This window comes from Acomys minous (assembly GCF_964271855.1).
Source record: "Acomys minous genome assembly, chromosome: 1".
In the NCBI taxonomy this organism is placed as follows: Eukaryota; Metazoa; Chordata; class Mammalia; order Rodentia; family Muridae; genus Acomys; species Acomys minous.
The window spans coordinates 75382490-75670847 of NC_140483.1; the positions used below are offsets into that span (position 1 = coordinate 75382490).

At 37.7% G+C, this 288358-nt stretch overlaps 1 pseudogene across 1 annotated transcript; it reads right to left on the bottom strand.

Moving 5' to 3' along the window:
* Nucleotides 1-80331: 80331 nt before the first annotated feature.
* On the bottom strand, nucleotides 80332-81044 carry LOC311606501 (phosphopantothenate--cysteine ligase-like; annotated as a pseudogene). Its single transcript has one exon. The product of its transcript is annotated as a phosphopantothenate--cysteine ligase-like (transcript).
* Between the last annotated feature and the right edge of the window lie 207314 nt (nucleotides 81045-288358).

Below are 288358 nucleotides of genomic sequence, written 5' to 3' on the forward strand. Positions count from 1 at the left end.
CCCCTGCTTCCCAAGTTCTGATTATCCACCATCATTTCTTTCTGTGGTCCCTCTCCTACTCTCTTCCCTCTTTTCAAGCTCTTTCTATTCTCTTTATGCTTATTACTGAGACTGAGCATTCTCCTTTTGGTCCTCCTTTTTATTGATCTTTTTTTGTATGTTTATCCTGTACTAAATGACTAAAATCTGCTTAAAAGTGAATATATACCATGTGTGTCTTTCAGGGTCTGGGTTACCTCACTCAGGATGATCTTTTATAGTTCCATCCATATCATTGCAAATTTCATGATTTCCTTGTTTTTAATGTCTGAATAATACTCTATTGTGCAAATGTACCACAGGTCCTTCATCCATTCTGCTCTTGAGGGACATCTAGGTTGTTATCAAATTCTGGCTCTTATGAATAAAGCTGCTGGTAACATAGTTGAGCAAGTGTCTTTGTTATATGGTAGATCACTGTTTAAATATATACCTAAGAGTGGTATAGCTGGGTCTTGAGGCAGACCTATTCACAATTTTCTGAGAAAGAGCGAGATGGATTCCAAAGTGGTTATGCAAGTTTTCTCTCCTAACAGCAATAAAGAAAGGTTCCCCTTTCTCCATATCCTTGCCAATATGTGCTGTCACTAGAGTTTTTAATCTTAGACATTCTGGAGTTTGTAAGAAAAAAATCTTAGAGTCATTTTGATTTGCATTTCTCTGATGACTAAGGATGTTTATTATTTGTTTAGGTGTTTCTCAATCATTCTATATTCCTCTGTTGAGAACTCTCTGTTTAGCTCTCTGTGCCATTTTTAGTTCATTTATTTGGTTGTTGGTTTTTAATTTGTTGAGTTCTTTATATATTTTGGACAAGAGCACTCTGTCAGATGTAGGATTGGTGAAGATCTTTTCTCACTCTGTAGATTGTCATTTTGTTCTACTGACAGTGTCCTTTACTTTACAGAAGATTTTCAGTTTCATGAGGTCCTATTTATTAATTGTTGGTCCTCAAGGTTGAGAAATTGATATTCTGTTCAGGAATTTGTCTCCAATACTAATGAGTTCATGGCTCTTCTCCACTATCACTTCTAATGGATTCAGTGTATCTCATTTTATGTTAAGTTCTTTGATATTCTTGACATGAGATTTGTGCATGGTGATGAATACAATTTGATTTGCATTTTTCTAGATATAGAATCCAGTTAAATCTAGCAGCATTTGTTGAAGATTCTGTCTTGTTTTCCTTTTTTTCTGCTTGAAAAGATTTATCTTTATGTTGGACAGTTATTTCTCATCCAACTTCATAATACATACTATTTAAGCACATTTCATGCATAAATTTGCTAAAGTTAAATCCTTTGTTAAATCCTTCAGCACTTTGTCTGTGTTTGTGAAAATGTGTAACATGAGCAGCATTTAGAAAAATAATGTGAATTATTGTCTGCTAGCTTGTTTTATTGATGATACCTTTCATTCTGACATGGGATTTTATTTTCAGTTGCCCTTGAAATCAATATCTTCTTGTCTCATACACCACAGGAGTGCTGGGATTACAGTCATGCACTGCCTCACCCTGGGTTGCAATGTACAATTTATGGGCTAAAAAAGTATGAGAGACTTCTTTAATACATACATACATATATATATATATATATATATATATATATATATATATATATATATATACACACACACACACACACACACACACACACACACACACACACACACACAAACATACATATATAGGTTCGGGGTTGATTTTCTTTGGTTACAACATTTAACTTGATGTAACCTAGAAGCATCTGAAAAGTCTTAACTGAGGACCTGCCACATCATATTGCTCTATTGGGAAACATCTGGGGGGAATTGTCTTGATTATTAATTAAACCAATATATTTTTCCCTTTTTTATTAATTTATTCTTGTTACATTTCAATGGTTATCCCATCCCTTGTATCCTCCCATTCTTCCCTCCCTCCTATTTTCCCCTTATTCCCCTCCCTTATGACTATTCCTGAGGTGGATTACCTCTCCCTGTATATGCTCATAGGGTATCAAGTAAAAAAAAAATACCCCAAGACAGAATTAAAGAGTTGTTGAAGCCATCTTATTCATCCAAAAGTGTCTGTCGGTTTATAAAGCAAATTGTTTGTATATATTGTATGTAAATATCTGTATGCTTACATATAAGTAGATAAATGTTGTCTTTGGGAGCTCCCTTGTTTTGTCTATTGATTGTATGTGTGCATGTGTGCATGAAGTTCGTGAAAATCTGCTTGCTTTGTCTTCCAAAATGTGCTTCTAAGTTTAGTAAATGATTAGCAATCTGCAGTGTTTTATCAGCCTTCTTAATTGGGTCTCTAGCTTCCGGCAAGCCACAGTTCACTGCCAAGCCATCAAGTCAAAAAGAACTGAGAGCTTCTTCCTTTTTCAACTCCTCATCGATGACAACCAGACTTAGCTGAGTAAGGCCTCCTGTTGTGGGCTGGAATGATGGCTCCAAGGTTAAGAGCTCTTCCAGAGGTCCTGAGTTCAATTCCCAAGAACCACATGGTGACTCACAACCATCTATAATGTGATTTGATGCCCTCTTCTGACATGTAGGTGTACATGCCCACAGAGTACTGTACACATAATAATAAATAAATAAATCTTTAAAAATAAATAAATAAACCAATATAAAAGTTCGGTAGACCTGGTGACCCACAGAAACATATTCGTATTTACACATAGTACATACACACACATGCACACACACACACACACACACATACATACACACAAACACACAATTTTCTATTTCCCTGACTAAATACAGATGTGTAATGGTAAAATTACAGGGCCAGGATATCTCATCAAGTCAGGGCTTCCTAAAAATGATGAGGGTTGGATGTATGACCACTACTCTTCTAAAAGTTTCTTTCAGATTTTATGTGATACTGAAAAAGTGCTGAGTGTGTCTCATCACAGAAGCCCTGCCCAGAAGTAGATGATTTTTTACCACCATTCCATTTCCGTGACTGCACCTTACACTGGTTTATATTTATTATGCCTCTCAGATATTACTGTGTACAACAGATAATTTCTCTGTTTGTTGTACTGTTCTAGAGAAGTAAATAAGTTCTGAGCACTCATTTGAAACTTATTCCTTAGGGCAGGGCTGATACATGTGTACATGAATGGTGCAGAGAAGATGTTTGCTGTGGTAAAGGGGTTCTTTGCCTTACTTTGTTCTTTCCATTATTACTTACTTGTTGTTGTTGTTGTTGTGTGTGTGTGTTAAATAGAGAGACAGAGACAAACAGAGAGACAGAGAGATGGTGACAGGGCTTCCACAACACACTAATAGAGATCAAAGGAAAGCTTTGTAGATTTCTTTTTCTCCCTTGGTCTTTTCATGGGCTTGGGAATGATTTATTTGGCTAGTAGAGTTAACTTGATTTAGCCTAAAGTCATCTGAAAAAAGAATCTTAAGTGATGGGCTGACAAAAGCATCCTGACCTTTTGGCAGACCTGTGGGAAATGCTATTGATTGTTAATTGAAGCAAAATAAAAGCTGGGTAAATGCGATGACCCACAGAAACAGGGCATCATTGCATCTTGTTGCCTAGCTATACTGACTATATTAGTGAGTTCTAGGATCATCTGAGGGACACCACATCAATGAATAAGGGTAAGAATCCAGAAAGGAAACTTCCTAATGTCAACCTGGGTCCTCCAAATGCATTTTTATGCACAGTACTTTCTTCATAACTCTCTCTCTCTCTCTCTCTCTCTCTCTCTCTCTCTCTCTCTCTCTGTCTCTCTCTCTCTCTCTCTCTGTCTTTCTCTTTCTGTCTGTCTCTCTGTCTCTCTCTCACACACATACAAACACATACATGCACAAACATACACACACACACCATCACCACCACTACCACCACCAATAACAAATGATCAAGGAATAAGCTCTCTAGAAGTGTTAGAAGTCACATACCTGCCTTCCCCAAATTCTATACCTATTCTTCACATCAGAAGACTAGCATTTCTCATGATAAGCATGGAACATCATACTAGTTAGTTGCCTCACTGGTCTGGGAATATGAACTCCTTGGCTTATCTGTGAAGAATAAAGTGGTACCCAGGAGAAGGAAGAGAAGTCTGCATAAAGAATTTGGCTAAGTCCTGAATGCTTAGATATGTCACTGGCCATTGATGGAGCTTAAGGAAAGCAAGTCACCCCTCTGAATTTCTCTCTTCTGCTCTGTGAAGTAAGGGTATTGATCTAGAGGAATAGAGGAACACTAAAACTTTCTTTCATCTTTCCATCTTTTGTGATAAGCACACTTTAGGACAGAGGTTTTGGCCTCCAGAATTTTAGTAGAGAAAAATTTCTCTGCTTGTGAGACAAGAAGGAAAAATTTGGTGTTGTTTGAAGGTATGATTTAACACAGCAGGAAAATAGAAAACCACAAATCCAGGAGTTGTCACATCTTACAATGCCATAAATTCTGGGAAAAGTTATTAAACCCATAAAATATTTGAGTAAAGGTGCTTGACCATTTTCACAAAAAAGAGGGCCAATATATTGCTAGTAGTCAATCAAGTCTCAGGAAAGGTGAGGTAGAGATTGAGGGAAAGAGGCTGGAATATTCACTGGAACTTTGGCAGTGCCTCACAATACTGAGCTAACAGGTTGAGAAGAGAAGGAGAACAAAGAGGAAAACTTCTAGAGTGCTGAAGGGATTGTAATGCCCTCTGGTGTTGTCACTGTTCTGGCAGTGGATTATTATTGAGATTTCCTGGGTCCAGCTTCCTTGTTCTATATAGAAAATTATGTGTAGAAGATGCTATCTCAAAACAGACATTCCAGTCCTCTGGCTCTTTAAACTTTTTCCACCATGTCCTCACAGCTTTGTGTCTACAGGTTACCTTGTAGTTGTATGAAATTAGGCTGCCACTTTCCTGGTAATATGTGTGCAGCATTTTGGCCAACTGTGGTTTCTGTAACAGTCATTTAATCTTCTTTGATGATGGATGAGAGCTATGCTTACTAGTTCATTTAAGGATAAGTATTTAGACTGTAGTTGGGAATTCTACTTGTTTAAGAATGTGACAGTGGAAGGTTTGCTTCTTAGGTCCATGACCTCAGGCATAGGTAATTAGCTAAGTTTATAGCATTAGGTATGGATTCCCTTTTATTTAGAGAGCACTAACTCCAATTGGATGGCTGTTAGTTACCCATGAGATATAAATACCATCATGAATACCCTATTGTATATGTTACTATACTTCTTATAGTATCTCATAGGCTTTATAGCCAAGTAGGTCTTTTGATTGGTTTTCTCCCTTCACAGCTTGCCTAATAACTTTGTTTGTAATGAGAGCTTGTTCCTAGGGTGAAAGCTGCCAGGTTAGGTCAAGCTTTAATAGTCCAAATCCTGTGTCTGAAGTGTGTAGTATCTTGAGCCACCCCATAATTCATATGGTGAAATAATAGCTCATGGACCAGCTATCCTGGCACATAAAATAGAACCCAAAATGTAATCTATCTCAAACAGGGTGGAGAGTGAAGTCAAATATCTGATGTCCTCTTACTCACAGTTGTTGTAGCATTATTAAACATGTGCATGCACACACACAAACATACATACACACACAGACACACACAGATACACACACACACACAAACACATACCACTATTGATTAAGAAAAATAAAAGAGGTGCTTTCTAGTTCACAGTGTCTCTTTAGTGAGCACTTATTTCTTCAAGATAATTATTACTTTCTGTTTAGGATTGCCACTTTATATTTGAGTGAACTGATGAGAACAAAGAATAAACCTTTACACTATGTCAGAAACCCTGGTGTTTATTCATAGATACTGCTGTCTACGATGTGGCTATTTAAAATTTCAAGCCCTATGTCTTCTACTCCACATCTAAAAGCTATAGGTTGGCCTGAATTGATTTCTGAGAATGCTTGGGGTTTAATTTATCTAATAAGAACTTTAAAAGGGTCTGTTTTTTCAATGTGACAGAAAATTATAAAATTCTCAAAAACTTCTAACTCTTTTATTAGGCATATTTCATGACCTTCAGTTGAAGAGCAATTACTTAGGAAGAAAAATCAATTCTTGAAAGGGGACTGGCAGATAATTTGTGAATATACTTCCTGAACCATGCTTTGTTTCTGCATGGGTATTTGCTTCCCATAAAACGTAAAGTACACTATGAGAAAAGCATAAAGTGCATGGAGTAGAAGTGCAATGAGAAGTATGTTAATTATTTGGATGAAAGGACAGGTTTGTCCTCTTTGTGAATGGTGAGGCAATTACTGGATAGTTTTCCAGGAAATGGCAAATACTATTCTTTTCAGAGCATAGAGAAATAATCACAATGATGAATGACATGTTTGGTAAATGTGGTACTGAGAATCAATACAAAAGGAAAACAAAGAGTTTAGGGAAATACCTCTTTCAGTTTAATGCTTGTCTGATAGCATTGAGCCCTGAGTCCAATTCTTAGAAATCTTTGAAAAAAATCAGGCATGGTATTTTATACCTGGAACCTCAGTACCGAGGAAATGGAAATAGGTAGAGTCTTAGGACTCACTGCACAACTGGAATTGACTTATTGATGGGCTACAGGCCAATGAAAGAGGATATTTCATAAAACCAGTATGATGGCCCAGAGAAATACTGCCAGAGGATGTTTCCTACCTTTGCACACACATACATATTTGTACTTTCTCTTTCTCTATTTATTTATCCCAACTTTTCTCTACAAACATACACAATATATATCAAATATTAATATCTAAAAGTGTTTTCAATGGAAGACAAAATAAAACTTCCTGAAAGTCATTTCCAATTGTCTAACTGAAATGATCAGATCACTCTTTACATTGAGTACATGGAGAGACTAATCCTGAGGCATGCTGTATAGACACTGATTTTTGCGATGTCCTCCAAGCTTACAAAAGTGCATCCTTTGGGCAGAAACATCACGTACAAAAGAGATTTTCAGAAATTGATTATGGAATAAATCAGTTTATAATCTTGAATGTGTTAAACAAAGATTTGAAGAAAAACAAAGATCTATTCGAAGAACAATAGAACTTTGAAATGATATAAGAAAGGATAAATGGACAACTTGTCACAAATAAATGATTTTCAGACTACTAATTTATAAAAAGATCAAGAAACAAAACATCTATACTGTGTAATATTATGGTTATTAAAATAAGAAAAACTGATGTTTAATTACAAAATACCCATTAAAGACAGTGTACAGGAGAAAGGAGAATGCATGGGAGAGTAAAGTAAGTTATTTTTTCTTACATTTACAGAAAAAGTATTGCTTTTTAAATGACCATTGCTTTTACAAATGCCTTTTCAGTGATCTGGAGAGAGTTCAGTAAGGAAGGCACATGTACAATTCCAGAAGACCCCAGTTTTGCTCCCAGCACTTATGTAATAGAATTCCCAACCACCTATAACTAAAGTGTCAAAGGATCTAACACCTTTTACTGGCCTCCTAATGCACTAGTGGGCAGAGGGCTTCTCTCTCTCTCTCTCTCTCTCTCTCTCTCTCTCTCTCTCTCGCTCGCTCTCTCTCTCTCAGAACAATATTCCTTGTCAGTACTTTTCATGAAATATATGTAAAAAAAATGACTACTTGAACAGAACTCCATTTACTCAAGAACTATAACCAATAACTGTCAGGTGAGACTTCAAAAGCTAACAAGCTTCTGTTTAACTAAAGAAGGACACTCCCATGATAATGGGAAGTCTATATATGGGAGAAATGATCTCTTATCTTTACAACTGACAGAAAATGAATATTTAGAATATATAAAGAATTCAATAAACAAACAAATACATGACTAATTCAAAAAATCTATTTGGGAACTAAACTAAGAATTACAAGAGAAGAAAAAAATTTCTATGTAACATCTCAAAACTGTTTATCTTCTTTAGCAGTTAGGAAATGAAAATCAAACCAAAGTCGAAATTTTATTTTACCCCTCTCAGAATAGCTAGTATCAACAAAACAATGGACAACAACCACTGCAGGAGATTAGAGGAAAAGGAAATCATTATATTCTGATGGTGGCATTGCAACCCAGTTCATCAATTTTAGAAATCAATGTGAATTCTCAAAAATATAAAAATAAATGCACCATATTACACATGTATACCAGTCCTTGCTTATTCTTAAAGACTGGATAAACCACTTCATTAAAAAAACTTGCTCACTTATGTTTATGGCTATTGTATTCGCAATAGCTAGAAAATGGAAACTAACTACATAAGTTTAAACCAAAGAACAGTTAATGAAAATATGGTACATATGCAGTATAGAATATTATTTATCTGCAAAGACAAGTGAAATCATGAAATTTTAGATGAAGTACTGGTGGTGGTGCACACATTTAATCCCAGCACTTTGAAGGCAGAGCCTGGCATAGCTCTCAGCCAAACTGGTCTACAGAGTGAGTTTCAGGACAGAAAAATATACAGAGAAAACTTTATGTCAGGTAGAAGCAAAGACAGAAAAAAAGAAAGAAAGAAAGAAAACACAAAGGAAGGAAAGAAAGAAAGAAAGAGAAAAAAGAAAGTTGTATATAAATACATGGAAATAAAAAAACATATTAAGCAAGGTAATTTAGACCAATAAAGACAAGCATCCTATGTACTCTCACATCTGATGCTTCCTACCTCGGAATTTTCAGATGTAGGCAATTACTCTACAAATACTGAAAAATATAGAAGAGTTAAAACAAAACATTCCTGGGTTACAGGGTGACAATAGAGAACAGAATAACTGAATACATGTATTCTAATGATGGATATGAACAATTCATAAGGACTTTAATTAGAGGAGGGAAATAAATACAAAGAGAGGGGTGAAATAACTGTAGGGACATTTAAAAATATCATAAAGGATCATAATATTAACTATCTAAATGATTATAATAAACATAATTGGGCAAATAAATATAATTATGTAGTTAAAAAACAATGATGTATCATTTGGGCCATCATTGGTTCTTCCTGTAGCCAAAAGCCATACAACAAAATCCTTACACTAGGCATGAGAACCTCTGTACTGATCTTTTAGTCAACGGTTGGTAAAGTAACTCCGAGAACATTAAAGGCTATTGCTGTTACCCTTGGCTGCCACACAGGTAGAAGGTAAGTCCCTGCTGTTGAATCCATCATTAACTTCAAATTAGTGCCCAGAGCCCCATGAACTAGAATTTACCTGAAAGCCTCCTCCTAGAGAACTATCTTTCATGATACCAGAAACTGCCATGCTTGCAAAGAAAGGAAGCAGCTAGTAGTTTTATCCTGTTATGATTCCTTTGAACCAACAGAACAACCAGCATGACACAATAACACTAAGGGTGCAACAGATGTTGCACAAACTTACATGGCAACTGATCTAACTCTTTAATTGGAGTCAAGAAAGATGCACTCAATGAGACAGAAACCATATCTGGTACAGGAAAGTTAGTTAAGTACAAAGCTAACTTTCCATCTAATGATGTCATCGATCTTGGAGGACAAACTGTATCTACCACTTTAATAAAACAGTATAATTCCTAAACATTGTAAATAACTGTTTATATGAAAGGATGTGTTTATTCCTTAATACTAAACAACAAACCATCCATTCATAGCAGACAATTACAGAAAATCATAACCGTTCAAAATTCAGAGTTGTGGAGCTCAGCTCCAATGGATACATCTACAATTCAACTTCTACATTGAAGGCTAGGGAAGATGGCCAAACAGTGGACAGAAAGACTATAAAAGTAGGAGGAAAATGGAGTTCTTTATTAGGCAGTGTCTTCTTAGAATTGCAGAAGATACTCTGTCTATAATGTCTCATCAACATTACTGCTAAATATATACTGAACAAAGACAAAAACAATAAGCATGATACCATGAATGAGGGAAAGTTCATGAGGCCTGAACTCTACACAAAGAACTACAAGCATCTAAGGAATGCTGAGAGTGGGAATAATTGTCTTCTTCAGAGAAAAGCGCATCAACTTCTTAGGCACTAAACAGATATTCTTCCCTGAAAATGTGTGTACAGGGAACATTATACAGACCAATAATATTGTATTTATATATATATATATACAAATATATATCAGTGTTTGTGTGTGTGTTTAACAGAAATTAATTTTAAAAAGACCACCAGATTATGAGAGAGCATGGAGAAGTCCACAGGATTTGGAGAGAGAAAATAGGAGAAGAAATGATGTAAGAATGTTATAATCTCAAAAAATTAAAGAAACATTTTAATGCCTTGTCATATGGTAATGTGAAGACAAATAAATCTAATTAGAGAAAAAGTAAAGTGATATGAAGCCAGTAGGTTGCAAAGGTTTGATGTGCCTCTGATTACATAAGTCTGAGTGGTCTGGCCAGACTTCTGGAGCACTAAAAATACTGACAAAATATGATTCTTGAGGAAAGGAAAAGTAGGGCATTTTCCATTTCCAACTGAGTTACAAGAGCTGGGGCTTTCTATAGTAGGCTCTGTAAATTTCTGTTTATTTGCACTGACAAAAAATCTTGGAACTTCTGTGCCTCAAAGGGAGACAACTTCCATGAGTTAGATTTATTATTTTAATAGAATCATCAAATCTCATGGTTATTAACCATGTTTCCACAGTGTGTTTAAAAAGGACACTTTTTAAAAATATGCATTTGTAAACCAGTAAGGAATGAGCCTCCCTCATAAACAGTCTAACTAAAGTGAGATATGACATCTGACTTGTTTAAAAGAATCTCTTCAGTACCAAATCAATGCTGGAACTAAAACCCAATTCTTTAATTTTGTTTTTGCACATTGTCAAATTGTTACTTTTTTGCATGCATGTATACATTTGTTTGTGTGTTCAAATGCGCACCTGTGGGTATAAGTGTTTGTACATATGTGTGATACATTCAGACATACCCGATGTTCCACAGTTTTAGATGTGTTAAACAGTGTGGCAATGTGTCAAAACCTTTGCTTTTTTATACAATGCTTGAATGCTACAGATGATTCCTAAGTGATTCCTATTAGTTATGTCATCTCTAATATTGAAAAATTAGTTTGGGATGAGAAGATATCTTAGTCAGTAATGAATATGTCTTTCAAACACCAGGACTTTCAAGCTCCAGAATTCCCAAGGCAAAAAAAGGTAAATGTAGTAGTGTGTGTTTGTAATGCCTGTACTGAGCAGTAAGGGACTGATAGGCTCCTGAGGCTCATGGACAATACATCCTACATGGAAACATTTTAATAAACTCTCTCACAGAGACAGGTAGATGACACCTAATGTTATTCTATGGCCCCCACATGCACAGACAGACAAATACACAATAGATGATAGATAGATAGATAGATAGATAGACAGATAGATATAGATATAGATAATAGATAGATGATAGACAGATAGGCAGATAGTCAGAAAGAGTCCTTTCTCCTGCATAAAGAAGGATTTTGAGGGTTCTAGTCTTACTTCAAGACATTCAGGAATCCTGAGTAAGTTATAAGATCCAATTTAGGAAGTATGGTAAGGGCAAGGTGAGATTGAGCTTATTACTTCTTTTCTTTACTCTTAGTCCTTCAGATAAAAAGTATTTGGGGTAATAAGGTCCTAAAATCCATGAGCTACATGTACTCTGACATTAGCCATCTTACCAGTTGTATTCCAGTCTACTGAAGAGTAAAATGATAGATGCCATTTTGACTGAAATATTGCTAAATGCATTATAGCCACTCTTCAAAAAAATCTATTTCTTTGAGTGTTATTAGCATTCCAATGCAAAAAGCTACATACTACAAGACTCTATCACAATTCAGTTAGAATGGAAAGTGAGGAGCTTTGATTTGAACATAATACATGTGCTGCTATTTCCCAGAAAATGTGAAAAATCATACCTCATAAAATTGTAACTCTTGAAAGGAAAGCACTGCTCAGTTTGCAATAAAAATAAAATTCTGTCAAAATAAATTTGAGTAGTGTGTCAAAGGAGACATGCTGTCATACACACACTGGTGGTGTACTTGGCAGGGAGCCTCAGCCAGTGGCCCAAAAGCAGGTGAGTCTACACCTTCCCTAATTTCAGCAATGTATCCAACAAAATGCATCTTTTATAATAGAGAAAATGCCACAAATTCTACTTTCTCAAATCAGATTAGAAATCAAGATTTCTTTTCTAAAATTATATTTTATTTATTATTTGAAAATTTCCAACATGTATACCAACTATCTAGATAATAAACATTTTCACTCCTTCATCTATCTCCACTTCCCTCCCAATTTCATGTCATTCCTGTGTGCATCCTTTATATAAACCAATTTGGCAGGGTTTCTACTACTACAGATAGGGCATTTTTTTTATAATGACGATCACATAAAAAGAGATTTGGTGTTAATTTTAGGTAAAAAGATGAATTCTTAAGTGGAAAATATGAAATGAACTTCAAATTAGATATTTGAGGAAATAATTATATTGCAGAATGAGATTAATTATATCTAGGCTAATGTTTTCTTCATGCATATTGAGATGGTGTAAGGAATATTTTCCATAACAATTAGAAGTCAATCTTCTAGCTTGTTTTTTTTTCTATAGATTTAAAAATGTTGACCTCACATGATAAGTAAGGACTGAATTTCAAATTACATGAAGCTCATATAGCAGGATGTGGTTGTTTGAAATGACCTCTCATTTCATATCCTTCTTTCTACTATGTATTTCCACTGTGCATGCTGTGCATGTTATAGGAAGTCGTTACTATTCTGTTCAGAGATAGAAAACTACTGTGAATCTACATCAGAGAAGGAACAAAGCAGAAACACAAATTATAGACTCTATAAAGTATATGCAAGTGAATAAACAAAGCATCTTAAGCAAAATTATCATGTGACCTAAACTAATGTGTGTAAGTAAACAGTGAAATGCAAGCCAATAAAAGGCTTATAGAACAAGACTCACTTGCTTGTCTGGAAAGAGCTCAAAGGGTACAACATTCAGGCCTCCAAACTTCTCCAGAAATACACAGACAGAAAAGGTTCATACCAGAACAAGGAGAGAGTTAGCAGTGTACTCGATCCTGGAGCATCACAGGAAACAGACACAATCACAAGGAAAAATTAAATACATGACAAAAGTCTATCAGAATTATCCAGAAATCAACCAAGAATAGCTTCCTAAAACAGAAAATAAAGGAGACACTAAATAATCAGTCATATTATATTCTAATAAGACTTCAGATTCGATCTCCATGAATCCACCCAGATGTGAATAAATAAGTATATAAAAACAGTGGAAGAGGAGGCAGCTCTTCCCATAGAAGAATCATTATCAACAGAAGCATGGTGCATAGGCAATGTAGAAAATAACACTGGTGGGCCCACAGTGATATTTTTTCACACAAGATTTACTAAAAAATGGACCACTTATTGCATATAAAATTGAGAAAACTAAGATAATCCTTAATATTAAGGCATCTCTCCAGGGATGCTTATTAATTACAAAGCATAAATTAGTCATTTTATTATTAAGGTAACACACAGATCAAATAAACTAAGGGATAAATCTGAAACAGCTCAGTTTTGCATTCGCAGCTCTAGAAAAGTGTGGCAGATGGCTTTGAGGTACCTTCTGGAATGCAACATTTAGGATAATTGGTGAGCTCTAAGTCAGGTCAAAAATTTGTGTTTCAAATCTCTGGTAAAATCTACTGATTGGATATAGGAGATAAAGGAGCTTGGTGCCAAACCTGACCTCTGATAACAGAGTAGAACCAACTCTCAACTCCAAGAAGTTGTCTTCTGATCTCTAGTCATAGACTCTGAAATGCATATGCACACACACACACACAGACACCCAAACACGTGCGTGCACGCGCACATGCACACCTAGAACATAATTAAAATAAATATAAAATGTTTTAAAAGTCAAGGCTGATATAACCAAAGAAATATCACACTAGATTAAACTATAGAATTAACATGTAAACAGAGAAGGGCTGTAGAGTGTGAAAAAGAGGAGAATGTGGAGGGGGGAGAGAGAGAAAGTGACAGAAGGTATAATTAACTCACTAATAATAAAAATTATTAGCATCCTGACACCCAACACAAACCATTAATACAGTGCAACATCACTTCTCTGGAACTCTTGGCAAATATACAATGTTTTAGTCTAATTATTGTTAAATTATTATTAAATGGAAGGACCCAAATAGAAGGGCATTAACAATACACTAATCAGCAGGTGTTTTTTGTATCTGAATTAAAAAAAAAAACAAGGAGAAACTGAGTGACTCTCATAGACTGAAGGAATCATGGCCTCTTGTGTCGCATGAGATCAGGGGATCTTTTTTGAGAAGTTGGTGTTGATACATGTGAAACTTAAAGTAGTATCCTTGGTAGTATGAAGGATTTCCTAATAAACTTGTTTATGAATATTAAGCTTTACAAGGCAGAATATAGCTAAAAGAGCACAGGTCATAATATAATTGGAATATAGTGTACTAACCAGACTTGTTAGAAACTACAAGGAAAAAAAGTGTGCCATAACTGACGTTTAGACTTGTTGAGATATTTTTCTGCTAATGTTCACAATGACTGATCTTCAGTTAGGCCCCATATCCACAACAAAAGGACATGACTCTCAATTACAATTGGACATTAGGTCCATGCTCAAATAAAAAAACATGTCTCTAAATGACAGCACAAATAAGCAGCCAATGGTCACAGCCACCACTGAGTCCTGGTCTGCCCTTAAGTCCCTTATGCTTTTGTAATCAGATATAGTCAATTTTTTCCAGGTGGGCAAGATGAACCTGGCTAGAACTGTTGAATAAGAACAGGAATGGTTAACTAATGAAATAATTTTGGCATCACTTGTAGTCCAAGTGTATGGATTTGTAGTATCGTTTCTATATTTAAATTGTTATAAGTAGAACCTGAGGCTGGGGACTGAAAGATTTAAGAATGATTGTATGTGTGAAATGCAGAAGCCTAAGGCATATGTATGCGTTATGTATGAGTGTATGTACATTATATATGAGTGTGTATGTATATATGTATATATGTGAGTATGTATGTATATGTTAGTAAAATCTTCTATTTAAGACTAGCACCTCTTTGGGCATTAAGTGTTGGGGCCTATGCAAGAGGAACAGCAAAAGTGCTCAAGAACTCATGGAATGTGGCCCACTGGTTAGAAAATCCATGATGGGGATGGGTGTGTCTCAGTGAGGCATGGTCCTGAGAACTGCATGTCCTGAGGACTTCATGCTGTTATGGAGCATAGCTTTGCTTGTTACCTTTACAGTCCTTATAATCCCCTTAACATGTGAATTGTGTGACTACTATAAATGGGGCTGCCAGCTCCTCACTGGGCAGTATCAGCAATAGCAATGCTTGATATCTTTCAGGAATTGCTGCTGGAGCAGATTAATGATTCAACCATCATTTCTGAAAAAAAAATCTGCAGATGTATATTGCCAAAAATGATTAGTACCCTTAGAAAGAATTTGGAAAAATAGATTATCCAACAAGGTTAGATAAAGATATTTTTGCTAGTGGCTCTGACATAGAAAGTCTTAGCAAGTAAAGTAAAGATTTTTTTCTGTTGTCTCTGATTCAGGAAATCTTAGGGGACAATTGAAGTTAAGAGAAAGCACATTCGTTTTGGTAAAGCTAGAGACCTTTTGAGGTTGACAAAGCGTGGACAATGGCCCATAGCACCATTGGCTGACATGACTTTCATGATGGTCTGGTGACTGAGATGAAGATTGATTTCCTTATTCTATTTTTCTGCTCTCAGCTTCCTGATATGATTTAATAAAACATATTAATGAGTAGATGTGCATCTTTAGGACTTAAAATAGATATGACTGATTATTTTTTTTTTGGAATTTAGATTTTTGGTTCCTTTAAGATCTTCATAAGATTACTTCTTAAGATAATTGATTCCTTGTTTGTAACTGCAAATTGCAGCCTACCAGTAAGGAAAAGTTGGCTAAGAAATTCCTTTGTTTGCTTATACTTCGTTAATATGTAACAAATTAGTTATGTACAAATGTTTGTGGGTTCTCAGAAATAACTTGTTATTCATGTTTGTTCCTTACCCATAATACATAAAAACACATGGTCATGTGAAGGTATTGTGGAATGTGATATATACATATATCTCCACTGTAATTATTTGTTTATAGAGAACTATAATGTAAACACATTGTGATTCTTTTTACTGCTTGGAAGACTTTGTTGGGGGAATATAAACTTTGAAAGGAAAAGGATAAATATAGAAAAAGAAACAGAAGAAGAAGAAGATGATGAAAAAAAGAAAACAGATAAGAATAGCGGTAATGATGAAAATAAGAAGACAATAATAAATGGAAGAAGAAACAGCTTGTTCAAACCTACCAGCTAGAGTCTGTCTTACTTCATCCTCTAGTGTAAGTGTGTGTGTGTGTGTGTGTGTGTGTGTGTGTGTGTGTGTATGGTTCCATTCTCTCCTTTTCCTTTCTTTTTAGATGCTTGCCACCATCAGTGGAAGCCCCTGCTAGAAGACATCATCCCTAGCCACTGCTAGCAACCATAAATGAAAGCTATTGCTGGTAACTATCAGTTCTGGCTCAGAAGGTTTCTCTCAGAGAAAGTCTACAGGGTAACCAATCAGCCAACCACAAGATTTATGCCCCACCCGAGGTTCCCCCAGTTCATGTCAAAGCTGAACTTCGATAATTAAGCAGAGCCGAACATGTCCTATATTAAAATGTTTTTACCTTTATTAACTTGTAAGTGTGCAGACTGATTGCTCACTGGTAATGCATATTAACTCTTCAATAGTAGAGAAAAAAGTGATAGTAAGAGGAAATTATAAAGTATAAGTGAGGGGCTGGAGGCAAGAACATTTGGTATCAACATATTTTCTGCCCTTTGTTCTTAGGTAAAATGTTACTATTAGGGATGTTTGCATAACACTGTACAAATTTTGCTTGAGTGGTTTTAGTTTCCTTGCTTTGTGTGCCTTTGTGTGGTTTGTATGAATTTTGTATGTGTTTGTATTTTGGCACATGTGCATTGTGATATGCACATACATATGTACAAGTGCATGTGACAGCCAGAGGTGGACTTCAGGTCACTCCCTTAATCCTTTTTCTCTTTTTATTTGCTGAGCCATCATCACTGCTGCACGTAAACATCAACAATTTGGCTAGTCTAGCTATCCATCTTGCCTCTGTGATCTCATCTCTGCCTCTGAGTGCTGGTTTCAAATCAGGGTCCAACCCGACCTGGGTTTTAAGAATCAAAGCTCTGCTGCTCACAGTTTGGTAACAAATGCTTTACTTACTAGGCTATCTTCCCCAGCTCTTAAGAACAAAATTAATACAATATTTAAAAATTTAAAAATATACATCATTTTATACTTCATTTTCTTAAATCTCTAAGAATGGAAAGAGACAAGTAGTAGCCCTGCAGGAGTCAGAGCTAATGAATGGGTAATACTCCACGGGTTTTAATAGAGTCTTCTTCCTCAACCATTTCCTACAGACAGTGTCAGAAGGTCATCTTGACCTTGTCTTGCTGAGCACATAGGAACTGGTTTATAAAGGATGCCAGATATTACAGATATTCATAAGAAAGAAATGAAGCTGACAAGAAAGAATAAGGAAGTAGGTGAAAGAATCTGGTTCTCAAAATTAACATTGAGAATTAAATTAAAAATCATATTAAGAAAAACCATATGTAGTTAGAACTTTTAATATGACAACAGCCATTTAAATTATAAGGAAATGAGAAGAAGCTGCTCATGATAAAACTAGAAGAAATAAAGCATATGAATTATAGCTGCCAATCATTCAACATTTTTGAGATTTATTGAAAATCTGTAATGAAGCAAAGGTAGCTTTTAATGTTATTCCCAAAGACAAACATGGTAACAGAATTAGAAATTACAAGAACATAAAGTTAGCATAAATACTTTTAGAAGTGCTGGCTCTCAGGTTAATAAAGGTAGTCAAAGAAAATCAAACATCCCTTTGAGTTAAGAAAATACTTTCTATGCTTCATAGGAAGTATGAGTGTGTGTTTGTGTGTGTGTTTGCATCATATCCCCCTGGTGGTATGGGTGTGTGTGTGTTTGTATTTCTGTATGGGTGTATGTGATATGATCCTGGTGGTAGTGGTGGTGTGTGTATGTGTGTGGTGTATATGTGTGGTGTGTGATTGTGTGTTGTATGTGGATATGTGTATGGGGTATTTTTTATGTGAGTGGGGTTTATGAGGGGTATACCATATTCATGTATTATGTCCGTGGTGCTGCTTGGAGGGTATGAGTGTGGGTGTATTGTTTTCATATGTGGACTCCTATATATTAGCAAATGGATGTACATAAGTGAAAGTCTGTCTATAGAAACCAGAAGATGACATTAGATATTTACTTCAATGGCTTTTCAACTTATTTCTTGAATCCATCCTTTATTGCATATGGGGATAACTGGTTGGCCCATAGATTTCAGAGATCCATTTGTCTTTGCTTCCTAAGTACACCCTTTTTATGTAAGTGTTGGGGATTTGAATACAGGTCAACACTTTGCATGAAAGGCAGTTTATTGATTAATCCATCTCCTTGGGCTTTGGTAGGAATGATCTATCATCTTTGGAGCTGCATATAAACTAGAACATGGGAACCTACTGACCTTAGGGCTTGCACTTGGGTAAACCATGTGCTAGCAGGATAACTGTTGGAGAACATTGTTTGAGGGGTGGCAATCCATGTTCTCTGAAAATTGGTTGATGATTTTTAAAAGTATACCACATTTTATAATAGTTTTATTTTCACAGCAAAAAAGCAGAAACACTAGAGAGATCCTATGTTTCGCAGGCCCTCTCACATATACTTTTATAAATTAATAGCCAATTTCCCCTGTTTCTAACAAAGTCCTTACTTTGGGATTAACATCCACAAAGGCCCAGATGTATCAGGTTCAGTTGCTTCAGCTTAAGAGGCAGTAGAATGGCAGAACATGCCTTTAATCCCAGCACTCAGGAGGCAGCAGCAGGTGCATCGCTGTGAGTTCAAGGCCAGCCAAGTCAAGGAAAGCCAAGGCTACACAGGAAACACTTTCTCCAAACAAAAAAACAAACAAACAAACAAAAACCACACACACACACACACACACACACACACACACACACAAAGAATCAGGAGAAATGACTTATGCTTCTTTAAGTCAGGCTTCACTTCCTAGAGAAGTGGTGGGGAAGGAACTGCTGGTTGATTTCCTTCAACTATTTCCTTTATTTAAATAGAAATGTTGACACCCATGGTCAGGTTTCTCTTGTGGTTTGGAAGGGGGGTGCCTTTTTCTTTTCCCCGAATCAGTGGCGAAATGCTTGCTAAAATCTGCCTTGTTAGAAATTTGGAGCTCACTGTGTTTTAGTATTTTTTGTGCATTTTTCAAAACTTCTCTACATATACAATCATAAAGTTATATGATGTGTCCTGGCACGCAAGACAAATCAAACCGGGGTTCACCAGAAATAGGGAGTGGGGATTGAAAGTGGGGTACAGAGAACAGAGAAATAATGAGTCAAGTCTGGAAATTTCTGATTAAGACTCCTTTATTGTGGAAGAGTAAGACCAATAGGAAGAGCAAGGTCAATAGGATCTATTCTAATCACTCTTTCTATCTCCCAGCAAGAATATAATAGCCTGACTAACTCCCTGTAGGAGCCTTCTTAATCCTCTGGGTGGTGTCCCTGCAAGAACTTCCCTATTTCCTTCAAATGTAAATAACCCAAAGATAGCCTAGAACACAAGACTTCCTTCAGCAAGGTTTGGCAACTCGAAGGTCACAGCTTGCAACCTAACCATGGGATTTCTAAAATGGCAAAATTTATCATGGCTCCCCACAGTTACCTAATGACAATTTCTCAGGAGATGGATATGCTATTATGTGACATATAATTATATATATATATATATGTATATATATACACATATACATATGAATGCCTGTCTGTATGTATGTAATTAAAACATACTTTGCTGTATGCTCATTCTTATATTTGTGTACTGAAAATCTGATTATACAATTATCATTGTTGCTGGGAAGAAAACCTCGGTGAGGAGTGAATTAGATCAGGTTGGCCTGTGGGCATCTCTAAGAAACTGTGTATATAAGAATGAAGAAAGCCAGCTGAGACAAAGCAAGCCAACAATATGGATTCATTTGAAAACTTGGTATTGTAAGACTAGTGAACACTTTTCTCCTCAAATTTGATGTTTTTCTCTGTATTTTAACCCTCCCTTAATTTGAGGTCAATAATGTGCTTTATATTATAATATGTAAAGAATTTCTTCATCTAATGGTAAGCATATGCAGGAGCATCATCAGTCTTATTTTGTGCTAGTATTCACATAATTGCCATTATTTCCAATAATTAGAAATTACACAATCAGCCTTTTCAGAACATAAGGCAGTTGCCCATCTAAATCCCAAATATGTATCGATAATAAGATGTATATATCTTTGTTTTTCAAATTCTGCAAATTGAAACACATCAGTCTGCCATATTTCATTCCTTTTGGCCCTTGTATGGTTAATTCCGGCAGGTAAAGGATTTTGATCATACAAAGAACATGTCGGACACCTATTAATCATTTCTCTGGCTTGTTGCCAAGTGATAGCGAATCTTTTCTTCAAACCCTTCCCGTAACATCATGTTTTTCATGAAAATTTGAGGCTTTTAAACACATTTCCTATTAAAAAATGACCAATTTCTCATTTCCTTGTGCCAGTAGCCAGTCCCCTGTATGGGACTGAGTATGAATAATATACAAAGGATAGTTTCAACTTCTGATGAACTGTTGCAGTTCCATAAGTAATATACTTAATTCTGAGTTATCAGGATTAAATTCAGCAGTTTCTATATGCAATACAACTCTTTCTGCATATTGAGAGGCTGTAGTTATATTAAGATATGCAGGAATATCTAACAATACCATAAGGATGGCTTCCAATTATGATTTTTGAACTGAGGTAAATAGGCTTTTGATTATCTTAGTCATTATATCAGACTTATATCCAGCCATACCAGCCAACCTGTTTGTATCAGTATGGAACATGGTTGCCCCTGGTATCAATGTCCTCCTTACAATACTTGGAAGGCTCCAATTATTTATTTTTATAAACTGTATATATTTGCTTTTCAGGTATTTCTTATTAATTTCTTCAAGTAGTTACTACAATCCTTTTGCCAATCTTCAATGACTACTCATAATGACATATTCTCAGAATTAGTAAGAGGCAGTACAACTTCTACCTGACACAATCTTATTCTATATTTTGTAATCAATTGAAAAATTATTTCTATGTATGTCATCTATTTTTTACTTTGTTTATTGGCTAAGAAAATCCATTCCATGATTCTATTATCCCTTTGCATAAGCAGCCTATTAGGAGAATTTGTTGAATGTAAAATAACCAGAATGCAACAAAGTTTAGGATCAGTTCTATCCACATACACCTTTTGTAATTTTTGCTCTACCAGAATTATTTTCTTTTCTGCTTCAGATATTAGACATCTTGGATTGATTAAATCTGAATCCCCTTGCAACATTTGAAACAATTTACTTAACTCATAAGTAGCTGATCCAATTATAGTCCCTAGCCAGTTAATATCTCTCATTATTTTTTGAAAGTCATTAAGAGTTTACAATTGATCTCTATGGATCTGTACCTTTTGTGGTCAACATTTTTGTTCAGTTATTTTATAGCATAAATAGGTAATTAAGTCTCCTCTTTGCATTTTACCTACAGCAATCTGTAATCCCCAGCATGGAAAAATTCTTTTAATTTCTTTAAATTTTTTTTTCTAAATTATCAGCATCAGAATCAGCCAACAAAATATCCATGTAATAGTAAATGATAGATTGAACAAACTGCCTACAAATTATTTCTAAGGGTTGTTGCACAAAATATCGTTATAAAAGTGGACTATTCAACAAACCCTGTGGAAGTACCTTCAAATTGTATGTCTTCATTGCACCATTACTCATAAAATTAGATAAGGAAAAACAAACCTTTCCATATCCTTCTCAGGCAAAGGTATTTTGAAGAAACAATCAATTAAGTCAGTCACTATTATAGGCCATGACTTAGGTAACAAGGAAGGTAAAGGAATTCCATGCTGTAAAGGACCCATTGGTTGAATTACTCTATTCACTGTTCTGAAATCTGTTATATCCTCCATTTGCCCGATTTCTTTTTTACAACAAACTGAGGGGAATTCCAAGGGCTGGTAGACTTTTCTTTATGCTGAGCCTCCAGCTATTCTTGTAGTAAATATTGAAGTACCTTCATTTTTTCTGTTGCTATGGGCCACTGCTCTTGCTACACAGGTATGTTTGAAATCCTTTTTAGGGCAAAGGCTCTTGGTATGTCAGCAGTGACCCCTCTTATAAAATTGGAAACTCTGTAAGATCTGGGGCCTAGGTCCTACTTTGCGGAGTCCAATGAGACACAAGAGTTGAGTCCCATGCAGTCAGCAAGGGATACTTTATTCATCCATCATGATTGGGGTCTATTAAGCTCTATTGAGCTGCAAACCCCGAATAAGCAAAGCTAGATTCTAGGGACCATGGGCTTTATGTCCGCACTATCACCATCTTGTCCAAGCCTACAGCTTTAAGTTTCTGTTTCTCCCAAGGCTTGCCTTTTACCAGAAATCAGCTGACCCTGTTGTGATTTGGCAGTTAGACTAAAGATACATAAAGATGGAATGACCCTGTTGTGGTTTAACAGTTAGACAAAAGAAAGATAAAGATAGAGCAAGATATCCCGGGTGACAGAACGTTATGACCTTGCCTGGAATTCTCTGTGTTTTCAGATAGCCTGCATTTAGGTTACCATAGAAATATGCTACCCTGTCTCCTGCCTTATAAAAACTGCTGCCTGAAAAATAATGTTTGAGAGCTTGATCAATATTCAGATTTCCTCTCCTTTGTGTCTTGTCTTTTATCCCTCATTTTGGTGATTATCCTCCCAAGCTTTAGTCGATCCCCCACGGGCTGGGGCAAGTCGCACCGGACGTCTGGGGCTCAAGGAAATGGAGCATTCACCTGTCTGTCACCCTTTTGGACTGGTCAGTCACCCTCCCTGAATCACCATGGAACAACCACTCATGAGACAGATTGACTTGCATGACCACACTCCTCTACTCGTGAGACAGATCAACTAAGGTAAGGTGACAGTGACACACATATGGTACAGTCACTCAGCAAGCATGAATTATATATTAAGGGACTCAAAACCTCTCTCAAGGCACAAGGAACGTGGGTAAAGAAAAAAGGACTTAGTAAATTTTTTTCCTCTTTATTTATGATATTTTCCCTTGGTATCCTCAAGAAGGCACTTTGAACGAAAAATGCTGGCAACGAGTGGGAGATTGCCTACATGATTATTATAGGTCTTTTGGGCCCGAAAAGGTGGGGGAGTCGGCTATATCTTACTGGAATCTCATTAATGATATTATTCAGGTCCATCATTTCCAACCCAATATTAATGAGGTTGTCTAGGCTTTAGAGAAATATATTAAATCTAATAGTAAAAGACAGACTCTCATCCCCTCCCCCGTAACTTCTAAATGCCCTTCAGTTTCTATTCGAAATCCTGATGATGTTAACGAAGGGGCAGACATCAACCCTACACCCTCTGTACGTCAAAAGTATATTTCTACTGTCTTAATGGGTTTCCTACAACCCTTTCCTGATGCAACACCTCTCTTTCCTGAAGAGGAGGCTGATCTTAAGGAACATGCCACTCAGTTTCATAATCCAGACTGGCCGCTGCACCGACTTCCCTGGCTGGGCTACTGCCCTATAAACTTTCCCCACCCTTTTGTGCCCCAGCCATAGCCTATGATTTTAATGTCAAGGACCTTGCTTGACAGGCCATGATTAAGTTAACATGGGAAACCCAGTCTTTAAAAACCTGATTCAAGCAGAAAAAAAAAAAAGAATCATGCACAACCTTAAAGATTTAGAAATCACAATTAGATCTCCCTTGGGGACCCTGCAAGGCCCCTAAAGCCACTCTTCATGCTTATCCCATCACTTGTTCCTAGACACAGATCCTAGACAATCCCTCTGCTGATTACTGTGAGGCACACATTATAACTTAGTCCTCTTCTGATGTTCCTGCTGCTCGCTTTCCCATGGCTATTGGTGATGATGTGTCTGACCTTTCTGGGGACAATGAACACGAGAATGCTGGGGATGGTCCTGGGCCTGCTGACACTACCACTCCTGGTAAGCATTATCACCACTTTAATTTTAAACATATGAAGGAACTTAAAAGTGCCATTGCTGCTTATAGTCCTACCGTCCTTTTACACTTTCACTTTTAGAATCTCTGAGTGGAGAGCGGCTTACTCCCAATGATTGGCACATTCTTACCAAAGTAGTCTCGGGGTGACTACTTGCTCTGGAAAGCAGTTTTCCACGATAGATGAAGTTATTTTGCCCGTTGCAACATTGAGGCTTGTGGGGAATCCAGGACTTAGAGTGTTCAAAAGATACCAGGACAGCCTCCCTCTGACACCAATGAGGTACAGCACAATTTCCTCCAGGGTTGCTTAACCAAATTCAACAGGCTGCCTTAGGTGCCTGACAGACACTCCCACCCAAGGGGTCCACAATTACTTCCTTGTCTAAGATACAACAGGGTCCCCAGGAGCCCTACCATGAATTTGTTGGCCTCCTTACTGAGGCCGCTGAACTCCTTCTTGGCAAAGATGAAATTGAAAGTGATTTTATCCTACAACTTGCTTTTGAAAATGCTAATTCAGCTTGCTAACTGGCTTTACATCCCCACTGCCCTGGCAAAACTCTCTGATTTCATTAAATTCTGTTCTGATGTTGATCCAGTTTCTCGTAGTATAGGGATTGCTATGCAGCAGCTCTTAGTGAATTTTCTCAGGGAAACAAATTCAAGACTTGCTTTAACTACAAACAGCCCAGACATTTTGCTACAGAGTGTACTGCTCCCTGATCTGTGTGAGGACCCTCACCCTCTCCCTGCCCTAAACGCAAGAAGGGTAAATAATGGGCCTCCGATTGTCACTCTAAGACAGATGCCCAAGGGAAGCCCATGCCTCAGAAACAGGGAAACTTCCTACGGTGCTCACCGCATAGCCCAAAACTCATTCAGGACAAAATTCTGGGGTTGTCAGGTTCGACCCGCAATCAGCTCTTAGCCACAGTGCCATGTCTCCACCCTCTTACGTGCCACTGCAGGCAGCATAAGACTGGACCTCTGTCCCACCTCCCAGTCATTATTGACCCCTGAAATGGGACCTGTGATTCTTCCCACTGGCGTGTTTAGCCCTATGCCACAAGGCACATTCTGCTTCATATTGGGATGAACTAGCATTTCTGTTCAATGGTTTCACATCTACCCTGGAATTGTTGATGGTGATTGTACTGGGGAAATTAAGCACATGGCTACTATTCCCCAGGGTCCCATAACATTCATGCCCAACCAGTGGATCACCCAATTGATCCTTCTTCCCTCACTTCCACCAACCCTCACCTCCAGCAAATCAGAGGTGTCAATGGACTTGGCTCCTCTGATGCCTATTAGGTACAGGCAGTCACCCAGGACAGACCTCTGCTTCATTTAAAATTAAATGGAAAAACTTTTGAGGGCATTCTGGACACAGGCAAAGATGCCTCAATTATGTCAGAGAAGGACTGGTCCCCCTCTTGGCCAGTAACCACCTCCTTAACACACCTCAAGGGTATTGGCCAAACCTCTAACCCCATGTAAATCTCTGTACTCATTACCTTGGAAGATGAACAGGGCAACCATGGGACAGTACAACCCTATGTGGTCCCAAATCTGCCTGTTAACTTGTGGGAAAGATACATTCTTTCCCAAATGAAGCTTATTATGTCCTGCCCAGATGAAATTTTCACCACCAAATGCTGGCACAGTGTTTTTCTCTCAGGACAAAGCCTGGGAAAGGCCTCTGAGAGCACTAAAGAACCAATCCAGGTTGTTAATACAGCTGATGATGCTAAGCTAGGATATGAAAATTTTCCCTAGTGGCTGTAGACAAGCCTGTACCGCGTGCAGAAAAAAATCTTCTGGAAAACCACCGAGCCTGAATGGGTTATTCAATGTCCTTTAATTTCTGAAAAAAATTGACTGCAGCCTCACTGTTAGTATAGGAACAACTTGATACTGCCCACATTAAGCCTACTATCTCTCCCTGGAAAACTCTCATTTTTTTTTGTTGTTGTTGTTGTTATAAAGAAGAAGTCAGGAAAATGGAGGTTGTTTCAAGATTTTAGGGAAATTAACAATGCCATGGTCTCTATTGGGGCTCTTCAACTTGGCCTCCCCTTTCCTGTTGCAATTCCCACAGGTCACCACAAAATTGTAATTGATTTAAGAGACTGTTTTTTTTTTTTTTTTTTTTACTATCCCTCCTCATCCTGATAATCAGCAACATTTTGCTTTTAGCTTACCAGTAATAAATTTGAAAGTCCCAATGCATAGGTTCCAATGGAAGGTACTGCCCCAAGGATTGGCTAACAGCCTTACACTAGGTAAAACGTTTGTTGCCCAGATTGTTGACCCACTCAGGCTCGAGTGGTCATCAATATACCTAATTCATTTCATGAATGATATCTTGCTGGCAGGCCTTAATCCTGATGAGCTCCTTGCATGTTATCAGTCCCTCTCTCCATCCCTCACTAAGGCTGGACTTCAAATAGCCTCTGATAAGATTCAGTGAAAACCTTCCTCTCTGTTTTTGGGCTTTGAACTCTTTCAAAATAAGATCCATTCACAAAAGATCCAATTGCGAAAAGATTGTCTACAAACATTAAATGATTTTCAGCCACTCCTAGGAAACATTAATTGGCTTCGGTCATACCTCAAACTTACCACCAGAGAACTTAATCCTCTGTCTGAGATTCTCAAGAAGAATCCTGACCCTGCTTCCCATCAGTCTCTGAACCCCTCAGTGCAGGAGTCTTTTAAAAAGGTAGATGCTGCAATATTAAATCAAAGGATTACTTTTGTTTCCTATGACTTGCCTTTCCTCCCAAATATTTGTGCTATTGAACATGTCCCCACTGGTATTTTTTGGCAAAATAATGGCCCTTATTTTGGGTATATCTCCCCTCCTCACCACACAAGATCCTTACCCCCTATACCTATTGAGTTGTTGAACTAATTAGGATCGGCCTTGAACAAGGTAGTAAAATATTTGGCAAAGACCCTGATACAATTATTCTCCCCTACTCCTATCAAATTACATGTCTGATTCAAAATGATGACCACTGGTTTATTTCCTGTGTTACATTTCAGGACACTTTAACACAGAAAAATGCTGACCTAAGAATAGACTGTAAACAAGTCTGTGGTATATTGTCTTCATTAACATATGATATGTGAGGGCTCAGCTCACTGAGGGAAGTGTCATCCCTAAATTGGTGGTCCTGGGGTGTATCAGCAAGCAGGCTGAGCCCTGGCGAGCAGGCCAGTAAGCATAGTCCCTCAATGGTTTTGAGTTGCTTCCTCAGCCTTTAGGTTGAATCACCAAAGCCCTTACCTTCCTCAGAGATAGATTGACATGGAACTGTAAGCCAAGCAAACTGGTTCCTTCATAAATTGTTTTCAACCACAGTATGTTATCATAGCAATATAAAAGTATCTAAGATAACCCTCAAGAATTGACTTGAGAGAAAAATTTAAGGCATAGAGCCTGACCTGAGTTGACATGTACTAAACAATACTGGCATGGTAAGATGCTATGGAAGGAGGTACAAACTTTGAAACTCCTATTAGATAGAGAGATGAGAAGTAGATTAACCAGAATACATGGCTAATATGCAAATTTGGGTGCTAATCAAGATGTTGGTTACAGCCTTGGCTTTTATAAGGCTATCTAGGAAAAGAGCTCCTCTAAATCTTAGAGATACTGGACAGGAGACACAGTTAGCAAACGCAAGCACAGAACCACATATGCTAAAGGAGACAGTGAATGACCAGGAAAAAGGCGCAAGCACAGCATCTGAGCAGTAGTAGAAATAATGGAGAAGTCCAAATTAGGCAGCAGAGACTAGGTCAGGTTTGCTGTTCTGTTTGCTTACTATCTATGTGTTGTTTTATATAAGAGATTAATCATGTTGGGGGCAAAAAAGTCCTGTGAGGAAAGGGACCACTGCAAATAATGAGAAGACAGGGGAAGACAGAGAGGAGGGTCTGGCATTATAGCTAGAGAGAGCTCCTGGCATTGACTGTTGCCCTAGGGAAGCAGGCCAGGCAATGGTTAAAAGTAGTAGGTGAGAATATGCCACTCTAGGCCTGCCAAGGTCTACAGATTTGAAAGTGTCATCTTTTGAGTATGGAACTAAGAATAGGGAAAGCAGACATGTTAGTGTAGAAAGGCACATATGGAAAAAATAAGTCAAAATGAAGTATGAGAGGAATTTTATCTGGGAAGTACACTACATGACATAAATCCTAAGAGATTTGAGTAAGTTTCTCCCCATTCTTTCTAACTTCATATACATGTGAATTTGTGCACATAGATGTTTTGTGTGTAAAATATTGATTAATCATATATATGTACATATACATGTGCATATTTAATGTAGCCTTTTTACTAATACAGATTTTAAAATATCACAATATTTGAGAATAGGAAAGTTGCTCAGATTAAATATATTTGCATTACATACATGATGACATGAGCTAAATCTATAGAATTCACATAAAAAGCCAGGCAAGATGAAGTGTACTTGTTATTTTCGTGTCTGGTAGGTGGAGACAGGAGAATCTCTAGGGTTCAGCAGCCAGTTAGCCTTTCCTTTTACATGGTGAGTTTTAGGTCAATGAGAAAACTTGTCTCAGGAAGAAGTGGGGTGGACAGCTCCTAGGAAGCAGCTGAGACGGACTTTTACCTTTACAAACACATGCATACAAGTGCCCTCACATTTCTGCACACATTTATATTTCTCCCAATGTATACACATATTCAAATCTCATTTAAGTCCTTTTAAAATATAGCCCTTTGATGACACAAAATTCTTTGCAATGTGACTTAATTTAATCTCTCAAAAATATTGTGACATGTACTTGAAAATTTGCTTTGAAGAGGTGTGTGTGTGTGTGTGTGTGTGTGTGTGTGTGTGTGTGTCTGTGTGTGTGTATGTGTGTGTCAGGATGAAGGAGAAGGAAAGGGAGCAGACAGAGAGGGGGAGAAAGGGAGAGAGAAAAGAGAAAAAAACTTTAGAAACTCTTCCCTCAATGCATTCCATTGCCCTTATTCTTGTTACCCACAAATACCAGAGAAGTTGTTTATTGTTCAATTGAGTCTTTGGGTTTATTATTAATTAATATTTGTATCTGACATCTGAAAATTGGATTTATCTTTCCTGTAAAGAAAAACAGAATATTTAACTGGGGGAAAAGTAGCACCACTATCCCAAATCATTCTTAACACGTCCCAGACTCTGGCATTTTCTTAAAGGAAAATTAGTTGTGTATTTGGTAAGGTCACATTTTTCAATGGCAGCTCCCACATTCCTCCCTTAGCTTTGATGCATTCTCACATCTTTCTTATTTTTATCTCCATCCTCACAGGTCCATTCCTGGATCACAATGCATTCCCATGCTACTTTTTTCAGGACAGCTATAAACAATAAAAAAAATATCATTCATGAAACAATGATAGCAGTTTCTTAAGTCATATATTTTGTGGATCCTATGGTAGACAGTCATATGACCTGACTTTCCCACCTGTATTCACCTTTAAGTGAATATTAACATTACAATTAGATACAGAAAAATCTAGGTCTTGAAAACTTGTACATCTATCCAGGTCATTTAATTTAGTGTAACTCTAAACTTATTGTCAGCTGAGGATCCACGTCAGCCACTCTGCACTGGGGAGGTTTCTCAGCCATCCATATCCCTGATTCATCTGTTCTCTTCTATGCTCATACCCCCAAGGACAGCAATATGGACCTAGGCACTACAGTCCAGAGAGGAAGGAGGATGATATGAAAAACACAAAAGACTGTGTATCATAGATGTGGAGAAGGTTCAGTTGGAAAGTGTCAGCCATACAAGCACAGAGAACTGAGTTTGGTACCCGGCTCCCATGCAAAATCTATCTGTTTAGTATGGTGGCTAAAGGTGTGAGAAAAAATTTTTGGGCATAACAGCACATACTGATTTTACAAAAGAATACTTGCCAGTACCAGACTTGGATGCTTATGACTACCATAATTTCATTTCCAAGGGAATCCAGAACAGTTGATCTCTGTGGGTAGCTGTGTTCAACCACATAACCACACTCAGGTCCATATACATAATTAACTTAAAATAAAGTAAATCTAGACAAACCAAAATGCTGTGTGTGATGACAGGCACTTGTCAACTTGATTCTAGGCACTAAAAACACCTGGGGCAGCCTGGGCAGCTAGTTTAGCCTGTTGATCAGCCAGGTGAGTAAGCTTGAGTTCTATACACACATGCACATAAACAATAAAATGAAATAGTAATAAGAAATGCAAGAATATAATCATAACTACATGTAGACCACATCATTTTTTAAAGAAAATATTAGTATCCATGTACACTCATTTACTTGCTTGAACAAATTTAAGGCTCATATGAATGTTAAGGCTATTTAATGCAAAGTATCTCATTATAATTTCCACCACCATTGTCTCTCAATGGATTATAACTCATGAGTTAAAAATAAAAATACATATTAGCTAAGTTGTTTTTGAAGTCACTGAGTTTTAGGCTGGCCTGAAACCCACAGAAAGCTATCTGCCTCTGTATAAATAATCCTGAACTTAGGGTGAGGGTCACTGTGCCCTGTTTAAGGTTTATTTTTTCTTCTTGATTACAGGTATATGTCTGTGTGTATGTAGTTTCCTAGAGCTAAAGTCACAGGCAGTTTTAAGTTTTACTGATGAGAGTGCTCTGAATGAAACTTGACTCTTTGCTAAAGAAGTTTGTCCTTGTAATTTAATGTATTGCTGTAATGAAGCATCTTGACATCTATCTATACTGTTTGGTAGACATTTATTTTCATGGTCATTGTAGAATAGATAAAGAGAAATTAGGTAAAATTTGAGAAGTGAAGGAAAAGTCATTGGTAAATGTGTGTGTGTGTATGTGTGTTTGGGTGTGTGTGTGTTCTTTCCTCTATAGTATCTTAGTCTATTTAAAAGAAAAACAGTTATTTTTTCCTGCTGATATTTCTGTCCAAAAACAAACAAAAAACACCATAGAGAAAGAATGATTGTTTTATTTTCGCTCAAAATTTGAGGGTACGGTCCATCATGGTGAGGAAGACACAGCATACACAAACTTGAGGTGTGTAGTCACATTGTATTCACAGTCAGGATGGAAAAATAAATGAATGTTGGTATTTAGCCTCTCTCTCTCTCTCTCTTTCTTTTATTAAATCAGTGCCTCCAGTACATGGGAATGGAGATGACTATGGTTAAGATGAATCTTTCTTCCTCACTTAAACCTTCTAGCACACTCTCATGGACATATCCTAAGGTGTGTTTCCATTATGAATCTAAATGTCATTTAGTCAACTATTAGGTTTGACCATCACACAAACTATCTTTAAACACAAAAAAAATTGATACCTCCTAAGGATAAGCAAATGTCCTGAATCCAAAATTCATTTGTTTGCAGCCTTAGGATTCTAATCCAAGTCTAATATAATCTAATCTAAGACTAACACATATGTCTTTTATAACCTCCTTCTGATGATGTGAAAAATCAATAAATATACACGTTCTTACAAAATAAACTGTTTTTTTTTTTGTTCTTCAGTTTTGATGTTCCTGTGCTATTGCTATTTAACTTCCTTAGAAATGTGAGGCAGAGATAACCACAGTGCCATGTGAAGCACTTATCTTTTTGTATTCCTTCCATGCCTGCCTTCCTCCATAAGCAACTCCACTTCTGATAGGTAAGTAGCAGACAAGTTGAAGAAGTGAGACGATGACAGGTATGTCATATGGGCTAAATGATGAGACAAAACTTTAACTGGCTTAAGTTGTTCCAAAAAGCTGATGGCATTAGGCAAATGATTAGAGGTCACTTTTTAAAACATATTTTTATTGAAAAATAAAATAATTCATATTACATCTCATTTGTTATCCCATCCCATGCATCCTCCCATTCCTCTCTCCCTCCCGCTTTCACCCCATTCCCCATCCCTATGTCTGTGACTGAGGAGCACATCCTCCCCCTGAATATGATGCTAGGGTATATTATCTGTCCTTGTTAGTTTGCTATTCTTTCCCCAAGTGCCATTGGGCCTCCCCAAAAAGGGGACATGGCCAATATGGGGCACTACAGATAATGTGAAAGTCAGTACCCAGACTCCACTTAACTGTGGAGAATGTTCTGTCCCTTGGCTAGATCTGGGTAGGGGTTTGATGATGACTGCACATATTGTCCTTGGTTGGTGCTTTAGATCCAGCAGAACCCCTGGGTCCAGATAAGCCCACCATAATGGTCTTCACGGAGGTTTCTAGGATACTTTGAATTCACCTATTTCCCTATCTCCTATATTTTTTGTCCCCTAGTGTCCCAATAGGATGTCTTCCCCTCTGTTCGACTTTCCTGGTAAGTGAACACTTTCATGGGATATGCTCCTTGGGCTAGTGTCCAGTTATAAGTGAGTATATACCATTTGAGTCTTTCTGCTTCTGGGTTAGCTCACTCATTATGATCATTTCTAGTTCAATCCATTTGCACACAAAATTTGAAAATTCCTTGTTTTTAATAGCTGAATAATATTCCACAGTGTAAATGTACCACAGTTTCCTTATCCATTCTTATACTGAGGGACACTTAGGCTGTTTCCATGTTCTGCCTATTATGAATAAGGCTGCTATACTAGGCTCACAACAATAGATTTGAGGTCACTTTGAAAATGGCAGGTACCCAGGCATCAAGGAAGTAGTACTTTACAATATCTTGAGTTTTGTTAATAAACACAATATTTTTTGTCATTTCAATTTCAAAGATATATATGATACACTGGATCTGAGTTTGAAATGAAGATAGTGTGCCACTGAAGGAAAGCTGGTGCTGCTGGCCTCTAAAAGTTAGAGATCTCTGCCTGTTGCACAAAAAAATTCACACTATGAAAAAGAAATTTAAGCAGTACTACCCAACATTCCAAAATACTTCAGCTAAAAGTATCAGAAATATAAGTGGATGGCTGCTATAGAACATATGAAAGAGAAGGAAAGCATCATCCATTAATCTACCAGAAATATAATTCTAGTGTTTAAAGCTCTCTGAGCACATATTTCATGGTATACTAACTCTAGGCACCTCATTCATTCTTTGAATCACTTGACATATTCAGTCAACTTCAATGCAAATCTAGTGCTGAAAGGAATACCAGACAGAGAATAAAGAAAGCAAGACCTACAGATGCATAAAGATAGTGTTTTTGCTTGCACTAATAAGAGAGGACCTAACAGATGAGCAATAGATGCTATTGCAGTGAACACAGTATAGGCAGTGAATACTCAGCTATCATTTGTTATAGCACACATGCCATTCAGCATGTCATTTCTCATACTCCCATTCTATACTTAGTGCATGACATCATTTGTGGCACTGATGAACAAACTAGGTCTTCTATTCAATTCATGTGCTGCATTGGTGAATTGTAACCATGTATGAAGTTCAGTTTTAATTTTCAGTTTTCCACAACATATAATTATCTGATAAGTGACATGTAGTGAATGATGCTTTAATTTAAGATAGGCTTTGAGCATGTCTGTGGAAATTTTCTTGAGGGAGTAAGGAAAATATGATGAAAGTGGGAGGAAGTGAGGAATGGAATGTAACAGAGGATGGGATAACAATTTAGATATAATAGGAATAATTAATTTAAATAGTTAAAAGAAAGAAAACTAAAAAGTAATAAAGGCATTCCAAAGGGGAAAAAAGAGGAACCATGCACTGTGGGAAGAAGGGAATCCCAAATGATAAAGTGTAGAGAAGTGTTAAGCATCAATAGGGTCACAAACATTCATTTGTTTCTCTTCAGTAAATGTGATATGATTTGCCATTTAAAATTCTTGCCTTTGTGACTTTCACACAGTGTTGAACTATATTCCCAAAACGTTAGATAAAATAAAGTATTTCTCCCCTTAAATGCATTTTAGCATGTTTTATAACAAACTATATATCATGTAAGGTCTCTGTAATTGAGGATTCCTTTTTATCTTATATGTGTACTTCCTCTTGATCAGAGTATATATTTTCTATTAAAAACTCCATCTTCTGTGTGTTACTTGACGCTTTCCATTAAATAAGCAACGATAGCCACCATTTCAGGTTGCATGGATCTTAATTTGTAGGCTTAAGTAGCAAGGAAAGTGAAGAATCTGTACAATTCCAGGCCAGCCTAAACATCTTCAATGCTGTAATAAGTAATTGCAGTTCCTTCTTGAATAAGAACAAATCAAGAAAAAGTGTTGTACTCTGCTTGTTGTACTCTACAGAAACAAGTACTGATGGGATACAGTGCCTCATTTTTACCCCTTTCTCTATATTTATCATGCTGTGATCTCCTTATTCTGTTGCTTGCCTTTTGGCTATGGAGTCCTACAGAGCTCACCAATCATCGTGCATCTTTGCAGTATTCTGTACCTAGGCAGACCTGATACTTATTGGATGAAGAAGCTACTCAATGAATACATGAAATGTGTGGGATAAGTGGTGAATATACAAGGGAATATGTGTTCAATTGATCTTATTCATAATAGCCAGAACATGGAAATAGCCTAAGTGTTCCTCAAGAAGAATAGATAAAGAAACTGTGGTGCATTTATACTATGGAATACTACTCAGCTATTAAAAACAAGGAATTCTCAAAATTTGTGGACAATTGGATTGAACTAGAAATGATCATAATGAGTGAGTTCACCCAGAAGCAGAAAGAGTCAAATGGTATATACTCACTTATATCTGGACACTAGCCCAAGGGGCATGTCCCATGAAAATCTTCCCAGTGTCGTTCTGATTTGCATTTCTCTGATGCCTAACGAGGATGAGTGAGTTCACCCAGAAGCAAAAAGAGACAAACGGTATATATTCACTTATATCAAAACACTAGTCCAAGGGATACGTCTCATGAAAAACTTTACTTACCAAGAAAGTGGGTCAGAGGAAAGGACATCCTATTGAGACTTTAGGCGAGAGTAGCATGGAAGAATGGGGAAATAATAGGACCCACAGTGTCCTGGAAACCTACAAGAAGAACGTTATGACAGGTAGATCTGGGTCCTGGGGTCCTCCTCAAACTAAGGCACCAGCCAAGGAGAAATAGACAGTAAACTTCGAACCCCTACCAAGACCTAGCCTACGAACACGATATTCTCCACTGTTGAGTGGAGAGTGAGATCTGATTCTCACGTGAACTCTGGTGCCCCTTTTCTGACCATTCCCCCTGGATGGGGAGGCCTGGTGGCACTCAGAGGAAGGATAGCAAGTTACCAAGAAGAGACTCAATAATCTTAGAGCATAAATAGGGGGTGGAAGTCTCCCTCAATCACAGACATAAGGGATGGGGAAAGGGGGGAAGTGGGAGGGAGGGAAGAATGGGAGGAAACAGGGGAAGGGCTAACAATCAAGATGTAATATGAATAAATTAATAAAAATGGTAAAAAAAAAGATATTTATCATGGGAAACTTTTAAAGGTTCAATTAGCATTTACTATACACCAAGAGTTCTTACTGGTAAGAAATTTTCACAAGAAAGCAGACTGTAAAAGCTGACAAGGGAAGGTCATATAATCTAAACAGGATGAAGAGCTTTATGCTCAACAATTAGCCCTGGTGATGGGCAGAGATTATCCTGATTGCCTTTGAAAAGAAAACAGTTAAAGATGGTTAATCCTTTAAATCAACTGTCTTTACAAATTCCTACTAATAGATCAGCCAGCCAGCTTGCAGAAATGGAAGCTTCTTTATTGTAGTTAGCAGTCTAATGCATTTTGACAGCCTCATTGGAAATTAAGACTGAGATTATATCACAAAGAAGCAAAGCCTATATTGAAATGTATTTGCACAACCCTTTCATCTCTCTCAGAGTCCACAGCTTTGGTCCTGAATAATTATTTTGGCAATGATTCTTACATGAGACATTTGAATAAACCAGCATGGTAATTTGCATTTTTTCATTCTCTGCCAAAAAGGGAGTGGGGTGAAAGAAGAAAAATGAGGAAGAGAGAGAAAGGTAAACTACAACAAAAAGTTTCAGCTAGTTTGTTTTGGCATTGTGGATCTTTGTAACTGGGAAATCATGAAGGATCAATTTAGAGATAATGCCTGTCAAAACGCTGGAATTTATTCTGTTCTGTGTCAACAAGTAACTCCACTAGGGATATACTCTATAACACTCCTAAAATTGTTCAGCTTTTACATGTACTGCTTAAATTTCTACACACATGGCTTTACTTTTTTTTTTTTTTTTTACATTTCTGTTCTGTGATAGGAGCGAGAATGGGAAGGCATCATTAAGTGATTACATCTTGTAGTAGATTCAAATAGTACAGACTTACTACTGTTTGTTGTAGAAGCATGAATTTGAAGAGTTAAGTGTAATGTAGTCAGTAGTGTCTTCAGACACTTCCCTCTGATTTGCAAAAGATGATCAGCTAAGATTTCATTCTCATAACTGTTGGATCAGAAGGGAAGGACGTTTCATAATCCTCCTCCACCAGGCAAAGCTTTAATGCAGAGCATGAAAATAAGGGGGATTCCAGGGGATATTGAGAAATATTAAAGTATATAAATGTTATGTAGTGGTCATTACCTTCCCTATGTGTTTATATGAATCAAGGTGTCTATATGGAATGGTAGTCATGTGGGTCAGTTTGTCAAGCTAGCTGAGTGATGAATTTAAAAGGATTCTCTCTCCACCTCCCACTTCAATAAGGGAACACTGGTAGCACAGCTGTATAATAGAATACCTCAGTTATGTGTGAGTTTTAGGAATTAGAGTGTTTTTCCCACTGAGCCATCTCTAAAGTCATGATTATTACATTTGAATTTATTCATATTTCATCAGCTGCTGTCGGGTGTGCCTCCAACTCATTGCATGACACTTATTAAATTATTTGACTACTCTTTTGCCATACCTTGGAGAAGAACCAAGCAGCTTGATCTGGAGTACATACTTCTTGTTCATACCTAAGTCCAGGGTTGTAGCAACAACATGTTGTTAACCTACCCCAGCTGAGGACTCTGAACGTATCCAGGAGGGTACACATCCCTTTGTCTCTGGCTTTACTTTATCAACTGAAGTTTTGGCAGTGTTTAGGCTTACCAAAATCATCATGTTTTCTCTTTCACAGAAAAAAATGTGTGATTTCTTCCTGTGTAGCAATTAAAAACACTCTTAGCTTCAAGCTCTCAGAAATATCAGGTTTGCAGATACTCAGAGTACAGGGTAGTTAGATTGCTTTGTTATCCTATAAATTGGATAGAAGGCATCCTTTTTACATTGGTAATATCCAACTGTTAGTGTCATTCTGTGCTTTCTCTAGTTGTTTAACAAATCAAAGAGATATAAATGACACAAGGCAGCTCTACAAGCACAGCTCCTGGGTGACTGGCTTAGATCCCTATGGATTCAGTGCAGCAATCTTGAGCCTATCTTAATTCAATAGAAGGGAGAAGGTGGATATTGAATGTGAATACTATTTTCAGGATGCAGGGGAACAGTTTCACAGAGATTTTCTTTTCATCTTTTTTACATTCCCTGGCATCTCCAGGTTTATTTCTCCCATTTAAAAGAGGAGGAAACCAAGGCACATAGAGGCACACTACATGGAAAAGGTCCATTGTAACAGAGATGAGAGTACAATAATCTGGTTAAGATTTGCTCATAATTTTTATGCCATGACTCTTCTGAGATAAATGCATTAAGTAGGCATATCTAGGGTCAGTTTTCTACCAAAGTTTGATGATATCATGTTGCATCTTCTACTTGCTACATATTTTCAACTTTGCAAGGTACTTAATAAAGTACCCTGTATTTTGCCTCATTTTAAATGCTGAGAAGAAAGTCTTCTGAGAATTCAATACATTCCTCCAACAGGTAATAGTTTAACTGAAGCAAAAGTACCCTCAGATAACACACAGGAATGAACAATGTTGAAGCAGAAGGATGGGGAGAACTGACTTCAAATACTATGTTACTATTTAATGCAGGACACTGTGGACAAGTGTGATGCCTATAGCTGGGGAAAGTGTGTGTGTGTGTGTGTGTGTGTGTGTGTGTGTGTGTGTGTGTATCTGTGTCTTTGTCTGTGATTGTGTCTGTGTGTTTGTATGTGATTTGATGTGAATTCTTGTTGTAAAGCAACTATTTTTTTTTAATGAAGGCCACATAGACACATATATGAGTACAACACAAAATAAAAATTTTCAGAATTATGAAGGAAGCAGATAGTGTATTCTATATCAATGCAGAGGAAGAAAAAGCCTTCTGGGAATGAAGAATGTTGAACAATGAAGATGGAGCCTTATACAGGAGAAAAGATCTGGGCTCACATCCAGCTTCTGCACTGTGGCTACTGTCCATACCATCTAGGTCTTAGTTTCCTCATTACCAAAAGACTCAGAAATGAGAAAGAATATGACAGAGACTGATGTGTCTTCTCCCTGAGGTGTCCTCTAGATTCAATAAATAGCCACTTTTCTCTTTGCTTGAGTAACTGAGAACTATTTAATAAAGGAGCCAGTATTTGACATGTTTGATGAATAATTACAGTTTACTAAACATGTATAATTAGTAATTAGAGTAGCAAACATTTATAAAAATACTGCATTACACTAGAATTTTATTCAACGTGAACAACACTTTCTAAGAAGCATGTAAGCATTTTATTGGCAATATGTTTTAATGTATTACTTGGATAATTATTAGCATTCATGTTAACTATCATGAACACTGAATCATTAATTTATACACACATTTGTGTGTGTATGTGTGTTATTGTGTGATTGTTTGTGTGTCTCTGTATATATAAATATGTATGTATATACCACTGTGTCTTTGTGGACATGTGTATGTATGTATATATGCCAATGTTTGTGTGTATGTACATGATTGTATGTGTGTGTGTTCTTAGTTTTATATTGCATATTAATTTTGGTTGTAGTCTAATTGAAGTAAAAAAAAGTTAGCAAGAGATATAGACATTTAAGCAGAAGTCTATTTAGCAAAGTTAATCAAGAGATAAACTTGAAAGAGAAATTGTATGGGCTGCCTCAAGATAGGATGCAGTCTAGTGGTTACTGTGTTGTGAATTTTATAGACTTTTTGTGAACATTAATGAGGCAGTTATGAGGTGCACATATTTATGTGGTAAGATGATCTTTCATCACCAAAAAAATTATGGTAGACAAGATCTTCTCTTTAGGGTAGTTCTTCTCCTGCTTCCCACAAGAATAAGGGTTATCAACATCACCACCTAGCAAGACATGAGGAGCAAGCCAGTAAGCAATATTCATCCAGAGTCTCTGCTTCATTTCTGGCTTTGAGTCCTGTCCTACTTCCCTTCATGAAGGCCTATAAACCATAAATTGAAATAAACCTTTTCTTCCACATGTTGCTTTTTGTCAATTTATAACAGCAATAGAAAATCAAACAGAACATGTAGAATTCCTATACTGAGGAGTCAAAGACAGAACTCCGTGACTCACTGGCCATCCAGCCTAGTGGCCTCAATGAGCTGCCACCATTGAGAGACTGTGTCATAAAAAATGAAATGGCAAGCATTGAAGAACATATTTAGCACTGTCTTCTGGTCTCTATGCATACACACACACATGCACACACATACAAATACACATACTTGTGAGGACAGACACATGCACACACATATACACCTTCAAAAAGAAAGAAAAAGAAAAAAATAGGATGCTACATGCTACAGTCAAGTGTTTGAGAACTCAGCATAACTGTTAGCTGGTGGTAGAATTTCTTCACTGAGAAATGAGACTGTGTGTGGATTATCACTCAAAGTTTGTATTTAAACTTGGAATAGATGTGAAGTTTGGACAGAACCTGACACATGTATCCAGTGTTAATCTCCAGTGTTGTACCTACAGCCTCCTGGTCTTCCTGGTGTTAGTGGAGAACAGCAGCAGAGAGCATGAATAAATACCTGTGGTGGAAGCACTGTTGCAAGAAATGAAAAATGTCTGATCAATTCTCAACTCAAGGTCATCTTTTTATCTTGTTTTTGCTTTTGTTTTATTATTTTTAAAATATTAATAGCTATTAAGGTAAGATGATATTCAGGATATAGTAAGCAATAGTTTTCCACTTCCCCTCCACACAATTTAAAAAAAATGGCTTTCTAATTTCAATACAATGTTAGATTCTAATTATCAGTTTTATTTTACTCTAAATGAATAGCTGCCTATAGATGCTTCAAAAAAATATGGGAATTAAAAAATCATTCATTTGATTAGCTGAGTATATTCACTGTATTTATGTGGGTAAATTTAGAACATCTGATTATCTTCCAACAATTTCAGAAAGAGTGGGAGCAAGATGAAAAATATGTGTCAATGAAATCATACCCTGATCATTTTGTTTCAGGTTATCTGGACTCAAGATTAATGATAGAGAGGTTTTTTTTTTTTTTTAAATTTTGGTTAATGAACTCATGTTAACATTGGGTAACATGAAGTCTTTTGATTCTGAAATTATTTTCTTAGGACATTTGGAGTAGCAATGTTGAAGGACCATAGGCATTTAAGGTAATGAAATAGGGTCTCATATAGCACATGTTGACCTCAAATTCAGTATATAAGCAAGGATGAGTCTGAATTTTGCATCCCCCTGTGTCTATATCCTCAGTGCTGGGGTTATAGATATGTGCCCAAATGCCTGGTTTTCATTGTTAAAAACTATACTCAGAGCTTCATGCAAACTGTTGCCCACCTGAGCTACATCCTTGGCCTCTATGGATGGAGAAAATAGTATGTGACACTTTGTTGATAAAATAGGCCAATATCATTCTTTGCCATTGAGTTTGTATAGTGGGGGTATTTAGACTTAGATTTCAAAGTTATTGGATGTATAGTAGTCATTGTAAAGAAGCATTTTCATACTCACTATAGACAAGGTAGATCAAAAAGACAAAAATGTATCTCTCATGCATTTAAAGTCAGGAGAAATAAAATTAATTTGTAAATCCATCATATACTGAGAACCTACTTCCAAATCTACAGGTAGCTCTCCGTTCTTGTGTCCTAATAGTGTGGGAAAAGAAAGAAAGAAGAGAAAAAGGAGGAGAAGGAGAATAGCAGAGGAAAAGACAGAAGAACATATTACCCTTTTTCATCTTTAAAGACAGCAATAACAGTTTTTTTTTTGGCATCAGAACCTGGGGAAGCCACAATAATCTAACAATAGTAAGAAACATTTGGAGAAAGTAGATTGTACATTATGGCCACAGAGAGAGATCAAGGACTTCCCAACAATTTAAATGTAAATTGAATAAGTTAATTATAAAAAAGATTATAAGAGGCAATATGGAAGCCCTGAGGTTATATGTGGGGAAAACCAAATAGTCATATGTAATTTTCAATAATACTTCCTCTTTACAAAAACTAGAAAAACTACACCCTTCATGTTAGCCACAAGCAATATAAAATATTTAGGAGTTACTATAATCAAGCAAGTGAAGGACTTGTTAGAAAAAAATTTCAAAACTCTGAAGAAAGAGATTGAAGATGACATCGTAAGATGGAATGATCTTCCTTGCTCATGGATCGGGAGAATTAACATAGTAAAAATGGCCATATTACCAAAAGCAATTTACAGGTTCAATGCAATCCCTATCAAAACACCTACAAAATAATTGAAAGACATTGAAAATTCAATTCTGAACTTCATATGGAAAAACAAAAAAACCCAGCATATCTAAAGCAATCTTGTACAATAAAACATCCTCCGGAGGAATCTCCATACCTGATCTCAAGCTGTACTACAAAGCAACAGTAATTAAAACAGAATGGTACTGGCACAGCACTAGGCTGGTTGATCAGTGGAATCAAATCAAAGACCCAGATATGAATCCACACATATATGGTCACTTGATTTTTGACAAAGAAGACAAATCTATTCAATGGAAAAAGGATAGCATCTTCAACAAATGGTGTTGTTCTAACTGGATGTCTACGTTTAAAAAAAATGCAATTGGACCTATATTTGTCACCATGCAAAAACTCAAATTCAAGTAGATCAAAGACTTCAACATAAAACCAGAGACTCTAAGTCACTTAGAAGAAAAATTGGGGAAGAGCCTGGAACACACTGGCACAGGAGACAACTTCCTGAGCAGAACACCAGCAGTGCAGGCCTTAAGGTCAACAATTAATAAATGGGACCTCATGAGGCTGAGAAGCTTCTGTAAGGAAGGAGACTCTGTCAACAGAACAAAGTGACAGCCTACAGACTGGGAAAAGATTTTCACCAACCCTACATCTGACAAAGTTCTAATATCCAAAATATATAAAGAACTCAAGAAAATAAAGACCATCAAACCAAATAAAACAATTGAGAAATGGGGCTTGGAACTAAACAGAGAATTCTCAACAGAGGAATATCTAATGACTGAAAATTATTTAAAGAAATGCTTAACCTCCTTAGTCATCAGGGAAATGCAAATCAAAACAACTCTGAGATTCCATCTTATACCCATCAGAATGGCTTAGATAAAAAATTCAAGTGACACCTCATGTTGGTGTGGATGTGGAGAGAGAGAAACACTCCTTCATTGCTGGTGGGAATGCAGTCTCTTGCAGCCACTTTGGAAATCTATCTGGTGCTATATCAGAAAACTGGGAATAGAGCTTCCTCAAGACCCATCTATTCCACTCCTTGGAATATAACCAGAAGATTCTCCAACACACAACAAGAACATTTGCTCAACCATGTTCATTGCAGCCTTATTCATAATAGCCAGAACATGGAAAGAACCTAAGTGTCCCTTAGTAGAAGAACGGATAAAGAAACAGTGGTACATTTACATTATGTAATACTAATCAGCTATTAAAAACAAAAAATTCCCAAAATTTGTGGACCAATACATTGAACTAGAAATGACCATAATGAATCAGTTAACCAAGCAGCAGAAAAACTCAAATGGTATATAATCACTTATATCTGGACACTAGCCCAAGAGGCATGTCCCATGAAAGTCTTCACTCACCAGGAAAGTGGGACAGAGGGGAGGACATCGTATTGGGACTCTAGGTGAGTGAAGCATGAGAGAATGGGGAAATAGAAGGATCCAGACGGTTTAGCAACCCACAAGAAGAACATTATGGTGAGCAGATCTGGGCTCAGGTGTCCTGCACAAACTCTCTCACCAGCCAAGGACAATACTTGCGGTAAACTTCGAATCCCTACACAGATCTAGCCAATGGGCAGGACATTCTCCACAGTTGATTGGAGAGTGGAGACTGACTTTCACATGAACTCCGGTGCCCCATATTTGACCATGTCCCCTGGATGGGGAGGCTTGGTGCCACTCAGAGGAGTATAGAAGGCTAGCAAGAAGATACTTGCTACCCTATAGCATATACAGGGTGAGGAGGTCCCCCTCAGTCACGTTCATAGAGCAGAGAAGTAAGGAGAAAATGGGAGAGAAAAAGGAATGGGGGGATATAAGGAATGGGATAACAATTGAGATGTAATATGAATAAACTAATAAAACATATTTTAAAAATCTTGTTTTTTCCTACTTCATTATCATGCCAATAATTCAGTGACTTTTCACAGGTGGTTGCTGGCCAAATAAATAAATAATAATGGTGAATGAAATGTAAAATAGAATGTATGTAGAGATAATAGTACAACAGTATTATCTGTGCTCATGTGCATGTATGGTTCCCAAAGATAAATTTGTGTATTTGCTACCCAAACAGCCTGAAAACTTGCATTCTTTTAGCAATGTGAAAGATATTTTTTTCTCCTCCCCTTTTGTATTCCTCCACATCTCTCCCTCTCACCTGTCCTTTGCCTGAGTGTGTGCCTCAGATCTTGGTGAGTGAACATACACTAGTTTAGATATGAATGTGTTATAAGGTACAGCTTACATCCAGTTGCACAAACTTTATTCCAGCAGGCTGAGACTAAACTCAGGTATTGGGTCCTATGTTTTGAATGAAGCAATTACTGCAAAGGGCTTTTAAGGCAAAATTATATCCTGGCTTCTCTCTCTCTCTCTCTCGCTCTCTCTCTCTCTCTCTCTCTCTCTCTCTCTCTCTCTCTCACTCTTTGTCTCTCTCTGTCTTTCTTTGTCTCTGCTGCATATAAGGAGCAGGTGGAGGGAGTTGTTGCACAGTTTGCACAATCAGGAAGTTTAACAGAAGCTAGAATACTTTAACTGTGTTATTTTGACCTCATGATCCTATAATATAGTTTTGCATATTTCCAAGTGATTTTTCCATCAAAGAGATCAAATTCTAGTTAAATCTGAAATGGTCTCATCAAGAGTATAAAATGGAGAAACTTTTGCACTGTTTTAGCCTGCCATATATGCAGAGGACAGAGGTGGATATGAGTTGTTTCTCACTGAACCTTGTTTCTTACCACCTCAACTGGGCTGTCAGGTTAGCAAGCCCTAGAGATCCTCTGATTTCTGTCCACATCACAGGAATAAATGTGTACCTTTCGATGATGGAATGCAGTTCCTCATGCTTACACAGCTAGAAATACTGCTTGAGATATTTTGCCAGCCCCATTTGTGCTCTTTTCTGCAGTCAAAAGCATGTTCCCAGGTATTTAATTTGGTTTTCATTCACACAGATCCTGACATAAAATATTGCAGTAAACAGCAAACAATTTGATTTTAATTCATCAGTAATCAGAAATTACTTCCTTTACTGTGGAAAATGTTTTCTGCCTCCCTTTCCATACCCCTTTCTATATTGCAAGACACTTTCAAAACTGCAAATATTGTTTTTCCTCTGTGAGGGCAATCACTGCTTGAAAAACTTTTAATTTTCCACATCCAACTGCCCAATAAATTCAAGTAAGAGCTGAAAGAAAAATGAGAGCAGGAAAGAGGAGATTTTGATAAGCTCAGTCTGTTACACTCTTGTACCAAAAGCTGACACCAAACTTACAGAGCCTCTGTTGAGATCCAAATCTCAGGACATTGAAAAAAATTTACGTATATTATCAGTCTTGATGCTGCTTTCACTTTGAGCCTGTTATCTCCTCCAAAATTCTCAGTCCTGGAAGTTAGTTTATCTTCTGCTGCAGACCCACCTGGGCATGAGCCAGAAGAATTCTAAGAGGAATCTATAAAACATAGCGGGCAAGCTTTTTGATCATCATTTGGTTTTCCTGAAATCAGCACCAAGCATGGCTAGCCCCTAACTAATTGCAATTTTCAAAGGCTACAAAACCACTCTAAAGCCATGTCTAGCTGGAGGAATTCCCAAGCTGACCAACACCATCAGAGATGCTATCAAGGAAGAAACAGCAACCACTATCCACCAACACCTTGTAATTCTTCCCACACCCCTCCTGATAAGTTGATAGCATGTAGCTGAGGGCTCCTCTATGTGGACACTTTATTTATTACACTGCAGCACCCTAGCCTGAGAATTAAGAACCCTGAGGTCAGCTATTGGAGTGAAATAAATGCTGAGTTGCAACAGTGTTTCTGTGGACTTTAGTACTGAATCAGCATTAAAAGTATTCTTAGAACTCCATACTTTTGAGTGACCATTGAAAGCACAGTGTAAGACTTTTGCATGTCCCATTCATATAATTGGGGCATTCTACATTGGAGGCTGATTCAGAGCAACTATGAGTTTGGGGACAAAGGGGTGACAAAATAATGATTTTTTTCAAAAATGCCAACAAATTTTAACATTCTGTAAATGGGTTGTCACATTGTGAGAGTATGTTCATATTTCTAGGGTACACTAACCTCTTAAAGTTTTCCATGAGAAGAGACCAGCTCAAAACATCAAAGAACAAATATGAGCCTCCTGTTGTCTATTCAGAAGTTATTCATTGTGATTCCAAGAGAATTTGTGCAATGCAGTTTATAGTTGAATGACAGGAAGACACTAATAGATTATAAATACTAGATAAAGAATGAACACAGATAGATTTACATTTTTTATATACACACATTCATATATAATATATTTCATTGGTACTATGGCAGTGAGATGACTTATGGTTAAACTTATGAATGCAGTTAGCAGGATCACTTTCTGGGGTTACTTCCATGCATACATGCATACCAAGCCAACTTTCTATCTTGTTTCCATTACTTACATGAGGTCTTACCTTAGATACATAAGTGAGTTCTGGCCTGAGCCCTTAGAGAAAATCACATCTTCCCTAGATTTAGTAACACAAGCCAAGCCCTTTACTACATAGGGAGGAAAGCATTCTATGTGTTTCTCAGAAAGGCAAAGGAATTCTCTTTCTTTGGTGGAATATGAAAAGCAAATTTTGCTAAGTAGGCACTCCCAAGTATACAGCACATGATAGAGCTGCATATATGATATTGTCCCAGCTCCGATTTAGAAATGGAAATAAACATGGAACATGCTTGTTAACTGTCACTTTAGCATCCTTATCATCCACAGATAGAGCTGCAAAACCACAAGCAATGTAAGTCTTTGCATTCAATAATTTAATGCATATGAGTCTTTAGCCTATATCAATAACTGGTTGTCAGAATCAGTCAAGTGAATGTACAACAAAACTATGTATCTATTTGGACCTGGGCTGATGTTCTCTTTTGAATCCAAAACAAACTACTGTAAAATTGTGTGTTTGAACACTTTGTCTCCGGGTTGTAGAACTGTTAGGGGAGCTTGAGGAGTCTTTAGAAGATAAAATGTCACTGTAGGAAGTAGGATACTGACTGGAGGTGGACCTAGAACCTTTTTAGTGCTGTCCCACTTCTTGGTCACTCACTAGCTGCTTCATCCCGATGTGTATTCAGTATTACCAGCAAGTCTCTAGTCCTGCTTTCATAACTTCTCCAGCAAGATATACTATATCTCCAACAACTTTGCATCAAAATATATTCTTTCTCCCCTAGTTGCTTTTGTACTTTGTCATTGTAGTCACTAAATTCACTAATACTGTTGATGTACATGGTTTCTTCATTTACTAGCAATAATTGAACCTCACACTCATATTTGCTATCATAAGGAAGGTGCTCCAGTGTTTGTACAGCTAGCAAGGTTCTTATTGTTATCAAAAGATTTAGAGCTACTTAGTAAAGATGCTTCCCTCAAATCAAAGCTGATTGTTTATGCATATAGGCGTGAGATGGGACAAGATGATTTAAGGTATCACCCACTTATATTTCAAAATCCTTTTTCAATACCTTTTTTCATGTTTACAACTGTGAAAGTTCAAATAACTCTTTGATATTGATAAGAAGAGAGTAAAAGTAATTTATAGGTAATCATAATAATGGTTAATCAAACAAATGATAAGAAATTGTGAAATAGAATAATCACTTTTTAGTTTCATTTGTGTGTGTGTTTGTGTTCATATGTATAGGTTTACAAATAGAACACAGAGGGCAGAGGTTTATATAAGATGGTTTTCTCAAATGCTTTTCTCCATTTTAATTAATTAATTAATTTATTTCTAAGTCTGTGAGTGTGTATGTATGCATGTGTATGTGTGTGCATGTGTGAGAAAAATATGTGTGTGTAGGACTTACATGGTAAGTTTGCCTTTGTACACATATAGTCACAAGAAGACTGTCATGTGTTTCCTTTTGTCCTATAATTCCCTACTTCTTTTGCTGAACTATAAGCTTGTGGATTGTTGCTACACTGAACCCATCAATTCCCATCAGGCCTACTGTATTATCCTCTTTTAGAAATGGTGTGATATATATATATATATATATATATATATATATATATATATATATATATATCAGACCATGCCAATCTCATCATGTGTGTGCTGGGATACAAATTATGTTCTTCATGTTTGTGAATAAAGTATTAATTATTAATAAGATATATTTTTGTTTTGAAATTAAAATATAGTTTTATAATTTTCACCTTCCATTTCTCCACGCAAACCCATCCTTTTTCTACCCCATTTCTCTTTTCTCAAATTCATAACCTTTTTTCAATGCATTGTTCATATATATATATATATATATATATATATATATATATATATGTGTGTGTGTGTGTGTGTGTGTGTGTGTGTGTGTGTGCGCACGCGCCTATGTGTGTGTGTATGTTATATATGATATAACATACACACATATATTTGTGTCTGTGTTCTTGCATATATATGTGTGTTTGTATAAAAGCTGTTTACTCGGTAAAATATTTCCCGTATTTATCTGATTTCATGGCTCACATTTGATAGTGGCTAACCAACTCAGGGGCACTTCAAATCAGATTACTATTTCTCCTGCTCTCAGCATTCTGTAGTCACCAGTAGTTCCTTGTCTAGGGTAGAGACTCCTAAACTTTCCACTTGCATGCTAACATGTCTTTTGGTGCTGTTGTTGTTGTTTGGGTTTCATTTCGGAAGCCATGTGGATGAGCCTTCATGGTTGCAACTTTCCTGACAAACCTAGAAGGCTCAGTTTCAGAGGAATTTTTCTCTTCTCTGGCTCCTACAATTTTCCTCAATCTCTTCCATAATGATCTCTGAGCCTAGTTGCTGGATCCATGTTGCAGATGTATCATTTGGGACTGGGCATCATATAGTTACTTGTTCTTTACACTTTAATCAGGTCTGTTTTCTGATATGGTTTATCTATCACTTTCAAGAAAATGTTTCCCACACTGAGGAGGGGTAATGACTTCACATATCTATGTGTAAAGAATCAATATTTAGAATGGAGTAGATATAATGCTCATTTATATAAGTGGTGGTTTTATGTTCTCCTCCAAAGCCCTTGACCACACAAGCCTTGGGTAGTGAGCAAGGCAGAAAATGCTTGTAACTACTGAACCATCTCTTCAGACAAGTGTGACTTTTTTTCAAATAAATAGAAAAATGAACACATACATAGCTAGACTGATAGTTTCTTCCTGTAAAACCTGATGACAGATAAAGAATGGAACTACAAAAACTGACATAGATCTTGGAATAAGACCTTCTTGATCTGAAGTGAGGCTAATGTTTAACTATTTGGTGTCTGGAGGACTTGAAGGTTTATTATGTAATGTTTTAATCTTTCTTCACTAGGTCTTAAATTTTAAAAATGGTGGTTATGATGTTATATGCTTAATGTAATAACTGGCCTAAAATACTGTTGACAAGTTTTTCAGTAAAACATATTTTTCTATGATGTAATTGTCACTTATCTTATTGTCTACAGCAAGCATAGACATGTGGGAAACTAGAATTTCATGATATTATTAACTTTTAAATCTCCAGGTGTCATGCCTTGCAGCTTACTTATTTCATAAACTTTAGCTAGGCATAATTGTAGGGAGAGGTACATCCTAAAGAATAGTATTTGGTACTCATGAAAAACTGCTCTTTATCCTGGGCAGCACCTTCACTCACATTACATAAATGTCAGAGAAACTAGCACTGCCCTGTTGTTTTGTGTTGTTAGTTTTCATTCCATAAAAGCTTGAGTGGAAAAGTGTGCATACTTCTCTTGACATGGTTTGGTATTGTAGAGCTCACTGAATCTCCTTCTGTCTTCAGACTTTTGTAGGAAACATGAATGCTGACCGTGTGGTTCACCACAAGCTGTTGCACTCTTGAGAACATGCTTTGTTTGCTTTTTGCCCATGGAGCAGAATGGAAAAATGAGCTTGAGAATGGAGGTCTATGGGTGTACCTACAGTAAGAATTCACATATATAAGTCAAACAGTTGTGTGTTTGAATGATGTGTCTATGGAATACCAGATTGTTCATTCTGAGAATTACAATCTCTCTCTCTTTCTCTCTCTCTCTCTCTCTCTCTCTCTCTCTGTGTGTGTGTGTGTGTGTGTGTACAAAAGGCAGCCAGTGAGAAATTTCAAATGCTTCTGAAGCACATACTATGCAATTTGGCCCAGGGCTTTTCCCTTGGTATTGCACTTCCAGCTGAGCCTCTGCTAGCTGACCAGTGAACCACAGAGGACCTATAATCTCCATTTTTCCACTGCTGGGACTACTAGTGTGGATTCACATGAAACTTGATTTGGGTTCTGGGAATGGAACTCAAATCTTCATGCTTGCAACACAAGTATTTTGGAAGCATAGCTATTTCTCAAGCCTGTATTTATGTCATTTTATTCTTGAGAAGTGGAAATATTCATACACTCCATAGGGCTCTCTACAGGGATGAGGCAATAATGAAATAATAACCCAACGAAAAATTCAAAGCTATGAGTCCTTGGGTCTTATATAACAATATGCCACTTGCTATCTGAAACAGCTATGCTCAGCTTTTTTCCTGAAGTGTTGTTAGATATTGTAAAGCTATTCTTCTATATAAGAACCTCAACAGGAGCATGGTCTCCTTTTTTACCTTCTAGATGAAGGAGAAGATTTTAGCTAGAGTCACTCATAGAATTCTGTTCTTCTGCAGTTATGATGTCCATGTGGTATATTGAGAATGTTGATAGTGAGTTTAATGTAGGGATCCATCTTGAAGAAAAAGAGGTTGTCAACATGGGAAAAAATGAAGATAATTGTAGAACAATGCTTTTCAGCCTTCCCAATGCTGTAATCTTTTAATACAGTTCCAGATGTTGTGGTGATTTTCCACCATACCTTTTTTGTCACTACATCATAAGTATAATTTTGCTACCTCTAGGAATCATAATGTAAATATCTGGTAAGTAGTATATATTTTTTATTTTTTAATATAATTTACGCAGATTACATGCCAATTGTTATTCCTTCACTTGTATCTTCTTGATTTGTAATCACTGTCAAATGATCCTTTTCCTGCCTGGAAAGGGTCATGACCACAGGTTGAGAAACACTGTTCTGCACTCATGAAAAAAGTCATGTAAAAGAGCTGATATTCTAATTCTCTGCTTTAGTCATGATGCTGAACATGCAAAATCTGTCACTATAAATCAATTTTCTTACGTAGTGCCATTCACTTGCTGATTTTAAAACAATTTCCAGTGACACCTAAATTGTAAACACACACAATCAACACACTTTAAAAAACTACTTATCAAACTCTGTTTCCTAATACTGAGATACAATAATTAGAAGAGCATTTTGTGTGAAAAAGATGTTAATTATGTCAGCTCACAATCTCAGGATACAATACATCATTGCCAGGCAGGCAGGGTGGCAGAGATTAGAAGAGCCTAGTCACATGATGCACAGTTAGGAGTGGAGAGTGATGAAGGCATGTACACATGATAGTGTTCAAGTTGTTCCATCACTCATATCTGTCTAGATAGATCTGCTCATGCAGTGGTGCCATGCAGAGAGTGTGTGTCTTCCCGTAGACAAGTCCACAAACTAACCTAATCTAGACAATCCTTTACTAACACTCCCTTCACAAATGATTCCTTGCTTTCATGTTGACAATTAAATTTATCACAACAGTTCAGTGAGTTATTGCTTTAGGTCATAGGAAGACTTCTCATGTGGTACTCCAGTGCTGCTCATCAAGGGTAAGTCAAAATAGCACTTGCCTCAGAATCATTTGTTCCCACAATGTCATATGCACTGAATTAAGATTTCTGGCAATGATAGAAAAATATTAAATATAAATAGCTTCTCAGGTAAACTATAGGCTATGTTGTACCTGTCAGCGAAATGAAGTTCTGAAGGTACAAGATTTGCTGGGGACAATGACTGTATTTATAGTGAACATCACTTTTAGAAAGAGTATGATTTACAGGGCAATCCTATCCTCATATATCTTCTCAGAGTCGCAACTGGCAACATCCAAGCTCCCATACCATATGGTTCGTCTTCTAAATGGAAAAACATCCTGCACTCTCACAAGTCAGTTCTGCATCCCACACTTGGGATCAACACAAAAACATGTTTACCTTTCCTAAATCCCCCCTTTTTAAATATAATAAACTTTAGACTATAAAAATAATTATGAGAATTATTAAAAGTCACATGTACAAATACCAGTCCACTTGTATTCGACAACCCTAGAGAAATTATTCCACTATAGAGCATAACCTACTGAGTCTTATTCTAGTGTCCAGAGTTTTCCAAAAATAGTAACACTGTGGCTATCTAGTCTTCAACCCATCAGAGACCCAAGAAGGAAATACTTCCTAATATGTAGGAAGTGGAGGCAAGCAACCCAAAAGTATAGACAGAATAGAGATAGCTAACTGCCTAGACAGTCACAGCTTCCTCTCCATCATCGGGGCATTCAGTCCTCAACCCATTGGCACAAAAACATCTGACAGACTGCTCTGAATCAGGAATCCTGAAGGACTGGACCATCTGGTCTCTGTATGCCTGGGCAGTCAATTTCTCAGTATCAGGCTTGATCCTTTTGGATAGTCTGTCTGTCATCAGTAATAGTGGTAAACACAATTCCTCAGTCCAGTGGCTATCTGCTACTATCATTTCTTGATACCTGCATAATTAGACTGGATGTGCTGCCAGGAGCAGATGTGTCTCTCTGCCATGAAAGCCCTTTATTATTAAATGCCATTTTCTGTGAATCTTTGAAGTGTTTGAAGACCATCTATCTAAATATCCTATTCATCATCTATCTATTCCTTTAAAAAAAAGTAATACAAGAAACTAAATAAAGCTTATTCCATAATTAAGTAATTTAGTATCTAATAAGATTTATAAGTGACCAACAATTTCTATCTCTGACCATCCTGAACAAGTTATGACAGTTAACTTTCATAAGACTTGAACTGTACATTACCTTTTTGAATGAGTTGCACATGTAAATACATTATGGAAATGTCAAGCAAAAGGATCTTAAGTTTCAACCAACATACAATATAAAGCTTTAGGTTTCTATCAACATACAGTATACAATACATAAAGTAAAAGTTGAATAAAATAGTCTTAAATTTATATCAGTCTCCAATACTAATGTAAAATATATGAATATCCATGTAAAATATTTGAATAACAATGTAAAATATTTGAAGTTAGTAGATTCATTAATCTACATTTTTTCTATGAATCTATACATTTACATCCCTTATATCATTATCTTATATTCTTCCCTAATTCACCTCTTTTTCTCTAATGCTAGATAGGATAGAAAGATAAGAGAGAAAGAAGGATAGAAGAAATTAATCCCTAAATGAAACTTTTATTAAATTATAATTAATCCCCCTAACCAAAAATGAATATTGATAAATCACCAAAATCAGCCATTTTACCTATTGAGAATGGGGGCACCATTCTCTCAAAATTACCTTTTGCTGTTTAGGGGAAAAACATCTTTGGATACCCTTAGAAAAATAAGATATGATAGATTCATTTGTTTTCTCACGATTTCCCTAGGCTGGAAGCTCTGATACTTCACGGGTGTGTATGGCAGGACAAATGAATATGATCCAAGGATTAACCAGTAATTCCTACATAGATTGTGCTTCAGTTCCTGGTCACAGATTCCTGTCTTGAGCTCCTGTTGTGCCTATCCACAAGGATATAGGCCTATGAAACAAATAAGCCATTTGCTCCCCAAGTTAATTTGGTCAGTATTTCAGCATATCAGCAAAGAAGACTAGAATAGACTGGATGCAGAAGCCATGGAGAGCACTTAGGTTTTTGTTCAGTGAGATATGTAGGTTATAGAAAGTCAATTCCAGCTATGAATACACAATTATAATTCCCAAGGTGGATAGCTCACATTGCTAGACAGTTTTACTAAGAAACTCTATCACCTTAGATAACTCACCAGATATAGGAGTATGTGCAATGCACAGGGAAGGCCTGCATTCCCACTAAGTCAGAAGTATCTTGGATTAAATCAGAGTTGGACTTCAGCAGAACTTTGAGGAACTTTCTTCTTCAGAAAAAAATGCACATTTGTAGGAGAGATAAACATGTTTTTTTGTTGTTGTTGATCCCAAGTGTGGCTTACAATGCTCACAAAGGAACAGATGTTTACCTTTAGATAATTTGTGCACCTTGAATATTCCATATACATACATACATACATATATATATATATATATATATATATATATATATATATATATATATTCCTATATATATAGAAAAGTACTTATACTAATACTTGTAAAAATATGCTTATTTCTAGAGGAAAAATAATTATGAAGGCAAATCAAGTAGCTGGGCTATTCAATATCAAAGGCTGCAACTGCTATTGTTTCCTGAAGAAACTGCATGCATTTCAACTTTAAAAAGGGCTAGCCAAAAGGATTTATCTTAAAAAGACTCTACAAAACAGATACAGCTAGCATTTCCAGTGCTTGGCCAATATCTTTTTTTTTTTACAAGATTCTTGATAATTTTATTTATTTTTTTATACTTTTAAAAAATTTTTAATTAATTTATTCTTGTTACATCTCAATGGTTATCCCATCCCTTCTATCCTCCTATTCTTCCCTCCCTCCCATTTTACCCTTATTCCCCTCCCCTATGACTGTTCCTGAGGGGGTTTACTTCCCCCTGTATATGCTCATAGGGTATCAAGTCTCTTCTTGGTAACCTACTGTCCTTCCCCTCAGTGCCACAAGGTCTCCCCCTCCAGGGGACATGGTCAAAGGTGAGGCACCAGAGTACGTGAGAAAGTCATATCCCACTCTCCACTCAATTGTGGAGAATGTTCTGACCATTGGCTAGATCTGGGTAGGGGTTTAAAGTTTACCACCTGTATTGTCCTTGGATGGTGCCTTAGTTTGAGCAGGACACCTGGGCCCAAATCTGCCTGCCATAATGTTATACTTGTAGGTTTCTAGGACCCTCTGGATCCTTCTACTTTGCTATTCTCCCATGCTTCTCTCATCCAGAGTGTCAATGGGTTGTCCTCCCCTCTGTCCCAGTTTCCTGGTAAGTGAAGGCTTTCGTGGGACATGCCCCTTGGGCTAATATGCAGATATAAGTGAGTATATATCATTTGAGTCTTTCTGCTTCTGGGTTAACTCACTCATTATGATCATTTCTAGCTCAATCCATTTATCCACAAATTTCGGGAATTCCTTGTTTTTAATAGCTGAATAGTATTCCATAGTGTATATGTACCACAGTTTCTTTATCCAATCTTCTATTGAGGGACTCTTAGGCTGTTTCCATGTTCTGGCTATTATGAATAAAGCTGCTATGAACATGGTTGAGCAAATTTTCTTGCTGTGTGCTGGAGCATCTTCTGGGTATATTCCAAGGAGTGGAATAGCTGGGTCTTGCAGAAGCTCTATTCCCTATATTTTGAATATAGTGTAAGATAGATTTCTAAAGTGGCTGCACTAGTTTGCATTCCCACCAGCAATGAAAGAGTGTTCCTCTCTCTCCAAATCCTCACCAGCATGTTGTGTCCTATGAATTTTTGATCTTTACCATTCTGATAGGTGTAAGATAGAATCTCAGAGTTGTTTTGATTTGCATTTCCTTGATGACTAAGGAGGTTGAGCATTTCGTTAAGTGTTTCTTAGCCATTTGATATTCCTCTGTTGAGAATTCTGTTTAGTTCTGAGTCTATTTCTAATTAGATTACTTGGTTTGGTGGTGTGTAATTTCTTGAATTCTATATATAATTTAGATATTAGACCTTCGTTAGATGAAGGGTTAGTGAAGATCTTTTCCTAGTGTACAGGCTGTTGCTTTGTTCTGTTGAGAGTGTCTCCTGCCTTAGAGAAGTTTCTCAGCCTCATGTGGTCCCATTTATTAATTGTTGACCTTAAGGCCTGGGCTGTTGGTGTTCTCTTCAGGAAGTTTCCTCTTGTGCCAATGTGTTCAAGGTTCTTCCCCACTTTTTTTCTAACTGACTTAGTGTCTCTGGTTTTATATTGAGGTCTTTGATCCACTTGGATTTGAGTTTTGTGTCTGGTAACAAATATGGGCCCAATTGCATTTTTTTTACATGAAGACATCCAGTTAGACCTGCACCATTTGTTGAAGATGCTATCTTTTTTTCCATTGCATAGATTTGTCTTCTTTGTAAAAAATCAAGTGACCCTATATTTGTGGATTCATATCTCGGTCTTTGATTTGATTTCATTGATCAAACATCCTATTGCTGTGCCAGTACCATGCTGTTTTAATTACTGTTGTTTTATAGTACAGCTTGAGATCAGGTATGGAGATTCCTCCGTAGGATGTTTTATTGTACAATATTATTTTAGCTATTCTGGATTTTTTCTTTTCCCATATGGACTTCAGAATTGCATTTTCAATGTCTTTAAAAAATTGTGTAGGTATTTTGATAGGGATTTCATTGAATCTGCAAATTTCTTTTGGTAGCATGGCCATTTTTACTATGTTAATTCTCCCCATGCACGAGCAAAGAAGTTCATTTCATCTTCTGATGTTATCTTCAATCTCTTTATTTAGAATTTTGAATTTTTTTTCAAGCAAGTCCTTAACTTGCTTGGTTAGAGTAACTCCTAAATATTTTATATTGTTTGTGCATAACATGAAGAGTGTAGTTTTCCTAATTTCCTCCTCTTCATGATTGTCATTTGTATATAAGAAGGCTACTTACTTTTTTGAGTTAAGATTGTATCCAGTCAATTTGTTGAAGGTTTTTATCAGCTATAGTAGTTCTCTGGTGGAGTTTTGGGCGTCACATATTTTCACTATGATATCATCTGTAAATGGGGATAATTTGACTTCCTCCTTTCCCATTTGTATCCTCTTGATCTCCTTTTGTTGTCTTATTGCTCTGGCTAGAATTTCCAGTACTATATTGAAGAGCTATGGAGAGAGTGGGCAGCCTTGCCTTGTTCCCAATTTTAGAGGAATTTCAATAAGTATCTCACCATTTAATTTGATTTTGGCTATTGGCTTGCTTTATATAGCCTTTATTGTGTTGACATATGTGCCTTGTATCACTGCCCTCTCCAATACTTTAAACATGAATGGGCGTTGGATTTTATCAAATGCTTTCTCTGCATCTAAGGAGATGATTATGTGGTTTTGTATTTTCAGATTGTTTATATGGTGGATTATACTGATGGATTTCCATACATTAAACCATCACTGCATGCCTGGAATGAAGCCTACTTGGTCATGGTGAATGATATTTTTGATGTGTTCTTGTATTCATTTTAAAAAGTATTTTATTGAGTATTTTTTCATCAATGTTCACAAGACAAATTGGTCTGAAATTCTCTTTCTTTTTTGGGCCTTTGTGAGGTTTAGGTATCAGTGTGACTATGGCCTCATAGAATGAATTTGGTAATGTTCCATCCATTTCTATCTTTTGTAATAGCTTGAAGGGTATCAGTATTACCACATTCTTGAATGTCTGGTAGAATTCTGTACTGAAACCATCTGACACTGGACTTTTTTTGGTTGGCAGACTGTCAAAGATTCCTTCTTTTTCTGTAGGGGAAATGGGACTATTTATCTTGTTTATCTGTTCTTCACTCAATTTTGGCAAGTGAAATTGATCAAGAAAATCGACCATTTCCCTTAGATTTTCAAATTTTGTGGCACATATGCCTTAGAAGTAGGATCTTATGATTCTTTGTATTTCTCCAGTGTCTGTTGTTATGTCTCCATTTTCCTTTCTGATTTTGTGTATTTGGATAGTGTTTCTATTTCTTCTAGTTAGATTGCTTAATGGTTTGTCTATCTTCCTGATTTTCTCCATGAACCAGCTCTTGGTTTTGCTGATTCTTTGGACTGTTTTCTTATTTTCTAATTTATTAATTTCAGCCCTGATTTTGATAGTTTCCAGACGTCTACTCCTCTTGGGTGTTTCTACTTCCTTTTTTCCTAGGGCTTCCAGTTAATTTGCTTATGTGGGATGTTTCCAATTTCCTTTTAAAGAAACTTAGTGCTATGAATTTCCCTCTCAGCACTGCTTTCAATGTATCACACAAATTTAGGTGTTTTGTACCTTCATTTTCATTGAATTTCAGGAAGTTCTTAATTTCTTTCTTTATTTCTTCCTTGATTCAGGTGTCATTAACCAGAGAGTTGCTTAATTTCCATGTATGTGTAGGCTTTTTGTTATTTCTGTTGTTGTTGACTTGCAGCTTAAGACCATGGTGATCTGATAGGATACAAGGTATTATTGTAATCCTCTTTTTTCTGTTGAAGCTTGCTATGTGACCTACTATGGGATCAATTTTGGAGATGGTTCCATGGGGTGCAGAGAAGAAGGTATATTCATTTTTGCTTAGGTAAAACATTCTGTAGATATATGTTAGATCCATATGATTCATGGCATTGATTAATGATGTTATTTCTTGCCTTAGTTTCTCTTTCAGTGACCTATTCTTCAGTGAGAATTGGGAGTTGATGTCTCCCACTATTATTGTGTGGGGATCGATGTGTGGGTTAAGCTTCATTAACAGATTTTTTACAAATGTGGGTGCCCTTGTATTGGGAGCATAGATATTCAGAATTGTGATGTCATCTTGGTTGACTTTAGCTTTGATGAGTACAAAGTGTCCTTACTCATCACTTTTGATTGATCTTGGTTGAAAGTCTATTCTATTAGATACTAAAATGGCTAAACATGCTTGCTTCTTGTGACCATTTGCTTGAAATATATTTTCCAACCTTTTACCCTGAGATAATGTCTACCTTTATGATGTGTTTCTTGAATGCAGCAGAATGTTGGATCTTGTTTATGCATTCCTTCAGTTAGTCTGTGTGTTTTTATTGGAGAACTGAGGCCATTGATGTTGAAGGTTTTAATGATCAGTGACTGTTAAGAATTTTAATTTTAATTTTGGTTCCAATAGAGCATTAGTGTGGTTATGTTTTTGAGATGGTGTAGTTATCTAATCCTTGTGTACTTTTGATTGTAGCTTGTCCCTTTGCAGTGGAGTTTTCCTTCTACTACCTTCTGTAGAGCTGGATTTGTGGATAGGTTCTGTTTGAATTTGTTTTTATCATGGATATTTTGTTTTCTCTATCAATGGTTATTTATAATTTTGCTGGGTAAAGTAGTGGGGCCTGGCATCTGTGGTCTCTTAGGTTTTGCAGGATCTCTGTCCAGGCCCTTCTGTTTTTTATGGTGTCTGCTGATAAGTCAGGTGTAATTCTGATAGGTTTACCATTAAATGTTATTTGGTCCTTTTCCCTTGCAGCTATTAATATTTTTTCTTTGATCTGTATATTTTGCCTTTTGATTATTATGTAATGGTATGTTTTTCTTGTCTGGTCTATTCTATTTGGTGTTCTGTAGGCCTCTTGTATGTTTATAGGCATCTCTTTCTTTAGATTGGGGAAGTTTTCTTCTATAATTTTCTTGAGAATATTTTCTGGGCCTGGGAATCTGATATTTTTTCTTTCCTCAGTGCCTATTATCATCAGATTTCTTCTTTTCATGGTGTCCTTGATTTCTTGGGTGTTTTGTGTCAGGATTTTTCCAGATTTAGCATTATCTTTAATGGTTGCTTTAAGATCTATGATTGTATCTTTTAGACCTGAGATTTGTTCCTCCATCTCTTGGATCTGTTAGAAAAGCTCACCTCTGTGTTAATCATCTTCTTCTCTGAGATTTCATGTTCCTGTTTTTCTTCTGTCTCTATGTTTATAATTGAATCCATTTTCATCTTCCAATCTTGAACTGGTTTATTGATTTCTTTCCTCTGATTGTTTCTTTATTCCTTGAGCTTCTTCCATTGACACTCTATAGGTCTTCAGAGATTGAAGAGTTTTATTGACTTCCTTAATCTGATTGTTTGCATTTTCCTGATTTTTTTCCAATGCCTCTCTACAGGCCTCTTTTATGTCTTCCTCCGGTTTGGCTGAATCTTCCTGCACTTGCTTACATCCTCATTACTTAGAGTTTGGGGTCATTTTCTCGTATTTCCATTGTGTTTGAGTTCTCTGGTTTGTCTTCTTTAAGACAGCTGGAATCTGGGGATATCATATTGTTATTTATTTATTTATTTATTTATTTATTTATTTATTTATTGCATATGATTTTAAGCTGTCTGTTAGTCATCTTGCCATCTCATATTTTGGGAGGTAGTTTCCAGAATTACTTAAAGGGAGTATGATAATAGATTTGCCTGTTTTTTCACTATTATCTAGGCTGGAAACTCTAATGCTTCACTGGTCTGGATGGCAGGAGGCTATCCCTGTAGTTTTAGTCTCTCACAGCCAGTGATCTCCAGCTTCCCTATACTGTGGCTCCTTTTATCATTCTGGATCTCTGAATGTGCTGTGGGTCAGGTCAAAGTATCCACATCTTTCTGGGTCCCGTTCTGGCATGGGACCTGTCCAGGGATTGAAGCAGCTCAGTTGTAGGTGGTCTACTGGCCACTCTACTCCTTGTCTCTCTGAGATTTCCTTAGTCCCGGATCTTTGATGCTCCACTGGTCTGTGTTTCCCAGTATTTTTTCAGTAGCCAGAACACTGGCAGAATTCAGGTTAGTGTCACAGGGCCCAACCCGCACACACACTGAGTCCAGTTTTCATGGATTAGGCCCAAAGACCCATCTGGGTCCAGAGACCCGTTTGGCTCCAGTTACCTCTGAGTGCAACCAGGTCTTGGGACCAAGCCAAAAACTTAGCTTGCTGATTCCAGCTAGAGTCTTGGGGCCCAGACCTCATGCAGAATTCAGCTAGAGTATCTGGGCCCAAATTGTCCACCAAATTCACCAGAGTCTCAGGGCTGGGACTGTGCATGGAACTCAGCCAGGGAATCTGGACCCAAACTGTGTGCCAAATACAGCTAGGGATTCTGGGACCAATCCATGTGCCAGTCCAGCCAAAGTCTCAGGGCCATGGCCATGCACCAAGCTTAGAGTTTCTGGGCCCAAAATGCTTGCCATGTCCAGCTAGGTTCTCTGGGCCCAAATCGCCTGCTGAGTTCAGCTAGGGACTCTGGGCCCAAATTGCCCCCCGCCCCACATTCAGCCAGGGACTCTGGGCCTAAACCAAATGCTGAACTCAGCTAGAGTCTCAGGGCCTGAACTGCTCACCAAGCTTAGGTAGAGACTCTGGACCTAAACTGTGTGCCGAATTCAGCCAGGGACTCTAGGCCCCAGACTGTGCGCCAAGTCTAGCCAAAGCCTCAGGGCCAGGACCACACGCCAAGTTCAGTTAGAGTCTCAGGACCCAGACTATGCACCAAGCCTAGCTAGGTTCTCTGCTTCCCAACCATTCTCTGCAATCAGCCAGGTACACTGAACACAAACTGCACACTGAGCTCAGCTAGAGTCTCAGGGGCCGATCTGGCATCAAGCTCAGCTAGGGACTCGGGACCTAAACTGTGAGCCAAATTCAGCCAGGGACTCTTGGCCCCATACTGCTCACTGAGTCCAATCAAAGCCTCAGGGTCGGGACCGCATGCCAAGCTCAGCCAGGGACTCTGGACCCAAACCGCATGCTGAGCTCAGCTAGAGTCTCAGGATCCAAATTGCTCACAGAGCTCAGCGAGGAACTCGGGGCCCAAACTGCACGCTGAGCTCTGCTATGGTCTCAGCTGCAGAACTGCACTTCAAGTCCAGTTTGGGTCTCTGGGCACGAGCTACAAGCTGAGTTGAGCTTGGGTTATGTGACCCAAAAGACGCACTGATTCCCTGTCGCGGGGCCCAAATCTTGCACTAATTCTCCTCTCCTGCAACATTTCCCTCCAGTCACAATGCCAATCACCTCTGCTGGAGGGATGCCAGCTGCCAACCTCAGCCACTGCCGCTGCTGCTGCCACTGTCACTGCTCTGGTCCAAGAGAATCTGTGCTCCCCTCTTGTGCACAGGTAAGCAGGCTTTTTCTATTTTGGTCCTTTCAAATGGTGGAGTACTCCGGCTGTAGTGGGGTGGGGAGCTGGGTGTTCCTGGTTCAGAATTCTGTGCAATTCCTTGAATTGTTTAATAGAACTTCTAAACACAGTTCACGCTGCTCGCCCCTATCTTGGATCCTCTCAATTTCTCAATTCTTGTGATATATGTATAAGTACTCTACTCTTTCTTTCTTTGGGGGCATCTTAACCTGCGCAGAATGCTCCACAAAACTATCATCTTTAGGACTCTTCAGTTGCACCCACATGGTCAAATATCTTTCAATTTCATTATTTCAAACCACTATGTGACTTATTTTTTTAAAAAATCATTAAGGCTGGAGAGACATTTTAGTAAATAAAGTCATTGCCATGTGAACATGGTGACTTAAAGTGATCCTCTTGAACAGAGGTTAAAAAGAAAACAAGTTGGCCCTGGCATCATGCACCTGGCTAAATATGCAGATCCAGGGGGTGATCTTTTGGAGAGCTACAGATTTACACAACATGTCTCAAACAATAAGAATTGTAGAGGAAGATAATCAGTATCAATGTCTTCGTCCACCCATCCAAATGTAGACACATACACATATGCACACAGATGAACACACACATACGCACACATGCATCGGTACACACACACACACAAACACACACACACACAAACACACACATACACACACACACACACACACACACACACACACACACAGAGAGAGAGGGAGAGAGAGAGAGAGTATCTTTGAACCCAGTGTGGTAGCACACACCTGTAAACTGAGCATTCTTGAGATAACTAAGCAGGGATACCAGGAGTTTGAATTTGAAGGTAGCTGGAATGCATAATGAGCTACTGAGAAACAAAATTTAAAAACACCTTTCATTGTGTTCCATCAAACTTGTAGCTCTTAAATTATTTCTGCCATCTCTTTTATGATGTTTCCTGTGCCTTGGGAGTAATAGTGTGTGGCCAAGTGCATGTGCGCATCGTTATTGGTCTCCATAGGTTACTAAGAACTAAGAACTCCATAAGTTACCATAGGAACTAATATAGTGAGAGGGTTGATGTGCTTAATGTGCAGAAGTAGTTGAAGAAGGGACAATGCACCTATGAAATTTTCAAAAACAAATAAAAATGAAGTTTAAAAGTAAGCAAACTCATAGTTTCCACCTTTTCAACCATTTTCTCTCAGGGCTTAGCTTCAAGTTTCTTAGCTTTTCTATTTATAGCTCATGGTTGCTACAGAGTCCAGAGACTGTGAAAATCTCATACTTCCTTACCATTTTAGCATCTCTGTGTACCAGCCTCACCTATGGAAATGTTAATACACAGTTGTAGACTTTGTTTCCACATGCAACTGTACAAAATATCTTCAGTTTAATATAGACACAAAGCATCTTGGTTACCCAGGGTCCCAAATCTGCTACTCTCTATTTTCTGTCTTAGTCAGGCTTAGTTAAACCCAGTCTGTTCATATATGACATTGACAAGGAGTTTAACATCTTTCTTCCCTCTCATGTCTTGTCTGTTAAACCACCCACAACTCAATGTAGTGCTCCCATCTCTTTTCTCTAGAAAACACTCCAGATCCACATCCTTAGCCAGTGAAAGAAACCCTCTGTGTTCAGCTGTGGGAAATCAGTCATTTCTATTCTCCTCCTCCTCAAACCACCTCTCTTTCATATATGCAAAAAGAATCTCTAAAAAGAAGAATCACATATTTCCCTGCCTGCCCAACTCACTAATATAATTAAGATTTCACAGTTAAATTTTCCAGTAAACATTGCTCCTTCCCTCCTCATCTTCCTCTCCTGGTCCCTCTGATTCCTACCACTTTTTCTTGCCCTGTTTATCTTTTATTACTAATCTTTTGCTCAGTAGACCCAATAGTTTCTTTACTATGCCAGGACTTCCTTACCCCAGGAGCTGAGAAAGTCCTTGGACAAATAATATTTACGCTAGCTGTATGTCCATATGTATTCTCAGTTTACCTATGACATTCTCAAAGGTGTGCACTCCAAATTTCCCTTAAAACCATCTACTCTACTTCATGTATACCTGCTAGTTTTGTTTTTTTGTTTGTTTGGTTGGTTTTGCAAGAAATGGTCTCTCTGTGTTAACCTTGGCTATCATTGACTCACGTTGTAGACCAGGTTGATCTTGAACTCACAGTTGGTCTGCCTCCCAAGCACTGGGATGAAAGGCATGTACCACCACGCCCAGCCAGTGTATACCTGCCATTAGTTTGTGATTTCCAGATATGACTTAATTTACTCTATAGTACCACAAAACAGATTCAAAATTATTCGTTGATGCTAAGTGGATACCTATCTTTCTCTCAAGTTCCCTGTCCTTACAGGTAATTTAAAGATCATGACATAACACAGTTCACTACTAAGAGTGTCAGATCTTAAAATTTCATATTTGCTGAGTGTGAAGATGCAGGTTTTGAGGCAGTCTCATTGTCTTAGATTAGCCAGGTTCAATCTTTGGGAATTACTTTTTGTTAATAAAGTCACTTCAGTATTTTAAGGGAATTACTTTTTTTTTTCCAGGTCAAGAAATTAATTTATTTTTTTCCTTTTTTTATTAATTTATTCTTGTTACATCTCAATGGTTATCCCATCCCTTGTATCCTCCCATTCTTCTCTCTCTCCCATTTTCCCCTTATTCCCCTGCCCTATGACAGGGGATTCCTGAGGGTCATTACCTCCCCCTGAATATGCTCATAGGGTATCAAGTCTCTTCTTGGTAACCTGCTGTTCTTCCACTGAGTGCCACCAGGTCTCCCCCTCCAGGGGACATAGTCAAAGGTGAGGCACCAGAGTATGTGAGAAAGTCATATCCCACTCTCCACTCTACTGTGGAGAATGTTCTGACCATTGGCTAGATCTGGGTAGGGGTTTAAAGTTTTACCACCTGTATTGTCCTTGGCTGGTGCCTTAGTTTGAGCGGGACCCCTGGGCCCAAATCTGCCTATCATAATGTTCTACTTGTACGATTCTTTTGTTTTTCTAGGCCAGTTAATCTCAAATTCTGACACAGTATATTGATAACAATTGATAGAACTCTATTACTTTTTAATGTACCTCAGTTGGTAGACTGCTTGCCAAGATATGAGTTTCAGTCCTAGTATTGCTGTAACCTAAATGATGCCTTATGCATGTAGTCCCACCTCAATGAGTTAGGTATAAAAGGATGAGAAATTCTTCTTAATTTTCAATTACTTAGCAAGTTGTTCTCTACTGTCCAGAGAATAAGCTACTTTAGCCATTCTTTTTGGTAGAGTTATTGGTCTTATTAAGTATGTATCAAGCTAAAATAAAATTATAAATAGCGGATGGACAGCCAGCCATCACTTAAATAGATAAATACTTATATAGAAAATGTCATTAATGAACACACAAAATATTTAGGAGAAATTGACTGGTAGGCCTGCTTGAGTCTGTAATTACTAATAGAGAGTGTCCCTATTAGATCCAACTGTATTCTTTGGTGAGGATTCATAATAAAATAATAATAGCAACAGATGGAGATAACATCATTTTTCTTTCTATCTATCATTTCTTTTTCTATTACTTATCACATTTTTTCTGATTATTTGCCATCTATTGCTTATCATCTATGAATGTGTTTTAAATGATTTTATTTAATAATTCATATGCACATTTCCTTAGAAATTACCCATATTACCTATCAAGATATGAACTCCATACATCCAAGAAATGTATATTCTTTGCTTCCTAGTACACTGTACAGATAAGGCCAATTTCATTTAATAGTAATTGAACTTTAAGATTCAGTGTCTCTCAAGTAATAATAAACACACAAGCTGCTGAGGCAAAGCTTGTTCTCATCTTCCCTTGTGGCCACACATTTATAGCTGGAAGCATTCAATCATGGGGCATAAAACATTTTCTGCAAGAAAAAGACCATAATCAATCTTCTGACACCCAGGTTAGGTTTTTATTCCCAAAGTCATAACCAGCAACCTTCAATTTTCAAACATACACATTTAAGAGGCTCCAGGGAAAAAGTTGTATTGTTGCCAAGAGCAACAGCCTCTATACTCATTTCAACTCCTGTGTCCCTCATCTGCACCTTCACACTTAATTCTGCAAAAGAATCACTTGCTTCCATTGGTTTCTAAATAAGTCCCAGGAGCAAGCAGTATACCTGTTAGAAGAATGCCTGCCTAGGATGCACACACCCTAGCACCATATAAACCTGGCACAGCATGGGTGATTATAATCTCAGCATTCACTCAGGAGGTAGAGGCAGAATGATGAGAAATTCAAGTTCAATCTCTTGCACATAGCTGTTCAAAGCCAGCATGGGCCAGAGACCCTCCCTCAATCAAAAACTGAAACAAAAATACCTACATGTGTCTTTCTACTGTTTATTGGTAGGTGTGATAAAGAGATAGAATTTAAGACCCATGCCTCACATTACATTTCTTATGTAAGTACTTTTTTTGTAGTCAATTCCTTCTTAATTTTCAATGTCATTTTTATAATTACACATAGATCTTAAGACTTTTCCACATGGCTCAGTAAGAAGGCTCAGTGGATAAAGGCTCTTGCCACAAAGCCTGATGCATCCCTTGGAACACATGGCGGAAGGAAAAATCCAACTTGTAAAGTGCTTATTACTATCCAACACAGTAAATAAGTATGTGCTGAGAAATTAGGGTAAGCTATATATCCACCAACTCCCATGTATCCACAGATCTCAGCCACCCCTGTGCTAGGCTTATAGCCATGCCTGGCTTATTACGGAGGGTCTAAGAATTGAACTCAGGTACACATATTTGTACTTTATCAATTGAACTATATTCATAGCCCGCTTGAAATCTTTCAAACACCATATATTTCCATATTCAACACATAAACTAGGTTTAAAACACCAAAGGTCAAAACCTGACTTTATCACAAACTCCTCCTGTAACCTTGGTTAAATATATATATTATTAATAATATATCTTAAATAATATATAAAAATAGAAACAATAATTGTGCTTGCTTTATGCCTGAAATTTCTTGAAGTTGTATATGGTATGCCATTAGCCCTCAAATAATCCCTGTTGTTCAGGTATTTAGGTCACACTTTCCTCATTCTTCCCTCTTTCTATTCAGGTACACATTTTTTTGGTTCTTTAGAGGAAAGTGGTGGGATTTTACATTCCTGATCCTAAAGAATTTTGACACCTTCCATCAAGCCATCTGGAGACTTTAAGCTACATTAAATTTTCTCTGGGGCTTCTATTTGAACTTCTTTTTTAGTATGGGAAGCTAATTAATTTAAAAAGCATTATGAATTCAGATAAAGCATAGTGATCTGCCAGGTTCCCCAGACTCATTAAGAATTACAACCCTCTTTTTATACCCCAGGTTCAACCCTCTACACAAGACCTTGCTCCTATCTGGTTAATTACTGCCAAGAGATAGCATCCAAAATTCATCACCTTCTGAGGCAATGTCATGTTCTCTTTTCCCAAATAAATCCCTTATCATCTCTACTCTAGCTGCTTTCTTTGAAGTTTTTTCATCATCCAAAATTATTTGACGCAAGCGACCGAAGTCATGGAAGTTTTGCATTTCAGCTTTGGGCTACTAATGTCAGTGTGGTCCTATTGTGGGAATAATTGGAGGCCTTGTGCACTGGCAGGCCTGCCTTGGAGGTATAGATGACAGGATGACAGTGGCCAGGACTGAAATGTGGAAGCCCCAGATCTCACTTTGTTAATGTGGAATTTAGTAGCCAGAGCTAGACAATCTTATCCATCCTTGTAATTCCTTCATTGATGAGACCAAGAAGTCCAGAAGACCAATACAGGGGTCTTGCTAATAGAAATGATGGAAGAAACTGAGGAGATAAATATGCATATATAAATGTAACAGAAATATAATACAGAGACGCACTAATGACTTAATCAATAACAACTTTAAATGTTTCTAATTTGTTGAGAATCTGAATGGTCTTCATCCATTGATATATCTTAACCCATTGTTATTCATAATGTCTTAAGGCTCTGTCAGTGCAGGAGACAACCACATCCTGTAGAAATATGGACTTTCAGAAGGTGTAGAAAACTGCCAAAGACATGCCTATTACTGGGAGAGAGAGAGAGAGAGCACCATCAGTAAGTGTTGCCTTGAAAGAAGAACTTGAGTTTCATGCACAACACCCATGTATAGGAAAGTGATGAGCATGTGTAGAAAACTGCCAAAGACATGCCTATTACTGGGAGAGAGAGAGAGAGAGCACCATCAGTAAGTGTTGCCTTGAAAGAAGAACTTGAGTTTCATGCACAACACCCATGTATAGGAAAGTGATGAGCATGTTTGTACACACTTATAATTCCATGAATTGGGAGGTCGAATCAGGCAGACTCCTAAAACTATTATTCAGCCTATCTAATCCCCTCCTTGGTGAACTCCAATATACTGAGATACCTTGTCTCAAATTTTCATGGTATATAGAACCTGAGGAGCATTATCCAAGGTTATATCCTCTGACTTCCACATCTACTATGCACGTAGGTGCTCCTTCAATGCACACACACACACACACACACACACACACACACGCACACCCACACGCACACACACATTTCAAAAACAAATACTGTTTTTAATTGTGGAGGTTGAAGGAACTGTCTGTGTAAGTAAAGCTGGGGAGAGAGAGGACTATCCAGAGGAAACCCTCTTTCCTGATGAATGAGTGCTTGGTGGATAAGCTGCTTGTTGGCTTTGAAGTTTTTCCTGCCTTATCCTAACCATTGTGATATAAAAGTAACTAGCGCTCATAGTTAGACCAGCCACTCTGCATTCATTGTCCTTACAGAAGCCAGGGTCTTGCCTGATATCACAGTTTATATTCAGTATATGTGGAAATGTTCGCTTCAGGGATTTATATGTTGCTTCCCCCTCTACTGGGTACAAAACTAAGCACCCAGAAAGAGCCATGGAGAAAAGCTTAGGATGTATCCAAAACATGAAATCATAAATATTTTCTCTTTGTGTTCTGTATGTATGGTTTGTCTCTCTCTCTGTTTTTGTGTCTATGAGGATCCCAGGGATAGACTTTTTTTTTTTTATTGAACACACAGGTCTTTCAACATGAAACGGACTTAATTCACTTAGTGGCTCAACAACAAGTCCCAGGATCTTTCTGCATGTATCTCTATAGCTCGAAGATTGCAGGCTACATAGTATCACTTGGCTCTTTCATTTGTGTGTGTCTGAGAGAAAGAGAGAGAGAGAGAGAGAGAGAGAGAGAGAGAGAGAGAGAGAGAGAGAATGTTGTATCTATGTGATAGATATGCATAGAAGTACATGCTTTCTTATGATTGTGGAACCCATAGAAGAACATTGAGCATCCTCTTCCATCGCCGTCTTGTTCGCATTAGAAAAGTTCTCTTATTAAGCATGGCTTCAAGCAGTCTTTCATTATCTTCTTGTATCTCAAGATTATAATAGCAGACACACAAATGGCTACACCCTTTTTTAGTTTTTTTTCCATGTGGATTCTGGATACTCAGAACCTTTTGCTTGTGAATGAAATCTTAGTATTTATTGAGTCACCTCTAGCCCTACTTCTGGCTTTTAAATGGGAACACGAAAGCTGAACTCAGTTCTTCATACATTGACAGTAAGCACTTCATTGAGCACACCATCTCTCTAGGCTCATGGCAAATGTTTTCATGGAGAGCCATATCCAATATCAAAGGGAATCTAGCAGCTTTCTGCTCTTATTTTGAGATTCAAATAAATGACTTTTGTGGAGCATCTGCATGTCCATCTGAGAAGAGCACTGAGAATGGAGTAAACAAAAGACACAACTAAAAGTTCTATGATGCCCTTTCCATAAGATTTGTTTTTCAGCTGTCAACCTTAGCCACGCCATCCCCATTCTGCTAGTGACTTGTGAAAAATACTTTTGAAAAATTTTCCCCTTCATGAACCTTTGTACATGCCTAAGAAAGTGCCTACTTCTTATGATTGTTCTTTTCCTTTGAAGTCTTGTCTCTCAGTTAGATTCACAGTGACCTATTCCATTATTCTTGTCCTTGCCTAGTTATTTGCATCTTAATGTTTTACACAAACAAGGACATATTGGAGTAATAAACTGTAGGAAAAATACTAACATTTCGCTTTATTACATACCATTCCATCATGGTGATTAATTTATCTTTACAATGTTCTGTGACTCCCCAGATGGCTTGACTCATCATTGTATTATTTGCACCATAGACAGAATTGAAAAAAATGAAATCAGAATATTTCCAACATGGAACAGAGGAGATGGTTTATTTGGTGAAGTGCTTGCAATGCAAATATGAGGAACCAAGTTAGGTACCTAGTACCTGTATGGAGTGGGAAATGGTGCTAAGATAACCTGGGTGTGATAGCACAGGCTCAGGGGAAGGAGATGTGAAGGTCTCTGGTGCATGTCAGCCTAGATATATTATGCAAAACAGCATGCCAGGCTACACTCTGGCATCCAATGTGTATGCATGTACACACATATGCACACATATACACTGAGAGAAAGAGACAGAGAGAGAGAGAGAGAGAGAGAGAGAGAGAGAGGGAGAGAGAGACAGACAGACAGAGGGAGAAAGATATATCTATATCTATATCTATCTATCTATGTATATATGTATATATAATACATATAATGAGTTCAAGTATAGACAAAAGAAAATCTCCACTAAGGAGGTTCTCCAACACGATCATGGTATGTCCTTTGTAATTTGTGAAGAGTCTAATTACACTATAACCTTTGAGTGCATTCAAAGATCTATGCACAAAGATGTACAAGAGCCTGTCATTAAATGAAAAAAGTTTGACCTTCTTAACAAAAAGAGTCCCAGTGTTCAATCCCGCGATGGTATAAACAAGGATTGGTGGTATATTCCTGAAATCTCTGCACTCAGAATATTGAAGAAAGAGGATCAGAAATTCAAGGGTGTCCTCAGCTACACAGAATGTTTAATGCCAACCTGGTCTACTGGTGACTCTGCTTCAGAAAAAAACGAGATAAAGAAAGGAAAGAAAGATCGCTTTAGTTTTTTATTTTAGCCATTCTGGTGTGTATAAGATGGAATCTCAGAGTCATTTTGATTAGCATTTCTCCAAAGACTAAAGATGTTGAGCATTTTTTTAAGTGTTTCTCAGCCATTTGACATTACTCTGTTAAGAATTATCTGTTTAATTCTGAGCCCCATTTCTCAATTGGTTTATTTTATTTGGTAGTGTTTAATAATTTCTTGAGTTCTTTATATATTTTGGATATTAGACCTTTTTCAGATAAAGGTTGGTGAAAATCTTTTCCCAGTCTGCAGGCTATGGCTTTGTTCTGTTGACAGTGTCTCCTGCCTTACAGAAAGCTTCTCATCCTCAAGGGGTCCCATTTATTAATTGTTGACCTTAAGCCCTGGGCTGTTGGTGTTCTGTTCAGGAAGATGCCTTCTATGCCTATGTATTCCAGGCTTTTCTTCCACTTTTTCCTTCTAACTGCTATAGTGTCTCTGGTTTTATGTTGAGGTCTTTAATCCACTTGGACTTGTGTTTTGTGCATGGTGACAATGGGTCTAAATGTATTTTTCTACATGTAAACATCCAGTTAGACCAGAACCATTTTTTGAAGATGCTGTTCTTTTTCCATTGAATAATTTGGCTTCTTTGTCAAAAATCAAGTGAGTATATTTTTTATAGATTCATTTCTGAGTCTTTGATTGAATTCCAACGATCAACCAGCCTATTGCTGTGTCAGTACCATGATGTTTTAACTACTCTTGCTCTATAGGAGAACATGCGATTAGGAATGGAGATTCCTTGTGAGGATTTTTTATTGCATAAGATAGTTTTTAGCTATTCTGGGTTTTCTGTTATTCCAAATGAAGTTGAGAATCTTACAATGTCTTTAAAATATTGTGTAGTTATGTTGATAGGAATTACATTGAATCTGTAAATTGCTTTTGGTAAGATGGACATTTTTACTATATTAATTCTCCTGATCCATGAACAAGGGAGATCCTTCCATCTTCTGATATCCTCCTCAATGTCTTTCTTCCGAGATTTAAAGTCTTTCACTTGCTTGGTTAGAGTTACTCCTAGATATTTTATATTGTGTGTGGCTATTGTCAAGGGTGTAGTTTTCCTAATTTCTTCCTCTGCTTGATTGTGATTTATATATAGGAAGGCTACTGACTTTTTTGAATTAATTGTGTATCCACCCAATTTGCTGAAGGTGTTTATCAGCTGTCGGAATTCTCTGGTGGAATTTTGGGGATCACTTATGTACACTATCATATCATCTGCAAATAGGGATAATTTGACTTCGCCCTTTCCCATTTGGATCCCGTAGATCTCTTTTTGTTTTCCTATTGCTCTGGCTAGAACTTCAAGAACTATATTGAAGAGATATGGAGAAAGTTGGCAACCTTGTCTCCTCACCGATTTTAGAAGAATTTCTTTGTGTATCTCTCCATTTAATTTGATGTTGGTTATTGGCTTGCTGTGTATAGCCTTTATTACGTTTAGGTATCTGTCATGTATTCCTGATCTCTCCAAAACATTAAACAAAAAAGGGTGTTGGATTTTGTCAAATGCTTTTTCAGCATCTAAGGTGATGACCATGTGGTTTTTTTCTTTCAAGGATGTGGAGAAAGTGGAACACTCTTTCATTACTGGTGGGAATGCAAAGTAGTACAACCACTTTGGAAATCTATCTGGTACTATCACAGAAAACAGGGAGTAAGGCTTACTCATGAAACAGTTGTTCCAGTCCTTAAAATATATCCTGAAGATGCTGAAGCACACAACAGGGAATATGTTTAACCACATTCAAAGAGGCCTTATTCACAATAGCCAGAAAATAGAAACAGCCTAAGTATCCCTCAATAGAAGAATGGATGAAGAATCTGTGGTACATTTACACTATGGAATAGTACTCAGCTATTAAAAACAAGGACTTCTCGAAATGTGTGGACAAATGGATTGAACTAGAAATGATCATAATGAGTGAGTTCATCTAGAAGCAGAAAGAGTCAAATGATATAGACTCACTTAAATCTGGACACTAGCCCAAGGGCATAGCCCATGAAACTCTTCATTTATCAGAAGTATGATAGAGGGGAGGACATCCTGTTGGGACTCTAGGGGAGAGAAGTATGGGAGAATGGGGAAATAGAAAGGTCCAGAGGGTCCTAGAAGCCTACAAGAAGAACACTATGATGGGCAGATCTGGGCCCACGGTTTCTGCTCAAACAATGGCAACAGCAAAATACAATACATGTAGTAAACTTCGAACCCCTAACCAGATGTAGTCAATGGACACATATTGAGTGCAGACTGGGGAAGGACATTCACATGAACTCTGGTGCCCCATATTTAACCAAGGCCCCTAGAAGGGGAGGCCTGGTGGTATACAGAGGAAGGATATCAGGCTAACAATAAGAGATTTGATAAGTTATGAGCATATACAGTGGAAGTAGTTCCCCCTCAGTCACAGTCATTGTGGAGGGGAGTAGGGGGTAAGCGGGAGGGAGGGAGGAATGGGAGGATACAAGGGAGGGGATAACAATTGAGATGTAATATAAATGAATTAATAAAAAAAGAAAATAAAGAAATAGGAAAGAATTAAGGAAGTAAAGAAGGGAGAGAGGGAGGGAGAAGGGGCAGAGGGAGGATATGAATGGAAAGATGAGTGTGCAGGTGAGTAGATAGATAAATGTATGGATTGATGCCTGGCTATAGGAGCTCAAAAGCACGTGTTTCTGCATTAGGATTGGAATTCAGAGTTCTGACTGAGCTTTCTTTGATTTTTTTCCTATTTAAGCTGTTTTAGTACTTTTCCTATTTCACTCACCTGTTCATTAAACACAAGAATTCTGAAAATTTTGGTAAAGTAGCTATCTTTATAGTCTTTGACAGTTTACTTTGCATATTCCCTTTTTTCTGAGGGTTCATCTGACATACATGAAGTTGCTGATAAATATTGGAAAAGAAAAAAATTTGGCAAATTTGTGAAAATTCAAGTTAAGTCTGGAAATGTTTGCAGTTTTTGGATTATAAGCCAAGTCCTCACTCAGATCTTCATTGTAAGAAGATGATCTGAATAAAATTTTATTTTTATATTATGTATCCTAAGAAAAGCTTCAAAATGTGTTGTATTGAACTGCTTGTTTATTTTGGGTAGCTGAAGAGTCCAGGTGGGACTAATTGTATCAGGGTGGATCTGTAGTTTATCCTGCCAACTATGACCTTTAGCTTTCTGATTCTGAGACTCATAAATCTCCTGCTTCCAGGTCCTCCTCAGAGTTGTGCTTCATCCCACTTGGGAACTCAAGCGTAGATTATTTTAGTCAGAAAAAGTCATTTTTATCTGATTTGTTGACATGCTTACAAAACCAATCAAACTGCCAGAATTTGGCTCAAGAAGCCTATCTTTCTGAGAAAATATGCTTGACAGCTGGGTCAGCCACTATGGTATGAGTAGGAACTCAGTTTCCTTTGGCATACTGGAGCTTTACAAAAGAAGAAGATGTCTGGACAGGATTTGTCTTCATCTTGGAGACCTGTCTGGGGAGATGTACCACCTACCCTTACTGAGTCATTCTCAGGTCCATGATTAGTCTATCCATCATAGCCTGGAAAATTTTGCCAATTATTCATCACTGAAAGAAACAACAGATTGCACTGAACAGAGTTTACAATAATGAGATTATATAAATCAATTTTTTAGAAATAGAGAAAGATTACTCATTCTGGTAAGTACTTATCAGTTGTGATCAAGGTCACTGGCATTGCCTGTGAAGTAAGGAACTCTCATGGGTGGAGAACCAGATCACCTGGTGCAATTAACAAAAAAAATGGTGCTTGGAAATCAACAAACATCAATTTCTTCTAGGGGAATCCTTAACATACCAAACCATGAGTGTTTACTGTGAGAAATGGTCACCTTCAGTTCATAAAAGCACTGGAGACTGTGTGTAAGGAAAGCAGAAATATTCTCCTTATCGCTTTATAAAACCTTGTCATTTCAGAATGACAGATGGTGACTGAAAGCAGAGAGCAATTTCTAGAAACAACTCAAGATAATTCCTTCCTTCTTTTCTCATTGGCTGAGTAATCAGGAATGTACACACATCACCAAGGTCTTATCTTCCCTCTGACCCTTATGTTAACTTTTTCAACTTTACTGTACTTGATTTCATCTCTATATATTACAGATCATTTATTTTAGAGATTATCAATCTGAAGGCTGCTAAGCAACTTTGGTTGTTAGTAAATTTCTATTTCCAATTTGGATAGTCAGGATGGTCAGGCTAATAAAGTTTAGGTGGAGATCACTAGCTTAGAGACTCCCAGTGTTTTATGTCCATCTATATCTGGACCTAAGATGACTCAATTTATATTTATATTGAAAATGACCCAACATATTTTATTTCTTACACCATGACACCTTGCAGGGGGTGGGGAACTTCTGTTATCTGATCTAGCAGAAAGGCTGTTATTCCTGGTAGGGGTTATGTCTATGTTCATTAGCTTAGAGTTTAGAATGAGAATGTGTTATCAAAGTTGCCACTACCCATTCAGGCTGAGCATCTTGTATGCCCAGACTGCAGGGATATAAACAAAATATGCTTTATAGAAACAGGCCAGTGACAGGGAAAGATTTCACCTTAGCTAATACACTTGCTGTCCTGGTTAAAAGACCTCATTTTGGGACACAGATACCCACATAAATGCTCAGCATGTGTAAAATTCCACATAAATTCCCAGCGCTTAGGAAGCAGAGACAGAAATCCCTGAAGAAAGGTAAGATGCTAGTCTATTTATCACTGAGCTCTCAGCTCAAGCAAGGATTCTGCCTCAATAATTAAGATAATAGCAATGAAGGAAAATGCTCAACATCAACCTCTGGCATTCATCTGCACATATTTTCACACACATATTTGAACTCCCTATATCAACACACACACACACACACACACACACACACACACACACACACACACCAAAAAGAAGAATTGGGAAAAAAACAAATAAAAACGAACAATATCTATGAGCAATGGAATCATACCAATCAGCTAGAAGAAAGAGAACTAGTAGGGATAGTAGAGAAAATTGACAGATGGATGACCAGAATAATACCACACCTCTAATAGCAAATGTTATAAAAGATCATGTACAGTAAACTGAATCATGAGAAAACAGTCTTTTGCAAATCACAGACAGTGGACCACAATCCTCATTCTACATTACCTCCAAAGCTCTGGCTCTCGCACCTTTCTGGCCAACTCCCACTGTACAAAACACTTGCTTCACAAATATTTTCTGCTTCAAACACTGCAACTTTTCCCAGTCCATTTATGTGTTCTAGGTTATGGTAAAATGGAAATCACTGTGGTTACACTCAAGACTCAAATCTATGTCTATAGCAAAAATACAAATCTACCCTGAAAACTTTTCAAACCTGAGTGCTTTTTCTCAGTTTCTCTCTTAATAATCCACTGCTTTGAAAGACCTTGAACTTTGTATGAAGAAACATGTAGAACAGTAGGACTGGAAAAGTCCACATTTACTTGTAAAGTAGTCTATGAAATTTAATTTTTAATGTGTGTGAGTGTGTGTGTATGTGTGTATGTGTGTGTGTAGGTGAACATATATGTGGTGTATATTTTGAAATGAGCACATACTGCTTTGTACATGTGAGGATCAGAGAAAACATTGTTCAATTTTTGTCTTCTACTTTTCTATGGCTTTCCAAGATTGAACTGCACTGATAAGCTTGCATAGCAAGCATTTTACTTAGTGGACCATCTTAACTACTTTCTTCAATCATTTGATTTGGCTACTCTATTTTTCTTTACTTTCACTTTCTCTTCTCCTCTTTTCTTAATCCATTCATGGTTTATTGAAAATAAATTATTTTGAAACATAACACAAACAAACCATGTCTCCCCAGAGCCCTTCTCTGCAATGTGTAGGAAGTTTCTACTGAACTAGGTTCATATCCCCCCAAATATTTCCCAATTCCAACTGTCTTTTCCCACATGTTCTCCCTCCATCTCCATACTCCCCCAATAATCATCATCCTCACATTCCCTTCTGTTCCCAGTTCCTACAAAGTCTATTCTATCTTGCCCTTCCTGGGAGATCCATGTGGCTTCCCCTTTAGAGCCCTCTTCTTTACCTAGCTTCTCTGAAGCTGTGAATTGTTGTTTGCTATCATTTACTGAACAGCTAATATGTCATACTCTTTTGATCACTTTGATTTTTTGAAGTGAATGTTTTTTTTCAAAATGCACAAAGCTCTTTACCTCTCACAAATCCTGGGAAAACCTCATTTTTAAACGAAGCGAAATGTGTCTTCAGGGATAGTTTGTTTAACTCAATGCACATGTATATCTCCATAAGCCACTGAAAATTGTGAGAGAATGTGAAAGACATACTAGTTCTTTTCATTATTTTGGTGTCCTTATTGAGCAGTAATTGTGGTACTGGGAGACAGCTGACTGGAGTAAAGTGTCGGCAATGTATACAAGATGACTTGACTTTGAATCTATGAAAAATAACAAATAAGGAGGCATATATATGATTCAATTTGAATACATACCATGGAAGTAAATACAAAAAAAAAAAAACTCTACCTCAGATAAAAGATGAAAACAGAGAACTGACTCCTTAAAGTTGTTTTCTGATTTCCACATGCACATTACAGTACATGAATAACTATAAGCACACACACACACACACACACACACACACACACACTCACACACTCACACACACACTCACACACTCACACACACACACTCACACACACACACACACACACAGAGAGAGAGAGAGAGAGAGAGAGAGAGAGAGAGAGAGAGAGAGAGAGAGAGAGAGAACAAACCTCACAATACAGAAATAACATAAAAATAAGAGTTTATCTCTAACCAGGATGCATCTTACAGTATTCTATACATTGTTTTTCATTATCTTATAGTTTTAAAAAGAATCTGCCAAGATATTTATACAGTAAGTAAAGATTTTTATCCCAACTAAGCCCTATCTGCAAATAGACACCCAGAAGAGAGATATTATAACAACCAATGGTGAAAATCTAATGTATGTGTATTTTTATTTGTTAAGCAGCCATGGTAAAAATCATGAGGTATTATTAACATTTTACATCTCCTTATTCAAGTGGTGTTGGGGATTCTAACCATCTCCACAATGTCTGTAGAATGAATTAAGTATTAAGTGTGTGCACTTAATCCTTCTTCAAAACTTCCCCTGAACTTCTGCTTCTCCATCTTTGAAAAGGCTGTAGAAATTCATGTGCAACTTAACTAATATTGCAAATGTCCAGTGTGTTTGACTGAGCTCTCTTTCATGAGAAAAATACTTCTTTTTTAAGTGGTGCTATCAGGAAAGCTTGTATTATCTTACCAGTTCAGTTTGTGCTCAAAGAAGGGAACATCTTACTGCTGTGAGAGACAAAAAGTATAAAACATACTGCAGCCACCACCAGATATGAGGAAAAACATGGAAAACATGAGTAGTTGTTCTCGATATCCCTAATACTATGACTCTTTAATATAGTTCTTCATGTTGTGGTGACTCTAACCATAATTTTCTTCTTTCCATGCTGTCTACTGTTTGTCTCTGGGAGTTGTGAAGCAGGTTGACACAGATATCTTATGTAACATTGAGTACCCATACATACTCTTGGGAGAAGTTATAAAGGCTTCCCCACTCCAAATTCTCTAATAATTTATTCATACCTGTCTTTATGTTCTCTTCATCTCTCATACACAATATTACCAACTGGAAACCTTCACTGATTAATAATGAGATGAGATTATATTGAATGTTTTTATGTGTAGGTGTCTATAATTCTATAATTCTCATAGTGACTTTGTGGTACAGTGATGAGACTTCTATATGCATCATCTAATAATCAAGAAAGATAAATATAACTTGTGAAATGCAATCATTCTTCCTGGTTCCACTAGCTAATAAGTTACAGAACCAGACTAAAACATTTGTACATATTTCTCCTCTTCCAGAAGCTCAAATTTCTTTACGTGTTATAGAGATCATGCAGGTCATTTCTATAGAGCTAATGCATGTCTTTGACATTTCCTTTCATCAATCAGGCCTGTACACTATTCAGAAATGTCAGGAAGTAAATAGACTGTAAATCATCACAGCTGTGATAAGAAGTTATTAATGTGAAACCATGAAGCTACTCGAAAAAGAAACTTATAGAATGTAGAACTCGATGAAGGCATTCAGGGCTTCAAAGGGTTCTATGGGCCAATGATACTCCAATGTAAGATTATGAGATTAAGTGGGAAGTGGAAAATAATAGCAAAATCTGTGCGTGTGTTTATGTTATAAACTTAGTTTCTAAACAATTGTATCACTATGCATAATTCTGCAAAGAAGTAAAGTCTATGATTTTATGTGTTTGACCCATGCAAGAAAGTATTAATTATTCTCCCAGTAGTCATCTATTGCTTCCAAAAATAAAACAACATCTGTTTCTTTTCATTTTCTCACAACAAACAGAGAATATGGACTGACATGTTTGAGACACTACTAAACAGATTTCCAGTGTAAGATATTGGCAAGAGAATAGACACTGGAAAGTGCAGCAATATGATCAATATATGAAAGAAGCCAGTTGGCAGAGGAAGACTAGAATCCTTCCTTCACCTGCCTATTAGACAGATAGAGTATGTATGAGAAAACCTTATGCTGCACAAAGGAGAGAGAGGCAGGTGCTGTATAATTATCCTGTGGCATGTTATGGCTCCTAGCCAAGGAATTTTGAGCACATACTTTTTTCACTGTTTACTCACACATGTTCATCTTCAGATGTGTTTTACTTACTAACAAACTATTCCAACTTGTAACCATGTTTCCTTCATGCAATTCTTTGTCCTGTTACAAAAAAAAAAAAAAAAAAACATGAAAGCAGCTGCCCTCAGAACACAGACTTGCAACTTTAACAAGAAGATATAAGAAAAGTTTAATATAGTGCTGGGAAGTTACATTTTATGGAGTGATCTCCATGCTGGGGAAATTTAGAGCTAAAACACTGTATTCTCTCTTGCAGATAGGACCAAGGTTTCTGTGAATAAACACTGATATCAGACACTGCTTACTTTTCATACTTTGCACTGTGTTTCTGAGGCTGTAAGAAGTAACTATGCCTCTGTTGAGAATTCTCTGTTTAGTTCCAAGTCCCATATCTCAATTGGGTTATTTGGTTTGCTGGTGTTTAATTTCTTGAGTTCTTTATATATTTTGAATATTAGACATTTGTCAGATGTAGGGTTGGTGAAGATCTTTTCCCAGTCTGTAGGCTGTCGCTTTGTGCTGTTGACAGTGTCTCCTGCCTATGAAAGCAGTAACTCGGTTTTAGAGTCTCTGATTACAGTAATCACAAAAGAGTGGATAGACTGAAGGATGTTGGTCACCATGACTTCATGCTGAAAAACTTCTGAAGCATTCCAATCATGGTTAATTATGATTTCCTGCTCAGTCTCCAGCTTACAGGAAACTATAAATGCTTTGGGAGCCCAATCTTTAACCAGAAGAGAAAGCATTTTTGGCACCGCCTTCATTATTATCTGCAGTGGGCCACCAGATGAGTGGATCTTGTGTTCAGGCATTTCAGAGATAGGAATATAGAAAGTATCCACTACCACATCCAGGTAAAATATCACTGGAGAGCCTATTGGATTCATAGCTAGGGCAATAGCCTGCAGTAGATGCAGGTAGTTCAATGTATGGCCACAAAAGTGTCTGCAGTAGCTGCCTCTTGATAGCTCTGCAATGTTGCAGCAAAGCCAGGAAGTTCATTCCCTTTGACTCCAGACTCAGCTTGCCCAACTGCTGTGAGCCTGAAGGCCACAGGGCTGAAAGGTAGGACTGAGGTAGGAAGAAGTGGTCATAAGAGAAGGCTTAGCATGTTAGGTACAAAAACCGGACCCCCATAGGCTACAGCCAGGAAGACCTCCACCAATGCTGTTCTGAGTTGACTGCTGCTGAAGTTGTCCAGAAAGCACAAGGCTCGCACTTCCAGGGGGATCTTGGTGCCTCCTGACATGGAAAACACCACCGTTCAGCTCTGTGCATGCCCTGATTGACTGTAAAGTGAGCCATAACTTCAGCAACAAGGTCCATTTCCACCATCTGCACACTAGACATTTATTATTTATTATGTATTTCTATATATATATCTTGGATGTGAATTTAAGTCTTAAGGAGATAAGGATCCAAAGGTGATCCAGCTGGCACACTTTTGAACATGGAAGATATTCTTTCTAAACATGATGCTCATTACCCAAGATAAGCAACAGTGCCAAGAGCTCAGCAGTTTCAACTTAAAGTCAAGTGAGCACAGTGTAATGTAGTGCAAACATTGAGTAGGAAGGTTCTGAAGACGAAAAGAGATTGAGAATACCTCCATAAATGTGACCAGTTGCTCTTTACCATCTGGAGTCTTTGTGGACAGTTCTGTTAGGTGTATACTCAAATAATCAATTATGGAATTTTACTTCCAAAATATTTACAGGAAAATGGTTTCTATTTATACTTCAAAATTTTGTTTATTAAAAATAATTGTATATCCTTGATCAGAAAAATAATTAAGCTATTATTATGAACAATCAATCTGAGAATTTTAATTGCTTATTAAATCCAGAAAATTTGAGATTTTGTGGCTTCTAGATATCATATAAGAATAAGTCTATCTATTTCACAAAGCCCTTCCCTTCTGTTTCACCCTACAAAGATGATATATTATGAATCTTTTATAAGTTATAATTAAGTAGTGTTACATTTTTGTGTTGTGTAAGTAATAACATTTTATTGTACAATTTGTTGTAATAAAAATAGCAAAAGGAAACTAAAATAATTCTGAGGGGCTATGCATATTGGTCTGTGGTAAAATACTTGCCATATGAGAATAACAACTTGAGTTCATCACACATGTACAAGGTTTATCTCGGTGGCACACTACTATAATTGCAGTTCAAGGGAAGAAGGAGGAGACTTTTTGGACCTCACAGGCCATCCAGGATGATTAATTGCTAAGAATTACATTCAATGAAAAATGATACTTGGGGAGGCATGTCAGCTGGTAGAGAGAGTGTGTGTCATGCACGAGGTCTTGAGTTGTTCCCAGCACTACAGCATTCAACTAAGAACATGATACAATCTTAGTATTCAGGAAATAGAGACAGGAGGATGAATAGCTCAAAGTAATCTTTAGATAAGTTGTGAATTAATAAACAACCCGGCCTATGTGAGCCTCTGTATCAATAATAATAAAAACAAAACTAATATAAATGAAGTAGAATATAAATGAAGAAGACACTCATTGTCAACCTCTAAGCTCCCCTTGCATATGAGAGTGCATATGGATGCTGCATATGTACCTGAATTTAGGATCTCTCACACACACACACACACACACACACACACACACACACACACACACGCTCAAATAATTTCTTCACTGCATATATTGACAGATACTTGTCATTTTGTGCATATTCATATACATTGTAAATTTGTTCAGGTCATGACTTTCTGATTTTCCCTTTCTGACTTTCATACTAACAGAACTGGGAACAATGTGATAAGTCAAATGAGGCTGACATATAATTCCATATAGTACATGAAGTCTAGCCAAATTGAGCTCATGAAAATTGAGAGTAAAGAGCTTGGATTTAAAAGCTGGAGTCTGAACAAATGAGTCATGAAGAAAGAATACAATTAAGTTGAAGTTGCTTAAAATAAGTCTCCAGTATTTTATAAATTATTATAGTGTAAAGAAAAAAATAGCAAATGTCTATTCAGCTCAGGGAGTACATAAAAAACAGAACAAAGTAAGAATACCAGCAAACAAACTGACAAACAAGTAAGTTTATTATGTTTACTTACAGAGTATTGGTAAGGAGCATAGCTGATACTACAACAGCTGTTTAACTACAAAGTTTCATCCTATTGTAGATGAATACCTGATGGAAGCTTCACAAAGTTGCCTTTTCTTATTACTCTACTCCCTGTGCACTGGAATGGGCCACTCCTAGCTGAGGAAGGTAGAAAAGAATATTGGCATGACTTCCAATTGAGGATCTTGGGATCCTCCTCCCACCTTCTTTTTCTAGGTGTCAGTAGCACTATTCACATTGTCATAGACCTAGCAACCTCTATATTGTGTTATCCTGTTCTTTGTCATGGCTCTGAGGCTAAACTGATTTCTACTCTAACTTAATAAAGGATGAGAATATTATGTTCATAGAAAACAGGCCAAACTTCTCAACAAAGTGGCACATGTTTCAGAAAATAGATATATTTACTCTTAATTGACATGAGATTATGTTTGTAGATATTGAAAGATTTCATGTTCACACACATCTGCTTAATTTTATGTCTCAACTAAAGGACTATCTCACTTAAGAATTACTGCCGAAACATAAAAATAACTGTTTTGAAGAAAACGCTAAAACAGTACATTATCTGCCAAGAACAAGGCACATATACTGCCTTATCCCTCCATTTAAATTATTAGTCTCCAGCTAGTTCTTCAAATTAAACCCCAAAGAAACCTCAGGCTTCTCAGTACAGGGCTCAAGAACTGACTGAATTAACTAATCATACAGAGTTGACATAGTAAAGAACATCACTCTTTAAACTCCAGCCTGGAGCTTAGGATGAAGAGATCAAATGATTTCAAATGTCCAAATGAAATGAACAAGAAGGGTAAGTCTTGAGAGGTTATTATAGATCAGACAATACTCCCAGAAAACACTGATGCAGGTATCTGTGGCATTGCCATCTCATTTTCTAAGGCACAGGGAGGCTGGCATCCTGTTGGAGACATGAGGATAGGTCATAGAGGCTTTGCTTGTCAAAGTTCAAAAGATCAACGGGTGATCATCACTGCCCCTAAATATTATTTATGGTTCAGGGGTAATCTTTGATTAAATTTGCCCTTTTTCTGTTAAAACTGTCTTTTTCTCTTTATTTCTCAAACCTAAGCAAATTTATACAAGGAAAACATTTTACCAGAGAGAATGTTAGAAGAGAGGATATGGGCAAAGGCTTGAGACAATGATAAAGTTTTTTACACTGACTGTGACCATACAAGGAGAAACGGAATGAAGGAAAGTTAAGACCTTGACAAAACAGATACTAGATACTGTTACCTGTGGAAAAGTTTCTTTAGAATCTGCTTTTAAAAGAATAGAAGGTGGCCTTTGAATGTCAAACTTTACAGATACTTTACAATAAAAGACAACTTGTCAGTTAGCCTAGGCTTGGATAGCATCACACCTGTTGTTTGGGGGCTGTGAGAAAGTCGTTTTTTTTTGTTTAATAGAGAACATTTATCTCAAGCAATGTTGCTATAACAATCTTGTAAACACAATGTCTTTAGACTAGGGAAATTTATGATTAAGCTTTCCCCAGTATTGTTTAAAAAATAATAATCAGGTTACACTGACCATTGCTTGGAAATTGATTTGCTATATGCTCTATTAAAAGTTACACAAAACCTTATGTAGTTTCTTGTTAGACTGTTCTCTTATTTTTGTTGATTTTTGAATGTACTGTTGATTGTAAAAGATGAGGAAAATCATTATGTAATCTCTAATGAAAAAAATGAACTTAATTTTACTGAAACACTGGGGTTGATCCAAAAAGAAAAGAAAGGAGTCAGGCAGACAGCAGGCAAGACAGAGACAGAGACAAATAGAGAACCAAACCATCATCATCATCATCATCATCATCATCATCATCGCTCTGGGCTTTAAGACCTTTACCTTGTACTGTATATGCCTGAATCTCCAAGTGTTTCTTTTTCCTCAGATCCTCAACTTCTCTTCAACAAATAGTTCTTCAGGCTAGTTGTTCAAATACTGGTTGATTTCCCTTAACTAGCTGTTTCTGACCTGCTCAATTCTCCCTAACATGGATTCACCTCTCCTCTCCACTGCTTCTGGAGCTGGTCTACAGGAGCGGCAGCATATCACTCTTAGAACATTGGCTTGCGCTTTTACACAAGAATGCATATCCTGAATCCTGTCACAGCTCCTACAAATCTTGCTTAAGTAGAGAATATAAGAAGTCATCTGTTGGGAACTCCAAGATGGTGGCGAGCAGCATAGATCATGTTTAGAAGTTCCAGAAAACTATTCAGGGAACTGCCTCGAATTCTTAACCAGGAACACCAAGCTCCCCACCCCACTACAGCGGAAGTACACCACAGTTCAAAAGGACCAAAATAGAGAAAACCTGTGTACCCCTGAAGATGGGATGATCGCCGATGTTCTTGGACCATAGAAGCAGAGTTGGCAGCTGAGGTTGGGAAGTGGGAACCCTCCGACACAGGCAAGTGTCATGGTGACTGGTGGAAATTCCTGTGGGATAGGGGACTCAGTGCAAGATTTGAGTCCTGTGGCCCAAGCTCAGCTCAGCAAGCGGCTCATGACCTGAGACCCAAACAAAACTCAGCACATGGTTTGGCCCCTGACTTTATATGAGCTCAGTATGTGGTTTGGGCCCTGCAATTATAGCTGAGCATGGTTCATGGTCCCAGCCTTGAGACTCTGGCTGAACTCGGTGCATGTTTTGGCCCTGGAGTCCCTAGCTGAATTTTATGAGCAGTTTGGGCCTAGAGTCCTTGGATGAGCTTGGTGGGTGATTTGGGCCCAGAGAATCCAGTTGAGAGCTAGCTACTGCTCTGGGCACAGAGCCCCTGTCTGAACTAGATGGGCAGTTTGGGCCCAAATACTCTACCTGGTCTTAGGAAAGAGTCTGGGCCCTGAGACCTTAGCTGAGCTCAGAACATGTTTTGGGCTGATAGTCCCCAACTGAATTTTGTGCATGGTTTGGGCCCAAAGAACCCAGCTGGACTTGGTGGAGAGTTTGGGCCCAGAGACTTTGGCTGAGCTTGGCATGCAGTCCCAGCCCTGAGACTCTAGCTGAACTTGGCGTGCTCAGTATGCAATTTGGGCCTGAGACCCTGGTCAGACTTAGTGCTAACTAGATTAAGTGTGTGGATTAGGCCCTGAGACCCGTTTGGGTCCAGAGATGTGAACTGGGCTCAGCGCTAAGCTTGAATAAATGGACATTAGCTGAATTCAGTGTGTGAGTAGATTGGGCCCCTTGACACTAACCTGAACTCTGTGACCAGTCTGGGTCCCATAATGCTACCAGGAACTACAAACCAGAGGAGCATCAGAACTGCCAGTCTAGGGAAATCTCAGGGAGGCAGGGAGTAGAGTGGCCATTAGACCCAGCCCACCCGACCTGCTTTAGTCCTTGGAGAGGTCCTGTCATAAGGGAAAGTAGAAAACTGTGTACACTTTGGTCTGACCCAGCGCACATTCTGATACCCAGCACAATTGCAGGACCCACAGTACAGGGGAGCTGGGGATCACTGGCAGTGAGAGACCCAAACTACAAGGCTAGACTCCTGTCATAAAGACCAGGGAAGCATCAGAAATTCTGTCCTAGGGAAAGCATGAGAAAATGGAAGCTATCTCCCAAAAACAGAGACAGCAATATGAATAAAGGACAGCATAAAATCATATACACACAAATTCCAAATCTACAAAATCAGAAATGAAAAGGGAGACAAAAAAACAGACACTGAAGAAATAGAATGAATCATAAGATCCCACTTCGAAAGCATATATGCCACAAAACTTGAAAATCTTAAGGAAATGGATGATTTTGTTGATCAACTCCACTTGCCAAAATTGAGAGAAGGACAAATAAACAAGCTAAGTAGTCCCATTTCCTCTATAGAAATAAAAGCAATCATTAATAGCTTCTCAACAACAACAACAACAACAACAACAACAACAACAACAACAAAAAGCCTAGGGCCAGATGATTTCAGTACAGAATTCTACTAGACCTGCAAGGATGTACTAATATTGATACTCTTCAAGCTACTCAAACAGATGGAAATGGGTGGAATATTACCAAATTCATTCCATGAGGACACAGTCACATTGATAACTAAACCTTACAAAGACCAAACAAAGAAAGAGAATTTCAGACCAATTTCTCTTACAAATATTAATGCAAAAATATTCAATAAAATACTTGCAAAATGAATACAAGAACATATCAAAGATATCATTCACCATCACCAGGTAGGCTTCATTCCAGGCATGCAGGGATGGTTTAATATATGGAAATACATCAATGTAATACACCATATAAACAATCTGAAAATAAAAACCTATATGATCATCTCCTTAGATGCAGTAAAAGCATTTGATAAAATCCAACAGTCATTCATTTTTAAAGTTTTGGAGAGATCTGGGATACAAGGCACATACATAACATAATTAAGGCTATATACAGCAAGCCAATAGCCAAAATTCTAAGTAAATGGTGAGATACTCAAGGAAATTCCTCTAAAATCAGGAACAAAGCAAGGCTGCCCACTCTCTCCATATCTCTTCAATATAGTACTGGAAGGTATAGTAAGAGCAATAAGACAACAGAAGGAGATCTAGGGGATCCAAATGGGAAAGGAGGAAGTCAAATTATCCCTATTTGCAGATGATATGATAGCATATATTAGTGACCCCCAAAATTCCACCAGAGAATTCCAATAGCTGATAAACATCTTCAGCAAATTGACTGGATACACAATTAACTAAAAAAAGTAAGTAGCCTTCTTATATAAAAATGACAATCATGCAGTGGAAGAAATTAAGAAAAATACACACTTCATATTAGCGCACAAACAATATAAAATATTTAGGAATTACTCTAACCAAGGAAGTAAAGAACTTGTGTGAAAAAAATGCAAAACTCTGAAGAAAGTGATTGAAGATGACATGAGAAGATGGAATGATCTTTGCTCATGGATGGGGAGAATTAACATAGTAATAATGGACATGTTACACAAAGCAATTTACAGATTCAATGCAATCCCAATCGAATACAAAAACATTTTAGGACATTGAAATTTCAATTATCAACTTCATATGGAAATACAAAACAAAACAAAAAACAAAACAAAACCAGAATAGCTAAAACAATCTTGTACAATAAAGATCCTCCAAAGGGATCACCATACCTGATCTGAAGCTGTACTATAAAGCAACAGTAATTAAAACAGCATGGTACTGGCACATCAGTAGGATGGTTAATCAGTGGAATCAAAATGAAGACCCATCAATGAACCCACACACATATTGTCACTTGATTTAAGACAAAGAAGCCAAATTTATTCAATGGAAAAAGGATAGCATCTTCAAAAAATGGTGCTGGTCTAACTGGATGTCTATGTTTTAAAAATACAATGGGTTCCATATTGTTACCATGCACAAAACTCAAGGAAAAGTGGTCAAAGACCTTAACATAAAACCAGAGACACTAAACTGGTTAGAAGAAAAAGTTGGAAAAAGCCTGGAACACATCAGCACAGGAGACAACTTCCTGAACAGAACACCAGCAGCCCAGACATTACGCAGCAATTAATAAATGAGACATCTTGAGGTTGAGAAGCTTCTCTCAGGCATAAAACACAGTCAAGAGAACAAAGTAACAGCCTACAGACAGGGAAAAATCTTAACCAACCCTACATCTAACAAAGGTCTAATATCCAAACTATAAAAAGGACCCAAGAAATTAAACACCACCAAACCAAATAACCCAATTGAAAAATGGGGCTCAGAACTAAACAGAATTCTCAACAGATAATTATCGAATGGCTGCGAAACACTTAAAGAAATCTTCAACATCTTTAATCATCAGGGAAATGCCAATCAAAACAACTCTGAGATTCCATCTTACACCCATCAGAATGGCTAAGATAAAAAAATTTAAGTTACACCACATGCTGGCGAGAATTTGGAGAGAGAAGCACACTCCTTCATTGCTGGTGGGAATGCAAACTAGTGCAGCCACTTTGGAAATCTATATAATGCTATCACAGAAAAGTGGGAATAGGGCTTCCTCAAGACCCAGCTACTCCACTCCTTGGAACATACCCAAAAGATGTTCCACCACCCACCAAGAACATATGCTCAACCATTTGTGGCCTTACTCATAATAGCTAGAACCTGGAAGCAGCCTAAGAGTCCCTCAGTAGCAGAATGGATAAAGAAACTCTGGTAAACTATGGAATACTACTCAGGTATTAAAAACAAGGAATTCCTGAAGTTTGTGGACAAATGAATTGAACTAAAAATAATCATAATGGGTGAGTTAAGCCAGAAGCAGAAAGAGTCAAATGGAATATACTCACTTATATCTGGACACCAACCTAAGTAGCATGTCCCTTGAAAGTTCACTTATCACAAAAGTGGGACAGAGGGGAAGACTTCCTTTTGGGACTCTAGGTGAGAGTAGCAAGAGAGAATGGGGAAACAGAAGGATCCAGAGGGTCCAAGAAATCTACAAGTAGAACATTATCATGGGCAGAACTGGGCTCAGGGGTCCTGCTCAAATATGACACCAGCCAAGCACAATATTTGCAGTAGCATTCGAACCCCTACAAAGATCTAGTCAATGGACAAGACATTCTTTACAGTTGAGTGGCGAGTGGTGACTGACATTCACATGAACTCTGGTGCCTCATATTTGACCACATCCCCTGGATGAGAAGGCCTGGAGGGATTCAAAAGAAGGATAGCAGGCTACCAAGAAGAGACATGATACCCTATGAGCATATACACAGTGAGGAGGTCCCCCTCACTCAAAGTCATAGGGAGGGGAATAAGGGGAAAATGGGAGGGAGGGAGGAATGGGAGGATACAAGGGGTGGGATAACAATTGAGATTTAATATGAATAAATTAATAAAATATATTTAAAAATAACGATCTGTCTGCAACTCTAGAAACCAAGTAAATTTCAGACATTTATTGGTTCTGAGGATGGGTCCAAGACTCCTCAGATGGATTTCTTCACAGGAACTTTAATGCTGCTTTCTGAGGAGGCTTATATCACCTGTCTTGATATGCTTTGCATAGAATATATATATATATATATATATATATATATATATATATATATATATATATATATAGATATATATATATATATCACTCTCCCTATCTTGATCTTATTTTTACTGTTTATGAAACTCCTGTCCACACTTTCAAACAAGCTTCTCCCTCCTTCTCAGGTTCCTTCAAATCCAAATCCTTATGTACTGTACTGTTTTTCTATAATGCCATTCCTCCCATCTGCAAGCCAAATCACACTCTTGAGACTCTCTTACTCAATACACCTCATTATGGTGAGTTATGTGACAGCTCTCTTCTAAGACCTGCTGCTGTTCTTGTCTTGTTTAGTTTGTTGATCATATGTATGTTGCTTATGTTCCATGTGCCTCTTTGTAATAGAGATTTTCTAGTCTTCCTGAACATTCCTGTGACCTGAGCAGTATGAAAGATGAGAATCATGAATAGTTGCCATCAGAAAACACAGTGATGTTTCTTTCTCTCTTTCCTCTGTTCCCAGAATCCGATGTTGTTGACTTTGTGGCCAGATTTCTCTTTTTTACAGGTTCAATCAAAAGGCAATGAGCACTATCAAAGATGTGATCTCCCTGAGGTTCAAGAGCATTCAAAGTGATGGAGTTCTGTTCCAGGGAGAAGGATAACATGAAGACCACATCACTGTGGAGCTCCAGAGTGCAGGCTAGCTGTATATCTGAACCTGGGTAAGGTCAGACCCATGCATATGTGTGTCTATGACTGTTTAGTCTAGAAGTGAAGCTTGCTTGTCTTCCCTGTCCCTGCTCCCCTCTTGTGGCAGTCTCTTATTGAACTTGTAGATTACTGACTTGGCCAAGCTGAATGACAACCAAACCCCAAGGATCTTCCTGTCCCTATTTCCCATATCTTTTGATGCCTCCCCAAACATGCCTGCTATGATTGCAAGCATGAGTTGAGGCAGCTAGCTTTTACCTGAATTCAGGGTTTGAAATCAAATTCTCATGCTTGTTCTGCCTTTTCTTGCATTGCATATCTGGTTTATGTGTTGGTGTTGTTCTTCTTTGTGTTGGTGAAGTGTGTATTGTGTGAACATGAATATACAGGTGTGCATAGATATGCACACATCTGTGGAGAACCAAGCAATACACTAGGTATCTCACTCTCTCTCTTTCTCTGTAATATTTCCTTGAAACAAAGTCTATTACTGACACAGAAGCTTATATTTCTGGCTAGGCACAGTGGTCATTTAACTCTTAGTATCTACATATTTCAGTCACTAAGTTCTAGGGTTATAGGCACTCAGCCCTGATTTTAATGACTAAAATATAATATGCCAGGCAGCAGATATTAGGTGGAGAAGTTTATTATGTGAGCATAGGGAGAGAAGGAAGTGGGAGAGGGGTATCACACACACACACACACACACACACACATACACACACACACACAGTGAGAGAAAGAGAGAGAGAGAGAGATAACGGCACAGAGAGACAGAGACAGACACAGACACAGAGGAAGAGAAATAAGAGAGAGAAGTAAGAGGAGGTAAGAGGGGTGAGAGAGGGAGCGGTGAGAGGGGCTTGTGTTTTTACATACTGCGAGAGCTATGCCCAGTGGCAGGTAGGCTATGACATCACAGGTAGCCAGACTTGGGCAGAATCTGAACACATGCATTAATAATAATAATAATAATAATAATAATAATAATAATAATAATAATAATAATAATAATAATACCTAAAACACCTATAATACCTATAACACCTATAATAAAACTAACATGGAAAGCATCTTACTGCACATCAAATGGAGTCACTTCAGTACTATCTAAGTGCTCCATTTCCTTTTCTTTGCTGTTTTTGTTCAAATATTTTATCTTCATGTGGGTAGAAGAGCATTTTTATCATTATTTTGCCAGATGTATCATTCTGTGATAAAGACAGTATTTCTATATATGGGAAGATACAACATAACTTTTTAATGTCTTTTAATCTACATAGTTATAATGAGTTTTTCAGAGCCCAAACTTTTAAGTAACTTGAAAAATTTTAAAGATGTTTTTACTATAATAAGCTTCACATAATTAAGCTAAGCTGACTAGGAACATTAGAAAAAACCAAACAACTATGTTTTAGGAGAAAACACATAATTGGTTTGTTCTTCTTAGTTAAAAGTAATATGTGTGAATGGAAAAACCAAGTCACTGACCTTTCATTTGGTCATATGGCTTGGCCCTGGGAGGGTGACTCTGGGTCCTGAATCCTTTACTGGATTAATAAAGGGTACCTTCCTTTCTCTTTGTGATAGGATGTGGCTTCCCTCTCTAGGTGGGGTATTCTACTCCCTGGAATGGCCTCACTGACCTCAAACCCATCTCCGCTGCACAAAGCTCACCAATTCACATCAAAATTGAGTGCACCCTCTTCCACTATTGCCTGAAGAGGAAACCCCATGGGGGGCAGAGGGGGGTGATAAGAAGTCAAGCAATAGAGTTCATGTCAGAAACACATGCAACTGCCCTTACTAGGAAACTCACTAAGGAAGCCTGGGATGCCTGAGCATCAGCTACATATTTAAAGGGACCTAGGTATAGTGTATGCATGGTCCTTGGTTGGTGAGTTAGTCTCTGCAAACCTCTGTGGGACCTGGTTTGTTGGCTCTGTTGGTCTTCTTATGTAGTCCCTGCCTATGGTGAGTTTGTCTTCTTGTGAAGCTCTTTTCTCCTTCAGGTCCTTGTATAATTCTGTCCACTTTACACTGCAAGACTCCTACTCAAACTAATGTTTGTGAGCTTCACCATCTATTTTGATCTACTGCTGGGTGGATCCTATCAGAGAAAAAATAAGTATTGTCTGCAAGCATAGCAGAGTCTTATTTAGCTAGAAGATGTTCTCTTCAGTCTCCATGACACCTGCTATTAGGAGTCTCAGCTAAAAGCTCCCCCATTCCTCCCAGAAGCCTACCCAGTCTTAGGTCTCTAGCTTGTCTCAGAGATGCCTTCAACCGTGTTTTCTCTTTTTTCTGTAGGCTTTCTGTCCATGTGCCCCCATTTTCTCCCTTTTCTACACTGTTCCTTCTCTTCAACCACTTCCACTGTCTATTCTATTTCATCTTCTGACTTTGATTTAAACATTCTCCCATGGATAACCCTTATTATTTATATATTCTTTGGGCCTGTGAATTTTTGTATGTTTTTCTCATGTACTATATGGCTAAAATCTTATTATAAATGAATACATAACATATGTATATTTCTAGGTCTAGATCACTCAAATTGATCTTTTCTAGTTTTATCCATTTGCCTGCAAATATCATTATTTACTTATTTTTAATGGCTGAGTAGTATTCCATTGTGTAAATATAGCACAGTTTCTTTATCTATTATTTGCTTGAGGGACATCATCTAGGTTGTTTTTTGATTCTGCCTTTTATGAATAAAGCTGCTATGAACGTAGCTAAGTTGAGTTGTTGTATGGTAGAGAACCTTTTGGGTACATGCGTTGCAGTGGTTTAGTTGGGTCTAGACGTAGAGCTGGTCTCAATTTTCTGAGATAGTATTTGGCTTCATTTTTAATGACTGAACCTCATGAACTAAATCCTAGATGTCTAGGTTGGGTTGTCCTTATAGAATTTTCAAGTGACTGAGAGGCAAGTTGGCTCAGTAGGAAAAGTATTTCCTGTAAAAATCAGGATCTGTGTCTCATCCTCAGAACTTTAAATTCATTTATATCTATTGCTATAATAAATAACATGCCCAAAGCCCACTGAAGAGGCAAAGGTTTATTGCATCTCTTTCATTCTTTCAGGTACCTATCTATCACCAAAGATATAAAGTGAGGAATTCAAGCAGACACTATGGGAGAGTACCAGTTAATGGATACTTTCTTATGGCTTGATCAGCTGGCCTTGTTCTGTAGCAGTGGACCTGTTAAACACAGATGACACTGGCCCTAGTTATCCGTGCTCTTCTACATGAATCATTAATCAATAGAATTCCTCCAAGGTCTTCACTTAAGCCAGTCTAATGTAGGTATCTTCCTGATTTGGTTTTCCTCCTTCTACAGTTTGTGTGAAGTTGATAAAAAATAAATAAACTAACCATCACACTGATGTTTAAAGAAAGCTTGATGAGACGACAAACATTTATGAATTATCAGGGAAGGCAAACACAGTGAATTTCTTGTCCTCACTTGCCAGCCAGCCTAGCCAAGTTAGTGAACAGCAATTCCTCAGGATAGACATTGTCACAAAAAATACAGTGATCAGAGCCTCAAGAATAAAATACTCCATACATGCATGGACTTGGACTTACATATATACATATACACGGGCTTGCACGCACACATAATCTCTAAATTTGATTCACATCAATGTTTTAAAATATTGTATTACATTTTTACTATTTATTGCCTGTGTATGCCTGTGGGCATATGCTTGTTATCGCTTACCTGTAGAAGTCTTAGGACAGCTTTCAAGAGCCCATGCTTTCCTTTTACCATTTGGATTCTAGTGATCAACTCAGGTTTGTTGGAAAGTGTTTTTACCTACACAGCTGTCTCATTGGCTCTCAAATCCATACTTAAAATCAAAGAGATTTTACCTAAAAATTCAGAGTTCTGACATTGTTTTGTAGTGCGACAAATTCATCAACTTTGGTTGCATTTTTAAGAAGGGCTGCCTCTTCTGACAGCCACGGAATTCCCATGTGGCTTAGTAATACCCAGCTTGGTTACATTTTGGAGGAGGGGGGAAAAGAAGATAATGGCTCACATTTATTGTTGGAGACTTTCCTTTGCCAAACTGATTGCCAGATCAAAGGCAAGACAAAATAGTTACATATTCTGAAAACATTAAAAGTAGAAACTTCAGAATGCACATTTTAACTGAGCTAGAGAAAAATTTAGAAGAGAGAGGATCTCATTGTCCTGGGTATAACATCAAAGATAAAAAAGGAGGGCAGGCATGAGAGAAAAGAAAAATATTAAAATCAAGGGAAAAGAGAGGCAAGTTTTGGAGCCTCACACTTTTAACATCAAATAGGGCTTTTTCCTGCAATTCTCCCAGCTGTAGCTTGTCTCTGACACTAGAAAACCCATCAGATTCCTGGAGAGAGGATATTCTTTGAGGCAAGCTGTGGATGGACTATGTAGTCTCCCTGGTGTCATCTGACCCTAAGATCAAAATTGGCCCACTGTATAATTTTTCAGGACAAGCAAGTGAAAAGTCATCACAGTTGTAAAAAAGCAAAAGGCCAAAGTAGAATGAGAGAGAAATTGCTTATCATATTTTTTGATCCAAGTCAACAAGTATTGTTTTGATCTATGATTGGCCCACATACTCTGAATTGAGGGGGCTGGTGATATAACTCAGTTGACAAAATGCATGCTGCACAAACAAAATGACTTCAATATCATAACCCAAACCCATGGGAAATGTCAGTTTGATGCAGTAGCATGGACTTGTATTCCAACACTGGGGAGATGGAAATGTAAAGATTTTTGGGGCACTTTGGCTACTCAGTTTATCCTAATTAGTAAGCAATGGGTTCACTGAGTGACCCTATATTAAAATTAAGGTGGAAGTTGATTGAGGAAGATACCTAATATTGAATCTTGGCCTCTGCATGCATACACATACATGTACATGTCCACCTCTACACACCTGTGTACACACATGAACACATGTACATACAAAAATGAATAAGATAAATTAAGCTTTTGAAGCAAATTTAATTTAAAATATTTTAAAGATAAACTTATTAAATTGATATAGAATAGAGAACAAGATGATTAGTAACCCTGAAGGCAAAAATTAAGATAAAAATGTAGAGTTCATGGTAAGTCTGCCATTAAGCCATATAGTTTATCCTATATTCACTGTATGAGAGTATCATATAAAATATAAACTAATACAACACTTAGAAGATAAGCTATCCACTGGCATTCTAAAACTACAGGCTTACTTTACCATACTGAATTCTGCCGTATAACAGCTTTCTTTTAGGAGACATTGTAGGAAAGTTAAGGGAATTTGTCTAAGAAATGCAGTTGAACAGCTATGTAAATGACACAAGAGACAGAATCCCCTCAATAGAATTACAGGTAGTTTACTATAGTAACAAATATGAATGAAGTTGACCCAAGGACAGAGATTCACACTCTTTCTAATAGTATATTCCACTATGACAATACAGAAAAAGAAAGTCATTTATCAAAGTAATTTTGAAGCACATTCAAGTATAGGAAAGAGAGTCCCTACTATAGGTCTTAAATGCTTTCTGGTGACATTCTTAAAAGTGTTGTTTGGTGGAAGCTGTCATTTTATTTTTACAGTACAATAAGTATTTTAACTTATCATAAAGATGTGAGTTCAAACACAGAAATGGACAATGGATATCTGTGGAGGGGCAAAAACAGAGCTCAGAACTAGAAGATTTTTACTTAGTATAATGGCAGAAGTTAAATTTCAGTCTTGTAGAATGTTTCTCACAGCTATGGCATATTCTTGATGACTTCAGTTCTCCTTGACTTCACAGAGTCATGGAGAATACCCAAACCAGGTCCTTGAGTATCTGTCACATTTCCCTCAACATATCAGAACAATTTTCAAGCAATTGATTTTAATCTTTGCAAATAGTAGATTTAATAATGTATGCATTGTAGATCATAAACAAGAATGACTTGGTAAGAAAGATAATCCCACACAAACAGTTAACATTTATTATCAAATCTCTCATAATTCAGAAAATTAGCAAATACAAATGACCTAAGATTGGGATTACAAATGTGAATTTATTGTTTTCTGTAAGGAAGCATATATGGTATTGCAAACTATTTAGAGAAATTAATGTATGTAAAGGAAACATATCAATAAATGAAGCATAGTTTTCTTGTCTCACAACCAGAGAAATAACTAAGTCTCAAATTTATAATACAATTATAATGTCACATTATACACTGGAAAATCTAAAATTGGAGACAATCCACTTTGAGGAGATTTATTTTTTCACCCTTTTTCTTAGTAAATTTAAATTTTTCTGCTAAAAAAAAAGCCTGAATAAATCAACTTGTAAATGGATATTCATGGTCACGTGTACCTTGGTACAATTTTAGTATTTTATTCTTTCTGGATTCAGTCTATTTCCCGTTAGACATATGGCTAGGCTAGGCATTGCAATGATAAACATTACTATTCCTATAGCATCCATAGTCAAGAAACAGAGAAGGTTAAGTGCTATGTACAACTTAATTTCTTCATTTTTATTGAGTTCAAGATCCCACACATTGACTGTTACTACAATAATTAAAGCAGTCTATGAACCAACACACACACACACACACACACACACACAAATGATCAGATATTTGCTCTTTAATGACTCTTCATTCTTATCAATTGAACATAAATATTAACTATCACAAATACTTTTTTCCTCCTTAGGAGCCCCATACAGGGTTAGCAAGAAAGCTCCATACTCATCTTTATTCATCCCTATGAAATCTGTCTCCAAATCTTTCACACAATTTTACAGTTTATTTCAACTCTATTCAACATGAGGTTACAGTCTATTATATTCAATATTCTGCCTTTTTTCTTCTACACTATTTATATCCTGAATCTTTTGGCAAATATCTTGTTATAAAAAAGAGAATGCTCTTTTTTCTTCTTCATTCTCTTCAAGAAGTAGTGTCTAGCCAAAATTTTCTATATGCAAAGCAGAGGACTAAGGTTTGCATTTACAAATTAAAAGTGGCTAACATAATAATGAAGAGAGAAATTTTACCATTACATGTTCTAAATTTTAAAAACTAAAGTATATCATAAAACTTTTATATTGCCAATTTAATTCTTATAAAATTAACAAACTATAAAACATTCCTTTTAAAATGCAAAATTATTACATTAAAATAACTTGGACAATATAGAGCATTAAAAATGACTTTGTAATTAAGTTATCAACATTTCTCTTGTGTTTTTTAATCTTTTACAAGATTTAGAAACAGAAATTATTTAGGTTATATCACACAAATTTAAACCTGAACAAAGAAATTAGAACTTAAATGTATTTTCTTCTTAAATGTGTTTATGTCACTTTTAAAGGGAAATAAAGTAGAATGAGTTCCCAGTGAGTCTGTGAACTTAAGACTGTGTTAAAATTCAACATACTAAGAGAATTAATGTAATGCTTTTTACAGGCATAAATATTCATTTTTTGAATAACCAAAGAATAAACTTCCATTTCATTCTTACTTAAATATATTAATATATAAGAAAGCAAATAATCAATATACATAATGAGTGGAAAATATTTTCTCAATGAGAAAGTCAGAATCACTGTTTTGATTAATTTAAAAATAGAATGATGTTTTGTTGTTGTTCTTGTTCTTGTTTACATGCCTTACTGCCAGATAGGTCTGTATTGTAATTGGATATAATTCTTTAAAATAATTTGGCCAGGTGTTAGGAAATTTTGATGAGAAAATAAAATGAAAATACAGAAAATAAAATTGAAGAATAGTGTTTTGTGCATAATCTATGATTGTACACCTCAAATTTAAATAATTATATTAAAAAGCACAAAAGTATCTGTATAGAGAAAAATAACCAGTTCATATTTTAAGATACATGAAAACTATACAAATAGCCAAAACACTATGAATATAAAGCCTGATTGTTTTGTGGTTCTTCTTGCTGCATGTATTTTATATATGTGTATTTTATATATGTGTAGTAATATACATGCATATGTAACAAAAACATTTAATAATTATTAAAAGATACATGAAAACATCATAATTATATTTAGAAAATGAGACAGAAAGAAAAGTCATTAACAGGACAGTCCCACTATAGTAATAAAACTATTTAAACTTCTTTGTAATGTATAAAAATATTTTAAGCCAAGTCGTTCATGTCTGAGTAACAATGATGCTATGGTTGAGACTGCATGCCCTCCTCTACCATTGCATGTGTAAGAGAGAGGAGTAAAAAAGTGACAGATGGGGGAAGACATAGAGGAGACTAATGAGAGAAAAAAGAGAGGAAAAAGGAGACACGGGAGAATGAAGACAGCGGCCTCTGCTAGTAGCCTGTCTTCTGAATCTGGGGTCAGTCTAGGTGCTGCTTACTTACAGATGAAAATAGAAGGAACTTAAGATCTGAACAATTAAACTTTATTATACAACCCAATTATCTTACACAAGAAGGAAAAAAGGTTAAAGGGAAACAAGAGTGAACCTTCCAGTATCCATTACAAGGGTCAGGTCCCTAGGTGTCTCTGGCCTGCCTGCTGGCCTGGCCTGTACATTGATTCTTTCCCTGATCTGTGTGCACTTGAGCTCAGTCTGAACCTGCCTCCTCCTCTAGTCCTCTATGCCTGTGTCTGTCTCTCTCCTGCAAGGGCTGGTCTTCTCCCCGCATTGAGGTTCGATTAAAAACACAATAATCTGGGGCGGAGTCCTCTGGTCTGCTTCCTGAATTCCAGGCCCAAGATTGTTCCATCCAGTCTATCTGAAGTTTAATCTCAGGGAATATCCATGTTGTTTCCAAGGAGCAAAGCCTGCAAAGACTGCTTTCACGTGGGACAGAGCCTGCAAAGGGGTAAAGCCCTCTAAAGCCGGCTTTCAATTGGGACAAAGCCTGCAGTCCTTCCACAAACATCTCATTTGTTTCTTGCTTAGGGGTGGCTTTGAGAGCTCAGGGTGAGGCCTGTGTAGTAGTGCAGGATATAGAAAGTTTTCCATGGAGTGTTACAATTTATCTCTTTTAGAATTAAATTGTTGGTATCAGGCAGCAGTGGATACTTGGACATTCCAAAGGCTTGTGGTGACACTGTAGTGTTATAACTCTTTGGTTAAGCTCCTTTGCTATGCATGGAGGAGGTTATAGGCACACACACCAGAAGTCAGGTTTGGTGAGATGCAGGGAAGGTGGTTTCTCCATGAGTTTTCAGCACTGGGCTTGCCCCGATGGAATGGGCTTCAGTGCCTGCGAAGGCAGCTACGTCTTCTTTGCTTTGACCTGCAGTAGAGCCTGAGTGTCCAGCTGCGATTCTTCCCCAGAATAAGGGTTGTCTTAAACAGTCATGGTGGAAGAATTGCATGCCTATGAGAGAAAGCAAATCACGAACCTTTATTTTCATGAATCAAGTATTTATAAACCTTGGGCAGTGGAGAGGTGTTAATGTGTCTGATTTGCTGAGGTTAGTGGTGGCATGATATTTGGTTTACATGTAGTCGTACAGTATCTCATTTGCATACAGTTGCACAGGATCCTATCACAAGTAGGAGAATACAGTACTTAATTATTTTATGTGTGGGTGGAAAACATCCAGGTACAATTAAGGGTCATGTGCTGAAGGCTAAGATCTATGTAGAATAGAGAGGTGTGCTTCCATGGATCCCCAGATGACTGCTGTCCAGGTTCTATTATGAAAGTGTTGGGCCTGTAATCTCCCATACTATGTGATGTTCTTAGAGTTTCTAGAGTTAGGATAGGGAACCCCAATAAGAAAGGGAGTGGTGTCACTATATTTTGAGCTCAGAGGCTATCTGTACTTCCAGGCTTCAACCTCTCCAGCAGAGCCCTGCAAAAAGAGAGAGGGAAGAGCCAGAGAAAAACAATAAGGAAGAGATTCAAGGAGAAGTTAGTCCTAGGTAATGTGGCATTTCAAAGCAATGTTGATAACCTGGTAACTGGGTAATCGCAGAGAGGGGGTGTGAGGCAAATAAGAAGATAGTTACCATTCCCTTAGCTACCAAAGCAAGCCCAGTGTTCCCAACAGAGACTTTGTTCTTTACTATATACCTCATGAATCATTGTGTTAATTTCCTGAAAGTGCACGTAATAAAGAAAACTAACAACCTGTAATCATCCCAGCCATCTACCATTAAAATGCAATTTCTAACATAATTTGGTACATCGATATGTCTGTGAAACTACATAGCTTTCTCTGTCTCTCTCTCTGTCTCTCTCTCTGTCTCTCTCTCTGTCTCTCTCTCTCTCTCTCTCTCTCTCTCTCTCTCTCTCTCTCTCTCACTCCCTCTGTGTGTGTGTGTGTGTATGGGGGTATGTGTGCACCTTGCACATGCATGGACAAACCATGTTGTACCTATGTTATTAATAGGACAATACTCAGTAGTTGTTTACTTTTCATGTTGATGCACCACTGCTCTCATTCAAGCTGCTGCAGTGGTTACTCCAGACTAGCTGGTTGGTGAGTATATGGGTGACTCTCCTAGCTTTGCTGACCATCTATTACTATTAGTTGTTCTTGGCTCACAGATGCAGGCTTGCTTGATTTTGTTGTTGTTGTTGTTGTTGATGATGTTGTTACTGTTTTATTTATTTATTTATTTATTTATTTATTTGTTGGTTTTGTTTATTTGTTTGTTTTTAGTAAAAGTTCTAGGAATCAAATTTAGGTCATTGAGACTGTATCACTAGTGCTTTGGAGCATTCCTTGACCCGTGTGTATACACTTGTCTCATTTCTGAAATCAAACTTAACAACCACTTCTACTTCTTGTTCTGCACAATCAAACTTCAATTCATTTTCTACTTTAAAATAAATTGTTAATAATGGTTATGATGACAGTTTTATTATGCTGGTTCTTAATTGCTTCTTAAATTCCTAGGGCATTTTGTATTATGTCATTCTTTCATCTTTATAGATAACTGTTGGGGAATAATCATATGCGTATAAGCTCTTTGCGTGATAAGTGTTTTCAGACTGGGTTTCATTGTGGACGATTAAAGATTTTCTTCATTCCTTAGCTTTTTTATGACTGTTTTCTCTCTACTACCATGATGAAAATAAAGATGTTGATTTTTTCCTTTTTTAATTTTCTCTGTAAATTACTGTTTTATTTAGGATTAAAAAGTATTAAGAAAGAAATGAAAAGGGGTTTGTAAAGTAAGTCCATAAAAAGGCAAGCAATTACAGATATTTTTACATAGGCTAATCAGTGTCCTTTTAAATGTGTAATCAAGTGGCATCCACAATTACTAAAGCTGCTTGGATCACAGATACAATTAAATCTAGAGAATGCACTTACTTCTCTTACATGGCTTCTTCTTCAGTGCTTATATCTAAGAGATGCTTTTTATTTCTTCTTCCATAAAGTTCAGTTTTGGAGGAATTCCAGTACCAAGCGAACCTGGCCCCCTTTTAAAGAAAAATTTCCATGGCTGTATTGAAAACCTTTACTAAAATGGAATGAATATAATTGACTTGGCTAAAAGGAGAAAGCATCAGATCTACTCTCTGATAAGTCCACTGTCACTGTTACCTGGTGGTTTGTAGGCATTGGGTAAGTCTTGCTTTTGTTACTCTCTACCCCTGTACCTCTTCACACTGTGTTTATTTTATTCATTTAGAATTTTCATAAGCCTAAGCCAAAGCAGGGTATGTAGTTCAGTTGGCAGGTGTTTGCCTGGCATGGATGAAACCCTGGGTTCCATTCCCACCACAATATAAAATCAAGTGTTTTAGTCAATTTTCTAGCTAACCTAACAAGAAGCAGTTTAAAGTTAGAAGGCTTTAGTCTGGCTCATAGAATAAGTGAATATATATCATCATGGTAGCGAAGATATGGAAGTAGTGAGAGGAGGCTGGCTGATGAAATCCCATCAGCACTTAAATTTCAGAGCCAACAGGACTTGTGGCTGGACCATAAAAGCCCCAAGACCTCTGTCTGTGACAAACCTACAGTAAAATCTCACCTCTTTAATGTTCAACAACTCCCAAAACAGGAGTATCTTCTGGATACTAAGCATTCAAACATATGTGCCTATGGGGACTACGTGATACTCAAATCACAATTTTCATGGTGCAGTGGGAGGTAAAAGCAGGCAAATTAATGTCATACTCCATTACATACCAACTCTGAGTCCAGCCTTCCTTAAATATTAAAAATGATATAAACTAATTTTCATTGCCCTAATAGCTGATTTTATAGTGAAAAACAGCCAGTTGAGAAAAAGTAAATGAGCCAGTAAGTGGGGGCACATGCCTTTAATCCTAGCACCTGGAAGGCAGAGGGAGATGAACCTCTGTGGGTTAAAGGCCAGCCTGGTCTACTAAGTGAGTCCAGGACAACCATGCCTAAAACAGAAGAATCCTATTTTAAATCCAACAAACTAACAAAAAGAAGTTTAAAAACAAATAAAAGAAAAGAAAAAGGGAACTACAAGCCTTTTCTTTGGTAAAGTTGCATAAAAGCATTCAGAGAATTCTGCTTATAGATGGCCTGAAACTCACATAGATCTGCCTGCCTCTGCCTCACTAATGCTGAGGTTAAAGAAGTGCGCCACCATGCTCCAACATTTGTTTTCCTTTTAAATGTTCTGTTTTTGTTGATAACATTTATTTGGGTAATGAATTTTATTCTACTCTACTCAAAACTTTATTTGGTATATTTGGCAAATGTCCCAGACATTTACATTTAATGGAATTGTACGTGAGAACTTTAATATTTATTAATAGTTCTTGTTTCTTGTCTGTTCTGATGTTTTAACTCTTCTTTTTACTCTACACTATGTGTGTTGAATGTTTTTGAATTCACTTTGATATGTGAGTGTATCTTTGAATAGCATTTATCTGTATTTTCTCAGGTGTTACAGGGTATGCACATAAATTCTCATAGTTTAATGTCGTATCATTTTATTTAAATAGAAAAAAGTTACCTCTTTTTAAATCCATGTATTCTTGTCTTATGTTTATTTGTGTTAATTATTTTTCTTTTTCTTCATTTAGGAATCTCTTTAAAATTTTATTAATTTATTCAGATTACAACTCAATTGTTATCCCTTCACTTGTATCCTCCCATTCCTCCCTCCCTCCCACTTTCACCCTCTTCCCCACTCTTAATATATGACCACGGGGGACTTCTTCCCCCACTATATGGTCATAGGCTATCAAGTCTCATCTTGGTAGCCTGCTTATTCTTTCTTTGAATACCATCAGACCTCACCCCCAAGAGCAGGAGGTCAAATATGGGGCACCAGAGTTCATGTCAGAGTCAGGCCCCGCTCTCTACATAACTGTGGAGAATGTTCTGTCCATTGGCTAGATCAGAGCAGGGGTTTGAAGTTAACAACTTGTATTATCCTTGGTTAGTGCAGTAGTTTGAGCAGACCTCCCTAGGCCCTGATCCACCTGTCATGACATTCTTGTAGGTCTCTAGGACACTCTGGGTCCTTTTATTTCTTCATCTCCTATATTTCTCACACTTACAGTCCCAGTAGGAGGTCCTCACATCTGTGCCAATCTCCTGAGAAGTGAAGACTTTTGAGGGAGATGCCTTTGTGCTAGTGCCCAATTATAAGAGAATATATACCATGTGAGGCTTTCTGCTTCTGGGTTGACTCACTCAGTATGGCCATTTCTAGTTCCATCTATTTGTAGAAATTTAGGGAATTTCCTGTAACACTACATGCTGGTGAGGATGTGGAGAAAGAGGAACACTCCTTCATTGCTGGTGAGAATAAAAACATGTAAAACCATTTTGGAAATATATCTGATGCTTTCTCAGAAAATAGGGAATAGGGCTTCCTTAACACCCAGCTATTTCCTATCTTTGTAATATACCTAGAAAATGCTCTAACATGCAACAAATGCATATGCTCAACCATGTTCATAGTAGCCTTATTCATAATAGCCATAATCTGGAAACAGCATAAGTGTCCCTCAGTTGAAGAATGGATAAAGAAATCACAGTACATTTACACTATGGAATAATACCCAGCTATTGTAATTTGAATCTTATTAGTTGGTTTTCCTTTTACTTTATCTTTTCAAAATGATTTGAAAATTTAAAAGAAATATATTTTACTTACTTAATTAATTAATTTTGGTAAAGTCCAAAATTTGGAAAGAAAGACAAGAGAGAAATAGCAGCACGTGGAAGACTAGAAAATAGGTAAAATGACACTTGATACATAAAGGTGCATCAATATTTCCTACTCAAGTTTCAACTCTGCCCATGTTTTTTTTTCTATTTTCCCATGTTGTTAGGATGAGAATTCAACTTTCTACCTGTGGAAATAGTAGTGTAAGGACCAATGTGCTTTGTCACTGATCAGGGACTGTGCAAGCTTTTTAATTCCATTGACAATTAGACATTACTAGTCACAGAGCACATTTGTGACACTGATTCATTTAGATTTTTGTCCAATTTAGTTTGTAATTTATGTTACAATGCAAATGTAGACCCTGCTCCTCTTATGCTTTTAAGTTATTTTGGTGAATAAAGTTTGAAGACTTTAAAAAGGACAATTTTTCCTTCTATTTAAACTATATCAAACCACTCTAACATACTTACACACACATTGCACTGCTGTACATAAAATTAATTTTTAAATATATTGTTTCATTTTTCTTCTCCTAGATATCCTTTTACTTTCCTTCTCTTTGAATATTTTATTTTAGCTTTATTTTTTTGTACATGTGACTATACCAAGTTTTCTTATATTTTTCCCCTGGGACCTTTATGACAGAATTCCTTGTTATAAAATATGAATTGTTGACTTTTTAAATTCAGCACATAGGAAAGGGACCTCTCTTCCCTCTGCTCTCAATGACAAATGCATTGTCTTGACTTTTTCTGTGGTTTGTATGTTATATCTAATTTGTTTTTGATGTTAGAAATCTGAGTGTGATGGGACATTGTTTGGTTTTCTTTGGTCCTCCCTTCATGGGTTTTTATCTGTTCTTTCAATGCACAAGCTTTTGATATTTTATCTTATTTGCACAACTTTGTATCTGTGGAAAACTTACTGTCATTATAAATTTGTGAGGGTTTATGATGTGTACCTGTGTTGTGTCTGTACACATATGTGTAGTTTGTATTTATATGTATGCTGTGGGGGAGGGAGAACATGTCTCTAAGTAATCAAAGAGGTCAAAAAACAGCATAAGATCTCCTGAAGGGGGAGGTACAGGCAGTTGTAAGATCTGTCACAACTAATATGAGTGCTTGGATCTGAATTTGTGTTTGCTACAAAAGCAATCCACATTCAAGCACTGAGTCTTTTCTTTAACCTCTATTTTCGTACTTTTTGAGCTAGTGTCTTTCATGGCTTCTTTCTCAATAACAACATCTTTTTTATTATAGCTTGTCAAGCAACTTAAGTCTATATGTTGTCCCAATTAAATAATTTGATATATTATTTTCAGTTGTTGGTATATATTTACCAGTGTTGCATGTATCTATTAGTTTTTATAGTTTAATTTATTTCTCTCTACCTCATACTGCTCTCTCTGTCTCTCTATCTCTCTGTGTCTCTCTCTGTCTCTCTGTGTCTCTCTGTCTCTGTCTCTGTCTCTGTCTCTGTCTCTCTCTCTCTCTCTCTCTCTCTCTCTCTCTCTCTCTCTCTCTTGTGTGTGTGTTATCAGGTGATTCTAATATCTCCATCATCTCAGTGTAGACTGTCATCAACTCTTATTTGCACTCAATAGGAAGTCATATAACAAGAGATACTTTTTAGAAAAAAAAACTGTTCTTTTAAACATTATGTTATGCAAATCATACTTAAGCTTTCCATTTAAAATGCATTCTTTGAATTTGTATAAACAGCATATGGTGAGGTTTAGCCTCAATAGTGCTATGATGAACAACCACAATATATATGAAGAAAGACATAGGGCAGACCTATGCAGTGTCCATGATTGTGGTTTCAGTCTTTCTGAATCCCTATGAGCCCTGTTTATTTGATTTTGTGGTTCATGTTCACATGAGTCATAGAACCCTAATGCTTTTTACAATACTTTATCCTCCTCTTCTGTGGGTTCTCTGATCTCTGTCTTAAGTTTTGTTGTTGGTCTCTGCATCTGCTCCCATCAGGTGTTGAGAAATTCTCTTTGATGATGATAGGGCTAGGCACTGGTCTATGAGTATAACAGAAGGAATCAATTCACTGACTATACTTTTGGTCAGTCAGGTTTGGTTCTACCCTAGGTCTGCAACATCAAGCTTCTAGTTTCTGGCCATCCAGGCAGCATTCGCTGGGCACGGGCTCCCTCTCATGGTTTAGATATCAAGGTAGACGAGTCATTGATTGGCTACTCACACAAGCTCAGTGATATTATATATGTATATGTACATATATATATATGATATTTAATTTTTAAAATATTGATTTATTTTTTTTATGTGTGTAAGTGCTTTGACTGCATATATACTATTTGTATGCTCAGTACCCTCCAAGAAGAGGGCATCGAATCTCCTGAAACTGGAATTGTGGATGACAGTAAACAACCATGCTGCTCCTAGGAACCAAACTCAGGTCCTCTGCAGCATCAACAACTCTTCTTAGCCACTGATCAATCTCTTCATTTCCATATATATATATATTCATAACTCTTAATTAAAATTGCCTAGTTCAAATGAGTCCTATATATGTACTAGCTATTTTTATTCAAACAAGCCTGACTCTCCAATAACACATTTTTCTCAAAACAAATAAATAATGAAAGAATAAAGAAATTCTGATTTACCTAGTTATTGTCAAAATAGACAGGTAAAATGTTTCTTGTTATTCCATAAAAGTGGGAGCCCATCATCCTCTTGGTTTCTTACTTATAGCTATGATAAGTATATATTAAAAAAAACTGATTGCTGCTCCTTGTGTGACTCGTCAATGACCTTCAGGGAAGGCTCAGGGTTCCCCATGTTAGCAACCAACTGAAGAGTGAATCCTCACTTTGTACAAAGTCATTTTGTCCTCATCTCTGCAGTGAGTGGAAAAACGTTCATTTCTCCATAGTGAGCTATATGACTAAGCTCTTTATCAAGTCTTTATTGATAACACAAGAAGAAACTTGGCAGTGTCCATAAAGCATTAAAATATTTTATTCCTGGGATGAATTTTTCTGATTTCAGAAATAATTCCTCGTAAAGCATACCCATGAGACCTTGGGACATCCAGGCTGAGTGGAGTTGGTGCCGCAGTTGTTCTCTACTATTTAGTTTTGATGGGCACTTGTCTTAAAATGTTTGGTGTTATGCTGTCCTCTTTGCCAGCCTATGGCTGAGTAAACAATCTTCCCGGTGATGAGCAAAATTTAATTCTCTTTGCAAAATGATTATTCAACTTCCCTGAAAAGCTACAGTATTTTCAGTAACCTAGTAGGATCATTTGCTTAATAAACATAACCTTTCATATATATTTTATATTTAAAGGTTCTATGTTACTGCATCATTTAGAAATTAATATTAGATTCTAGGGTATACATCAGGGATGTTTATGGAAACTCATACTTCAAGAAAGAATGGAAGTTTTTTAAAAGATTTGTATCATGTTCCCAACTCCCTTAATTTGTAGGATTTATGATGGTGCTAGAAAGATAGGAGTTAGAGCTGGAGAGATGGCTCAGTGGTTAAAAGCACTCTCTGCTCTTTCAGAGAAATGAGGTTCAATTCCCAGTAGCCATATGACAACTCACAACTGGAGTTACTGTCTGTAACTCTAATTCCAAAAGATCTGATGCCTCATACTAATGCACATAAAATAAAATTAAATTGTAAGTTATTTAAAAAGGAAGATAGTAGTCTCTGACTGGCTCTGAGATACTGGAAAATAACATTTGCCTATAATAGGCAAGACTTAACATTCCTGGAATTTGTCCTATTTTCTCACTAGAAATTAAGTTACCCATCTTACTTGGATAATCATTTGCTTTGCAGTTATCTTCCTTTTGCTAAGACAGGGCTGACTCTGGTGATTTGAATGAGAATGATCCTCATGTAGGCTCATATGTTTGAATTATTGATCTTCAGTTGTTGGATCTTTTGGAGAAAGATAAGGCCTTTTTAGAGTAGGTATATCCTTGTAGGCAAGCTCTAAGTTTTCCAAAGATTCATGCCATCCCAGTGCTGCTTCTCTTATTAATGGCTGTGGATCAAGATGTGAGCTCTCAGCTGGTCCTTCACTCTGCTCTGTATTCATATGGGATCTGAGATATGGAAAGGCTACCTAGGCCTTGTAGGAATTCTTATGTTCTCTAAGGCCATGTCCACAAACAGAAATAATATTCACACCATTCTAGAAAATATATTTTTTAGAAACTGAAATACAAACAAATAAACAAATAAAAAAAACAGTGGCTTAGAAAAAGCTAACACAAAATTATCCACTAAGAATAAGCATTATTAGAGTAAGTGGTATCACTCTGTGAACAGACATGATCATGCCTGAGGAGGGGGAGGAGTAGAAATAATGTCTCATAGCATGTATAGCACTGGGCCTGCTAAGGGAGAGACTTTGTTTTCAATCCTGAGGAGGACTGCCACCTTGTATAGATGGGACAATGAAGGAAAGAGCCTTAAAATCACCTATTAAAAGGTTGCAGACTCTTTTAGCCTTTTACGTCAAAGCAGTATTTGTTTGTCTGTGTCTATGGTTGGGTGTGTGTATATATTATGGTGAGTCTGTGTAGTTCTGACTTAGGAATATAGTAGAGACTAGTGGAGTAGCCTGCATGCCTGATGTAAAGGCATAAAGGAACTGAGATTATAATTCAAAGCTGCCTTGGACCTAGGCAGCTGGGTGAGAGAAGAACCTGGACTTACTTTTTCCATCAAGGCCTTCCAAGTTTCATAGAATGTTCTGATCAGTTCTTGTCTTAGTGCACCAGTTGCAGAGGTAGTGGTGTGTTTTGAATTCTAGAAAAGGCAAAGAGGAAGCTACAGGTTTGTGGCTTTTCATCTTTTATGTTGAGCTATGCTAAATTAGGTCATTAAATAAGCAGAATAACTGAAAATGTAATGTAGAGTGTGGAAAGACAATAGGGGTTTTTGTGTTTCTGTGACCTCTATATTAATGCCTTTATGAATGAATCTTGTACCAAAATATTAACAAATGTTTGGCAGTCTCTACACTAACTACAAGATTTACTAGAATGCCTGAAACTTTTCTAGTCCATTTTAGCCCTCAGGGGTTAATTCATAGTGTAATCATTATGAGGCACCGCCAACCATTTAGCACTAATGCACTTGGAAAGAAAGATTTAATATAAAAATATTTTTTACTGTGAATGTAAAAAAATCTCAGCTTTTCTTTTATAATATAAAAAAAGTAATGCACATGATTTTTCTTGAATATTGATTCCACTTTCTTTATCAAATAAATTCACACAGAGAAAGGAACAAATTCATTTGTACTCATGTACACACACACATATGTGTGTGTGTGTGTGTGTGTGTGTGTGTGTTTGTGTGTGTGTGTATGGTCTATTTATTTGGCAATCCTTCTATGATATAATGGTTCACACTATTAAATACAAAAGCACAGAAAATTTCATTGGTGTACTCAAGCTTAAAGTTTTTCCCAAAAACACCACATCTGCCTTAAGTCAACTTTGTTCCAAGTCACCTAATCACTGCAGGGTTGTTCAGAATTCTAGAAAAGAAGTTGTTTATGTTTTCTCTTTATTATTTTTACTTTCCAATTCTCCTGAAATAGTTGAGTCTTGAGAAGTTCATTATTTATCATGGGATTAGCAGGCATAAGGAAGAAGGCAGAGAACATTAGTTGGTGGTCATAAATTACAAATTGTGGCTCTATGCTCAAGGAAATACCAGCTTCCCTCTGCCTTGCATAGCATAAGCCTTTCTTGTAGGCTGCATTCGGGCATCATCCACCTTGCAATCCATCACCCCTTTCCTATGAGACCTGCCCACTCCCTGAAGGTTTAACCACTGTTCCATGGGGATAATTTAATTTACTCTTAATAGCTCGATTTGACTAGAGGATGACCTTCCACATTTTAGGATGCAGTAAAACTAATACTTAGAGTAGGTATAAAAATTCATAGCTATTCTTCTCTACATCCACCATCTTGTGGTAATACAGCTCAATATATTAAATGATCAGAAAGTAAATGAGCCATTGAAGTGTGTGTGAAGTAGCCCTAATGTGGATTATTATACACACATTATAGGAAGCATACTTTCTTGATAGCTTCCTGAGCATGATTAATTAAAACCCTATAATCTATAGTCAATGATGTTTTCTTATATCTTTCTTTTTGAGTGGAAGTTTCCTTTTCTTTGACAGAATTATTTAGTCATTGACTGGAGTCCTATTCTCTTCATGTAGAAGTCAAGTAGTTTTCTTTGAATGAATATAGGAGTTCACATCTAAAAAGATAGTTCTATCCATGAATTGTTTGATTGATGTGCACAGGACTTAAATCAGATCTTTCAAACCCTAATGCAAAAAGTAATACTACTACTAATAATAATATTAATAACTATAATGATAATGATACAGTTATAAATGGTGCTGTGAGCCTGTGATCCCAGTGCTGGGGAGACCAAGACAGGTAGATTCTACAGTTCACCAGTCTAGACTGACTGGTGAGTTTTGGGAAAGTAAGAGGCCTCCCCTTCTCTCAAAAGGTGGACAGTACCTAAGGAGTGCCACTCAAATTTATGTTCTGGCTTACATATTTGTGTACATACATTATCATGCAGATGCATGACAAAACAAAGGGAACATTTTACTTTACTTGGTCTTCCATTAAAGAGGAGAAAAAGTAATATCTATCTTGATTACAGAAGAATGTTGGATCTTGTTTATACATCCAGTCAGTTAGTCTGTGTGTTTTTATTGGAGAATTGAGATCATTGATGTTGAGAGATATTAATGACCAGTGACTGTTAAGAGTCTTAATTTTGATATTGGTTCAAGTAGAATGTTTGTGTGGTTGTTTTTGCGATAGTGTAGTTATCTATTCCATGTGTAGTTTTGGTTGTAGCTTATCCCTTTGGGGTGGAGTTTTCTTTCTAGTACCTTCTGCAAAGTTGGATTTGTGTATAGGTACTGTTTGGATTTGTTTTGGTCATGGAATATTTTGTTTTCTTTGTCAATGGTTATTGATAGTTTTGCTGGGTAAAGTAGTCTAGCCTGGCATCTGTGGTCTCTTAGGGTTTGCAGGATCTCTTTCCAGGCACTTCTGGCATTTATGCTGTCTGCTGACTTTCACACAAATTCTGGTGACCTATATTTGATCACGTTCCCTGGATAGGGAGGCCTGGTGGCATTCAGAAGTAGGATAGCAGGCCACCAAGAAGAGATTTGATACCCTATGAACATATACAGGGGAAAGAGACCCCCCTTAGTTACAGTCATACAGAGAGGAGTAAGGAGAAAATGGGAGGGAGGGAGGATACAAGGGATGGGAAAACAATTGAGATGTAATATGAATAATTTAATAAAATATATTTTAAAAAGGAGAAAAAGAAAAATAGTTAAAAATCAATTCTGCAGGTTATAGAATTACCTCTGATGCCAACTGATCAAGTCAAATCATGAACGAGCTGAAGTTAAGGCATTGAATGAAGAGAGGCCAAGGTTAAACACATACCATAGCAATATGCATAACAATCTGTGTTACACTGCAAAAATATCACAATGCACAATTTCATTTATTCTAGATGAGGCCTGTTGATTTCCTCAACCAGAGTTCACACAAAGAGTTCTCCTGGTACTCCAGTGGAGAGTGGGTACAGAGGTTTTATGAGCCTCTCAGCTGTGCAGCCTTGGGCAAGGGACCACATACTAACCTGTCATTTACACAGGGCAAGAATAAGGTCACATATAATTTCCATGCCTTTGGCTGCATTGCATTTGGAGTTTTCTTATAAACTGTATGAATTATGAAGTGGCTTTGAATAGCTATATTGTTATGATTTTATCTATCTCCTCACTTAGAGAAATGTGATGAACACTCCAATCTTGATTTAAATGAATGACTGACTCCTTTTAAACAAGACTTTTTAGAATAGAATCATGGAAGATGTTTTCCATTTACTTGAATAAGCTAGACTTATAAAGGAGCACACAATGAGCATTTGTGAAGTTTGTCATTATTTGTCTGCACCTTTGTTAGCATGAAACATACTGATGTGAAGTTATTTATTTGTGACACCTTGGCAGCCAAGATATATTGTCACTAAGAGGAAGTGTTCAAATGTATGGTAGCTTTCAGTCATTTGTGCATGCCCACCTGCATGCACATATGTGTACATACACATGTGAGGGACAGTAACCTTTGTCTTAGCTTCCTATGACCCAGACACTCATCAGAGTGGCTCACAAAAATCTCCCCTATGACTAGTGTAGCCTGTCTGCTCTTCCTTATGGTTGTGTTTCATCTCTGTGAGTGTACTCATCATAAATGATACATTTCCTTTGTGGTGGCTGTGTTTCTCTGCCATTTGTCTAGTCTAATATTTATATCTGCCCCTCAGCTGTCTGCTTTTCAGACCCGACATCTGAATTGTTTGCTTCTTGAGCCTCACTTCCACCCTTTCTTTGGGAAATTGAGATGAAATAGTTTAAGGTCAGATGAAGAAAAATGTGACTGAAAGTTAGATAATAAGCTAAGCGAACAGTTGAATGGCCATTATCTTAATTCATTTGAGCAGGTGTAATGAAATTCCATAGAGCAGATAGCCTAAAAACAACTGCAATTTATTTCTGACAGTTCTGGAGACAGAAGGCTGGGATGTCAGAGACTTGAGATGGTCAGTTTCTGGGTTAGTCTACTTCTAACTGGGCCATCATAGGGAAGAAGGTCTAGTCAGGATCTTGGCACCTTCTGGAAATCCTCTCTTAAAATTACTTCTTTAATGTTTCAAGAGTCCTTAGTACCAGAGTCTGGACCCTGGTATTCTTAACAAGCCATGTTATTTTTAATCTCTTTCCAAAAAGCCAACTAAGTTCAGTAAACAAATTTGAATAATTAATGGAGAAAAAAACACTGAGAAAAAGATTTATTCAGTTTGTTTTTTCTTTGTTTGTTTGCTTGATAGTTTTGAGACAGGGTTTCTTTGTGTAGCCTTGGCTGTCTTAGACATTCTTTGTAGACTAGCCTGGTCAGGAACTCAAAGAGGTCCTCCTGCTTATGCTTTTATGAGTGCTGTGTTTACAGGTATGTTCCATGGCTCCCGCCTAAAGATTTATCGATTGTCACCACATTAAGAAGGGAAATAAGGAAAACCAGTGGTCCCCAAGTCCAATTTTGGCATTCTGACACGGGGTCTAGGTATAAATAGAGGGCAAGAGGTGTGCATGGCTAAGTGTTCAACTCAAGATGGGGTTCTGACAATTATTGACATCATCTGAGTTCCAGACTCTCTTGCACAGGGATCTGATCATTTGTCAATACCCTATGATATCCCAATATAGGAGACAGGATCCTTCTCTGAATGTGGCCACATGTCAGTTGTTTCCTTCTTACAATATGGGAGTGGTAGTGAATTCCACTCTCTTAGGATACATTTTAAATAGTCTGGTTACCTAAGGGAGGGACACAGAGATAAATTCTTGTTTTTAAGGTTAACCTTTTACTTTAGATAATTTCAATAATTTCAACAGCTACAGTAAAAGTCTTAAACATCTGATTAAATATTACTTAAAATTATATAACTTCTTCTATATTTCATTATGGATTAACTGTCTGCAGTTTGATTTTTAGGTTTCTTGCTGCCAAAAGAAAAGTTGAAAGAACTACTATGATTTAATACAATTTTCTGAAATTTAAACTGTTTTATGAAAATGAAAATTATTAATTTACAGAATGTTAGTTCTTTTGTTTTGGGGGCATAGAAACAACATCTTGCTATATAGTCCAAACTGGCCTGAATTCACCTGAATTGGCTTCCTAAGACTGGTACCAGACGAACATGCCTTAAAGATTTACTAAACCTGAATAGTTTGAAATCTGCATTAATTTCTATGGCCATGACACAAAGTAGAGAAAAGTACTGTTTGGTCATTTGACAATTTATAAAAATTTAAGTGAGTAGAGAAAAGGGAGGAATTAAAGTCCATGTAGTGAGTTGCTGGAGGCAAGGAAATCAAAATTTCAGACTCTTAGCTACATAGTAAGTAAGAGGCCAACCTGGTCTTCATGATAGGCTGTTTAAAAGAAATGGAAAAATGTGAGAAGGGGGAATGAGACAGAGAATTGAATGAAAAGGAAAAAGTTATAATGTAAACAAATAGAGATTTGAATCAGCACAGTTATTGATATTTTTTTTTTACCTTAGCAGCTGAGCACATTATTCTTTCTTTTTAGCCCCTGCAGGAATTGCTGACTTGGCATTTTCTTTGAAGACATGTGTTTCACAGACCTACCTTATAGAAGAATTATAGGTTTTTATATCAGTACTAGAGAGACAGAAAAGAGAGGGAGGGGAGGCTGATGTACCTGGGGCCAGATTGTTGCCTCTGTCCCTGACACATTTGCATGATGCAGGCTGAGAGCAACCATTACCCTCTATGCTTTATAAGAAATGATAAATCATAGTCAGGGCTAAAAAATGACAATGATGTGCAGTAAGAGACTGTCATTCACAGTTTTCTTCATTCTCTTCTGGAAAACTATACCATCAGATTTGATTCATTTTATTATTCATCTAGGAATAACAGTGATCAGCTAAGTATTAAACATCAATGAAGCATTATGTAAATGGATCCTGTCATTAGCAAACTACTTAAGAAAACTCTCCTGAACAGTTTTTTTTAGAAAGGAGAGCATGGAGCACAATCTTTTCCTCTGTCAAGAATAGTTAAGATGGTGGCAAAAAGTAGGGTGTCTAGTCCATTTCATTCCCCTACACCTCCATATTCTAACTCACAGTTGTTAGGGTCATCCTCTTGGCTGAAGGCAAAGACTGAGAATCCTGTCTGAGAGCTAAGTGCTTCCAAAAGAACACATCTCACACCTTTCCATAGCTCTGGAGCTTCTCTTATGTAAATTAAAGTTTTTGTTCCTGACTTTGGGGAGCAAGTGTCTCCCTGAAAATTACAGGAAGATAGAACAGTCTTTTAAGTAGTGGTGTAGCATGTACAATATCCCAAGGTAGTAATAGAAGCAAAATGGTTAACACTGGTGAAATGGATTGGTGGGTAGAGGGACTTGCTGCAAAGGCTGGCATTTTGACTTTTGATCCTGGGGATCCACACAGTAGAATGAGAGAGGGAACTGATACCTGCGTGTTTTGTTTTGACCTCCATATACATGCTCCCCATGACAAATAAATAAATGTCTGATGATGCCAAAAGTACAGAAAGTTATTGTAAAAAAAAAAACCTAATGTATCCTTCACATCATAGGGTAGTGCAGAGTAAGTGAAATATCAGGACTAGTGTAGCCTCTGATGCCTGGACTCAGATTTAGACCAACAAAAGAGCAGGTGGCTAGCAGATTAACATGAAGTGCACAAGTGGCAAAGTACTTTGCAGTATAACATAATTCCTAGCTTTCTGATGAATCTGACTCGAGTAGACAGAAATCAGCAGGGGGCAGGAGATAGCTCAATTTGTACAGTATTGGAATTTCAAGCCTGAGGACCTGTGTTTGATCTCCAAAAACATACAGAAATTAGACACAGTGACCTTTATCTATAACCTCAGCACACCTACAATAACATGGAAGGCAAAGATAAGAGAATCATGTAGAAGATTGTAGAACAGCTTACCCACAAGTAGTGATTTTATAATCTCTGAGCTGCATTCTATTGCCATGCACACTTCAGTTGGGCCATGACTAAGCATACCTTTCTCCAGACTTCTCTTCTTAGCCAGAGAAACAAGCCTGTCCTTTCATGAGCTTCTTACAGACCATGTGTTGAATAAATAAATGAATCTGTGAAAAAGCCTATTATTGTCCAAACATGAAAATGAGCTTTAACTGAATTTGCAAATCAAGAAGCACAGGGACAGTCAATCCTTATATTTGCTGGTGGCAATCCAGTCAGGCTTGAGAGTTTTCAGATAAATTAAATTAGAAAGTGTTATAGTCGTTTGAGAAAAGAAAATCAAGAACTGCCTTTGAAATCTTTTCCCACAAATTAGGTTGAATTAAGATCAGTTTTCCCCTTTTGCTTATAAATGCTAGTTTAGAGCTGCTTGATGTCTCTTGATTGAAGCTCAGCCTTGCACTGCTAGGTTTATTTTTCACACACTGTAGTAGTTGAATCATGATTAGAACCATAGCAACAGGGAAAATAAACATTGCCTGTAAATAACAATTAAACAACTGAAGGAAGTCTGCCAATAACTCCTCTAATAAATATGACCTCAGTCAAAGGAAGAACTTCAATTAGGGCCTGCTATATTTTTTGGGGGAGTATCTTAAAATCAGGATCAAGGCTGAGAGAAGGCTCAGAATTTAAGAGTTTGTACTACTCTTTCTGATAACCTGGGCTTGTTTCCTAGCACCCACATCAGGTAGCTCACAACATAATGTACCTGTTGCTCCAGGTGATGCTATGCCCTCAAGAGTATCCATAAGCCCCTGCATTCATATGCACAGACACATACATACCCACAATTTAAAAAATCTTAACAAATGTGTGTCAGTCACACTTGAGTCATAACTTCCAGAGACAAAATTGAAGGTAGAAGATGTCACAGCATTTGATTGTGAGTGGATTAAAGTCATTACAGTGAGAAGGAACTACAAATTAGTTATATGTTTCTGTGCCCAGTACATGAAGCTTCTATCTTACACTAAACCCCAGCTCATTCTGTCTTGTGACTTTGTAGTCTTTAAAATGGTGACCATATTCATTCTCTCTTTTGTATTGTGGCTAGGTGACTAAAGTCTAGCCCAGGCTTTTATTGCCAATGAAACGGTCAATGCTTGAATCATGAATTGTTGTGATCATATTTCTGAGTTCCAATGTACCTGAGAAATTTGAAGGCCCTTATGTCCCAGGGCAGAGTATTAGACTAGTGACTTATGATTAAAAATACAGTTGAAAGAGAGGGTAAAATATGATGGTACCAAAGATGCACCGTATCTGATCTGCAGGAGGGAGTCTAGGGATCTCTCTGGGAGCTACAGACTGCAAGACCTGGAAAGGCTTGGTGAGAAGGGTCCACACAGTGCAGAGCACAGGTGGTTGGGCTTTGGGACATTCAAATGGCTCACAGAGGATGGGAGGATGGTCCCCAGAGTCTGGACCCATACTTGCATGTGAGCTGCAGCCTTGCTCTATATCATGGATTCAGAATCTGGGACTGAACTGTTGGCAGTGAAGTACCAGAGTGTGTATCTGCTGGGCTGGGGGAAACTCAGGAAAATGGCTGTATCTGACCACAGACCACCCTGCCATTCCACAGAAAGTCCCACTGGTTGGTGACCACACAGGCACAATAGCAAAATCCCAATGTAACCTTGTATGCTGTGCTGTTCCTGAACTTTTTTTCTCTCACTCTTTGCGTGATCTCTGGGCCACACAGAAACAGCATCAACATCTGCTATCCCAGTGGGAGCGGAGAGAGTGGATCTGATATAGATATGACGTCAGATTATCCTTCCAGTCCACAGAGGGGGAACAGGGTACCCAGGCAACTGTAGACATATTCGCCAGCTACATCTCCAAAGCTGCGCACTTGGGTAGAATAATCTAAGGGGGTGTGGTCTGAAGGATCAGGCCGAGACCTAGGTATCTACCACAACAGACGGTTCCTGCACACTTGGACAAAACTGGACAGGAAAGAAGAGATTGGGAAGAAGCCTAGACATATGACACAGCCTTGCAGGGGCTCCCACATTATCACTGAACCTGCCTGAGGGAACTTGGAAGAAACCTATTCAGCTGCTCCAACCCAGTAAGCCTTTCCCTCAATGTCAGTCATAGCCTAGCAAGTTGCTACAACCAATTTGGGAGTTCCTTTGCACTCAGACAGGGTTGAATCAGCCTGAAGGGATACAGCAGAAGCCTAGTCAACCACCACTAGCCAAAGGGCAGTATCTGCTTTCTCAGCAGGAACTGAACCTTGGCCCCATCGCCTGGATGGATTAGGCAGAAGCCTGGCCAACCATAACAAGCAAGGATGAGTTCTAGCACTCTAGGGTAGACTGAGCCTAGGCCCAGAAAGCCCCAGTGCCTGAGGGCAGGGTTTTCAAAGACCAGCAAAAGGCGGGATAACCAGTTTTATCTACACTACCTAGAACCCAACCTTGGGCTGCATAGCAACAACTACTGTCTGTTCTGACCCACTGGGGAGCCCAGGGTGTGGAGAAATGTTCCCTGGAGCTGAAATGAAGTCACCAGACTAATCAAGTGAAGTGTTCCCTGGTCCTTATAGGTGAGGGCTCCCAACCTATAGACACTCAACAACAGCTGCTCTCAATGACCAATGAAGGACATCAGAAAGTACCTCCCAACATCAGAGACAGCAAGATAACTAAAGTTCAGCATAAAATCACAAACAAAAACCCAAAAGCAATTATGGCCTCTACAGGTCACAGCTATCGCAAAGAACTCAACCCTGAGAATTCAAACACAAAAGTAGCACAAGAAAATGACCTCAAATCCTTACTAATGAAGATGATAATAGAGGAAAAAAATAAAATCCATAAACAAATGCAGGAGGAGGCAGCCAAACAAATTGAACACATTAAAGAAGCCTATAGAGAGGCAGTGGAAGAAATTCAGAAAAACAGAAAGAATTGGACATAGGAAATAAATAAAACAATCCAAGATCTGAAGATTAAAATGGAAATAAAAAAATACAGGGAGAAGAAAGCTGGGAATGAGAGAATTCAGAGAAGAAAGCAGGAAATGCAGATGTAAGTTTCTCTAACATAATTCAGGAGATAGAGGAAAGAATCTCAGGAGTAGAGGATATAATTGTATGACTTGATTCAACCACCAAAGAAATCATGCAAGAAATCAAGAATACCATGGAAAGGCAAACCTGAGGATAATAGGTATTGAGGAAAGAGAAGATACCTGGCTCTAAGGCACAGCAAAATTTCAACCAAATCATAAAAGAAAATTTCCCCAATTTAAAAAGGAGATACTTATAAACATACAAGAGGCTTACAAAACACCAAATAGAATAGACCAGAAAAGAAAGTACTCCCAACACATAATAATCAAACCACAAAATATACAGAAAAAAGGAAAAATATTAAAAATAGGAAGGTAAAAAGGCCAAATAATATTTAATAACAAACATGTCAGAATTACACGCAACATCTCACCAGAGACAATAAAAGCAAGCAAGTCCTCAGAAGACCTCATACAAAGTCTCAGAGATACTAAATGACATCATGTATTACATGGATCTTAAAGATATCTGCAGAACTTTTCACCCAAATAGAAAAGATTATTCCTTCTTCTCAGCAACTCATGGAAGCTTCTCCAAAATTGATCATATAATAGGTCACAAACAAGCCTATAATAATAAAAGAAAATTGAAATAATACCTTGTATCCTATCATATAACCATGGACTAAAGCTGGATTTTAACACATACAGATATATCAAAATTCCTACACACTCATGAAAGTTAAACAACCCTCTCACCAATGACATCTGGGTTAGGGAAGAAATTAAGGACTTCGTAAAGTTCAATGAAAATGAATAATAATATATCTAAATTTATGGAACACATTTAAAGCAGTGCTGAGAGGAAAATTCATAGCACTTTGGGCCTTATTAAATAAATTGGAAATATCTCATATAGGCAACATAAGGACACATCTGGAAACTCTATAAAAAGAGAAGCAGAAACACTCAAGAGTACTACCTGGCTGTAAATAGTAAAACTCAGATCTGAAATCAATACACTAGAAACAAAGAGAACAAGCCAAATAATCCTCAAAATCAGGATCTGGTTCTTTCAGAAAATCAATGAGATACACAAACTTAACCAAACTCATTCTATGAGGTGACAGTCATTTTGATACCTAAACCTCAAAAAGACCCAACAAAGAAAGAGAATTTCAGACCAATTTCTCTTATGAGCATTAATGCAAAAAAATCAATAAAATACTCACAAACTGAATTCAAGAACACATCAAAGATATCACTCCAAGTAGGCATCATTCCAGGCATTCAGGATGGTTTAATATACAGAAATGTATCAATGTAATCCAACATATAAACAAACTTAAAGAAAAAAAAAACATATGATCATCTCCTTAGGTGCAGAAAAAGCATTTGACAAAATCCAGCAACCATTCATGTTTAAAGTTTTGCAGAGATCATGGACACAAGACACATACCTAAATATAGTAAAGGCTACATACAGTAAACCTAAAGCCAACAACAAAGTAAATGGCGAGAAACATAAGGAAATTCTTGTAAAATCAAGGACCAGGTAAGGCTGTCCACTTTCTCCATATCTCTTGTATACAATTCTTGAAGTTCTACCCAGAGCAATAAAACAACAAAGGGAGATCAAAGGAATCTAAATGGGAAAGGAAGAAATCAAATTATCCCTATTCACAGATGATATAATCATGTATATAAGTGACTCCAAAATTCCACCAGAGAACTCCTACAGCTGATAAACATTTTCAGCAAATTGGCTGGATACAAAATTAACTCAAAAATATCGATAACCTTCATGTGTACTAATCACAATCATGTTGAGTAAGAAATTAGGGAAACTACAACTTTCACTGTAGCCATAAGCAATAAATATAAATTATCTAGGAGTAACTTTAACCAAGCAAATGAACGCATGTTTGAAAAACTTCAAATAGATGAAGAAGGAAATTGAAGATGACATCACAAGATGGAAAGATATCCCTTGTTCATGGATCAGGAGTATTAGCATAGTAAAATTGGCCATCTTACCAAAAGCAATTTACAGATTCAATGCAATCCCTATCAAAATACCTACACAAGTTCTTAAAGATATTGAAAAATCAATTCTCATTTTCATATAGAAAAACAAAAAACCTAGAACAGCTAAAACAATCCTATACAATAAAAAATCCTCTGGACTAATCTCCATAACTGATCTCAAGCTGTACTATAGAGCAAGAGTAAATAAAACTGCATGGTACTGGCATAGTAATAGGCTGGTTGATCAATGAAATCTATCTGAAGACCCAGAAATGAATGCACATATGGACACTTGATTTTTGACAAATAAGCCAAAAACTAAATAGAAAAAGGATACCATCTTCAACAAATTTTGGTGGTCTACCTTACTGTCTACATGTAGAAAAATGCAAGTAGATGCAAACTTATCTCCATATACTAAACTCAAATACAAGTGGATGAAAGAGCTCAACATAAAACCATAGACACTATGTCATTTAGAAGAAAAAGTGGATAAGAGCCTGGAACTCACTGGCACTGGAGACACCATCCTGAACAGAACTTCAATAGCACATTCTCTAAGTAAAAAAATTTTAAGGCAGAAGATAATGTCAGCAGAATAAAGCAGCAACTTACAGACTGGGAAAAGATCTTCATCAACCCTTCATCTGACCAAGGCCTAATATTCAAAATATATAAAGAATTCAACAAGTTAAACAATACTAAACCAAATAACCAATTAAGTTGTGGGGCTCAGAACTAAACATAATTCTCAAAAAAAGAAATATCAAAGCACTAAGAAACACTTTAAAAAATGCTCAACATCCTTAGTCATCAGAGAATTGCAAATCAAAATGAATCTGAGATTCCACCTTACACTCGTCAGAATGTATAAGATAAAATAACTCAAGAGACAGTGTATGCTAATGATGATGTGGAGAAAGAGGAATACTTCTTCTTTGCATGTGGGACTTCAAATTTGTACAACCACCTTGGAAAGCAATCTGGCACTTTTTCAGAAAACTTGGAGTAGGGACACATCAAGACCCAGCTATTCCTCTCCTTAGAACATACCCAAAAGATGATCAACCAAACAACAAGGACATACATTCATAGCAGTCTTATTTGTAATAGCCAGAACCCAGAAACTACCTAAATGTCCCTCAAACAAAGAATAAAAAAATTGTGATACATTTCCTTAATGGAATACTACTCAGCTATTTAAAAAAAAGTAAATGCTGAAATATGCAAGAAATTGAATGGAACCAGAAATGATCATCCTGAGTGAGTTAACCCAGACATAGAAAGATACACAAGGTATATACTCACTTATAATTGGCCACTAGCCCAACAGAGATATCCCCAGAAAGTCTTCACTTATTTGGGCATTGGTATAGAAACTAGGACCTCCTATTGAGACTCCAGGTGAGGAAGATAAGGGAGAATTGCGAAAAAGAAGGATCCTGAGGGTCCTAGAAACCCACAAGAAAACCCTCAAAATTGGCAGATCTGGACCCAGGGTAGTCTGCTAAAACTACTGTACCAACCAAGGACAATGTATGCAGCAAACTTGGAACCCCTATCCAGATCTAGCCAATGGACAGAATATTCTTCACAGTTGTATGGAGACCAGGGACTGACTCTGCCATGAACTCCGGTGTCCCTTATTGGACCACTTTGCCTTGGTGGGAAGACCTGGTGGCGCTCAGAAGAAGAGTAAGCAAGCTATCTGAATGAGACCTGATAGGCTGTGATCATATGTTGGGGGAGGATGTCCTTTTTTGTCACAGACCTAGGGTAGGAGAATGGGATGAAAGAGGGAGGGAGGGGGAATGGGACTGTACAAGTGAGAGGATAGCAATTGAGATGTAATCAGATTAAATAATTTAATTAAAAATGTGATCATCTTAACATAAAAACATTTGAAAACACTTTATTAAGAAAGATGAAAGAGCTGGTAAACTGAGAACAAAGCCTTTAATCACTGGGCTACAAGGCCTCAAGCATATACATTTCATAAAATATATACCTTTCCTAAGAATATATATATATCGTCTAGGTTTTTCTTGAACACACTGTGTAGTAAATGGTTTCTAATCTCTCTCCACCAATTGGCTTATTTTATATTCTATTTTTAATGTTTCCTTCTCCAGTTTCTATAGACTTGCCATGAAGTAAAGTTTCCAAGGAAGAAGCTGTTGGTTGAGGGGTATGCACAATTAGTCAAATTGAGAATGATGAAAGATAAATGAATTGTCTCTCTTTAGCTCTTATTTATAGTTTTTCTTTAGGATAACATTTAAAACAAAGAATATGACAGTTTTCTTACTTATTTTAAAATAATTATGTATAATAAATATTTATCATGCATAATTATATAATACTCTATTTGTGTGAGTGTATGCATATGCATGCATGCAGATTTACACACTTGTTCAGAGACCAGAAAACTCCTTTGGTATCTTCTTCCTTTACTCTTCCCTCATTCTTTCATTTCTCTTAGAACCAGGAGCTTGTGCTTTCTCACCTTGGCTGGAAGTCAGAAAGCCCTAACTGTCCCATTTCTTCCTACCTCCAACTTGAAGTTGCAAGCTTTTGCCCAAAGGTTGGCTTGTTACAGGGACCCTGTGATACAAGCATCAGTTCTCATGATTGGCCAGTAAGTGTTCTTAACACCTGTGCCATCTCTCCAATCTCAATATCATAGTTTTCCAGAGTCTTTTATGGGGTGCCTACAGGACTTGAGTAGGGAGTAAATTGATTTTATGGTAATGAGATGTTCAAGAAAAATTCATTTACAAATCCAAATAAGGAAGCTAAATTTTTTCTTGGAAAATCAGCTGTCCATGCTTGGCAGTTATAGATGGGCTTGACCAGTGGTGACTCATTTTAACCATGACTCATTTTTCTAAAACCCAACAAGATTGACAAATAAGATGTTAAAAGAGGGTAGATTTCCAGCATAAGTATGGGCCAAAGAACCACAGTAGTAGAATGTTCAGTGAAATATACTGGTAGTCCTACTGTCAATACACTCAACAGCACTCAATGTGCCACCAGACCCAGCAGGGTCTGCTCTGTGCTGCCTCCAGGAAATAAAACTGGGTACAGAGATTAATGTAGATGATTTTATTCATGTCCATGCTCTACCATTATCCATCTTATGGAAGTGCAGTCCCCATTCTCAAAGGGGGCAATTATTTAATGACATTGAAGAAAGATTAGTGGAAATTCTTTGAGTTTGGAAAAGTAATTTATTTTAGTATAGATACTTTGAGAGTCATAGAAGGGAGACTTGCTCTGTATGAGTATGTGGGATTTTCCTTCAGGACTGACCTCTTACATCCCTGCTAAAATACTATTTTTAAATAGCATAAAATAATGTAAATTTTCTCATACAATATTTTTTCTCTCTAAGACACCTATAGTTCATCTTATAAAATTAGTTTGGTATGTTGATGATTTTAAACATGTAGATAATGAATTCTGATTACTCCCTCAATGAAGCTACTGGTAGCATAGAGTTCTGCATTGAGAGGTAGGGTCTAAAGCCCATTATTCACCAATGCTTGGCTGCTGATGGGCACATTCTTATGCAAATTCAGTGCAGGCATCTGCAGCTGCTGTGAATTCATAACTGCACTGTCTGTCTTACACATGTACACACACATACACATACAAGGGCACACACAAAGACACACAAAATCTTTCACATTTCTCCTGTTTTCTGACCCTTATATTCTTCCCTGCTTTCCTCTTAAGCAATATTTCCTGAGCCTTACAGGGGGCAGTATTAATGTCTTGTATATGGCTGAGCAATTGTCCTCATTCTTAGGATCTTGTATAGTCATGGGCTTTTTCATTTGTCATTATTCAAGGTAAGCAGAGGATTCTCTTATTAAAGTTAAATGTAGCATTTGATTATTAATATAAATGCAAATAATTTAGAAGGCAAATTGTTGCCATATCAATTTAGCTAAACATCAATATTTTATTTACCCACATGGCTTGTGACCTCACAAACAATTCTTTTCTGACCAGGTTGCCAGCACAAGAAATGAATTGAATTCCTTGCTGTAAAGCAGACCTGAAATTTAATCAGAAAGTGGTAACCACTATAACCTAGTGCCACTGGAGCACAGGTGGGCACATATCACTTGGTGGACTATACCTGAATTTTATAGGGTCTATGAGTAAGTTAACCTGCAGGGATAATCTTCCCACTTGCTTATAGTTTGAATTCCCTATTTCATGTAAAACAAGTTAATATACTAACTTTCCATATGAAAAAAATATAAAAGAGGCAAAAGGAGAAGGAAATATCACTGAATTTTTCTCCCCTGTTCTTTAACAGAGAACTAGACAGTACTTTTATTGCTTGCCTTCCAGATCACAAAAAGGTTAATCTTTCCTGGAAAAGCATGGGTCTTACTTTATGAATTTATTATAATTTTTCTGTGCACTTTTCAGTCTGTTCTGTTCCAAGTGGGTACTGTTTAATTGCAAATATATGAACTTGCCACACAGTAGTCTATTCTTTACAAATGTCTCTGAATTCTCAGTTCTACCAGCCTGTACTCTCAGTTTAATAAGTTATGATATTTCTGGAATATGCTGCAATCCGGCTAAAGTGTCTCCTAACCAATGAAGCTATTGTTCATGCTGGGTACAGAGGGTTTTGGAAATGTCATCAGCAGAGGTGGAACCATACCATTCTAGTATCAGTGGCAAAAGCATGAGTTCTTTTCAGAGAACTCCATTCAGACAAATCCCAAGATTTTTGCCTTCAATTAGAAAAGAACTTCAGGAAAAGACAATATGAGACAAAACTGGAGACTTATGAAAACAATACAAACAACCAAAAATAAAATCCCTGGCATTCTGGAAATCACACTAATAGCATAAGCATGACATTCTCAAAGACAAGTCTTGCTTATGTAACTTTATATGCCCACATATAGGTTTTGGGTAGCTCTCTCAAGTTACATTCCTCAAAGAATATATTTTGCAGTAAAGTTTATAGGTTAAAAACTTGTTTTGAAAAAGAAAAACAAAAACAAAATAAAACAAAAAACTTGTTTTATAAACAAATTTGTCAGATGAATTCATAAAGGGCATTGTTTAGGTTTATGAAAGAGATAGAGAACTAAAAACATACCTCAAGGATTTAAGTCATTTCACTTGTAAGAAAGCAGTTTATTTACTTTGTTTAGCATCTCCAATTGAGATTTATATATGAAAACATGCTTGTCTCACTGGGCAATTTGTGCTCTGTCAGTGGTATCAAGTGTTTCTTGATTCTGTCTTTAGGGAAGAGAAATCAGACCTATTTTCTTAATCTGAGTATTAAAAACCTAAGATCATGTCAGTGTCCACAGGGTCTGAGAATAGCAACAGTCTCTGAACAGATGCTTGTGTGTTGAAGATTATGGCCAATGCATTTGATTTATGCTGAATTGTCCCATTACAGAGACTATAGTGATATCCAGTCCTCCCTGTCAGAATTTCTTTAACAAGAACTGCTGTCATAATATCTCACCCATCAATCATGAGTGAATCACTATAATTGTGTTATTACTACAAAAATCTACATTTTAATGATACTCTCTGTCATAGTTGAAAGCTTTTAGTTGGATGGATTTTTATTGGATTTCAGTCAGGATTTGACATATTTCAAATGTGGTGGCAGAATGGCCTGAATATATTTGGAAGGAGAAAGCTGATCAGAACCTGTACACACCCTTGTTGATTTCCTTTGTTTTTCATTGTGTAGCCCCTGGACCATCACTCTGATAGTCTGCTGTATAGATGTATAATGAGAGCATTTCATCATCTCCAGTGAAGTCAGCCATCCTAATTCTCTATGGAGTTCATTAGCAACCAAACATTCTCCTGAGACTACACATTAGCATAAAAAAGAAAGAGAGAAAGAATAGCCAGGCAATTGGTTGTTACTCCCTGATGATGGCACTTAAAATAATGTTTCTTAAGTTTTATATGCTGTTCTCTGATAATCAGAACATATCACTGGACAGTGAGATAGTTCACTTCATACATTGTGCCTCATGAAAATCATTGGAGTCGACATTCTGTATGGGCAGTCACATGAAAAGCTGGGTATGACATCATGTGCTTGCACTGTAAGTGATGAGATATGACAGTAAGAGGATGTTGGGGGCTAGGTGTACTGCCAGTGTAGCTCAGTTTCTGAGCAATTCTATGTCAAAAAGGGATATCAATCACTAGATGTTATTTAACAGAAACATTGAGAGAGAGAGAGAGAGAGAGAGAGAGAGAGAGAGAGAGAGAGAGATGCACAGTCATATGCATGTTATGCATGTACTTATGTACACTCATAATACTATCAGGGATGCTGATTGATTATTGGAATCTTTTCTGGAGTGCGTCTGAAATTGGGGAAGGAAGCCTAGAAAGGAAGGTGCAGTATCATGCAAAGAAAATGTCCTTTAAGATCTAAATACTTATATTTCTCATAGAAACAATAGAAAGATTCAGATGTGACTACCCCTACAAAGATGTAATACAGATGTGTGTGTGTGTGTTCAATCTCCAAGAATGTGGGAAACCGTGAGACTCCTAGAACCATCTTCTCCACCAACCTAAGTTACAGAAAATGAGGATTCATGTACAACCTTTGATAACAGAACAGACATGACCAACATTACATTAGATTGTTTTCCATCTTAATTAATCACTGTGTTACTCTTTTGCGAATGCAGAATGAAAAAATGAAAAAAAAAGAGTAAAAGAAGGGTTTTTCTGAATTTTAATATCTTTCACTGATAAATTTTTATGTACAGCATCCTGTTCTGCCGAATGCAAAACTCTTGATTTCATCTCAAAATTGAAATCAAGACTGATGTGTATTCATTTTAATGGCCCATTGTTATAGGAGCAGAGAGTAATTTTAAGGTTATAAGTCAATATTTCTTTGTCCACATGTCCCAGAATAAATCATTTGAGCCAGGATATAGCAAAATAGAAAAAAAAAATAGTTTACTAAGAAAGGAAAGGGCACTGCTCAGAATCAGAGAGAGAGGCCTACTGTGCTGGTTAAAATTTGTCAACTCAACAAAAGTGCATATTACCTGGTAATTACTATACCTAACTGAGGAGCTACCTCTATCAGATTAGCTAGTAGACAAATCTGTGAAGGTATTGTCTTAATTAATGATTTATGTGGGAAGATTCAGTCCCTTGTAGGTGACCCACTCATGAACAGGTGGTCCTGGATTGTTTAAGAAAGGAAGAAAGGAGGTGGCTGACTTTTTTTTAACATTGAATGGTTTCTGATTCTTTGTCAAAAGTAAAATATCCATAAGTATCATCTAGACTATTTCTATGCCAGTACCATACTGTTTTTAATAGTGTTGCTCTGTTGTACTTCTTCAGATCAGGGATAGAAATCCATCCAGAAAATCTTTTATTGCATAGGATTATTTTAACTAATTTGAATTTTTTGTTTTTCCACATGAAACTGAGAGTTGATCTGTCAAGAACTGTAAAAAATTGTATAGAGATTTTGATAGGGATTGCATTGAATCTGTAGATTGCTTCTGGTAAGATGGCCATTTTTAATCTTCAAAAAAGATTGGTCTAACTGGATGTCTACATGTAGAAAATGCAAGTATATTCATATTTATTACCTACACAAAAGTCAAGTTCAAGTGGTTTAAAGACCTCAACATAAAACCAGACGCACTAAAGTCTTTTAAAAGGAAAAGCGAGGAAGTACCTTTAACTCAATGGCAAAGGAGAAAACTTGCAAAACAAACACCAACATCTCAGATTCTAAAAACAACAAGTAATAAATGGGACCTGATGCAAATGAAAATCTTCGGTAAGGCAAAGTAGACTGTCAACAGAACAAAGAGACAGCCTATAGACTATGACTTTTTCACCAACCCTATGTCTGACAAAGGGTTTTTCTCCCAACTATATATATATAGAACTCAAGAAAGAGCTCCTATCTCCTCCAGTTCCTACTATCCCCCAACTCCATTCTTCAATTCAACAGAACTCTCTGATATGGAACTTATTTTATGTTGTCTTCGATGTAGAGATGTACAAATGTCCATTTCATACTCATTTATCCAAATATTAATCTGCTTACCCATTTCTGGTGGGGCACTTCTTTAAACAACTGAGGAGCTTCTTCTATTATTAAGTTAATGCCTGTCCATTATCAAACACTTTTGACTATAAGAGTGTCTGGTAAGTGCTGCCAGGTTGCCCATCTTTAAGGGAGAAAAAGTATTGTATCATTGAAGAACTCGCTCTCATTTGCTGGATTGAGTGGAGGGAAGTTAAATGAATAGCTGAACTAGTAAAGCTTGTGTTACAAGATTATCCTATAAATTATTTTCCCAAGAAGATTTTCTTATGTCTTTCAAATGAACTATTGCAATTCAGTTTTTGGTTCTGCCTTGTGTGGGACAGGATCTTCTGTTTATGCAATGCTATCTGGCCTACAAGCTTCCAGAAACTTTTCTATTTCCCTCCACCAATTCTGTTACTAGAATCCTATGGGTAGAGACAGTACTGCCGCTACTGAGTTTATGAGGCTTTTGCTGAATCAGTACCTCACACTGGAATTTTACCCTACTAGGTCATCTCTACAGGCTCAAATCTATTTCAAGACTATTTTAAAAACTCTGAAAAAATGGTTAGACTGGAAGTTAGTATTGTGTAAGTATATCTGAGTATGAAGGAAACAGAATATTTCATAAAAGTGTGAAAAAGGCTTTGGTTCATTTTATAAACAAGACTTTAAATATTAAAACATTAAATAATAGAAAAGGAAAATGAATGTGCTATGCATCTCTTCCAAGTGATGAGTAGTTTATGTAATTTTTACAAATTACATTTGTAAAATCATTTACAGATCAATGCAATAAGAATATGTCAGAAATAAAGTCCGAGACCCTAGTCTTCACAATAATATTTATTGTAGCACTTTTCCCTCTCTGCTAAATACAGAGTCAAGGGATAGAGCTCATGCCTTTTTGGCCAGGGTGCTGTTGAACAGAGCTCTGTTTGGCTGGACAGCCAAGGAAGTCCAGTTCTGGAGTGACCACTGTTCTCTGTCACCAAAGGGAAAGAGTATCCTAGATTTGTAGACACTTTCTAATCCTGTCTACAAGCCCTCAGAAAGAAAAGTAAGTCAACCTTGGTATTTTAAGAATTTCAGCAAAGAAAGTGTTGTCTTTGGAATTTGGGCCAATCTGTCTTGATGAGGAGTACCCAGTGCCAAATACCTTAAATTATATATGAAAGCCCTTATTTTTAAGCAAAATTGTACCATCTTTGAAGATCCTGATAATAGCTCTGTCTTCTTTTTGTCTACCTGAGATGTGGCCAGCTCTCTCAAGCTTTTGTACTATCACAGTTAAAATATTCTCTATGTTTTCAAAGTTGTATAAAAATATAAACATGCTCACACATTCAAGCACACACAATATTCTAGTGTGATTTAAAGTGGAATAATATTTTGAAATTTGACTATATTTTGGAGAGTTGTGTTAAAGGCCTGGTCCCCATTGAGAGTGTTATCAAGAGGTAATAGCATCTCTAAGAGCTAAAATTCCATGCTTCTCAAATATTACATTTTACTGTAATAAATAGAATGAGGAAAGGAAACCTTGCAAATTTGATAACATGGTTTTGCAACAGAGGTGGTTGTATGTACCAAAGAGGACATATGTATACATTTGGTCATCTGCAGAGAAGTAGGAGACAAGTATTTAAATATGAGTGTTTTTTTATATTCTTCTGTTAGTTTGCTTTCTGCTGTCATGAGAAAAATGCCTGAGATAAACAACTTAAAATATGAAAACTTTTCTTTGCCTATGTTATACAATATTTTAGTCCACAATCACCCAAATAAATGCATGGATTCACCTCACAAACAATTCAGAAATACATGAACTTTAAAATGTAAAAGGAGATAGTAGTGATTTGACCTAATTTTATTACAGAAATTATATGTTGTACAATATGTCAAACCTAAGGAAGAGATGTTCTCAGTGGAAATAATTAAATCCTAGCTAGAGAAACTAAGGGGAAGGGAGATGGCTGTGCTACAAGGCTGGAAGTATTCACCCTGATTGTTAATGGTTGCCAGATGGTTATAGTCTATATCCTTAAAATTAACTGTGGCTCCCCTAATATTATCTCTTTTTTATAAGCCATTGTAACTAGCCTCCATGTGCACATCAAGTTAACCTGATGAGTCTTGGAACCCTGTACTCAGCTTCAAATAAATTATAATTAATGATTCATTGTTTTAGCTAAAATCATGTTGATGAGAAAATCTTATTAGTGATTGCACAAAAACACAGAGCCAAGTGCTTTGACTATCACAGCAAGTGGTCTAATTGAATATAGTTTGAGATTGGTGAACAGAAGTATGTAGATGCATTCCAGGTTATGAGCAGTTGAGATATATATTTACTAGAGTTTCAACATGTCTAGCCAAGGTTTGTTGTTGGGATAAAGGCAATATATGGGGCGGAAGGGGTTTATTACATCTTGTAAGTTATAGTCAATATTTGAGGGACAATAAGGCCACAACTCAAATTGGATCCTGAAGGAGAAACGATGGAAGAATACTTCCACCAAAAACAACAATGTTAATTATCGGCCCTGATCCTTTCTAATATCATTATCCATGTCTTTCTGTGTTTGAATGTTTTTATCATTATTGTTGTTATTTCATTGTCTTTGCTTTTAATAACCCAGTTAGTTTAATTGCTGTTGCCTACAGGAGCAAGGGTGGAGAGTTGCACATTCTGAAGCTCTCTATAAGTATCTATATCACTGAAGGAAAAGTCCTCTTATTCAGCAACCATTAACTGAGTAGAAATCATGGTGCATTGAGGCATTTCAAGCTCTTCAGACTGTATTTAGAGTGTTGGTAGAGCAAATCCTGTGTGTAGGTGTCATGTGGATGATCACAACTTCTGTGAATTTAGGAATGCAGTCATAATATAACCAGAATTAGCTGGGGTGTCCAGTGGCTGGGCTGCTAGCTTTGTTGTCTTCCTCATTGGCTTAAAATCAAATGGTTGTATTTTAATTTGGCCTGACTTTTAATTGTGTATCATTCTAACTAGAAAGGCATATGATGTTACTATCTACTTCCCCAATCCCAAGACTGTTTTTTTAGTTCTGTCCATCAGTCTAAGTTCATATCATTGTCTGATTACTTGACCTGAAGTGTCTGCACATACACTATAGTAATAATTTTTAATCTTTAGAGGCATCTTTAAGGATAGAGAATGTTCCCATTTGCAGGTGAGGAAACTGTGCTATGAGAATGAAGGGAGCTCAGCACATAGCTGGCATACGAAGGTCATCTGAATGATGAGCATGTTTAAGTTTTGTGTTATTGTGTCCTGAGCAGTCAATATAGCAGTTTTTTCACTTTTCCGTTGACCAAACACAAGCAGGAGTTTCCATAGATAATATTTTAAAAGGAAGTAACTGGCTCTTCAGGACCATATCCTTATGCAGTTTCCTCTGAAAGATAGGTCAGTGTTGCAATGTAGCTGAAAGGTATCTGGAGCAAAGACCAGGATAAATTTTGTTTCATGAACAGCCTATTTGCCGTCCAAATGATCTGATAATTTCCTATGCTCATGTTTTATTCCTTTAACAAGGACACTAGGTATGGCCACATTTGCAGGTGATAAGTTAGAGCTGAAGGAGGTCTGGTGACTCAGCAATGATCTCTGATATACTTAGGAAAAACTGTTGGAGTCCAGTAAGACAGTTTAGCCAGTCAAGGTGCATGCCACCAAACCTGACTACATGAGTTCAATTCTGCAGATCCAGGTAGGGGAAGGAGAAACTCAATTCACATAGCTTATCCTTTGGCCTCTGAATTGCACGCATGCACACACACATACACACACACAAACACACTCACACACACACAGAATCAACTAAATTTATTAAAATTTCTACAGTTGGTATAAGTTAATATGTGTCCTACTGCAGTAGGAAACTTTCTGTGCCTCACAATTGCATAGACTTTGTCCTCGTCAGTAATCTGACACTAAAGTAGTAGCAACAATTTCTAGAGAATGAGACAACATGGGCCAAAGGGAAGGCTGCTAGGATATTGAAGAGGATATGGCCAGAGTACACTATATCCCCAAATGAAACTGTCCTTGCATAGCTGAGATGGTTAATGTCAATTTTCACATTAATGAGATCTAAATTCACTCAAGATCAAGCCTCCAGAAACACCTGAGAACAATTACAGAAATTAAGAGTAGACTGAAAATATCTGGGAGGTGCTCCCTTGATTATAATAGTTGATGTGGGAAGACCCATTTTGGCTGTACAGGGACAATTCTCTTGGATGGAGAACTGATCCTGCATTGTATACAGTACAGAAATCAAGCTAAGCAGCAAATTCATTCATCCTTTTTTGTTTCCATATTGTGGCTGTGATGTAGCCACTTATTTCAAGTTGCTGCTGACTGATTTACCTGATTTTATGGGATGTATGCTTGAGCCATGTGATGAAATAAATCCTTTATCCTTTGAGTTAATTTTTCAGGTTATTTTATCACAGGAACAGGAAGAGAAATTGACAATCTTTAATTAAATCAATAATTTTCCATACTTAGTGAAACTGAGCAACAGAAATCTTGCATAGGATATGCTAAATCCAGGTTTTCATTCTTGAAACCATTAATTTTAGTAAACAAATAAACAATCAATAAAAAAACTTGTGCAAGCTTCTACTAGTAGCAGGATGCAAACTTGTAAAAAGTCAAAAGACTAAAATAACCTATGCCATCTGTATCTGAGGATAGAATCCCTGGTATCATTTGGAGGAGTTTTAACAGATTTTTTTTTTCCTCTGCAGTCATGCATGACCCTACTTAATAATACACAGCATGCCTTTCTTTGGCAGAGATGTCCTTTATACTATGTTATTCCCTTCTGTTTTTGAGGGTAAAACATCAGAAATGGTTTAGCAAATGAGACTAAGCTCTGAGCCAGAGGAGAGAGATGAACCTCATGGAACTGCTCTTCCTGTTTTTCTTGTAGACAGTGCATTGAATGGTGACATGTGGCATTTTTTTCAGCATCAATTCCAGGAGAAACTGTGTTACTCTCACACTGGGTAATGATGTTGCTTCCTTGGCTCCAGACACCTCCCAGCTCCATATTTATTCTGGAAATAGTTATTACTTGGGAGCTAAATTTGATATCCTTTAAGACTTCAAATAAAGGGAGAGATAAATTATTCCACCAACTTCTTTGTCAATGAGACAAACCTCTTTTAGCTTGCATGCACACATACAGTCACATTTTACTATGAAACAATGAGAAAATAAAACCTCAGACATCTGTGCAAATATAATCTATCTAGCGCAGTGCTGAGTGCATAAAGAACTGATGCTACTAGACATGGGTTACATAACTCATCAAAATATTCTTGTAGCTCTACCAAGTTCCTTGGTCATACTGAAAAGAAGTTATTCAGCTGAAAACTTAGAAAAAGGAGCTGAAAGTCAGAAAGTAGCTGCGGGGGGGGGGGCGGGAAACTTAAGTGGAAAATGCGACTAACCTGCTTGGCCAACTAGGTCACTCTTCTGCCACTTTATTTGTGAGCATCTTCTACCCTTTTCCATGGCGTAGAGATCATCCACATCTATGGAGGGCAACAGATCAACATCCAGAAGAGCTTGGGGCTACACAGGGAAGAGGTTAGACATTGATCTTTCTGAGTCCCTGCTTTTTCTACTGTATAATGAGCCCATCCAACACTTCCAGTACCAGAAACAAAAACAAACTGGGATGGACAAAGCTTATGTAGCTTTTTACCATTTTTACCTTTTCTTAAATTAATTTATTCTTGTTACATCTCAATGGTTATCCCATCCCTTGTATCCTCCCATTCTTCCCTCCCTCCCATTTTCCCCTTATTCCCCTCCCCTATGGCTGTTCCTGAGGGGATTACCTCCCCCTGTATATGCTCATAGGGTATCAAGTCTCTTCTCGGTAACCTGCTATCCTTCCTCTGAGTGCCACCAGGTCTAAACCTCCAGGGGACATGGTCAAATGTGAGGCACCAGAGTATGTGAGAAAGTCATATCCCACTCCACTCAAGTGTGGGATTGTTCTGACCATTAGCTAGATCTGGGTAGGGGTTTAAATTTTACCGCTGGTATTGTCCTTGACTGGTGCCTTAGTTTGAGAGGGACCCCTGGGCACAAATCTGCCTATCATAATGTTCTACTTGTAGGTTTCTAAGACCCTCTGGATTCTTCTGCTTTGCTATTCTCTCATGCTTCTCTCATCTAGAGTCCCAATAGGATGTCCTCCTCTCTGTCCCAATTTCCTGGTAAGTGAAGGCTTTTGTGGGTCATGTCCCTTGGGCAAATATGCAGATATAAGTGAGTACATACCATTTGAGTCTTTCTGCTTCTGGATTAACTCACTCATCATGATCATATATAGTTCAATCCATTTATCCACAATAATAGGAATTCCTTGTTTTTAATAGCTGAATGGTATTCCATAGTGTATATGTACCACAGTTTCTCCATCCATTCTTCTATTGATGGACACTTAAGCTGTTTCCATGTTCTGGCTATTATGAATAAGGCTGCTATGAACATGCTTGAGCAAATTTTCTTGTTGTGTGCTGGAGCATCTTCTGGGTATATTCCAAGGAGTGGAATAGCTGGGTCTTGAGGAAGCTCTATTCCCATTTTTCTGAGATAGCACCAGATAGATTTCCAAAGTGGCTGTACTAGTTTACATTCCCACCAGCAATGAAGGAGTGTTTCTCTCTCCCCACATCCTCACCAGCATGTGGTATCACTTGAATTTTTGATCTTAGCCATTCTGATGGGTGTAAGATGGAATCTCAGCGTTGTTTTGATTTGCATTTCCCTGATGATTAAGGAGGTCCTTTGTTGAGACTTCTCTGTTTAGTTCCAAGCCCCATTTCTCAATTGGGTTATTTGGTTTGGTGGTGTTTAATTTCTTGAGTTCTTTATATATTTTGGATATTAGACCTTTATCGGATGTTTGGTTGATGAAGATCTTTTCCCAGTCTGTAGGCTGTTGCGTTGTTGTCTTGTCGGTGTCTCCTGCCTTACAGAAGCTTCTCAGCCTCAGGAGGTCCTACTTATTAATTGTTGACATTAAGGCCTGGGCCGTTGGTGTTCTGTTCAGGAAGTTGTCTCATGTACCAATAGATTCCAGGCTCTACCCCACTTTTTCTTCTAAGTGACTTAGTGTCTCTGGTTTTATGTTGAGGTCTTTAATCCACTTGGATTTGAGTTTTGTGCAAGGTGACAAATATGGGTTCAGTTGCATTTTTTTTTTTTTACACATAGACATCCAGTTAGACCAGCACCATTTCTTGAAGATGCTATCTTTTTTCCATTGAATGGATTTGGCTTCTTTGTAGATAATCAAGTGACCATATGTGTGTGGACTCATATCTGGGACTTCGATTCGATTCCACTGATCAACCAGCCTGTTGCTGTGCCAGTACCATGCTGTTTTAATTACTATTGCTTTATAGTACAGTTTGAGATCAGGTATGGAGATTCCTCCAGAGCACCTTTTATTGTACAAGATTGTTTTGGCTATTCTGGTTTGTTTGTTTTTCCATATGAAGTTCAGAATTGAACTTTCAATGTCTTTAAAAATTGTGTAGGTATTTTGATATGGATTGCATTGAATCTTTAGATTACTTTTGGTAGGATGGCAATTTTTACTATGATAATTCTTCTAATCCATGAGCAAGGAAGATCATTCCATCTTCTCATGTCATCCTCAATCTCTTTCTTCAGAGTTTTGAAATTATTTTCAAAAAAGTCCTTCACTTTCTTAGTTAGAGTAATTGGAAATATTTTATATTGCTTGTGGCTAATGTGAAGGGTGTGCCTTTCCTAATTTCTTCCTCTGCAAGATTATTATTTGTTTATAGGAAGGCTACAGACCTTTTTGAGTTAATTTTGTATTCAGCCAATTTGCTGAAGGTGTTTATCAGCTGTAGGAGTTCTCTGGTGGAATTTTGAGGGACACTTATGTATACTACCATATCATCTGCAAATAGGGATAATTTGACTTCCTCCTTTCCCATTTGGATACCTTTGATCTCCTTTTGTTGTCTTATTGCTCTGGCTAGATCTTCGAGCACTTTATTGAAGAGATATAGAGAGAGTGGGCAGCCTTGCCTTGTTCCTGATTTTAGAGGAATTTCCTTGAATATCTCACCATTTACTTGGATTTTGGCTATTGGCTTGCTTTATATAGCCTTTATTATGTTGAGGAAAGTGCCTTGTATCCCGATCTCTCTAAAACTTTAAACATGAATGGTTGTTGGATTTTATCAAATGCTTTCTCTGCATCTAAAAAGATGATCATGTGGTTTTTTATTTTCAGTTTGTTTATATGGTGGATTACATTGATGGATTTCCATATATTAAACCATCCCTGCATGCCTGGAATGAAGCCTACTTGGTCATGATGAATGATATCTTTGATGTGCTCTTGTATTCGTTTTGCAAGTATTTAATTTTGTATTTTTGCATCGATGTTCATAAGAGAAATTGGGCTGAAATTCTCTTTCTTTGTTGAGTCTTTGTGAGGTTTAGGTATCAATGAGACTATGGACTCATAGAATTAATTTGGTAATGTTACATCCATTTCTGTCTTTAGGAGTAGCTTGAAGAGTATCAGTATTAGCTCCCCCTTGATGGTCTGGTAGAATTCTGCACTAAAACCATCTGGCCCTGGGCTTTTTTTGGTTGGGAGACTATCAATGATTGCTTCTAGTTTTGTAGGGGAAATGGGACTGTTTAGCTTGTTTATCTGTTCTTCACTCAACTTTGGCAAGTGAAATTGATCAAGAAAATCACCCATTTCACTTGGATTTATAATTTTTTGGCATATATGCCTTCAAGGTAGTATCATATGATTCCTTGTATTTCTTCAGTGTCTGTTGTTATGTCTTCCTTTTCGTTTCTGATTTTGTTGATTTCAATACTGTCTCTTTGCCTTTTAGTTAGTTTGTCTAACGGTCTGTCTATCTTGTTGATATTCTCAAAGAACCAGCTCTTGATTCTGTTAATTCTTTGAATTGTTTTCTTACTTTCTTATTTGTTAATTTCACCCCTGAGATTGATTATTTTCAGACATCTACTCCTTTTGGGTGTTTCTGCTTCTTTTATTTTCCCTAGGGCTTCCAGTTGTATCGTTAAATTGCTGATGTGTGATGTCTTCAATTTCTTTTTAAAGGCATTTAGTGCTATGAATTTTCCTCTTAGCACTGCTTTCAATGTATCCCACAAAGGTTGTTCCTTCATTTTCATTGAATTTAAGAAACTCCTTGATTTCTTTCTTTATTTCTTCCCTGACCCAGGTGTCATTTAGCAGAGAGTTGTTGAATTTCCATGTATGTGTAGGCTTGTTTTCACTTCTGTTGTTGTTGAATTGCAGCCTAAGAGCATGGTGATCTGATATGATACAAGGTATTATTTCAATCCTCTTGTATCTGTTGAGGTTTGCTTTGGGACCTACAATGTGATCAATTTTGGAGAAGATTCCATGGGGTGAAGAGAAGAAGGTATATTCTTTCTTGTTTGGGTGAAAGGTTCTATAGATATCTGTTAGATAAATTTGGCCCATGGCATTGATTAATGATGTTATTTCTCAGCTTAGTTTCTGTTTCAATGACCTATCCTTCAGTGAGAGTGGGGTGTTGAAAGTCTCCAACTCTTATTGTGTGTGTATTAGTTTGTGGTTTAAGCCTTTTAAGCAGATCTTTTACAAATGTGGGTACCCTTGCATTGGGAGCATAGATGGTCAGAATTGTGATGTCATCTTGGATGACTTTATCTTTGATGAGTATGAAGTTCTGTCCTCATTCCTTTTTATTACTTTTGGTTGAAAATCTATTTTGTTCAATATTAAAATGGCTATGCCTGGGGGCTTCTTGTGACCATTTGCTTGGATTATTTTTTTCCAAACTTTTACCCTGAGGTAATGCTTATCATTATGGGTGAGATGTGTTTCTTGAATGCAGAAGAATGTTGGGTCTTGTTTATGCACCCATTCAGTTAGTCTGTGTCTTTTTATTGGAGAATTGAGACCATTGATGTTGAGAGATATTAATGACCAGTTTCTGTTAAGAGTCTTAATTTTGATGTTGGTTCCAGTCAAGCGTTTGTGTAGTTGTATTTTTGCCATGGTATAGTTATCATTTCCTGAGTAGTTTTGGTTGTAGCTTGACCCTTTGGGATGGAGTTTTCCTTCTAGTACCTTCTGTAAAGCTCGATTTGTGGATAGGTACTGTTTGAATTTGGTTTTGTCATGGAATATTTTGTTTTCTCCATCAAAGGTTATTGATAGTTTTGCTGGGTAAAGTAGTCTGGCCTGGCATCTGTCGTCTCTTAGGGTTTGCAGGATCTCTGTCCAGGCCCTTCTGGCTTTAATGGTCTCTGCTGAGAAGTCGGGTGTAATTCTGATAGGTTTGCCATTAAATGTTATTTGGCCCTTTTCCCTTGCAGTTTTTAATATTTTTTCTTTGTTCTGTATGTTTTGTGTTTTGATTATTATGTGATGGGCAGTTTTTCTTTTCTGGTCAATTCTATTTGGTGTTCTGTATGCCTCATGTATGTTTATAGGCATCTCTTTCTTTAGAATGGGGAAATTTTCTTCTATGATTTTGTTGGGAATAGTTTCTGAGCCTTAGAGTCTGATATCTTCTCTTTCTTCAATGCCTATTATCCTCAGATTTCTTCTTTTCATGGTGTCCTTAATTTCTTGGATGTTTGTGTCAGGAGTTCTCCAGATTTGTCATTTTATTTAATGGTTCCTTCAAGATCTGTGATTGTATCTTCTAGACATGAGATTCATTTTTCCATCTCTTGGATTCTGTTAGAAAGCTCACCTCTGTGTCACTTGCCTTCTTCTCTGAGGTCTCATGTTCTCATCTTTCTTCTGTCTTTGTGTTTATCATTGAATCCATTTTCATCTTCAGATATTGAACCGATTTTTTTAATTTCTTTCATCTGATTTTTTGTATATTCCTGAGTTTCTTTCATTGTCGCTTTATAGGTCTTTAGAGCTTGAACCGTTTTATTTATTTATTTCATCTGGTTGTTTGCATTTTCCTGAAATTTTTCCAGTTCCACTCTATGTACTTCTTTTATGTCTCTCACCTTTTTGGCTTGGTCTTCCTGCATTTGATTATGAATTTTATTTGTTTCCTACATTATCATCCTCATTACCAAGGATTTGAGGTCATTTTCTTGTGTTTCCATTGTATTTGAGTTCCCTGTGTTGTTTTCTTTGGGATAGCTGGAAACTGGAGATGCCATGTTGTTGTTTTTTGGTTTTTTTTTTTTTTTGCGTATGCTTTTATGCTGTCCTTTAGACATTTTGCCATCTCTATTTTTGTTGGGTAACTTCCAGAGTTGGATGGAGGGAGTCTGATGATAGATTCACTTGTTTTCTCACTATTTCCATATGCTGGAAGCTATGATGCTTCACTTGTGTGGATAGCAGGAGGCTAGCCTTGTCATTTTGTGCTCTCACAGCCAGTGATCCTCAGCTCCCCTTTGCTGTGGGTCCTGCAATTGGTTTGGGTCTCTGAATGAGCGTTGGGTCAGGCCAAGGTATCCACAGCTTTCCAGGTCCCTGCCAAGACAAGCCAGGGACACTGGGGCCCGAACCATATGATGAGCTCAGCTATATTCTCAGGGCCTGGATGGTATGCCACAGCAGGAGATCTTGATTGCGCTGAGCTATTGCCTCTGGTGGAACTGAGCACTCTGCCCAGCCTGCATCACAGCAGGTGAACTGCGGCTGTGCAGAGTTCATGCCTTCGGTGGAACTGAGTGCTCCGCTCAGCTTGAGTCACAGCAGGAGAACTGCGGTTCCGCTGAGCTAGCTCCTGGGGTGGAACTGAGCACTCAGCCATCATGCATCACAGAATGGGAGCTGTGGCTGTGCTGAGGTAGTGTCTCAGACAGAATTGCTTGCTAAGCTGAGCCAGCATCTCCAAGGCACTGCGCACTGAGCTGAGCCCAGGACTCTGGGGCTGAATTGTCCTCTGAGTCAAGTTTTGGTCTCAAGGCACCACACGACCCAAATCCTGTCCAGAGTCCCCTTTCCTGCAGCAACTCCCACCAGACACCAAACCAATCGCCTCCACCATAAGGCTTTGAGTTGCAAACCTCAGCCACCGCCGCCGCCACTGGTGCCGCTGCTGCTGCTGTTGCCGCTGTTGTTGCTGCTGCTGCCTCTGCCGCTGCTGCTCCTATCTGAGAAAATCTGCACTCCTCCTGTGTGCAGGGCAATGCAGATCCTCCGCACCCTGCTCCCTCAGAACTGTGGAACACTCCTGATGCTATGGTGTGGGGACCTTGGTTTTCCAGGCTCAGAAATCTGTGCAATTCCCTGAATTGTTCACTGGAGCTTCCAAAAATGGCCCACACTGCTCACTGCCATCTTGGATCTTGACCTTACAATTTTCATTAATGCACCCATGTTGAGTATTTTGAAAGATATGGTGCCTACTTCTCTAGGAAGTGGTCTGTCTTACAGAAGCCACATCTAAAGGGGAGTTCGTCTATATGGCCTGCTGTTCTTGAGCTCTTAAAATTGTGTCCCTGGACACACTTTCTAGTTATACAAAGAACAAGCTCACTTTCAGAATTTCTTGTAGTTATAAAAAAAGAAGATTGAGGCTTGGTGGTGGGTGATAGAGGGCTTACTCAGCATGTAAAAGACAGTGTATTCACACAGCACTGAAAATGCATGCAACCACATGCACATTCAACTTTACCACTGCCTTTCCCCTACACAGTGCAGAGATTTGAAGAACCTGGGAAATATCTTGTAGATATGACAATGAACTAGTCTTGCCCTAATGCAGAGAGTACTTTCCCACATGGTAACTGGAGACAAGTATTGCATAATAGCATTCAATAAAGAGACAGAACAATGACTCTATTAGAAAAATATTTGTTATTCAAAACTGAGGACTTGTGTCTGAGATTTGGAACCTGTAGTAGGGAAGAACATGGGCTCTGTAATTCTGTCTTCTCAGTTCCATACATGCATGGTGGAACATGCATGCCTGCACACTGTCCTGATCACACATAACAACAAAATTAACAACAACAGAGAAATGTACAGTGAAGTTACCTGGAGCCTGCCACATACTAATCATAAACTCTACACTGAACTATAACCTTAAATCCTGTAGTTTCTTAGGTCCAAAATCTACAAGTAACTCCTTTCTTCCCCAAAAATATGTGACAGTCTTGAAGCAAGAAAAAACTATTGCACAGGTACAGAATACATATTTAGGGTCTTCTCAGATGGGAGCATAGGCTAGATAAGATTGCATTTCAACATGAGGAAGGATCAGAGTCCTTACCACAATTACCGTAACCTACTTGTAGGTTTCATGTACTTTTAGGTGATAATATGTCAATATGTTAGATAGTAAGGCTGCTTTTTCTTGAAATAAAATAATCTTTAGGATAGAGAGATGGCTTAGTCATAAAATACTTGCTGTGTAAGCATAAAGACCTTGATTTGGAGGTCCAGAGCCCTTGGAAAGCCAGACTTTGTAAGATAGATTTGCTGTAATCTTTTTGACACTCATGCCAGCCCACCTGGTATATTCTGTGGCAAAGAGAAGACCCATCGTCAAACAAGGTATAAAAAACCAACTCCTACAGTTGTCTTGTAATCTCCATGAATTAGCTGTGGCAATTGTGTACCCACAGTCATATACATTGTCACAAAAAGATTAATAAAATCATAATAATCCATGAGAAGGTGTAGAGCTATGGAGTGCATGTAATATATTCAAACCTATGTTTACTGAAGCCCAACAATGAAAGCAAATGAATTGGAATCAATGCTGAGTAATGGTCTCAATCCCTTGCTGTGGATTTTATATGGTATTTCAGCAATGAAGAAAGAATTGTGCTCAATAATTTATTTTAAAAAATCTTTAGAAGGAGTTTATTTTCGGCAAAATGGGTTTGAGTAATCATGTTAAAATAATCATATGAAATATCATAGAGTTAAAATATCTCTCCTCCTGCAACTAAGATATAGCTAAATTCCGGATGGGTTTACAGAAGTGCTAGACTTAGAACATAAATATTTAGCTATGATTTGAACAGTGTTTAAATAAACCTCTTACACAGACTGTAAACTTAAAGAAGGTGAAAAATGAGCCTCAGCAATAATAGCCAACTTCCATAAATTCTCTCTACAGCTTCAATTAGGAGTGGAAGCATCTCTTCATTTTATAGTGTGCCTGTGAGCTGTTAACTAGATGCCAGATTTTAGCTCTGCAATGACTATTTATTAGAAATGGCTGAAATAATTCCCATTATTTATAGCTCATTGCCATGTTTTCAAGATCACATTCCCATATGCTCTGAAACTATTAAAACTTGGAGATAGAGTTTGTAAGAGCAGACATACTTATCAACCTGTCTTAGTGAGGAACAGGTTAGTCTGGCTGCAGGTGATGCTACACGGGAGAAATGCTTTTTTTATTTTTAAGAGAAAACTCTTTAAGAGGTGTGGTGTTAACCTTTCACACGTGCTATTACAGCCTATAACCATGTGCACTTAAGCCTGTAGTTTTCTTAATGTCTGGATTTGCTTTGCACAGAATGCCAAGAATCCCGCTTGGTTGCTGAGTAGGCCTTTATCAGGAGTTAATCCTATTAATGCTCCTCAATTAACCAGACAATTACTCTGCTACAACCCTTACCAGAGCATAATTTCCTTAGAAAGTATAATTCAGAATTGCATTGTGAATGTAGATGTGTGTTTTTAGACAAATGAACACTCCCAAGCACTTGTAATATATAAAGAGTATGTAAAGGATGTCATTAAAAAGAATGAGGCAAATAGGTTTCCATCAGGAAAAAAAGTGTGTGTGTGTGTGTGTGTGTGTGTGTGTGTGTGTGTGTGTGTGTACTTGACTCAGTTGGAAAAAATTTATTGAGACCTTATCTCAACAAATGAGAAGTTGTAGACAAAGACATCCTGATTTTAACTTCCGGCTTCTACATGAATCCTCATGAAGCATGCACACACAAACACATGTGCACACACACACACACACACACACACACACACACACACACACACATTTACACACCTACCATCACAAACACACACGCAGTGGAGGTAGAGGTAAAAGTTATACCAATGATATTCCCTTTTGCAATTTTTTCCTTTCTGTAGTGACTCGGTGTCCCAATTTTGCATCATTTCTATCACTCCTAGTAATCTCAGATTTACAACAAAAGTGTGCCCTGCTATGAAAAAAAAAACAGACACAAAAAAACAAACAAACAAACAAAAACAGTACCCAAAATAATTAGACCACAATGTTTATGACAGATGATTTCAGTGTTCTCCATCTTGTTCTCTGTTCCCCAGCAATCTCACCGATTCCCAATGCTTAAATACCACTTAGTATTTCTAAGGCTGCATGAGGCTCATCTTTATTGATAACCAGCCCAAGGATCTCATTTCAGTTTAGCAAGGTTTCCTGGGGAATTTTAGTGATTTACACATCGATCTGAGTAGCATCAAAGACAGATAATTATTATCTTGTTTCCACTGTTTCCCCCACTCTTTCCTGTTCTCAGTGTTTTAAATATGATCATCTTTGAGTAAAATTCTCATCTGCTGACATTCACCACATTAGACATAACTGAGTTGTCAAAAGGAAAATAGTTCTGAAATGATTTTAGGCTCAGAGAAAATTATTTAAATGAGGTGAGTCTTTCTTCATGTTTACTTGTAGTAAATGGGATATGCAAATTAAAACAAAATACAAATTTGTGAAAGGATTAAAATTTTATGCATAAACTACCTTTGATTACTTTGAAATGTAAAGCATAAAGCATTCTTCCCTTGTTTTAAGTAGCTTTCTAATAATGTCACAAGGCTTCAGGAAACTTACAGCTTTGGCTTTAGCTGTGCTAAAAATGGATGTCCACAGTTGAGTATGGCTAATCCTAGCTGCCACAACCCCACCCACTCTTATTTCTAAAGGGTCTAACTAGACAGTAAGTTGGTGACAATCAGTACTTTTATTCTACAATCCAGAGATCCTTCCTGACACTCAGGTTCTATTTTCATCTCTCTTGGGATTTGATTCCTTTTGTGGTAGAATTTTGTAGATTTAAAGTCTGAAAACCAAAGAGAATAGATGCTGAATTTCAGCAGTATTTTTCCATATTTCTTCTGTACCATCTACCTACTTCATTCTTCTAACTCTGCTTACTCCTCTTAAGATTTCAGTGACTCAGTGGGTAAAGAAAATTTTTTTTAGTGTCTACCTAAGTGTTGGTGTTAGATGCTCTTGTCTACATTAATTAGCCATTGCCAGAACATGAAACATACTCTGATTTGTGAATCAGGTGGTACCAGAACAGACAGAGGATATCAGTAGTTTGTACAGCTGTGTGAATGAAGAATGAGATGGAGGAAGTTTGGGTAGGTGATTAAATTTCATCTTTAAGGATAAGGCAAAATCAGGCTTATTCCATGTGTGAGTAGATAGAAGCTGGTAGGACAGTGCCAAAGAATGGCATGGAAACAGAACCTAGCTTGTTAAGTGTTAGCAAATTAAAATGATTTTGACTTTGCATTTACAAACTCTAGAAAGGTTTTATAACTAAAAGCATATTGTATTTTTCCTGAGAATATATGTTTTCTGAGAAGCAATTAACTAATAAATTGTCTTACAATCATGCATGTGTTGAAAGACTGTAGTTTAGCTGATTTAATATAAGTCATGCACGGGGAAGCACATGTCTTCCACTTAGCTGAAATGTGGACATGCAATCATCGCAAAGAGGGCCTTTGTGTTGGAAAATTTTGGTTTCATGCTCTACGTGAATGTTGAGAAAGAACACCATCAAATTTGGCTAGAAACATGAGCTAAAAAAAAAAAAACAGAAAGTAGAATTAGAAGAATTCAGGAAGTGAGTACCTCAGTGCAGGGGAGAAATTATGAAAACCATCAGGTGCCTTTACTGGAGATAAAGGTAAATCAGCCATGAATGCCCTCTGCTATTGTTGGAAATGACCATTATTATTAGATGGAATTTCAACACATGTTTCCTTTAATTGCTCATTTGCTTGCCAACACGCCACACTGACTTTTTGATCCTTGTGCCATTTTTTACATTTGACCAGCTGGAAAAGTGGGTAATATAAGGTACGCTTCATTATAAAGTGTTAATTTAGAATTTTCCAAATAAAGCTATTACAGAAAATGGATACCACATGAAGTCTATATTCCTGGCAAGGGAAAAGCTTCCAAATTCATCAGGTGGTGCAGCATTTTGTGTATGACAGATCAATACAGAGACATTTGTAAAGTAGGATCTCTTTGATATTTTAATATACAGTCAACCAAGCTCTCATTATTTTTGATTACATAGAAGTCATTGCCATCTACCTTTTACCACTATTTTTGTGTAATTGTAGTATTGAATAATTAAATTACATACAATTGTGTTTTGTTTAATTGTGTAAAGAGGAATGTGTTTCCTTTAGTGGGTAAATGCTGTTTTTTAAATTGTAATCATTTTTTTTCTAACAAAATAGAAACCTGTTTCCAAAGCTTTGTTTTGTCTCTTAGAGATCTAATTTACATTTGTTTGAAATCAGGGAGTGGAGACAAGGGTTTAAAAAGTCAAGAGTTTCCTGGGTTATGCATTTGATTTTAGTTTTTGTAATTAACATAAAAGTTATAATGAAAATGCATGTAAATGCAAACTAGTAGCAGCAGTGAATTGAGGAGGGAAAATTGTGGTGTAGATGTGGAAAATACAGAGTCAATTTTTTAGAAGTCAGGAAAAGAGGGGAAATGCCTCACTGCTTAGGTTTAGCAGAAACCATGAGGTCCCTGGGGCATCTTTGCCATCTGAAACAGTGAGCTCCAGTTCATGAGAAACCGCCAGTGTTCTACTTTTCATGTGTTAACCAATATGAACTTAAAATTTTAGCTAAGTGGTATGAATTTGCCTTCTAGGGAGAGCAAGGGCCATGGTTTTCCTATTTTTATTTTTGGCTAACAAGACCATTTAGGCCTGAGTGTCTCTTCTTGGACTAACGATACTAAGAATACTCTTCTGACTTTCTATGTGCTTTTTCTACTTCACAATGAAATGGGGCCCACATACATACACTGGCTTTTCTTTCCTATTCAGAATTGTGCCTCACACATATTTAAATATCATAATGGTGTTTATTTCAGAGGGATATCAGATATGGGAAGGCAATGACAGTCTTCAACAAAAAGCAACAAAGTTTCTAAAAACTTAATTGGCTCATCAGTAGGCTCTTACAAGCCTTTGAAATGATGTCTGCAAGATGATAGACTCTGCTTACTTTGAGCTGTTTCATGTCAGTCCTAGGAACATCATTTTATGCCTGGAAAGCTGTCTCAATGGTTAAGAGTACTTGCTTCATGAGCATGAAGATCTGAGTTCATATTCCAGCACATATGTAACAAACTATGGGTGGAAACCTTAATGGTATGGGAGCTAGATATGGAAGGTTACTGGAGCTTTCTGGAAGTTTGCCTAGTTAGAACAACAACAACTCAACAACAACAAAAAATATAACTACTCTAAGCTCCAGGTTAAAGAAAAGTATATGCTTTAAAGGAATAAGGTGGAGAATGATAGAAGATATCTGGCACCTCCACACTTAAACACAGGCATGTATATATGTGCATAAGAGCACATGTATTCCTCTGCATAGATACACATAACATGCCCCCCCCCACACACAACAAATAATGATGATAAAACTTTATTAAGACTGACAGACACATATTTCTATGTAGCTTTCTGGAATTCCAGAGATATTTTGGATGCCACAAGTGAAGTTACTGTGGACTTCTCTCATATGTCAATACAACTAAGGGAGGTTCTTAGATACCATCTATTCCTAGTCCAGAACATACAGAAACATCATATGGAGGGTGCAAAATTGATGCTTGAATTAGGGGTATTTGCTCCTAGTCTTTGCTTTGTATCCTAAGGACATTTCCTTCTAATCACGTTGAAAATGCAAGCCATTTGCTTTTTCTCCTGGATGGATGACATACGTAACTGTATATTCTATTTACTGTAGCCAAATATGTCATAAAACATAATTTCTCACTTCATATCTGGTTCTTTTCTCCAAGCATATGGTTAAGATGCTTAGCTTCTCAGCTTGAGCATTGGGAGGTGCAAACACAAAGGAAGGGAAACTGTTATGTTGGATAACCTCTACAGAGTCCTGCTATATCTCACCACATGTGTGGGAGTATGTCAAAAACAGTGGCTAATATAAAAGATGCACTGCGGGTAATACATATGTCTGAGTTTGTCTCAAAAATTGTAAGCCTTTAGATCAAGTGCCAGGAAAGCCATGGCCAGGGCAATGCCCACACAATATCACATAGAGAGAAATGCCACAATATGGTACTATTCCTTCATTTGTGAAATAGGTCAAAATCAAAACAAGATTAACTCCTCCAATTTAATTTTTGAATTTTTCATTTGTTTTGTATTTTTGCAAGAAGGAAAGGGAAAGACTGTATTTTTTGTAGTAGTTGCTAAATAAATGTTCTTTAAATATTAGTTCCTTCATTACTTAAATATTATTTCCTTTAACTATCTCCAGAGCTCAAATGTTTCTTCAAATGTGGCCAGTGCACAATATAACAAATAACAGAGCAACTTGATTGAAATGGGATTTCTAGGCCTGTGTGATTGTTCAGCAGTTAAGAGCCCTTGCTGTTCTGGGAGAGGATCAAGTTTTTGTTCCCAGGATCTAGACTGGTGGCACATAAACGTGTATAACTCTAGCTCCAGTAGATCTGGGTTCCTCATCTGGACTTCAAGGCCACTTACACTCCCATATACATGGTCCTACTCAGATATATACATATAAATGAAAAATCAAGTAAATCTTAGAGGACTGAGTTATAGATGAAATATCTAGGTGCTACCCTGGAACTGGGGAAGAGACATGCTTGCAATTTTAAGAAGTTTTCTTGTGATTCTAGGGAACATTCACATTTGAGGTCTCCGAGGTTGTCACCAATACATAGAGAAGTTCATCAACTTCTTGTTTATGGTCACAGGTTTAGTTATCACAGTGAACACAGATTTGACTCCAATGTTTCCTTTTCCTGAGTCTATGGAAGTGTGCATGATCTGTTCCTAAAATTCAACAGAAGAAAAAGGGCTTGAGTGGCCAGAGCTAGTAAAGGAAGGTGACATTAAGGAAGGAGGAGGAGCCTGAAGCTTAGGGAGACCATGAAACATAGACAAGGCACTTGTGGATGGCATATGGGAAGACTTAGAGTATGGGAAGTATTGAGTAAAAGTTTGCATGATCAGAAGTCTGCCTGGCAATGAATGGAAGTCAAGACCAGAGGAACTTGCTAGCACAACAATAATTCTATAGTCAGATTAAGAGTCAATTTTGTATCTTATCTTTGAATAATGATACTAACTGTGACCCAGTAAAAGAGAGAGAGAGAGAGAGAGAGAGAGAGAGAGAGAGAGAGAGAGAGAGAGAGAGAGAGGAGTAACTCATTTTCTAGTAATGAGTTTGAGACAGAGCGCTGCTTTGTAAACTTCCCAAGGACATGTAACCAACATGTAGGAAATCTTCTGTATGCATCAAAAAATCTGATGGAGAGAATTGATCTGTTTTTGCATGATGCTCACTTTAATGTATCTCCATAGAGACCAGGAACCACACACACTTTGTCAGGATTGTGAAGTAAAAAATGATGTTTTATGTTTGCATCAGAAATCACATACTCTAGGATATGGAGAGACCATTCAGTTGGTAAAGTCCTCATTGCCAAAGGAAGAAGACAAGAATCAGAAATTCAGCACCCAATAATAGTTGCCAGAGTGGAGTACTTAAAATTACAAGACAGGGAGACTGAGACAGGAAGATTTCTACAGTCCTTAGGCCCATTAATTTTTCTAAATCAAAGGGTGACAGATTAAGTGAGGAAACTTGCAGTAAATTAAAATTTTTATGTAGAGGAATTGAGAAAGATGTACTATTGTTATCTCTCCTCCACATGCACAACACACATGTGCACATATATCTTCAATGACATGTACATACACAAAAGTAGAGTCTATTATTCATGCTACTTATTGTCACAGCCTTGTAAAGGACATACTGAGACTCAGAACATACCGAGATTTAAGCTTTCCAGCCTGGAATGATTGTTTTATGGTGGTAGAGCCTGAGCTATGTCAGCAAAGGCAGTTCATCTGAAACACCCACAGGGGTAGGGGAAGCAATAAATCACTGATCTGTTATTTAAATGGAAGCTCTTACACCTTTAATCTCATTCCTCTTTGGATGTGAGTGGAGAAATTCTGGTAAGGAACATGAAACTGGATGTAATTTCTTTAAATATGCTTAAAGGAATGCATTCATACTCTCTTATGAGCCTGATATCTCTTGTCATTTTTTTTTCCACAGGAAAAGCAGATCTATCCATTAATAGATTGACACTATCCTTTTTGTCACAAGGAAGGTTACTGTTGTGAGTTGAATGTATAATGTCCTCCCTAGGCACATGTGTTTGAATACTTGAATACTAAGACAGGTGCAGTTTGGGAAGGCTGTGGTAATTATGAGAGGATAGAGCCTTAATGGAGGAAGTGGATCACAGGGAGGGGCTTTGAAGTTTGATGACAGGAACTACTTCCTGCTGCATTCTGCTTTCCTATAAGGGAGACAATATGATCAGCTCCTTCCTACTCCTGCCTGCATGTTTTCTCAGTCTCGGTGGATAGTAGCTCCTATAATTACAAACTAAAACCCTTTAATTTACTTTCTGTTAGATATTTTGTCACAGCAATGAGAAAAGCAACTAAGGCAGATGCTGAGGTGATTTGATTGACAGAAAATACAGTCTACCACACTGAAGCTTGAACTTTACTTTTCCCGTATGGCTGTGTGCAAAGTTCCCCTCACAATCTGAAACATCAATGCTAGAAAGAAAGCATTACAGTGACACAGTGAATTATTCAAAGAGCTTATTTTAGAACTTTGTTTGGCAAATAAGGTGCAGAATGTATGTTCGCAAAGCCTTAAGAAAGCTGCTCTCAAGATTTGTGCACACCACCTTTCTCAAGAAACATGAACAATGCAATTTTTAATCAAGGGATCCAAGGAATCTTTTAGCAAAAAGAGAAACATGAGAAAAAGATGACATTAAATTCACAAGTCACTTCTATGAAGTAGAAACATTTCTAAATTAATATTTAGAAGACAGAAAATTCATCTGTGTTGATCTCTTCCCAGGAATTGCATCAATGCCTCAATAAACCTTCATTTGTGAAGCTGATGAGGGATTTATATTTGGATAGTTCCTTATGTTGCTTGATATACACTCTTTTTGTTGTTTTTGTTTTTAAGACAGGATTTCTCTGTGTAGACTTGTCTGTCCTGGACTCTCTTTGTAGACCATGCTGGCCTCAATCTCATGGCCATCTGCTTGCCTCTGCCTGCCAAGTGTTGGGTTTAAAGGCATGTGACACCACCATACCTGGCTTGATGTACAGTTTTGGGTTTCTAGAGAAGAAGTTGATGTATCCTCTTTGGGTATGAGAGGGAAATTTCTGGTCACAAAAGAAGCATTTATTACCATAGCCAGTATCTTTAAAAACTATAATTAGAAGGAAAAGATACTTAGTATTTTGAGTTGGTGAGAAAAATTGGATCCATTGTTTCGGGTCTCATTATTGCTTATGTGTTGTCACTATCACTTTTCCTCTTCAAATCCTTAAAGGAAGCATATATCACTCCTCTTGTGAGATATGAAAACATGTACTAATGTACACCAACTTATCTTACACCAGAATCAAACACTAGATGACTGAGAACATAATATAGACAGGTCTTCAGATTCAAGGCAAGAGAGACAATAATGGGCTGAACCACATAGTTAGCAGCATGTCAGTCAAGGTGTCATTGTCTTGAAAAAAATAGCTGTATAACCCAGTGTACTTTCTGGACATGTGATTAATGCTTTTTCTCAGGTAGGAGAACATGTTTTAAAGGTTCCCTAGAAGTTTACCGTTACATTAAAAACAGCTCTTCAACATTGTCAAATAGGCTCCTGTACAGGATTTTGTCCTTGTACTAGAAGGTTCTATATACTAAATGGAAGATAACGCAACATTGACAAATGAGGAGGAAGAAAAATCAACCAAAATAGATTTGCAGATAGTGACTGCAGAGAATGGAGATTAATTTGGACAACTTGAGTCTCTGAATACTGAAGTCATTAAACTCTCATAGTGTTTACCTTATCCAGAACACCACTGACTTAATAATCGCAAAAAGTGTGAAGCACCATTCTGCCTTCATTTAAACATTCTAAAACACAGATTCTGACTAAAATAGTCAAAGTGGAGGGATGAACTTTATTTGACTAAAAAAATCATCTCAGTAATGGCTCTCAAGAAACTCTAGATTTATAGGTTTAATCAAATAATCTTACTGAGAATAACAGGGGATAGGGAAAGCAGTATTTGCATGCATTTGCTGCTGTACAAAAATTAAGTTCTTAGTTCAGTCTTTGAATCCATGTAAAAAAGGTTGAATAGTGTAGAAGACACTGGAATATCAACCCAGGAGTCTGAAGACAGGTGGATAAGTGGGACTCAGTGGCAAGGAAGCCAATCCTAGTAGGCCTGTTTCAATTAAAAACAAAGAAAACAAAACCTAACAAAAACAAAAAATAACCTACAGCAAGGTGAACTGTACCTAAAGAATGACATTTGAAAGTTTCCTTTTGGCAATCACATGTACCTTGACATATATGCTTATGTAGACACTTTTCCCACATTTGCTCCTGGTGCTCACATAGAAAATGAGTTCCACCCTGTCTCGAAAAGCTAAAAAACTAAAAAACTAAACAAAAAAAAGAAAGAAAGAAAGAAAGAAAGAAAGAAAGAAAGAAAAGAAACGAAAAGAAAAGAAGATGAGTTCCAGAATCCTGCATTAGCACTTATGTATCCATGTACATGATGTATTACTCACAGTGTGGAAATCTCCATTGAGTCAAGACACACATCTGGCTTCCACTTGCTGAGTGATTATTCATACTCTGTTAATATTGCTCTGTGGTTTTGTCAAATGTTTCCTATGTGAATGCCATATACATTTTCTTGTCCCATAATCAATGTGGAACAAGGAAAAGTGTCCTTGATAATAGCATGTACATTCTGATTTCTGCCCTGCTCTGGGCTTGATAGTGTTCTTGTGTGTATGAAGTGTGATTTTATTAAAATGTAAGATGTGTTTATGTGTTGCTTTGGGTGCAACTAAGTGGGCTGTATGACTTGTTAATAGTTGAATATGTAACTAAGTGCTGAACATAGTCAGTGACCTCTGCCTTCAAACACTTCCTTTAAAATTGTTCCAGAAACAGATAATGATGACTGTAATTATTACTATTGTTTTTTTCTTCTTCTCTTTCTCATTATCTTTCTAATACTTCTTATTTCTCTTCCTCCTGCTCCCTTTTCATTTTGAGACAGAACATTACTATTTGTGTAGGCTGTGCTGGATGTTACTCGCTAGTTGGAGTAGGCTTGGCATTAAATTAGTAGAAATCCATCCAACTTAGCCTACTAAATTCTGTGGTTTTAGGCATGAGATTCCATGCCTTGTTAAGAAACAGAATTTGACCAAATCCTATGCACACAAATTGGACAAGCAATATGATGTATATAGATGAAACATAAGAAGACTGTCTGAGAGGAAGGTTGGTGTATACCAGGGTCAAGAAGAACAGATTTGGGTGTCTCTTTTATAAACCTTGTTAGAAACAGTTGTTCAGAATTCACAGTCAGTCATTTCAATGTTCTTCTGAGAGATTATACATCTCTGGTGGAAGACTCATCCCTGTGTTCTGTTGAGGCATTTTTTTTTGAGCCTGAGGGGCTTGAATGCAGAGTTTAGTTTATGTTTCTTGGGAATTTTCTAATGTATATTTTAGGTAAAATAAATTTTCTATGTGTCTTAATAATTGTCAACTTGATAGAATCTAAAATAAATAAAAAAAAAACCCAAGCCTTCGACAATTCTGTAAATTAACTTCTATGTTGAGTTAATTTAAGTGGGAAAAGTGATTCTGAATGTGAGGAGCATCATCCCATGGGCTAGGATCATGAACTGGATGAAAAAGGAGACAGTGCTTGGAACACTAGCTTTCCTCAATTTCTACCTCCTGACTTCAGGTACCAAGTGAACAGCTATCTCATGTACCTGCTGTCATGCCTTCCCCATTATGTTAGAATGTATACTTTCAAACAATGAGCCAAACTAATCCCTTACAAAATTAAGTTGCTTTTGACAGGTTTTAGGTCATGACAGTGAGAAAAATAATTATTGCTTTATACTTTGTTCTGTTCAGAGTATACATAGAACTCCCATATCTGCTTTAGTACTCCCTGCTTCCTTTCTGCCTCCTCCCTAGACCCTTCATTGGCTACAATGGTTAAAGCTTTCTAGAAATTAATTCCTACCCTCACATACTTTACACTTACACTTATAAGAAATGAAAAATAAATCTGCTTCATGTGTTCAAAGTCAACACCAGATTGGATGCTGGATATTACTACTAGCAATTTGTTGAGTCCCAAATATCTAAAAGGGACAGATGGATAAAAGCTATAAAGGTCACTGCAGTTACCAGACTTATTCTTGCTAAACTGAAACTCTGAAGTTTTTGTATGAAGATTTGCATATTGTTGGAGGTAGTATGAGAACCAATTGGCAGTGGTTTTAAACAAGTAGTAAGAAAAGTAGCCCAATATACTGCCATTTCAGTGATACTAAATAATTAAGCAATAATTCCCCAATATCTACAGCATTTGAGAACCACAAGAAGTCAAGTGTTAAGAGACCCTGCACATTATCAGAGCTCAAGCCTAATTCCATTATGTGTTTTATTCTAATACACAATCAGCACATTTAGCACAAATAAGACAACTCTACAAACATAGGATGTCACTACGATACATTTTTTATTAATGGAGATATGGAGGAGCTCATTCAGAAAAATGCTTACCAGTCCAGCAAGAAATACTGAGTTCAAGTTCCAGAAGCCACTGAAAAGAGACACATGTGGTGGCATACTTGAGATCCCAGTTCAGGGTAGGTGGAGAAAGGTAAATCTCTGAGGACTATTCTCCAAGCAGCTTAGCCGAATTGTTGTATTTTAGGTAAAACTTGGAGTCTCTGTCTCAAAAAATAAGGTAGAGTTGGGCACAGTGGATGACACCTGTAACCTCAGCATCTGGGGAGGCAGAGGAAGGTGGATCTCTGTGAGATTGAGGACAGGATGGTTTGCAAAGCCCATGACAGCCAGTCCTACTCAGAGAAACTCTGCTTCAAAAATAAATAAATAAATAAATTGGAATGACAACAAATGTTGTCCTCCATGACACACATGTTAAAAACAAACCCCTAAAAGCCAACTTATTCTTCCAAACAGAGAATTTCTACTTTCTTAAATGTGCATTTGTTACTGTAATACAGACAGAGTTTGAAGGTTTTAAATGTGTGTGTTGATGTCTATGTGTGTATGTGTCCATATTTGAGTAGATGCACATATAATGTGTGTCCTGGATGCCAGAGGCTCACATCTCCTATCTTCCTTAGTCACTTCCTACCTCGGTTTTGAGACAGAGTCTCTAATTGAACAAAAGTGTCCCAGTTTGGTGTAATGTAGAGTGCTTTCTGAGCATATGTGAGGCTCTCAGAGACATCACCACTACTGTCTAAAATAAGAAAAACTGTACCCAAAGCCCATCTACCCCTAGCCCACACCATTGTAATTTACACAGCTCTTTCCCTGTTTAGGTAGATGTCTTTTAATGTCCACTTGTAATCATTACTTGCACTTTGCTTTCTGGGAGGAAGCTTGTTTTAACTTATGCTAAATGTGGCATAGCATCAGTTGTGTGTTTGTCTCTCTGTCTGCATATGTGTTTGCAAGTATGCATACAGATATATGTGCATATATGTGTAGGTCTAAGCTCAATGTCAAGTTACTACCCTCAGATCTATTCCTGCTTACACTTTGGACACAAAACTGCTCCTAAAACTTATTTATAACATGCTAGTTTTGCTGCACTGTCTGTCTAGGAGGTTTCCATGATGCTTTTCCTTCTTATTCAGTGATAAAATTACAGATGCATGCTGCCATTTATAACTTTTACATGATCTCCAAGCTTCTAATCCAAGTTACTCGTAGTTGCATAGCAAGCACTTAATGGAGTAATCCATATTCCTACTCCCCAAAATGTAATAAAAAAAAGCATGAAAAACAATAAGAAGACACGATGATTTTTAAACTTTTTTTTCTTGTGTTTTAGTTTAAGTAGGAATACTTAACTGTAGTAAAATAAAATGACAGGACAAGTTCCATGCTAGAGCCTATTGTCTATAATTATCTGGCTCAAACCTTTAGAGTGCTATATTGGAACATAAGCATAAAGTCTTTTAATTTTACAAGGGAGGGAGGTGACACTGACAAGTGCTAAATGGCTTTTTTCAAGTTATGTAGACAGCGAATAGTTTCATTAGAAATTTAACAGGCTCTAGAGAGGTTTTGAAGCTCTTAAAATAATGTTTCCCTTTGAACATTAAGTTATACACTGAAGGGAATATTGTGAATCATCTAGAAAATATAGGATCACATCTATGCCAAGCTGCATTATGCCTGGAACAATGCTGGTGCCAAAGTAAGAATGTGTCACATTAAAAGGCTCATATGCTGAGACATGAATAAGGAAAACCAAGCATCTGAAAATAATTGGGCAAGAGGATTTAAACAAAACTTTGCTCACAATGGATGTTTGAAACAATGTCAGCTTCATCTTTTTCTATGCATATCATGCAGGAAACAGTTGAACGCTAGAACAGGATCAGTTCTACAAACCTATGTTCCCATATTCCTGGTGCCAAGTATGTCAGAGTCTCATTGTCCTCCACAGGCTCATGTGATTGAACACTAGATCCACAACTGTGTGATTTCTAGGAGGAAAAGACTAGCTGGAGAAACAAGGTTACTGGGGGCATCCCTTGATGTTTAATAACTAAGTCCATTTCCTGTTACTTTATGCATCCTATGCTTCCAATGTGTGCAGCTGATATCTAATTTCTGCTGTCAGACACACCTTACTGCTGTAATATTTTCCTGCCACAAATGAATCCGTCTCCTTTTACCTGTAATCCAAATTAACCTTTCCTTATTTATGCAGCTATTATCAGTCATTTTATCAAAGCAATAAGGAAAATAACTAAGACAAAGGATGTATAATTGGTAGGGATGCAAGATAGTGTTTGGTTTAAAGAATCAAGTAGTAGGAATAGACTACACAATTCACTGGGATGTTTTATGAGAAGAGACATGCTCCCCTTTATTCTGAAATAAATGGAGTCATTAGTCTTGGTTATGAACTTCAAATGGGGCTGTTAAAATAAGAAACTGATTTTTTAAATTTATTAATTTTTAATACATTTAAATTTTGATTGCCATTCAACTTAGAAACTATGGACTTATACTTAATCTGATGGCCGGTCTAATTCAGAAACTTTTTAATGTTTTGTAGTTTCATAAAGTTGAGGAAACCTATTGTATATCACAGTGAAAATATTGGGTCCCAGGAAAATTATAATTTTCAGAATAATTTTGTGAGCTGTGAATCTTATATTCCATAGCAATCTTTCATGAGTTATGTTTGCACATATCATAATCCTGGTACTTTGACTCTTATAAATACAGTTAGGGTGAATTTTAGGACTTCTGTGTTGTAAGTCTTCTTGAATTATAATCTGTAATGTAAAGATCATTTAAACAGTCTCCATAAAGATCTTGATGGATTCAGTTTGTGTGTGTGTGTGTGTGTGTGTGTGTGTGTGTGTGTGTGTGTGTGTGTGTAGTCCAGAGGTTGGTATGCCTTTATGTATCACTTTTATTTGATTGTTCAACACAAGATATCTCACCAATTTAGATACTCTAAATTATGTATAGTAGATGGCCAAAAAGCCACAGGGATTCTCCTGCCTCTACTTTCTTGCACCAAATTATACGTATGTGAAGCCACATTCAACTTATTTTTTAAATTATTAATGGAAATTTTCATGTTTAATTTTTCTCTCTTAATCATCTCCCTAGTCCCTCACATGGGTCTTTGTACTAACATAAATAAAAGCTTTTCATGCCTGATAATAAGTAATAACCTACCACATATTTTAATGTTACATATAAATTAATCCTAAAATTTGGTAGCAATTCTTTTGCCTTTTAACATATTAGTCCACAATGTTTAAAAATAATTAGGAAGGGTTTTAAAAATGTATAAAATGGTAACCAAGAATCCTAGATATTCAGAATGACTTCATCTGAAATGGGGACTGGGATTCTACTGAGTTGAATACCCTTAGAAGTCTTTGAGTAGTTAAAAATATTGAGTCAACAGATAAATCATATTTGTTTATTGGGCATATGATAATATTGACTCAACCCACACTTTTTCATACATAGCTGGGAGCCAGAATCTCAGCTCTGGCTGATGTTAACTGTGGTCTAGAGAATATGTTTGTTTAAATAACCTAGAGAAATGTCAAAATAACAACAGTTAAATAAAATTTTTGCTGCAGGATTTCTTTCCCTCCCCCTTTCTTTGTTGTACATGTGTTTATGTCATATGATTATAAATTTTAGCAGCAGAAGTCAGTGAAAGTAGCCTACAATTTTGTAAATACATCTGAACACTGTGGTGGTTTATAGTGATTTTTAATAAGATAGTATATAAACTCATGTAGGAAACAAACATATGAGAATATCAGTGAGGTAATTTCAAGATTTGATTAATAGAGGAATACTTGTCTTAGATACTAAGCAGCACCAGCACACAAAGTGTATCATGCTGAGAATGAAAAGGAATAAGGAGCTGATCAGTAGCATGCATATGTCTGCTTCCTGTCTGCAGATGCTCTTTTGAACTGCTGCCTTAACCTGTTTCTGTACCTTCTCTGCCATGATGAATTGTTCCCTGAATCTGATCCAAAACCACCTATCTTCTCTTAGCATGACTTGTCAAGTGGTGTATAATGGACACTTGTGGGAGGAAGTGAATAATACATCCATGACGCCCTTCTCTAGGTGAAACTGCTCCTCAGCATGTTTCTCATAATCCTCCTCTAGATTTCATAAATCATCATAAACAGCAGGCACCTATAGCTTTCATTGTGGTTACAAACGCTGCACTCAAGTGAATTTGAGGCTGCTGATATACACTGACATCCTTGTGCCCTGCTCTGCAAAACATATGCTTCTGCTTTTTTCTTTTTTCTCACACTCATTTCTACCTTCCTTGTAGAACTTATGCTATTGACTTGTTCATTTGGAGGGTCATAGTTGTGTACAATCTTAAATCTCCATGTGACTCTTGTGTCTCGAGCCTCCCTTTTCTGATCATAGTAATAGTATCATACAAAGATTCCTGTTAGGGCCTTTACTAAGTCTAAAGCACTGAGTTTGGAATTGGCATATGGCAGAGACCATGTTCTGAGAGAATTTAGCGTCAATAGAAAAAAGATGAATCTATCTTGTCTACCTCCAAGAAGGCATTGGAAATGAGTGAAAATGTAATAGATAAAGAGTAAAGTACTGGAATTTCTGGTATGGGTTATCAGGGTTGATGCTTAAAGGACAGGAGATTTTCTTTGAAAGTAAAAGACACTGATAATAGGAAACTGCCTTCTTGTGTTGAAATATGTTACTGATAAATGTCTTCTAGAAACATCTATAATTTGTGCTGTGTGTATATGATATCTATATTGGCATGTATAGATGCATATGCTCCTGAACACCCATTCATGTAACCCATTTGAGGGTAACATATGTTCTTTTCTATTGCTCGCCATCTAATTCCATAGAGGTTAGGTCTCTCATTAACCCTGAAAATAAACAGTCAGGCAGCATGCCACATTAATTTTCCTATATTTGTTCCCCACAATTTCAGAATTACAGGTTCAATTTTGTCTTTTAACATGAGTGCTGGGGTTTTGATCTCAGGAGGCCTCATGTGCTTTTACCTTCTGAGCCAACTTTTCAGCCCAAATAGCTTTCAAATGTTCTGTTTCATAATAAGGAATGGCTCATCATTACTGGTTGTGCTGATAAGTTCTTATTGTAACTTGATATAGGATGGAGTCATTTAGGAAGAGAAAGCTTCAGTTAAGAAAATGTCCACATCAGACTGGGCTATTATACATGCTCTTAATTGATAGTTGATGTTGTTCTTCACAATTCACTATGGGCAGAACAATCCCTGGATTGGTAGTACTGGGTGAGATGGAAAAGCAGACTGAACAAACCATAAGGAACAAGTCAGTAAACAGGATTCTACAATGGTCTCTGTACCAGATCTTGTCACAAGGTTTCTCTCATATGGGAGACCATGTCCTGACTTCCCTCTGTGATGGAGTGAGAGTTGTAAGCTGAATTAAACTCTTTCCCTTCCAAGTTGCTTTTGTTCATTAAGTTTTATTATAGTAATAACTAAGACACTGTTACCAGGAGATCTTGAGTTTCCTCTCATATACACAACAGGGGCAATCTGGATCTTGTGTTCCTTAAAGAAGATAATTTATACAGTACACAGTAATAAAGCTAGTTGTTAATAGATTAGAATAATATATATTCATGGTAAGAGGGAACAGATGGAACAGTGAAGATCCTAATTCTGGCTGAAGTTTGGGTTTGCATTATTCCTCTCTCTGTTACCCTCTCTTCTGTCCCTCCACCCTGCTTGCTTGGTACTATCAGGGAAGGAATGTACTTTTTTGGTAGCTCTATTTTTTAGTAGGAGATGTCTGTATACTGTGTATAGGGGCTCAAGGACCATTAAAGTTGAGGAGTTTACTAGGGAAAAGGAAAACACATGCTACATGTGTTCTCCCAGAGAGGAAGCCAAGTTTAAGGGACTCAGGTAGGGTCCATCACCACCTTCTGTTCTTTAAATCCTGTTGTAGTGACATCCATCATTGTATCATCTCTGGGGATATCTGAGCTGTCCCATTAGGGGTCACTATCAATGATGATTGTTCTTTACATCCTGCTGTGGGAGGAGTTGCAATTAGTCAGTTCTTCTTAGTGATAACTCCTGCTCCATATTATCATAAGTTCTTCTGTGAGTTTATATCCTCCTTTAATCTCTTGCTTTTGCCAGTTTGAACTAACCTATGCATTCATTAAGGCCAAAGATACCATCTTTCAAGGTTCTCCATCTTGTGCTTTTTTGATAGTGAATGCCTAATGAAGCAGAGTTCTGATGTAGTATATTCATCACTGTGGTTTGAATGAGAATGACCTCCATAATCTTTGTTGTTTGAGTGTGTAGACACCAGAATCTGGAACTTTTTTGGATATATTAGGAGGTGTGGTCTTATTGGAGAATATATTCCCCTAAGAGTGGGTTTTGAGATTTCAGAAGTCTAAGTCATCAACAGTTCTCTCTTCCCCCCCTCTCTCCCTTTCTCTCAATAATTTGCCTTTGCCATGTTGTTCAAAGAGTCTCATTACAGCAATAAAAAAAAAAAGAGACACCCACCAGGACCCTGGAAAGCAGCAAAATGAACAGAGAAATAAAAAAACTCTTGAAGTGGAGAACCTGCTGGAAATCAAGTCACAGGCTTGGCATGCTGTGATGGTGTATGTGTGTGTGTGTGTGTGTGTGTGTGTGTGTGTGTGTGTGTGTGTGTGTGTGTTTGTGTGTGTGTGTGTGTGTGTGTTTGTGTGTGGTATTTGTACAATGTCTGCTTTCCATGCAAATTACCAAGGGCAAATATGTACTATATCAAAACTTTAACATTTACCTTTGTATTTTGTCAAAACTTTAATGAATAATGGACACAGATTTTAGTTCAAATAATATAGAGACTTTATTCAGACGGCCGATACAAAATTAGGAGTCCACAGTGCTATTAGCTACGTGTTCTGGAGCCAATAATAACAAATCTTAATGCAGTTATTAGACTCAGAGCCTGAACCTTAGTGGCCAGCTAACTGTCAAACTAGTTTTAGCCACCCATCTTTAACAGGCCAATTAGACCAACAAGTACATATAAATAAATAAATGAATAAATAAATGAATAATCAGAAAAATGAAACATACTCAATTTGGCGACATTGGGAGAAGAAAGAGAGAGGTCCAGTGACCATCCATTCCCCAAGATTATCTTCAAAATCCTTACATGTGGTTCAGGTTTAATTTCTAGGCAAGGGGTGTGCATAGCTCAGTAGTCCTGGTTAATGTGTGTTTGTAGCAGTGTCTGTAATGTGGTCCAATGAGTTGTACATTTCTGAAGCGAAGTTACTCTTCTGACAATACCTGTTGCCTCAGCCTTTCCTTCACCCAACAGACAATCCTTAGGAAAGTTGCAGTTTCTTTCAGTCCATTGTTTCTTGTAGCCAAAACAATATCCTTCACATGTTTTCAATCTTGTCAACACCAAATTCTATATATGTGGTCCAGTTCTCTGCCCTAATTTCTCTAACCTCATTAGCAGAGGGGAGGCCTGAGAGTTGTAGTTTCTGCCTAGCTAGAGAAGATGTGGATAGAATGTAAATGAGACAGCCTGAAGTGGTCTCTCTCTTAGTAGCAGATGTGGTTAGCAAAAGTATAAAAATATGCCAAGGATTTTACTAGGTTAGCTATGTGTGAAGCAGTTTGCTCTCTTCTCCATAAGTTGCAAAGAGGAATAATTTATTTAAAGGAATGAAAATAATTATGATTCATGGCTATGTCAGAATCTCTGCAATTATAGATACATTGATGATGAATTCAAACATGTTCATATTCTTAAGGATTATGATGACATTTATGCAATGATCTGAATATCACCATCTTCTGAATTTTAGCAATGATAAAACTGATTTTCAAAAAACATATAATTTCAAATATTCATTGTAATGGGATCTGAGATGAATTGCTTCTCTGAGACTTGAGTTATAAGTATGCAGTTTATCACCTCTGTGAATGAATCCAAGCTGTCCCTACCAAGAGTACACCAGGAAATACCTGGTTGGCATTAGCCTCATCAACACTATAGGAGGTACTTTTTACATTGTGACAAAAATGCATAACAAAACAAAATTCAGGATGAATGCTATGATTTGGTTTTTTGCTTGAAGGCATAAAGTCCATCCTGTTCAAAAAAGAAATGAGAGCAAGATCAGGTGACAAGTACATCTTATCCACAGCTAGGATACAGAAAGTGAAAAGGCAATGAGGCTACCTATAAAAGCTCAAGAGTCATCTCAGGTACACACTATCTCTATAGATTCTCTAACTCGTAAGATTCCCCAAACCTTCTGAACTTTAGCATCATCAGAGGCAAATGGCATGGTAATAGGTGGAAATTGTTGCAGGAGAAGGAACTCTGTGCAAGATTTTGGACCTGCGACCCTAGCTGAACTCACTGCATGGTTTGGGCCCCATGTCCCAAGCTCAACTCAGCACACAGCTCATGCCTTGTGACTCAAACTGGACTCACTTAACAGTTTGGCCACTGAGACCCTAACAAAGCTTGGTGCGGTTTATCTCCTGAGACTCTAGCTGAGTTCGGTGTGCAGTTTGTGCCCAGATTCCCTAACTGGACTTGGCAAGCAATTTGGGCCCAGAGACTCTAACTGAGCTTGGCGCTCATGCATGGCCCTGAAACTCTAACTGGACTCTCTGTGCAGTTTGGGTTAGAAGTCCCTACCTGAGCTTGGTATGTGAATTAGGCCCAGAGTCCCTTCCAGAGCTTGACACACAGTTCCGCCCTCGAGGATCTAGCTGAGCTCGGCGGATAGTTTAGGCCCAGAGTCTCTAACTGAGCTTGGCAGGCAATTTGGGCCCAGAGACCCTAGTTGAGCTTGGCATGGAGTCTCATCCCTAAGACTCAACTGGACTTGGCACACGGTCCGAGTCCTGAGACTGTAGTTGAACTCAGTTAGCTCAGTGTGCAGGTTGGGCCTGTGACACTGATTGGACAGAGCACTAACTGGACTAAGAGTGTGGATTAAGCCCAGAGACTCGTTTAGGTCCAGAGACACAAATTGGACACCGAATGTGTGTGGTTTGGATATCATGATACTAACCTGTACAATGCAATTGGTCTGTGTCCTGAGACACTACTTTAACCACAGACCAGTAGATCATCAAAGCTCTGGGACTAAGGAAATCTCAGAGAGACAGCGAGAAGAGTGGCCATCTGACCCCCTCCTCCAGAACTGCTTCAGTCCCTGGAGAGCTCCAGTGCAAAAAGGGGACCCAGAAGGATGGGTACACACTGGCCTGACCCAGCACACATTCAGAAAACCAGGAGGATCACAGCACCCACACAGTACAGGGGAGCTGGGGATCACTTGCTTTCAGAGACAGAAACTACAGGGCTAGCCTCCTGCCATCCAGACCAGTAAGGCATCAGGGCTTCCAGCCTAGGGAAATCGTGAGAGAACAGGCAAATCTATCCTTAGACTCCCTTCAACCAACTCTGGTAGCTCCTCCCAAAACCAGAGATGGCAAGATGTCTAAAGGACAGCATAAAATCATATGCAAAACAAAACAAAACATTATGACATCTCCAGAACCCGGCTATTCCAAAGAAAACAAGGCAGAGAACTCAAATACAAGAAAATGACATCAAATCCTTAGTGATGAGGATAATAAAAGAGAAACCAAATAAAATTTGTAATCAAATGAAGGAAGATGTAGCCAAACAGGTGGAAGACATAAAAGAGGTCTATAGAAAGGCACTGGGAAAAATTCAGAATAGAAACAACCAGATGAAGGAGATCAGTAACACTGTTCAAGCTCTGAAGGCCTATAAAGAAGCGATGAAAGAAACTCAGGAATATACAAACAGTCAGACTAAAGAAATCAATAAAACTTTTCAAGATCTGAAGATGAAAATGGATTCAATGATAAGCACACAAACAGAAGAAAAACGGGACCATGAGAGATCAGAGAGTAAGGTGAGCAATACAGAGTCAAGATTTTCTAACAGAATCCAAGATTTGAAGGGACGAATCTCAGGTCTGGAAGATAGAATCATAAATCTTGAAGCAACCATTAAAGAAAATGCTAAATCTAGAAAATCCTGACACAAAGCATCCATAAAATCAAGGACACCATGAAAAGAAGAAATCTGAGGATAATAGCCATTGAGGAAAGAGAAGATACCAGACTCCAAGTGCCTGAAAATATTCTCAACAAAATCGTAGAAGAAAATCTCCCCAATCTAAAGAAAGAGATGCCTATAAACATACAAGAGGCCTACAGAACACCAAATAGAATAGACCAGAAAAGAAAAATTTTCCATAACATATCAAAACAAAAAATACAGAGAACAAAGAAAAAATAGTAAAAGCTGCAAGGGAAAAGGACCAAAGAACATTTCATGGAAAATCTATCAGAATTATACACAACGTCTCAGCAGAGACCATAAAAGACAGAAGGGCATAGACAGAGATCCTGCAATCCCTAAGAGACCACAAATGCCAAGCCAGATTACTTTACCCAGAAAAAACTATCAATAACTATTGACAGAGAAAATGAAATATTCCATGTCAAAATCAAATTCAAATAGTACTTATCCACAAATCCAGCCTTACAGAACATACTAGAAGAAAAATGCCACCCAAAAGGGACAAGTTACAACCAAAACTACACAAGAAATCGATAACTACCATTGCAAAAACGCAAACACACAAACGCTCTACTGGAACCAACATCAAATTTAAAAATCCTAACAGTCACTTATCATTAATATCTCTCAATGCCAATGCTTTCAATTCTCCAATAAAAAGACACAGACTAAGTGAATGGATGCATAAACAAGATCCAACATTCTTCTGCATTCAAGAAACACATCTCATCCATAACAATAGGCATTACCTCAGGGTAAAAGTCTGGAAAAAATATTCCAAGCAAATGGTCACAAGAATCAAGCAGGCATAGCCATTTTAATATCTAACACAATAGAATTATAACCAAAATTACTCAAAAGGGATAAGGAAGAACACTTCATACTTATAAAAGGTAAAATCAACAAAGATGACATCACAATTCTGAACAACAATGCTCCCAATACAAGGGCACCCACATTTGTAAAAGATCTATTAATGAATCTTAAACCACACATAGATCCCCACCCAATAATAGTGGGAGACTTCAAACCTACTCTCACTGAAGGATAGGTCATTAAAGCAAAAACTAATCTGAGAAATAACATCATTAACCAATGCCATGAATCAAATGGATCTAACAGATATCTATAGAACCTTTCACCCAAACAAAAAGAATATACATTCTTCTCTGTAACCCCATGGAACCTTCTCCAAAATTGATCACATAGTAGGTCACAAAGCAAGCCTCAACAGATGCAAGAGGATTGAAATAATACCTTTTATCATATAAGATACCATGGTCTTAGGCTGCACTTCAACAACAACAGAAATAGCAAAAAGCCTACACATACATGGAAACTTAACAACTCTCTACTTAATGACACCTGAGTCAGGGAAGAAATAAAGAAAGAAATTAAGGACATCCTGAGATTCAATGAAAATGAAGAATTAATATACCCATATTTGTGGAATACATTAAAAGCAGTGCTAAAAGGAAAATTCATAGCACGAAATGCCTTTAAAAAGAAAATGGAAACATTACACATAAGTAACTTAATGACACACCTGGAAGCCCTAGAATAAAAGAAGCTGAAACCCCCAACAGGAGTAGACATCTAATAATAGTCAAATTCAGGGCTGAAATTAATAAATTAGAAACAAAGAAAATAGTCCAAAGAATCAAGAAAAGCAAGAACTGGTTCTTTGAGAAAATCAACAAGGTAGGGAAACAGTTAGCAAAGCTAACTAAAAGGCAGAGAGACAGTATCCAAATCAACAAAATCAGAAGTGAAAATGGAGACATAAGAACAGACACTGAAAAATACAAAGAATCATAAAATCATAGTTGGAAGGCACATACACAACAAAATTTGAAAATCTAAGAGAAATGGACAACTTTCTTGATCAATTCCACCTGCTAAAATTGAGTGAAGAACAGATAAACAAGCTAAATAGTCCGATTTCCTCCATAGAAATAGAAGCATGCATTGATAGTCTCCCAAGCAAATAAAGCCCAGGGCCAGATGATTTCAGTGCCGAATTCTACCAGACCTTGAATAATATGCTAATACCGATAATCTTCAAGCTACTCCAAAATTCTACTACCAATTCATTCTATGGGGCTACAGTCACATTGATAACTAAACCTCACAAAGTCCCAACAAAGAAAGCGAATTTCAGACCAATTTCTCTTATGAACATCGATGCAAAAATACTAAATAAAATACTTGCAAAATGAATATAAGAACACCTCAAAGATATCATTCACCATGACCAGGTAGAATTTATTCCAAGCACACAAGAATTGTTTAATACATGGAAATCCATCAATGTAATCTACCATATAAGCAAATTGAAAATAAAAAAAAAAAACCCACATGATCATCTCTTTAGATACAGAGAAAGCACTAGATAAAATCCAATACCCATTCTTGTTTAAAGTTTTGGAAAGATCAGGGATATAAAGCACATACCTGAACATAATCAAGGCTATATAAAGCAAGCCAATAGCCAACATCAAATTAAATGATGAGATACTCAAGGAAATTCCTCTAGAATCGGGAACAAGGCAAGGCTGCCCACTCTCTCCTTAGCTAGTCAATATAGTACTTGAAGTTCTAGCCAGAGCATTAAGACAACAAAAGGAGATCAAGGGTATCCAATTGGGAGAAGATGAAGTCATTTTAACCCTATTTGCTGACGATATGATAGTGTTTATAAGTGACCCCCTAAATTCCACGAGAGAACTTCTACAGCTGATAAACACCTTCATCATGTTGGCTGGATACAAAATTAACTCAAAAAAGTCAGTAGCCTTCCTATATACAAATGGCAATCATGAAGTGGAAGAAATTAGGAAAATTACACCCTTCACCTTAGCCACAAGCAAAATAAAATATTTAGGAGTTACTCAAATCAAGCAAATGAAGGACTTATTTGAAAAAAAAAATGACAAAACTCTGAAGAAAGAGACTGAAGATGATATGCGAAGATGGAATGGTCTTCTTTGCTCATTGATCAGGAGAATTAACATAGTAAAAATGGCCATCTTACCAAACACATTTTTAAGATTCAATAAAATTTCTGTAAAAAATACCTACACCAACTTATAAAGACATTGATAGTTCAATTCTCAAATTCATATACAAAAACAAAAACCCAGAATAGCTAAAACAATATCGTACAAAAAAAAATCCTCCAGAGGAATCTCCATATCTAATCTCAAGCTGTACTATAAAGCAATAGTATTCAAAACAGCATGGTGCTGGCACAGCAATAGGCTGGTTGATCTGTGGAATCAAATCAAAGACCCAGATATGAATCCACAAACATATGGTCACTTGATTTTTGACGAAGAGGTGAAATCTATTCAATTGAAAAAGCATAGAATCTTCAATAAAAGGTGCTGGCCTTAATGGATTTCTACATGTAAAAAAAAAATGAAAGTGGACTCATATTTGTCACCATACACAAAACTCAAGTCCAAGTGGATCAAAGAACTCAACATAAAATCAGAGATACTAAGTCAGATAGAAGAAAAAGTGGGGAAGAACCTGGAACATATTGGCACAGAGGACAACTTCCTGAATACACCACCAACAGACCAGGACATAAGGTCAACAATTAATAAATGGGACCTCATGAGGCTGAGAAGCTTCTGTAAGCAGAAGACACTGTCAAGAAAAAAAGCAACAGCCTACAGACTGGGAAAAGATCTTCACCAATTCTTTATCAGTCAAAGGTCTAATATCCAAAATAAATAAAGTACTCAAGAAATTAAATACCACCAAACCAAATAACCCAATTGAGAAATCGGGCTCAGAACTAAACAGAGAATTCTCAACAGAGGAATATCAAATGGATGAGAAACACTAAAGAAATGCTCAACCTTCTTAATCATCAGGGAAATGAAAATAAAAATAATTCTAAGATTCCAACTTACACCTATCAGAATGGCTAAGATCAAAAATTCAATTGACATCACATTCTAGAGAGAATGTGGAGAGAGAGAAACACTTCTTCATTGCTGGTGGGAATGCAAACTAGTACAGCCACCTTGGAAATCTATCTGGCACTATATCAGAAAACTGGGAATAAGGCTTCCTCAAGATCTAGCTCTTCCATTCCTTGGAATATACCCAGAAGATGCTTCAGCACACAACAAGAAAATTTGCTCCACCATGTTCATAGCAGCCTTATTCATAAGAGTCAGAACCTGGAAACAGCCTAAGCATTCCTCAGTAGAAGAATGGATAAAGAAACTGTGGTTACATTTACACTATGGAATACTACTCAGCTTTTAAAAACATGGAATTCCCGAAATTTGTGGACAAATGGATTGAACTAGAAATGATCATAATTAATGAGTTAACCCAGAAGCAAAAATGGTCAAATGTTATATATTCACTTATATGTGGAAACTAGCTCAAGTGGAATGTCCCATGAAAGTCTTCACTTAACAGGAAAGTGAGATAATGGGGAGGACATCTTATTGGGGTATTAGGTGAGAGAAGCATGGGAGAATGGTGAAATAGAAGGATCCAGAGGGTCGTAGAAACCTGGAAGTAGCACCTTATGATGGGTGGATCTGGGCCCCGGCATCCTGCTTAAACTATGGCACCAGTCAAGGAAAACATGGGCAGTAATCTCTGAACACCTACCCAGATCTAGCCAATGGACAGGACATTCTTCACAGTTGAGTGATCAGTGGGGACTCACTTTTACACAAACAATAGGCCCCATATTTGACCATGTCCCCTGGATGCGTAGGCCTGGTGGCACTCAGAGGAAGGATAGCAGGCTACCAAGAAGAGACTTGATAACCTATGAGCATATACAGGTGGAGGATATCCCTCTCATTCACAGTAATAGGGGAGGAGAGTAAGGAGAAAATGGGAGGGAGAGAGGAATGTGAGGATACAATGGATGGGATAACAATAGAGATGTAATATGAATAAATTAATAAAGCATATTTTTAAAAAATAAAATATATGTTTAAAAAACTAAACAGACAAAAAAAATGATTTGGCTTCTGGTGTTCACGCTTTCCACCATTCTAGAGGCTATGATAGCAATGATAGTGACCATGGTGAAGGGTCCAGGTAATTTTTAAGTCCTAGAAAAAATAACTGGTGCAAGATACTTTTGAATAATACTGTAGAGAAGGTTTCTTAAGACAGGTGGCTCTTCCAAATAAGGAAGTGGCCCAGAGTGTTGGGAAAGAAATGGTGTTCAAAGTTCAAGGTCCTGGGCCTGGGGTATTGTGACTGTTTCTGGCACATTCTGTAGCTCCTCCCCACTTCTTCCTTTGAGGGTAAGTTAAGGTATCTTGTTGTTCATGATCCATCACTTCTAGGTATTCTTGATAGTAGCAGGTTTCCAATCCTTGTAATTAAAAATATGCTACTATTTTTTAAATTGTGCTTTGTTTTGTAAATTGCATGCATTTCTCTGTATGAGTATGTTTATCCACTGGTGCTTGAGTTCCATGTTATAAGCACTCTGGTATATGTGCTGGAACCTGAAATATGCCTGCCAAAAAATCAGTACATGTTTTTAACTGCTGAGCTATCTCTCTAGCTCCTAATATATCGATATTGATACCTTTTTCCCTCCTTTATCTAAGTCAAGATAGACATGAAAGCCACCCAGAATCGTACTAGTTATTATCAAAAATAAATAAATTAAAAATCAAATTCTAGAAATATTACAAAGTCTTCAAAATGAAATCTATAATTGTTTAATCCAAGTGCAATCTAAATTGTCTAAGCTTTTTTTCTTACATGGCATTTAATATTATTTATTATGAATACTTTGCAATATGATGGATTTAACTAAGGCTCCACAAGTAGAAGCCAAAAGCTCTATAATTGAGTTATATATCTTCTCTATTTTCATTCTGACACCATATTTTACTATATTCCCTCTTACCTCAGCTTCTTGAGTATTTGAAATGCAGGTCTACATCAATGAGCCATTCTTATTTAATTTTTATTCATTCACTAGAACAATTTCATTCTGTTAAATAGTATCCTAAGACTATCTATAATAGATAAGAGCTGTACTTGAAGATTAAATTAAACTTTCCCAAGCTTAGTTTATAAAACTAATATCTCTGTGGGTGGGGAAAGGCACAGCTTTTTTTTCTTGTGTTGCATTTGACTATGCTGTATCGATTGCTGAATACTAAAAACACTGTGATTTGTACAGTTATTAACTTTTCTCCTGATATGAGTTCCATCCACCTGACTTTTCAGCAGAGAGTTTACAATATGACTGAGTTTGAATATTTAGAACTAGATGTAATTACTTTATTTAGACAGAGAATGGTGTGCATTCCTTGTAGATATGTCATATACATTAGAGTTTTTATTTAGTGTTTCAGTACATGCTTTTGCTCTGATTTCATGTTCAATCCTCCCCTTGTTATTTCTACTTCTTCTTTTTTTTGGGGGGAAGGCAGGGATTTTCAGTTTTTCCCTGGCTGTTCTGGACTCTATTTGTAAATCAGAATGATCTTGAACTCACAGAGATTCATCTGCCTCTGCCTTCCCAAGTGCTGTGATTACAGGTGTGCATGACAATATAATGTAAGATAGAAAGGTTTTGATGATGCTGGGATGACACTGAAGACACAGTAGCAGGACAGTGAAGCAGCTGACAATCTTGTGTTTGGTCAGGAAGCAGAGAGTTATGAATTATAGTGCTCATTTTACTTTCTCCTTTTTTTATTCAGTCCAGGATCAAAGTCTACAGGGTGTGCTGTCCACATTAAGTGGCTCTTTGTAGGATTTTTCAGCTTTTGCATGAAACCAGAGCCATCCTCACTTATTGTTCTTGTCAAAGGTCCTGAGTTCTATTCTGAGTACCCATTACAGGGGACTCACAACTGCTTGTAACTTCAGCTTCAGTCAATCCAAAGCATGCTCCCACACACATGCATATACATAAATGAAAATTAAATCCTTAGAAGCTTTTAACAATTTTATTGTTCAACATATTTCTGGGAGATAGAGTCTTTATTTTCTCTCTCTCTCTGTCTCTGTCTGTCTGTCTCCCTCCCCCTCAAGAAAGGTTTTTTTCTGTTTAGCCTTGGCTGTCCTGAACTCACTTTGTAGCCTAGGCTGGCCTGGAGCTCATAGAAATCCTCCTGCTTCTGCCGCCGTAGTGCTGGGATCACAGGCGTGCCCTACCATGTATGGCTTCCTGTTCCCAACTTTATTCACTGAGGATATAGGGTGGCTCTGGGCATGTACTGGATGGAAATTCAAGATAAGAGTGTAGTGCCCCTAGAAGTACAAAACAGGATTACGACCTGATGTTTTAGAGTTTAGTTTATGCCAACTTTCCTAGAAAATTTCACCTTTTAGCTGGGGAAGAAGAAATGCCTCAACCAATGGCTACTTGTATTGAAATGTTAGATCCTTAGCTGAGAGAGATGCCATATGGATTTTGTGGTTTGTAAACCCTTTCCTTGCTATGTCCACATAAATTTACTGGCTTTTCTATCCTACCTTAAAAAAGATATTTCTTAGCTCCTATTTTTGCTTCTCTTGTTAACAGTTTTAAAACATTCGAGTGAATCATGCTGGCTGATAAGTTCTGATCTTGAGTGCTTTCCACTTTGAAGAAGTGGCATTAAACAAGTCCTGGCTTGTGCACAGATTATAACTTTAAGTATTGAGTGGAAGGAAGTGCTGCTCAGTGATTATCAGCTTCCCGTGAAGCAGCTTATTTGTATCCTAGGCTCCATCTTCAGGGCCAGCACTCTTATGCTTTGTTTCAGCATCACTGGTGAACTTTCAGACCGAGTTGCCCACTACCAAATGCCCATTATCTGTGGATTTTCCCAGCAACAATCCACAGTGGGACTCTCTGCTGGGAACCAGACCTTGGAAAATTTGGTGACTGACTTCTGACATTTTATGTTTTTATTCTTATTGCTTTAATGTCTGTATTTTCAATAATTACAACACATTTAAATTATCAGGAAGATCCAACTGTGGTGTAAAATGGGATTGTGATAATTAGTAGACTGGAAAGCACAGGCATAAGTTTCAAATGCTTTTGCATATAATCTGTCTGACCAAAACAAGATCAATGCAGTTGGTTTCTAATTAAACGGAACAGACAAAGGAAGGCAACCTAACTGATTTCTAATATGTGAGCATCATTAAACACCTTGCATTAATCAGCTTGGCTTTGAAGATTATTGAATTGTTTTGTTCTTTGGTCTCTAAGGAAATCATATATAAATTGAAACTGACCTTCAAAAGAATGAAGACAGAATATGAATTCTTAAAAGAGGGAATATAAAATGGGGTCAAACTGAGGATTTTGGAGGAGTATGCTCCGTATTCACTGGACATCTGTGTGAGTTACTGCTCTATAACACATACACCTTAGCAAGCCCTTAACCACTTTTCTTATGTCTTTAGACAGAGGAGATTGTTATGTTAATGTTTACAAGTGCCTTTTAAATTTTTCATAGATCAAAAGCGGACAATAATAAATGGCAGTCATTAGGAGTTCATATCCAAATAGGCTTCATTCCAGAGAAGCACAGGCATAACCATTTAACTTTATTTCTAGAAGTAAGAAATGGAAGGAGAGTGGGTTCAAATGCCTGTTCCATTGTAGAGGTAAACGAGGGGTTACTCACTAAGCTTGGGGATTTTTTATAAAAGGAGATAACATTGTTCATTCTGTGTTTTCTATGGGAAGTGACTCCTGGCAATAAGTCCAGATTTTACCTGGCAAGACAACTGAAATGCTAAACATCATTCAGTTTCAATGATGTTCAGGCACTATGTCATCTTCCCTCATCTTACTTTGGTTCAGTTGGCTCCATCTCTAAGCTGTGATCATTTCCTACACAGATGTGTTTGTTTTGACTACTGTCTGATAACAAAATAAAAATACATGTACAGGACTGCAAATATTTCTCACTGTGTAAAGCTCTTGCCACACAATTTTAAGGATCCCTGAACCCATTTAATTTCTGTGTGAGTGTGACAGATCACATGTGATGTTAGCATATGGGATGCAGAGGCAGGGGATCCTTGGAGAGAGATACCTGGCTAGAATCTCAAAATCAGACAGCTTTGTGTCAATTGAGAAAACCTAATTCATTAATAAGTTGTTATCAACTAGAGAAAACATCAGATATCAATCTCTGTCTTTCACATGCATGCACGTATGCATACTTATGCCCTCAAGCACATATCCAACATACAAGCAAAAGCCTACACTACACAAACACACACATCATACAGTTGCCATTTAAAGATTCTGTAGCCAATAACTTTCTATATATACAAGACTGGACCATAAAAATTCTGTCACTTGCAACCCTATAGTTGTCTTAAATTGTGTAAGTACATTTTACAGTACTTCTTTCATATTTCAATGATATATTCTTATTTGAGTTCCTATTGAGAGGTAACACATGACTTTCAGACCAACTATAAAACACAGTAAGTATTACAGAGATTTAGAAAGGATAAATCAGTCTCTTCAGAACTGGGAAAATAACACAGTGATTGCCTAACATGCATTTGATACTAGGTTCAATTATCTATAGCACATCAAAAACCTGTTTTTGCTCTCACAATTAACAACTATTAATATGTATACATTCTGTTATTTCAAGGTAGTATTCCCTCTAAACAATAGAAATGATCATACCAGAAAAACCACACATTAGCTTTTCAGATTGTTTATGTGAAACTTGCATGTGTGAAACATGTATGAGAGTCTGTGGGTGACTTTGCATATGTGATTGCATATGGAGGGCACAGCAATATATCAATGTCTTTCTCTATCATTCTCTGCCTTCCTGATTTGAGACAGCATTTCTCACTGAACCGGCTTGATGTTAGGCTAATCTGGCTGGTGAAGATGATATAGATCCTCTTCTTTCTGCCCAGCAGTGCCAGGGTTACAGGTGACATCAGACATGCTTGTCATTTCCCCCAAAGAAGTTGTAATTTTTCTCTTATACAAATAATATGCTTCTGAACAATTTTGAACAATCATTTAAAGTTCTGTTGTGATAAAGTTTTTGGAGCCCAAGAGTACAATTCAGTTGCCAGAGCAGTCAAAAGTAGGCATTCTTTTATGTTATTAAATATTATTTTTACATATACATTTGCATTATTATACATATATACAATAAACTACCTATAGCAGGAAAAATCATGACACAATCAGGAATCATATAAGTGATATACTCTTAGATTTTTGGCTATTTGCATTCAGCAGCCTTGAAGAAAACAATTATCCTATCTTGGTGAGTCTAAAACTATCAATGTAAATCAACATCTATCATATATCATCCTTATTAATGTAAAACATCTACCTAGACCTAAACATATCTTAACCATTGAACAACTAAGCTTAATTGTAAAACTAAACTATCTGCTCTTCAACACAACCAGAGGCTTGAGAAGGAATAAAATTGAGTTTGAGTGAACCAGGAATGCAGATAAGAGAATCTGTTCCTCAACTTAATGCCTCAATTGTCAATCACAAGGTTATTCTGAATTCACTGGTATAGAATTTTTTATGTAGATGGCAAATAAATATAATTTTAAATGCAGTGGTAAATAAATCAAATGTAAGATTATTCTTTACATAACTTATATAAATATTTCTACTCTAATATGAGGTATTGTACTCATATAACTCAGTTATAATACAGTTTTATTTCCAGTACATTGAAAGTGCTATTGCAGACTGCTTAGAATAAATAAGTTATACAAGTTAATTGTTAGTTGATCATATAATGATCACATTAATTACTAGTCTATATTTATCAAAAGAATACACATCTTCAGTGCAAAAGATATATATGATTCTGTGGAAAGATAACAAATTATTTTTATGCATCACTAAACTTCACAAAGGTAGAGAGAATTTGTGCACCTAACTTAATTTCTCTATTCAGAACAATTCATTCACTGGTCATTTCTATTGTTTTCTTATGTGTGATTATGTGTGTATGATGTATGAGAACATGTATGTAAGAGTCTATACCACCATGCATACAACAGAGAATGGTGTTGGAGATCCTGTACTCTCAGTCTCAATATTTTCTTCATGTGAACCAGGCTTTCTTACTAAGCCCATAACTGGGATGGTAGCCAGCTGGCTTCAATAGTCCTCCTGACTCTACCCCTCATAGGGCTACAATTATATGTGAATGTCTGCCTATGCTTTACTTTTTACATGGATATTAAGGATGCATACTTAGGTCCTCATAATTGCATGGCAAGCACTAAGCCATCTCCTAGGCACCCCAGATGACCTCTTTTCTTTGATTTCTGTTTACCGTGAGATGGCGAATCTTCAGTACTATAAGTTCCTACCACCTTGATATTCTGCCAAATATAGACAATTAACAACACACCAAATCTTCTACAACCATTAGCAAAGCAAGCCTTTCTTTGTGTAAGTCTGTCCGATATCTTCATCATAGGTATCTGAATATTGATTGTATACTTTGCTTCCTCATAGTGCCATCTCTTCACTGGTAAGCTTCCCGTTTACATCCTGGTACACAACTACAGAGCAGTCAGATATAGAAAAGTAGTAGCGTATACACTGTGTCTAACTGACAAGGCTTAACTAAAAGAAGGCACTCCAGAAGTATGGGGTCATTCACCCTATCACCATCATCTGTTGTAAGCTGGGGAGTAGCTAATTTGGCAAAGTATTGGCTTAGCATGTATGAAGCCCTATTCTTTAATTTCCAGTTAAACATTCACTGGACCTTGTGGCAGAAAGAATGGAAATTTGAAATTATTCTCAGCTGTATAATTATTTGAATGCATTCTCAGCATGGGATACATGAGATATTGTACAAAAATCTCAGTGACCCAAAGGAAAAATCAATGAGATAATCATTTGTTAAATGTTTCCTCTCTTTACTATTGGGGGGGATGTTTTTGAATGTATCCATCTATCTTTCCATTATCATAATGAAATAACTAACATAATATATTGATATATCAAGGAGGATTACTTAACAAGTAATTTTTGAGGCTGTGGGCCAAGGCGGTTCACTGTTAGCTTCCCCTGGTCTGCATCTCCTCTTGGAGTATATAGCAATGCCAGTGCACATGAGATAAGAAGCAAGTGAGCACAGGTTGTAGCATAAACAGGCTGGACTTGATTCTATTATAACAGTGTTCTCCTGAGGAATAAGGGGCTACCATCTGATAGTACATTCCCAAACACCTGAGATATCCCAACAGACTCAGATCCAAACGTTTACCATCTCCAATAGTACCCATTTATGGAGAAAATCACAGACGACCACTGGGGACAATAGGACAAAATCTAAGTCATAGTAGTGACACAGAAAAATAGCTGTGCCTTTTGGTACTTAGGATGTTTAACAAGGGGACAGATAACAAGTGCTAAATTTCATAAGCAGATACAGACAGTTTCTAGAGTATTAGAGACAAGTGAATGAGACCTTGGAAAATGGCTCAGGGAGTAAAATATTTCTTTTACAAGCATGAAGGCCTGGATATGACCTCCAGAACTCTCATAAAATGAACCAGGGGTGTCATTAAACACTTGAAATCCCAGTAATAGAGAGGAAAAGAAAGGTAGATATCTAGAGTTCACAGAGTTCACAGCCTAGTCTTCATGATGAGTTTTAAGCCAATGGAAGACCTTGTGCAAAATTAGAACAAAACAAGAAAAAATAGCAGATGAACAAAATCTCAAACCATCAAATCACCAACCAGCCAAATGAACAAAACACACACACACACACACACACACACACACACACACACACACACACACACACAAGACACAGACATACAAGCACACATGGGAACATAGAGAGAGATAAAGAAACAGTTTATAATGGAAAGAATTTGTTGAGCATCAGTAGTCAAGTTGCTTGTTTGCCTTCCATATGCATAAGTTCATATTCACAAGAACCCACACTACCAACCTAAAAATAAAAATAATCTTTGTCCTATGGAAAAGTGTGTGTGTGTGTGTGTGTGTGTGTGTGTGTGTGTGTGTGTGTGTTGTGTTGTATATAATAGATACTCTGCCTTCAATATGCAGGGATTAAAGATTATATTACTGCCAGATCAGCCTTACATTTTAGGGAAGTGTCACTCACTGAAACAGGACCCTGTCCATTTGGATAGAATAGTTGTCCAGTAAGCAATAGAGATTGTGATGTCTCCATGACCCTAACCCGGAGGAACAGGCAAGTAATGCCATGCCTGTAGTTTTGTGTTAAGGCATGGAGATTTAATCTCATGTCTTCATACTTGTGTGGCAAACACTTCACTGACTGAACCATCTCCCAGATCCTAAAACTAAGAATCTTGAAAAGAAGAGAAATGAGAAGGCTAGATGATTGGGGCTTTTATGGCTGGAATGTATATGAAAGGTATGTTGTTGCTGTATGACCACTGGTGTTGTTCATATTAATGACATTTACAATTGACAAAGAACTTGAATGAACAATTAACCACAATCCTATAGATTATGTTATGGTTTCTTTTGGTAAACTTTATACCAGGACACTGGCACTAAAGGAGACTATGTTGCTGGTAGGCCAGTGAGAGTCCAGAGTATATTTGTCTATATCTCCCCTTAGGTAAGACTGCAGACACATATGGCCAGGTCTTGTATTTTAACCTGGGCTCAGGGATTCAATCTCAGGTTCTCATTCTTGCACAGCTAGTGACAGAGCCCTTTCTTTGGCCCTAGAAAAGTTTTCATTTGTGAGAAAATCTTTATAAGTTTTCATAATTTTCTTTCAATCATTATTGATTTTCTTCTATTTCCATATCTACTGCTTTCTTTGAAATCTTTGTCATCTTCTTAAACTCTTATGCATCCTGATTTTATGCAGAGGTAAGTAATTTGAATTAGTAACCTTGAGCCTGATATTATGCATACAGTGTTTGTTCTCTTTTATAGCTCTATACCATACACTTTACATGTTTGGTTCTAAAATAATCCATTTATGATAAGCACAGGAAACAAACAACTGTTAATATGAACTATTTAAGGAATCTGGAAATCATACCCATGAAAATAGCCATTTTAAAAAGCAAAGTAGGCTTTTAAATCTTATATGAAGTGTCTGCATTGAGGTGACCTTTTTCTAATATCTGTTCACTGGTCCCCAATGCATTGTGCTGTAAGACAATCCTGCATATTGTCACTCATTTTGCTCCTTATTCTATTCTATTTCCCAAATATGTTTTTTCTATCCCAGGAAAACATCATTCTTTCACTGACCATAGACAAATGACTTTGTAGCCTACATTTTCAGTGCTTAATTGAGTTTATTAAAAATAGTTCAATGTTTGTGGGAGAATTATTAAAGATGTGTCAAAGAGCCTGTTTTTCTGACAGCTTATCACAATTTTTCTCTTTCCATAACCAACTGAACTTGAGAATATTGAAATAGAAACATAATGAATGTACTATAAGAAAAATGTGGTTTGTGGGTCTTTTTATGGTGACAGAATACTATCCTGTGTTTGTGTGTATGTACCTGCATGCATGTTTTTGTATTGACATATGTATAGATGTAATTGCATGTACCTGTCCATCTAGTGGTCCTAGGACACCCTTGGGTATTGTTCTTTGGCCAACTCAGCCTTGATTTCAAAACTTATCTTACACTGCTCCGGAATTCATCAAATAGGCTACACTAGGTAGCCAGTGAGTATGATGGATTTGACTGTTTCTGACTCTTAGGCTCTGTCATTACCTCATGCACTATAATTTAAATGGATTCTGCATGACTGAGCTAAGGTCCTAATGTTTTTAAGGCAACCACTACTGATTAAGATATTTTATCCAGGACTATCATTGAAAAAGTTAGGATCCCGCTAGTTCAAATCCAGTTGACATGATCAAAATGTTTGTAATAAAATATATTTCTTGTTTTCTCTCACACTGCAACACATATTGTAGAAATCCTCAGAAAGTTTGGACTGGAAAGATGTTTTGGGGAATAACAGAAACTAAACACAAAAATATCACCAAGTTTCTCTCATATCTTCTGCTGATGTAAGTCTCTAGATTTTTTTTGTCCCTTTTACATCATCGTATGTTGAACTCATGACCATAACAGACATTTGCATCTTGTATTTTATAGTGTAAGCAACCAAAATTAGTATACTCATAATGTTCTTAGCATTATAACTTAAAGAAACATGCCTTTTTGCTAAATGTATGAATATTGAAATGCAGGCTCCCATTTGGGCTCTAGGGGAGTCTCAGACAAGTAGTGTGCTTTTCAGATGACTTGTACAACAGTAGAATGATTGCTCTCTTAAACTTGCCCTTTATCATTCAACACATGCTCTTTGAAGCATATCTTGTTTCAATAGTCACATGTGTAATAATGGTTGTGCATTAAGCTGGCTTGGTAAGTGACAGGACAGGTGCAAATCAGCCTGTCTCCCATCGATTGCCTGTCCTTGACCTTCTTAACATCTGTCCACTGACAGTCACAAGTGTACATTCAGGATCTTTCCTCCATGTCTCAAGCCCCTAAATCCTCTCCACAGTGTAGTTTGCGGACCTCCTAACAGTCTTTCCAGTCATTTTTCAGCTTTACAAAAGGATGTCAGCTTTCATCTCTCAAATCAGATGGAGTGCTGCTTTCTTTGAGCAACCAATAGGCAGATATTGACTGGAACACATCAAGTTATAAGGCTCTCTGACTTAACAGTTATGAGACAGCATAGAGACTCTGATACTTCCTCCATAGAGAAACAAGACTCTTCATCACATTTGGATGATTTCATATAGTGAGGAAATTCTGACAAAAAATCTATTTCAAAGTAATTTTTAAAATCTTGCCTGAGGTTTAACATACTGATGTTATCATAAGATTTCTGATTTATATTGCATTCTTTACCCTCATTGCTAGTATGAGATGATTATCAAGTAATAGTCAGGAAGAAGGAGAAGAAAGGTGTAGGAGAAACAAGCAGAGAAAGATGAGAAACAGTGGAAAGATGAGAGGGATGGAAAGGAAGAGGAAAGAAGAGGAGAAAAGAAGGTGGGGGCAGGATGAAGGTAGAAAAAAAAGAAGAAATAAGTAGAAGAGAATAGAGTGTATGTTTATGCTCCTGTGTGTGTGTGTGTGTGTGTGTGTGTGTGTGTGTGTGTGTATGTGAACATTGATGTCTTCACCAGTTTCTTCCAATAATATTTTGAGACAGAGTTTCTCACTGAACCTCAGGCTCACTGATTCACTTAGATGGTCATGCCAGTAAGCTCCAGGGATTCTCTGTTTTCTTCCTTCCCAGTGTTACTGTCATAGGCTTACACATCTCAAAGCCTAGGTCTCCTGCAACAAAAATAGAAGCAGAAATTAAACAATTCCTCAGAAGCTTCTTGGACAGAAATATGCAGCCTAGGGTACCTCAGTCTCAACAAGAACAAAGGTGAAAACAGACTCCCAAATTGTTACTGTGACCTCCACATGTGAGCAGTGGCATTTGTGCATCTGTACATCTGCACTCTCTCTGTCTCTCTGACTCTGTCTCTGTCTCTCTCTGTCTCTGTCTCTCTCTGTCTCAATGTGTATGTATGTGTCTGATTCTCTCTCTCTCTATCTGCCTCACAGTCTCTGTCTCTCTCTCGCTCTCTCCCTACATAAATAAATATATTTTAAAAGAAGATATACATGTGTCATACACCAAAGCAGTGGTGATAAAATGTTAAAAATATGAGAAGGCAGACATGAAAGATATTGTCCACTAAAGAAAGAAACTTGAGCATCATGTTCTCAGAGGTTATAAACCATAGCCTGAAGATCACATCTTACCATAAGGAATGTCAATAGACTGGGTAGGTTTTAAATGAGCTTGGAGAAAAGCGTGATTACACAAATATAATGGGAAAGTGAGTTTGTTAGTGCAGCTGGGGTGATATAGGCATGCACTATAATTGACTGGTCTGATAAAATAGGCTGGAACCAGAGGTATAATCAGAATGCAAGTCATTGAGAATCTTTTTTGACATGGGGAGTGAGGTAAACATTAGTTTCTGTCTCTGTTCTTAAGTAGAAAAAAGGATAGTTCCTTTCATTTTCATTCATGAGAAATATTCAGCAGCTAAAAATATTAGTGAGTAGGTAGGCAAGGAAGTTGCTGTCAAACTGTACAGGAGCTATTTACCCATGGAGAGAGGACGGATGTGATCAGCTGAATATGAAAGTCTTCTTAAAGAACTGGGGTGGAAAGCCAGGCTTAGGTAAACAAAATATTGTGAAGCCATTGATGAGGTGACAGCATCACTCTGAAGAACTAAGGTCAGCCTGGGATGAAGGACATTTAGTTGACTCTGCTTGGCACTGGCTAAAGAAAAGGAGTAGACATTTACAGAGTGCATTTTCATTGTCACCTGGTAGGGGTTTTGTTGTTTTTTTTTCTGCATTTGTTTATTTGATTTATAAAATTTTAACATTACTAAATTTCCCTATATTCATGGAGTAAATTCTAAGATCTCTACTAGATCTCTGTAACCATAGGGAGAACTAAATCTAATTCATAAGAGGCTATTGGAGTCAGAGCCTGAAAACCTTTACAAGTCTATCTTCAGGGTCCTGACATGAGTTATGGATTTAAGTAAAGAACCAGGGGAATGCTGAACTAAGCAAGCCTAACCAATGTGTGGCCCTGAATTTTGTCCCTATCTCTATCTCTCCTGCAAGGGGGGTTAATGAAATCAGGACAGTATTAAATATCTATCTTGGAGATGCTGGCTTGTACAAGGCTTCAGCCCTTCCCATCTTACTAGTAGGATATATACAATGGCATGGTATTGTGAAATAAAAATCACACCATGTGGCAGATCCACATAAGAGGTTTATTACGGGAAAGGGAATAGAGAGGCAGTCTCTTGAGACACATGAAGGAAGAAGGGGGCAGGAGTATGGGAGAAATTCCATTTATAAGTCGACCTAGTATGTGCACAGAAAGTGTACATGCATGCACACAAGTTCACATGTCATGGGATAGGAGGAATTCCCATTATAGATCAATATAGTGCATGTGCACATATGTCTTAGGGGACCTGAATCATGCCAGCTAGCAGCAACTTGTTTCTGATAACATGTTTCCAGGGTGGCTTTGGTGCTGCCTCTTTCCAGGCAGTCATCAGAGCTTTTAGTGTGGTTGTATCATTGCCTACTTACTAAAATTCCTCACTTTTGGTTATTATAAAAAGAAATGAAGAACCACAAAAGGGGTAATGGAGTATAGAGGGAATATGGATGAAGTTTTGCTCATCAAGCTACTCTCTGCTCGTCAGAGATGCTGGCTTTCAAGAAGTGGCTGATCCTTACCATCAATGCTTGTCTGGTTGTCATTAGCACCCGGCTGTGTGGTCAGGGGCTAAAAAAGTAACTGATTAAATGTTTGGTTAGAGATCTTTTGTATATGGTGTTAGAGGAATGCAGACAAGAAAGTAATAAAGCACGGTGTGAACAACAAGACAGAAAAATGAACAGATGGTAGGTTAGGATCATAAAATCCATTTCAATATGGCATTCTCAAGCTCTGTCCTGTGCTTTTGGAGTTCTGTCTGAAGTTCCTGAACCGTATCTTTTACTATACCCAACTGGTTGACATAAAAGCAACACTCCTCTTGGAGAGAGAAACAAAGGGTACTCATTTCATATGTGGGGAGGTCTAGCCCTTGACAGTCCTGTAGTATTACTGCTGCCAGGGAGCCAAGTAGTCCCCAAAAAGTTAATATTTTCTGAGATATTTGCTGGAGTTCCTGAACAAACTGAGAAAAAAATCTGATAATATAGGGGTAGTAAAGTTGCCAGTCCCATTGTCCCAGTTACAATACTGGCAATAATTCCTGAAACAGTCAGGAGGGGCAATATTTGAACTGCCCACTTATCATTATGGGCAACTATTGAGGCAACAACTGGGACTGGTAAATGTTCTTATACATGTATTATTCCCAGCTCTGGAAGAAAAGAACCAGGGCGCTAATCCCCGACCAGGTAGCAGGTAAATGATGATATACATGAGTACCACAAAGAATCAAGGTGTTGAGAGCAGTAGGGCATTGGATCTGAGATGCAATTTCAAGGACTATAGCTTTCTTTCAGTATTGGTAACTAAACCTTGCTAGAAAATGTGTCACAACATGCCTTGAAACAACTTGCCACACAGAAGAAGGTTATTTTAAAGAGGTAGGGAGTTTTGACAATGCCAGAGATGGGAAAGTTAATGAATGGTGAAGTGAAGTTATCTGACAAGGTAGCTGGCGACGCTGTCAGTGGCAGGTCTGAGCTGGTCCCAAGACAGACACATAGCCAGAAATCTGCCAAGTGGCCAGGCTAAGTTACATTAAGGAGATTGTAGGCTTAGGTTAGAATCTGGAATAAAAGAAAATGACAGGTTTGTTTTGTTTATGAGATGGGATGTCAGAGAGGCAATGATCTTGAAGGAGTGTTTAATTACTTTCTCAACCTTTTCCATTTCTTAAGTTAGGGCAACTGCAACATTTTCTCAAGATGTGAATTAAGCTTATTTGGAATTCAGATGTATATTGGTGGTAGGGCTTAACTGTGACATACCACGATCCATGGGTCCGGGATGTAGAAGAGGGTCTTTCTGTAAAGATGAAGCATCTGCTTCTGTGCTGGTGTGTGGATCTGGCATGACCAATAAAAGCATCCCCCATAAGTGTCCAGTAATTCCCTGGAACAACTTTCTGTTTGGTCAAAGAGAAAGCAAACAAAAATAAGAGTGGAGGGATAGATATGGGTGGGGACACTGTCAACTGGCTTCTGACTGCCCTTCACAGAGCAATTTCCCAACTCTATTTGGAAAGACTGTTGTGAATGAGGATTTTTTTTTCCTCCTTTATTAATTTAATCTTGTTACTTCTCAATGGTTATCCCATCCCTTTTATCCTCCCATTCTTCCCTCCCTCCCATTTTCCCCTTATTCCCCTCCCCTGTGACTGTTCCTGAGGGGGATTACCTCCCCCTGTATATGTTCATAGGGTATCAAGTCTCTTCTTGGTAACCTGCTGTCTTTCCTCTGAGTGCCACCAGGTCTCCCCTTCCAGGGGACATGGTCAAAGGTGAGACACCAGAGTATATGAGAAAGTAATATCCCACTCTCCACTCTACTGTGGAGAGTGTTCTGTCCATTGGCTAGATCTGGGTAGGGGTTTAAGGTTTACCGCCAATACTATTCAGCTATTAAAAACAAGGAATTCCCGAAATTTGTGAATAAATGGATTGAGCTAGAAATGATCATAATGAATGAGTTAACCCAGAAGCAGAAAGACTCAAATGGTATATACTCATTTATATCTACATATTAGCCTAAGAGGCATGTCCCACAAAAGCCTTTACTTGCCAGGAAACTGAGACAGAGGGGAGGACATTCCATTGGGACTCTAGATGAGAGAAGCGTGGGAGAATGGCAAAGTAGAAGGATCCAGAGGGTCCTAGAAACCTACAAGTAGAACATTATGATAGGCAGATTTGGGCTCAGGGGTCCCGCTCAAACTAGGAATGAGGATTTCTTGAACCGCAAATCTCCAAATATAAAGATTGCCCTGTACAGAAGGGAAATATGTATCAAATCTAGCAGAGTTGAATATGGTTGTTGGAGTGAAGCTTCATATTTTCAGAGTTGGAGACAATATCTTTGGTTTCAATATCCTCTTTAGCTTTAGGAAGTAGGATCCTTTTGGAATTGATATATAGGAATAGGTATTATCTTGATGAGGGAGTGTTAAGAAGCTTTAAGTGGGATAGGTGAACTAATTGAGGGAAGCCTTCCAGTTTAGCTGCTGTGGCAGTCACAAGAATTACTTTGAAGAACCCTTTCCATTTAGGGAAAAGACAAGAGAGACTTTAGTCTGGAGGTGAGAGGAAGACCGAACACCAAAGCTAGAAAGAAATGTACAGGGATTAGGTTATGGGCATGGTAGATAGTGGTCAGTAAAGTCCCATAGTGAGAAACAAAGATGTCTTTGTAAGGGGGATAGTAGATGGTCAGGGAGGGGCAAGAATTTAGATAAGAAACCAGGAGTTAGAACTGATCTTCCATACATGTGCTCAAAGGGTGAATTAGAACAATATTTCTTAGAGAGAGCCCTTAGCTTGAAAAGGGCTAATGTCAGAAATTTTACCCAGTCAAGGTTAAGTTCCTGTGACAGTTTGGGGAGAATATTTTGTAAGAATCAGTTAGTTCATTTTATCTTTCCTGCAGACTGGGGGGTAGTATGAGATATCAAAATACCAAGGAATGCTTAAGGCTTTAGATAAAGTCTGGGGAAACTGCTCATTTGCATATAAATATTGCACATAACCTTCTCTGACCTACTTGGAACGCCAGGTCTCTCTTCTCCTTCTGTGCATTTTCTACTGGGGAAGACAATAAATGTAAATATTCTTTATGTGGAAAACATATAAAGACACAGAAGTAAAGAAAGCAGAATGTGCTTTCAGCTCCAAATGATTTAAATGCATTCTTCTCATTATGAAATTTTTACAAGGATGAATGGTGATAATTACTATATGGATCATAGCAAGTTCTGATGACAATATTTATGCCATGATTCTTATCAAAGACAGGAAGCAGAAAAGAAGGGTCTTCACCTGGGACTTATTTTATCTATTGAAAATATTATAGTCACAGAGTTCCCCGCATAATCACCTGCACATTAATTTATTCCTTTTGTCCTTCCACTTCCTCTATCTTGGGATTTAGTTGAAGGTACAAGAAAGTTACCTTCAAATGACTGCATTGTCTGAGAGGCATAGAAATGTAATCACAAATGTTGACTGTATTTTCAAGCAAGAAACAATTACAAATAAAAGAATTAAAGGAAGCAAAATCTACTGTTGGTGTTTCATCATTTACAGCACATTGATTTTTGTTGTGAAAATTAAGCAAGAACAATGTACAATTTTTCTCATATATTTCTTCAACAGAAGAGTACTTACTAGAGAAATGCAAATTTTCAGTGTGTCCCATAACTAAAAAATAATCTAGGTGAGAGTGGAAGCTCAACAGGTAAAACATTCAAGACTGATGAACTGATTTTAGATCCCCACAATCCACATACAAGCAGATGAAAGTAAGAGGCAGAGACAGAAAACTTCTGGTAATTTATCGGCTATGCACCCTATTGTACAGCCAGGAAAACAGTAAACTTGGCTCTCTTAAGAAAGGTTAAATGTTGCGGTCAAAATCTGAGGTTGTCCTGTATTCTCCCCATGTGTGTCATGATGTCCACATTCACACACACAATTAAGTACAACTATACACAATTACATACACGCATGTACAACACACACACACACACACACACACACACACCCTACTGGTATTCTATTCACATACATACAATGAATTAAAAACATAAAAAGAAGTAATTTGGAAGATATATACATATTGAAAACACTGTATGAGGCTTATTTTCCATTTGGATTCAGACAGATGAAACTTGAAGGTGGCAATTTCCTTTAAATAATGGCTTTACATCATCTACCTTCAGATCCTTTCCTCTAGCACAGTCCTCTACACAGGACACAAGAAACAAGAAACAGTACACAAGAAACAACTAACACAATATATTGGACCTAGTATTTCCATGTTATATCCCACTGATTACATATAAAGTCTCACACCCATCAAATGCCATGAATATCATTCATGAAACCAATGATTGACATCCTCATACAACCATAACCTATGACTATTGGAGCAGCACAAATTACTCAGTGTATAAGAGAACTTGGCAGAGTGCGGTATTCAGTGAGAGAAACCCTGGTACAACTGAGATAATCTCTGGTACCCAGATCACTCTGGTAAATAACTGGTTAATTGTGCCCTATGAATACACTTTATGCTATGAATTTGTTTTGTTGAAAAGATTCTTTTAAATTTCTATAAACATGACTCAGAATGAGTATAATGATGTGCAGTGCTATGTCACAGTCACACTGTCAACTCTCTTTTTATTTCTATAACTCTCTATCATAACTCTCTCTGTGTGTATGCATGTATGTATTTATGTATGTATGTATATATGTATGTATGAGCACATGTGTCTCCCATCTGTACATATGTGTGTTTGTGTGCACGCACTCTAGAGAAAGATGTCTGATGTTTTGCTCTAGTACTCTTCACTTTATTCCCTTTAGACAAGGACTCTCACTGAATCTAGATCTAGACTGACAACCAGTAGGCCTCAGAGATTCTCTTGTAATTATCCCAATGATAATGATGTAGGTGCATGTATGCTATCCCTGGATTTTTATTTGCATGCTGGGGATTTTGACACAGTTCCTTACTTTTCTACAGGAAACATTCCTGCTCTGCAAGCCATCTTCCCTGCCTTTACTGCTTACCTCAATTATTTTCTGTTGTCTTTGCACAGAACAATAAATACATAACTCATTTAGTCCATCTTTCTGTTGTTCAGAAAACACTAAGGATCCCCTCACATTATTTGTTCTCTTAACATTTAATAGCAAACTCAGAAAAAACAAAAAGCCTGTTTCTCTAAGAGTCATATATATCTGAAGCTCCTGCCTCTTGCTCTTTAAGTAGTACACAGAAGTGAATCACAATGGTTTTCAAACTAGGGAAGCAAAAGCCAGAGATTACTAAGGAGTAAAAATGTTAAGTTCTTGCTCTTTAGTATTTAATCAATTTAATTTTAAACTATGCCTGACTCAATTGATTAAATTATCAACCAAGTAACCTTGTGTAGCCTTGGCCATCCTGGACTCACTTTGTAGACCAGGCTTGCCTCGAACTCACAGCGATCCACCTACCTCTGCCTCCCGAGTGCTGGGATTAAAGGTGTGCGCCTTTACTTGATCATATTGAGAACTTCTCCCTCTTCCTGTCTCTTGGCCTGGTTTCAACTTGGTCACTTCTTACTAGGTCTTACCTCCTTTTCCAGGTAATTATTTAGCTCAATACCCAACTCATTATCATACATGCCTAGGTGGCTGCCATAATTACGTTATTTGTCTTTCTCTTTCTGAGTTCAGAAGCACTGGGTTTAGTTGTGTATGTTTCATAAAAGCAGCCCAGGTTTACAAACTTGTTTTTTAGAAAAAAAAAAAAAGAACAAACCAAAACAAAGCAAACAATAACAAACTAATGGGAGAATGGAGTTGCAAACTTAATCTTGTTGGCCTTCTTTCTACAAACTCTACCCTGGTGGAAGTAAAGATAATATAATGTGTCCCATGTTTTCTTTTCCTTGACCACTATATATAGAAATTTCACATTTTCACTTGGTTGAAATGATTGAGGCCTCAGCTTTTCGTTCCAAGCATTTCTCTTAAATGCCTCCACATTAAGTGTCATAAATTCTCTAAGGGACTAGTAAATCATCCTCCATTGATGTAGCTATAGGAGTATCCAAATTTAAGATGCTAGTATAAATAGGACATTTGGATAAGTAAATATATTTAGAGAACATAAAAGAGAAAGACAACCACCCACTGTCCTAACAGGACATGAAATAGAGTTTATTACTCTGCCAGCAGAGTGGTTGTCTTAATCAGTTTGCAGCAGGAAAGATTTCCTGCTGGAGACTAATGAAATGATGGCCACTCTGTGAATCGTCACCTTATTCCTGTCTCATTGATGCCACGTTAGTATGGCTGCAAGAGAAAATGAGTATTTTCTGTTTTTTAACCATTGATTTCACTGTTGCTTGTTGTTTAAATGGGACATCAGTGGAGAAATAGCTGTTTCATATATGAAGACAAGGGATGTCTGAGCTCAGGAGTCATCTGAAGAAGGCCATGGTCCCTGGTGTCCACTTTATAGCTACTTTCTGCTTAATGATATTATTAGAGAATAGTAAAAAGACGTAGAGCTGATTACTGGCAAAATGACTCCAGCGGGAAGAGTGCTTGTGACACATCTATGATGATCTGAGTTCAGATCTGAAACTCCTACATGAATATCCACATTCTCCTGCAATTCCAGTGCTGGCCAAGGGAGGAGGATAGATTTTCAGACAGAGTATTATTGCTGAGTCTAACCAGCAAGCCCAGCTATAAAATGCTGATCTCCTAGTTCAATGAGAGACATTGAAGAAAATGAGGTCAGGATGTGGAGTGACAGAGAGACACTGGATGTCCTTCTCTGGCCTCTGTGCAAATGCACATGTGCACCCGCACAAACACACACACACACACACACACAGACACACCCAGATGCCCACACCCACACCCACACCCACAGAAACATATACCCATGCCCCCACACACAGGAAACATACTTGTTTCCTATTCATTTTTTATTAAATATATAACATGAAAAGTGAAGGTTGTTCATAAATCAAGGGATCTTGTTTCAGTTCAAAGCTCGAGTAATAATCTAACTGAACTACAGGATATTATTCTGCATTGATTTGGGGTTTTTCTCTCTTTTGATACTATGACAGGAGCACCAAGAACCATGATTCTTTTGTAATGAGATAGGAGGTCACTCACACATAGGATGGTGGACAAAAAAAAAAAAGTGACTATGAAGCAGATCAACAATTTTGATATTTCTAATTAAAATTTTGTTCATTACTTATTTTAGATTTTTTAGGTATATTTATGTGTATTTGTGTGTATCTGTGGCTATGTGCATGAGTGCAAATGCCATCAATAATCAAGAGAGGGCATCACAATCCATGGAATTGGAGTTACATGTGCTTGTGAGTTGCCTAGAGTACATGGTGTGAGCTGATCTTGGGTCTTCAGGAAGAGCAGCAGTGCTCTTAAATGCTGAGCCACTGCTACTTTAGGCTTTCTTCCTGTGGCCCTGGTGTTGAAGCTGGACCTGGTAAACACTAAGCAAGTGCTATAATATTAAGCCATAACTCGGCACTAGAGTTTCCACAGCCCCACACCAGCCCCTGCTCTCCTACTTTTCTGCTCTCCTGTAGATTAGTATGAAATTTTGACTTCTGGGTCCGAAGGGACCTCTGAATTTGTGATTCTGTGTATGTTTCTTTAAGCTGGTATTCTCAGAACAGTCTGCACTGTACCAGCTTTAACTGTGATGTTTCTTCTAGAAAGGCCACAGTTTTTGGAGATGAAATCTTTCCTGGGCTTTCTTTAGTTACACATGGTTTTCCAACAGTTCTATTCCTAAGAACCTGCCATTGAAAACCTCCTCACAGGATTGCCAGGAGTAATCAGAAGAAAAAAAAAACTAGCATTTTTAAAAGTTGGAGAATTACCTTATTTTCAAAGTATATGTCTGTGTAAGAGGACATATATGTGGTGGCTGCAGAGGCCAGAAGAATCATTTAGATTTTTGAGAGATTGAGTTGCAGGCACTTGTGAGCAAACAAACATGGATGATTGGAATTCAACTCTAGTCCTCTGAATAAGAGTCTTAATCTTTGAGCTATCTCTCCAGCTCTCACAGATTCCACAGACCTCACACTTCTGAATCCTGTGTGAGGTTTCTGCTAGTGGAATGCACAGTTCCTAACATTATTGGACTCAGAAAGTGCTTAAGAAATATTTATCAGAAGGAACAACTTCTGTTAATTTTATTAATTAGTGCAGAGTTGTTTCTGGGAACCATGCCCCAGACCCTTGGGGGTGGAGGTGAGCTGGCAGAGAGTCAAAGACACAGATCCAGGAGTCTGGTTTGAGGCAGAAGCAGTCTCCTATATGGCTGAAATAGGGCACACCTTTATATCCTCATCACAGTGTCCCAATGGCTTCCAAGCTCTGAACTGATGCTGTGGCTCCTCTTTCTTGGTTCTCATCATGATGCCACCAGACTCCTGGCATGCTCCCGCATGTCCAGGTATGTATTTGGCTGACTCCCTATGAAGGACCCCTTCTGTACATTTGTGTTGCCAAGATAGCCTTCTTCCTGCTCAAAGCAGGTCTTGTTCCTCCTACACAAATTCTTCTTTCCTCTTAGTGCAATATTCAATGCAGCTGACTTCCAAATCGGTTATCACAGTTGATCCTGCACTTTATCTTGTCTAAGGTTACATTAGGAATCCACTGCCATTTGATTTCATCAAAATTATATTCCTGTAAATCTTTCCTACTTTAGGTTTACTCATCTGTGAAACACACATTTATATCAGTCAGGTCTAAACAAGTGTCTATGCTGGGCCCAACCATAGGTTAAACATTGTGTATGACATTCGGGCAAGACAAGACTTGATTTTTAAAGTGACAGGTTTCAGAATAAAAGGACTGCAGAGGAGAGTGGTAAAATACACACTGAAAAGAATGTAAAGACATGCATAGACAAATACATTTGCATAAAACATATAGTCTTCCTACTGATATTCAACAAAGAACAAGAGCTAGACAGGAAGAAATTGCATGTGAGCTTTGAAGTTGAGCTACTCCACAGCACAGGTGTGAGCTGCAGTGTCAGAGAACATAGGGAAGGATCAAGAATCCAGAAAACATGACCTTGGATGGAGTGAGCAGGTAAGAAGAAGACTGGCCTGGATCAGAAGTAATAGTTGAAGGTGATGAAAGCTGATAGGCGCCACTACTACCAATCAGATTGCAGGAAGAGGAATAGCTAACAGAAAGATGTATTGAAAGAGTTAGTGTAATAAACTGACTTATGTGGTTGTAGGAACTGATTAGGCACATCTAAAATCTAAAAGATATGTGGCTGATAAAGAAATCTGGGTGTTCAGGACAGGAGCTTGAGCTATTTTCCACCAATTTAGTGTGAGTACATTCATGTATGAACATGTGTGTGAATAGGTACAAACTAGAGTAAATTGGGCATGTGCATCTGTGTGTGCAAGTGTATGCATACATGTTTGTGCTTGATAAAGTTCACCTGTACACATACTTGTGTGAATGTTCCTGTGTAACTCTGTGAATATGTATGTGTGTGCAAATGTGTGAATCTATGTCTGTGAAAAGCATATGTGTTTATGTGCACATGTGCCTGTGTATGAGTGTGAATATGTGTTAATGTGTATATATGTATGTGATTGCTTGTGAGTGTGTATTTGAGTGGGTATGTGTATGTAAATGAATGTCGGTGTGTCTTTTGTTTTTTTTTATGTGTTTATGTGTGGATGTATGTGTCTGTGTCTGTCTGAAAGTATGTATGGATGCTTGTGTGAGTGTGCACATGTGTGCATGTTTGCCTCTGTGTGTGTGTTTGTGTGTGTAGGGCAGAGGACAACTTTGTGTGTTGTTTTCCAGGTAGTGTCAATATTTACTTTTGATTTTGTAAGATAACGTCTCTCCCTGGGCAGAACTTTCTTTTCAGGCTAGGTTGGCAGGACAATGAGCTCCCTCACTGTCTCTGCCTCTCCAGCACCAGGATTACAAACTCACACCATGCCTCCCAGCCTTGTGGGTGGGTTCTGGAGATATATTTTCAGGCTTCAAGGTACAACGTTTACTCATGATCCATCTCTGAGCTCCTAGGCACTATTTCTTTCAAGAACACTCAGGCTGATGATTGTAGACAACCCACTCAGATTTTCCACATAACCTCACTTTAAAAATCAGCTGCTCATGGATTTTACTGTCATCTACAAAGAACCTTTACTGCTGAACTGAGATCTTTGCTTCACTGGATAACTGGGTGCAATTTTCTTGCCAGTTTGATACATGAGACATACCCTCACAGTCATGTATCACCTTGGCCCTGTCCTTCTCCACTTCAACTACATTCAGCTATGCTTCTGCCTATGTGGCAGGCTGCAGCTTAACATGCCTTGCCTCTCCTGCTTACAACAATGCCACTTTAGCTTGTGAAGCCCTGTGAAAGGGACATTGGCTATAATGCCATGTTGCTTTTGATTAAGATGCAGCTTTATCACATCATATGTAAATAAAACACAGCTATCTGCCTCTTCCCCTTAATTTAAAATGTATCTAGTGGGCACGGGGAGATCAGTGAGTTGGGACAGTGATTTGTGCACAAGCAGGAGATTTTAGTTTGATCTTCCAAACACCTATACAAAGGTAGACATGACTGCATGCGCTTGGAATCCTAGTCCTGGAGAAGCAGATCTCTGGACACCTCAACTCAATTACTGAATCTAAGGGAAATTAAAAACCCTTGTGTAAAACCACAAGTTGAACAGTGTCCAATAAAGAGACCTGAGGTGTATTGCTGGCTTTTAGACACACACACACACACACACACACACACACACACACACACACACACACACACATTCACTTTGCCAATGTGGAAAATTCACTCCCAAGTTTGGATATTATCTCATTCAAAAACCAGGGTCTTTTTTAAGCAAGAGACATTCTTATGATTATGGTTCTCACCATACAAATTAAATGGCAACAGATCTAATTTGAATCCTTATTTTCCCCCAGAGGCCCATGTGTTAAAGAGGGACCCCAGAGTAGCCACATTAGAAAGTAAGTTCTCAGAATTTGGGTGCTGTTAAGAGATGGTGGGGTAGTATTTCTGCCATCTGTTTGTCGCCTGGTGAGTTTATATGAATGACTTTGTCCAACATCAGCTCCTTTAAGATGAGCTATCTGACACAGGCCTAAAAGCAATGGGTCTTCAGTTTCATGGACCAAAACTGTTAGCCCAAATAAACCTTTTCTCCTTACATATTAACTATGTCAAGTGTTTTTAATATAATAACAGAAAACTAGCACAACATGAGAACTTCACTCAACCCTCATTCAACATTGGCATTTCTCTAAAGGATCACCTTTAAACAAGGTTAGCATCAAGAAAAAACCTGAGGGTGGGGAATGTATTTACTGTGAGTTTGGCCTTTTTATTCATCATAAATTACTAAGTGTTCACCCAATGCCAAATTCTTCTCTCCTGGGTCATATTGTACATGCTATTGTTTTTAATCTAGACATAACAAAAGACCCATCATCTCTGTTATCTGAGTGCTCTCACTTACCACCGCACTCATTCTGCAGGATCTCCATGGATGCCCACCTTGCCTAGAAGGAGAGCATTGCTGAACCTCTTTTGAAGATCAAGAACCCTGCCCACTTCCTTGTAATGCGTTCATGGCGGTTCACTTGATGATGCAGGTTATTCAAAAAGTCATTCATTCCAAGGGAAAAAATGACTTTGTTTCCAGAGTGGGGTCAGGAAAAGCTGATGTTTGACGTCTTTCTTGGAACTGGTCTGAAGTATATGCCCTACAGTTGAGTTCTTGTTTCAGGCCTTGATTTTTAAATGCAGTTCCTATGCAGCTATCTCATGATGGCTGAAGAGACCGAGGCCAGGTTGATAGTGGACAGCATGTCTCTGCCAGGCCTTACTCTTCATCCCAATTCCCTCTACCTTACAAAAATTGTTAGATTACATTCCTGAAGCTAGCCTCCAAGGCCTATTTACTTTTTTGTCCAATCCTTTCCCCTGAGGCTGACAATCAAGTACAGCTATCAATGCATTGAAATCCACAATTCAAAAAGTCCCTTTGGCTCACCTAATTGACATGCCCAAATAAATTAAGCAACTCATCCTAACATGGGGTTTCCTTCATACCTTTATAAACTGCCATTTTCCTATGTGCCATTTCTATCTTCTCTCAACACAGAGGCAGTCCTTTGTCAGTCCCCTCCCTAACCTTCCCCATTACAAATAATCATTATTCCTCTCTTTTGCCCCCTTTCTCCTCTCTCCTTTGTTCCTTCCTCTTCTCCCTCCCTCTCTCTCTCCTATCTTTGCTCCTTATTAGGCACCCTCAGTCTCTCTGGGGTAAAAAATAATCTCTTTTGTTCTGAAAACTTGATGTTGGGTGGGGCAGAGCCAATACAGTATAACAGTACAATACAGCCAACAATAGTAATGTTGCCCATTCTGCAACATGACAGACTCAAAAAGTAGGAGCATTAGGGACAAAGTATCGATGCCTTGCATTCTGGACTATATCTATAATTTTCACAGAATAATTAATTTCTATTCATATAGGAAACAACATTTTATTATTTTTTAAAAGACAATCTCAGGGTTTTAAATACACTCCAATAATGGTAAGAACACTGAACTAAGCCCTTATCTTGTGTATGTATGTTTGCTTTTCTAAACAGCTGTCCAAAGAATGTGTCAAATTCATGTACTTATCTTGGAAAATATCCTGGTGCATTCCCATTCTGGTCTTAATCTGTTAAACTTAAGTGATTTCCCCACCCCTAGCCAAGTAGCTGGATGGTACTGTATACATGCCCTAGCCTCTGTACTTTTTTAATGTAAATATTATAATTTGGTGTTATTACAAATAGAAGCATATGACAAGTCATGTGAAGGCCCCATTCCAGGCAATGTGTTCTGTCTACATTTACCTTTGACCACTATCAAGTAGCTCTCATCCCTATATACACACAAACAAACAGAAGTATGTAACACATATACCATTTTGTATTTTTTTTTTTACTATTCAGCAATCTGTTTTATCTAATACAGAACTTCAATTTCCATGGTAGCACATAGTTTGTTCATTCATCAATTGCTCAAAGTTCACCTGTAAGTTTAGATCATAGTTCACTTTATGAAACCCTAATTGATGAGATTTTCAGAAAGATATTATTTTGGAATCACAATGAACAAGCTTGAACATTAGGATGAATATTGTTTCATATACTTGAAATTGTATTTGCAACCTAAGAATTTCTAGAGAAGTATTTGGAAGGTGAAGGGTTATATGTGAACATGCTACATACTGCCAAATTTTCCTCCACAGGCCTGAACATTTTCCCACTAACATTGTCTTCCTCACAGAGTTGAATAGCAATTTGTCAAATGTTGGAATTTTGGCCAATTAGAACAGTTTCTTGAGAAAATAGAAATCGTTTAACGGTGATACTCCACATGTGATTTTAGAGCTCTGTATTTTCCCAGCTCCTACAACACCTAATGTAAGCATTTGATTATGGTGTTAGAAAGAGTGCAGTCTTTCTCTCTCTTTCTTCACTTTTGGTGTGTGTGTGTGTGTGTGTGTGTGTGTGTGTGTGTGTGTGTGTGTGTGTTCCCTCTCTTATATCAACAGGTATATGTAATATCTGCACCTATGCATGGGTACATGTGTAGGCATGTGGATACAGTTATAGACATATTGCAGATATGTGAGCTATTTTGTTATGAGGATTCCACCTGAAAGCTGACTTCTCAACCCATTTGATTGTAGCATGGATTCCATTCAGTGGCCTTATATAAACCTCAAAGGAATAGCCTATTACATTTCCTATTTAAATGGTATATCATTGCAATATGATATTTTCACTTGCAAATACATTAGACCAGTTCATAATTTTTTTCTCTTTCTTTTTTTTTAATTAATTTATTCATATTACATCTCAGTTGTTAGCCCATCCCATGTATCTTCCCATTCCTCCCTTCTTCCCACTTCCCCCCTACTCCCCTCCCCTCCCCTAAGTCTGTGTCTGAGGGGGACCTCCTCCACCTGAATATGCTCATACGGTATCAAGTCTCTCCTTGGTGACCTATTATCTTTCTTCTGAGTGCCACCAGGCATCTCCATCCAAGGGACATGTTCAAATATGGGGCACCAGAGTTTGTGTGAAAGTTAGATCTCCTTCTCCACTCAACAGTGGAGAATGTCCGTCGGCTAGTCCGGGTAGGGGTTCGAGGTTTACTGCCTATTTTTTCCTTGGCTGTTGCCACAGTTTGTGGAGGACCCAAGGGGCCAGACTCGCCTGTAGTTTTCCAGGACCCGCTGGATCCTTCTATTTCCTCTTTCTCCCAGGCTTCTCACACCTAAAGTTTCAATAGGATGTCCTCCCCTCTTACCCACTATCCTGGTAGGTACAGTTTTTCATGGGGATGTACACCTTGGACTAGTGTCTCGATATAAGTGAGTATATACCATTTAGCTCTTTTTGCTTCTGTGTGAACTCACTCATTATGACAATTTCTAGTTCAATCCATTTGTCCACAAATTTTGGAAATTCCTTGTTTTTAATAGCTGAGTAGTATTCCATAGTGTAAATGTACCACAGTTTCTTTATCCATTCTTCTATTGAGGGACACGTAGGTTGTTTCCAAGTTCTGGCTATTATGAATAAGGCAGCTATGAACATGTTTGAGCATATGTCCCTGTTGTGTGGTAGTGCATCCTCTGGGTATATTCCAAGGAGTGGAATAGCTGGGTCTTGAGGAAGCCCTATTCCCATTTTTCTGAGAAAGCACCAGATAGCTTTCCAAAGTTGTTGTACTAGTTTGCATTCCCACCAGCAATGCAGGAGTGTTCCTCTTTCTCCACACCCTCACCAGCATGAGGTGTCAGTTGAGTTATTGATCTTAGCCATTCTGAGATGGAATCTCAATGTTGTTTTGATTTGCATTTCTCTGATGACTAAGGAGGTCGAGCATTTCTTTAAGTGTTTCTCAGCCATTTGATATTCCTCTGTTGAGAATTCTCTGTTTAGCTCAGCACCCCATTTCTCTATTGGGTTATTTGGTTTGGCGGTGTTTAATTTCTTGAGTTCTTTATATATTTTGGATATTAGACCTTTGTCAGATGAAGAGTTGGTGAAGATCTTTTCCCAGTCTGTAGGCTGTCGCTTTGTTCTCTTGACAGTGTCACCTGCCTTACAGAAGCTTTTCAGCCTTATGAGGTCCCAGTTATTAATTGTTGATGTTAAGGCCTGAGCTGTTGGTGTTCTGTTCAGGAAGTTGTCTCCTGTGCCTATGAGTTCCAGACTCTTCCCCACTTTTTCCTCTAACTGGGTTAATGTCTGTGGTTTTAGGTTGAGGTCTTTAATCCACTTGGACTTGAGTTTTGTGCATGGTGACAAATAGGGGTCTAATTTCATTTTTCTACATGTAGACATCCAGTTAGACCAGCACCATTTGTTGAAGATGTTGTCGTTTTTCCATTGAATGGATTTGGCTTCTTTGTCGAAAATCAAGTGAGCAAATGTGTGTGGATTCATATCTGGGTCTTCAGTTTGATTCCATTGAACCACTAGCCTATTGCTGTGCCAGTACTATGCTGTTTTAATTACTATTGCTCTACAGCACAACTTGAGATCAGGTATGGAGATTCCTCCAGAGGATCTTTTATTGTATAGGATTGTTTTTGCTATTCTGGGATTTTTGTTTCTCCATATGAAGTTGAGAATTGTTCTTTCAATATTTTCAAAATATTTAGTAGGTATTCTGATAGGTATTGCATTGAATCTGTAAATTGCTTTTGGTAAGATGGCCATTTTTACTGTGTTGATTCTTCCGATCCATGAACAAGGTAGATCCCGCCATCTTCTGATGTCATTTTCAATCTCCTTCTTTAGAGGTTTAAAGTTGTTTTCAAATAAATTTTTCACTTGCTTGGTTAGGGTTATTACTAGATATTTTATATTGCTTGTGGCTATCATGATGGGAGTAATTTTTCTAATTTCTTCCTCTGCCTGTTTATCATTTGTATATAGGAAAGCTACTGACTTTTTTGAGTTTATTTTGTATCCTGCCAGTTTGCTGAAGGTGTTTATCAGCTGTAGGAGTTCTCTGGTGGAATTTTGGGGGTCACTTATATACTCTATCATATCATCTGCAAATAGGGATAATTTTACTTCTTCCTTTCCCATTTGGATCCCCTTGATCTCCTTTTGATGTCTTATTGCTCTGGCTAGAACTTCAAGAACTATATTAAAGAGATATGGGGAAAGTGGGCAGCCTTGTCTAGTCCCCGATTTTAGAGGGATTTCCTTGAGTATCTCTCCATTTAATTTAATGTTGGCTATTGGTTTGCTGTATATAGCCTTTATTGTGTTTAGAAAAGTGCCTTGTATTCCCGATCTCTCCAGAACTTTAAACATAAATGGGTGTTGGATTTTGTCAAATGCTTTTACTGCATCTAAAGAGATGATCATGTGGTTTTTCTCTTTCAGTTTGTTTATATGGTGGATTACATTGATGGATTTCCGTATGTTAAACCATTCCTGCATTCCTGGAATGAAGCTTACCTGGTCATGGTGAATGATGTCTTTGATATGCTGTTGTATTCGCTTTGCGAGTATTTTGTTGAGTATTTTTGCATCAATGTTCATAAGAGAAATTGGTCTGAAATTCTCTTTTTTTGTTGGGTCTTTGTGGGGTTTAGGTATCAATGTGACTGTGGCCTCATAGAAGGAGTTTGGTAATATTCCGTCCATCTCTATCTTTCGGAATAGCTTGAATAGTATCGGTATTAGCTCCTCTTTGAAGGACTGGTAGAATTCTGTGCTGAAACCATCTGGCCCTGGGCTTTTTTGGTTGGAAGACTATCAATGTTTGCTTCTATTTCTATAGGCGAAATAGGGCTGTTTAATTTGTTCATCTGGTCTTGGTTCAATTTTGGTAAATGGAATCGGTCGAGAAATTTGTCCATTTCCCTTAAATTTTCAAATTTTGTGGCATAAATGTCTTTGAAGTAGGTTCTTACGATTCTTTGTATTTCTTCGGTGTCTGTTGTTATGTCTCCCTTTTCATTTCTGATTTTGTTAATTTGGGTAGCATTTCTTTGTCTTTTAGATAGATTGGCTAACGGTTTGTCTATCTTGTTAATTTTCTCAAAGAACCAGCTCTTGGTTTTGTTGATTCTTTGGATTGTTCTCTTTGTTTCTAATTTATTGATTTCAGCCTTGAGTTTGATTATTTCTAGGCATCTACTCCTCTTGGGTGTTTCTGATTCTTTTTTTTCTAGAGCTTCCAGATGTGTTGTTAAGTTGTTTATGTGGGATGATTCCATTTTCTTTTTAAAGGCACTTAGTGCTATGAATTTTCCTCTTAGCACTGCTTTCAATGTGTCTCACAAATTTGGGTATGTCGTTCCATCATTTTCATTGAATTTCAGGAAGTCTTTTATTTCTTCCCTTATTTCTTCCGTGACCCATGTGTCATTAAGTAGAAAGTTGTTTAGTTTCCACGTGTTGGTATGCTTTTTGTTATTTCTATTGTTGTTGAAGTCCAGCCTTAGACCATGGTGATCTGATAAGATACAAGGTATTATTTCAATTTTCTTGTATCTGTTGAGGTTTGCTTCATGACCAACTATGTGATCAATTTTAGAGAACGTTCCATAGGGTGCTGAGAAAAAGGTATACTCCTTTGCGTTTGGGTGGAAAGTTCTGTAGATATGTGTTAGATCCATTTGATTCATGACATTGGTTAATGAGGTTATTTCCCGGCTTAGTTTTGAAATCAAAGTCCTATCCTTGAGTGAAAGTGGGGTGTTGAAGTCTCCCACTATTAATGTGTGGGTATCGATGAATGGGGCAAGCTTTGTTAATAACTCTTTTACAAATGTGGGAGCCCTTGTATTCAGAGCATAGATGTTCAAAATTGTGATGTCTTCCTGGTTGACTTTACCTTTGACAAGTATGAAGTGTCCATCCTTGTCTCTTTTGACTAATTTTGGTTGAAAGTCTATTTTATTAGATATTAGAATAGCTACCCCAGCTTGTTTCTTGTGACCATTTGCTAGGAATATTTTTTTCCAACCTTTTACTCTGAGGCAATGTCTGTCCTTGTGGTTGAGATGTGTTTCTTGAATGCAGAAGAATGTTGGGTCGTGTTTATGCATCCACTCTGTTAGTCTGTGTCTTTTTATTGGAGAGTTGAGACCATTGACGTTGAGAGATATTAATGACCAGTGATTGGTAAGTCCCTTCATTTTTGGTATTTGTAACAATCGAGTTTTTGTGAAGTTGTGATTTTGCAATGGTGTAGTTATTTATTTCTTATGTATTTTTGGTTGTAGTTTGACCAGTTGGGGTGGAGTTTTCCTTCTAGTAACTTCTGTAAAGCCAGATTTGTTGCTAGGTACTGTGTGAATTTGTTATTGTCATGGAATATCTTGTCTTCACCTCCAATGGTTATTAATAATTTTGCTGGATATAGTAGTCTTGCCTGGTATCTGTGTTCTCTTAGGGTTTGCAGAACCTCTGTCCAGGCCCTTCTGGCTTTCATGGTCTCTGCTGAGAAGTCAGGAGTAATTCTGATTGATTTGCCTTCATATGTTACTCGTCCTTTTTCTCTTGCCGCTTTTAATATTTTTCCTTGTTCTATATATTTTTTGTTATTATTATGTGGCAGGAAGATTTTCTTTTTGGGTCTATTCTATTTGGTGTTCTGTAGGCCTCTTGTATGCTCGTATGCATCTCCTTCTTCAAATTGGGGAAATTTTCTTCTATTATTTGATTAAATATATTTTCTGGGCTGTGGAGTCGGTTGCCTTCTCTTTCCTCAATCCCTATTATTCTCAAGTTTTGTCTTTTCATATTGTCTTTTATTTCATGAATGCTTTGTGTCAGGAACTTTTCAGATTTAGCATTATCCTGGATGGTTGTTTCCAATTGTGCGATTGTATCTTCAAGTCCTGATATTCGTTCTTCCATTTCTTGCAATCTGTTAGATAAGGCCACCTCTGAGATGTTTGCTTTCTTTTCTGATGCTTCTCGATCACATTTTCCTTCCGTTTGTTCTTTTATGATAGCTTCCATTTTTATCTTCAGGTCTTGAACTATTTTAATAATTTCCTTCTTCTAGTTATTTGTGTTTTTCTGAAATTCTTCAAATGCCTCTTTATATGACTCTTTTAAGTCATCAGCCCTCTTGTTTGCTTCCTCCTGCATTTGTTTACAGATTTTATTTGTTTCTTCCATTATCATCTTACTTACTAAGGATTTGAGGTGGTTTTCATGTGTATCTATTGTTCTTGGTTTCACCAGGTTGTTTTCATTAGGATTGCTGGGATCTGGAGATGCCATCCTGTTTTGGTTTTTGTTAGCATTCTTTTGTTGTCCCCTTGTCATTTTGGTGACTCTAATGTTGGGAGGTGGTTTGTAGTGGCCTTCCCTGTTTGGGAGTGGATAGTTGATGTCTGATTATAGGTAGGGTGCCCTTACCTGTGGGGAACAGGGAGTACTTCCCTGGACCAGGCTGGTGATTCAGACTCTAATCCTGGAGATTTTTCTCAACACCTTAAACTCCAGGCTGAGTCATGCAAAGTAGGTTTCTGTTTGGGCCTTTTCCCCTTACTGCTGTATCTCAAGTCAGCAGTATTGGAATTTAGAGTAAGGTCAGCACACAAGCTCTCTGGTTGTGTAGGTTGATCCCAACTATCTGTCTTTCCTGTTGCTTTGTAGCCAAGACCCCAGGTGGATCTGGGTTGTAGCTGTCTTTTAGCTCTACCTCTACACTCTCTAGGAGCGTCCAGCCTTTCCCATGAATTTGGGAGTTCTTGCTGGGTCTGCAGGAGCTGACACAGCTAGGATCTGCCTGTTGGAGATTACAGGATCTGTGCCTGGCAGTATCTGAGGAGGTAGCAGTTTCCATGCCCATGTATGCCAGGACACACCCAGCTTGCTATAAATTAGCAGTTATACCCTGCACACATGAGCCACAGCTCCCTATATCATGGGACCCAGCTAGGTTCTGTTGTTCGGGGAGTGCCCAGTCAGAGTCAGCAGCTCGTCCCCGTGGGTGGCGACAAAGGTGGCTTAGACCGCTCCCAGATGCTTTAAGGCAGCAGTTATTCCCTGCCAGCAAGACCCACAGCTCCGGATAATGTGGGCAGTCCTAACGAGGGTGCGCAAGAATGACCCCTGCTAGTTCTGTTTTTCGGGAAGTGCCCAGTCAGAGCCAGCAGCTCGTCCTCGCGGCTGGTGACAAATCTCCTGTATTTTCCCTTTCTGCCAGAGAAAGGCAGAGTGCGTCACCTTAGGGCAGCAGTTATTACCTGCCAGCAAGACCCACGGCTCCCGATAACCTGGGTGGATCTGTCACGGGCCCACAGAGATGAACCCAGTTAGTTCAGTTGTTTGGGGAGTGCCGGCAGCTGGCTCCAATGGCGGTTCAGACTGCTGGCAGGAATCTCATGCCAGAATACTGCCAGTTCCCTTTAGGGCAGTAGTTAGTCCCTGCAAGCGTGATCCGTGGCTCCCTATAACGTGGGAAGACCCACTGGGCTGTGGGAGCAGACCACGCCGGTTTCTAACTGCCCCAGTTTGCAGGGTCAATCCTTTGTGTCTGGCTTCAGCTTGAGCGCAGGACGCGGACAAGGTCCGTGAGCTATACGCCAGTTCTAGTTGTTTTTGGTGAGACTCGCCACCTGTGTTTCCACCCGGGTTAGGCAGGTGCCCTCCGCAGTTTGGCGTGGTGTGGATGTAGAGGTTCAATGGTAGTTTCACCCTATTCGCTGAGACTCCTCAGGCTTGGGGCTCCGGAGAATCTCCTCCCCAAATGGTGAATTTGGGTTTTATGTGCTGGCTACAGCTTGATTGTGGATTCCTTTCAGAGTTTGGGGAGTGTGTTTAGCCCTCGGGGCTGTTGCTTGTCCCGGGGTTGGACACCCAGGGGGTCTGCAGAGTTTGGGGCACCACTAACCTACAGTTCTCAAAATCCAGCAATCTGTGGTTCCATTCAAGTACCTGGTCTCCTCGGAGAAGATCAGCTATAGTGCCTACTGGTCGACGCCATCTTGGAATCCCATCCCAGTTCATAACTTAATGGATGCAATCTGCCTATACTTTTTGGTTGTGTCTTCAGTGTTTACTGTACAGAATACTGTGGAGAACTAACATAATATGTTTCTCTATCAAAATATTAAACTTCTTTGTAAAAATGAACAGGAGTTGGCTCCTGTGATAATCCCAAAATATAGGTGATTGCTATGTAAGTAAGAAGAACATGATAGGGAGGACATAACCACCAGCTTGTGACTTCAGTAGGTAGAGACTGAGGACTGCAGGACCAACCTGGCAAAAAGATTGACTAACTGTATCTCTGTGCTCTGACTTTGCTAGAGATTCTACCTCAGAAAATAATGTGGAAGAGGAATTGAAAAATTATTAGCTGCGTTATGCTTTTATTTAATGATTACTATAAGTGCAGTTCATTGTTTTCTGGCATGATGTAGAGTACATATTGTGTGTGTGTGTGTGTGTGTGTGTGTGTGTGTGTGTGTGTGTGTGTGTGAATGTGTCTGAGTGTGTGATTGTAGCCCTTTAGATAACACTGAATATTTTAGAACAGTATAGGTGTAAGGTAAGCTGAATGAGGAGAATGAAGCTGACACAGGATTTTTTTGTCCAAGATATATATTATTTTATTAATTTGTTCTTGTTACATCTCAATGGTTATCCAATCCCTTGTATCCTCCCATTCTTCCCTCCATCTTATTCTTTGGTAAAATATGGTAGCATAAGAGACAAGCTGTATCCAGAGGATATGCCTAGATATTCAGAGATTTATTTTATTTACATATATCACAATGACAAACATTTATTTTCAAATTGAGAGAACCTAGGCCAAGTTTCTGGCTGTGACAGAATGCTTAGACTGAGGTAAATGTAGTGAAAAGACCCAACTAAAAGGAACCTATGGCATGGACTCCAAAATGGAAGAGCAAAGTAGAAGGTAGTTTATCCTCAGTATTCCTCTCTCTACTTCCTGATTGTAGGCAAAAAGTAAAAATTCCCTCCTGTTCCAAGTGTCAAGACATCCTGCCAGCATGAATTGTCACTTCATACTGTACTGTGAGCCAATTGCCCTTTTATTTCTTAAATTGCATATGTCTTGTATTGTGTCAAATTTTTGAGACCAGTACTTAATGGGGTTCATTGTGGTATTTAATTTTTTTTATTAATACATCCTTTTTCTCTTTTTCCCCATCCCTATGACTCTTTTTTGTGTTCTTTCACTCTCTGCAGAAAAGCTGCCATTTCATTTTTACATCACATGTATCCTTTAGTCCTCCTCTCTTCCTCTTTCTCATTATCTCCTTTTTCTGCTTATTGGTCCCCGTGCTGGTTCCATGAACTCTGTGTGTGTGTGTTTACTTGAAGATGTTAGAATAGTTTCTTAGAAAATTAATTAAATGTGTCTAAGGACTTGTTAGGAGCCATCAGAAGCCCCCAGGAGGCTAGGTAAATTGAGTGGCCTGTGGGGAATTATGTGCCTGGGGACATAGCAGCAGCCAGGATGTCAGTCACTAGCAATGTCCTCTTTAATACTTCTCAGTTTTCAGAACTGTCTGTACCACATTGTTTTCTTCTCTCTGATGAGCAAAGATCATTTTAGGTTTCTTAATTATAAATGGAAATCATGGAGAGTTGGGAATAAAAGCAAAGCTGAAAAAAAGTTCAAGTTTAAAGTTTTTCTGAGAGTCTCAAGTCTCCTCTCTCTTCCTGCTTAAAAAGGCCCAATCTTCTAATTAGAAGGTGAAGGATGAAAGGGAGTGCACAAATTCCCTTATGTGATTCCTCAACGAAGAAATCAAAGTGTTTTAATTTTCTATTTTCTAGAATGGAAATATAAAACAATCTCATTAGGAGATCTGTAGAGCATTGGTAAAGGCTAGACAGAGTGATGAAGCAGTAACTAAGGAAAGGTACTTGAGAAATGGAGGGAAAGTCTGGGTCAATTCAGGAGGCCACTGGAAACTGAGAGTGAAGAGAAAAATGATGCACACAGTAAATGTGCAGCTGAACAATGCTCTCGAGCCCAGAATACAAAAGTTGAAGAACTGAACCACATTACAGAATGGAGTGTGATAAGAAAATAAGGAAGGTGTGAGCTACATCCCAGTCACTGATGAAGAATTTATTACTGACACTTATGGTCACTGAAGATGCCCTTCACACAGGTGACAGTCGTGTCATAGGTGACATAGGGATCCATGGAAGAAGATCTTTCTCTCTGGTTTGAGAGAAAAGAATTCTTTAATGCTGAGACATTTTTATAGCAAAGAGATATGGGAGTGAAGTACTTACTAAAGCACACAGGGACATTTCCTTTTGCTTTCAATATCACTTAAAATGAGCCCAAGAGATGAGTATATAGCTCATTTAGATAAAGAAAACACTCCTCTTCCCAGTGCTGAAAGAGGAGGCATTCATCCTATCTACACTGGGAGTTCAAGGCCAGCCTGATCTTATAGGAGATCCCAAGTCTAGGAAAATAAGGCTGCAAGTATTAGTGAAAGTGAAAAAAAGGAAGTTTATGAAGGCTTCAGGTAGTGCTCAGTATTTTGGAGCTACATAACAAAAGGAAAGTGTGCTTGCTTTCTAACACAAAAGAAAACTAATCTACAATCTGCAAGCACAAAATAAAGTGAAGATTCCTGGGCATGAAGGAAACCCTGTCTAAGAGTAAGGCCTTCTGATTGTTTGGTTAAAAATCTGTAAAAAGTGTTAGCATCCATGCAGAGTGACTGTAAGAACAGTAGGTTCCTAGTGCTATGTTCATTATAGAAGTTTCCATGTTTTCCCCAAACAGGCTGCACATGAGAATTATAACAGTATGTACGGCTTAGAAAAGAGCCATGGTATGACCGAAGCTCACTTCAGTGTGTCAGTTCTATGAATTGTAATTTAAATTTATCACTTTTGTTGTATTTTGTAATTATGTATGTATCTGCAATGAAATTGAGCTATGGGGTATTTTCCAGCATTTTTATTTCTGTATATTTTTAGCATAACAGGGTCTATTATGTTAGAGTTCTTTAGAGTAATATATATATATATATATATATATATATATATATATATATATATATATATATATATATATGCATACTGGCTGTGAATGGAAAGTCCAAGAATCTGGTAGTTAGTCTTTAAGGTGGATAACTCAACTGCTGTCCTGAAGAAGTTGGCTTAATGACTGTAGAGGAGTATAATTACTAATGAGGCAGGAAACAGCCACCAGGCAAAAAGAAACACATCCTTCATTCATGTCCCTATTTAAAAGGTGTAACCCAGATTACAGGTGGGTTTTCCAATCTCAAAAGACCTACATTAAATGTTTGTCTTCCAACTTCAAAGACTCAGATTAAAGATTAGACATTATTCCTAACTCTAAGATCCAGCTTAGAGTATATCTTTCTCTTCCAAATTGAGAACATTTTCTCTATTTAGGGCTTTAACTTAATTCTAGATATAGTCAAATTGACAACCAAGAATAGCCATCACAAGGGGGATGGGAAGAAAGATGCTAATTGCACTTTAAATGATATACAGAAGGCATTGACCATTCTTGAGTTCACATACTTGTGAATGGTTTGTTAATGAATTGGCCATCTATGCAGAAGTTATGTTTGAAATTGTTGCGAATCCCTCTAGAGCCTACTTGACAGTGTTCTCTAACTCTCCAAAGATCCATGCTTAACTCTCTCTGTGTGTGTGTGTGTGTGTGTGTGTGTGTGTGTGTGTGTGTGTGTGTGTTCTGTGTGCAAAAGAATTGCATGGGGTTCAGAAGATAACCATGATGGTATTCTACAGGTGTCATCTACCTTGTTTGTTGAAATAGGATCTTTTATTTGCCTAGCTTTATGCAAGTAAGGAGGGCTTCCGGAAGTTTCAAGTTCATCAGCTTCATAGTAGCACATCTCAATCACAGAGGATGCACTTCTTGAGAATTTAAAGTTACTGGAGTAATGGGAATAATAAGCAGCTTATGACCTGACGAACCAAAGTTCTTGCTTTTTTAAACACCATGGTCTGAGTTCATATCCCAGAATTGATGTGAATAAAGCTGTTCTTAGAAGCCTTTATTTATAATGTTAGTGCTTGGGAGATGGAGACCTCCAGGGGAATAGTGAGGGCTTGCTGCTTCTAGATAGCTTGGCCTGCTTGGTGAGTTTCAGGTCAGAACTTTTGTTAACATAGTAAGTAAAAATAAAGAAGGATAATACCTAAGAAACAATATCTCATGAAGTTGACCTCTGGACTACACACACACACACACACATGCACACACCCCTGCCCACATACTTGCACAGACACACACATTTTTGTACACATACTCACTTATGTACATACATACCCCCTTACACACATACACATTCGCGCGTGCGCGCAGACACATCATGATTTTCAAAGCATTATTTTGTATGTTTTAAATTTAGACTTAGGCTGAACATAAATACTCACTGGAATGCCCATTGAGACACTCTGATGATAGAACTTACCGTCATCCCTAAAATTTGTTCATGATACATTTCTTAAACACTTGTGGCAAATATCATGGGACCTGCAGAGCTGAAACTCATTCATTTTTGACTGCAAATTGTCTTCTTTCCAGATTAAAAGTGGGTATTTGCCAAATTATCCTGGAAGACAAATTCTGTATGGTATTTAATCACAAAATGTATCCATTGCACTACATGTTTAGCTCTTGTGCAGAAGACTGGAGACTTGCTAACAATGAAGACACAGACAAATTCTGTGTAAATAAGATGCCCTCTGAGAACTTCTCAGAAATTTCTCATGTTTACTCTGTCATGTTGAGGTCTGCTTGGAAACTTATGAGCATGGTATGACTATTTTTTGTGCTTTTATTTTTTTTAAACATTTAGAGAATAAAATGTGGAGTTTGAAAGTCAGAGAATCAATATCAGATTCTCAAATACAATGCATACCATCTGGAAAGCTTAGAGCAAATTTTTGTACTGCATGAGCTCATTTGCAATATCCGTAAATAGATAGTTTTAGTAGCCAGCTGTTCCTTGTTCATTCTCTGAGCAACTGAGCAAAGGTTTAAGGACAAGTGTTAAGGGGAAAGTTAACTTGGGAGCTAAATAGCAGTTGCGGTTTAGTACATGAATAAATCTGTCATGTTTCATCATTTCCTGGATAGAGTGCATTCCATGATAACTGAATAGGAAGAATAAGTTTTCAGTCTTAGAATGAGTCAAGCTTAGATCTCACATCTCACAATGATCTTACTCCTCCATAAATATGTATAGAGACTTAGTCATATTTTATCATTTACTTCAGTACACCTTCCAAATAGGTAATAATGAACATCTAGTCTGTCAAGAGAGGAGGGAAATATTGGGAATATCAGATGGAAATTTTGAGACCTACTGCCAGGAGTGGAGCATATTTCCAGGTCCATTTCTGCTAAAAATACTGGCATACTCTTTGCAACCCACATATATTATGCTTTCCTTGAGGTCTTCCTCTGTGTGGCAGTTATCCTTCATTGTCAATTTGACACAACATACATAAGGAAAAGAGTTGTAATGAAGAATTACCTAATTTGGACTGCCCTTTGGTAATGTCTGTGGGAGCCTGGGTTAAGTAATTAATGTGGGAGACACAGGGTGGTCTGAGTAGTACATTTACAAGGCAAAAATAGTACTGGATTGTTTAAAAAAGAACAAATCGAGCTGAGCACAAGCAGGCAAGCATGCATACATGCATTCCTTTCTGCTCTTGACTATGGGTATAGTGAGTTGCTTTAAACTCTTGATTTTGTGACTTCCCTGATAACATGGGCTATAATTTGGAATTATATGCCCAGAAACTCCTTTCTCCCTAAGTTGCCTTTCTTAGGGTATTTTATAAAAGAGAAAAAAAGAAAACAGAATATCCTATGTTGTTTTTATTGCTTATCCACTAGGACAATTATACATTCTTTTCTAGATCAGCTGCAAGCCCTCTACTGAACACTTTCCCCAGACTCACCTCCTCTCTTTTTCAATTCCTAACTAAGCTCTCTACATTTCCTATCATCATAGGACATTACACATGCATCATATCACATTTCACATGTTTACATGCTTATATTTGTATGAAAACAGAAAGTCTGGTTTCTCTTTTTACCATTATTAAAGGGTACTATTGTTACCAATAGGAGCATACCTTGGTTTATGCATGTGGTGAAGGGTGGACACTTAATATTTTGTGTCGGGCACTACTACTCAGAACACTTGTTGTGTACTAACTTCAGATCCAAGTGAGTAGACAATATTCTATTATGGAATATTTTCAAGTAATCTTTGCTCTGTGCATGCTGAGTAAACTTAAACATGCACAAGACAATTTTAAAAAGATAGGAGCAGCCCATAATCTAACATTGAAGTGAATAAAAAGAGTTGAGGTTATTCCTTATATCCCTTTATAAAACAACTGCAATTTAAAGTAAAATCTTTAAAAACAGATATATAAATGGGCTAGTGAGATAGCTCAGTAGATACAGTGCTTGCTTTGTATTATGTGGGTCCAGGTTTGGTGCTCAGAACATTTGTAAAACACCACATGTTGGTGTGCCCTCTTAATCTCAGTGTTTGGGAAACAGAGACAGGATGGTACTTCAAGCTCACTGTCAGAAAGTTCAGTTCAGGCTGAATTCCTGAACCCAAGAGAATGAAAGACCTCCATATCAAAATATGGATATAACTGAGGAATGAGAACTGAGATTGACCTCTGACCTCAACATGTTCATGAACAAACAGAGGTATGCACACATGGGCACATGATTTCACACAAATCTATACCCACATATATGCAAAATTTCACATATACATATATCCAATCATTCACATACACACATGAACACATAGCCAGCAATTACAAGGTTTTCATTCAAAATTTCCTAGTAGAGCTAAGTGTGCCATTATAGTCCTACAGTCTCAGGTGTCATGAGGTTTAATTGGGAAGATTTTGAGTATAAATTGAGCTACATAGTGAGACTCTGACTCAAACAAACAAAGAAGTAAAACCAAGAACTTCCAAAATTTAATTTTCTACTGTATACTATATCCCATGTCCTCTGTTCTTTTGTTTTGTTTACTACTACTACTACTACTATTACTACTACTACTACTATTATTATTATTATTATTATTATTATTATTATTATTATTATTCATTCATTCATTCAAATTACATCTCAATGTTTATCTCCTCACTTGTGTCTACTCAGTCTCCCATTTTCTCCCTCTTTCACCCTATTCCCCTCCCCTATACCTCTGACAGTCTGGGACCCCTTCCCTACCATATGACCACCGCATATCAGGTCTCATGCATGTCCTTTGTTGTTAAGTTCATTACTTTATCAAGATGCTATCTTTGAAACAAAGAGTGATACAAGCCAAACACAATGTGATTGTGCTCCTGACTAAATACCTTGTGTAGAAGGTCTGTGGAGAGGAAAACTAGAGTCTTTTATATGGAATGATACCTCAAGACTTTTGGGGAAATTTTTTTCTTGTGGCAAGATTTTCTTTCTGTGTCACATGTAATGGAAGTGACATGGGTACTTTTTCAGGGTTCCTATTACATGCTGATTATAAAACCAGAATAGTGAGGTGTCTGAGTGAACTCTGTCATTTCATCTCTAGAAATGGTCTGCAAGATGCATGACCCATTGATCAATAATGCAACTGTTCTCAGCAACCAAGTATTTTGAATTTGTGTGATACCATCTCCTCTAAGATACCATGAATTACTTGATTTTCTTTAGTGCCAATGAGCTGACATACATACCAGCTTAGGCAAAATCAGGCCTAGCTAGAATCAGCTACTCAAGGAATGAAGATAAAAGAACAATTTCCCTCTAACTTTCATGCTTGTATGCTTTTAAATTTTGACTTTTAGAATATTTGTTTTAGTCTGTGTGTATGTGCTGGTATGTGTGATGTATGTGCTGTTGTGTGTGTAGTATGCTCATATATGCTCACAGTCAGTGGCTAGAGGATGATCCTAGGTGTCCTGGCTATCATTTTCTATCTTACACCTTTCAGAAACTGAGACTAGAGCTAGGCTGCTAGCCAGAAACCCTCTGTCTCTTCTCTCCCCAGTGTTGTGCCACTAGAAAATAAAAAGACATGTGAAGGCTTTACATGAGTGCAGAGGATTTGAATTCAGTTTCTCATGTTTGCATAGAAAGGATTCCCTTATTTGACCACATTCCCTTGAAAGGGAGGCCTGGTGGCACTCAGAGGAAGGATAACAGGCTATCAAGAAGAGACTTGACACCCTATGAGCATATAGAGGGGAAGGAGGTCCCCCTTAGTCACAGACATAAGGGAAGGGAATACGGTGAAAGCAGGAGGGAGGGATGAATGGGAGGATACAAGGGATGGGATATCAATTGAGATGTAATATGAATATATTAATAAAAAGTAAAAAAAGAAATAATTTTTATCCCAAGCCATATTCATAGCTCAAATTTTTGAACTTTTTAATGTATAAAATGAAGATTTTTGTAGCTTCCTGTTGACTTGAGCATATATTGAGTAAAATCATGGCCATTTTCGTACCTGTAATTTTTTTTCAACGTTTCAAACTCCATAATGGTGTATTTGGTGGATGATCCTGTCTATAAGCAGAATGCTTAAGCTGGGTCTTATGTAAAATAGAAACTATTGCATTAATAATCATCATTATATAAAAGCAGTGAAGTGAACATTAGAAAATGACTGTTGCATCCAATGATAATGTAATTTCTAGCTTTCCACCTTCAGCTCCGAAAATTCTCACTTTATTGTCCATTGTTCTCTCCTAATTCTAGACAGGCTTCTCCTTATTTCTTGGTACCTTGTGGCCTAAACTTGTGCATCTCAACATCCTAATGGGTGGCATGGTTCACGCAACCTATGGGTCAGTCCACGAGATTGCTTCCAGAAAAGAATGGAAGGACCTCACAATCAAAGTTTCCAAGTTCCCTTTTCTTGTTCAAGGGTATCTTAGAGCCCTCAGAGTGAGGTTCATGTACTAGGCACTTGGCCAGATTCCCAATATTTCTTACTGGGAGAGTTAGAAAATTTAGTTTCCACCACATGATACCCAGAATTCCACAGGCCTGTGAGGCACAGCAGTAGCAGGTGAATGTCTGAAATTCTCTGACAGGGAGGTCCAGTGAAACACAGACCTGGTGGCAATTCAATGCTGGTCAATACCAAGCTAACATTGGTGATGGAGCAAGCTCAAATGGTTGCAAAGGCAATTACGCCATGGTTGCCTGACCACTGGGAGTCCATTGCCTGACCCCTGGTTGTCCAGGGGCAGTTCTCTCCTCCCAGAATAAATGGATTCTCAGAGATTTAGGATACAGGAAGGGAATACATGAGCATGCAGGCTAGCCTTTATTTATAAACCTTGTGCAGTTGGAGAGGTTTGTGGATGAATGTGACTGGTTCTTTTTACTAGGGTTATGGATGTCAGGATAATTAATCTACATAAAGTGGTATGGTACCTTATTTACATGCAGTAACACTGGGTCCTATCAAAAGGAGAAAAGTGTATTTAATTTTCCTATAGGTCAAGGAATAACTTCTAGGTATGATTAAAGGTGCTTGTTGAACAAGTTTCTTATCAGGAAAGAGTCCAGCCTATGATCATCCCTGAGGGTTATGTGAAGCTCCTTACAAGATCTGGGGTTACCCGATCAGGTGGAGTGAAGATCTTTCTTGATAAAAAGGAAATCCACCCTCATAGACCTAGTGCAAAAATGGCTCTCTGAAGATATCAGAATACAGTTTTATACAGTAGAATCCGACAAACTTGGACCAAACATTTTGTGATTTTTATATTACTCTTTGAGACAGGCTGGCTTCAGACATACTATATAACTAAAATTGAGTGAGACTTCTGATCCTCTGACTCTGTCTCCCAGTGCTGAGCTTACAAATATGTAACAGAATGCCTGGCTAAAACAGTTCATGAAAATGGAATTCATTGCTATGCACATGAGAACCAAGTGCTCCTCCAATGGAGAAACATTTCCGTCCCTCTCTGTCTAATCTTGATGTGAATATTTAGATGGGAATGATGGCTGTAGGGCGTTTTCTTGAGTAATGATTCAAGGAGGCAGTCAATGTTGGGTGATACTATGTGATGGCAGGTAGTTCTGTATAGTTTAATAAAGCAGCCAGAACAAGTGATGAAGAGTGACCCAGTAAGCCATGCTCCTTCATGGCCTCACTATCTGTTCTTGCCTCCAGTTTCCTGCCTTGAGATCTTGCTTGGATGTCTCTGAGTGGTAGACTACAAAAACAGCAAGATGCAGTAAACCTTTTCCTCTCAAAGTTTATATTGGCATAGGTGTTTTAGCATGGAAATAGAAACTCTAACTGAGACATGGAGCATACTTGGGTGAAAAAAACAAACCCATACATTGTACACACATACACATAAATATACACACAAACACACCCACACACACATAAACACACTTGTAAAAATCTAAGAAACAACAAATGCACATTGTAACATTACCATAAATAAGGAAACTGTAGAAGGAATTCCTATCTGCAACTGGAGTTGAAGATGTGAGTTTTATGAATAAACATGATTCTTTGAAAATACAGAAGGAGATCACCAGCTCCTCTTCAACTATTGTGAAGCTGTGTTCACCCTAGTGACATGAAGTAGAGGCTCCCAAGACCTCACAAATAGGAATTTTCCATTTGGATTTCTCCTGAATAGGCTAGTGGCTTCTAAATCAGGAAGTAACCTAAGAGCTGCAAAGATGGTTGCCACGGCCTTTTAATAATATAATCTCAGCATGCATTCCGTGCTTTCTTGTCTTCTTTTTCATCATGGCCTGTATACTATAGAATTATGAGCCAGACACATATTCTTTCACCTTTTAAGTTAATATGTCAAGTATTTTCTCACAGCAGTGACAATATTAAGTAAGAAAATCATGAGTACTTGAATAGCAGGAAGTGTCCATCATGGAATTTATTTTAGAGGTGTCCAGCAAGAGTAAAATCATCATTCCAAAGTACAACAGGTACTAAGTTGTAGGGAACATTCAAATATATATCCAGTTCATTTATAGATTTCATATTTTTGTGGAATATTTAAAATTATATTTAGTGTGTGTGTGTGTATGTGTGTGCTTACATTAATACATTTGTGAGATTGTAGGTTTGCCAGAGTTGGGGTCAGAGGAATAATGACAGTAGTTTTTTTCTCTTCTTCCACCATGTAATTCCCAGGGTCTGAACACATGTCAACTTGCAGAGCTGTAAAATCTTTCACTCACTGAGCCATTTCACTGATTCAGTGTTCTCAGCAGTTGGATAAAGCTCACAAGCTGTCTGGATGTTATTTAACTTTCATGTTCATGAAAAAAAACAACAATGGAAATGTCTTTCATGTGTTCATTCTCCTATGAGTGTACACATTTGGTCACACACACTCACACATATATGCATATACATACACACACATTATATATACTAGTTGACATTCATAAATGTTACACACACCAAAATGTGATACATAGATTCTGAAAGACATTAATCTTGGCAAGCATTATACCAGTGGATATCAGGTTTTAGCAAGAGTATACAAAGCTTTTTTGTTTAGTGTGTGGGGTCCAGATTATGAATCTCTTATGTACCTCTGCCTCAAAAAGTGTGCCTGAATACCAGAAAGAGTTCCATGAATAAAAGTATAGCCTTGAATATGCTCCAAAGTACAAAAATCTCCAACTATCTTCCTCCATAGAACATGATTGGTAGTAAATTATTTGAAGTGTCCCTGATACTTGATCATGAAAAACACTAGCTTCATATTCCTGGAATGGAACATTAGTCACAGGGGCAGAAGTCAGCTTATTCTCTGTCTTGAGCAATGTTTCAAGCCACTGAATTGTTTTAAGCATGGCTGTGTGGCTTAATTAAATGTATAAATGCTGCTCAGAACTAGAGGACATTGTATGAAGTATAAGATATAAATTTTAATGCTTAAAATGGTTAATCTATCATTTAAGCCACTGTTTTCCAGTATTTTAAATTTATTAATGTAGGGTTAATAAGATTAATATTTTTGAAGTCTATGGCTATATTAAAATTCCAGACAATGTGACACCTGTGACCTGTTTCTGCTCAGGTGTGAGCACTCAAAGCTCTCTGCACCTCACATGGGCTATAAGCATGGAGAGACAGGTTGATGATCTTGACCATGGCTCTGTCCTTTGCTGATAACGATACTAGTTTACATACATCTATAAATTATTAAGCAATTCTTAGGTGAAGATTACTTGAAACTGAAACTAATATTACATCAGTTACATTCCTAATCTTGCGATATATAAATGTAAAGAGTGTCCCTTTGTGTTGGGGTCTACCATTGTTGGTAACCTTATAGTTTGTAAGCTTGAAGACCTTAGCATGAACCCCAGAATCTGTGAAATTACATACTGTGAACACATGTAATCCTCATGCTGAGGACATGTTTACAGGGAGATTTGTGAAGCTCATTGGCCATCCAGCCTAGACAATATGTAAGGAGAAAACTAAGTTGTAGTAAGAAATAACTTCTAAAAATTGATTATTTTTCTCATAAAACATACACAAAGGCATGTACATAAACACACACAAGCACACACACACACACACACACAGAGAGAGAGAGAGAGAGAGAGAGAGAGAGAGAGAGAGAGAGAGAGAGAGAGAGAGAGAGAGAGAGAGAGAGAGAGAGAGAGAGAGAGAGAGAGACTCCAACAAGATGGTGTCCTCATATTTTATTGCTAAAAATGTGTAACACAATATGCCCATTTTAAATTTTCTGGCCAAACATAGGTTGACTCCTAGTTTCACTTAGAAATCTGCTAGATGTGGTGATGCAATTTCATGTGGCAAATCATTGGTTCTGAGAAGTTCCTTAGCACATAGAAGATAGACAAATGTACGGATTCTATCAGAGTACACTCTGTGGTCATGTAAATCAAAATGCAGAGTTCAAATAAAAATTGACCAGGGACAGAAAAGAGGAGATTTCAGGGTTGGTGTACTTCTGAGATGGGCTTAGAGGAATGAATGAATTGTTATTAAATAAAGGAATGTGATGATTAGCATTGTCAATGTGACAAAGCCTAAACTCACCTGAGAAAAGAGTATCAATGAAGGATTTTGAATATTTGGTTGTCCTGAGGATATGTTTGCAGAGTATTCTCTTATGATATATAGTGCAGGAAGGCCCAACCCCACTGTTCATCTCATCATTGCTTAGAAACAGGTTTCTTGTTTTAATTAAGTTATTATTGCTTTGATAAACACCTTCAGGAATGGTTTATTTTAGATTCTAGTTGTAGTTCATCAGGCAGGGAAGCCAGAGTAAGCTTACTCCATGATGCTGGAGTAAGAAACTGTAGGGAGCCAATTGAGGAGTACTGCTTATTGGATCACTCTCACAGCTTCGTCAGCCTGCTCCCTAATGCCATATAGGTCAGTCTTCTGAGAGGTGGCAATCCTGCGAGTGAGCTTGATCTTTACACATCAATCATCTATACAAAAAAGGCCCGATAGCTTTCTCTATGCTCCAGTCTGGTGAGGTCATCTGGAGGTTCTGTTTTCCAAAAATGACACAAGCTTGTGTCCAGTTGACATAAAACCAAACAAGCAAAGCTTCTTAATTATTTGAGTGGAGAAATCAAGCAGAGAATAAGCAAGCAAGCAAGTAGGCAAATATGCAATTATTTCTTAGTGCTTTTGACCCTAGATGTGATGGGACTAGCTGCATCAAGTTCCTGGAACTGTTATTTCCCCACAAAAATAGAACTGTAAGCTAAAACAATTCCTTTCTCACTTACATTGCTTTCTTGTCAGGATTCTTTTCTATTTTATTTTTTGTTTTTTGTTTTATTTTTTTATTATTAATTTATTCTTGTTACATCTCAATGGCTATCCCATCCCTTGTATCCTTTCATTCTTCCCTCCCTCCCATTTTCCCCATACTCCCCTTCCCTATGACTGTGAATGAAAGGGACTTCCTCCCCCTTTATATGTTCATAGGGTATCAAGTCTCTTCTTGGTAGCCTGCTATACTTCCTCTGAGTGCCACCAAGTCTAACACTCCAGGGCACATGGTCAAACATGAGGCAGCATTGTACGTGTGAAAGTCATACCCCACTCTCCACTCAACTATGGAGAATGTCTTTTCCATTGGCTAGATCTGGGTAGGGATTTAAAGTTTATGGCCTCTATTGTCCTTGGCTGGTGCCTTAGTTTGAGCGGGACCCCTGGGCCCAAATCTGCCTATCATAATGTTCTACTTGTAGGTTTCTAGGACCCTCTGGATCCTTCTACTTTGCTACTCTCCCATGCTTCTCTCATATAGAGGCCCAATAGGATGTTCTCCACTCTGTCCCATTTTCCTGGTTAGTGAAGACTTTCATGGGACATGCTCCTTGGGCTAGTATGCAGATATAAGTGAGTATATACCATTTGACACTTTCTGCTTCTAATAGAAATAAATTTAAATGAGGCACATTTCTAAAATATACCAGAACACTGAGCTGTAACAGTTCTTGGAGCTGTACAACAAGTGAAGGGAAGAAGCTTAGAAATTTGTTTAAGTATGAGCTGCTGACTCATGAAGAAGGCTATTTTCAATCAAGTAGAATTTGCCCTTCTCTCTTTACAGCCATCTATGAGCAATCCTGTGAGATATACAGACACCAAGGGAATACAGCTGGGTTCTTCTCTGTTGACTCTGGTTGCAGTAGACCACTTAAAACACTCCAGATGTAATGCAATATCACTGGTAAGGGTAATGCTTTCCAACCATGCCTAGTCTTGTGACTGGTACTATGAGATGGAAGGGAGTTTTTGGAAAAGTATAATTGAGTAAACACAAACTTAGAGGACTAGCTTCATGGAGCATGGATACTATCTTAACAAATAATAGGAATTAGCTTAAATATTTTTAAAATAAAGACTAAAGGGAAGTTTGTGGGCATGGCACTATTTCCTATATTAGAAATGAATCATAAATTCTTATCTATAGGAATTGCCATGGACAACTTCTCTGTTAACACTTAACAACAGAAAAAAGGGAGAAGGAAACTAAAACAAAACAGAGAAACGAAGCATATAATTCATTGGGAAGTCTTGAGTCACAAAGGGAAAATGCAGTCATAGATGGTTCTTTGGAATGTTTATCTAGGTGAGTACTACTATTTTGAGATTCAGTGATTCATCAGGGAAATGAGAATGAGATGGACCAGTTAGTGAGGAGCTAAAACTAGACCTTTCACCTCAAAAGCACTAAGAGATAGATTATTCTTGGGCATGACCATTGTCGGAATATAAACTTAGCTTACCATAAATTCCATGTTCTGTCATTGTTTTATGACAATTTTATGTTGCCAATCATAAATCCATATACTTTTCTATATAGTAGTCAAACATCAGGAGAATTTCAAAAATAGTAGGAACTCTTATATTTATGGTTGTGAGTATACTCACTTATATCTGCATATTAGCCCAAGGGGCATGTCCCACGAAAGCCTTCACTTACCAGGAAACTGAGACAGAGGGGAGGACATTCTAGTGGGACTCTAGATGAGAGAATCATGGGAGAATGGCAAAGTAGAAAGATCCAGAGGGTCCTAGAAGCATACAAGTAGAACATTATGATAGGCAGATTTGGGCCCAGGGGTCCCGCTCAAACTAAGGCACCAGCCAAGGACAATACAGGAGGTAAACCTTAAACCCGTACCCAGATCTAGCCAATGGACAGAACACTCTCCACAGTAGAGTGGAGAGCGGGATATTACTTTCTCACATACTCTGGTGCCTCACCTTTTTCCATGTCCCTTGGAGGGGAAGACCTGGTGGCACTCAGAGGAAGGACAGCAGGTTACCAAGAAGAGACTTGATACCCTATGAACATATACAGGGGGAGGTAATCCCCCTTAGGAACAGTCATAGGGGAGGGGAATAAGGGGAAAATGGGAGGTATGGAAAACTGGGAGGATACAAAGGATGGGATAACCATTGAGATGTAACAAGAATAAATTAATAAAGGAGAAAAAAACAAAAAAAGTAGGAATATATCTTCTCTGAGCTTCACATGCTAATAATTTTCTTAAACAATTTGTTCATAAAAGATAGTGGTCTCTTCATATAGTAAAAAAGAACTTGCCAAAAATTCACCAAAATGTTAGGATATGCACAGAGTTTGGAAATAAACTCCTCTTAAATGGGCCAAGATTGCCAAAACAATTACTAAATTTTAATCAGCCAGTCAGCATTGTACAATATTTACTGTAGGTCTAGCTTCATTTTTCTGAGAATTGTTCCTTGCAAATCTGCATACTCACCCTCTTCCCCATTATCAAAAGAGAGGTAATGTGATTTCTAAGGAGTATCCTGAGAGCATGTAACTTCTTTATAAATCAATTATACAGTTTTAGAAAAGGCATCTGAGTTGCCCAGTGGTTGAACAGGTTAAACACGTGGTACAGAGTATGATAACCTTAGAGCACTCCACAAGTTAAACAGAAAGAGCAGACTCCAACAATATTCTCACATATTTTCCTCTGACTTCAATAGATTCAGAGTAGTGTACAGTGCCCTACACACAAAAATTATATATTTAAACATGTCATTTTGTGGTAATTTATTTGATAATAATATTCCACACCGCCAAACATTTATGTGGGTTTTTAAACATTTAGTTTTGCAAGCACTGCTGATATGATTGTCATTAATTTGCATATGACTATATACTTCTCTGTATGTTTCTCTCTTTCTCTCTGTCTGTGTCTCTCAAACACACACACTCACACCACTGGTGCAATTTGCTTTAAGCCAGGTTATTCAAAGATGCAAAATACAACATGTAATGGAGTAGGAATTCAGGCCTTTCATATCTCCCTGAATATTTGTGCCTTTGGATCCTCTGCAGTGTGGCAGGATACTTCTATCAAGATAGTGTCCAGACACAACCACTCACTTAGTAGTCTGAGTACGCTATTGGATATCCCAGTGTCTTCACATAGGCAGCACCAGAAAGCTGAGGATTCACATATTTAACTACAGGCAAGAAATAGAGCAAAATAGGAATGGGGTATGGCTTTGAAACTTCAAGGCCTGCATCCAACGATGAAATTAATTCATCAAAGCTATAAAATGCTAGAATCTAGCCCTGGGGTGGGTGTCAGAGCCTGAAGAAAGGTCAATCTAGAGCAGTGAAAGAGGAATCAGTTTGACAAAGTTATTGAGAGGTACTTTACAGCCTGACTGACTGGCAATCAGACTGCTTCTTTATTTATAGAGACCTCATTAGGCATGGTTAGATGCATGTTCTTCCAAAACATACATCATATCATTTTTGTGCCTGGACACATGTTTTAACTTCTGCTTTGTCATAAGTTCAGTCATCATTGATAAGCCATGACAGAACAGAATTATCTTTTACAATCATTTTCCCCTACCAACCCAACAACCCAGCTTTTAACAATACTGAAGTTGCAATGGCATATTTTGCCAATGATTGGAAACCTGTTATCAGGCTGGTAACTCTGTGATGTCAATGGCATTAAATGGAAAAAAATACCTAAGGCAGACTGGACATATTACCATGTCCCAAGAAGTGTGTATCAACTTTTAATAGTCAGGGAGCATGTTGTCATTAGGCCCAAAGAAATGTTCATGCCAAAACTGCTGCGGTTATTATTCAATATCTGGGAAAATACACACACACACACACACACACACACACACACACACACACACACACACAAACATACACACACACACACACACACACACACACACATATATATATATATATATATATATATATATATATATATATATATGGGTCACGCGCACGCATGCTCTCAGTGACATATACCTGTAATCCCAGTGGTGCTGAGCAGAGATAACATTGCAAATAAAATAACAGGTGATGAAATAATAAGATTTAGGATCTTAGTCAAAAGATTGTCAATCACTTGGGTACTAAACCTGACCCAGATTAAGGAAGTTCTCATGAAACCCTGGGTAATTCTCACAAGATTGTTTTTATGAATAACCAAGACTGACCTCTCTTAGTCTCTTTGGATTGTTATATTATCACAAAATGTTTTCCACTTACATGTGCTTCCACCCTCAGAAGTTCCCCAATTTTGCCGTGAGTGGACACTGTTCAGCTTGATACTCAGCCTCCTAAACTGTGATCTTAAATAAAGCGTTTCAGAGACCACCCCACCACAAGCATCTTTTTGAAACAATGGAAAATAGACTAAGAAAAAAGGTGAAAAATCATTAGACCGATTTTTACTCCTTCAATGATTCCAGTGTACTGAGCATAGCGAAATCATGCCTAGGTCTGTATTCATTTCTCCATTTCTTCTTTATTATTTTCTATGTTATGTAATATGTAATAGAATAAAGTCCTTTCTCTTTAAATTCATAAGAGTTGTAGCTGTGTAAAAAATTTTGTATTCACTGTTAACCAGCTGTGTCATTTTTCAGGATTTGAAAATTCTATTCTAAGTCCATGAGTCAAACATGCTCCACTGTTTCTCATTTTCTTCTTGCCCTTTCTTCACTACCCAGCATTTCTCAATGCCTTTCATCTTCAAATATGGGAGTTAAATATGTTTTTTACATGCACTGGAACTTAAGTACAAAAGCTTGGACATTATCATCCTGCAACTTTGGTCAGGTTATTTAACAATTCTAGATTTTGTTTACTTGTTAGAAAATGAAGATGATAAAAGTGATTGTCTTTTGAGTTTAATGTGAAAATCTCACTATATATCCTGACAGAGTTACTTCTCTTATTGTTGTGACAAGGCACATGGCAAAGCATCCTAAGAGTGTTTGGATTTATTCTGTATCACAGTTTGAAGATGCAAGCAAATGCAATTGAGGAAATCATGACAGCATAAGCATGAGGTACCTTGTCACATTGCATCCATATTCATGAATCAGAAAGAGAGATGGATGCTGGGTTGCCTAGCTTTATTCTTTCCATTCACACTCAGACTCCAGACCACATAATAATGCCATCCACATGTACAGTGGGTCTTATTCTCTATCAAAAATCCATCAGTGATTGCCCACAATTTCTACGTGATTCTAAAGATAGTCAAATTTGCAGCTATGATTAAGTGTCACATTCTTGAAATCCTTTCTTTTTCCAAATTAGCTAGTCTTGAAATAGTTATCTGAAGTTATACAGTGATTAAAGATTTAACCCTCACTTCTACTCACAAACATCCACACAACTGATAGCTATATATCAATTTTCATCTTTTTTTTTACCATTTTGTAATAAATTTGTTCATATTACATCTTGATTGTTAGCCCTTCCCCTGTTTCCTCCCATTCTTCCCTCCCTCTCACTTCCCCCTTTCTCCCCTCCCCTATGTCTGTGATTGAGGGAGACCTCCTCCCCCTATATATGCTCTAAGATTATCAAGTCTCTTCTTGGTAACTTGCTATCCTTCCTCTGAGTGCCGCCAGGCCTCCCCATCCAGGGGACGTGGTCAGAAAAGGGGCAACAGAGTTCGTGTGAGACTCAGATCTCACTTTCCACTCAACGGTGGAAAATATCATGTTCGTTGGCTAGGTCTTGGTAGGGGTTCGAAGTTTACTGCCTATTTCTCCTTGGCTGGTGCTTTAGTTTGAGGAGGACCCCAGAACCCAGATCTGCCTGTCATAAAGTTCTTCTTGTAGGTTTCCAGGACCCAATGGGTCCTACTATTTCCCCATTCTTTCATGCTACTCTCACCTAAAGTCTCAATAGGATGTCCTCTCCTCTGACCCACTTTCTTGTTAAGTAAAGATTTTCATGGGACATATCACTTGGACTAGTGTTTTGATATAAGTGAGTATATACCATTTGTCTCTTTTTGCTTCTGGGTGAACTCACTCATTATGATAATTTCTAGGTCAATCCATTTATAAGAGGTGAAAATATTCTGAAGCCCAGGGCCAGATGGCTTCAGAACATTTTCACCTCTTATAAACAGCCATGCTATTACCGAGACTTTAGAGGTCTGCAGAGAATCTTGCTAGGAAATTCTTATAAGGAAGAAGCACAACTTAAATGAGTGTGAATCTCTGACCATGACCATGCTTTCCTCAGGACTCATATTACTGTGAGTTTGTGCAATTTTAAACCATTCTCTTTAGAAGTAAGTTTGCATCAGTTTGTAAATTTTTACATATTAACCAACACTTGGCTACTTAATACAATATATTTATTACCCAACAGCTGCTTTTTTTCTGTTCAGTAAATTGCATATTCATGTGCAAAATTGTTTCTGTAAAGTCACTCACAAAACATATTCCATTTCTATCTCTGTAGAATGAATCCCATTTCACATATGTAAGGCAATGGACAAGAATTACAGTAAATTTGCTCAAAATATTTAGGCAGATTTCTAATTCAAAACTTGTTTTCTATTCGGAAACAGTTCCTAATCTATCTCCAACCCACCTTTAGAGTCTTCCAATCTTAACCAGGCTGTTATGATGCTCAAATTTGCTCTGCTTGGCAACAGCCTCTGTTTTCATTAAAACTCATCAAAACTTGCATAACAGAGTAGATGAAGCAATTGAGGTCTATCCGATTTTTATAGCTATAATGTGAAGTATGATTGACATAATAAAATATCATTTCAGCTATCAAAAGAAAGGAAGAATGGTGTTTACACAGTTGACCACAGTTGTGAGCTTTGCTTCCAGAAGTTAGAACAGTGACTGTGATTTATTCATTGGCTCCATACCTGTCTGTCTGTATAAGGTGAATGAAAGTCACTGAGAACATAAGAGGATACTCATGGGCATATATTCCCTTACACTTTAAGTGTGCTTATATTATTTGACAAATGTATTAAGTTGCAAAGTAAGTAGAAATTACTTGCTTGTGTCACAGTATGTGTAATGGATCTTTGTGCTGGGCTCTTTCTACTTACTTTATTTCCAAGCAATCTACTTACTACATGCACATAGACACAGACTCTAGTATATGTTCTGCCACTCAATAATTTACATTCATGTGATGATGTGATAGAAATGCACCACACGCCGGGCGTGGTGGCGCATGCCTTTAATCCTAGCACTCGGGAGGCAGAGGCGGGCGGATCACTGTGAGTTCGAGGCCAGCCTGGTCGACAAAGTGAGTCCAGGACAGCCAAGGCTACAGAGAGACCCTGTCTCGAAAAACCAAAAAAAAAAAAAAAAAAAAAAAAAAAAAAAAAGAAATGCACCACACACACACATACACAACACAAATTTATAAGCACATTAGCACATATATATACACACATATGTGGAGGCACACAGAAACACACACTACAGTAAGAATGTGCAATTTTCATTGTTCTTCCAAATATAGACACGAGAATAAAATATAGCAAAGTTTCAGATATAGTTTTTTTAAATCATCAGTAGTTCAGTCATCATTGCAAATTACAATTTTTAAGGTGCTGAGAAGACAGCACAATCAGTAGAGTACTTGCTTTAAAAGCATGAGGATCCAGTTTTTTCTCTAATACACATGCAAATGAATCAGCTTTGCTGGCACTTGCTAATAATCCTTGACCTGGAGAGACAGAGTCAGGTGAGTCCTTAGGGGCGCATTATCCAACCAACCTAACTCCTTCAGCTAGTCAGAGGGCAATGCAAGGCATGGTCTCATAGAAACAAGCTGGTGAATGTAGATCCTAAAGCATTGTACTCAAGGTTCTCTTGCATCCACACACATGTGCATGCACATGCACATGTACAAATACACACGTACACGTACACATACACATACACACAAAGAAACAGAGAGAGAGAGAGAGAGAGAGAGAGAGAGAGAGAGAGAGAGAAGTGAAGAGAGACAGAGACAACCTAAAATTTTAAAGCCTCATCTATGCTTTATATTTTCTAGTCATTAATACTTTTCTTGGACGAACCTTCAAAGCCAAGTCTTGTACAAACTCAGGTCCTTAAAAGAGTAAGAAAACTCTTTTGGCTGCTGGTGATGACAAGGAAGAATCTCTACCTTTGTCCCCTTACCAATGAGAAAAATTCAACTCACTTCAGTAATATTCTGACAGCCACTCTCTGATGTTCCTGATATATTATTCTATTTAGCTGAAAATATGCAGCAAGAAAAAGTCAGCTATTCACAAGAAACTGAACTCCAATATATTGATCAAGGTTCTTGATTTTGATTCACAGAAAAAACTTATTATAGACCAAATCTTATCATCTCAAAATCAATAGTAAGTGTAAAAAGAGTTCTTAGCATCTTAGCCACTGAGGGGCTGAGGACAATTCTCACATTTTTACACTGATGCCTTTTAAACATGGTTATTTATAACTGGAATCAAGGAACTTGCATTGGCAGATTTGGAAAGGGAGGAAATTCCATAACCAAGTTTCCCGATTTAAAGACTCATTGATGTTTTGGGTGAAGTAGGAGTCATGATCAAGTATTCCCCCTTCTTTCTTTTCAACCACTTCCCCCAAACAGGATGTCAATATCCAGTATGCTGCGAGGAACTCATCCTGTCAGGTCTGATCCAATGTCAGTGTCTGGATCTTTTGTTCTAAAAGCATATAATTTTTTCAAGCATTATACAGTCCTAAAATTATAAGTTTACAAAAGGTGTGTGTGATACATGGAACAATTAAGTTTAGATTTCTGCTCTTTGTATCAGCAGGAAAAGAAGACATCTGTAAATCTTCATTTATGCCATATGAAGAATGGAATCTAATAGTTAATTCATAGTGGTTCTTTAGTCAACAAGAATCATTGTCTATGCTTAGATATTTATGTTTCAGCCAGTCTCAGAGCTAGTCCCATATGGTGGGATTAGTAATATCAGTTACATGCTGTTCCTGCAGTTTAAATTTTTCACATCCTGTTTGTAGCCCTCCAAATCTCATCTCCCTCCCTCAACTGCTCTCCCTCCCACCCTTAGTACTCAGAGAGAGGAGCCCTCTTCCCTTAATACCTGACCTTAGCCTATCAAGTCTCATATGTATTAGCTGTAACTTCTTTCTCTGTAGCCTGGCATAAGCATCTTGTCAGGGGGAAGTGATCTAAGTATGTTGGCCAGAGTGAATGCCTGAAATACTTCATACTTTCCAGATTTGTGGGATTCACAAGGAGACTGTGCTACTATGTCCAAGCCGTGGTCCACGTCATACATGGTCCTTGGTTGATGTTTCTGGCTCTGTTTTCTAGTATAGTCACCCTGTATTATACTGCTAATGTCCAATGGAGATTGATTTACAGTCAGAAATTTAGGTGCCCCAAGATGGGAAAGATGTATTCTTCAAGGCTGTCAAACACAAATAGCCAAAACACTAAGAATGTAACATTTATATAATTCCTGATTGTGTCATGGTTTTTCTTGCCATAGATAATCTATTTTATATATGTTTAATAATATAAATGTATATGTAGAAAAATAAAATTATAAAAACAACAGAATCTTGACTATTTGAGCATTCTTTACTTTTAATTTTTAAGAGTTAATTTATTATAATTTATTCAGATTACATCCTGAATATTAGCCCATCATTTGTAGCTTATACCTTCCCATTCCCAGAAACCCTGCCTCTTCCACCCTGTTTTCCTCACCTAGAACTCTGATAGAAAGGGACCTCCTTCCATAACATATAACTATATCCTATCAGATCTTATCTGGATGGCCTGCTTCCCCTTCCTCTGTGTGCTGCCAGGCCACCCCACCAGGGGGAATTGATCAAATCCAGAGTAGCAGAGTTCATGTCAGAAGCAGTTTCTGCTCTCCCCACAATCATGGAGAATGAACTGTCCATTGTCTAGCTCTGAAAAGGGAATCTAAGTATACTGCATGCATTTACTTTAGTTAGTACAATAATTTGTGCAGGCCCCTATAGGGCCAGATCATACAGCTTAATGGCCTCCTTTGTCAGATGCTGAAATCTCTGATTGCTTCCATCACCCAATTCTTTTTTTATTAATTAATTTTTTTCTTTATTAATTTATTCTTGTTACATCTCAATGGTTATCCCATCCCTTGTATCCTCCCATTCTTCTCTCCCTCCTCTTTTGCCCTTATTCCCTTCCCCTATGACATTTCCTGAGGGGGATTACCTCCCCCTGTATATGCTCATAGGGTATGAAGTCTCTTTTTGGTAACCTGTTGTCCTTCCTCTGAGTGCCACCAGGTCTCCCGCTCCAGGGGACATGGTCAAAGGTGAGGCACCAGGATATGTGAGAAAGTAATATCCCACTCTCCACTCTACTCTGGAGAATGTTCTGTCCATTGGCTAGAACTGGGTAGGGGTTGAAAGACTCAAATGGTATATATTCACTTATATCTGCATATTAGCTCAAGGAGCATGTCCCACGAAAGCCTTCACCTACCAGGAAACTGAGACAGAGGGGAGGACATTTTATTGGGACTCTAGATGAGAGAAGCATGGGAGAATGGCAAAGTAGAAGGATCCAGAGGGTCCTAGAAACCTACAGGTAGAACATTATGATAGGCAGATTTGGGCCCTGGTGTCCTGCTCAAACTAAGGCATCAGCCAAGGACAATACAGGTGGTAAACATCCCCCAATTCTTTGAGATTGCTCTCATCACTCCACCTGAAGTCCAGCAGTGAGTCCCAGTATCTGTCCAGATTCCCCACTAAGTGGAGTCATGTAGAGGACACCTATGTTAGTTAAATATCTGCTTATTAGTGAATATATAACATGTGTGTCTTTCTTGGTCTAGGTAATCTCACTCAGGATGATCATTTCTAGATCCATTTATTTGTATGCAAATTTCAAGATTTCCTTTTTTTTTAAATAGCTGATTCATGTTCTATTGTGTAAATGTACCACCTTTTATTTATTCATTCTTCAGCTAAGGGACGTATAGGTTATTTCTAGATACTTACTAAAAAGAAAAAGTTGACAAATTCTGGGAAGGTTAGAGACTCTAGCAAATTGATCTCTTGTTCTGTATATAATTCTGTCTCTGGGGCAGGAGGACAAATTTTCATTAAATCTATTTTACTTGTGTGTATGTGAGTACTTCTGAAGGTGTAGAGACCAGAGAAGAACATTTAGAAATCAGAGTTCTCTTTTTATCATGTGCATACCAAGAAATAATCATGAAATAAGTACCTTTACCCACTGAACTATCTCAATGGCCCCTATCAATGCTATTTTAATATAACCTTTAAGCATGGTGACAGAGGAAGGGGCGTTCATAGAAAGAGCAGATCTATCCAGATACTCACAGAGAGTAATTTCTAAATGCCATAGATAGACTACTTTGGTGCTTCTCAGGGTATATCTAAAAGGGGTGTTAAGGAAATGCTATTCACCTTTTTCTCTTTTGATAAGTGAAATTATATGATATCTGTACATATTTATTGGAGGAAATTATAATCTTAAATGCTAAAATCATGAGACATCAGGGTTGCACAAAGCTTTTCTGTTGAGAGGTATGTATAATTTCAGCTTTTCACCAGGAAAAAAGAAAGGCCATAGGAGTTGTCTATTGTATTGAAGTACTGGCTTCTCTAAGCATCAATTGGACTCCAAGATGGAGAGCTTATTTTCCTTTTTAAGTGTGGTTTACCCTTCCCTGACTTTCTAGCCTACTTCACTTTTCTCTATATAACCAGCCTCTCAAAAAAAGCAGGAACAGACTTTATGGACAGTAGGTTTAGCTTATCCTGGAAGAAGTTTCAAAGCCGGCTTACTGGTGGCAATCTATTCATGAATGATATGTGTACTATGGCTCAGTTGCAGTTCAATCACTTGGAATAATAGTAGTGTTGCTACTTTTTTGTGTAATTCCACCTTAAATTGCAGCTTACATTTCAGAGGGACAGTTTGATTTCTGTAATGAAGGGTTTTCTAAAGAGCTCAAAAATAGCCATCCACCAGATAGAAGAAGCAGCTTTTTATGCATCATGTTGTTCATAGTGTGGGGCACACAGGGCTTCCAGAAGGCTGGTCTCTCAAGCTACATCCTTCAGTGGATCTTTTCACCATGGGTAAATGCTTCTGGTTTGAAGTGGTCTCTCTGGGCTAGCAGCAGACGGCATAATCTCCTGCTAAATTGAGCCGTTAAACAAACTACTAAGTCATAAAGCTGTGCCATTACCCTGAAATTAAAGCGCTGTCACCTTCAAATTACCATGAATTTTAATAACCACTTAGTGAAATCCTTTTCACACATTCATTTAGCAGAGCCTGTTGAGTCCAAGTACACTGGATGAGAGTATTGGATAGTGTCTGGTATTGGGGCTAATAATTTTATGGTTCCACTCTTTATTAACACACAAATATCTTAAATTCTTAACTAATTTCTCATTTATTTCTCTATTTCTCAACTCTCTTTTTTATTTGCTTCTTCATATATCTTTGATGTGCTTGGTTATTTATGTATGACACAATTAGTAGAACATAATTTAGGCCAATTACAGTAAGAGGTTTTCTGTGTTTTTCATCAAAGCTCACAGAATGAATAAATCCTATTTTTGTTGATAAGAAACTCCTCAATAAAAATAAATAACATTTCCATTAATTAACTTTCAAAAATTTACTATGTACTGTGTGTGTGTGTGTGTGTGTGTGTGTGTGTGTGTGTGTGTGTGTGTGTGTGTATGCTGCTGTTTCCAGGACATCTTCTCCAGAATCTTCAGGAGAAGAAGAGAGAAGTGAAAGTCTTGGTGGATACACAGTAGGCAGAATTGAGCAGGAGGTGAACAACTGTTTAAGGGAAACCAAACTTTGGGGAACAACTGGCCATTGCAACCAGCTGTTTAGTAGAGGTTGTAGAATGATGGGAAAAGAAATACTGAAGACCCAGGTATATGCTGTACAAAATCGAATGTTTTAAAATACAGAAGAGCAATATTTTTCTGTCTCTCTCACATGCTTACTGCTGTCTGTCTCTGTATTGTTTGCTCTCTCTCTTTTTTCTCTCTCTTCTTGTTTGCTGTTAGCCATACTTTTCTACGTCTGTCAACAACATACTCTTCTCCTTCGGCCAATCCCAGTATTTTATTTAAAGTGAAGTTAAAATTTTGTCATTACTGATTACATAATGATTTTTCACCTCTTACAACAAATAAGGCATTAAAATTTTCAGTGAATGAAGGTAATAATAAAACAAGAAAATGCAAACTGTTCTGTAGAATTTCCAATAAAGCATACAGCAAAAGGCAAACAATTACCAGGAAATGGTCAGCATAACTTGAGTTGGAAAATGTTTTCTCTGTGTAAGTTTCATTGGTGCTGAGAAATACAGAGAAAAAGACAATTTTTGGAGGAAAAACAGATCTTTAGACAAAATTGCTCTAGGACCATATGTAATATTTAAGGGCAGTGGTGATCAGCTGGAGGTCTTTGGAATTTTTTAAAGCAAAGCCTCAACAGCTGTTTTGGATGTCTAGAGACCATATTGGTCAGTCAGAAGTCTGGAACTTTGTCAAACAAATCCTATATAATTCACTCCCATTTCTGCTACATGTATGTCAGTGATATGTGTGTGTGTGTGTGTGTGTGTGTGTGTGTGTGTGTGTGTGTGTGTGTGTGTGTGCGGGCGCGCGCGCGCGTGCTCACACACATGTCTTTTTGTGTCTGTGTGTGTATGCCTACACATAGAGGCCAGAAGAGAGTCTTGAATCTTAATCCCTGGGAGCCACCTAACTTTGTGTTTTTAACAAAGAAACCATGTTTCTTTTTGGCCTTGTGTAGACCAACTGGCCACATGCTTCAGGGGTTATCTTATCTGTCTCAACCCAGCACTATCATTCTTGGCTTTTCTTACCCATTTCTACTGATGAAACTCTGGTCTTTCCCTGGTGAGGAAAACATTTTACCAACAGTGCTATCTCCCCAAACCTCAGATTATTTTGTGAATCTCTTAATAAATTATGCACGTCTAATTCGTATTTACTTGCTTCCTCATTTATGTATATGGATTTACTTCTTTTATACATTGTTCTTTCAGTCAATTCTTCAAAAATTATCTCACAAAATATTATAATATTAATTGAGTTGTGCAACAAAATTTCAAAGTGAATAAATCTATTTTTGTCCAAAAGTTTTTTTGAGAGAAGACAGGTTCTGTATACAGACATTTTAGACCCAGTTTGATAAAGAGAGTAGGAAGCCATTGATAGCAGAGAGAGAAACCAGAAGGAAAGGTGTATAAGGAGGACAAGAACCATGGTCATTCATTTTGTCTTAGAATAGCTGCATTTTGAGCCACATTTTGTGTGTATGTGTGAGGAGTTTTGTGTGTATATGATATATATGTTTGTATAGTATATGCATACACATGTGTATGATCATATATCCCCATAAGTATGCACAGATATCAAAAAATAACAGGTGTTGAAAAGGCCTCTCTTGAACTTGGAAATAAACTGTGGATTAATAAGACCCCCAATTCCCTGATATTCCCTTTCACAATGCTGGTGTTTTAGGCACATGCATGGCTACAGAAGAGTTAAAGTCATGACTTCAAATTTGCAAACAGTACTCTTTACCCATAAATCCATGTGCCCATCCCCTGAGCTGATTTTGTAGTTATTTGTACGAAGAGCTGTTATTTTAAAGCAGCTACTAGCCTGAGGTTCAATTGTCTCTATTTCACAGTAGGGATAACACTGTTTCTAGAGCATCAGTTGAAGTAGATGAGTTTCTCTGTTTCAATGAAGAAAGTATAGGAATCTCAGGTGCTAGCCATCTTGCCTACAATTGACTCTACTTCTAATTTATCAGGATGTGACTGTGAAGCCTAATTGCCCAGGTTCAAGTGACACAGAGAATCTGAGGCTGAGATGGGATTCTGTACACTAACATCTACATTTAGCTTCCACTGTTCTTTCCAGGAGTCACCAGATTCTCAGAAAGGACTGTGAAGAGCAGAGGTCTCCAGGGTCCCACTATATATTCTTTAGCACCATGTTCCTCTTCAGTAAGATGAACATAATTATACCTCTTCCATAGTTCTTGAGAAGTGAATGAAAGAATTAGAATGCAGCCTTATTTGTAATAGCCAGAACCTAGAAACAACCTAAATGTTTCTCAGTGGAAAAATGGATAAAGAATCTGTAGTACACTTAAACTATGGAATACTACTCAGCTATTAAAATCAAGATATTACTAAATTTTGCTGGCAAATATCTGGAACTAGAAATGATGATATTGAGTAAGTTAACCCAGACTCAGAAAGACTCACATGGAACATCTTCACTTATAATTGGACATGAGCCCAACAGGATGTCCCCTGAAAGTATTCACTTAGCAGGAAACTGAGATAGATGTGGGAACCTCCTATGTGACTGTAGGTGAGAGAAGTATGGGTGAATGGGGAAATAGAAAGATCCAGAGGGTCATAGAAGCCTACAAAAAAATCATGATGGGTGTATCTGGACCCAGGGAGTTCTGCTCAAACTACGTCACTAACCAAGGCCAATACATGCAGTAAATATTGAACTCCTACTCAGATCTAGCCAGCGGACAGCACATTTTCCACAGTTGTGTGGAGAGTGGTTACTGACTCTGACATGAACTCTGGTGTCCTATATTTGAGCACTTTCCCTTGGTGGAGAGGCTTGGAAGCACTCATAGAAAGAACAGGAAGCTACCAAGCTGATACTTGATAGACTGTGCCTATATTTTGGGGGAGTAGGTCCTCTTCTTTCACAGACCTAGGAAAAAGGAAAACGGTGAAAAGGGAAGGGAAGGAGGAACAAGAGAAGACAATCAAGGGGATAACAATTGAGATGTAATCTGAATAAATTAATATAAAATTTTCATACTTAATAAAAGACAAAAGAAATATGAGGGTACTCAAAGTTTAATTATCTACAAAGAATCAGCTGAAGGAGTGTTTAAATGTCATTTTTGATTTTTTAATTTTTATATTATTTTTTTTATTAATTTATTCTTGTTTATTTAATATATTTTAAATTTTATTAATTTATTCGTATTACATACCAGTGGTTATCCCATCCCTTGTATCCTCCCATTCCAACCTCTCTCCCATTTTCCCCTTACTCCCCTCCTCTATGACTGTGACTGAGTGGGACTTCCTCCCCCTTTATATGCTCATAGGGTATTAAGTTACTTCTTGGTAGCATGCTATCCTTCCTCAGAGTGCCACCAGGACTCCCCATCCAGGGGACAAGGTCCCTGGCACCAGAGTTCGTGTGAAAGTCATACCACACTCTCCACTCAACTGTGGAGAAAGTCCTGTCCATTGGTTAGATCTGGGTAGGAGTTTGAAGTTGATGGCCTGTATTGTCCCTGGCTGGAGCCATAGTTTGAGTGGGACCCCTGGACACAAATCTGCCTTTCATAACATTCTTCTTGTAGGTTTCAAGGATCATCTGGGTCCTTCTACTTTGCTATTCTCCCATGTTTCTCTCATCTAGAGTCCCAACAGGATGTCCTCCCCTCTGTCCCAGTTTCCTGTTAAGTGAAGATTTTCACGGGACCAGCCCCTTGGGCTAGTATGCAGATATTAATGAGTATAAACCATTTGTGTCTTTCTGCTTCTGGGTTAACTCACTCATTATGATCATTTCTAGTTCAATCTATTTGTCCACAAATTTTAGGAATTCCTTGTTTTTAAAAGCTGAGTAGTATTCCATAGTGTAAATGTACCACAGTTTCTTTATCCATTCTTTTACTGAGGGACACTTAGGCTGTTTCCATGATCTGGCTATTATGAATATGGCTGCTATGAACATGGCGGAGCGAATTTTCATGTTGTGTGCTGGAGCATCATTTGGATATATTCCAAGAAGTAGAATAGCTGGGTCTTGAGGAAGCCTTAGTCCCAGTTTTCTGAGATAGCACCAGGTAGTTTCCAAAGTGGCTGTACTAGTTTGCATTCCCACCAGCAATTAAGCAGTGTTCCTCTCTCTCCACATCCTCGCCAGCATGTGGTATCACAAAAATTTTTCCTCATAGCCATTCTCATGGTTGTAAGATGGAATCTCAGAGTTGTTTTGATTTGCATTTCCCTGATGACTAAGGAGGTTGAGCATTTGATTAAGTGTTTCTCAGCCATTTGATATTCTGTTGAGAATTATCAGTTTAGTTCCAAGCCGCACTTCTCAATTGGGATATTTGGTTTGGTGGTGTTTAATTTCTTGAGTTCTTTATATGTTTTGGATATTAGACCCTTGACAGATGTAGGGTAGGTGAAGATCTATTCCCAGTCTGTAGGTGCCGCTTTGTTCTCTTGACAGTGTCTCCTGCCTTCTCAGCCTCATGAGGTCCCATTAATTAATTGTTGACCTCAAGGCTTGGGCTGTTGGTGTTCTGTTAAGGAAATTGTCTCATGTGCCAATATGTTCAGGCTCTTCCCCATTTTTCTTCTAATTGACTTAATGTCTCTTGTTTTATGTTGAGGTCTTTGATCCACTTGGATTTGAGATTTGTGCAAGGTGACAAATATGGTTGCATTTTTTTTTCACATAGACATCCACTTAGAAAAGCACCATTTGTTGAAGATGCTATCATTTTTCCATTGAAGGGATTTGGCTTCTTTGTCAAAAATCAAGTCACTATATGTGTGTGGATTCATATCTTGGTCTTTGATTCAATTCCACTGATCAAGGAGCCTGTTGCTATGCCAGTATCATTCTGTTTTAATTACAGTTGCTTTATAGTACACCTTGAGATCAGGTATGGAGATTCCTCTGGATGATCTTTTATTGTACAAGATAGTTTTAGCATTTCTGGGGTTTTTGTTTTTCCATATGAAGTTCAGAATTGATCTTTCAATGAATTTTAAAAAACGTGTAGGTATTTTGATAGGGATTGCATTGAATCTGTAGATTGCTTTTGTTGAGATGGCCATTTTTACTCTGCTTATTCTCCCGATCCATGAGCAAGGAAGATCATTCCATCTTCTCGTGTCATCTTCAATCTCTTTCTTTAGAGTTTAAATTTTTTTCAAACAAGTCCTTCACTTGCTTGGTTAGTGTAATTCCTATATATTTTATATTGCTTGTGGCTAGTTTGAAGGGTGTGCTTTCCTAATTTTTTCCTCTGTAAGCTTGTCATTTGTGTATAGAAAGGGTACAGACTTTTTTGGAATTCATTTTGTATCTAGCCAATTTGCTAAAGGTGTTTATCAGCTGTAGTAGTTCTCTGGTGGAATTTTGATGGTCACTTATGCACACTATCAAATCATCTGCAAATAGGGATAATTTGACTTCCCCCTTTCCCATTTGGATACACTTGATCTCCTTTTGTTGACTTATTACTCTGGCTAGAACTTCGAGTACTATATTGAAGAGATATGGAGAGAGTGTGCAGCCTTGCCTTGTTCCCTATTTTAGAAGAACTTCCTTGAGTATCTCACCATTTAATTTTATTTTGTCTATTGGCTTGCTATATATAGCCTTTACTATGTTGAAGATAGTGCTTCTATCCTCGGTCTCTCTAAAACTTTAAACATGAATGGGTGTTGGATTTTATCAAATGCTTTCTCTGCATCTAAGGATTTGATCATGTGTTTTTTTTTTTCAGTTTGTTTATATGGAGAATTACATTGATGGATTTCTGTATATTAAACCATCCCTGCATGCATGGAATGAAGCCTACCTGGTAATGGTGAATGATATCTTTTATGTGTTTCTGTATTCATTTTTCAAATATTTTATTGAGTATCTTTGCATCAATGTTCACAAGAGAAATTGGTCTGAAATTATCTTTCCTTGTTGGGTCATTGTGGGGTTTAGGTATCAATTTGACTATGGCCTCATATAATGAATGTGGTAATGTTGTATCCATTTCTATCTTTTGGAGTAGTTTTAAGAATATAGATATTAGCACATCCTGGAAGGTCTTGTAGAATTCTGCACTGAAAGCATGTGACTCTGGGCTTTTTTTTTTTTTTTTTTTTGGTTGGGATACTATCAATGATTGTTTCTATTTCTGTAGGAGAAATGGGACTATTTAGCTTGTTTATCTGATTCTCCTTCAACCTTAGCAAGTGAAATTGGTCAAGAAAAACCATCCATTTCCCTTAGATTTTCAAATTTTATGGCATACAGGCCTTCAAAGTATGAACTTATGATTCTTTGTATCTCTTCAATGTCTGCTGTTATGTCTCCCTTTTCATTTCTTATTTTGTTGATTTAAATACTGTCTGTCTGTCTTTTAGTTACTTTGGCTAATGGTCTGTCTATCTTGTTGATTTTCTCAAAGAAACAGCTCTTGGTTTTGTCGAATCATGTTTTCTGAGTTTCTAATTTGTTAATTTCAGCCCTGAGTTTGATTATTTCCAGACATCTAATCCTTTCGTTTGATTCTGCTTCTCTTTTTTTTCTATGCTTCCAGTTGTGTTGTTGAGATGCTTCTGTGCGATGTTTCCAATTTCTTTTTAAAGGCACTTAGTGCTATGAATTTTCCTTTTAGCACTGATTTTAATGTATCCCTCAAATTTGGGTATGCTGTTCCTTCATTTTCATTGAATTTCAGGAAGTCTTTAATTTCTTTCTTTATTTCTTCCTTGACCCAGGTGTCATTAGCACAGAGCTGTTTAGTGTCCACGTATGTGTAGGCTTTTTGTTATTTCTGTTGTTGTTGAATTGCAGCCTGAGACCATGGTTTCTGATAGGATAAAGGGTATTATTTTAATCCTCTTGTATCTGTTGAGACTTTCTCAGTGACATACGATGTGATCAATTTTGGAGTAGGTTTCATGGGGTGCAGAGAAGAAGTTATATTCTTTCTTGTTTGGGTGAAAGGTTCTATACATATCTATTAGATCCATTTGATTCATGGCATTGATTAATGATGTTATTTCTCATCTTAGTTTCTGTTTCAATGACCTATACTTCAGTGAGAGTGTGGTGTTGAAGTCTCCCACTATTATTGTGTGGGGATTGATGTGTGGTTTAAGCTTCATTAGCAGATCTTTCACAAATGAGGATGACCTTGTATTGGGAGCATAGAAGTTTAGAATTGTGATGTTATCTTTGTAGACTTTAACTTTGAGGAGTATCAACCATCCTTCCTCATCCCTTTTGATTAATTTTGGTTGAAAGTCTATTTTGTTAAATATTAAACTGGATATGCCTGCTTACTTCTTGTGATCATTTGCTTGGAATACTTTTTTCCAACCTTTTACCCTGAGGTAATGTCTATCATTATGGGTGATATGTGTTTCTTGAATCCAGAAGAATGTGGGATCTTGTTTATGCACCCATTCAGTTAGTCTGTGTCTTTTTATTGGAGAATTGAGACCATTGATGTGGAGAGATATTAATGATCAGTGACTGTTAGGAGTCTAATTTTTGATGTTGGTTCCAGTCAAGCATTTGTGTAGTTGTGGTTTTGCCATGGTATAGTTATCTATTTCCTAACTAGCTTTGGTTGTAGCTTTTCCTTTTGGGTTGGAGTTTCCCTTCTAGTACTTTGTATAAAACTGGATTTGTGGAAAGGTACTGTTTGAATTTGTTTTTGTCATGGAATATTTTGTTTTCTCCATCAGTTGTTATTGATAGTTTTGCTGAGTAAAGTAGTATAGCCTGGAATCTGTGGTCTCTTAGGGTTTGCAGGATCTCTGTCCAGGCTCTTCTGTCTTTTATGGTCTCTGCTGAGAATCAGGTCTAATTTTGATAGGTTTGCCATTAAATGTTATTTGGCCCTTTCCCTTGCAGCTTTTAATATTTTTTTTGTTCTGTATATTTTGTGTTTTGATTATTATGTGATGGGCCATTTTTCTTTTCTGGTCAATTCTATTTGGTGTTCTGTATGCCTCTTGTATGTTTATAGGCATCTCTTTCTTCAGATTGGGGAAGTTTTCTTCTATGATTTTGTTGAGAATAATTTCTGGACTTCGGAGTCTGATACATTCTCTTTCTCAAATGCCTATTATCCTCAGATTTCTTCTTTTCATGGCGTCCTGGATTTCTTGGATGTTATGTGTCTAAGATTTTTCCAGATTTGGCATTTTTTTAAATGTTTACTTCCAGATCTGTGATTGTATCTTCTAGACCTGAAATTTGTTCTTCCATATATTGGATTCTGTTAGAAAAGCTCACCTATGTGTTGCTCATCTTCTTCTCTGATGTCTCACGTTCCCATTTTTCTTCTGTCTGTGTGTTTATCATTGAATCCATTTTAATCTTCAGATCTTGAACTGATTTTTGGATTTCTTTCATCTGATTTTTTGTATATTCCTGAGTTTCTTCCATGGCCTTTTTACAGGTCTTCAGAGCTTGTACTGTTTTATTTATTTATTTCATCTGGTTGTTAGTGTTTTCCTGAAATTTTTCCAATGCCTCTCTACTGGATTCTCATAGGTTTCCCACCTGTTTGGCTGTGTTTTCCAGCATTTGATTATGAATTTTATCTGTTTCCCCCATTATTATCCTTATTACTAAGCATTTGAGGTCATTTTCTTGTATTTCCATTGTATTTGAGTTCTCTGGGTTGTTTTCTTTTAGATAGCTGGAATCTGGAGATGCCATATTGTTTTTGTTTGTTTGTTTTTGTGTATGCTTTTACACTGTCTTTAGACATCTTGCTATCTCTGTTTTTGTTGGGTAGCTTCCAGAGTTGGGTGGAGACAGTCTGATGATAGATTAATCTGTTTTCTCATGATTTTCCTCGGCCGGAAGCTCTGATGCTTCACTGGTCTGAATGGCAGGAGGCTAGCCCAGTCGGTTTGGACTCTCAATGCCAGTGAGCTTCAATTCCCCTGTACTGTGGGTCCTGCAATCATTCTGGTTCGCTGAATGTGTGTTGGGTCAGGCCAAAGTGTCCACAGCCTTCTGGATCCCCTTTTAGCACAGGAACTCTCCCGGGACTGAAGCAGGTCAGGTGGATGTCATCTAAGAGCCACTCTACTCCTTGTCTCCCTGAGAATTCCTTAGTCCTGGAGCTTTGGTGCTCCGCTTGTCTGTTGTTCCTGGATATTGTTCCAAGACCCAGACTGCTTGCAGAGTCCAGGTTAGTGTAACAGGGTCAAAACCTTCCACACACTGAGTCCAGTTCATGTCTCTGGGCCCAAATTGGTCTTAGGGCTTATTCTATGCACTTAGTCCAGTTAGTGCTGAGTCCAACCTAGGTCTTGGGCCCAAAGCACATACTTAGCTCGCTGAGTTCAGTTAGAGTCTCAGGACCCAAACTTCCTGCCGAGTTCAGAGTCTCAAGGCTGGGATTGCCTGCCAAGACCAGCCAGGAACTCTGGGCTCAACCCACACTCTTAGCTCAGCTAGGCTCTTGAGGGCCAAATTGCTTGCCAAGCTCAGCTGGAATCACTGAGTCCAACCTCCCTGCCAAGCGCAGTTAGGAACTCTGGTCCAAAACTGTTCACCGAGCTCAGCCAGAGTCTCAGGGGTGGAACTGCACACCAAGCTCAGCCAGGGACTCTGGACCCACACTGCACACTGAATTCAGCCTGGGACTCTGGGCCTAAACTGCATGGAAAGTCTAGCCAGAGTCTCAGGGCTGGGATGCATGAAAAGTTCAGCTAGAGTCTCTGGACCCAATCTGCCTGCCAAGTCCAGCTAGAGACTCTGGGCCAAATCTGTGTGCTGAACTCAGGCTGGGTCTCAAGGCTTGAGCCATGTGTCAAGTTGTTCTTGGGTGACAGAGTCCTAAGCACATGGCACATGGCCAAAATCTTGCTCAGAATCCCCTCTCCTCCAGCAACTCCCACTGGCCACCACACCAATCGCCTCTGCCAGAGGGCTCCAAGCCACTCCCGCATCCACCACTGCTGCCGCTGCCACTCTGGTCCAAGAAAATCCATGCTCCTCCCATGTGCAGGATCACACAGGTCCTCTGCTCCCTAGTCCCTTTGAACTGTGGAGCACTCCTGCTGCAGTGGTGTTGGGGCCTTGGTGTTTCTGGTTCAGAGTTCTGTGCAATTCCCTGAATGTTTACTGGAGCTTCTAAACATGGTCCACACAACTCGCCGCCATCCTGATCTCTAAATGTCATTCTTTGCATCTCTGCTACAGGTTCTGTATATTTTTTAAGTGTGAGAATGAGTCAGGAATACTATATTTAATATGCTATCATGGTTAATATTGATTGTCAACATATCAAAACTAGAATCATCTAGTACACAAACATTTGTGCATGCCTTTGTGTGTGTCTAGGTTGTTGTAACTGAAAAGGTGAGACCTATGATAGAGTAGAGGTGCCACTTGATGTGATGAGATCCTTACTGAAAACAAAGAATCAAATGGATTGAGAATAAACATTTATCTCTTTCTGCTTCTTTACTTGGCTGTGATGTGATCAGCTTTCTCAAGCTCCCCACCATGACAGACTTCACCCTTGAACTCTCAGCCAAAATAAAACAATCTTTCTTTAATCTACTTTTGATTATTTTTCCCATAAAAATGAAGAGATGAGCATCTACACACATTATTCAAATAAATCAAACCATTTGAGCATAGTATTGAACACGTAGTAAGTCCCCTAATTTATTCATCTTTCCACAGCTAAAGGGACATTTTGTAAACCTTGAACTACCATGACATTATGGCTTAACATATATAATACTTTTTTGTGAAGTTAAATGAAGTGTCCCTGGTACAAGGGACAGTAGAATCTAACAAAAATCAATCAAAGTGCTGCCCTCTGTTAATTAAAACCACCCATGAACAAAGATATGATATTCAACATAGGATTAAAGATACCCAGCCCTCAAAACAGTTTAATTTGATCATTTATGTTTACTTTATATCTTTATGGTTTAGATATAGAAACATGCCAAAATACTTCCCTTTTATGATGCTTAATTTTCTCATAGATATGAGCAATTATTTTTATTTCAATTGATATATGAGAAGGTTAAATAAATTTAAATGATGAGATGGAATCAGATGTCCCTTGTTCAGCAGCTGGAATTTTCTAGAAGCAACAAAAGTAGAAAATGAATGCAGAGGTGGCAATGTTCAAGAAAGACTTTATGGGTTTAACATATTTCTATTTCTCACCTATTTGCCCATGATTAGAGATGTTCCTGTAGTCTCTGTAGAGAAGCTGTGCCATGAGCAGCTGTCCTGTTTGGAATAATTAAGACCTGCTTTTAAGTCCCAATTAGATAGTGAAGTGTGAAGCCAAGTGCAGCAAGTTCATGGCCTTTGGGCTAAAGTACCTTGGAAAGAATGTGATTACCACAATTGCTCCCAACAAGATCAAGTGTCATCTCATTCTGCTTAAAATATTGAGGATGAATTCATGCTCATTTAAGTTAAAAAGTTTCCAGATTCGATTGATGAATGTGAGAAAGTTCACCCTAAATGTGAGGGAGAGCATTACTTGAGATGGGGTCCTGGAGTGAATACAAAGAATGATGGGAAATAAGCATCCATGATCCTCTCTTCTTGAGTTTTGACTGAGTGTGCTCTGTGACCAGTTGACATAATCTTATGCTTCCATGAATTCCCTGCTATGATGGCATGTACCTGGCTAACATTCATTGTACTTTCAATATGCCAAAAGCAAAAACACCGTTACTGATGAATCATGTGGACCACAATGTGATCTGCTGTATGCCAAGGTCTATGGAGGTCTGGTTTGTGGTTGAGGGTATAGTAGAGAGTGATATCTATGAGACCAAGGATATATAGTTGTCCTGGAGCAGAATTGCACACAGATAGACATCAATTCCTACAATGGAAATAATGAGAGAGAAGAACAGACAGTCACTTGGGACCTATCGCTATAGTGATGGCCAAGCCATTTATAGACAGCATCTCTGAAATAAAAATGTGGGAGACTCATGTCTCTGGGCAAACAAAGAAAAGCAGAGATGAAATATCACCACTGGAGTGGCTAGGGTCAATGTTGCCTTGTCTGCAGTCTCCTGGTTTTCCCAGAGATACTCACATGGGGATAGAGTTTAGCTTGGTGAACATTTTTACTTTTCAGAAAGGAAAAGTAACAAGGTCAGGGTCAAAATTAGATCCCAGAATGCTTGCTTGTTCTTGCTCATTTTGCTCTGAGCCCTAGATTCCAGGGAGAGATGAGGAATCAAAGTCAGTTCAGACATCTCAAGGAATGAAAGAGCCAAGTTTTATTGGCAGCTTTGCCTTTTGTTCTGTGAAAAGGAAGCAGAGAAACCCTACCTGGAGACACTTTTTCCATTGTTCTTTCCTCCTATGTTTTATCTTTGCTTTCTATTACTTCCACAAAAATAACCAAGTTTGAATATTTTCTAAAGGAAAGAGGTTTACCTTGCTCATTGGTTTTATTGGTGAATATTTGCTTTCTGATTTCCTCAAAGTGTGGCAGATGTGAGCAAATGGGGTATTGACAAGATAGAACACAGCACACAAGAGTAAAAACAAGAGCTATTAGTGAAGGCAAATGTATTCTGTAGCTTCCTATAGTCAGTTCAGTCCTGTGAGAGGGAGATTACTCCCTCTCTCCTATGGGAGATTACTATTAGATTATTTCAAACTTAATCTCTTAAATTCACACTCTCCTAAAACAAGACTCCACTCTTAATGCATCACAGGAGGAAAACAAGTCTGTGGCACTTGGGTCTTTTCAGGACAGATCATGTCCAATGCCAGAATGAACACTTGACACAAGAGTTCCAGCCCAGAATGCATTTTTAGAGTTTGGGTGTTTACAGTTTTATCTACATATAATAATAATCCATGTAGCAATGTTGACTACTTCTGCACTGATATGTTAAATGTCACGCACCTGTTTATATGTTTGACTACTTAGTGCTGTCTGAAGAGGCACTGGAACCTCAAGAATTAAAATATTTTGTGGGGGAATGGTTTAATGGAGAGAAGGTGTTACAGGTTTGTAGGTTTGTAGTCCAATTTCTTTCTAGACATTTCTTTCTGCTCTGACTATTACATGCAGTCAGCTGCATCATGCTTTTACTGCAATGCCTTTTCTACCATTGTTGACCCAAGGAATGAGGCAAAATAATCTTGTACTCCCTCATGCTCCTCATTTAGGTATTTTATAACATATAGAAGAAAACTGAAGTAAGACACAGTCAATGGAGGCATTTCTGAGCTATGAGAATTCTAGGCCATTTTCATGTCTTTCATGCTTTATACCACTTTGCTCTCAAGAATTTTCTTCATATTAACCTTGTCCTATGTACAGTTTGAACTCCTTTGAAGTGATTTTGAACAGGACTATATTCACAGTCTTTTAATTAGGTAATTTAGCCTAGAATCTTGTACTGAATCCAAGTGAACTTTGAATAGTATAGGCTGGTTTGGACCTCACTTGACATTTTCTGGTTTTGTTTAAGTGTTTGTCATAGGAGATTTAATTTTCTTCTTCTTCAGTGTATTCCTCTATTACTAATTTAAAACCTGATTTCAGGTTTCCTCTGATGATTATATGGTATATTCATTAGGAAGCAGAAGAAAAATTCCTAGCATTATATATCCAATATTCAGCACCTCTTCTTTACATATTTTTATTCAAAATTTATCCAATATTCATGCTTTGGATTTGATTTTTAAGACCCATAATTTGTTTTCAATGTACAAATTTCTTTCCTCCCAAACTTTATTCTTTATCTATATTCTCTCTCTTTATCTCTCTCTCTCTTTCTCTCTGTGTGTCTGTTTCTCTATTTGACTCTGTTTCTGTGCCTGAAAGTGTGTGGTATTTGATATATGTATATCCAATGCCAGCATGACCTTTTCACACAGGAGCTACAGCTCATCTTTCATTCTTAGTATGTGGGTTTTTGCAGGTTTATCTACTTCTAAAATATATATGTATATGTTATACATATATTCATGAAACAAAAGTCAAGATTAAGAGCATTCCTAGGCAATTGCATGTTAGTTTCTGAGATAGAGTCTCTAACTGAACCTGAAGCTGATCCCTTCACCTTGGGTGGTTGTCCAGTGGACTCTATATCAGTCTGTCTGTGCCTTCCTAATACTGATTCCAGAAATTCATACTCAGGCACCTAATCTTATGCAGCAAGCACTTTAGTAAATGAGCCATCTCCATAGAACATTTTGGTTTTTCTCATGTCTAGAATATTTTTCATTGTTGTGACATATATTTAGAAGGAAACATAAGAAATAAGAGACAAACATTCTTCATCAGGTTCTGAGCTGTCCTTAATTCATGTTATGAAGGAACATAGGCAGAAGTGAAGCCTATGGCCCTTTTATCCCATCTGTGTTTCTATTCTAGGAGACTGTCCCATCGTTCTAGGTTAGTATTACATTATTATGATCTATGTTCTTTATAACCAAGTCAAGAGTAACATAAAAATTAACCTTCACTTTTGGTTTTCATAACACTGACTTTTTTGGAGAGTATCCAAAAGTTATACAAATGTCCCATGTTGTAGTTTTAATTCCTTCCTCACTAGTAGGACACTGGCAAGCAAACCTATTGAGTCATGTCTTCCTTGAAGTTTCCTTTCATTGGATAATTGTCATCAGTCTGTTTCAGTCTGAGGATGCTCAGCTCCATCATTTGATTGAAGTAGTATGCATGGTCTCTACACTGTGAGGATAATTTATCATTAATCAGACATTTCAGGTGGTTTATGCAGATACTTGGTAAAGCTGTCTATTTCATAGCATTTCCTTACATTCTATGAATAGTTCACATTGAATTACAGAGACATTTAAAAGCCTTTCTCCCTCATTTCTCTGTCTTTCTGCCTATGCATATGTCTCTATCACTCTTTCTCATTTTCACCCTCTCTATGTATGAAAAAGAAGCAAACCCATGGCAAGTACTTTTACCTGATAACCCATCTCACTGGTCTCAATACCAGTTTGAATACTAGCTTATTTATGTACAGCTAGCGGTGTCCCTTCATTCAGTTCCTGTGCTAATTGTGCATTCCCCATGGAGCGACACCCTGAGTTTTGCAACAGTGCATGCCTTGCATGTTGCCCTGTAAAAAATGTCTGGCAAAAAGAACGTAAGGAAATGTTGATTTGGGCTCACAGTATGAAAAGGTATCTTGATAGTATAAGATGGCTACACACATTGCCTATGCAGGAAAAATGAGGAGACTGATGAATGCTTGTGCACAGATATCCTTTCACATTTCTATAAAGTCTGAGACACCAGATTGTGTCATAGTGTCACCCACAAAGAGGAAAACTGAGAACATCAATTAACGCAGTCCAGAAATTTTGTCACTGAAGTATTCAGTGACTTGTTCATTATATCCTTATAATATAATCCTTTAAAAATGAGGGATCCAAAGTTCCAAAGTGTAACATTGATCTTTTCCTATTCTACACTAGATCCAGCTGTTTTTCTGATGATGTATATTTCCTATTATAAGGATTTAGATTTCAAATTCTCAATATTAGGCTTGATCATCATATCAAGGTTTTTACAATGAGCACATTGAAGGAGTATATATGAATATGTATGTGCATCCATATTATAAATTCATTGAATCTTCCTGTACTGCAAACATGAAACCATTAATATTTCTTTACTTATGGTTTCTTCCTTGTCTGTCCCCTTCTGGTGAGACTTGCCCCATAAAAGCAATATTGTTTTTCATTTACTCCATACTATAATATACACCAAACAGACTTAAAATCACATCTGTTGCATCAGGCCCCATAACAGAGTCATGTTTTATACTTTTTTGAGTATCATTTAGCTTTTATTCTTAGATTGTATTCTGCCAAAAGTTTTATCTTAGATGAAACATTTTTTTCAATGTACATAACCTTATTATACTTGTTTAGATCTGAGGTTAATTTTAACATCTTAATGATGATTTAGTAGGTTTTACTTGGTTAATATTCAGCAGTCAGACTTATACTTGTTTTATCATTTTAATTTCATTTCTGTCTTTAAGGCATTTTGATGATTAAGAATTTATTAATAGTAACAGCCACAGTCAAAGCAGGCATTCTATTCTAAATCCTCTCTGGAAACACCATCACAAACACCCGTAAGAGTGTTCTAAATTTTAGATGCTTCTTAATATGAGAAAAGTGAAAAATGAGAATACCAAACTCCATACCATGGCTTCTCAGAAAAATCTCCCTCTCCTGTTGCCATCAATCTATTCTTGTTCACCACTTATTAATATCCATTTATGCTATATTTTCCTTTTATCTGTGTTCATCTTCTCACTTGTTGTAGCCTAATGAGTAGCATCCTCTTTCTGAATTGATACTTAGATTTGTTACTTGACAGTGTTTTAGAAATAAGTTTATTTCCATTGAAATGCCACATATCTCTTCTAGCGTCATTGCACCTCACTTTGTCAGCTAAGTACACTTTATTCAGTCAGGCATCTACTGAATGAAATTTGCCTTTTTCTAGAGTAGCACTTTTTGAAAAAGGTAACTGTCAAGAATATAAGCAAATACCTTTTAAGAACCAAATATCACATTCTTATTGATTTCAAGAACTATTATTTACATCAGCAAATTCAGGGAAGGGTACTGATTGCTCAGCTCAGTAGTAAGTGCATGCATCTGTTTTAGTGGTGGAGAGGGTAGTGGTTAATATTGTTCTCACTGTGACAGGATCTAGCATCATCTAAGACACAAGCCTCAAGGCATTGATCAGTTTAGGCTATTCTCTAGGTATGAGTATAGGAGATGATCTTGATTAGGTTATTATGGTGAGAAGGCTCATCTACTGTTGGTGTCACCATCTCCTGGGCTTTGATACTGGTCTGTATAAAAAAGATTAAATGAATCAAGAAAAATCACTAATCACTCTATGCTTCCTGATTGAGACACAATGTGACCAGCTACTTCACTATCCTGTTACCATTGTTTCCCCAGTACTATTTAACAGTCTTGAACTGTGAACCAGAATAAATAATCTCTCCCTTTCCTAGTTTACTCTTGTCAAGATATGCTGTCACAACAATGGAAAAGTTAAAAGATGGCAAAATGTTATGCAGAGGTTTATGAGAAACTCTTACCTATTGCAGCATATGTAGATTTGTAGTAAGACATTTTTATTTTAGTTAGTATAAATGAGACATGATGAGTTAGAAAATGCTGACCACATTGTATGATGTGTAATAAAGGCAATGCCCTTAATATTGTGAAAGGCTTGAGATAATTAGTGTCAACTGAAAAGTGAATTAATTCTGTGGTTCCTGAGTTTTCCTTTTGCAACTTTCTCCATAATCAGAAAATAAGCACAATAGGCCATCAGCTGTACATTAGAAATGGCTGTATTCAAGCTGGAAGATGGTTTAGCAGATGAGAAGCTTGGCATATATGTTTGATTACCAGAAATTAAAGACCCAGATAAGCCCAGCATTTATTGTGGCCCATCTGTAATTCCAACATTACAAAGTCAGATATGCAGAGTCAATAGGAACACATGTTAGGTGGAAAAGGTTAATTTATGAATCCCAGGTCCAGTGTGAGACCTTGTTTTGGTAGATAAAGAGGAAAGCATTTGCGAATACCAACTGTAAACAACAATGTGCATCCACACATATATGTAGCAACATGTAATTCAATACACAGAAAGACAGAGAGACAATGAGAAAGAGATAGCCAATAAGATCGACAGACCTGAAAGAAGAGGGAAAAGAGCTGTCTTCTTTTGACCTTAGAAATGCAAGTGTAAATGATACCCTTTGCTAACATTTCTGTAGATGAATACAAGTCTTTTGTACTTGGCTGAGTCTCAGGAAGTACTGTGGAATAATAATGACAACCTCACATATCAAAATGGGGGTTTATGAAACACTGTTCATTCTGAGGGACCTTTAAAGTTAAAGGGTTTATGACCTTCATTTCACATTGGTAAAAGGTAAACAAGAGATCATTTCATATTTTTATTTTAAGAAAGAAGACATTGTGAAATATCATGGCTCTAGGATACCACCACTCAATAGTAAAAATGACACATGTTTGAATTGAAAGTAGAAGAGTGAATTGCCATTTTCTTTTTTGTTCATTTGTTTTATTTCTGTTCTTAAATATTTTTTATTTTTAATATAAATTTATATTATTACACATATTTAAAATAATCTACTATCAGCAAGAAGAACCATGACACAATCAGGAATTATATAAATGTTACATTCTTAGTGTTTGACTATTTGTCCAGACTAGATTTATGTAAAGTCTGCAACAAAATACTTCCAGGGCATCATAGAAAATTCTAAGTCAAGACTAGAAATGTAGCTCACTTGATATAGTGCTTACTTAACTAGCATAAAGCACTTGGTAACATCCCCAGTACTGCATGAGTAAAACAAGTAGTAGTGAGGTATGTCTAAGCCCAGCACTAAAGAGAAAGAGTAAGGAAGATCAGAAATTTAAGGTCATTCTTTGATAAATTCAAGCCAGTAGTTTGGTGAGTAAAGGCACTTTCCAATTTTGATGCCCTCAATTCAATCTTTTAAACATTCATAAATGCATTGTTGTGGAGAGCCACGGAGCCTTTTGTGACCCCCGCCTCCACAGGGCACCCGGCATGCAGCCGGAGCCGTTTCGATTTAAACAACCCCTTATTTGAAAAAGGCCCGCTGCTCGCGAGCCTATCAGAGCGTGAGACGTGTCTTGGTGTGATTGGCTGTTTGAGTGCTATAAATGAATGTGAGGGGAGTGGCTTGGGGGGGATTTTCACCGAAGCGAAGAAGAAAGGCCTGAATAAAGCTGCTTAGGAGAAGAACCGGTGGTCGCGTCTTTCTTGCCAGTCAAGCGAGGCGCGACAAGTGGTGGCCTGTACGGGGAACCGACTCCCCCACCATCAAGTTCAGGACTCCAAGTGGTCAGGGATTGCCGGCGGGTAAGTTCCTGGTAAGTGGAGCTTACAACCCCTGGGGAAGGGGAAAGTCCTCAGGAGGGAGGCTATCCTTAGGTCTCCGGAAGGGAGCTAATTCTTAGGTCTCCGGGAGGGAGCTAATTCTTAGGTCTCCGGGAGGGAGCCAATAAGTGAAAATATGGGTGCGTCACAGTCTCATCCAGTTTTTGCCGCTCTTCAAGAGCTGTTAAAATCAAAGGGAATCAAATTAAAGAGTAAAACTTTGGAAACCTTTTTATCAGAATGTGATACCGTAGCCCCGTGGTTTACTGAATCGGGTAAACTAGCCTCCTCGAGCTGGGACAAGTTAGGTAGAGATCTAGACTTCGCCTGGGAATAAGGCGATCTGAAAAGAGGTATAAGACCTATATGGAGGCTGGTATGCAGTTGCTTGGAGGATACCAGATGCTCACAGGCTCTGGAAGTAGGGAAACGGGCCTTAGAGCAGCTCAAAGAAGAAAGGTCTTTGAGGTCAGAGAAAGGGGACACATCAAGCGACAGTTCAGACTTGGAAGAAGATATTGAGGAATTAGCAGAAAAAATGGAGAGGTCCACCTTGTATCCAGACCTGACTCCATTTAAAAAGGGGAAGTTGCCAAAGGAGGAAGTGAAGACTAGAACTGGTGCGGAAGTTACTGAGCCTCATCCTTATTACATTCCTAATCCTGGGCCAGAGGCAACCGCAAGCGCTCGGTCTCTCTGCCCGCAAGTTTGGAGGGACGTTAGGGCTGGTGCCTTGGGTTTTCCAGTGTTCCAGGATGCTCAGGGACAGCGCTACCACGAGCCCCTAGAGTTCAAAATTGTGAAGTCCCTTGCCGAGTCGGTACGTGCCTATGGCGTTTTGGCTTCCTTCACAGTGGTGCAGGTTGAAGCACTGAGCAGACACTGCATGACGCCCACGGATTTGGGTAGCCTTGCCAAGGCCTGCCTCACTCCTGGTCAATACCTTGATTTTAAGGCCTTTGTAATAGAATTTGCCGCTGAACAGGCCGCCGCTAACGCTGCGGCAGGAAATCCAGCCTGGGACAGGGATATGCTTCTAGGACAGGGCCGATTTGCAAATCAACAGACGGGGTATCCAATACAAGTGTATGAGCAGATTAACCAAATTGCCATTAGGGCATGGAAGGCCTTACCCAATAAAGGGGAGGTAAGTGGGAACCTGACTAAGATCATGCAAGGTACCACAGAACCGTTTTCTGATTTTGTCGCCCGCATGGTTGAGGCAGCAGGGAGAATCTTCGGGGACCCAGATGTCGCCATGCCCCTGGTTAAGCAGCTAGTGTATGAGCAATGCATGAAGGAATGCCGTGCTGCCATCACTCCTTATAAGGGCAAAGGGATAGAAGTCTGGATGAAAGTTTGTCGAGAACTGGGTGGGCCTTTGACTAATACTGGACTGGCAGCTGCAGTAGTACAGCTCTCAAGAGGAAGGAAGTCTGCTCCCCCTGGCACTTGTTTCAAGTGTGGCAAACATGGACATTTAAAAAGACAATGTCCTGAGAGAGGAAGTGGACAGGGAGGGGGAGGAAACATTCAACCGAGACAACCAAGTTTGTGCCCCAAATGCAAAAAGGGGAACCACTGGGCAAATGAGTGTAGATCGGTGAAAGATATTAACGGTCAGCATTTGACACCTGGCTATGGTGGAGCTCGTTCAAAAAACGGACAGCGGGGCCCACGTCCCCAGGGCCCGCAAATATATGGGGCCATGGACAATGGGAACCAGGAAAGCTGGGAGGAGGAGAGATGGCCATCTCTCCGTCGTCCCAAGAACCATGGAGAGCCACTTTGGGCTCCGCAGGGTTGGACCTCCGTTCCACCACCAGACTGGTGTTAACTCCCCAAATGGGTGTCCAATTAATAGAGACTGACTTCAAAGGACCCCTGAAGCCTCAAACAGTGGGGCTCTTGATTGGGAGATCCTCCACTGCTCTCTGAGGGTTAATAGTACATCCAGGCATCATTGACAACGATTATTATGGTACTGTTAAGATTATGGTTTCCTCGCCTCGTGGTATTGTGGCCATATCACCAGGCGATCGCATAGCACAATTGGTGATTCTCCCTAGTCTACATACTAATTTTCCATCAGCTAAACAAGAGAGAGGAAAGAAAGGTTTTGGGTCCAGTGGAGTTGATTTAACTTTCCTCTCTTTGCAATTGGATAAGAGACCAATTTTGGACCTGTTAGTGGAGGGTAAAAGAATTTCAGGGTTGCTAGATACTGGAGCCGACCGCAGTATTATTGCCAAAAAGGACTGGCCTACTGCTTGGCCCGTTCAAATTTCTTCACAGATCTTGCAAGGACTGGGATATGCCAAAGCCCCTGACATGAGTTCCAGATTGCTAAAATGGCAGGATCAGGAGGGTCATGTTGGAGAAATTCAGCCCTATGTCCTTGACCTGCCGGTCACCTTATGGGGAAGAGATTTATTACAAGACTTGGGCTTTAGACTAACTAATGAATACTCGAAAGAATCAAAGGGAATAATGAACCATATGGGTTATCATCCCAGTTTTGGCCTAGGAAAATATCTCCAGGGACGGCATTCTCCTATAGAGCCAAAACAAAAACAAGGGAAAGAGGGTTTGGGTTTTTCTTAGGGGCCGCTGGGGAGGGGACTCCCATTACATGGAAGACTGAGGACCCTGTATGGGTTCCCCAGTGGCCACTTTCCTCAGAGAAATTACAGGCAGCCACAACCCTTGTTCAGGAACAGCTTAGCTTAGGACATATTCAACCTTCTGTGTCACCCTGGAATACCCCCATTTTCGTTATTAAAAAGAAGTCTGGAAAATGGAGGCTGTTGCATGATTTAAGAATTATTTATGAGCAAATTCAAGTGATGGGACCAATTCAGCGTGGACTCCCGCTACTTTCTACCCTGCCTCAGAATTGGCCCATAATTGTTATTAATATCGAAGACTGCTTTTTTTTCCATTCCTTTAAATGAAAGGGATTGGGAACGTTTTGCTTTCACAGTTCCTTCTTGTAATCATGAAAAGCCAGACCAGAGATATGAATGGGTAGTGTTGCCACAAGGTATGGCTAATAGCCCTACGATGTGTCAGCTTTATGTAGGTCAAGCTATTGAGCCATTGAGGAAAAGATACCCCAAATTAAGATGTATCCATTATATGGATGACATCCTTCTGGCACACAATGATGAAACCCTTTTGCATACAGCTTTCTCCGAGCTAGACCAATTGCTGCGATGAAGGGGATTGTCTATAGCCCCTGAGAAGGTACAACAAGACACCATAGTGAGTTATTTAGGAGCAAAGATTCTACCAAGACAAGTTTGCCCCCAAAAATTGGAGTTACGCCTGGATTGCCTACACACTTTAAATGATTTTCAGAAATTGTTAGGTGATATTAATTGGATTAGACCTTATTTAAAGATTCCAAATTATATCTTAAAGCCATTATTTGCAATTTTAGCGGGGGACAGTGATTTGAATTCCCCTCGACAATTAAATGAAGAAGCATGAAAGGCTTTAAATAAAGTTAATCAGGAATTGCAGAAAGCTTGCCTAAATAGAATAAAAGAAGGAATTTTCATTCAAATGTGCATTTTACAAACATCAGACCAACCTACAGGAATTCTATGGCAAGATGGACCTTTATTATGGATCCACCCAAAATGTTCTCCTGCAAAAACTATAGATCATTATCACACAGCCATTGCAAAATTAGCCATGGAAGGCCTAAAACAGAGTTTACAATTCTTCGGTATGGTCCCTGAAAGAATTATTGTCCCTTATGATAGTCACCAACTTCAAGTTTTGTTTGCAACAGTTGATGAATGGGCTATTTTAAAAACTAGTTATGATGGGTATTTTGACAATCATTATCCTAAACATCCATTGATGACCTTCTTTAAGGTACATCCAGTAGTGTTTCCAAAAATTACTCGATCCCAGCCCATTAGTGGAGCTGTTAATATCTTTACAGATGGATCAAAGACCAGTTGTGGGGTTTTCTTAGTTGAAGGTCAAAAACCAATCCTCATACAATTCCATCCTACATCACCTCAACGAATTGAGTTGCAAATTGTTTTAGAAGTTTTCAAAAGACATCCGGAACCCTTTAATTTAATCTCTGATTCTAATTATGTTGTGAATCTAGTAAAGACCCTGGAAGTAGCGGGGAATATCAACGATAGGAGTCCCATTTTTGAAATAGTCAAAGAATTGCAGACAATAATCAAGGAGAGACATAAACCCTTTTTTGTACAGCACATTCGAGCTCATACAGGTCTTCCTAGTCCTCTGTCTACTGGTAATGATGTAGTTGATCAATGCACCCGCATGCAATTTGCCTTCATGGCCTCTAGCTTGGAGTTAGCAAAATAATTTCATTCTAAGTTTCATGTTAATGCCCGGACCTTACAGGCTAAGTTTCACATAACCCGAGCGAATGCTCGAGAAGTGGTGCTTCGGTGCCCACAATGTGTTATCCATCACCATCCTCCGTCCTACGGGGTAAATCCTCGTGGGCTTCGGCCGTTACAAGTTTGGCAAATGGATGTAACTCATTTTGCAGAATTTGGAAAATTAAAATATGTGCATGTATCAGTGGATACTTGCTCAGGTATCATTTTTGCTTCTCCCTTGACAGGAGAAAAGGCTTCCCATGTGATGACCCACTGCCTTGAGGCATGGGCTGCATGGGGGAAACCACAACAACTAAAAACAGACAATGGTCCTGCTTACACAGCAGCATCTTTTGCTTCCTTTTGTGAACATATGGAAGTGACATTAAAACATGGATTGCCATACAATCCTCAAGGACAGGGAATAATTGAACGCACTCACAGGACCTTAAAGGAATGCTTAATAAAACAAAAAGGGGGAATAGGCAATGGCCACACCCCTAAAGAAAGAATAGCTTTAGCCCTATTTACTTTAAATTTTTTAAATCTGGATATAGACGGACGATCCTCTGCTGATCGCCATTCCTCCACTGTGCCTTGTGGACAAGGTTTGGTGAAATGGAAGGATGTCTTGACTGGTGTGTGGCACGGCCCCGATCCAGTCCTGGCATGGGCGAGAGGATCTGTTTGTGTTTTTCCCCAGACAGCAACCGACCCGGTGTGGGTTCCAGAACGTCTCGTCCGTAGGTGCCATCGAGTTGATCTTCCTGTGGATCCTGTGGATGATAACCCTCCTCCCGTGCATTCATAGTCGGGAACCCCAATGGGGTATACTGTCAGTTTTCCCGAAGCTGATGCCGATTCGACATGATGCACAAGCTTTTCCCTGTTTATTTACCTCAAATGCTAGATTAGAATTGCCCTTTGTACCCTTGGAAGAGCAAATTGGCCCCCCTTTTTGTTCATCCTATATAATGGTAGTTATGATGGTTCTTGAAAATTATACCCAAGCCGCTAATCTGTCTAAGTTTTTATCAGATCAACTCCAGGGAAATTGGTCAGCCATTCTCGAGCAGGCACTCAACCACTTGCGTGTCGCAATTGCAGCTGTTAATTCCATGAGCGGGGACCTGTCCCTTGCCACGAGCTTCTTTTCATGGATGGCGGCAGCGATGAACCACCTGGAAGAGTGGGCAGGGATAGGAGCCTTGGAGTTCTTGATGTTTGCAGTATGTGTGGTATGCTTTTGGTGTATTTGTCGTTTGTGTGTGTCTCAGATGCGTACTCAAGTTATGATGGCTCAGGCATTTGCAGCAGTTGAGGCGGGGCAATCTCTACAAGTGTGGTTGGTGGTCCTGAAGAATTGATCACCTCGTCAAGCTCAGGGTGGGAGGCAGAGCACTGCACAGGAGGTACATTGTTTGCAGTTAATGGCCTCCTGGGGAGCAAGTCTGATTGCATGTGGGTTGGTACCCCAGACCCCACCTCCAGAAAAAAAGGTACTGGACTGGTCCAGTGCTGAGCCAAGTGAACGGCTTTGGCTGAGTACTGTTGTACATCAGTGTCCATTCAACAGGACGGGTTCAGCACTCAATCTGGTGGAGGGCTTAGATTGTGGGCTGTTATACATCAGTGTCCTCCTGGAGATCAGACCTCTACTCTCACCTGTTGTGTCAGCGCTAATAAAACAAAAAGGAGGAACTGTGGAGAGCCACGGAGCCCTTTGTGGACCCCCGCCTCCACAGGGCGCCCGGCATGAAGCCAGAGCCGTTTCGATTTAAACAACCCCTTATTTGAAAAAGGCCTGCTACTCGCAAGCCTATCAGAGCGTGAGACGTGTCTTGGTGTGATTGGCTGTTTGAGTGCTATAAATGAATGTGAGGGGAGTGGCTTGGGGGGATTTTCACTGAAGCGAAGAAGAAAGGCCTGAATAAAGCTGCTTAGGAGAAGAACAGGTGGTCGCGTCTTTCTTGCTGGTTAAGCGAGGCGCGACACATTGTGGCATGTGGATGCCTACACATTTCCTTACACACAGATGTACACACAAACAATAAAAATGTATTTGTTTTATTTTGTTTTTGTTTTTGTTTTTTGGTATGGTTGATTATTTTATGTCTTTTTTAAATTAATTCATTCTTGTTATATCTCAATGGTTATCCCATCCCTTGTATCCTCCCATTCTTCTTCCCTCCCATTTTCCCCTTACTCTCCTCCCCTATGACTGTGCCTGAGGGGGACTTCCTACTCCTTTATATGTTCATAGGGTATCAAGTCTCTTCTTCGTAGCTTGCTATCCTTCCTCTGAGTGCCACCTGGTCTCCTCCTCCTGGGGACATGGTTAAATATGAGGCACCAGAGTATATGTGAAAGTCATACCCCACTCTCCACTCAACTGTGGAGAATGTTCTGTCCATTGGCTAGATCTGGATAGAGGTTTGAAGTTTATGGCCTGTATTGTCCTTGGCTGGTGCCATAGTTTGAGCGGGACCCCTGGGCCCAAATCTGTCTATCATAATGTTCTTGTAGGTTTCTAGCATCCCATGGTTCTCTCATCTAGTGTCCCAATATGATGTCCTGCCCTCTGTCCCAGTTTCCTGATAAGTGAAGAATGAGTGATTTAACCCAGAAGCAGAAAGACTCAAAATGTGGCTGGTTTTTCAAGACAGGGTTTCTTCGTGTGCCTCTGGCTATCCTAAAATGCATCTAGTAGACCGGGCTAGCCTTGTACTAGCAATATTTTTGCGTCTATCTGCCTTCTAAATTCTAGTGTTAAAGGCATACACTACCACTTACCATCTGGTTTGTTTATTTTAATTTTATCAGTCCAAGAACTTTTTTCTGTGTACATGTAACAAGGGCATACCTGCCACATTTGGTGGCCAGAAAAGCCTGTCAGATCACCTGGAACTTGTGTTTCATATGGTTGTTAACTTACATGTGTGCTCTGGCAATTAAACCTCGATCTTCTGCAAGTACAGCAAGATCTTTTCACTTTTAGCACATCTCTCCATCCTCTACAAAAGAACTCTTTTTAAAAACAATAGCTTATGGTTATCCAAAGTGACAAGAGATGCTGACACAGGGCTCAAGGGGAAAAGAATGTGATCACTTGTAAGACCACTGGAAGAACACCCACATCATCTCTGTTTTCTTCATAAAATATAACTTGTAATTTGTCTTAAAAGTGTTCATCTTTATGCATTCTGCAATGAAAGTGAAGATGAGTAGTAACAATGCTGGTTTTAGATTAGAGTCCTCTACCCCCGCCCTCCAGATTTGCTGCACTTCAATGAGAAAGTAATGTAAAAGACTTATCCTTTGAGGCAACAACGTTTTTAGACACAGATTCAGGCTGGCCTTGAACTCACTATGTAGCTGAGGATGACTGTGAACTCCTGTTCCCCATCTGTCCCTATTTAAAGTACAAATATCATAGGGATGCACCACCTTCTCAGGTTTATGTGGGGCTGGAGATCAAATCCAAGACTTCTTTCTTTATTTTATTTTTATTTATTTATTTTTTTTGTTTTTTTGAGACAAGGTTTCTCTGTGTAGCCTTGGCTGTCCTAGACTCGCTTTGTAGACCAGGCTGGCCTTGAACTCACAGCGATCTGCCTGCCTCTGCCTCCCGAGTGCTGGGATTAAAGGCGTGCGCCACCACGCCCGGCCAAAGACTTCTTTCTTGATAGGTAAACAAATTAGTAATAGAAATAAACTTCAGCACCCACCTATACACTCTGGAGTTCAGGGTCCACTCTATTTATTCTCCAAGTAGCCCTCACACCATCCCTGTATATGTCACTACAAGAAAGACCTGCACATTCTAGACAGATGACACTTTTTTTATCTCACAGTTATTAAATATAACTCAGTATATGTGCCATCTAATCCACTGCCTTGATAGAACATAAAACAGACTTTCTGGGTCTCTTTGATCATGGCGTCAACAGTAAAGAAAGAGACAAAGAAAAATAACTCTTCAAAAAGATACCTGAAAAGGAAAGGCTAGAGTGAAATGAGTGGATAAATCACAGTCAAGTAGTTTGACTGTAAGTCATAAATTTGACCAGCACAGGCAGGTGGAAGAGGGATGATAGACATGATACTGTGTGCATCACAGCTAATGCAGCCATTCCAGTGGCCTGGAACTGATAATGCATGCTTCCACAAACAGGTAAGTCCTATTCTAAAAGCAATTGGTTGTATGTAGGTTCCTTTCTCCAGAAGGGTAGTTTGAAAATCTTGTAACAGGGCTCAGAGATTAAGAGCACTAGCTGCTCTTACAAAGGTCCTGAGTTCAATTCACAGAAACCACATGGTGTCTCACAACCATCTATAATGAGATCTAGTGCCCTCTTCTGGCCTGCTGGCTCACATGTGGGCAGAGTACTGTGTAAATAATAAATAAATGAGTCTTTAAAAAGGAAAGAAAGAAAGAAAAAAAGTCTCGTAACAGAGTTTTCTTCACCTTTCAAGAGGATAGCTGAGAAAAGCTCTATCTGAAAAAAAAAAGTAACAAGGAAAGCCTCTTCAGCAATGAGGGAGCTTTCTGGTCAGATTCACTAGGTTGAGGGAGTGCAGGGTGGCTTTGTGCTTAACAGGGATTGAGACAATGGGAGTCCATATCCCTTCCAGTGGGACTTGTAAAAGTCCAGGTAACTGACCACACTTGCTTAAAATGAAGACAGTCAAGAGCCAAAGAGCTAGAGTTAATTAACAAAAGTTAAGGATAAAAGAAGGCAAAGACAAGGAGCTATGGAGGGAGAAAAAGGGAGTGTGTGCCCCACCCCAGACCTCTGGGTTTTTTACCCAAGGGTATCTGAAGTGCAAGAGCCATACATAGGATATTTGGATGGCTGAGCTTGTCTCCAGGGCAGCTTTGATATGTATTTCTTCAAAGAGGCAACTTTTGACACCTTTTGACCTAAGGTCTATGTGGTTTGTTTTGGAAGTGTCCCTGCAAAGAACTAGCATTTTAACACATTTTGGGGTCTATAGGGCTATTGCCAGTAGGGGCTATACACACCTATTCTGAGCACAAGGCTTACTAGGAGAAGGCATCTCCTCCACCTACATACAAAGGCCCACAGTTGTGGTAGAATCTACAGACAGGTATGTATTCCTTCCCAAGAGGCTGGTCTGGTACTCTTGGGAGAAATAACAGCTCTTGGTGGAACTCTGTCTCTTTTAAATTAGGTGCAAATTGCTTTACAGAAAGTTAATCTTCCAATTATAAAAATTCAAGGGAAGGTAGGTCCTAGAGGTTAAGTTCCTGGACCAGACTTGTTTCAACAGTAACATGATTTGGATTTAACAGGAGTATGTTCTAACAATTCCATATACATCTTGGATTTGTTAAATTTGGTATTTTCTCTTTGTTTTTGGATCAAACTTAATGGTTTTTCAAACACTTAACTCTGATTGATTGATGTCATGTACTTTCTTGTGTTTCCTTATTTCACTAGTTTCCACCCTAACATTTAGTATGTCTTGCTGTTGACTGGGCTTGTGATCAGCTTCATGCTTTTCTAAAGACTTAAGGAAAATCATTAGGTTTCTTACCTTAGATATGATTTTCTAATGTGAGTATTTGCCACTATATAATTTTCTCTAACAATAGACTGCCATAGCTTTGTCCCAGAAGATCTGTTAGGTTGTAACTTCAATTTTTGTTGTTGCTATGAATTTCAAGTTTCCTTTCTGATTTCTCAAATTTGTATATTTAATATATTTCATTAAAATGCATTGATGCCACTAATGGACTCAGAATGTTTTATTTTATTTCTGTATTTTACATCTATATGCAAAAATATTAATCAAAAGGAAAATTATATACTGATAGGTTAGAGAGATAGCTCCATGGTTGAAATTCTTTCTGTGAAAGAGCAAATGTAAGCATAAAGACCTGAGTTCAAATTCCTAGAACCCCTTTCCCAGATGAAAGTCAGCAAGTAATTGAGAACACATGGGCCAAACATTAGAAGATCATGAGAATGAGGAGGGGACCTAGGATTGTAGAAATTAGAATGGTGAGCCATGGAGACGAATTGTACCAAGACTCAAACTACTCTTGATTGCCTTTTCCATCTCATTTGCATTTGGCTAGGCCCTCTTGGTCCTTGGCCACATAGTCCTTTATGACTCCAGAATGGTCAGCATAAAAGCAACATTTTTTTTTAAGGGCTGCATCGAGGCCTGCTCCTGTTTTACATCACCATTTCTGATAGAGAGGATACAAAGTATGACTGGGTTAAACAGAACTAAAAGTCTATTTTTTTCTTATAGTCAGTTGTCTCTAGTGACAGAGAGTTGTTTTTGACTGAGCATTTCAGACAAAATTATGGGAAAACAGGCATTGTAGTCTTTTCTGTAGCTCTTTCAAGCTGACATTACAGCATTGTTATTAATGTATAGAAAGGATGAAAAGCTTGTCAAGGGCTACTGGGACACTTATCAAGAGCATTTGTTCAGTTGATCCAGTTGAAGAGACAGGGAATAGTCATCTCTGTAGGAGTGGTGTACATCAGCTTCCCACAGGTCCAGATCTCAGCAGTTCTTCACAAAGTCTGTTAGCCAGGTAAAAATCTTCTGAGACAAATACAGACTAGGGACAGAAGTTACAAATGTTTCTACTAGACAATTGGAGAAGGCTTATGTCTTTGAAATCCAGTAAAAGTATGATTATTTTTTTCAGTGCAGAAGACTTGATATACAGATTGGTCAGACACATTTTAGCATGATTAGAAGCACCTTTAAGTCTGTATTTAGGATACATGCAAAGGGAAATTAAAATTTTGAGCTTGGGAATGATTAATAAGCAACCAGTACTCTGTCAATTTATTATAAATATTGATCTCATTTTAAATTTGTAACTTGCACTTACCAACATTTAAGCAATTTCTTATACCTACAAATATTAAAAACTTTCTCAGACTCTCTATCACTTGTGTTTCAACTTGAAACACTTTTTTATACAAAACCTTAAAACACCCTCTTGGAACAGATTATTAGATGTTTTATCATATTTACCTTGCATGTATCAACTTTTAAACTCTCTCTCAAACACTCAAATACTTTAAATTCACCTAACTTAAATTTTCAGATCCTTACATTTTATATAACCTTCATCTATTTTTATTAATTATTTACTAAGAGACACAGGCAGTTGAGTTACACTAAAAACTGTTTCTCATTTAACATGAAGACTATGAGCAAAGCAAGCCTGTTTATCTTTTTAAATAAGAGAAAAGGCCTAGTACCTAATAGTTTTGACTAGCTAATGAATTGACTAGTATAGTAACAGTAGATCTAATTGTCCTCGATCAGTCAAGTTACCAATAGATCAGCCATCAATGTAATCAGAGATCCTGGAAGGATAAATTATAACCTAGATGATATTATGTACCAATAAAATTACAGCAGTGGCTAACCATATCCTGGTACCTAGGCACTTTTCCCAGTTATATTTTGTAGTAAATGGCACTATGGGCAGAGACAGTCTGGACATCAGGCACAGAGGCACTGAAGATGAGAAGCTGTTTCTTTCTATACAAGGAGAAATCAGAAGCGATTGACCTCACCTCATATTCAGCAAAGTGTGACAATAACTCTCCAGGGGTGCCCAGTTTGTCCACAGTACATGCTGGGCTTAGCAGCACGTGAAGTATTGGGACAGTTTTTCCCAGTGATTAGAAAACACAATTCAGAGTTAGAGTCATCGGCCACACCAAATCTTTTCAAAGACCGTGGGAGTTACTGCTAGGATATAGGATTCTCTGTTTTAATTAGTTTAAATATATGTAGTGGAATATTCAGCAGATCTCTGATAAGCTTAAGGATCAGCATCTCTGTGTTCAGTTCTTGTCTGACTTTGGCTATCTGTTTTGATTTACATCATTCAAACATAAAACAGAATGTTATAATCTATAATCTGCAGGCAAGTGCTAGAGGACCACAGCTGTCTAATTTCAGTATAACTGAATTGAATGTTTCTGGCTATATATGGTTTTATTATTTTAGAAAACATCTGTGATTAACTGAACTAGTAACTAACAAAACCATAAGTTTTAAGAATTTGAAATACTTTGTGATAGTAACTTTTTTTAAATTTTTCAATGCAGTTTACTGTGCTTTTATTATATGCTATTGGAGTATTACTTGATGTTTAAGATACTATGGGGTAAAATACATTTCAACATAAACAAAACATGAGCAAAAATAGTCATTATTTACATATTTTAAAGTAAAGTTCACATCACCTGCTATTCATTCTATCATAGGTACCATCCCTGGGGTAGAAAGCATACAAAAATATACATAAATAAATAAAAGGAAACAAGTGATAGTAACTCTTAACTGTACATACCAGTTGTAGTTAAAGTGACAGTACAGCTTAAGAATGTTTATTATTAGGCCTATAATTATTATTACAGCAGTATTTTCTAACCCACTAGCAATTAATCAAGGCAAAAAAATGTGTTATATTTTAAAATAGCCTTAGTTAACCTGGGGCAGGGCAGATATTAATCTCCTAAACTATTTTCCATAGTGGGACAGGTATGGGATCCCTGTTGCAATCCCATGTCATCTGTTTTTAATAATTTTTTTTCAAATTATCTCCAATCCACATTCTCAAATACTCATTAATATTTTTTATCTTGCCAAATCTCCATTTAAGTCAGCCATGTGCTTATTTATTTGTTTATACTATTTAATATTTTAATGCAACTTATGGATCTTTGTCCAGGGTCTGGCAATGATTTCCAGTGTCCCTATCCAACACTGTGTGGAGTCTCTCTTAGGACAACTCTGTTAGGCTAATATCCACTTATAAGTGAATATATACCATTGTTTGTCAGAATACACATTTTCCTGTACTCTCAAAGGCACCTGTTCTTTCTACTGGAGTGGCTTTGCCCTTAATGTAAGGAAATAGTAACAGCTGAATAATTTTATAACCTGCATTAATTTGTATCTCCTGCTTTACACTTGTCATGATTTTTAATTTTTTAAAATAATCTTTATCTATAATACCAGGATACACAAAAAGACCTTGAGAAGGCACATAACATTTTTAAAAATTATATACTATAAAATAAAAGAGTTAATTCATAGTATGCTGTAATCAAAATAAAACCATTCTGACAATCACTCATGATCATAAGTACAGTAAAATATATTTTAGGAATATAATCATTCAAGAAGCAATGGATAATCTCTATTTTTAACATTATTTTTAACAGTTAACAATAAAATGAGCACCATTAAATTAGAACTCTTTTACTTCAGCATCAAAATCTCTAAATATAGGGCCTGGAAACTTTCCTTACTCTTATATGGCATCATAGAATATAATCTTAACTTTACATCAATACATAAAGATTTGAACAACCAAAAACCATCTATCCCACATGGGGAATGAGGCATCATTCCCTTGGAATTATTTTATTAACTATCAGGTAACTGATCCATTGATATAGCTGTCCGTAAACTGTATTAGTTATTAGGACAACTTTAAGTATATTTCTGAACTAATATCAAAACTAAGCTTTAATCAAAAATACTGTTCATTGATAGACTGGCAATCTTGTTGATTTTTTTACACTCTGTCATTAAGACTGAAAAGTAAAGGATAGCTTAAAAGACAGAGCTAAAGGAAGCCAACTGAATGCAGTTGGCAGCCTTCAAAAGAGAGGCTTGAATTTCCCATAAGCAAACTGGCTGCTAGCCTTATGACTATTTTTAGCCAAGATAGCAGAGAAGCTATGGCCTCACTCATTTTTATCACTGAATCAACATGATGGCCAGCCAGGTGGTGTTAGAGGCTGTGATGGGGAATTAAACACATAGTTATATTTAGAAAATAAAGCCAAACACATTTTTAAGGCAGCGATTTTTACCATTTTGATAATGAACGTAGAACATAATAACCATAAAATTATAAAACCCCAAATTTTAACAGTTTAAACAATTCAGTTGAATAGCTCTAAAATTAATAGTTCTTAACTTAAAAGTATCTTTTCGAGTTACCCATTTCCAAAGTCTACTATACAAGAGTCTGTTAAATTGAATTAACCTTCATAACAAGCAGAGAGCTCATTAAGACCAAGTGGCTCTAAAGTTGTTGTCATATCCATGTAGCTATCTCAAGATAGTGGAGTTACATGGCAGGTAACAGTAAAAACATCTGTGTTACAAACACAAATACATACATATATGTTCTAAACAAGCATTTGAACCTAAATTTTAAACATCATATCCATAAGCAAATAATAAATCTGTAGATAAACATTCATAGTATAATCTTAAGCTATGTAGCCTGGAGATGCATTTTTAATACCTTATTAGAGAAATTGTTTTGTAAATCTTATCTTTTATAACTGTAGTTTCAAATACAGCACAATAACTACATATGAAACTTAATTTAAAAGTACCTTTTGATATCATTATCCTTATGTCATTTGTTGTTTAGAACATCTCCAACTCTAACTTAAAATTATAAGTTAAACTTTTTGTTACAGATGTTAAATAATTTTTGTTAAACCATCTTTAATAATCAGTAATATAAGCAAGGAGTACAGAACATAATAAATTTATACATTTAAAATCAAACATATGCCGAGCGGTGGTGGCGCACGCCTTTAATCCCAGCACTCGGGAGGCAGAGGCAGGCGGATCGCTGTGAGTTCGAGGCCAACCTGGTCTACAAAGTGAGTCCAGGACAGCCAAGGCTACACAGAGAAACCCTGTCTCAAAAAAACAAAAACAAAAACAAAAACAAAAATCAAAAATAAAATAAAATAAAATAAAATAAAATAAAATCAAACATATAGTAGCCACATACATTAATACATTTTAAGATAGGCAGACAAACTACACTTGGAGGGCCAGACTTGTGACCAGGCGGCAAGCTGGAAAAAGCCTTCACCAAGTCAAAAAGCACACACCCCTAAACCCCGGCAATTTTAGTGTCATCTTGGTGCTTGTTCAGCGCATGTTCTGGGACAATTTAAAAGACAAGGAAGAAGTAGGTATACCTTAGCAATCCTGTTTCCACCCCTCTCCTAATGCTGAACACTCAAGCCAGAGAGTGCAAGCAAGTGGAGAACAGGGCATCCCTCTGCTGATGGAAGGCTTAGGTGTTTTCAACCAGCAAGGATCTAGTAGTTTCAGGGGTCCTCAAAGGGCCTTTCCTACTTGAGACGGCCCTCTCTACCAAGGACTCTACAGCAGCCAAATATTCAAGTGGGAAGTAGACAGCACTAGACTCAAGTTGCCATGTTTGAGAACTGGCCTCTTTCTAGAACTGAGACAGTTACAAGCAAACAGAAATGCAAACTGACTGTTACAAGCAAACAGAAAGTCAAAACAAATACCGCTATAGCAAGAGAAAAGGGCCAACATTTAGAACTGACACTATCCTAAGAGCAAGCAAGCTCCGTTCTGCCAGAAACCAAACTCCAAGAAGTCTATCCCATAACCGGGCTCTACCTGAATCAGAAAACCAGATCTTATCTGGAATTCCTACAAAAAAATTCTTAGTCACAAGAATCACACTAAGACAGAAAATGAAACAAAGCACAAACTGACAAAATCAGACTTCCTGGTACATAAATGTAGTGAGATATTGGCATTTGCCATACTGCAGAAGCAACATTTTCTCTCTCAAATGTGAGGCTGTTTGTCTCTCTTTTTCTGTTCGACAGTTTCAATCAACACTACATATCACAAACCAGCGCCCCTGCCATTGACGTGGCCAGAACAGACATGTAGAGAAACCACATACAGGTAAAACCACAGAGCCAACCCCACTGCCATGGACGGGGCAGAACAGACAGGGAAAATAATACAGAGGCCACGGCCCTGCTCCCTGGGCATCCCAGACCTATGAGCAGAGTCTTGTACAGTCTGGGCAAGAGCAAAGTGCTTACACAGGTTGGAAAGGGCCTATTTCAACCTGCTTCTCAGACTTACAGAATGTACTCTGAGTCCACCCAGGCAGGGACACTATTCTCCGTCACTCGCTGAGGACTCCTACTTTTACGAGGACATGAGGGCAACATGATTGTTTCCTCAATCTAGGAGGAGACACATATGCTGGCCCCTTAGCCTAGGTAATATGATTCTCTGTACATTGCTTCCTAGGCCCAGACCAGTCATTCCCGAAACAGATTCAGAGTAATGGAGAAACTGACAGAATTGCACAGACAAGAGACTAGACAACTGTATCTCTACCTGTTTTTCTGTATTCTTCAGGTTTTCTGAGTCTATTCCTGGAAGCCTAATTCAGAGACAGAGTCCAGAGTCAATGAAAAAGCAAAGAAATTTTATTAAGCTGATGCTCCAGGGTCCACCACCCTTAAAAGAGATGGAAGACCCTATCCTTCAAGAACTCAGGCATTAAATATCTTTTATAGAAACAGAATTTAGAGACAATGTCTAGTTAAGGAGTGCTAGGCAAACAACTGGGAGTCTAAGGTAGTAAATTCTAAGTAGGGTGAAATAGAGGCAGTAAAATCCGGGGGTAGGGTCAAGATGGAAGCTAGTGGAGAAATTTTAACTTGTTCCTCTCAGTTTGCTGTTACTTTGTTTGTTCTTGTTATTGTCCTGAAATTCTTAACTTCTTTGCTCAGCTGACAAAGCTATTGTCATGATGACTAAGTCCAGGCCACCTGGAATTTTATATTTCCTTAGCTAATAATAAAACAAAATTTTCTTAGGTAATAATGTCACTGTTGAGTTCAGGCCATATAGAATCTTTCAAGATCACTTGCTTCTATAGTAACCTGAGGTAGAACCCTATAAGAAAAGTACTCCTTTGTTCCAGTTGTAAGGAATAGAATGCTTTTATTCCATTGTCTATACAGAGCACTCAGGTGGAGACTTTGCTGTACTTTGAGTGGCTCACTCTTTATGTATTATTATTTGGGTTTTCCTTCTAAAAAGCTCCTCTTTTGTATTCTGGTCTGGGCAGAGTTAATTTTGTATCCATCCAGTTTGATGAAAGTGTTTATCAGCTGAAAGAGTTCTCTGATGTAATTTTGGAGGTAACTTACATACACTATCATATCATCTGCAAACAGGGATAATTTGACTTCTACCTTTCCCATTTGGATCCCCTTGATCTCCTTTGTTGTCTTATTGCTCTGGCTAGAACTTCAAGAACTATATTGAAGAGATATGGAGATAGTGGGCAACCTTGTCTGGTCCCCAATTTTAGAGTAATTTTCTTCAGTATCTCTCCATTTAATTTGATGTTGGCTATTGGCTTGCTGTATATATCCTTTATTGTGTTTAAAAATGTGCCTGGAATCCTCAATCTCTCCAACACTTTAAACATGAACGGGTATTGGATTTTGTCAAATACTTTTTTTGTATCTAAAAAGATGGTCGTGTGTTTTTTTTTCCTTTAGTTTGTTTATATGGTGGATTATGATGGATTTTTGTATATTAAACCACTCTTGCATGCCTGGAATTAAGCCTAACTGGTCATGATGAATGATACCTTTGATAAGTTCTTATATTAATTTTGTGAGTATTTTATCTTTGCATCTATGTTCATAAGAGAAATTCCTCTGATGTTCTCCTTTTTTGTTGGGTCATTGTGAGGTTTAAGTATCAACATGACTGTAGCCTAATAGAAAGAATTTGGTCATGTTCGATGCATTTCTATGTTTTGGAGTAGCTTGAAGAGTATCTTTATTAGTTCCTTTTTGAAGGTCTGATAGAATTCAGCGTCTGACCCTGGGCTTTTTTGTTTGGGAGACTATCAATGATTGCCTCTATTTCTATAGGAGAAGTAGGAATATTTAATTTGTCTATCGGATCCTGATCCAAATTTGGCAAGTAGAATCAATCAAGAAAATTGTCCATTTCCCTTAGATTTTCAAATTTCATGGCATATACACCTTTAAAGTAGGATCTGATTATTCTTTGTATTTCTTCCATGTCTGTTGATATGTCTTCTTTTCATTTCTGATTTTGTTGATTTGGATTGTGTCCCTCTGCCTTTTAGGTAATTTGGCTAAGGTTTTGTCTATCTTGTTGATTTTCTCAAAAAAAAAAAATCTCCTGGCTTTACCCATTCTTTAAATTGTTTTTTTTTTCCTAATTTACTAATTTCAGCCCTGATTTTGATTATTCCCTGATTTCTACCCCTCTTGGGTATTTCTGCTTATTTTCTCTAGGGCTTCTAGATGTGTCACTATGTTGTTTATGTGGGATGTTTCCACTTCCCTTCTAAAGGCACTTAGTGCTATGAATTTTCCTCTTAGCATCACTTTCAATGTGTCCCGCAAAATTAGTTATGTTGTTCCATCATTTTCATTGAATTTCAGGAAGTTTTTAAATTTCTTACTCTATTTCTTCCATGACCCATGTATCATTAAGTAGACAATTGTTTAGTTTTCATGTGTTAGTAGGCTTTTTGTTATCTATTTTGCTATTGAAGTCCAGCCTTAGACTATAGTGATCTGATAAGATACAAGGTATTATCTCAATCTTCTTGTATCTGTTGAGGCTTGCTTTGTGACCTACTATGTGATCAATTTTGGAGAAGGTTCCATGGGGTGATGAGAAGAAAATATAGTCTTTTGCGTTTGAGCGGAAAGTGCTGTAGAGGTCTGTTAGATCCATTTGATTCATGGCATTGGTTGCTGATGTTATTTCTCAGCTTAGTTTCTGTTTCAATAACCTGTCCTTCAGTGAAAATGGGGTTTTGAAGTTTCGCAATATTAATGTGTTGCGAACGATGAGTTGTTTAATCTTTGTTAATAGTTCTTTTATAAATGTGGGTGCCCTTGTATTTGGAGCATAGATGTTCAGAATTGTGGTGTCATCTTGGTCGATTTTACCTTTGATGAATATGAAGTGTCCTTTCTCATCCCTTTTGATTAATTTTGGTTGAAAATCTATTTTTTAGATATTAGGATGGCTACTCCAGCTTGCTTCTTGTGGCCAGTAGCTTGAAATATTTTTCCAGCCTTTTACCCTGAAGGTATGTCTATCCTTGTGGGTGATATGTGTTTCTTAGATGCAGAAGAATGTTGGGTTTTGTTTATGCATCGATTCTGTTAGTCTATGTCTTTTTATTGGATAATTGAGACCATTGGTGTTGAGATATATTGATAACCAGTGATTGTTAAGTCCTTTCATTTTGATATTTGTTACAGTCGAGTTTGTGAGGTTGTGATTTTGCGATGGTGTAGTTATCAATTTCCTGTTTAGTTTTGGTTGTAATTCATGCCTGTGTGGTGGAGTTTTCTTTCTAGTAACTTCTATAATGCTGGCTTTGTGGATAAGTACTGTTTGAATTTCTTCCTGTCATGAAATATTTTGTTTTCTCCATCCATGGTTATTGATAGTTTTTCTGGGTACAGTAGTCTAGCTTGGCATCTGTGGTCTCTTAGCGTTTGCAGGACCTCTGTCCAGGCCTTTCTGTCTTTCATGGTCTCAGTGGAGAAGTAAGGTGTAATTCTGATAGGTTTGACATTGTATGTTACTCTGTCTTTTTCCCTTGCAGCTTTTAATATTTTTCTTTGTTTTGTATATTTTTATGTTATTATTATGTGTTGGGAAGATTTTCTTTCTTGGTCTATTCAATTTGATGTTCTGTAGGCCTCTTGTATGTTCATATGCATCTCCTTCTTCAGATTGGGAAAAATTTCTTCAATGATTTTGTTTATGATATTTTCTCAGCCATGGAGTTGGGTGTCTTCTCTTTCCTCAATGCCTCTTGTTCTCAGGTTTCTTCTTTTCACCATGTCCTTGGTTTCTTGGATGTTCTGTGTCAGGAACTTTTCTGATTTATCATTTTTTTTTTGATGGTTATTTCGAGTTCTATGATTATATCTTCAAGTCCTGAAATTTGTTCCTCCATTTCCTGCATTATGTTTGAGAAGGCCATCTCTTTGTTGGTTGCTTTCTTTTCTATGGTCTCTTGATCACATTTTTCTTTAGTGTGTTCCTTATCATAGATTTTGTTTTCATTCTTAGATTTTGAAGTGTTTTGATGATTTTCTTCATCTGTATGTTTGTATGTTCCTGAAATTATTCAATTGTCTTTCTATATGACTCTTTTATGTCCTCCACTTGCTTGGTTGCATCCTCCTGCAGTTGTTCACAGATTTAATTAATTTCTTCCATTATCATCTTCCTTACTAAGGACTTGAGGTCATTTCTTGTGTTTTGATTGTGTTTGGGTTCTCCGGGTTGTTTTACTTTGGGATAGCTGGGACCTGGATGTGCTGAGCTGTTTTGGTTTTTGTTATTTGCATTCTTACACTGTCCTTTAGAAATTTTACTGTGCCTGATAATGGGGTCTGACTTCTGGTTTCCTTCACTGTTGGTTGAAACTAGATACTTGATAAATGATTATAGGTCACGTCCTCTTGTCTGTGGGGAATAGGGAGTTTTCCCCCTGACACAGGTAGGTGACCTAGTTTCTACTCCTGGAGACTTTGCTCTACACCTTAGGCTCTGGGCAGGGTCAGCAGAAGTAGGCTTCTGACTGTTTCCTTTCTCTTTTGTGTTGTGATTAAGGCCAGTTGTTACAGGGGTATAAGATTGAGGCTGGCAAGCTCTGGATGGGCAAGATGTTCTCAGTTGCCTACACTTCCCGTGGCCTGGTAGTCCATAACTCACTTGGCTCAGACCCACTGAGCTATATGCACCTTTTAGACCAGCATATAGTCACCTCTGGTGTGTTCAGCCTCTCCAGGGAGAGTGATAGATCCTGCCTGATTTGTTTGTATTGTCCACACTAGGTTCTAACTGCTTGGATCTGCAGGCTCTGCTCCCTGTGCTCTGTTCTAATGTGGGAACGGTTTGGCCCTCAGTGGGATTTTACTGCTCTCTCTGAGCTAGTTGAATCTAAGTAGCTCAGTACCCTACACTCTGTTCCACTGTGGATCTGGTTTGGCACCACTGGCTGCGCACTACTCTCTCTGAGCTAGGTGTACCCAGCCCCATGGGAGATCCTGCCAGGGCTGTGTGAATTGTCCAAGCTGGATTCTAACTGTTGGGATCTGCAGGCTCAGGCTCTGTGCTCTTTTCCAATGTGGGACAGGTATGGACCTGCTGGCTGTGCACCACTGTCTCTGAGCTAGGTGGGCCCAAGTACCTCAGTGCCCTGTGCTCTGTTCAAATGTGGGCAAGGTTTGGTGTCGCAGGTTGTGCCCACTCTCTTTGAGCTAGGTGTACCCAAGCAACTCAGTGCCCTGTACTCTGTTCCAATGTGGGCATGGTTTGGGGCTGCAGGCTGTGTGCCTCTCTCTGAGCAAGGTGGACCCAAGCAGCTCAGTAAGCTGAGCTCAGATTCAACGTGGGCATAGTTTGTCACTCTGTTCCAAAGTGGTCATGGTTTGGTGCCACTCTTTCTGAACTAGGTGTACCCAAGCAGCTCAGTACTCTGTGCTTTGTTCCAATGTGGGCCTGGTTTGGCACCTCAGGCTCTGCTCTTTAAGCTAGGTGGACCAAGCAGATTAGTACACCTTTTTTTTCAGATGGGATTTTATAAGAGTTGCTCCCCATTTTTAGGCTCAGATACAACCTACTGTTTTCAGGGAGGAGTTGACTCAGATTCTGACCAGAAATATCGCACAGTGTTTTTTTTTTTTGTTTGTTTGTTTGTGGGGTCCCTTGGTTGTTGTTTTTTTTTTTATTTTGTGTGTGTGTGTGTGTTTGTATGGGCTTTTTTTTGGTTCTTTCTGGGATTTTTTTTCTTTTGGTTAGGTTGTTTAATTTGTTCTATACTTTTCTTTGTCTTTTCTTTGTTTCTGTACTCTTTTCTTAAGAGAAGAAGGCTAGGAAGTGGAAGGGAAAGAGAGGCAGGGAAGATCTATAAAAGAATTAGGAAGGGGAAAATGTAATCAGAAAATATATATGAAAATAATTTTATTTGAAAACATTTTTACTATTTAAAAAATACAAAACAAAATCAACTATAACCCTCACCAATTTGCTACATAAAGATTACATTAGATCATAGTATTTTGCCCCTGGTTTATAATGTTTCATGGTGATCTTATAGTGAAAATTTATTAGTCAGTCCCTGAAGAATCTCCAACATCTTAGTACTTCTAACATTGTTCCAAGACCCAATTTCAAAGTGTGCTTTAACACTCACTCCACTGATTTTGAAAATAAAATGGAAAATAAGTGATGCTCTTCATTAGATGTTATTCAGAGTAAATATTCCTATCCAGAGGGGAAGAAAGTTTCATAGAAAAAAGAAAACTGTCATGGGACCAAATCAAGACTCTGCCTTGAAAATTAAAACTGTACATATGGTTTTGACCTGATACACAGGACCAGGCCTTAGTGATACAGGCCTCATTCTTTTATGTAAGATGATCACAAAACTGATATGGCCTGTTCAAAGTCAAAATCTGTAGCTAACTGAAAATGTAACTTGGCCTCTTGACAAATGCATGGCTGAATGTGTGAAAAAATTTTCTTAGGTGGCACTATTTGCAGATCCAGTGGGCTCTTTGTTCAAACACTTTCTTAGTGAAAGGTTTTCCAGTACATATTATTGTTCCACTTAGATGCTATGAATATGTGTAGTTTTGCCTTGTCAACTTTCCTGTGATGGTTGCACAAAGTCTGTGAGTTTCATTAATAATATGTTATCAATTACATTACTTTGTTTTTTCTAAACTGATGGGAAACTTTAAACTCACAGCTGTTACTTTAACTACAAAAATGCACATTTTCAAATGTGAGGCACCAGTGTATGTGAGAAAGTCAAATCCCACTCTCCACTCAATTGTGGAGACTGTTATGACCATTGGCTAGATCTATCTGGGTAGGGGTTTAAAGTTTACCACCTATATTGTCCTTGGATGGTGCCTTAGTTTGAGCAGGACCCCTGGGCCCAAATCTGCCTACCATAATGTTCTACTTGTAGGTTTCTAGGACCCTCTGGATCCTTTTACTTTGCTATTCTCCCATGCTTCTCTAATCCAGAGTCTCAATGGGATGTCCTTCCCTCTGTCCCAGTTTCCTGGTAAGTGAAGGCTTTCATAAGACATGCCCCTTGGGCTAGTATGCAGATATAAGTGAGTACCATGTCCCCTGGAGGGGGAGATCTGATGGCACTCAGAGGAAGGACAGCAGGTTACAAAGAAGAGACTTGATACCCTATGAACATATACAGGGGGAGGTAATCCCCCTCAGGAACAGTCATAGGGGATGGGAATAAGGGGAAAATGGGAGGGATGGAAGAATGGGAGGATACAAGGGATGGGATAACCATTGAGATGTAACAAGAATAAATTAATAAAAAAGAAAAAATGTAACCTAAACAAACAAACAAACAAAAATGCACATTTTCATGTCACTCTGTTCTTCTTCACTAGAAATCTAAGTACAGTAAACAGTACATATGTTACAACATGGTTGCTGTGCTGTCCTTAAAAAATTCTTCAGCCAGAATACATAAAACAAATATATATAATGGCTTTTATATTTTTATATTTCTGTATAAGAGACATGTAATGTAAATGGACAAAAAAGAAAAGCTGCAAACCTTAATCTTATTTAATTCAGATCCTGTGTAGACAAATCTCACCACCAGCTTAATCATTCCTTACAATCCCCAAAGGTACAGGTCTTAACATGGGCAAACTGAGGGTCACAGAGGCCAATAAGGTAAGAGAAACTCATCTTATGTATAACTGTGAAATTTTACCAAATTAATCACCCTCACTCTCTCCCCCATCCTTACTCTTCTAAAAAGGGGAGCCTTCCCCACCCATTCCCCCTCCATCCCCCCCTCTACCAACATACTTTGGCATATCAAGTCTCATCAGGACTGAGCATACATTTCTGAAGGGGAACAAGGACTGTCTCTGACATGGACTATATTGCCTATTTTTCTATCCCTTCCCTAAGGTGGGTCTGTCTTGCCCAGATTCAGTGGATGAGGATGTGCTCAGTCCTAAAGGTATTTCTTATATGTGATAATCATGATGGAATTTACAGGAACTTGTCTGAAAAATAATAAATGCCACCTTTTAAACAGATAGGATAACTCAATAAACTCAAATGAACAAATAACTCAATGTATCCTGAAGACTTAAAAAGAGGTCTTTTGTATCAAGTTGACCAGATGAATATAGTGGGTAGTCTAGGTCTGGGCTGCATCTTCTCCTTTCGTGTACAGAAAAATATAAATTTTCTTCTCCTTAACTCTCCAGTTCTCCTAAGTGTCTTGTTAATTTCAGTTGCTTGGGAAAACACTGAGACCACAAGCAATTCTAGAAGGAAAGCATTAGTTTGCCTTATATTTTTAGCTCACAGCCCATCCTTAATGAAAGTAATCAGGAAGTCAAGAAAGGAGCAAAGGCAGGAACAATGTAGTAATACTGCTTGTTGGTTTGTTCATAGGCTCATACTTTGTTAGTTTTCTTATCTATGTCAGGACCATCTGCCTAGGAAAGATACCACTCATAGTAGGCTGGCTCTCTTATTTAAATGAATAGTCAAAAACCACATCTGAACTCAAATATGCCAAAAGACCAGACTGATCTATGTAATATCTCAAGCAATGCTCTTCTTTTTGTCAGTAAGCTATGCCACTTTGAAAAATTTAAATAGGACACTTTGGTAGAAGGAAAAAAAAACTATAAAATGCTTTGAACATGCTTTAGTACCCAAGCACAAAGAAAGAGATAAATTAATGCAGCCCTGCTCATAGAAGGTGAAAAATAGAAGTAATTGGCACATAATCTTAAAAAATACATGCCCCATTGACAAAGAAATAAATGCAGAAAAAATAGAATAGAAAACTCAATTATCAGTAACAATGGCTGGTGAGATGCATTTGCAGAATGACTCCCCCATATTTCCCATTTCTTTCTTTCTTTCATCCTCTCTCCCAGCCTTTCTTTCTTTCCTAGTTTCCAAACCAGAGTATTGAATGTTCTATCCAGTGATTTTACCTCCAACCCCCCATATTTTATTATTTAAAAAAGTAAGGCACACTTAATAAAATATGTGAAACCTATAAAGAACTAAATGTTATGTCTAATGCTAGGAATTTATTTGTAGATTGCTATTTCAGAATGTTTATGTATATTTTAAATTTTATTTTTAAGTGAAATGACATTCTGTTCATGCCAAAATTAACTTCCCTATTTAGATTATATGATTTGTAATTTTTTCTTGTTAATTGCAATAATAAATATGAAGTTTATAATTGAGTAGCATAATATTTTCTTAATTTGAAAAGAAAATTAATTTCCCAAAATAATTTTAATTGTACATAGAGTTTTGGCATGCATATGTGTAAAACTGTCTTCATAGGCATATGATGATATGTGGCTTAAAATGATACACAGGGGCTTTTTCTTGTAAGTTCTTATGTGGAGGTTTGTGATGGCATAGAATTGGCTCTATATCATTCACAGAAGCCTGGACTCAATAGTGTATAACTGTGTTCACAATGTTCCTTCAGCAAGACAAAACATAGAGTTGAGAGAATCTCTAGAATCTCAGAGGCCTACTAGCCTGGCATACTAACTGTTGAACTGGAAGTCTTGTCCCAAGCAGAGTTTAAATTGAGGAGAGATTCTATTGTTTTTGGAAGACAAGAATGCTTAGGGCATGCTTTTGCTTATTCACTAGAACACACACACACACACACACACACACACACACACACTCATTGGAGAGAGGCAGGGTTGGGGAAGGGGGGAAGAGAGAGAGAGAGAGAGAGAGAGAGAGAGAGAGAGAGAGAGAGAGAGAGAGAGAGAGAGAGAGATTAGAAAACACTATGCAATTATTTGACTCATTAGAAGCATCCCCCTTGATACCAGTTTGGTTCTTTTGCCTGTGCATCTTCTCCATATGTTTGTATATTTATAAATGTTCACACATTTAGTGTACGGATCCTTGAGGACACATTTACACTCAAGCTCAGAAGCTTTTCCTAACAAAACAGTCAGTGAAAGCAATCTAGGCCTATGCAAGCCTCCTTGATTTATGCCACACTGGACAGTGCTCATAGCCATGAACATACCAGCAAGCTCCCAACTTTGGATATATCTTAGCTGCTCAAATTGCATTATCCTCCTACAGGGCCTGCCTATTGCTATCTACATCATTTCCAAAGTTTACCTTTATCTCTTTAGTTACTCAAAATACTACAAGAGTATAAGGTGTAGGAAAAAATAAAGGAGAAGCTGAAGTTGCTCTAGATTAAAAAAATATGAGGACCCTTATCCACGGTATTACATTTCAAGCCCTCTACCTCAAGGTTCAAACCGTAGCATATGACCTTTTACTCCTAGCATATATACTCATGACATAGTTTAATTTATAAACTAGATAAAAATACGCTATTGTTCAGAGTAAATTATCAAAAAACAGAGCAATTATAAGTACTAAGTGCACCTGACTGCTCCAGTGTATGCTGGACAAATAATCAATTCTACTGCCCGGTATAATAATTTGAGATGTGATCATTGTTTTCAAAGAAGACATACAGATTCAAATGTATGAGTTTTTTGTCTCTAGAATTGTCCACTTATTATCTTGAAAGTGCCCTAGTTAGAGTTTCTACTGCCATTACAAAATACCTTAACAAAAAATAAAGTTGGGGAGGAAAAGGTTTATACTGCTTGCACTTCTTTCTACATTGTTGTTCATCAACAGGTGTTGACGCAGAGGCCATGAAGGGATGCTGCTTACTTGCTTTATTTCCCTGGCCTGGTCAGCCTGATTTCATATAGTCTTCAGGATTTCCAGACCAGGAATGGCACCAATTAAAATATGCTCAGCCTTCTCCCACTGTTCATTGTTCTGGATCTCATGAAGTCATTTACAAAACTAAGACTTCTTTCACATTGATGACTATAACTTGTGTCAAGTTGATTCAAAAACTTACAGTACAGCAATTATTTTTAATTAAGAATAACTTAGACTTTAGAATTTCCTAAGTGGAACTATGAATATTAGAAGGTAGTATCTGAGAAGGGATGGAGGGAATTATCGTTAAAATGACTAGATTGATAGAAGCAGTCTTTTGGTGTTATGGAATGATTTAAAGATCCTTGTAGTTGGTAAGATTAGTCTGAACAAATCCAATTATCTGCCCTCAGTGAAAGAGGATTGGAACTCTTCTCTAAAGTGTCAGCTGAGAAGATTCTGGTGTTAATCAATGGACACTTATAAATGTTACCTCCTTCCTGCTAAGTGAAAAATGCTTACACTTTGGTGCCTCAGAGAAATTCTTTATCCTCCTTTCTGCACTTGAGATGCTAGGTTTCTGTATCCACAACTAGATACTCATTTCTTTAGTGTCTTTGAGATAGCATGTCTTTCACAGGTCAAAGATGAGGTCTTTGCTCCTGGGCTTCAGTATTTTATTATTAGATAGATGGATCACACCTGTGCCCTGGTGCTATTTCAGTGGAGGTAAGCATAAGTGCCACCTCTGGTCATACATTAGTAGAGTCTGGTCTTTAGTACATGAGTTCTTTCATGCCTCAGGTAATGCTAATTTCATTTCTCATCCTAAGGCATGCTTAAACACACAGTTTACTTAGAGGTTAAGAGTTATGAATCTAATTAAGAGGAAGGAGCAGTTCTACTACATTAACATTAATAGTGAATGGAAATCACTCCCCGAGGCTTCATTCTTTAAGCAGTGGCCATTTCCATGTCTACTTTCATTTCTCTGTTTTTTTCTAGAACCATTTAATGAAAGATTTATACTAAAACTGACACCTACATTCAAGAGCAATTAACAGTGGTTATTCTTTCTGCTTACATCTTTATCATCCTACCAGGCAGAAAGGCTAAGCACAGTTTCCAGGAAATAATTTGCTTAGTTGACCAAGGCTGTCATTGGGGTAGAGAACAAAAGGATGAGAAATTATCATGAAATGTATAGTATAAGGAAAAGATGATGGACCTTGCTCACCAAATGATAAAATGTGAACTTTTCCTTCATATTAAACCTGAAAGGTCATTACAATGGAAAACCATTTCTATAAACATTAAATGTAAATGGCAGGTGTGATATATCAGGGAAATCCAATACCTGTCAAAACTACCTACTTTCAGTGTGTCTTGGCCTAATTCAGTTTACACACAACAAAATTAGAACTCTACCTCCACCAGCTAAATTATGTTCTACTCATGCATTTATCCTGGTTAATCTTGGACATCATTGGTGCTTCCACAATACTCAGCCTAGAAGTTCTAGCACAAAAATCAATTAACTTTGCACTGTTACCTGGAGACACTGCTAAGGGAAAGGCAAGTCCTAGAGTAGCTGACCTCTTAAGTAGCTCATTGGGAGGCTTAGGGGAAAATGTTTAGCACAGTATATATTCCAGAGGTATTGATGGACACTTAAAAACCTGTTTATGTTGAATTATAAGAAGAAAGAAAGAGTGGATCCAAGATGTTGGTAACAACTATGTACTGTGTCTCAGAAGCAGGACGGAGACAATTGACCCAGATAGGAGCTACCAACCACAAGATCTAAAGAATCCTACATGAGAGGGATCTATATAGTCCACATCACAGGTGGATCTGTCCTCAGGCCATCCAACTGGGTCATTGAGGACAGGTGCCAAATCCCCAGAGACTGGCCTCAAATACACCTGTGAACTGCAGTTGCTCTCTATATCTTGGACACTGCATGTTAGAAAGAATTGTAGGCAGTGAAGCACCAGCATCTGAAACTGCTGACTGGCCCAGGGGAGAACTCAGAAGAATGTGTAGAAATGACCTCATACCACCTGAAAGTCCAAAGAATGTCCCAGTGTCCTGTGGCCCCGTGGAGAGTCTTGAAAGTCCAGTGCAGCCTATTAGGCTGTACCTGCACTCTCTCTGACTGAACAGAGGGTTACAGAATACCACTGACAGTATCTGATGTTTCAGAGCGTGCCCAGGGTGTGGATATGGGATAGATATGACTTCAGATAACCATGCTAATACATGAAAGGACCCAAGGCCCGGGGGGACAGAAGGAGGAAGAGAACCAAGGCTGCGGCAAATAGACAAACATGTTCTCCTACCATGTCCCATGGCCTAAGCCGGAACTGGCAGAAACCTTAGCCAGGAGGTGACCCCCACACTCTTGGGGGAAAGAACTGAGTTCCCATAGCCTGAGACAAAACAGGCAGAAGGCTAAGCCAGAGGCCAGCTCGCACATACTCTGTCAGATTGAACCAAGACCCCAGGGCCCCAGTGACTGAGGGCAGGGTCTCCAAAACATAGCCAAAGGCAGATAGTACCCACACTATGTTGGATTGAATCGTGGGCTGCAGAGCACCAACACTAGTCTCTACTGGCTCAATGGAGAGCCCAGAGTGTGGAAAAACATTCCCTGGAGCTTAATCCAGGTAACCTGACTGTTCCCACAGTGGAGAGGCCTCGACCCATAGACAGTCAACAATGAACTACTCTCAATGACCAATGAAGGACACAAAAACTACCTCCCAACATCAGAAAAATCAAGTTGACCAATGGCCAGTTTAAAAACACAAACAAAAAAGCCATAATAATATTGCATATCCAGAACACAGTTATCACAAAGAATTCAACCCTGGGAACTCAAACACAATTGAAGCATGAGAAAATGACCTCGAATCCTTAGGAATAAAGGTGATAATGGAGAACACAAATAAAAACCATAAACAAATACAGGAAGATGCAACCAAACAGACTGAGGACATTAGAGAGGCTATGGGACAGAAGCCTGTAGAGAGGAAATAAGAACATCACTGGAGACATTCAAGAAAATCCAAACAATCAGATGAAGGAAATCAATAAAATGCTTCAAGTGCTAAAGATTGAATTAGAAACAATGATGAAAGCACAGACAGAAGAAAGTTGGGAACAAAAGAACTTAGAGATGAAGAAAGGAAATGGAGAGGCAAGGTTCACTAACAGAATTCAAGAGAAGGAGGAAAGAATCCCGGGTATAGAAGATACAATAGAAGAATTTGATGTAACCATCAAAGAAAATGTTATGTCTGAAAAATCCCTGACACAAAACATCCAACAAACAACATGAAAAGACAAAACCTAAAGATAACAAGAATTGAGAAAATAGAAGATGTGTGGCCCAGAAAATATTTTAAACAAAATCATAGAAGAAAATTTCCCCCACTTAAAGAAAGAGATGTATATGGAGGCACAAGATGCATACAGAATCCCAAATATATTTGACCAGAAAAGAAAATCTTCCAAACAAATAATAATCAAAACACAAAATGTTCAGAACAACAACAAAAAAATATCAAAAATGATTTCAGATAAAGGCCAAATAAAATACAATGGCAAACCTATCAGAATTATACCTGACTTCTCAGCAGAGACCATAAAGGCCAACCAGTACTGGGCAGAGGTACTGCTAACACTAAGAGACCACAGATGGAAATCAAGGCTACTATACACAGTGAAAATGTCAATAACCACTGTTGGAAAAAACAAGATATTCTATGGCAAAATCAAATTCACACATTATCTATCCACAAATCCAACCTAACATAATATGCTAGAAGTAAAAATCCAACCAAAAGTGACATACTACAACCAGAATAATACAGGAAATAGATAACTTCACTGCAGCAAAAATTAATCACACAAACATTCTCCCAAAATCAACATTAAAATCACGTGACCTAACAGTCACTGGTCAGTAATATCTCTCAACATAAATGGTTTCAACTCTTCTATAAAAAGACAAATACTAACAGAATTGATTCATAAAGAAGACCCATCATTCTTCTGCATTCAAGAAACACAACTCAGCCAAAATGATAGATATTGCCTCAGGGTAAAAATTATAAAAAGATACTCTAAAATATGTACACAAAAAGCAAGTTGGATAGCCATTCTAATATCTAATAAAATATACTTTTAATCAAAATTAATCAATCAAAAGAGATGAAGAAGAACAATTCTTACTTATCAAAGTAAAGTTCAACTAAGATGACATCACAATTCTCCACATCTATGCCTCCAACACAAGGGCAGTATAAGTGAGTGAAACATAACCTAAAGTGAGAAATAATGAAACTAAGTGATGTCATGAATCAAATGGGTCTAATACATATCTACAGAAAATTACACACAAAAACAAAATATTCTACCTTCTTCTCATCACCTCATGGAACCATCTCCAAAACTGACCATATAATATTTAACAAAGCACTCCTCAACAGATTCAAGAAGATTAAAATAATAACTTGTATTCCATCAGACCACTGTGGACTAAAGCTAGACTTCAACAACAGAAATGATAAAAAGCATACACACACATGGACACTAAACAATTCTCTACTCAATGAAAACTTACTCATGGAATAAGTAAATAAATGAATAAATAACTTCCTAAAATTCAATGAAAATTAAGGTACAACATACCCAAGTTTGTGGGACACACTGAAGACATTGCTAAGAGAAAAATTAATAGCACTAAGTGCCTTCATGAATAGATTAGTAACATCCAAAATAGGAAATTTAACAACACGTCTGGAGGCCTAGAAAAAGAAAAAAAAAAAAGCAGAAGCACCCAAGAGTAGTAGAATGCTACAAATAAATTCAGGGCTTAAATCAATAAAATAGAAACAAAAAGAACAATTCAAAGAGTCAACAAAACCAAGAGATGGTACTTTGTGAAAATCAACAAGACAGAGAAACTGTTAGCCAACTAACTAAAAAGGAGAAAGAACCATTGAGATGTAAGAAGAATAAATTAATTTTTAAAAATGAAAGAAAAATAAAATAAAAGGGAGAGAGATACTATCCAAATCAACAAAATCAGACATGAAAAGGAAGATGAAATAACAGACACAGGAGAAATACCAAGATTCATTAGATCCTACTTCAAAAGCTTATACACCCACAATATCTGAAAATCTAAAGAAAATGCACAGTTTTCTTGATGGATTCTACTTACCAAAGTTAAAAGAAAATCAGTTAAACAAATTAAAGAGTTCAATTTTACCCAGAAACAAGAGCAGTCATCAAAAGTCTTCTAACCATGAAAATCCCATGGTCAAGCGATTTCAGTACAGAATTCTATCAGACCTTCAAAGTAAAGCTAATACTGATTCTCTTCAAACTACTCCACAAATTAAAAATGGATATAACATTACCAAACTCATTCCATGATGTCACAGTCATCTTGATACCAAATCCTCACAAAGACCAAAAAAAAAAAGAAAGAGAATTTCAGAAAAATTTCTCTAATGAACATTGATGCAAAATACTCAAGAATATACTCGTAAATCAAATCCAAGAACACATCAAAGATCTCAGTCATCAAGACCACGTTGGCTTTATCCCAGGCATGCAAGGATGGTTTAATATATGGAAATCCATCAATGTAATCCAACATATAAACAAATGGAAAAAAAAACACATGATGATCTCTTTAGATGCAGAAAAAGCAATTGACAAAAATCTTACACCTATTCATGTTTGAATTCTTGGAGAGATCAAGCATTCAAGGCACATATATAAAAATAATAAAGGCTATCTACAGCAAGCCAATAGCCAACAGCAAATTAATGGAGAGAAACTCAAGGAAATTTCACTAAAATCATGGACTACACATGTCTGTCCACTCTCTGCATATCTCTTCATTATAGTAATTAAAGTTCTAGCTAGAGCAATAAGACAATGAAAGGACATCAAGGGGATCAAAATTAAAAAGGAGGAAGTCACATTATCCCTATTCACATAAGATATGATTGTGTACATAAGTGACCACCCAAATACCAATAGAGAACGCCTACAGCTGATAAACACATTCAGCAAAATTTCTGGATACAGATTCAACAAATAACGACAGTGCTGAGAAAGTAATTAGGGAAACTACACTCTTCACAATAGCCACAAGTAATGTAAGAAAATCTAGGTGTAACTCTAACCATGAAAATGAAATGAATGACTTGTATGAAAAAAATATAAGTAAGTGAAGAAGGAAATTGAAGATGATATCAGAAAATGTAAAGATCTTCCATGTTCATGGATTGGAAGAATTAACGTCGTAAAAATGGCCAACTTACCAAAAGCAATGTACAGATTCAATGCAATCCCTATCAAAATACCTACACATGGAAGGCACTCTACTGACTGAGCCATCTCCCCAGTAGTATGATGAATTATAATGGTCATGATCACAATTTTTAGGTATGTTGAGCTTATTGTTAATATTCATGGTGTTGTCCTAATTTAGGGGTATAAATGTTTAATTCTGATCTCTCCATCATATTAAAATTAATGTATCCTTGCTTTTGTTTCCTTAATAACTTTATAGTAGTGATTATATATGTGGTTAAGCCCAGCAGGAGGCTCAATTGAAGGTAGGATGTGAGTAATGCTTCATTTTAAACAACACCAAGGTATCAGTGAGTTTTATCTACTCCTTTCTCCTTGTTCAGCTAGATGAAAAATTAAGTAAAAATTAATTTACCTTAATTTATATGTTTTTATATACCAGATATGAAGAGACATGGCAATTTCCAAGTGTCCCTTGAAATTATCCTTCTTTTATATACAATATGATATCTATAAAATAATGGTAGTTTCCATGTATAGGATGTGTGCCCTGTGCTAGAATACCAGGATAACTTCAAAAGACATGATATGAATGAATCATCACACATACTATTTTTATTTTATTTTATGGAGCCATATTCAAGATACAGAAAAGAAAATCATGAGTGATTCCTGTACAGTCAAAAGTTAAAAAGAAAAATGTGAAGATTTAAATTTAAATATTTTAATCCAAAGCCCTATAATATTTCTACAATGGTTGAAATGTAAAGAACTAGGAATTGAAAGATTTTTTTTAATATAGATTAAACTTGTTATATTTCCATTCACCATAATTATAATGCAATGGGTTTTCATACCTAAGAATTCAAACACTACTGAAGTCTACTTTTAGAATATTTGTCATCCAAAAATAATACCTCCCACTAATTACCATTTGTGGTGGTTTGATTGAGAACTGTTCCCCATTGGATCATGTTTTTGACCATATGGCCTTTGGCTCCTGGTGATACTTGTGAAGATTATGGGACCTTTAAGAGGTAGAGCCTCGGAATAAGTGGCTCATTTCTCACTGGGGGCAGAACCTTGAAGTTTCAAACCCTGGACTATTCAAATGTTTCCTGAGGACTTCGTACTACTGCTGACGTCTTTACTCCCTGTTACCAAGAGGAACTCTATTCCTCTGAGCAGGAAGGCCAAAATAAGTCCTTTCTCTCTAATCTGCCTCTCTCAAAGTACTCTGTTATAAGAGAAAAAACTCAATAAAGCAAATTGTAGACATTCTTACTCCCATCCTATTTCATTCATTTAATCCCAACTTCAGTAGTGGTGTGTCATCTTCTGTTTCTGATTATAATATTTCCCCCTTTCTCATTCTCATTTTAAGTAAAAGGTAAAATTTTTGAAGTCTTTGAACTCTTATTGTGGACCCTGAAAAAGATTCCATGAACAATTGGAATTCTGTTGCCAGCTGATATTTGTAGTATCCTCTCTATACTAGGTGGAGTTGATGTGTAATATTAAGTCTTCTGTGTTCTATCTAATCTTTTGCTTAGCATCATTTACAATGAACACTAGAATAATGAATCTTATAACTACTATTTTTCTCATTTCATCTCAGCACTCCTTTCTGTGCTTCCTTCCTGATTCTACAGATCTATGCCAGATGCATATATATTTGTAGTAAATATATATCCTCCTGATTATATGCCCTCCTTATAATAATATTAAAATATCCTTTTTTGAAGTAAAAATTCCTTAAAATGTACCTCTTTTGGTATTAATATAGCCACCCTTGTGTCCTTTTACCTACTTTAATGTATTATTATTATTTGTTTGTTTTGTTATTTTTTGAGACAGGGTTTCTCTGTGTAGCCTTGGCTGTCTTGGACTCATTTTATAAACCAGGCTGGCTTTGAACTCACAGTGACCCACCTGCTTCTGCCTCCCGAGTACTGCATTAAAGGCATGCGCCAATATCCCCAGCCAATGTATTATCTTTTAACATTAATTTATTTTCAAAATATTGGTTTCCTCAAGTATTACATAGATATTGTAAAATATATAGAGTATAATAACATTTTTAAAATATGTTCTTCCCCTTTTCAAATTTTATTGAGTTACTTACCTTTATTGTTATTACTGATGGAAATGATATCTACTATTTTTCTACTTGCTTTCATTTCTGTTTCTTACAGTTTCTGCAATGCTTCATTCTATTTTCTTTTCTTTGGCTATGTAAGTATATTCTAATATAGTTTTAATCCTTTCAATTACATTATTTAATTTTGTTTTGTATTTTATCACTGCTTATGCTAAAATTCCAATTGGTATCATAATTTAAACAGCAAATATGGCTTTGGTGGTGTATACCTGTGATGCAAGCACACAGGAGTATGTTGTATGGGGACTCTGATTACCAATTTGCATGTAAAATAAACAGACTTGAACACATGCACACAAAGACACATACACAGATCCACACATGTATACACACATAAGCACATGCACACATACAAGCACTCACAGTCCCAGTATAGTATGCATAAGTATTAATTAAACTTCAACAATGTTCAAAAACTTTGCTACAACATAGTCTGATTTCCTTTTCACTCATTTCTCCTATAACCTACAAAATAAAATTTTATATTCACTGCTTTACAAATTTTATCTGTTGTCATATTTTCTTTAATTTGTAAATGTACACACTATTTATTTATTTGAATTTGAATATATTTATGACAATTTAATTAAAGCAAACTATGAACTTGGGAAGTAGTTTGCACTGACTTCTCTGAAGAGGTCACAATTGCTTGTTTTTGTTTTTTATTGTTTTTATCACAATTGCTTGTTAAGAGTATTTTCTAGGTCTTTGTTTCTCACGATTCCTTATTCTGCCACATTGAGTCTTAAATCCCATACCCTGAGCATTTCACAGTTTTCTGATGCCTCATTATGCTTGTCTATATTTCTTTCTTTTTAGTGATATTAGAAGAAATTGTCACTGTTTTACTTTCTGTCCACAGTGTTGTTTCTGTTCTGGGGCCTAATCTAGTAACAATGCTTTTAGTTTTAGAGTTTTTTAAAAATTAAATATGACTTTTTTTCTTCTTCTTCACAATTTAGTTTCATAATTGAGATTGCCTAAATCTGTTGCTGGCTTATTATTGTTCATTACTGACTGCCTATCCACACTCTGAATCCTGCCTTGATCACCTTGGATCATCTATCTACTTGTGGCTGGTGGTTTTTGTCATTGGCTTTGTTTTTAATATTTGATTTTAGTTTTTGTGGATGTAGTGTTCCTGTATGAGTTTATGTATACTACTTACCTGCATGTGCCTGAGGAGAACAGAATGCATTGTGATCCTATGAAGCTGCAGTTATAGTTGCCTGTAAGCTGTCAGATATGTGGGCTGTGAACAGACTCAGGGCCCTCTGCAAGGACAGCAAGCACTGCAAATTGATTAGAAGTCTCTCCATTCTCCATTCATTGTTTTTATAAGAAGATAATTCTTTGTGTGACATTTCATCTATTTCAGTATCATTAGAATTGGTCATTGCAACTTATGATCTCTCAAAAATTAGATTTCTTTTGTTTTTGTTTTTTTCCTGTTTAAACATCTTATTTGGTTTTATTTAGGATATTTCTTTACAAGTAACTTACACTTAGAAAAGCAATAATTAATAGTAGTAACAGCAGCCAAGTACGACATAGACATACAAGTAAAATAGATCAAAGCTAACACAAATCACCAATAGCTATGAAAAAACCCAAAAGAAAAAATAACTCAATGTCATTAAATCAATGAATCATTTGAATAAATATGGAGATGTTCAAATGTATCAAGCACATTATAAAGGAAATGACAAAATGTGGGCATACTTACTCATAATGAATGTCACCTTCACA